Below are 288,358 nucleotides of genomic sequence, written 5' to 3'. Positions count from 1 at the left end.
TACCTCAGAAAAATGTTTCTAGCACTCATAATTGCAGAGAAAAGCTTGAAAAACAAGAACCCTAAAAATTTCACCACCAAAAGACAAAAGCTACAGTAACACTACAGAGTTTACACTCAAAGCTGATGGGAGAGAGCTCTCCTGTCAACTTAATTAATCCAGCCCCATGAGCAGTGGTAGCTATTTCAGCAGAAGAAGTTCTCCTGCCGACACAGCACTATCCACATTGGTGCTTAAGTCAGTGTAACTTACATCACCCAGAGGAGTGGCTTATTCACACCCCTGACTGACATAGCTTATACTGACGTAAGATGTAGTGTGTATATAACCAAAGACAGGGAAGAAGGCACAGTAGTTAGGACATGTTGCTGGTACTCATTACACTCGGGTTCAATTCCCAGTTCTGACACAGTTTTCCTGTGTGATCTTAGGCAACTCACTTAGTCTCCCTGTGCCTCAATTCTCCATCTGTAAAATGGCAATTCCCTACCTCGCATATGTGTTGAGCAGATAAATATATTAAAGACTGTGAGATGCTCAGGAACTACAGCAATGGGGGCCACGTAAGATAGAAATAAAAAAACCCACAACTTTTTGTGTGTCTAACTTTCTGATTTTCAAGCTAATCTAGTGATTTTTAGGGGCCTGATTCATGATTTTTGAATGTGTTGGGTAGCAAACCACTCCCACCAGACCAGAAATCAGAGGAGCACAACAGAGGGTTAAAGATGACCTCCTTCCCCACCACCTGTGCCAAGCAGAGCTGTGACACAGCTGAAGATCTGGCTTCCTAGCTTCACCAGTCCTTTCTTTACATATAGTATTTGTACTTATTCTAATATATTCCCCAAGACCTTATATTATTTAATAAACAGGTGATTGCAGTGGGACAACTTTATATCAGATGTAACCCCAGTGAAGTCTGTGGAGTTATAGCAGGGAAGAAATTGACCCTGTATATGTCTGAATTAAAGCACAACACATGTATTTTATTTTAACTGGGAATTCTCCTTTGCTGCAGGAATTTTACAGATTGCTATGGTCAAATGAATTGCAGACAGCCCCCTGAGGACAGAGCCCTCTTTTTTATTTAGAAATTTCCATGTATATTATGATCAGCCTTCAAGTAAAGTCTAAATACAAAAGACCAGGAAGGGAAAATAAGGAGAAAGTTGCCTTTTACTCTGCTCCATTTTTCTTTTTGATCTGAAAGGGAATCAAAACATCATGGCTTCCACTGAGAATGCCTTGTTTGAGATCTGCAACTCTTTTATACTGAACACAATAAGGATTCTGGTACGGCCTAATCTTTATGCTGTTGGAGCCAATAGCAGAACTCAATGGACTGACCTGGATTTCACCCTTAAAGCCACATGGAATAACTACTGCAATATAGACTCAATATTCACTACTACCCACCAAGCCAAAAATGTATGCAAAATACATTTTGCAAAACAGATTAATAGGAAATTATAAAATCCCATTTTCTAGTCAAGGGCTCCATGTCCAGTATCATCTTCCACAAATGTACACTTCATGTACACTTCGACAAATGTACACTTCAAATGTACACTTACTACAAAAAATGCAGATATCAGTGGCTAGAGTACGATACAGTTAAAACTCAGATTTGAATATGCTTAGATAAAACTGTAACACATTTCTTAACTCCAAATAGATCAGACATTCCAATTACATTCATAGATATATGCTCTACTCCATCAACACACTGCACTATGGGGACACGTACAGAAATCTGACATAGTTTAATGAATCCCGAGACTGTATTTCTTTTAAATTTGTAGTACACAACACCAAACATTAAAACATCCAATAACACAATATAGAACAAAACAAAAGGGCTAAGTTAAGGTTGGGTGGGTGATTTGTGTCTGATGGTGTGACAGTAAGTGATGAAAGATTAAATGATTTGGATTCTCTATGTGAGTCCATTCACTCATGTGGGGGAGGAATTATACATATAATTTAGATCTTTGCTTCTATCTATCTCAGTATAAAAAAGGAAATGAAATTTCTGAGCATACAAATTCCTTAGCTGGTACCTCCCATTCTAGACACCTTGACAAAGAGCCTTGTTAGTGGGGAAATAATTTGATACTGTGAAAAAAGTCTAAATTGCTGAAATTTAATTCAAAATTAATATCAACCTTTGCTGTCTTTGAAGCCATCTAAATGGATTGCTTTATAGTAGGAAGCTTTGATGCCATTTTAATTCACCTAGGAGTAGAAGGACTCTGAAAAAAAATATTGCCCTCTTCAGTATAATTTAGTGCACCTAAATTCTGGCTGAGGATACTCAGTGTATTCCAAGAGAGCAGAAAAATTAGCCACGTTTCAAATACTGAGTTTCTTTAAATTTGTGATGTAGCATTAGGAACATGTGACTAGGACTCAGATTCCACTCATCTATATCGTTTCACTTTAGGTAAGAATTAATAACGTGCTTCACTATTTTAGTTAAGCATCTTTCAGAAACAGAATGCACAGGTTGGGTTTGGTTTTCACAAGGCACCTCGATCCAATTTGCTATAAAATCAGCCTCAGATTTCAACAGGGGGACTGAAGTAAATGGAACATGCTGGAGGTTATAGTGCACATAAGGAGCAGGGAAAAAAACCCTGTGTGATAATATCCCAGGAAAATCTTATTTCAGGTTTTTTAGGATTGGATTGTAATCTTAAAATCCAACCTATGTAAGAGGCAACACATAGCTGCATGGCCCAAGGAGCAGGACATGGACCAGGCTGTGGCTTTCAGTCTGGCTCCTCTTCTCCCTCTGTTGTGAGGGCTTTGGGGACAGTTATCCACCCATCCTTTAGCTGATGCAGATTACTTTCCCTCCTGAACTATTGGAGGAGTAGAGCCAATTTAAGGCACCAGCTGCTCTCCCCTTTCCAGCAATGCAGATAGCCTATATAGGACTTTTCAGAGTGCTCCTTAAGCCCCCTTACCTATGCAGTTGTGCATCAGGGTTCATGATCAAGCCCTTAGCAGTTGTTCTATGTAACCCTTCTGCCAGGTACAGTCAGCAGCCACAAGGGCCAAATTCCATATTTAGGGATTCTTCTTAACAATACAAAGCAGAACTGGCTTGAACCCCCACCCAGCAACCTGTGAAAACTAAACATCACCCCTGGGTGCCTCTAAGAGGCAATGCTTCCCCACCTGCAAGCACCAAGTCTGTGTAGGAAAAAAGAAAGTTTTTATTAAAATGGAAAGGGAAAGCATTAATATGAAAAAACAGGAAAAATACATTCAAAAGCATGTTAGTACAAGAAAACTCCCACCCCACAGTATGCTGGGCAGTGTTCTTTGCCCCAGTTTCCCACCTTGCGGTGTGAAAGTCTGATGAACAATTGTCCCTTTAGCATGCCACTCCCCTTTCCCTCCACTGCACCCCATTCACAACTCTCCTTGGCCAATGGTGCACTCACATGGGTTCACTTATGACTCCTGAAAAGTGGTGGAGGGTATCAAGTAATGTCTCTGCTACTGCTCTGCACCTCTGCAACTGGCTTATTGCTAGCCCTGTTTTCACTGCCTTCTCTGCCACTTTTATAACTGCTGCTTCTGCTTACTGCTCACTGCCACTTTTGTGATGCTGTGTTCTGAGATTCCACGACTTAGCTTAGCTCTTATATAACTCTTCTGCCAGGTGGAATTGGCAGAGACAAGGACCAGGTGTAATATCTAGGGGTTCTCTTTCAACAATACAACCAGAACCAGCTTGAGCTCCCACCAGTAACTGGAGAAAATTACACACCAGTCCCTGGGTGCCTTTAAGAGGCAATACTTCCCCTCTCAGAAGCACTGAGTCTGTGTGTAGAAAAGAAACTTTTAATAAAAAGGATGAAAGTAACCCAGCATTAACTTGGGAAAACACCACAGGCAGAAGTCACAGGCATAAAACCATAAGCAAAACACCCACCCCAGAATACTTTCGGCAGTGTCTTTTGCCTCAGGTTCTGAAGTCTAATAACCAAAAGTTCCTTTAATGTGCCCCCCCTTCCCCCTCCTCCACATCCCACTCATGGTTGTTGTCCTTGGTCAGTGAAGACCCAAAAATTCAGAAGTGCAGTCACATGAGTTCACCTCTCACTCCATGAGAGGGGCGGAAAAGGCATATTGCTCACTCCACCTGCTGCTCTGCTCACTCCACTGGTCACTCCACTTCACCTTCTGGGATGTTTTGAGCTCCCACCATTTAATACAGCTTTCAATGATTTCATCTCTCAGTGATTTCAACAGATAGTAGGAAAGCCTCACTGCTAGCATAGGCTGGACAGTCTCTTTCACAAGAGACAGTGATTTCAGCTCTATTGATGCATAGCAAAAGACTCTCAACTGAGTTTTATCGGCTCTATAATCACACAGTGGAGAGGGTCAAATGTTGCGTAGGACCAATAAGTAGCACACCAGGTACAAACACCTGTCCCCACCCTCTCTCATCACTATTAGGCTTTGGCGCCTTACCCCCTGCCTAGCGAGTGCTGTTCATTTGAGGGTGAGTCCCTCAATCATGGCATGCCAAGCACAGTTCTGCTCCCCTTGATTCACACACAGATAACAACCCTTTATTACCTTTGCTTCCAATAACAAAGTGACTTGCAATCCAACTTGCCAAAAATGATCATTTGGATAAAGCATCCCCATCATGCTGCTCACCTAGGCAGAGTAGGTGTGTCCATGCAAACAAGGTTGGCTCCCGAAGTGCTTTCCCCAGCTCATCAGTAGATGTCAGGGAGAGTTCATTCAGACCCTGCTTAGTGATTTGACAGGGTAGCAGGAAACCTCGCTACTAGTGCAACTTCTGTACTGTCTTTCACTGCAATACCAGATCTAAAGCTTAGCCCCTATACCTGTTCATCAGGTGATTCAGTTCTAATAATCACTAAATAGAAAAAAAGGACTCTTAATGAAGCCTAATCAGTTCAAGAGATGAAGCAAATAATATATGACTTTTAAAACAGAGACCATACCATTAACTAGGAATACCTATCCCAACCTTCTCTTTTCTACAGGGATTTGGTATCCCTATCACTGTTTAGCAAGTGAGGTTAAGGTTTAGGGTGACTCCCCAAGTAAGTGCAGAGCTAATTATAGTTCTGATGCCCTTTACTCAGACAATAAGGATAACATTTCATTACCTCTGCACTCAATACTAAAGTGAAATGTAACCCAAAAACAGTCAAAATTGATCACGTTGGTAAAGCAGCTCCATCTGCTGAGCTCTTAGGCAGAGTAGGTGTGTTTATGTAAATACAATCTTCTCCTGAAGTTTTTACCCCAAGTTCGTCACTAGATGACAGAGGAGAGCTCATTCATACCCTGCTTCCATGTATATATCCAAAAAAAACCCAGAATTTCCAATACTAAGAGAACGACTTCCTTTGTAATTAATGTTATATTACTTATATTACTATAAACTATTGACATGGTGATACAAACATCATTAAGTACCATTTGATGTGGTGTCCCAAGAGATTTAGGACAGGTTACACAATGAAGGTGAGAAGGATTACACTATATGGTTTCTTTGATGTGCACACCTCTCCCCTGGATGTCAGTGGAACTCCCTGGCCGTAGTGAGAGCTGCTTATGGTCCTTATTGAAATGATAGTTTAGCAGTAAAAGTCCTGTCTGAAAGAATAATGGAAATCAACTTAACGTATCTTATTGGGTTACGAGCTATTATTTCCAAAGGGGTGGGGAATGGGAATACCTTTTCTGAATGCTGAGAATACAACCTTACTTATGGCAAGAAGTTTACAATGAAGCACAAGATCCTGTGTGCAGTGTCTTATTCCTTGGTAGCTGGGGATATTAATTCACGAGCTCTAGGCAAGCACATTGATCTTCCCAGCTATCCAGAAATGAAATGTCAGGTAGAGCTATTTTTTCATTGCTATTCCAAAAGATTGATTAATCCACAGTACTGTTTTCTTGCACTTAAAACAGAAACTACCAGGTGACCCCTTCAAAAATTCAGGTTCACATGGTTTCAAGTTTTATGAATTCCTATTTGTCCCCAGCCTGATAACCACCCATAAATGGCTTCAGATAGTGTACATGTGCTACAAATCTAGTCTTGGGAGTGAGATTGTTTTATAAAGAAAAAAAGTCTTAAAATCTTCTGTTTTGCTCACATTGGGCCCAGTTCTGCATGGCATGTGTCCCCTAAATTCCAAATGAAGTCCATGAGAATGTTGAAAGCACAAGAAATACAGGATTAGGTCATGTGTGTTATGCTGTATTCTGTATTGTAATTATTTAAAACAATGTCTACACTATGAGAAAGCTACCTGGGTCACCTAGAAAAATCAAAAAGTGCTTACTAAATCAATGTAACCAGGTTTTAAAAGAATCCCTTAGAAATTCTAAGTGTGATAGGAATATAAGTATTGCCATACCAGCTCAGGCATTGATCCATCCAATAGATAGTATTTTATCTAGCAGTGGCCTATGCCATGTGCTTCAAAGGCAGGTCCAAGAAACCTTACAGTGGGCAATTATGGACTAACTTCCCCACATGAAAGGTTTGTTCCTAACCCTCATTAATTAGAGATTTTTTAATGCACTGAAGCATGAGGTTGGGTTTATATGCCTTCTAAAACTCTTATTTTTACATTATTTCTATTGCAATTCTTGATATTTTCTTCATCCATATAAACATCCAATATTTCTTTGACTGCTACTAGGATCTTGACTTAATTGGTATTATGTGACAGTATGTTCATGGCTAATTTCAATCCAAATATCCATAATTCAATAGACAAGGCTGTAAGAAAATCACAGTTTGGTATTTTGTTGTGGAAACTGCAACTGTTAACACACACTGCAACTTCTTATACATGCCACAACTTTGTTAGGTGTTGTGACCCCATGCACCAGGTTGCACTGCTACTCGCTGACATTTGGTCAGCTGCCCCTCCGACATAATGGAGGGGCAGCTGGGCCACATCTAAGTGAATGGCACTACCACTGGCACACGTCACCACACCACTCAGATTTGGCCAGGCTACTCCTCTGTCATGCTTGCCCTCGAGAGCCAAGCTGCACATACAGCATCTCTTCTGTGCTGCTGCCTACTTTGGAAGGCTGCATGACTTGGAAGAAGGTGCTGGAGATTTAATGTGATTGAGCCATTGGGTGCTTGTGGGGGGTACCCAGGTTGAGTAGAAGCCTGAGACTAGACCCCCACAGTAGTGTCCGCTGATGTCTGACCACACCAGAGCTGCAACTTTAATAGTATCTTGTGAGCAACCTTGTCAAAGGCTTTTGCAATCAAATTGTCAACCAGTTCTCTTTTTTGCTGTTTTGCTGACACACTCATAGTTGTATGCAGTGGTATTGTGGTATGACTTTCTATCTCCATAATCCACCCTAACAATTCTACCTATTTAAGTTTCTTTTAGGTTTTTAAGGTACTTAAGCATATTGCTTACTTTACAACTCACATGTTTAAGTACATTGCTGATTTGGGGTCTGAATGGGCTATACTGATACCCATAGTGACCCAGACTGACAGCTTTAAAAGAGAGTTCCCCCTTCAAGAAGCCCAGCATAAAAAAATATGCCCTGCATCAATATGCCTGTCTTCCAGCTTCATTTATGGCAGTGTAATGTATGGTACATATTTTGATAGGTTTGAGGCCCCCCTCAATATGTGTGCGCCCCCCAACCTTCATCCCAGCACCAAGGACAGCACATTTGGACAAGTAATACTTGCTCATCAAAATGTGCCAACTCTCCTGATTTTCATCCCAACTCTAATGAGAACTCATTTTGATGAATAATGGGAGCCAGTCAAAATATGCCCACTTCACCAGTCCCTGGTTTAAATCCCAGCCTCAAAGAGAACACAATTTGATGGATATAGGAAACACATTTTGTTAGGGCATGCCCATTCCAGGCAAGGTATGGAAACTAGAAGGTGGGCACATATCTATGGGCTCCTCAAACCTGTAGATAGACTTTTCCATTTGGAAAATGTTGATTGAGTTCAATGTGGTTTTAACAATGAACATGTAATTAATGTAGCTAGCTTGTTCTTTACATCATATATGTATTTATTTATTTTCATTAATAAATATTGTGTCAGCACAATTCTGGGAACAGTGCTTGTTAGTAAACAGATACATCAGAATGGGAAGTTCTAAAACACAATGAATTAGTTTGACTGTTATACAATAATAATGGCTGTTGAAAAAAATTGGGCAATGGAGTTGTGACACTGGGCCAAAAAGGGTTAAACAACCAGCAGGCTAATTGACCCACATGCAATCTTTAGAGACATGTTAGTAGATAATGTTTGTGGTTTTGTGTGTTTACATATATATTGTTAAAGGTTAACAATGTAACCAAACAGTTCCTGTCTATCACTGTATTCTGTTAATTCAGAAATGAAAAGAAGATGTTAACATGTAAATGTAGTGATCTTAAATTCTCTTTGAAGTTTGTGGTAAATCACCTGCAAATGGCAGGAGACAGGCAATTTCAGCATGTTAATCCATGTAGCTAATTACTGGTGATGTTTAGGAAATATGAGGTTACTTCAAAGAAATATTGTTCACCCAATGACTGCATGCTTGGGACCTGATCCTTTCATCTCAAATCCGCTTAAGCTTCATAAGGGGAAGTTTAAGCCACAAGATGGAAGTCTGCAGTTCAATTCTGGATCTCCCAGATATTGGAAATTAGACTGTACCTATGGAATAATTCTGAAAGAACTCTTTGCAACTCTAAAGCTCACCATTTCTATTTGAAACTGACCTAAGAATACTATTCATGCCTATATGCATAATGATCTTTTGCTTGAAGGGAACTGTATTTCTGGCTTCTGGGTAACCAGTAAAGCATTATAGAAACTGTTCTGTTGCTAGCATATTGAATCTAAGTATTAGAATAATCACCAGTTTTAGGGAGTGTCTGCCCCATTCTTTGTGGTTTGCCCAAATGAGCAATCTCAGCATTCCTCAATGCCCACCCTGCCGTGACTCCAGTATGGGAGTAATAGATTTTTAATGGTTAGTTTGAGAAATCTGTGGACACTTCTCACCAGATGATTAACTTAATAATTTTTATTAATATTGTAAGGCAAGTATAAATAATTAGAACTGGTCAAAGAGGTAAGTATTTTCAATGAAAAAGTTTGAAAATCAAAATAATTTCATTTTGTTCAAAAATTGCAATGAAATTTTCTAATGAAGTGAAAAATTTTGATTTGAGTCAGTTTGATTTTAAATTTCATTTTGAATTGAACAATCAGAAACCTTTGAAGGAACCATTTTTTTTATTTCCTCTGAAAATTCTTTTCTCATTAAAAAAAAAAGAATAAAAATCCAACCAGCTCTCATAAATATATGAATAAATAAACAATGTAAATAACTTAAATTAGGTCACATTTTGTAACTAAACTACGACTAAAAGAATAATAGGAATAGTGATATTTTTCATGCAGAATGACCCTAAATCACTCTAGAAATGTTGGATCCAGTTGTACTAACTTTATGTTGGTAAGCACTTACTCATATGAATATTCCCATTTACTTCAATGGAAGTACTTACATGGGTATATATTCACTTATATAAGGAATTATTTCATCTTCCAGTAAAATGCAGTCAACCTTGGACAACTGTATAACTTTAAACAGTTGTTTAGTACAGGAGGTATCCTTACCCAACTGAAACTGCAGGAGGAATTTAGATAGACATACTGCAATTAGCCAAATTGAAATTTGATCAGGACACTGGTTCTAACACCCCTACTCTTGTGAAAAGGGTTATGGGGTCATTGATATGTACAGTTGGTCCGAATCTTTTTTGTAGGTATCTTTCTTCAAAAATGGCAAACTCAGCAACACAGTAAAGAACTATTCTGAAATAATAAGGGAAGAGTGCAATGATCTCTTGCCCAGTTACTGTTCAGGACTGATGCTACTTAGTTTATGAGATCTGGAAAAATTACAACCCAAGGGTTGTAGTGTCACTTTAAATTTGGCAAGTATAAGAACAAATACTTAAGGCCTGAAAAGTAAAAGTACTAAGGAACTTTATACATTTAACTACCTTTTAACAATATCATGTGTATCATTTATGATGAAATGAAATATAAGATATGCTGCTTCTTAGACAATAATGTGTTACAGGAGAGAGAGAAATCAACATTACTTACAGCACCTCTATTGGTATCCCATCATTTTCTGGATCACTACATCTTTTAGAAGTTTCTCCCTATATGGAAAAATACTATACAATTTAGGCCCCAATTTTGCAAAGCACTTATTCTGTGTTCAGTCTTAAGCATCTGAGTAATGCCATTCCTATTCAGCAAAGCACTCAAAAGCCTGATCCAAACTCTCTGCAGTCAGCAGAAGTCTGATGACTTCTATGTGTATGGATCAGGCCTTTGAGTGGCTGCCTAAGTATGAATGCTTTGTCAAATATGAATGGAATTATTCACATACATACATACAAGTGTGTTGGTGTACTGGGCGTTTATAAGGATTAAGCTAACAAGATTCTGTAGCAATATAATATCTATAGGATATTGAGGTAGATAACAGTATTTTTGAGCCAAACAATAGAGTTTTATATTAGGGATATAAGTCTCTATCAATCTCTATAGGCAGATTCAAAAACCTAAAGAGAGGTTATCATTTTCTATTAACTTCCACAGGCCTTTGTCATAAGGATTGTGATGACAGGCATAGAAGTTTGTTCCATTCCCTCCCCTCCCTGTCCTCACCACCGCAAAAAGGTACTAAGCTCGCAGGCTCATTAAATTCAGATATGCAAACAGACAAAAGTGATCCTCACGGCTACCTGATTTTAATTCAAGATGCTCTGTGCAACTATAGTATGAGGAGGCCATGGTCCAATAGAATGGTTGCCTTTCCTGCATTCTTATTAGCTAGCTAGGTGCCTCAAAATGTTTTGTCCTGTGCTGTATAATCATTCTTGGATGCCCTTCCTGAAAGGAAACTGCAGTGTCATTACCTGCACACTCACCCACCCTTGCAGATATCTTAAATTATCACTGTTCAATATATTGTTCTGAATAGTCTTCTGTTCCCTTATGGAAAAGTTATCATAATTTATTAAAGAATGTTGTTTCTATAGAATATGTAAACCAATTTCTAGCATGCAGTTCTATAGCAGCGGTTTGATTAAACTCAATAGGTTGGTTTGAAATATTATAGAAAGAGTATCATTCTCTATTAAATGCTGTAAACTATTTACAGTAGTTTCTATCAAAATCTCTTAGTTTCATCCCTATTAAATTCCATAGGCGTTTTCCATAAACATTACATAGGACAGGTCCAAATAGAAAACCACAGAAACAGCCAAACCATAGGTACTGTTTAAGCAGAGAAAATGATTTCAGATTATTACCCCTATGTTAGACCTCAGAGAATAATTTGCAGCAGATGGTATACTCAAACAATTTAGCCACTTTGCCTTGTGGAATGTCAGTGAGCAGATTGGGATTTCCTCAGAGTTATTCAATATTCAAATTTACTTGTGTATGTGTTTTGTTTTCGTTTTTTTTTGTGAGTTGTAATTTATTATTTGTATTCCCTAGGTTGAAATAACGGGTGGAGCAGACTTACCTGCTCCATTATCTCCCTTGTGTTTTTCCTGGGACTGCGTGACTCTACTCTACCATTTACCCAGAGGTGTGATTTAAAAAGTCCAAACCTAGTCCAGAGGAATTGTATGAACAGACACGGCCCTATTTTCCCTCACTTTGGGTCTATTGAAGATTCTTTGAACAGATTCTTGTCTTCTAATGTGTTGACAGGGCACCTCCCATAGTGGAATATAAATATCTGATAATAAATAATAAATAATAATAATAAATAGTTGCAAAGGCTGCTGGCACATCCTTGCCTGGCTTATTTAACTGCCTCTATGTCAGGGTTCTGGTAAATGTATTTTTAGAAATATGTCCTCTTATTGTGGCAGCCTATTTAAAAAAATACAGTTTTGGGGTGCTAGCTTCCGATTTATTTCCCTTGAACATTCACAGAAGAAACGTTTGATGGGATATTTGTGAACACAAGCACTAAAAGAGTGTGAGCATGCCTAAAATTCATTTTAAAGAAAAATTTTACTGAGTACTCACAGAATTTTTTTTCAGTTTTGCTCTGTGTCAGAGTCTGGCCAGCTCTTCTTGACCTGCTGCTCACAAACTGGGAAGAATTAGTAGGGGAAGCAAAAGTGGATGGGAACCTGGGAGGCAGTGACCATGAGATAATTGAGTTCAGGATCCTGACACAGGGAAGAAAGGAGAGCAGCAGAATATGGACCCTGGACTTCAGAAAAGCAGACTTTGACAATCTCAGGGAACTGATGGGCAGGATCCCCTGGGACAATAACATGAGGGGGAAAGGAGTCCAGGAGAGCTAGCTGTATTTTAAATTATCCTTATTGAGGTTACAGGGACAAACCATCCCGATGTGTAGAAAGAATAGTAAATATGGCAGGCGACTAGTTTGGCTTAACAGTGAAATCCTTGCTGATCTTAAACACAAAAAAGAAGCTTACAAGAAGTGGAAGATTGGACAAATGACCAGGGAAGAGTATAAAGATATTGCTCAGGCATGCAGGAGTGAAATCAGGAAGGCCAAATCACACCTGGAGTTGCAGCTAGCAAGAGACGTTAAGAGTAACAAGAAGAAAAGGAGTACTTGTGGCACCTTATAGACTAACAAATTTATTAGAGCATAAGCTTTCGTGAGATACAGCTCACTTCATCGGATGCATTTGGTGGAAAAAACAGAGGAGAGATTTATATACACACACATAGAGAACATGAAACAATGGGTTTATCATACACACTGTAAGGAGAGTGATCACTTAAGATAAGCCATCACCAGCAGCAGGGGGGGGAAAGGAGGAAAACCTTTCATGGTGACAAGCAAGGTAGGCTAATTCCAGCAGTTAACAAGAATATCAGAGGTACAGTGGGGGGTGAGATGGGAGGGAGAAATACCATGGGGAAATAGTTTTACTTTGTGTAATGACTCATCCATTCCCAGTCTCTATTAAGCCTAAGTTAATTGTATCCAGTTTGCAAATTAATTCCAATTCAGCAGTCTCTCGTTGGAGTCTGTTTTTGAAGCTTTTTTGTTGAAGTATAGCCACCCTTAGGTCTGTGATCGAGTGACCAGAGAGATTGAAGTGTTCTCCAACTGGTTTTTGAACGTTATAATTCTTGACGTCTGATTTGTGTCCATTCATTCTTTTACGTAGAGACTGTCCAGTTTGGCCAATGTACATGGCAGAGGGGCATTGCTGGCACATGATGGCATACATCACATTGGTAGATGCGCAGGTGAACGAGCCTCTGACAGTGTGGCTGATGTGATTAGGCCCTATGATGGTATCCCCTGAATAGATATGTGGACAGAGTTGGCAACGGGCTTTGTTGCAAGGATAGGTTCCTTATAAAGAACCAACCTTCCACACAAACTTCCTCGTGGCTGGACTTTACAAAAACTAGACAAGCCATTTACAAAACACACTTTGCTTCTCTACAAAAGAAAAAGGACACTAAGCTATCTAAACTGCTATATGCCACAAGGGGCCACAACAATGGTTCCCGTAACCCACCCAGCAATATTGTTAATCTATCTAACTATACTCTTAGCCCAGCAGAAGAATCTGTCCTATCTCGGGGCCTCTCCTTTTGCCCCTCCACCCCCACAAACATGATACAGTTCTGTGGTGACCTAGAATCCTATTTTCGACGTCTCAGACTCAAGGAATATTTCCAACACACCTCTGACCAACATATTAACCCACAGAGACCTTCCTGCCAACACTACAAAAAGAAGGATTCTGGGTGGACTCCTCCTGAAGGTCGAAACAGCAGCCTGGATTTCTACATAGACTGCTTCCGCCGACGTGCACGAGCTGAAATTGTGGAAAAGCAGCATCGCTTACCCCATAACCTCAGCCATGCAGAACACAATGCCATCCACAGCCTTAGAAACAACTCTGACATCATAATCAAAAAGGCTGACAAAGGAGGTGCTGTCGTCATCATGAATAGGTCGGAGTATGAACAAGAGGCTACTAGGCAGCTCTCCAACACCACTTTCTACAAGCCATTACCCTCTGATCCCACTGAGAGTTACCAAAAGAAACTACAGCATTTGCTCAAGAAACTCCCTGAAAAAGCACAAGAACAAATCCGCACAGACACACCCCTGGAGCCCCGACCTGGGGTATTCTATCTGCTACCCAAGATCCATAAACCTGGAAATCCTGGACGCCCCATCATCTCAGGCATTGGCACCCTGACAGCAGGATTGTCTGGCTATGTAGACTCCCTCCTCAGGCCCTTCGTTACCAGCACTCCCAGCTATCTTCGAGATACCACTGACTTCCTGAGGAAACTACAGTCCATTGGTGATCTTCCTAAAAACACCATCCTAGCCACTATGGATGTAGAAGCCCTCTACACCAACATTCCACACAAAGATGGACTACAAGCCATCAGGAACAGTACCCCCGATACTGTCACGGCTAACCTGGTGGCTGAACTTTGTGACTTTGTCCTGACCCATAACTATTTCACATTTGGTGACAATGTATACCTTCAAATCAGCGGCACTGCGATGGGTACCCGCATGGTCCCACAGTATGCCAACATTTTTATGGCTGACTTAGAACAACGCTTCCTCAGCTCTCGTCCCCTAATGCCCCTACTCTACTTGCGCTACATTGATGACATCTTCATCATCTGGACCCATGGAAAAGAAGCTCTTGAGGAATTCCACCATGATTTCAACAATTTCCATCCCACCATCAACCTCAGCCTGGACCAGTCCACACAAGAGATCCACTTCCTGGACACTACGGTGCTAATAAGCGATGGTCACATAAACACCACCCTATATCGGAAACCTACTGACCGCTATTCCTACCTGCATGCCTCTAGCTTTCATCCAGATCATACCACTCGATCCATTGTCTACAGCCAAGCGCTACGATATAACCGCATTTGCTCCAACCCCTCAGACAGAGACAAACACCTACAAGATCTCTATCATGCATTCCTACAACTACAATACCCACCTGCTGAAGTGAAGAAACAGATTGACAGAGCCAGAAGAGTACCCAGAAGTCACCTACTACAGGACAGGCCCAACAAAGAAAACAACAGAACGCCACTAGCCATCACCTACAGCCCCCAACTAAAACCTCTCCAACGCATCATCAAGGATCTACAACCTATCCTGAAGGACGAAAACAGACTCCAACGAGAGACTGCTGAATTGGAATTAATTTGCAAACTGGATACAATTAACTTAGGCTGGAATAGAGACTTGGAATGGATGACTCATTACACAAAGTAAAACTATTTCCCCATGGTATTTCTCCCTCCCACCTCACCCCCCACTGTTCCTCTGATATTCTTGTTAACTGCTGGAATTAGCCTACCTTGCTTGTCACCATGAAAGGTTTTCCTCCTTTCCCCCCCCTGCTGCTGGTGATGGCTTATCTTAAGTGATCACTCTCCTTACAGTGTGTATGATAAACCCATTGTTTCATGTTCTCTGTGTGTGTGTGTATATAAATCTCTCCTCTGTTTTTTCCACCAAATGCATCCGATGAAGTGAGCTGTAGCTCACGAAAGCTTATGCTCTAATAAATTTGTTAGTCTCTAAGGTGCCACAAGTACTCCTTTTCTTTTTGCGAATACAGACTAACACGGCTGCTACTCTGAAACCAGTAACAAGAAGGGTTTCTTCAGGTACGTTAGCAACAAGAAGAAAGTCAAGGAAAGTGTGGGCCCCTTACTGAATGAGGGAGGCAACCTAGTGACAGAGGATGTGGAAAAAGCTAATGTACTCAATGCTTTTTTTGCCTCCGTCTTCACAAACAAGGTCAGCTCCCAGACTGCTGCACTGGGCAGCACAGCATGGGGAGGAGGTGACCAGCTCTCTGTGAAGGAAGAAGTGGTTCGGGACTATTTAGAAAAGCTGGACGAGCACAAGTCTATGGGGCCGGGTGCGCTACATCCGAGAGTGCTAAAGAAGTTGGCGGATGTGATTGCAGAGCCATTGGCCATTATCTTTGAAAACTCTTGGCAATCAGGGGAGGTCCCGGGAGACTGGAAAAGGGCTAATGTAGTGCCCATCTTTAAAAAAGGGAAGAAGGAGGATCCAGGGAACTACAGGCCAGTCAGCCTCACCTCAGTCCCTGGAAAAATCATGGAGCAGGTTCTCAAGGAATCAATTCTGAAGCACTTTGAGGAGAGGAAAGTGATCAGGAACAATCAGCATGAATTCACCAAGGGCAAGTCATGCCTGACTAATCTAATTGCCTTCTATGACAAGATAACTGGCTCTGTGGATGAAAGGAAAGCAGTTGACGTGTTGTTCTTTGACTTTAGCAAAGCTTTTGGCAGGTCTCCCACAGTATTCTTGCCAGTAAGTTAAAGAAGTATGGGCTGGATGAATGGATGATAAGGTGGATAGAAAGCTGGCTAGATTGTTGGGCTTAATGGGTAGTGATCAATGGCTCCATGTCTAGTTGGCAGCCGGTATCAAGTGGAGTGCCCCAAGGGTCGGTACTCGGGCCGGTTTTGTTCAATATCTTCATTAATGATCTGGAGGATGGCGTGGATTGCACCTTCAGCAAGTTTGTAGATTACACTAAACTGGGAGGAGAGGTAGATATGCTGGAGGATAGGGATAGGATACAGAGGGCCCTAAACAAATAGGAGGATTGGGCCAAAAGAAATCTGATGAGGTTCAACAAGGACAAGTGCAGAATCCTGCACTTCGGATGGAAGAATCCCATGCACCGCTACAGATTAGGGACCGAATGGCTAGGCAGCAGTTCTGCAGAAAAGAACCTAGGGGTTACAGTGGATGAGAAGCTGAATATGAGTCAACAGGGTGCCCTTGTTGCCAAGACAGCCAATGGCATTTTGCGCTGTATAAGTAGGGGCATTGACAGCCAATCGAGGGACGTGATCATGCCCCTCTATTTGACATTGGTGAGGCCTCATCTGGAGTACTGTGTAAAGTTTTGGGCCCCACACTAGAAGAAGAATGTGGAAAAATTGGAAAACGTCCAGCAGAGGGCAACAAAAATGATTAGGGGACTGGAACACATGACTTATGAGGAGAGGCTGAGGGAACTGGGATTGTTTAGTCTGCAGAGGAGAAGAATGAGGGGGGATTTGATAGCTGCTTTCAACTACTGCTTTCAACTTTCATCAACTGATTCTTTGATGGCTACAGGAGTGTGATGGAAGTAGATACATTAGCCCCAGATTAAGCAGGTCCCTTTTCCCTGGGTAAGACAATGGAGTGGTTCCAGAACAATCAGGAACTTTTTGGAACCAATTAAGGCATGCAGGCTAATTAGGACACCTGGAGCCAATTAAGAAGCTACTAGAATCAATTAAGACAGGCAGGCTAAGCAGAGCACCTGGTTTAAAAAGGACCTCACTTCTGTTAGTGAGGGGTGTGCAAGGAGTGGGAATTGAGAGGGCGTGCTGCTGGAGGACTGAGGAGTACAAACGCTAGCTGGCATCAGGAGGAAGGTCCTATGGTGAGGATGGTGCTGGGGGGAGACCATGGGGAACTAGCCCTGGGAGTTGTAGCTGTCACGCAGCTGTTACAGGAGATGTTGTAGACAGCTACTATCCACAGAGCCCTGGGCTGGAATCCGGAGTAGAGGGCGGTCCCAGTTTCCCCCCAAAGTGCCCATCTGACACAGGTGGAGTTGACCTGGTCTGTGAGACACACCAGAGGGAAGGTCTAATTTGGAATGGGATCTGGCCTGTCCCTGACCCATTAGGTGGGACAACAGAGACTGTGGAGATTGTTTTCCCTTTCCCCCATGCTGGCCAGTGATGAGGTTAGCTGAGTGAATGGCAGGTTTGTGCCACTAAAAAAAGGAGCCAAACTGAGGACTGCCATGAACCTCTGAGGCGAGCAAATCCACTAGAAAGTGCAGGATCCACCAAAGAAGAGGAGGAACTTTGTCACAACTGGTTTTAGAGGTGGGATTAGGTGCACAGCGCAGCGGAAGAAGGATGGTGTTTTTAAAAAAAGGAAAGGACATATTTTTTTCCACCACCACAATGGATGACATAGTGCGAGTACTGATACAAGCCACGGTTACCCAGCAGGAGGCTATCCGTGTCCAGGCAGCCGCCCAAAGGAGGCAGTGCAGCTGCAGTAAGAAACCAATCACCTGTTGATGGACCAGGCTGTTCAAGACTGTGGTATGTTGTGGGAACTGGTAAACCAGGTAAAGACCTTTACAAAGCTGAATGACGGCCATGAAGGGGCACCTATCATATGGACCAGCAATTGGCTGCAGAAAATGATGTGGGAGGATGACGTAGAGGCGTACCTCCTGGCCTTTGAGAGGACAGCCCTGCAGGAGGCTTGGCCCTGAGAACAGTGATCTGGCATCCTCTCTCCATTCCTGTATGGGGAGACCCAAAAGGCCTATTATGATATGTCTGAAGAGGCTGTGGCAGACTTCCCCCAGCTGAAAGCAGATATCCTGGCCAGATCTGGAGTAACAAACGCAGTGCGGGCCCAGTGATATCACGAGTGGAGATAACCCCACAGTCCTAATTATATGACCTCACCCATCTCGCACGAAAATGGTTACAAAATGAGTCCCAGAATCCAGAAGCGATACTCAAGGTTTTGGTCATTGACTGATACATGTGGGGACTACTGCCAGACCTTCACACCTGGGTAAGCCAGAATGAACCCTCCACCTATGATGAGGTTGTCGCACTGGTAGAAAGGCAAAGGATGGCAAGGGAGCTGACCTGACCAGTTAAGGAAGAGGCACCCTGGGTTAAACTAGCAGCACCAAGCCCCAGAGCTTGGGCGACTGGGCCCCCAGGAAGGCCCACCAGAGGGAAAAAGGCAGGGGTTGAAGGCCCACTGGAGTCCACAAAAAGTCAGAGCACTGAGGGTGAAGAGGATTGTGACATTATACTGCCCAAACCCAGAGATCAGGGAATGCCTAGGGCCCATACAGATGTTACACCTGCGGGGAGTGGGGACATATAACCACACAGAGCCCCAACGCTGAGAAGACTATGCAATGTAACCTGGGGAACTGGGCAGACCCATGCTCCCTAGTCCACCTTGTGGGGGTCACACTAACCTCGCATATGCACACCAGACCAGTGAAAGTAAATGGGGTAGAGACCACGGCACTGGTTGATTCGGAGAGTGCTATCATGCTTATCTCAGGGAAGCTTGTGAAGCTGCAGGCTAAACGTAAATGGATAACATGCGTCCATACATATGGGGTTGGTTATCTCACCATCCCAATAAAAATCAAGATCCACGGGAACACTACTGAGGTAGCAGCAGGTGTAGTCCCTAAACTCCCATACCCGGTGCTCATAGGGAGGGACTTCCCAGGCTTTGGAGACTTGCTTCTGGTAGGGGGATTGGAGAAAGGGGGAAAACCTGAAGTTAGTGAGGCATCCACAGTAACTGTTAAGCCCCAATCTTCTCTGAAATATCCCCAGATTTGTTCTCCACTCCCAGGCAGGGTAGAAAGATGAAAAGGGAAAGAAGGGCAGCTAAGGTCTTGGGAACCCAAATAATGACCCAAAGCCAGAGGATTCTTCATAGGTAGGGCGGACCTGAGCAGCTGAAAAGGAGGCCACACAGGAGGGAGAAGCACCTGAGTCTGACCCCCACCCTAATGCCTCTGAATCAGTAGAGGTGACAGAGACTGGCCTCCTAGATCTCAGGCAGATTAGCCTCAAGAGAGAAAATTTTGGACGGGACCAGGCTGAAGACCCAAGGTATGACAACATTAGTAAGAAGGTGACTGAAATAGATGGGGTCCCCGTGGAAGGGAAAGCCCAGGGACCAGGACCCTATTTCATAATGAAGAAGGATCTCTTGTACCGGGTTGCATCAATACAGGGGCAGAAGGTACAGCAGCTCCTCATACCTCAAAAACACCAGAACACTGTATTAAGTCTTGCCCATAGTCATCTTTTGGGGGGTGATTTGGGGGTAGAGAAGACCCTAGCATGGGTCCTGTGACTGGTCTTCTGGCCCAGAGTACATGAAGACGTGAGGACGTACTGTGCATCCTACCTGCAGTGTCAGCTACATAGTCCCCATCCCTACTTGAGGGCACCTTTAGTACCCTTTCCATCATAGAGGTCCCCTTCGAGAGAATAGCCATGGGTTTTGTGGGAGCCCTGGAGAAGATGGCTTGGGTCCACCAATATATACTTGTTGTTCTGGACTATGCTACTTGCTACCCAGAAGCCGTCCCCCTGCAGAAAACAGCCTCTAAAACAATAGCCAAAAACCTGAGGGGATCTTTGCCTGAGTTGGGGTATCAAAGGAGCTATTGACAGACCAAGGAACCCCATTTGTGTTGAATCTAATGAAGGACCTCTGTGCCCTGTTCCATATATATACCCTGAGAACTTCAGTCTATCATCTGCAGACCGATGGGCTGGTAGAAAGCTTTAACTGAACCCTCAAGGCTATGATAAGGAAGGTGGTAAGTCGGGATGGGAAGAATTGGGATACCTTACCTTACATTTGCCATCCAGGAGGTACCTCAGGCCTCAACCGGGTTTTCCTCCTTTGAGTTATTATATGGGCCGCCACCCCTGTGGCATACTACATATCACCAAAGAGATCTGGGAAGAACCACCCAATGAGGGAAGAAATATAATTGAACATGTGCTGCAGATGCAAGACCGGATAGCTCAAGTCACCCCTATTGTATGGGAACATTTGGAAAAGGCGCAGGAGGCCCAGTGAACCCATTACAATCGACAGGCAAAAGTGGGATAATTCCAACCATGGGATCAGGTGATGGTATCAGTACCCATGGCAGAAAGCAAGCTTTTGGCGCAATGGCAGGAGCCCTATGAGGTGGCTGAACCCGTGAGGGAAGTAACCTACAAGATGCGGCAGCCCGGACACTGGAAAAATGAACAGCTTTATCACATTAACCTCTTAAAACCTTGGCACCCACAAGAGGTATGTGTAATGGTCCAAGAGGCCCTAAACCAGTAAATAACCTGCAAGGGCAGATCAGGATATCCCCTGATCTGACACAGAACCAGAAAAAGGATGTTTTGGAGATGATCAGCCAGTACCAAGACATGTTTTCGACTATACCAGACCAGACCACTGAAACATATCACCACATTATCACAAACCCTGGTGCAAAGGTAACCCTGGCGAAAAGGGAGGAGATCAAGGCTGAGGTAAAAAGGATGTTGGAACTGAAGAGTCCCACAGTCAATGGTTGAGCCCGATTGTGTTGGTGCCCAAACCCGATGGTACCTCTAAGTTTTGTAATGACTTTCACCGGCTGAATGAGATATCCAAATTAGATGCATACTCCATACCCCACATCGATGAGTTAGTTGACCACCTAGACAATGCCCAATTTTTGACCATCCTTGATTAAAAAAGGGATATTGGCAGATCCCCTTGGCGGAGGACGCAAAAGAAAAAACTTCATTTTCTACACCCAAGGGACTGTTTCAATATGGACACAGGAGGACACAGTCAATATGGACACAATATGGACACGGTCCCCATCTGACACAGGAGGAGTTGACTTGGTCTGTGAGACACAACAGATGGGAAGGTCTAATTTGGAAAGGCATCTGGCCTCTCCCCAATCCACTAGGGTGGGACAACAGCGACTGTGGAGATTGTTTTCCCTTTCCCTCATGCTGGCTAGGGATGTGGTTAGCTGAATGAATGGCAGGATTGTGCCACTAACAAAAGGAGCCAAACTGAGGACTGCTGTGAACCTCTGAGGCAAGCAAATCTGCCAGAAAACGCAGGATCTACCAAAGAAGAGGAGGAACTTTGTCACACCTCCTACACATTTCTACTTGGAGGCAAATAAAACAATTCAAATTTGTTTTTATTTTTTTTAATTTACATGCAAGTTTACCAGAAAATCAAAGAAGGCCATCTCCCTTCTATTGCAGGATTTCCTCCTGCACTCTATTGCTAAGGCTGAAAGAAAGTTAGCTTCTTTTTTTTCCATACAAAAGTTGTGGTTACAGTTTAAGGAATTAAGCAATCAATGGGTGAAAGTAAGGCTATGTCTACATCTCTGAATGATCCGGTTATACAAACCGAACTTCTGATGTAGATAGCACTATGTGAATGGGAGGGGTTCTCCCATTGATATAGCTACCGCTTCTCAAGGAGGTGGAGTACCTATGCCAATGGGAGAAGCTTTCACTTTGGCATAGGTAACATCTTCATTAAGCACTACAGTGGCAAAGCTGCATCAGTGCAGCTGTGCCGCTGCAGCGCTGTAGGTGTAGACAAGCCCTAAGAGACTTAAAGCGAAAGATTGGATAAATGGTCAGTTTTCAACATGGCAAAAGAATCTGCCTTCAAGTTCTGTATTGAGCTCAGTGTTACTTCATATATTTATGAATAATCTGGAAAAGAGGAGTGAACAGTGAGATGCCAAAATTTGCAGATAACATAAAACTATTTAGGTTAATCAAGACTGAAGACAACTATGAGGAATTTCAGAGAAACCTAACGAAGCTGGGTGAATAGGCAGCACAATAGAAGAAAGCATTTGATAGAAAAAAAAGCAATGTACACTGGAAGAAATAATTGGAACAGCTCATACACATTGCTAGGCTTTCAACTGATTTAAATCACTCTGGAAAAAGACCTGAACATTATTCACACAGCTCTGTGAAAATCATGGCCCAACATGCAACAAGGACAAAAGGCAAACAAAATGTTAGGATGTGTAAGGAATGGGATAATACAGAAAACATCATGTCTCCACCAAATAAATCAATGGTATACCTTTATCTGGAATAATGTGGTCATCCTACATTAAAAAAGATATAGCAGAAAAAGAAGGGACTCAGGGATTGGCAACAAATATATTTAGAGACTTGGAGATTTCAATATGAAGAGAGACTTGGAAGACTGTGACTGTCAGATTTTCACAAGAAACAAAATACAAGGTGTGATTAAAAATTAAAGTAATGAATAGCAAAGAGAAAGTAAACTGGATGGCTCTGACTTATCCTTCTCATAATACAAGAACAAGGAAACATTTGATACAATTGAAAGACAGAATAGTTAAAACGGAGTAAATGAAATATTTTTTTATTCACAATGCCTGCAGATTTCCTTGCCACCACATATTTTTGAGGATGAGAGGTAAATGTGATTAGAAAAAGGATTAGACTTTTATTCAGATAATGAGAACATCCAGGGTTCAATTAGATAGGATATTTTTAGAAGGTTCACGCTTCAAGGCCTAAGCCAACCACCAGGTATTAGGTAGAAATGGGCCCTATGAAGAGGGTTATTCTAAAATTCTTCCCCTCTGAAGCATCTAGTACTCACCACTGTCAGAGTCAGGACATTGGAGCAGATAGAAGACTGTTTTAATCTAGCCTGGCAATTCCTCTGTTCATGTGTTCCTGTGTTGCCATTGCAGGTTGAATATGCACCATGAAAAGCCGCAACTGAAATTCTCATCTATCTAGATAGTAAAAAAAAATTGTGCATGCAACTTTGATATTTTTTTTTGCTGATCTGAAAAATTTCAGAGGAAGTACCAAGAACTTGAAAAGAGGAGCAATTCACATCTCCATAACTCCTAGTTTGTTGGTTTTTTATTTTGTTTCTTTTATTTTGATAGCATTAATGGAGTTTCTCAAGTGTTTGTCGTACTAGTGGATCAAGATGAAATTTTATCCATAAGAGTGTAGTTTTTGAAGTAAATGTCTTGAGAAAAGTCTTCTCAAATTGCTGGACAACCCATAGATTTCTCAATTGTTTGTCACTCAAAGGGTTAATTTGAATCCTGGCAGGTACTTCAAAGAATGCAAAACTCTACTAATAGAGCATAGAAGTCTGCATCCATGCAGGTATTTTTATATGAAGGGATACATTTTCAAAGCACTGGAAGGGAGGTATGTGCTAAAATCTGTTCCTGTATAACAGCATTTGTGCTAATACCTCCCACACATCAGTTTGAAACTATATCCCTCTCTGTCTTTAATAGTTTGTAGCCTTGGAAGGATTGTGATTTGGAAGAGGCTGACATTTGTAGAACAAAGAAAATGCAGAGAAAACAAAGCCACAATAAAACTAGTCACAAAAATTTTGTAAAAAATATACACTATAATAAGACTCTTAACTTAAGGGAGTGTCTTTCATCTGAGGATCTCAGTACTTTAAAAGATTAACCTGAATTATAATCCCCATTTTACAGGTAGGAAGTCACTTTGATATTATTTGGTCTAAAATTAAAGAGGCAGATTCTCAGCTGGTATAAACCAATGCTGCTCTGCTGAAATCAATAGAGCTACACTGATTTATACCAGTTTAGGATCTAACCCAAACTTCTAACTGCATCTGCTTCAGTGAAGATTCAGAAGAAAAAGAAGTACATTTTTACAAATGCAGTATGTAAATAACACAAAACCAAATACAATATGTAAAAAATCAGTTCTCCCAAGGTATTTTCTAATATAGTCTTATCTCTTTGTGTGTTAGTACAGCCAGCTGAACACAAATATGTGACCCATGATAAAAAAATAAACATGTGTATATTTTCCACAATAGACTAATGATGTCAGGAGCTGCAGGGTTTAGCTTGGTGAGACGCTGGTCACAAGCAAAGGATTATTGAAATGTAAGACCCAAGAAGGAGGCATGAAATGAATGAGGGCAAACAAAAGGAAATGATTATTTGATTGCAGAGTCAGACTGAGGCACATAAAGCCATGCAGATTACCAAAGCCAAGGTTCCAGAAATCAAACTGAGGAGTCAATTTGTGAAAACAAATAAAAAATATGAACACAGCTTCTTCAGTTCTCAATACCATTTAATTTCTCCAAAGAGGGTAGAGAATATGCCTGCAATTTTCCCACGCCCTACCAATACCTTATGAAAAGAATTTATTTTACTGTCCTATACATTAAGTGTACCACAGCTGATTTACATTTAATTCCAAATAAAAAAGGACCTATTTGTTTAAAAGAAATAGATTACAGAATTTATTTCACTCTGAATCATTAGCTTGGGAAACATTGTCAAAATGTATTGAAAGGGGAAAAATGAGCTATAATTTAAGACTGCAAAATTTTCCAGTCTAATATCTAATCTAAGACAGCCTAGATGTTGGATGACTCTAATTTGGGTGCCCCATTTGAGTTACCTTTTTAAAGGGTCTGATTTTGCTAAACATCTGTCCTTTGAAAATCAGGCACCTTCCAGGCATCTCAGGCTGAGGGCCCAAATTCACTAATCACTTAAAAATGGAGGTCACAAGGTTGTCTCCCTTGTCCATGGAGATCATTTATCCATATAAAAAACACATGCTGGTCTATGTCTCAGTCTGGAACTTGAACGAAAGAAGCCTAAGGTATCTGTAGTCAGTAGCCAGCGTTTTAATTATTTTATTCAGAAATGGAAGATTTGGTATTGTGTGGTAGATTGCAAAGTGAGTTACATCAACAAGTGGTTTCTTGTGTATTGACTATTCTTTGAGTGGGTGTAGCTTTCCCACCTCAAAGGTTGTTCAAATTACAATATACTAAACCAAAGGCATGGATCAGAACTAAAAGATTTCTGTGCAGTTTATACTGGGCAGTGGCACAAGACAAGGGCAATCAATGATTCTTCTTGCTTTCTTGGTAAAAACTACCAAACTGATACAATATTCGGTAGCTGAATATTGTGCACTGGTATGGAGCAGATGCAGCCACACATGACTCACTGATGCCTGGCTGAGTACAGTGATGCAGTGCATCACTGGAAACTTTAAGTCAACTCCAACACCATGGCTACCTGTTCAGACTAACATCGCTGCCCTTCCTGCCGCTGCTACACTAAACTGCTGTGACACTCCGCAAAGTTCAGTGAACCCAGAAAAACAGATGTCTTCCTATCCACCAAGAGCTCAACAACAACCACCTCCAAAGTCTTAAGTCCCTCAAGCCTTCCTGGGATATTTGCTTAGTTTCATGCAAGCAGGCTATGATCAGAAGAAGGCTTGGAAAGCAGATTGGGCTAAACAAGTCTTAAAAAATAAGCACTCTGTGCCAGATCCCACGCAGAAGGTTCCTGGGTTCAACCTTCTACAGTCATCTTGATCAACTCTGAACCAAATCTGAACCAACCATGGAAGATGCAGACATCTAATGCACAAATAGAAAATCAAGGACTCCCCAGCGTGTGAGTGTGGCTCCCCATGACAGTCCAATAATCATATCACCACCTACTGTCCGATTTATAAATATGAAGGAGGTGTTACTGCCATAAATTCTGCTATTCATGATGTAGCCATTTGGCTCTATCAACCTGAAGTGAAATTGTAATTGCTGCTCTATATCAGCCATCTAAAAGAAGAAGAAGGTAACACTACAACCCACTATTATCTGAATAAAACGTTCAAATTATGGCATAAATTTGAAAAGGATACCACAGGTAGCCTAATATGAAAATGTCACTTGCCCTACAGCAACACTAGAAATTATTGTCTTAAAAACAGTGTAAGTAGAATATGTGCTTGGTGGATTACATAACGTGTATATTATAGAAAATGAAAACTATTTTCAAAGAAACAGTACTTTAAAAATATTTTTATTGTAGAAAAGAGAAACCATGAATTTCAGGTCCAGGACATCACTATAGTTTCTGACATCCAAGACTCATCACTTGTTTATGTTGAGCAATGACTATGGTTGCCTAAGGGAACTATTAAGGTGTTTCTTCTAATAAAATCTGGGGGGGGGGAAACCTACACATTTAAAACCCTTTTTTATTGTTGTTAAGTTAATAAAGCTTTTATGTTTAGATCAGTTGTAAACGCAGTCAAGCCTATATTTCCCTTTCGAGGAAAAGCTCTAGAAGTTTTCACTCTTTCTCTTTATATATCCCTTCCTATCTTCCCTCCCATCTTCCTTCTCCTGCTATCCCAGAATTTCATCTGTGTGGCAGTTTTTCCATCTTCAGTGCCTTGATGAAACATTACAATGTTTTCTACTCATCTGCTTCTACAGTACAAAATAGATCTCTTGTATATCTGACAATCCTGTGGCCATTAAGTATAACATTTTGGAGAGTAACTATCCCTTTCCTTTATATTTTTAATTTTCTCATATCAAATATCACAGCAATAAGCATGATATAGAAATCTGAGCAGACAAATATTCATCAGTTCCATCACATTCTAACACATGTATATTCACATTCAACTAATTCAAGCTAGAGGAAATTCAAATAGGAAGAAAAATGCTAATTTAGCAGTGATGATATTACTCAGCTTATATCCATCTTATATATCTTATATATCTTATCCAGAGATATGGTAGATTCTCAATCACTTGAAGTCATTAAGTCAAGACTATATGTCTTTCTAACAGACATGCTATAGTTCCAGTACCACTTGTTGGGCCTACTGTAGTATTTACTAATTGAAGTTCTATGGCTTATGATATGCAGGTCAGATTAGGTGATCATAATAGTTCCCTCTGGCCTTAAAATCTGTGAACTATTTTTTAGGAAACACAAGTGAAATCTTCCTAAGTATTTTCCCATAAACATACATCAATTGATATAATTTTTTTCTTCCTTTCCCTTTCTCAAAAGGCAGAAAGTTAAACTGAAATCACTTGAACTGTCAGAACCAAAATATCTACTTATCTGTGTTGTGATACTAACCCTGAATGGCAATTGTTCATAATGCCATCTCCTTACCATGCATGCTATCAATGGAGCTTGCATCCATAATACTTCATTTAAAGATTAATTTGAAAGTTAAATCATTGCAAAGTTTCCATCTCTCTAATGCAAACTGAACTGTCTAGGAGATAGTAGTATATAGTGTACCTCTAAAAGAAAGTAGGAATGCAACATATTTACTGCAATCCTTCTATCACAAACGTATTTGGTTTTCGCTGTGGGAATGTGTTGCCAAACTTCACTTTGCGACCATGTGGTTAAGGATTAACCAATACCTAAGGTAACACAAACTTGTTTTGTTAGCTCAAATTCTTTATTCTATGACTATGTCTGCACTACTGCTGAACGGTGTAGCTCAGGTAGATGCACCTGTCCCAGCTCTGACTGAGCTAGTACGCTCAAAATAGAAGTGTTGCCATGGCAGCATGGGTGGCAGGAGGGGAGAGCCACTTCAAGTATGATCCCATCCAAGAAGCTAGGTACATACTAGCCCACCCCCTCGTGACACTGCAGCTGCACTTCTATTTTCAGCATATTTGCTTCATCAGAACCAGTGCAAGAAAGTCTACTCAAGATGGAAATTACACCTTCCAGCACCAGTGTCAACATACCCTACATGCAGAGCAGGTTTTTTATTCACCTGGTTTCCCCCAAATTACAATGCTCATTTTACTAATCTGCAATAGTGGTATTTGAAGAATATTTATATTTCTCCTGAAACAAAAGGTGCCAGTAGACAACTATGGGCAATGTTTTTAAAACATGCATTTCAAATAGGTCAAGGATCATGTATATTTTTTTGTTGGACCTCTCATTCCAAAACATTTACTGTCTGTCAGTAAGAGGCAAGGATTAAAAACATACCCGAAAAGTTGAGCATCTGCTGGCTCTGATGCAAAAGACTGGTCACATGCCTGCTTTTCAGAGTATACTGCCAACCCATGCCACATCACAGACATAGCTTCTGGTATGCCACATGCTGCAAAATCTCTCAAACATTTTGTGTAAGAAATTTCACTTCTGCTTATTTTCCACCTTCACACAATATTGATTAACAGTATACATTTTGCTCATCTCTCCCACCTGAAACTTTCAAAGATGTTGCCAAATTAACAGTAGAAACCAAATAAATTGTGAATCTAGGAGCTCTTTGTCTGGCCACATCATGGCCTGTCTTAGAATTTCACCATCTATCCTCAGCACACTGGTGCATATGGCTGAATTCCCAAAGGTATCAGTTAATTATTTTGACTCACAACAAATCTTTCTTAAGGCACTACTAAGGGGAAAGCATGACAACAGATCTAGCAGTAGAATTTTGCCCTAAATAAGACAATTGTTATGTTTTATTTCCTCCCAAGTTCCAAAGAAGAATTATGAAAATATATTTAATGTAATTAAGAAACATTTTTCAGCATTATATCTGAGTGTTATGGCAATAATTTGCATTTTTTTTTTATTATCAGTCCTGTATATGATAGAATTCCAAAATCTTTATGCACTTTTTCAGAAACCTTTAATATGTGTGGGTAATTTGGCTGATTTCTTGATCCTCCTTTGAACAATTGTCTTTCTAACTTGTTATGAGGTGGCTTATCTTCTTTTATTTGTCTATGTTTGGAACAATTACAACTCTTATTTTTAATATTCAGTTGTATCCTGTCAATCATTTTTGTGTAAATTCCCTTGTGGGTATCCCTTAACATTACTGTGAAACTGCTTAAATATGTGAAATAATATCCTGGGGAAAAAAGTTAGCTAATCACAAAGTAAATACATCCATGGGAATAGGTGCCTTTTTGAATAGGAATAGTGACTTCTATAGCATGCTGTTGATTCTAGCCCTGATGCTTTCATCCTTGGCCTGGATAATCCTGCTGAGGGTACAATAACATTTTAGCACATTACACAGTGAACACCTGGGAGCTGCCACAGCAGCTAGGATGTGCTAGCTATGATAGTCACCTGATCCTTCTTGTCTTTTACTGGAATTACAAACACCTCCAGCCATTCACTGGGCTGAAGGTAAATCCCTTCACTGCCAGTCCAGGGGTGGGATCCATGTTATGGATCCTGTCACAGGGGACTGCTGATATGCATAATCAGTTGTTTTGTCTTCTTGTGTCCTATTAAACATGATGGTTTTTTAAACAAAAAATTGCTTTTGGGCAAGGATATCCTGCCATGCTACTTTGGCGATGTTATGGACCCCTTATTCTCTAGTACATAGTATCAGCCCAGGCTGATGCATTAATTTGGGCTTGTATTTTAGGTCACAGTAACACTCCAAACCTACCCTGATTTCACCTGATTCCAAATTAGAATGGGAGCTTCTAAAATCCATTTTGCAGAGGTAAATAACTACACACAGTGCAAGACTGTAGAAAATCAGGCTCTCTGTACCACTTTGCAAGACAGATCCCAATTAGAATGTTACAGATTGATGCAAAGATCCACACTTCCAGACTCATTTAATTGATTTATTTGTTTAAAGTTCACTATTCACTTTTTAACAAAGTAAAGACCTCATTTAGATGATGCATTTAAGCATCAACCCACGCTGACACGAACATCAATATTTCTTTCAATACAATTAGTTAAACTACGTTAAGTTTAGATTGAAGTATTGCCATTTTTTCACATTAATTAATGTAGATCATGTTATCACAGCTGTCAAGAATTTTTAATCTTACCCATTTTTATGAAGGGCCAAAAAAGAGGAAGAAAGAAAATGGCATTTTTGAATATTTCTCATGTGCATTCGTGTATAGCAATTTTGTTTCCACTGATGTTAACTGGATTTTTTCTGTTCACTTCAATGGGAGCACAATAAGAACACAAATTTAGCTCTTATCACAGGAACTGAAAACATCATGAGCACATCATGACAATTCTTAAGGAATTGAAATATTATGTTGACTGTCACACTGTCCAATTTCCCAGAGCCTTGTAGACAGATTGAGTTCTTCCCTCCACCCAGCTAAAAAGGACTCTTTTGTGTCAAAACTAAATACATGAAGAAAATTCATGGATTCTGGCTGCTGACTTCCACAGCTTTCCACCTTCAGAACTCTACATTCAATTACTCCTCACTCATACTAAACGCATCTTCTGAAATTTTAGAGATGGAAAAGAACATACATACTTACAGACTAGCAACACATGGCAGCATCACCTAACAGCCCTGTCTGAGGAAGATATTTAATAACATTGAGCTGTCTTTTATTTAAAATCAGGTTTCTGAGAAGATGGGTGCTATTCATAGTTCCTGTGATCTCAGGGGAAACCTGGCATAACCTAAGAATAGTATGTGAATAGTAAAAAAGAGCCAGGCAAATGAAGAGTTGGATCCAAAGGAGACAAGGAGAGCAATATTCAGAAGACAATTATTTCTATGGATTATACATGTTAGTATAAAAAACCTGCAAGCTTTTATTATATGGATTTTTTAAACTAAACCATTGACTGTAAGGAAATGAGAATTCCCTATCCTCTTCAGGTCTGATCTGAACATCATTCAGGATTGGGGAAAAAAAACAGTGGCATGATAGTAAATTCCTGGGTAAACATGGTGATGATGCTGGAGGGTTCCCTGGGAAGGAGATGGTTATGGGGTTTTAAAAATATATTATTTTGAAGGATTAACAGGGGCACTGTGCTGTGATCATAACATTAGGCTATATTATAAGCCATGATAGAGGGCAAGAAATACAACACCATATAAACCACTCAGGGAAGTTCTGAACTGATTATGCCCCCACTACATTGAATAAAGTCGCTATGTGCTCCCCAGAAGAGATAAGAATGGCCATATTGGGGCAGACCGAAGGTCCATCTAGCCCAGTATCCTGTCTTCCAGCAGTGGCCAATGCCAGGTGCCCCAGAGGGAATGAACAGAACAGGTAATCATCGAGTGATCCCTGTTGCCCATTCCCAGCTTCTGGCAAACACAGGTTCGGGACACCATCCCTGCCCATCCTGGCTAATAGCCATTGATGGACCTATTCTCCATGAAATTATCTACTTCTTTTTTGAACCCTGTTATAATCTTGGCCTTTACAACATCCTCTGGCGAGGAGTTCCACAGGTTGACTGTGGGGTGTGTGAAAAATACTTCCTTTTGTTTGTTTTAAACCTGCTGCCTAGTTCTTGTGTTATGAGAAGGAGTAAATAACCCTTCCTTATTTACTTTTTTCACACCAGTCACGATTTTATCAACCTCTATCATATCCCGTCTTAGTTGTCTCTTTTCCAAGCTGAAAAGTCCCAGTCTTATTAATCTCTCCTCATACAGCAGCCATTCCATACCCTTAATCATTTTGTTGCCCTTTTCTGAATCTTTTCCAAGTCCAATATATCTTTTTTGAAATGGGGTAACCACATCTGCACACAGTATTCAAAATGTGGGCATACCATGGATTTATATAGAGGCAATATGATATTTTCTGTCTTATTATCTACCCCTTTCTTAATGATTCCCAACATTCTGTTTGCCTTTTTGACTGCCGCTGCACATTGAGTGATTGTTTTCAGAGAACTATTCACAATGACTCCAAGATCTCTTTCTTGAGTGGTAAGAGCTAATTTAGACCCCATCATTTTATGTGTATAGTTGGGATTATGTTTTCCAGTGTGCATTACTTTGCATTTATCAACATTGAAGTTCATCTGCCATTTTGTTGCCCAGTCACCCAGTTTTGTGAGATCCTTTTTAGCTCTTCACAGTCTACCTATGACTTAACTATCTTGAGTAGTTCTGTATCATCTGCAAATTTTGCCACCTCTCTGTTTATCCTTTTTTCCAGATCATTTATGATATGCTGAATAGGACTGGTCCCAGTACCGACCCCTGGGGGACACCACTATTTACCTCTCTCCATTCTGAAAATCGATAATTTATTCCTATCCTTTGTTTCCTATCTTTTAACCAGTTACCAATCCTTCCCTCTTATGCCATGACTGCTTACTTTGCTTAAGAGCCTTTGGTGAGGGACCTTGTCAAAGGCTTTCTGAAAATCTAAATACACTATATCTACTGGATTCCCCTTGTCCACATGCTTGTTGACCCCCTCAAGAATTCTTGTAGATTGGGGAGGCATGATTTCCCTTTAAAAAACCATGTTGACTCTTCCCCAACAAATTATGTTCATCTATGTGTCTGGCAATTTTGTTCTTTAATATAGTTTCAACCCATTTGCCTGGTACTGAAGTCAGGCTTACTGGCTTGTAATTGCCAGAATCACCTCTGGAAGCCTTTTAAAAAATGGGTGTCACATTACCTATCCTCCAGTCATTTGGTACAGAAGCTGATTTAAATGATAGATTACAGATGACAGTTAGTAGTCCTGCAATTTCACATTTGAGTTCCTTCAGAACTCTTGGGTGAATACCTTCTGATCCTGGTGACTTATTACTATTTATTTTATCTTTTTTTTTTCAAAACCTCCTCTAATGACACAATCTGGCCCGTTCCTCAGATCTGTCACCTAAAAAGAATGGCTCAGGTTTGGAAATCTCCCTCACATCCTCAACCATGAAGATCAATGCAAAGAATTCATTTAGTTTCTCCACAATGGTCTTATCGTCCTTGAGTGCTCCTTTAGCATCTCAATCATCCAATGGCCCCACTGATTGTTTAGCGGGCTTCCTGCTGCGGATGTACTTAAAAAAATGTTTGCTATTACTTTTTGAGTCTTTGGCTAGCTGTTCTTCAATTTCATTTTTGGCCTTCCTAATTATATTTTTATATTTCAAGTCTGATGTTCAAAAGGGATGACAAATGTTGTCCCATCAAAAGTGTCTTATCACAATACATTTCCAACATTCCATATTTAGAAACTTCCTTGGTATCCATGAGATACTGGTCTGTTGCTATAGCAATTCAAGAAATCTCTGAAAACCTTGAAAACCCTTCCTCAGCATGTCTTCTAGTCCAAACACAATTAACCATGCACTTTCTTTTCTCTCTCTTTTTGTCATTTTAGAAAACATTTGATTACATTCCCTTCCTTGCTATTTTCACCTAACTGATTCAATAAGACTTTTCTTGAGATTTTAAGATGTCTGGGGTTTGACATGAGTACTTTTGACTCCCATGGAAACTAATAGGATTTGAAGGCAATCAATTCCTTGCAGGATCAGACTCGAAGGGGTGGATATGGTAGCTGTTATAATTTGAAGAAGAGACAGGATTTGGCAAGAGTTTAGATATGGAACTGGAATAAATAGATATAAATAGATATGGGGATGGAATAAATGATAATTCTCAAAACTGAGAATTAAGTAGGAGGAGAGTACTGCTAGCAAGAGAGAGAGAGTATTTGGTTTTGTATTTGTATTATTTGTATGTGAAGAGACAGGTAGGGGCTTTGTGCTGGGAGAAAAGCTGAGCCCTGATTAGGGGGCAGGGTTTCTCTGACTAGGGGTCCTATAAAGGAAGCCAGCCAGTCAGGCAGAAGCACAGACAGCTGTAGCGGCACAGGAGCCAGCAAACAGAGCTGTAAACAGGGGAGTTTCAGTGGGAGTTTGTATTGTGGTGCTTGTTTGGGGTTTGTTTTTGCTGTGGGTGGTGATGTTTTGGTGTGGTTTGTGTTTCCCAGATTAACAGGATTTAGGTGGGAAGGCTATGACAGATAAGGAGGCAGCAGTGGGAGTGACCCATGTCGTGGAAGACACAATGAAGATGACTGGATGTGGAAGCTGCGGTATGTACATGATCCTGGAGGGGGTACCTGGAAAGAGTTTTGTCTGCATGAAGTGCCGTCTGATAGAGCTGATGGAAGAGAAGATCCTCGGACTGGAGATCCAGGTGGAAAGTCTGGTTGAGTTTAGAAGGGGGTTCGAGCAGATTATGGAGTAAAGACATGAGGCACGTGAAGGGAAAAGCTCAGACTTGCAGATGGAAGAAGGACTGAAGAATTCTGAGGGGAGACTGCTGGGTAAAGAAAATGGACAGTGGAAGCATGTGACTAAAAGAACCAGGCAGAGCAAAAGATGGGCTAGTGAAGGAGAAATAGAGCTCAAGAACAGGTTTCCAGAGTTGGAAAATGAAGAAGGGGTTCAGCAGCTGGTCACTGAAGGTGGAAGGACAGGGAAGAAGAGAAGAGCAGCTAGTCCTATAGGAAAAAGGGAAGAGTCAATGGAGATTACACCAAATATCAGCCCCAGGAGGATACAGGATGGGTTGAAGAGGATTATAAGGGAAAATAGGAATGGAAAGAACTTGCATCCAGAGGGAACAGGGGATAGATTGGAGAATCACACTGTCACCAGGAAAAGGCAGGTCTACGTGATCGGGGACTCCTTACTGAGAAGAATAGACAGCCTTTAACCAGAGCTGATCCAGAGAATAGAAGGATGTGCTATCTTCCAGGTGCTAAGATACAGGATGTGGACCTGAAGTTGAAAAGGATCCTGAAGGGAGCGGGAAATAATCCACTAATTGTTCTTCATGTGGGAACAAATGATACTGGTAGATTCTCACTGGAACGTATCAAGGAAAACTATGCCAGGCTGGAGAAGACACTTAAGGAAACTGAGGCCCAGGCTATCTTCAGTGGGATTCTGCCTGTTCCTAGAGAAGAGCAACGAAGGTGTGACAAGATTATGATTATCAACAGATGGTTCTGGCAGTGGTGCTATAAGGAGGGCTTTGGGACGTATGGCCACTGGGAGGCATTCACGGACAGGACAGTTCTCTCAGGATGGACTTCATCTGAATAGGGAAGGAAATAGACTTCTAGGATAGAAACTGGCACAAGTGATTAAGAGAGCTTTATACTAGGAATTTGGAGGAGATGGTTGACAGATGTCCAGGTAATCTCCACGCTGGATTTTACCATTGAGAGGGAAGAAAACAAAGTAAGAAATGATACAGCTGTGGGTAGGAGAATGGACATAAGGAGGAAGGGCAGTATGGATACCAGTCTAATAGGTCATACTGGCTGTAGAATGATAGTGCCTAATCAGGTACAGAATATGACCGAGGCCAAACAGCAAAAATTAAAATGTTTGTATACCAATGCAAGGAGCCTAGATAACAAAATGGAGGAACTAGAGCTACTGGTGCAGGAAGTGAAACCAGATATTATAGGGATAACAGAAACATGGTGGAATAGTAGTCATGACAGGACTACAGGTATTGAAGGGTATGTGCTGTTTAGGAAAGACAGAAATAAAGGTAAAGGTGGTGGAGTAGCATTGTATATCAAGGATGAGGTAGAATGTAAAGAAATAAGAAGCGATGGAATGGATAAGACTGAGTCCATCTGGGCAAAAATCACATTGGGGAAGAAAACTACTAGAGCGTTCCCTGTGATAGTACTTGGGGTGTGCAATAGACCACTGGGATCTAATCTGGATATGGATGGAGCCCTCTTTAATGTTTTTAATGAAGTAAATACTAATGGAAATTGTGTGATCAAGGGAGAGTTTAACTTCCCAGATATAGACTGGAGGAGGAGTGCGAGTAATAATAATAGGGCTCAGTTTTCCTAGATGAGATAGCTTATGGATTCCTTCATCAAGTAGTTGCTGAACCGACTAGAGGGGATGCCGTTTTAGATTTGGTTTTGGTGAGTAGTGAGGGCCTCATAGAACAAATGGTTGTAGGGGACAACCTTGGTTCAAGTGATCATGAGCTAATTCAGTTCAAACAGAATGGAAGGATAAACAAAAATAAATCTGTGACTAGAGTTTTTGATTTCAAAAGGGCTGACTTTCCAAAATTAAGGAAATTAGTTAGGGAAGTGGATTGGACTGAAGAATTTATGGATCTAAAGGCAGAGGAGGCCTGGGATTACTTCAAGTCAAAGCTGCAGAAGCTATCGAAAGCCTGCATCCCAAGAAAGGGGGAAAAATTCATAGGCAGGAGTTGTAGACCAAGCTGGATGAACAAGCATCTATGAGAGATGATTAAGAAAAAGCAGAAAGCATACAGGGAGTGGAAGATGGGAGGAATCAGCAAGGAAAGCTACCTTATTGAGGCCAGAACATGTAGGGATAAAGTAAGACAGGCTAAAAGTCAAGTAGAGTTGGACCTTGCAAAGGGAATTAAATCCAACAGTAAAAGTTCTATAGCCATATAAATAAGAAGAAAACGAAGAAAGAAGAAGTGAAACCGCTAAACACTGAGGATGGAGTGGAGGTTAAGGATAGTCTAGACATGGCCCAATATCTAAACAAATACTTTGCCTCAGTCTTTAATAAGGCTAATGAGGATCCTAGGGATAATGGTAGCATGACAAATGGGAATGAGGATATGGAGGTAGATATTACCATATGTGAGGTAGAAGCGAAACTCGAACAGTTTAATGGGACTAAATCAGGATCCCCAGATAATCTTCATCCAAGAATATTAAAGGAATTGGCACATGAAATTGCCAGCCCTTTCACAAGAATTTTTAATGAATCTGTAAAATCAGGGGTTGTATCGTATGACTGGAGAATTGCTAACGTAGTTCCTATTTTTAAGAAACGGGGTGGGGGAAGTGATCCATGTAACTACAGGCCTGTTAGTTTGACATCTGTAGTATGCAAGGTCTTGGAAAAAATTTTGAAGGAGAAAGTAGTTAAGGACATTGAAGTCAATGGTATAAAATACAACATGGTTTTACAAAAGGTAGATCATGCCAAACCAACCTGATCTCCTTCTATGAGAAAGTAACAGATTTTTTAGACAAAGGAAACGCAGTGGACATAATTTACCTAGATTTCAGTAAGGTGTTTGATACAGTGCCAAATGGGGAATTATTAGTTAAATTGGAAAAGATGGGGATCAATATGAAAATTGAAAGGTGGATAAGGAATTGGTTAAAAGGGAGACTACAGCGAGTCATACTGAAAGGTGAACTGTCAGGCTGGAGGGAGGTTACCAGTGGAGTTCCTCAGGGATCAGATTTGGGACCAATCTTATTTAATCTAATTACATTTAGGTATTAACAACAAGAATTTTAGTTATAAGCTGGGGATACATCAATTAGAAGTAACGGAGGAGGAGAAGGACCTTGGAGTATTGGTTGATCACAGAATGACTATGAGCCGCCAATGTGATATGATCGTGAAAAAAGCTAATGCAGTCTTGGGATGCATCAGGCGAGGTATTTCCAGTAGAGATAAGGAGGTGTTAGTACCGTTATACAAGGCACTGGTGAGACCTCATCTGGAATACTGTGTGCAGGTCTCCCATGTTTAAAAAGGATGAATTCAAATTTGAACAGGTACAGAGAAGGGTTACTAGGATGATCCGAGGAATGGAAAACCTGTCTTATGAAAGAAGACTCAAGGAGCTTGGCTTGTTTAGCCTAACTAAAAGAAGGCTGAGGGGAGATATGATTGCTCTCTATAAATATATCAGAGGGATAAATACAGGAGAGGGAGAGGAATTATTTAAGCTCAGTACCAATGTGGACACAAGAACAAATGGATATAAACTGGCCATTAGGAATTTTAGACTTGAAATTAGACGAAGGTTTCTAACCATCAGAGGAGTGAAGTTCTGGAATAGCCTTCCAAGGGAAGCAGTGGGGGCAAAAGACCTATTTGGCTTTAAGATTAAACTCGATAAGTTTATGGAGGAGATGGTATGATGGGAAAACATGATTTTGGCAATTAATTGATTTTTAACTATTCATGGTAAATAGGCCCAATGGCCTGTGATTAGATCCTGTGGGATCTGAGTTAGCCAGGAAAGAATTCTCTGTAATATCTGGCTGGTGAATCTTGCCCACATGCCAAGGTTTAGCTGATCGCCATACTTGGGGTCAGGAAGGAATTTTCCTCCAGGGCAGATTGGAAGAGGCCCCGGTGGTTTTTCGCCTTCCTCTGTAGCATGAGGCAAGGCTCACTTGCTGGAGGATTCTCGGCACCTTTAAGTCTTTAAACCGTGATTTGAGGACTTCAGTAGTTCAGTCATAGGTGAGAGGTTTATTGCAGGAGTCGGTGGGTGAGATTCTGTCGCCTGCATTGTGCAGGAGGTCAGACTAGATGATCATAATGGTCCCTTCTGACCTTAATATTTATGAGTCTATGACAGTGTATGGAAGGAAAGGAAAGAGGGGGTCTGATTCTTGGTTGCCCTGCACTTTATATAGTCACTAGTGCAAGGTGAGTGCAAAATTCAAAATACAATCAGATCAGAAGTGTAACACCACTATTCCCTGGTGTAAGTGACTACACAAGCTACAGAAGAACAGAGGATCAGGCCTGGTATTTGTAGCAAGTAGTTAGACACGTGAGCTTCTTCTCATTTTTCTATGCCCTCTCTTAGTAAGAGGAATAAAATGTCTATTTTAACTTATTATGGATAAAATATCAACATATTTTGAGTTTTATAAATTTTACTCAAAAGACTGAATTGATCTTCAATCCAGATCATCCCTCTGGGGAAAAACAGTATAGTGTTGTGCTAATACATCGCTATAAATGATCACTGACATATGTAATACGCAGCTATTCAACTCATCTCTTGTTTTGGGGTTTTTTTTGTTGCTGTTATTTTTTCTACCATGAGTTGTTATGTTTCTAATGGTCTTTATAAACATTGTGATTTCCATCTTAAACAATTCGTAAGAAAAAACTTTCAGGATCCTTTCTTTCCTAACACCTATGCTGCAAAGTTAGAACAGCATGAATGCAGATATACGCTGAGATGCCTTGCTGCCATACTTCATGCTTTGTGAGCATAAAACAAATTAGTTGGCTAAATTTTAAGTATCAAAATTTTAGTCAAAAAATTTTTATCCATAGGTTCATACGGACAGAATTTATTTCCCTAGTGAGTTCAGACATTGTCAGTGAGGAAAGGCAGTTAGTTGCTTTTAGCCTGGGCTTGAATTGCTAAAGAAAAAGACGCTTAATAAAACTATTATCTGAGTCATTTAAGATCTATGGCCTTGACTACCAGAATTTTCTCTATTTTTCACTTCAAATCTGAACAAATGAGAGCTGTTCCAGTCCCAACAAACCCTGAAAAGTGTCTGGAAGGTAAAAATAAAACTCAGAGGGGAAAAAATGTGTGATCACTCAATCGTGGGTGTATGAAAAAAGCATCATTTGAGGCAAAGACTTTAAATATCCTCTTCCCTTGCCAGCAAAACAGAGTTAGCCTGAGACTTTTTATACTGTTCGCTTTACAATGAAGTTTCAAATCTTGAGAGAAACTGGGTGAGAGGACCATTTCATTACGGTTTGCTTCAATACAAAAGCTTCATAGAAGGAAATATACTTTTAACGGAGTAGACAAAAAGTGCCTGAAATGAGATTGAGGGAATATTTATGAATTAAAAAATCTTGGGGCTACCAATTCATCGCATTGCTTTTTTTCTCCAAAGCCTCAGAGGAGTGCTGCAATTTACTAACTGGGGAGTAATGTATTTACTGTTGACAGCTAGACCCTGAACAAAGAACCAGTACAAATAACAATTCTAACCAACACTAAATAAAGATTACAGGGATATTATGTTTTATTTCATCATATTTGAGGGTGACTAGTCAGGAAGTGACTTGTATTCATGTTTTGCATTGGAGGGATTTGCCAGGGACACTGATTCTAATGAGCTTTCCTAAAGGTTCTTACATAGCCTTGGCTTTCAGGCAAAAAATAACTAGCAATAGACTTCTCAGGTACAAACCTGCGGTAGCTGGCAGGAAGCAAATGACTCTGCGGAAAGACAGAGGAAAATGTCAAGAAAGCTGACACAGTTAAAGCACAATGCAGAGTTCCCATATATACATTCTGAGAAAATACAATTAATGGTGTAAAAAATAAGAGAATCCCTTCCTTTTTTCACCTTGCCACTGAGGAGAGCTTTAATTGATATGCTGGCTATGCAGTGCTTGTGAGCAAGCTCTCATTTAAAACACACTTTCTATATAACAAGGTCAAACCTTCCTGCATCGATGACCCTGAAGCAAGCTTGGCTAGGATCCCTAAATCATGGCATCTGTTGTGAAGAGTGACATCAGGTAAAGAAACTTTTCAGGGGGAAAAAATATAGGCAGTGACAGCAACATAGTGCATTTATTCCAGTTGTGGATTTCTGTGTATGTATTTATATTTCTTTCTCTTATTTTTTCCCCTTAAAACTGTGCACTGCTGGAAAGTGCACCTCTTTTATATAAAAAGTCCACTGTTTGCAAAAGAAAGTGATCATCCTTTATTCATTTTATAGGAAAATAGTGATTATACACTGTACTGCATTGCTAAAACATTTTATGGCATGTAATTACTGCCTTTCATTGTTCTCCTGACATCTTTCTTTAGGGCCAAATTCTGTCACCTTTCCTCATGCTGAGCAGTATCTTACTCCAGGATGAACTCTACCAATATTAAAAGGAGTGGAGGACTTCTTGACGGATAATGGACTAACTCAACATGAATGGAGGCAGCAGAATATAGCCTTAAATATTTGTAGAATAAGGATTTTGTCAGAAGCAAAACCATAAAAATATGCAGTAAACTCTTTGCCCATTTACTAAATTACTGGATCACTCTTCACCAATCTTACTGTGCTTATTAAGCTCACAGGTTCTGACTCAAACCATAATGACATCAGACAGGCTTTGGATCAGGTCCATGAAAAGAGAGGATATTAAGGGCCAAATCTTGTACATATTAAAAGTGGAGGGACTTGTGCTTATGCAGAAGGCAAGCTACACACCTAAATGGGTAGCAGCACTACTCTCTTTCCTACTTACTACCAGCTAACTCAGGTGTAGGTTTCCTGTTACTCCTGAATCTGAACATAAAAGTTGTTCATAGTCACAATTATGAGGATTGCTGTAACAGTTTCTTCTGTGTATGTTAAGAAAATAAAATCAAAATTATGGCCTGGACTTGAGAGGTTCTGGGGATTCACTGAAATCCAAACTGCAAAGTAGGACTTGTGGGTACTCAATCTCCTTCTATGTTGGACTTTTGATGAGATAGCTCCCCAGTTCAGTCACTGCTACTTCTACAACAGAATGAGTAGCACTGGGTAACTGTCCACCAAAAGAACAAATCCTGAAAAATAGTCTGGTATCAGTGCAATTTGATACTGGAACTTATTTCAACCTTATGTCCAGAGCTATGTACTGTGCTTGCTGAAGGGGAAAGACCAGACTGGAACCCATTCTCATTGGTGCTACTCCACACATAACACCATCTAAAGTGAGTGTTTCCACCACTATAGACTGGTTATGTCCAGTGTGACAGAAATAACAGAAATATTATTGAATAACATGAAGGTCACACTGTGTTTCTGCTGAATGAACTGCAGAAGGGTTTGTATCCAGTAGTATAAAGGTGGTCTGTATCTCTTTAAATATCAGCATCATCCTTCTCTATAAAGCCCCTTTGAAAAAAGACCAGCAGGCAGACGTGCCAAGGGTATACGTGTACTTGTCTGTCAACTAGTCAATTAAAAGTTCTTTCTAAAACCTATAGTTATTTATTTTTCTTTGACATGCACTTAGAAATACCTTTTTGTAATTTCCAACTATTTGATTTGAATCTTCATCAGTCTCCAAGGAGCCACCCACCTTACTGCCATTGTGCAATTTCTTATTATGGAATGTAAAATTGCCACTGATCTATGATCTTTTCTTCTTAGCTCTGTGAATCCCAAAGAAGGCATTTTTATCAGACAATCACTCTCCTACTTTAGGTTTCAGAGTAGCAGCCGTGTTAGTCTGTATTCGCAAAAAGAAAAAGAGTACTTGTGGCACCTTAGAGACTAACAAATTTATTAGAGCATAAGCTTTCGTGAGCTACAGCTCACTTCATCGGATGCATTTGGTGGAAAAAACAGAGGAGAGATTTACATACACACACACAGAGAACATGAAACAATGGGTTTATCATACACACTGTAAGGAGAGTGATCACTTAAGATAAGCCATCACCAGCAGCAGTGGGGGGAAAGGAGGAAAACCTTTCACGGTGACAAGCAAGGTAGGCTAATTCCAGCAGTTAACAAGAATATCAGAGGAACAGTGAGGGGTGGGGTGGGAGGGAGAAATACCATGGGGAAATAGTTTTACTTTGTGTAATGACTCATCCATTCCCAGTCTCTATTCAAGCCTAAGTTAATTGTATCCAGTTTGCAAATTAATTCCAATTCAGCAGTCTCTCGTTGGAGTCTGTTTTTGAAGCTTTTTTGTTGAAGTAGAGCCACCCTTAGGTCTGTGATCGAGTGACCAGAGAGATTGAAGTGTTCTCCAACTGGTTTTTGAATGTTATAATTCTTGACGTCTGATTTGTGTCCATTCATTCTTTTACGTAGAGACTGTCCAGTTTGGCCAATGTACATGGCAGAGGGGCATTGCTGGCACATGATGGCATACATCACATTGGTAGATGCGCAGGTGAATGAGCCTCTGATAGTGTGGCTGATGTGATTAGGCCCTATGATGGTATCCCCTGAATAGATATGTGGACAGAGTTGGCAACGGGCTTTGTTGCAAGGATAGGTTCCTGGGTTAGTGGTTCTGTTGTGTGGTGTGTGGTTGCTGGTGAGTATTTGCTTCAGATTGGGGGGCTGTCTGTAAGCAAGGACTGGTCTGTCTCCCAAGATCTGTGAGAGTGATGGGTCGTCCTTCAGGATAGGTTGTAGATCCTTGATGATGCGTTGGAGAGGTTTTAGTTGGGGGCTGAAGGTGATGGCTAGTGGCGTTCTGTTGTTTTCTTTGTTGGGCCTGTCCTGTAGTAGGTGACTTCTGGGTACTCTTCTGGCTCTGTCAATCTGTTTCTTCACTTCAGCAGATGGGTATTGTAGTTGTAGGAATGCATGATAGAGATCTTGTAGGTGTTTGTCTCTGTCTGAGGGGTTGGAGCAAATGCGGTTATATCGTAGCGCTTGGCTGTAGACAATGGATTGAGTGGTATGATCTGGATGAAAGCTAGAGGCATGTAGGTAGGAATAGCGGTCAGTAGGTTTCCGATATAGGGTGGTGTTTATGTGACCATCGCTTATTAGCACCGTAGTGTCCAGGAAGTGGATCTCTTGTGTGGACTGGTCCAGGCTGAGGTTGATGGTGGGATGGAAATTGTTGAAATCATGGTGGAATTCCTCAAGAGCTTCTTTTCCATGGGTCCAGATGATGAAGATGTCATCAATGTAGCGCAAGTAGAGTAGGGGCATTAGGGGACGAGAGCTGAGGAAGCGTTGTTCTAAGTCAGCCATAAAAATGTTGGCATACTGTGGGGCCATGCGGGTACCCATCGCAGTGCCGCTGATTTGAAGGTATACATTGTCACCAAATGTGAAATAGTTATGGGTCAGGACAAAGTCACAAAGTTCAGCCACCAGGTTAGCCGTGACAGTATCGGGGATACTGTTCCGTCCTTGCCCGGAGCCTTCCCCTCTTTCATTTGATGGACTGTGCGACGGACTTCGCTGATGAGAACCAGGAGTATGTGTTCATCGGTTTGTTGAAGTGATGACTTTGGGATGTCTATAAGGGATGCAAACATCTGGGTATAGAAATCCCTGCAGATTGCCTCCATCTCTGTTTGATCGCTTACTGTTTCTCCGTCCTTGTTCGTCAAAGCCGATAATGATGACCTGTACAACGCCAGTTCCCGTTCGTATTTTTTGAGACTTTTATGATCTTCAGCAGCCTTTAGAAGCTTTTCGGTTGGAAATTTCTCAAAGACTTCCTTCAAATTCATTCGTATGAGCTTGCAGAGAAGGGAGTACTCAAGCCTGTTGCTGCCATTTCTTTTCATTGTCCTCCTCTTCTCCAATAAAGTCTTTGTATTCTCCAAAATTCTTCCACTAGCTCTTCTTAGTCTTTCACTCTCAGCTGATTTCACACACCATTTCAGTCACTTACTCAATCATCGTTGCAGTCATCCAGGAAGCTCCAATCTTCCCTAGAAATGTTTTCTTTCAGGATTGCCTTGTCAAAAGCTATCAGTTGGTGCCTTTTGTTTACCATGCACAGTGCCTTTTTCTGCACCTTCACAGTGAATGTGAATCTGGCTCTCAGTAGGCGATGATCACTACCAATATTGAATGATGGCACTACTGAAATATCCTGCACAATGCATCATCTATCGATCAGAAAGTAATCGATTTCATTTTTTGTCTTTGCGTTTGGTGCAATACAGGTCCATCTTCTGTTGGCCTTCTTTCGGAACCAGGCGTTACCAATGAACATTCTCCTCGTCTCTGCCAATATAGCTAGTCGTTCTCATGCATTTCGTTCTTCAATACCGTACCTTCCTATGAACTTTTCACCCTCTCTCCCTCTTCCAACTTTGGTGTTAAAATTTCCCATCACAATCGTATATGTGGAACTCTGAGTGAGGGTTTCCTCCAGTTCCTGATAGAATCCTTCCACATCATCATCTTCGCATGCACTTGTGGAGCATAGATCTGGATGATTTTGAGGGTACTATTTCGGTTCAATCGGAGGTAAAGCACCCCGATACATGATGACTTCAAGTGGCATGAGACAATTTTCGAAGACCATTCCTTGTTTATGATGTATCATAATCATAGAATCATAGAATATCAGGGTTGGAAGGGACCTCAGGAGGTCATCTAGTCCACTCCCCTGCTCAAAGCAGGTCCAATCCCCAACTAAATCATCCCAGCCAGGCCTTTGTCAAGCCTGACCTTAAAAATCTCAAAGGAAGGAGATTCCACCACCTCCCTAGATAACCCATTCCAGTGCTTCACCATCCTCCTAGTGAGAAAGTTTTTCCTAAAATCCAACCTAAACCTCCCCCACTGCAACTTGAGACCATTATTCCTTGTTCTGTCATCCGGTACCACTGAGAACAGTCTAGATCCATCCTCTTTGGAACCCTCCTTCATAGATTCATAGATACCAAGGTCAGAAGGGACCATTCTGATAATCTATCAGATCTAAGACCTCATGCACAACGCAGGCCATAGAATCTCACCCACCCACTCCTATGAAAAACCTCACCTATGTCTGAGCTATGGAAGTCCTCAAATTGTGGTTTAAAGACTTCAAGGAGCAGAGAATCCTCCCTCAAGTGACCCGTGCCCCATGCTACAGAGGAAGGCAAAAAAACTCCAGGGCCTTTTCCAATCTGCCCTGGAGGAAAATTCCTTCCCGACCCCAAATATGGTGATCAGCTAAACCCTGAGCATATGGGCAAGATTCACCAGCCAGATACTACAGAAAATTCTTTCCTGGGTAATTCAGATCCCATCCATCTAATATCCCATCTCAGGGGATTAGGCCTATTTACCCTGAAAATTTAAAGATCAATTAATTACCAAAATCACATTATCCCATCATACGATCTCCTCCATAAACTTATTTTATTAGAGTAGAATGTTAAAGCCAGATAGATCTTTTGCCCCCACTGCTTCTCTTGGAAGGCTATTCCAAAACTTCACTCCTCTGATGGTTAGAAACCTTTGTCTAATTTCAAGTCTAAACTTCCTGGTGGCCAGTTTATACCCATTTGTTCTTGTGTCCACATTGGTGCTGAGCTGAAATAATTCCTCTCCCTCTCCTGTATTTATCCCTCTGCTATATTTATAGAGAGCAATCATATCTCCCCTCAACCTTCTTTTAGTTAGGCTAAACAAGCCAAGCTCCTTAAGTCTCCTTTCATAAGACAAGTTTTCCATTCCTCGGATCATCCTAGTAACCCTTCTCTGTACCTACTCCAGTTTGAATCCATCCCTTTTAAACATGGGAGACCAGAACTACACACAGTATTCCAGGTGAGGTCTCACCAGTGCCTTGTATAATGGTACTAAAACCTCCTTATCCCTACTGGAAATACCTCTCCTGATGCATCCCAAAACCGCATTAGCTTTTTTCACAGCCATATCACATTGGCAGCTCATAGTCATCCTATGATCAACCAATACTCCAAGGTCCTTCTCCTCTTCCATTACTTGTAATTGATGCGTCCCCAGCTTATAGCTAAAATTCTTGTTATTAATCCCTAAATGCATAACCTTACACTTCTCACTATTAAATTTCATCCTATTACTGTTACTCCAGTTTACAAGGTCATCCAGATCCTCCTATATAATATCCCAATCCTTCTCTGAATTGGCATTACCTCCCAGCTTTGTGTCATCTGCAAACTTTATTAGCACACTCCCACTTTTTGTGCCGAGGTCAGTAATAAAAAGATTAAATAAGATTGGTCCCAAAACCGATCCCTGAGGAACTCCACTGATAACCTCCCTCCAGCCTGACAGTTCGCCTTTCAGTAGGACCCGTTGTAGTCTCCCCTTTAACCAATTCCTTATCCACCTTTTGATGTTCATTTTGATCCCCATCTTTTCCAATTTAACTAATAATTCCCCATGTGGCACGGTATCAGACGCCTTGCTGAAATCTAGGTAAATTAGATCCACTGCGTTTCCTTTGTCTAAAAAATCTGTTACTTTCTCATAGAAGGAGATCAGGTTGGTTTGGTACGATCTACCTTTTGTAAAACCATGTTGTATTTTGTCCCATTTACCATTGACTTCAATGTCCTTAACTAATTTCTCCTTCAAAATTTTTTCCAGGACCTTGCATACTACAGATGTCAAACTAACTGGCCTGTAGTTACCCGGATCACTTTTTTTTCCTTTCTTAAAAATAGGAACTATATTAGCAATTCTTCAATCATTTGATACAACTCCTGAGTTTACAGATTCATTAAAAATTCTTGCTAATGTGCTTGCAATTTCATGTGCCAATTCCTTTAATATTCTTGGATGAAGATTATCTGGGCCCCCCGATTTAGTCCCATTAAGCTGTTTGAGTTTCGCTTCTACCTCAGATATGGTAATATCTACCTCCATATCCTCATTCCCATTTGTCATGCTACCATTATCCCTAAAATCCTCTTTAGCCCTACTAAAGACTGAGGCAAAGTATTTGTTTAGATATTGGGTCATGCCTAGATTGATGATGCATTGTGCAGGATATTTCAGTAGTGCCATCTTTCAATATCATGCAGTTTCAGGTAGTTGAGAGCAGTTATCAAATCCCCCTTCATTCTTCTCCTCTGCAGACTAAATAATCCCAGTTCCCTCAGCCTCTCCTCATAAATCTTCACCTTCTTAGGATAGGGTGCACCAATGTTATGGGGCCTCTGTGAGGGAGCAGCAAGTGTCTGGTACGCCCTATCATGATGGAGTTCAGTGTAGTGCAATTTTTTTTTATAGGCTACTGGAAAAACCTCCAAAACGGAGCCTTTCTGGATGTCTGCATAGAGCACTGAGGACAAGGATCAAGAATTTCAAAAGGGACTTGTGATTTGGGGTGCTGAGCACCCAGCCTCTTAAAATTAGGTCACTTTAAGGTGTCCAAGCAAGATGCCCACTGGTCAATTTTATTCTTGGCCAAAAATCTATTGGCACCCTAACTGGTCATATGGTAAGGTGGATAGCTGAACAAAATGTCTATGAATAATATGAATAGTTTGCTTTGACCATGTCCAGAGTCTGTGAGTTTTCTTGCAAACGAGTTTAGGGTCAGGAGGACTTTAGAAAAGAGCAAATTTTAGGCAAACATTGAATATTGTTCATAGAAAGTGAAATTCAGACGGCTAAATGTGAGTATTGGCACTGGAAATCTAATGCTAAGAGTTTTGCCTTTTTCCATCATTAGTTTCATACTCTACTCTCATCCACAGCTGATGTGTACCACACAGTGGATGGATGATCAGTTCCATATTGTGCATACATGGTATAGAGGACACTGAAATGAATTACTATGATTGATTGTCTGATTCTGAAATTGCATCATTATTGATTACTACATTTTGCTACTCACACGTATGCTGTTGTATATCTTTTTTGCACTTTGGAACTCCTCTTAATTTAAATCAGAATTTTATCAAGTAAAGTGGATGGAGTACATACTTCACTATAACACATGCAATATATATAAGTTACAACTGCAAACAATGTGTAGTGCTTCTTAATCAAGCAAAAAACAGCCTTATCATAAAACAATATAAATCACAGCAAAGCACCAACTGAGTTTGGTCATTAACTAAAGTAAACAGAAAACTTTTAACCTTCTCTTAAAGGGCCCAATTTTAAAGCCATCACTGAAGCAAAAATCCCATCAGACTTCATCAGAAGTTTTGTCTGAGTAAAGACTGTTGCATTAGTATTTTTTAAAAGTATTTAAGTATAACCATAACAGAAAATACATCTTACTATCAGTCAGTGAAGTTTGATAGTAACAAGGATGATTTTTCTATTAAAAGAGCTTCAGGTTCACATGAAAAATAAGATACTGAACATGAATAATGTCAAACTTTGGGAATGTTCAGGCCCACATCCAAACTTATTGTCTCCATGCACAATTGTGGAAACTGTCATATATTTATTAATTATTATTAAATGTTATCATTATTGTGACACCAACAGGTCCCATGAATTTCTGTTCATTAGATCCCTGCTAAAGAACAGGTGTTTGATCTGATGTATTTAATATGATTCTTGACAAGATTAATAGACGCAAATTTTATTGAATTCCAGTTATAAAGATCAGCCAAAATTTCAATCTATCTTTGCAGCATTAGGAAATTAATTGGCCATTTGCACATTAAGGAAGAAATTAAAGTGAGGAAGATGTGTTCGAATTAACTAAAGCATTGAGAATGAGCATACAGACATGAGGAGACCTTTCAAAATTACTATATTACTTCTCCCACCCTTGATAATGGGCACTATAGATGGGTTCAGAATTTAGAGGTCATTCATTATTTTAAACTGACACAGCCAAATTCCATATCAAAACACCCCTACGTATCTTGTAATTTTGGATTTGGAGCTGGACTCTGAAGCTCTGACCAGCCTGAGAAAGGGGTCAAGTTAAAATTCTTAACATGAATAGTCTCAAACTTTGGAAAGATCCAAATCCAAACATACTGTCTACATGCCCACTTTCCACAATTTAGGAAAATGTCATTTACTAATAAATAATAATGCTGTTGTTGTTGTTGTAATAGTATCTTCATACCCCATTCAGAATCAGAAAAACTTTGTGCTAGGTTCTGTACAACAGCATGCAAAGACACAGCCCCCTTCCTGCAGAATTTATGGTCTTAGAACCATAGAACCCTAGGGTTAGAGGATACTATAAGGGTCATCTAGTCCAACCCCCCTTCCAAGATGCAAGATTTGTCGTATACAAACCATCCAAGACATGGCTGTCCAGCCTCCTCTTGAAAACTTCCAGTGAAGGAGCTGCCACGACACCCTTAGGCAGTTTGTTCCATTGTCCTACTGTTCTTACAGTTAGGAAGGTTTTGCTGCGATTTAATCTAAATCTGCTATGCTGTAATTTGAACCCACTGCCTCTTGTCCTTCCTTCCATGGCAAGAGAGAACAATTTTTCTCTGTCTTTGTATGGCAGCCTTTCAGGTATTTTCCCCCTTAATCTTCTCTTTTTGAAGCTAAAGATACCCAGTTCTTTCAGCCTTTGCTTGTAGAGCTTGCATTCCATCCCTTTCATCATCTTTGTTGCTCGCCTCTGCATCCTTTCCAGTTCCTATACATCCTTTCTATACAGTGGTGACAAAAACTGCACACAGTACTCCAGTTGAGGCCTAACCAGCACCAAGTAGAGTGCTACCACCACCTGCCATGACTTGCACGCTAAGCCTCTGTTAATGCAACCCAAATTGCATTTGCTTTTTTTGCAACAGCAAAATATATTGTTGACTCATATTGAGGTTGTGATCACCATAACTCCCAATTCCTTCTCAGCAGTGCTGCGGCCAAGCCAGTTATCCCCCATTCTGTATTTGTGCATTTGGTTTTTCTTTCCAAACTGTAGCACCTTACAGTTGCCTTTGTTGAATTTCATTTTGTTGCCTATAGCACAGTTCTCCAACTTCTCTAGATCCCTTTGAATTTTAGGTCTATCCTCCAAAGTGTTTACAACCCCCCATCCAGCTTTGTGTCATCTGTAAATTTGATCATTATGCTCTCTGTTCCTACATCCAGGTCATTCATAAAGCTCGTAAATAACACCGAACAGATCCCTATGGAACCTCATTTGAGACCTCCTTCCAATCTGAAATCATTCCATTAATAGTTACTTGCAGTTGTTTAACCAATTATGTATCCATGTAATGGTAGTTCTACCAAGCTTGCATTTCTCCAGCTTACTTATGAGACTGTCATGTGGGGCTGTGTCAAAAGCCTTGCTAAAATCCAGGTATATTTTGTCAACTGCATTCCCCCATTCACCAAATCAATTACCTTGTCAAAGAAGGAAATCCAGCTGGTTTGGCATGATTTGTTCTTAGTAAATACATTCTGGCTGCTAGTGATCACCCCTTCAGCCTCCGGGTATTTGCAAATTGAATGTTTTATACATTGCTGTAGCAGCTTCCCAGTGTATCGAGGTCAGGCTGACTGGTCTATAGTTTCCTGGCTCCTCCTTTCCCCCCTTTTTAAAGATGGGCACTAAGTTAGTCCTTCTCTAGTCTTCTAGGACCTCTCCTGTCATCCTTGAGTTTGCAAATATTATTGTCGGTGACTCTAAGATTTCTTCAGCTAATTCCTTCAGCACACTGGGGTGAAAAGCATTAAGCCCTGTTCACTAGAATTCATTCAAATTAGTCATAAAATTTCTGATATGTTCTTTACTTATCATGAGCTGCATCCCTCTCTCCCCCCGATAGTCTTAGATAACTTCGCTAATTATCCCGTCACATGTTATTTTTTGTGTGAAGACTGAAGCAAAGTAGATGCTGAGCAGCTCAGCATTCTTATCATCTTCCATTACCAGCTCATCCTCTCCACTGAAAATGGACCCACACCACTTCTTAGCCTTGGTCTACACTAGGAGTTGAGGTCGAATTTAGCAGCATTAAATCGATTTAACCCTGCACCCGTTCACACAAAGAAGACCTTTTTTCGACTTAAAGGGCTCTTAAAATCGATTCTCTTACTCCACCCCCAACAAGGGTATTGGCACTGAAATTGGCCTTGCTGGGTCGAATTTGGGGTACTGTGGACAGAATTAGATGGCATTGGCCTCCATGAGCCATCCCAGAGTGCTCCATTGTGACTGCTCTGGACACCACTCTCAACTCAGACGCACTGGCCAGGTAGACAGGAAAAGGCCCGCGAACTTTTGAATTTCAATTTCCTGTTTGGCCAGCATGGCAAGCTGCAGGTGACCATGCAGAGCTCATCAGCAGAGGGGACCATGATGGAGTCCCAGAATCGCAAAAGAGCTCCAGCATGGACCGAACGGGAGGTACGGGATGTGATCGCTGTATGGGGTGAGAAATCCGTGCTATCAGAACTACGTTTCAGTTTTCGAAATGCCAAAACATTTGTCAAAATCTCCTAGGGCAAGAAGGACAGAGGCCATAACAGGAACCCAAAGCAGTGCCGTGTGAAACTAAAGGAGCTGAGGCAAGCCTACCAGAAAAACAGAGGGGCAAATGGCCACTCCATGTCAGAGCCCAAAACATTTCGCTTCTATGATGAGGTGCATGCCATTTTAGGGGGTTCAACCACCACTACCCCAGCCGTGTTGTTTGACTCCTTCAATGGAGATGGAGGCAACAGGGAATCAGGTGTTGGGGACGAGGAAGATGATGATGATGTGGTTGTAGATAGCTCACAGCAAGCAAGCAGAGAAACCGGTTTTCCCGACAGCCAGGAACTGTTTCTCACCCTGGACCTGGAGCCAGTACCCCCCCGCCCCGAACCCACCCAAGGCTGCCTCCCGGACCCACCAGGCAGAGAAGGGACCTCTGGTGAGTGTACCTTTTAAAATACTATACATGGTTTAAAAGCAAGCATATTTAATGATTAATTTGCCCTGGCATTCGCGGCTCTCCTGGATGTACTCCCAAAGCCTTCGCAAAAGGTTTCTGGGGAGGGCAGCCTTATTCCATCCACGATGGTAGGACACTTTACCACTCCAGGCCAGTAACACGTACTCGGGAATCATTGTAGAACAAAGCATTGCAGTGTATGTTTGCTGGCATCAAACAACATCCGTTCTTTATCTCTCTGTGTTATCCTCAGGAGAGTGATATCATTCATGGTCACCTGGTTGAAATAGGATGCTTTTCTTAAGGGGACATTCAGAAGTGCCCGCTCCTGCTGGGCTGTTTGCCTGTGGCTGAACAGAAATGTTCCCCGCTGTTAGCCACGGGGAGCGGAGAGGGGCTAGCCACGTGGTGGGGGGAGGCAAAATGCGACCTTGGAACGAAAGCACATGTGCTATGTATGTAATGTTAACAGCAAGGTTTACCGTGAAAGAGTGTACCCACTGTTCTATAAAATGTCTTTTTAAATACCACTGTCCCTTTTTTTTCCCTCCATCAGCTGCATGTGTTTCAAGGATCACAGGATCTTCTCCTTCCCAGAGGCTAGCGAAGATCAGAAGGCAAAAAAACCGCACTGGTGATGAAATGTTCTCTGAGCTCATGCTGTCCTCCCACACTGACAGAGCACAGATGAATGCGTGGAGGCAGACAATATCAGAGTGCAGGAAAGCACAAAATGACCGGGAGGAGAGGTGGCGAGCTGAAGAGAGTAAGTGGCAGGCTGAAGAGAGGGCTGAAGTTGAAAGGTGGTGGCAGCATGATGAGAGGAGGCAGGATCAATGCTGAGGCTGCTGGAGGATCAAACTAATATGCTCCAGCATATGGTTGATCTCCATGTAAGGCAGCTGGAGCACAGACCGCCGCTACAGCCCCTGTGTAACCAACCGCCCTCCTCCCCAAGTTCGATAGCCTCCTCACCAGACGCCAAAGAATGCGGTGGGGGGGCATCCGGCCACCCAGCCACTCCACCCCAGAGGATTGCCCAAGCAATAGAAGGCTGGCATTCAATAAGTTTTAAACTTTTAAAATGCTGTGTGGCCTTGTCCTTCCCTCCTCCACCACCCATCTCAATGCTTCTCTCCTCCACCACCCCTTCTGGGCTACCTTGGTAGTTATCCCCCTATTTGTGTGATGAATTAATAAAGAATGCATGAATGTGAAGCAACAATGACTTTATTGCCTCTGCAAGCGGTGATCGAAGGGAGGTGGGGAGGGTGGTTAGCTTACAGGTAAGTAGAGTGAACCAAGGGGCGGGGGGGTTTCCATCAAGGAGAAACAAACAGAACTTTCACACCATAGCCTGGCCAGTCATGAAACTGGTTTTCAAAGCTTCTCTGATGCGCACCATGCCCTCCTGTGCTCTTCTAACAGTCCTGGTGTCTGGCTGTGTGTAACCAGCAGCCAGGCGATTTGCCTCAACCTCCCACCCCACCATAAACGTCTCCCCCTTACTCTCACAGATATCGTTGCGTGCACAGAAAGCAGTAATAACAGTGGAAATATTGGTTTCACTGAGGTCAAACCGAGTCAGTAAACTGTGCCAGTGTGCTTTTAAACATCCAAATGCACATTCTACCACCATTCTGCACTTGCTCAGCCTGTAGTTGAATAGCTCCTGACTACTGTCCAGCCTGCCTGTGTATGGCTTCATGAGCCATGGCATTAAGGGGTAGGCTGGGTCCCCAAGGATAACTATAGGCATTTCAACATCCCCAATGGTTATTTTCTGGTGTGGAAATAAAGTCCCTTCCTGCAGCTTTTGAAACAGACCTGAGTTCCTGAAGATGCGAGCGTCATGTACCTTTCCCAGCCATCCCACGTTGATGTTGGTGAAATGTCCCTTGTGATCCACCAGTGATTGCAGCACTATTGAAAAGTACCCCGTGTGGTTTATGTACTCACCGGCCTGGTGCTCTTGTGCCAAAATAGGGATATGGGTTCCGTCTATGGCCCCACCACAGTTAGGGTGCAGCAAAACCATCCACTATGACCTGCACATTTCCCAGGGTCACTACCCTTCATATCAGCAGATCTTTGATTGTGTTGGCTACTTGCATCACAGCGGCCCCCACAGTAGATTTGCCCACTCCAAACTGATTCCTGGCTGAGCGGTAGCTGTCTGGCATTGCAAGCTTCCACAGGGCCACTCGCTTCTCAACTGTGAGGGCTGCTCTTATCTTGGTATTCATGCGCTTCAGGGCAGGGGAATGCAAGTCACAAAGTTCCATGAAAGTGCCCTTATGCATGCGAAAGTTTCGCAGCCACTGGGAATTGTCCCAGACCTGCAACACTACGTGGTCCCACCAGTCTGTGCTTGTTTCCCGAGCCCAGAATTGGCGTTCCACTGCATGAACTTGCTCCATTAGCACCATGATGCCCACATTGCCAGGGCCCGCGCTTTGAGAGAAGTCTGTGTCCATGTCCTCATCACTCTTGTCACTGCGCTGACGTCGCCTACTCGCCCAGTTTTGCTTTGCCAGGTTCTGGTGCTGCATATACAGCTGGACAATGCGTGTGGTGTTTAATGTGCTCCTAATTGCCAAAGTGATCTGAGCGGGCTCCATGCTTGCCGTGGTATGGCATCTGCACAGAAAAAAGACGAAAAACAATTGTCTGCCATTGCCCTGACGGAGGGAGGGGCGACTGACGACATGGCTTATAGGGTTGGCTTACAGGGAATTAAGATCAACAAAGGGGGTGGCTTTGCGAGAAACTGAATGGCCCCCTCAAGGATAGAACTGAAAACCTCAAGGACAGAACTCAAAACTGGTTTTATCAGGCTGTTGATTTCACGGAGGGAGGGAGGAGAAAATGAATACAAAACAAATCTGGTCTATTTCTTGTTTTGAGCCACTTCATCTATCTTTATACATCTTGCTGGCAGCAGACTGTGCAGTACGACCGCTAGCCATCGTCATCTCCTGGGTGCTAGGTAAGAGATGGTGCAGTATGACTACTGGCCATCATCTTCTGCTGGCTGCTGATTAAAAGACAGTGCACTGCCGGTAGGACTCAATCGCCATAAGACGAAACTTAAAAGGGAAATGACCTGGCTGAGTCACTCTCATGTTTGCCCAGGCGCCCCGACCTCATCAAGGTCGGTTAAAAGAGCACTCAGGACTACGTTGACGACGGCTACCAGTCATACTGCACTGTCTGCTGCCAAAAGGCAATAAACTGCTGCTGTGTAGCAATGCAGTACATGTCTGCCAGCACCCAGGAGACATATGGTGACGGTTAGCTGAGTGGGCTCCATGCTTGCCGTGGCATGGCATCTGCACAGGTAACTCAAGAAAAAAGGCGCAAAAGGTTGTCTGCCCTTGCTTTCACAGAAGGAGGGAGGGAAAGGGGGCCTGACGATATGTACTCAGAACCACCCGCGACAATGTTTTAGCCCCATTAGGCACTGGGATTTCTAACCAGAATTCAAATGGGCAGCGGAGACTGTGGGAACTGTGGGATAGCTACCCACAGTGCAACACTCCGGAAGTCGATGGTTGCCTCAGTACTTTGGACACACTCCGCCGACTACATGCACTTAGAGCATTTATGTGGGGACACACACAATCGACTGTATAAAAATGCTTTCTACAAACCGACTTCTATAAATTTGACCTAATTTCGTAGTGTAGACATACCCTTAAAATCTAATATAGGTGTGTAATTACAAGTAAGAGACAAATTGTTTTTAAAAGACCTGACATTTAACAAAGCAGCTGATGCATGATAAACTGCTCACAAGAATTGCCAGCAGGAGACTTCACACACAATAACTGCTTTAGAACACAGTGATTAATACTTATCATAAGGGAAAACAATGTGCCATCATTTCTTACTAAGAACATAAAAGAGCTGCTTGGGTCACCAGGAGCAGTGACATGAACATGGCCATACTTGCAGTTGCTTTGCGATGCCCAGATCACTGATGAACATGACTGGCTCAAATGATAGGTAATAAATAATAATCAAAGGTCACAAAAGTTTCAACATAGCAAATGAATAATCAGAAGCTCACTACAATGATTGCAATAATTAAAATACAAGTGACAATTGGAATTAGACAAAACAGAAAGATCCTAAAGCCTCAGAAATTTGCCCCAGTTCTCTAGAGTATTAGGATTGCTTTATGCCTCTGTGGCAAAATAGCCCTAAAATCAGCTCCTTGATAATTCCTCAGAGAGAATCTTTGGCCAGAGTACGGTCAGTGCAGCAGCTTTTACAGCACCTGACGTAGGAGATATGCTCTGGGTGACCCTATATCTTTCTAATTTCCAACACTGGAATAGCCCCCTGAGGGCTGTGAAAAACAGAGTAGTCCAAGATGAGATCCAAATTGGGGTAACCCAATGCTGGCTTTAAGACACTTCTTGCTCCCTAACCTTCCAAAACTGTGCCAAGCACAGTTCAGCTCACACACAAAAACTTGAGTTGCTACATTTTATTATTTCCTTGGACTTTTAAGTTCTATAATACTTATATAGCCTCTCTTACCATAGTATCTGAAGCACCTCACAGTCTTTAACATATTTAACCTCACAACATCTATGTGAGGTAGGGAAGTATTATTAACCCCATTTTACAGACAGCTTAAGTGACTTTCCCAAAGTCACACAGTCTTTAGCAGAACAAACATTTAAAGCTTGATCTTCCAAGTCCCAAGCAAGTGTCCTAACCACTGGACCATCCTTCCTCTCTTTTTCCCTTCTGTAGGGAAGCTGTGCCTCACTACAAGTCCGTCTCCAGTATCCATCTGCTGCTGTACCATCACCAGATATCATAAGTTAAAACAGTTCTTTCTTTCAGAATTTGCAGCCTAGAAACGAAAGCAAGACTAATTTTCAAACTTAATTAGATTATATGAATAAAACCCTTGCAGATTCTTTTTCTAGGTTTATTGATGTGTTTGTCTGACCTTAGTAGGTCCATATTATCTTGATTTTTCAATTGTAATTAAATGTACTGGTTGTATATTTTATTTTTTATTACAAAGGCAGTTGAATGTACATTAAATTTCAATTTAATTAATTGAAGTTTCATTATAATGGACTTTTGAGGCTGAAATGTATTTAGACCAAGTACTCCAATCAGACATCAAAACATATACAAATCAAAGTAATTAGATCGATGAAACAGCAGAACAATATTGAATCAAAAAGATATTTAAGTCCTAAACAATGGGAAACATGCATTAAAATCTCAACTGTCTAGCAGTCACATAACTCTGGGTCTGATGGAATGCCCATTCAAGTCAATAGGAGTCCTGGATCAGGCCCTCTTTGCATAGGCACCACATAGGCTACACCTAAACTACAAACTAGGAGTGTGATTCTGCTGCTCCAATACACATGATAGTACTAGGTCTTATTGAGCTATTGACCAGTTTCAAGCAGGTTTGTCCTTGGCACAGCTCAGCGTTGCCTCCACTGCCACCACCTAGGCTTCTGTGGTTACACTGCTGTTTATACTCATGCTAGCTTGAGGAGAGCTAGCCTGAGTATGTGTACACAAGCAGGGGAATCATATCCCTACCATGCAGTGTAGACATAGCTATACAGTGATTGCACACAAGAGGGTTTTTACCATACCAGTGTAAAACTGCTTTCCTGTATATAAAATGGACAATATTGCTGATGAACATGGTAATTTCTCTAAAAATGGAGGAAACTTTAGATGATCACTGTATATACCAAATCATGCACATATTACAACTGAAAAACAACATTTGAAAGAATGTTATGGTCACAAGAAGAAGCACTCAAAAGTTAAGAAATGCCCGAATTAAGATTGCCCAGGCAACCTTAATTTGGCACCCTTGTTTGTATTCATTATGATGCAGTCTTCAATTACATGATCACGTACTATTTTTACCTCAGGGTCTCATTCAGCAAACGGGTAGTTATCTGCCCTTCCCCTCCTCTTCCCCTCCCCTCATCCTAGCTTCTGCTTCCCTCCCTCTCTGCTTCTGTCCAACCCATAACTCCAGCCCCCAGCCCCTCTGCTCTTATACAGACCCATATTCCCTTACTACCACCCTCTTCCTCCTTTGCACCTATATATTCTACAACATCTGCTCATATCTACCCCACCCTACAAGCTCCTGTCCTTCCTCCCCACCCTGCGGTTTCTGCAGATGCACCGTATTCCCTCTCTGATTGATCACCTCTCTGCACTCCAGTCTGGTAGCTTCCTCCTCCTCCACAATACCTGAGCTTCAGCAGGAGGGCACATGAGAGACAGTCTCCCTATTCTGACTTGCCACCTTGGACTGCAGCAATTGTCCTCCGCCACCACAACTCTTGACTGCAGTATGCTCAATGCAGATGAAATCTTCAGAGAATGTAGCTGCTGTATTCTAACAAACCTCCCCTGAGCATATGCAAACTGAAACTTTTCAAAAGTTTATAACTTGATCATATTTGGGTTCACTTTTCACAGGTGTGGCAAAAGGCACATCCCCAACACCAAGAAGAACCCTCTGCCAAATTTCAAGTCTGTACTCCAAAGTAGGGAGACATTAAACTTTATTCATGAAACTGTTATCATATTTTTTAACATTTTATTCCAATCACATTCTCAGAAAAGGCTCAAATAGTAAGCATCTGGTAAAGTTATAAATAATCTTTATTTGGAAGTGTTAGTGACTAACTACAGGCAGCACCCAGCTCCACCTATATTACTAAACATAACAGATACAATAAATGTAGCACTAAATTGTCTCCTACAGATGGGAATAAACTATTTCTTCAAAAATAATCTGAATGGATGTTGTTCCTCTCATTTATTGCAACTGGTGAAAAAGTTCTATTAGCATCCCTTTCAAACTACTCTGTTAATAACTCTGAAAGTCTAACATGATGGCAATTCAACTTTACTCAACAGACTAAGATGTCATCTGTACTAGTCACTGTCCACTGCCTTGCATTCATTTTTCTTATACACCTGTTGTCAAATTTTCTCTTTTCTTCTCTCTTTTTATCATCCTCCATTCCTGTCTCCTTTCTTCTTGCTGTTTCCTAAAATAATCATCAGGCACTCACTTAAGATTTCAGTAGGACTATTGATATAAATGACACCTAGGATGAGTTGCAGAGTCTAGTGGTTAAGTAATCCACCAAATCATAGTAATGAACACATAGGAGAAAATCATCAGGTGGTATACATTGGCATAGCTCAACTGATGTCAAAGCTGAAGATCCAGGCCTATATGCCATTAATTATAATCATTTCATTGATTGTTAATTGAAAGCCACTTTACAAGAGTTAGCATATGAAAGTTCAAGAGACGTAGATAATATGTTGTGCACTTCTTGTTCAATCTTTGCTGGATTACACAATTAAATTATTGAATATATTACAGTTTGTGGACATGGCCCATAGTGAAGACTGGAGTGGAAAACACCATAAGCATGTAAAAGAGTGTTGTGCAAATTAGCAAGAAGATTTAGAATTACTGTGGGTGGAGTGTATCAGAACAACCTCAGAAATCTCAGGCTCTCAGGACTTCCAAACATTTGTGCAGCAGCAGCAGTTACCCTGTTGGGTGCTGAAAAATATTGATTTTTCCAGGGGGAAGGTCAAAAGTTGAAACAGCAGAAAAACATTTTTTAACAACTGACTGAACTTTTTAAACAGCAAAACATAAAAAGGTCTCTGGCACCTGAAATCAGTTAATGGTTTTATGACAGTGATAAAATCACTTCAGGTGTTTCTGAAGCAACAGCTTTGAAAGCAATAAAGTTCTGGTGTGAATAAGACCCATCAAAAATAAATCAAACCTAGTTTTCCCTGTGCCACAGGAAGTGCGTGTAATAGAAAGTTATTAAGACCAAAGCTATGTTCAGACATTGCCTCAGAACACTCTCCAGTTGCCCATGTATTCCCTGATCAATCAACTGTAGGCCTCACTTTATCTTGCCAGACCTGATAAGAGTCACCATCTGACTACAGATTATGGATAAATTTGGGTTAAAAGTTTTGATTTCTACCCTATTAAATGATTTTGACATTCTGTTCAACATCAAGACAGACATGAAACTGTTGTTAAAAACCTATATGTTCTGGAAAAGAATTTTGGAATCAATATAAGGATCTGGCCTGATATCCAGGTGAGTGGGTACCTGAAAATTAACAAATGGGTTTGAATCATCAGCCATGTAATGGTTCGAGTAATGACAAAATAGTCAGCCATGGCATGTAAATGAGACAGAAATATGATTTGGACCCATTTAATTACAAGACTGTGTTCAAAATGTCCTTAATCAGGCAGAAAGGGTGTAAGCAGACAGGAGAGAGGGCATGGTTTATGAAAATAGGGGTGCACCCACTCTTTCTGGCAGTAATGTTTCACCAGCGGAGTGTAATGGGTTCCAGGATAACTAAGTAAAGTGGACCAGTTTCTGCTCTGCTAATATAGCAGTATAAACCTGAAGTAATTCTACTGGGTAACTCAAAGCACAACATGGGCCAGTCTCTAAATTAAGGAAGCAACTCCTACACTCACCTGAGACTAATGCTCATATAGCCCTACATTCCACACATGGATGAAATATCTGCACCAGCTCAAACACCCAGATTGGCCATTGGAACAATGTCTCAACAGCCAATACAAAAACATGATATAGTGTGACATAGAAAGTTGGCAAATGTGCCCACTCTTCCTATAAGAGGAGCAGCTAATTTAGCATGTTAACTAAGTTATCCATTGTGGTGACCAGCAGCATGTCTCCCTTGTCTTGTATGCTCTTTTGGGCTTCATAATTGTCCCAGTGTAGGTGACATTGTTCTTGCACATCTGCACAGCAGTCACTGGCTAATGCTGAGGAATGCCCTAAGTGCATACACACTATGCCTTTGAAGTGTGGACAGTTTTTAGAGTCAGGTCTCAGCCTCCACTCATGAATGCACCAGTACTGCACTTAGCTTGTTCGACACCATTGATGTCAATGAATACCACTGACATTGCAAGAGATGTCTAATTTACCCATAGAAATGCACTTTACTCTCAGTTTTCACACCAGGAACTGTCTCCATATAACTAAATATAAAGCAATCACCCTGTAGTCACAGTATTTTAAAACTACTTTTAAAGATGTGGTTCCAAAAAAGTATTTTTATCGGGAAGAATTTAGCACAAGCTTTTTGAATGTCAGCTGGATGAAAAACTCCTTGTGTGCATGCAGATAAATCTGCATCTGCAAAAATATTTCATGCACACTGGAAACTGCTTATGGGAAATAAAAAATAAATACCAGTAAATTAGGAGAACAGAATTCATAGTTCATCAGCAAAAACCTGTGATGAACACAGTACCACTGATATATTGTATGTGCACAGGACTGTTCAGATAAATCAGTAATATTCAGACTCAGTGGGAGTCTGAAAAACAGAGAGGATGCTTGTTAAAGGATTTGCACTGTCTATTTGAAATGCATAAGAAGTTCGTGTCATCTACTCAGCAGATCCTTATTTAGAGACAGGCCTGCCAGCTTGGGCTCAGTATGTCAGGCTGCATCAGTGTGTTCACAAAAGTGATTTATTTTGGCAGCATGAATGTCTAATTAGATGCATAGCTTACAGTTTTTAACAGAGAAGAACCTAACCAAGTGAAAAGCTGAAAGGAGATTTATTACTTGTTACCAGTGTTTGCTTACATGTTCCATTGTTTTGTCTTCAAACTGCATTATTTTTCTGGCCCTCATTCCACCTGTCTTATCAAAGCTACAATATGAACATTAAATTACTGAACTCTTACCCTGTTGGAGATATATATGTATATAATATATATATATCAATATATATATATAAACAAAAAACAACACTGCACAACCTCTGTACTCCAAAACTTCAAATTGATGACTTTTTCAATATGAATTAAGTGTTAGACACATTACACATTCACCTATAAGCATCATTATTACTATCACACACTATAAACTAAAACACACACAAAAAACTATATTAAAACATTATTAGGGTAGCAAATCAAGCACTAATAGTTAGCAAGTGCAAGAATTAAGGTTGCCTGTGCAAGCTTAATTCAGCCCCCTTCTGTGTATGCATTATGATACAATCCTTAATTAATAATCACATACTATTTTCCCACAGGACCCTTGCCTCATCAAATGCACAGAATGGGCAATGCTTAATGAGCAGCTATTCAGTATTTTGTTTTTCTTCTCATTGTTCAATGTGTGGCCCCAGACTTTATTTACCATTCAAACCCTGTCCTGAAGACAGAATTACTAAATTTCTCATGTCCATTCTTATGGCACTCATCACTATGCTATCTGAGTGCTTCATAAACATTAATGAATTTCTTTTCACAAATCCCTGTAAAGTAAAGGGATGGTATTATCACTATTTTACAGATGAGGGACTGAGGCATACGGAGATTAAGGTCAAAAGTTTCCACTAATTATGGGTGCTCAATTTGAGATAACTAGGACCGGCTTTTTTGAAGTATGTCATATGTTCAAAGCACAGCTCCAGGTGACTTCAGTTGCAGCTGTGAGTGGTCTGAACTTCTGCAAATCAGACCTCAGGATACTACATTGCACACCCAGAAAATTAGGGATACAGTATTTGTGACACCAGAGAAAAGTTTGGTTTAAGAGAATTCTTAGCATCACATATTTCAGAGTAGCAGCCGTTTTAGTCTGTATTCGCAAAAAGAAAAGGAGTACTTGTGGCATCTTAGAGACTAACAAATTTATTTGAGCATAAGTTTTCGTGAGCTAGTGAGCTGTAGCTCACGAAAGCTTATGCTCAAATAAATTTGTTAGTCTCTAAGGTGCCACAAGTACTCCTTTTCTTTTAGCATCACATAGAAACTCTGTAGCAGAGGCATGGATAGAATCTAATACTCTAGGGCAGCATTCAACTGCATAAACCAGGAAATTGTCCTTTCTCTTCCTGCAAGCCCCTACATCATCCACTACACACCTTCCAATTTCTGCAACAAATGAAGCTAGGATTCTACAGATAACAGCCTCCTTTACTACACAGCCCTGACTCATCCTCAGAACATTATCAATTACCCCCTTACCAGAACTTCCCTCTTCCCTCTCACTGCCTAGTACCTGCCATGGATCAGATATTTCACAGCATCAGGAGGTGCTGGGAGGGAGGGGAGAGGAGGAAGGGTGTAGCACGCTCGCGGGAAGGGGTGGAACTTGGCTGGGAAGAGGCAAGGCGGGGGCAGGGCGAGGATGGGAAGAAGCAGGGCGGGGTTGGGGTGTTAGGGGAAGGGGTGGAATGGGGTTGGGGCCTGGGCGGAGCTGGGGAGAGCACCCCTCAGCAGATTAGCAACTCAGCACCCTATGTCCCAGACCCCGCACCTGCCCTAGGGAGGGTCCTGATTAACAATGTTCTATAAGTAAGTCTTTTGTGTCTAATTTCCTTGTTTGTTTGTTTTATAAATAACTATCTGAAAAACAGAAAATCTATCACATGGCACCATATGGACGTGATTCACGAGCAGGATTGGAAGCTTTAGATTCACTTCAAAAACTAACTTGAACTAATGGAGTAATGGATAGCAGTAGTAGGTTGTCATCTTCTGTGTAGACCCACACTAGAAGGGGTTGCCAGTGGGTTTCACAGATATTTGTTGACAGAAGAGGAATGCTGAAAACAGCATCTTATTATGGGAAGTGTCAGGCAACCTTAATAATAACAGGCAGTGATATATAACTACAATAGAAAAAGTTAATTATCTCCTCTCTTACTTGAGGAACATGCAGACTAAAGGGGATGGGATTTATCTTTTAATCCTTACTCACACAAGTAGCCCCTACTCTTGTGACAAATCCTGTTCTTTAAAGTTCCCTTAATCCTATCCCTTTCATTAAGAACATTTGGTATACTTTTCTTGTGGATTGTATAAAGTGAGTTAAAGTGGAGTTTAGTATAGCATATAGATGCTTTCCAGAGTTGCACTATGAACTGACTAAAAAAAAATTTTAGCAACATACAATGATACAAAATTTAAGATACAGTATTTGAATCTCAAACTGCATATGCAAATCAATGCACATATAACAGTGCATTTTTTGAATGTGTGCCATTCATTTATTTGAATATGTAATCACTTACAGATCCTTTCTTTGTTTTGGTGCTGGTGGTGTTTTGTTTTAGAATAAAAAACCCATCTAAATCAAGGGAATCAAATGCAAAATAAACTATAATGCAATCATAGGCTTGAGATTTTCAACACATAAAAATTGGAAAGTCTATTATACTTCTCAAGCAGCCAAACTCTGCTACATATAGATGCTAAAACATAAAACTTAACAACATATTCAATACAAAATTTTACACATGAGCAAGGGAGTCTGAGTTACAATAGCTGTGGGAACCTTAACTTTGGAATTTTCTGATTTAAGGGCGTTTAAAATTTAAACTATAGCAGTGCACTCCTGCAGTGTTTGGCACTTGAGATTTAAAACCTGTAGATCAACATATGAAAAAAATATTGGAAAAACTAAAAACAAGGATCCCAATATTCAGCTTGTATAAATCAGTGTAGTTGCACTGAAGCTATGCAGATTTACACCAGCCAGCCTTTAAAATAAATATGCAAACCTCTGCAATCTGTCAACCTCGAGGAGCTAAATAGTTCTGGGATTTGGTAACAGAACACCGCGCCTCTTCTCTCTATGCTACTAGTGTGATAGCAGGTTGAAAATTTTCCTTATTCCACAGCTATTCATTAATTATGTGAAATGAGTTGGAGGTATCAGTCTAGGTTCTATTAACAGGTATCCAGATCACAAAAATTGACATAGTATTTTGCATTGATTGGCCCACTTTTTTGCTTGCAATTTCCTAAGAGTGGCCAAAGAATGAATGGCCATGGAGGTTAAACTACTATCTATTATCAGAGGTGCAATCACCAGGTCATATCTGAGGCACCATTACAGAGCAATATGGAGAAGTTTGGTTTATTACTACTCATGCTGTACCTATTGGGGGAACAGACACATTGAGGTGGATGTTCCAGCACCTTTCAGAAGTTCTAAAGTCACTTTATAAAATGGCAAATTAAAGGTTCAGTAAATGGTGTCTTTAACCTGTGTGCACTTCACCATCAAGCAATTGTATCTCATAGACAATGGACCTCCACATATTTAAGGATGGTTGGCACTTTTCAAGCGTTAAGTGAAACATCAGTAATGCCTTTCAGTAGTGGAACCAAAGCTACTCCGCTTACCTTACACAATGAAGATAGAACAGAACCATGAACGCTGGACCTAAAGAAATCCAGAAGAACATAGACATCGTCAGAAGAGAAATCAGAAGCATCCAATGGATAACAGTCCATTGGGAGCCCACAGATCTGTCAGTGTCCAGCCTTGAGTTAATCTATCTTCTTCATAAAGATTCATTAATTCATTAATTCATCAATCTTCATTAATCACAGTGATCCATTGACAGAACTACCATTGAGCAGAGGTAGTCTAGAGTAATTAGACTGTGGATAACCTGAAAGAGTTCAATTACATGGTTCCATGTGGTGTCTGTGCCTGGTTGATAAGTAACATTTCTTGGCTTCAGTCATAGCTCTTTTCTGAGCCCACAAATTCCCTTTAAAAAAAAGATCTGAGTCAGGGTAGCTTCTCAGCAATCTCCTATCTGATCTATGGCACAGATGGTTAAATTCCCAGAGCTCATCACTAAATCACAGTGGCCTCTAGGCACTAGAGACAGGCAGGATAAGCTCCTCTAATAGCTGTCAATGAAAAGGAAACCCAGTTATATCTCAAATGAAGTTTGGTAAAAACTCTCCAAAATTCATAATTCTCTGAGGTCTTGATGAAATAACTTAGTCCAGTACTGATATGGAATATGGATTATGGAATAGTTACCGTGTATCAATCAGATAAGGTGATAATTAGATTTCTCAGGGCTGGAGGTAATCTCAATTTCTGAATTATCCAACCAAACTCCACAGATGAGATTGAACATGTGATTGGCCCTGAGGTAGTTCTCCTCATACTTTGGAGATTAGGGAGTCTATCACTTACAGACAGTCCCATGTCAGCCCACTCCAGCCAACTCCAGCACGTACACTTATATCTCTAAGGACAACAGTCTGCATACACTCAATCAATAACTAATATACCAGCTTGATTTTTTAGCAGTGTACCACTCCCCTTAATCCTGGTAGACGGTCTCCCATCAAAACCATAAACTTCTGGTCCATAAGCACAAGTATGCTCGAACAAATTCAGCTGTGAAACTAGTCACCTTATGCACATCAAGAATGATAAAAAAATAATCAGAGCTGTACCCAGCCTCTTTGTCTGAAAGAGCCTGATGGATTTCTGAGTACCTGGCTGGAATCAGTTTATGCCAGAACTGAGCTTGCAGCAGCATCTGACAAGATCTCATTGTCACCTTGGAAGAGTTTCACCCAACCTGCCACATGTCACTGCTGTCACCAGGTGGCTGGCCGATGTAAATTAAATAGGTCCAGCTCCACTGTGACAGAACAGTTGCTTCCAGTGTGACCAAATAAGAGGGTGGGGCAGGGAGAATCTGCAATGAGGGGGGACGTAATGAATTGGAAGAGGCCTGGCGAGTGAGGCCTGGGAGCACAGACTGATGAAGACAGTGAGAATTGCCTGGGAAAGACACAGTCTGCAGAGAGCAGAAAGCAGAGAGGCCAGCTTGTGTGCCTTCCTGAGCTGAAGAGCCAGTGCCAGGAGGCCAAAGAGAGCTGAGTCATGGGACTGTGTTTGTTTTCACAGAAGAGTCAAGAGACTGGTCATTCCACCTAGAGTGACTCTTCTGTCCAAACAAACACAGTGGATGGCCTGGAGAGTGGGGCCATGTAGCAAGGGCAGAAAACAGCTGGGAACCAGGAGCTGTTGGATTCATGGGTGAGTGACTTTGTGTGGTGTCCTTGGAGAGGAGAAGGAAACATCACGGTACCTTTCTATGTTTTACTGTGGGAATTGGGAAAATGGTTTACCAGGAGCATTCTGTGAACTATTATATGTGTATCTTAATAAGTTATGCCCCGAGGAGAGAGAGATTGTGACCTTTTAATGGCCAGACTGAGGGGAAACTGAGACAAGCATACCTGTTTGTTCCACAGCCTGCTGCAGGAGTGTGCTTCATTCAGGACCACCCTATGACACTGAAATTCGACAACAAAATTGTGAAGCATGTTGGCTTTATTCATTTATTCTGGCATTATCTAACTGAAATTTCAATTCCAAGGAATCAAAGTTATCTATTACACCTTGGCTACACATCCTAAGCAGATTAGCTGATGGAATCTTAAGACAGGTGACTTTTGTCATTTGCAGAGAGTTGCCCTGACATGTATCTTCCAGCATGCTGTCTCATCTCAATTGTCCACCTAATTTATCCATGTACATCCACCTTCAAAGGAGTCATCTTCCCTATACACCCACACTAAACAATAAAAAGTGGGAAGTCCAACTCCTCTACCACCAAGTCAAGTCAAACGGAGCACACAAAACAGATCAAAAACAAAGCAGAAGAAAGAAACTCTCACTTCCCTGCACTTCCAGCCAAAAGCCAAACCAAGAAATGAAATTTCTCACTTCCTTTCACACTGCAGACAAACCAAACCAAAAAGAGAAGAGTTAAAGATAGTTTTCATGAAGCTAAATGAGTTTGTAAACAAAAATTCAGAAAGTCTTGTTTTATTACCTCCTATTTTCAGCTATTCACCACAAAAAAATCCATGTACATATATTTTATGAAAAACTGAATAGAATTACTGGAGCCATCACTTAAAGATCAGGCTTTTTTTGGTAACTTGCATTCACATAAAAGAGGAAAATTTTATTAGTATTTACCATCTTCCATTAAAATAAAATAAATTCTCCCATTATAGGCTGGCTCAGTTGCCCAACAAGCCATGTATCTCACTACCATGCAGGAAACAGGGACAAAAATACTTGATAATTTGCTCATTAAGCAGATAGATATTAGAAGCAGCATGGAAATATTTTTTTCAGGGCTGGTAAGAAGGCAGGGAATGTTTTGCAGTGCTAAGATCATTTCTAATTTCTGCCAAATTGGAGAAAAGATGTACTCCAAAAGAAACTTACACCAACATTTCCAAGCTTAGGTACATAGAGGTAGGCACCTAAATCCATATATGGTCACAGATAAAAGTGGCCTGGTTTTCAAAGATGCTGAACACCATAAAAACTCCCACTGGAGTCAGTGGACATGCTCAGCATCTCTTAAAATTTGTCCACTTTTATTAAGTTAGCTAAATATAGAATTGAGACCTACTTTAGAAGCCCAATTTTGTAAATGGATGGTTTTTCTGGAGGGTCATTGCTGTTTCTTTTCTGGCTTGGAAAATTACTCTCTGTGTAAGCAGAAGCAGATTACAGAAATAAAATGTAGCCTGTCATGAACATATAAGACTAAAGCCTCCAGGAGAAGTTCAGAAGTAATGTGTAAATTAGTCTTCCTTGCACTCAGTTAGGCTCTTTTTAGAACTACTTAGATGTCTAATGGAGTCTAAACTGATTAAAATTGCACACTGATGACCTAGCAGCCTTACACCTTTTTCCACCTCTTAAAGAGAGTTATGTGGAGGACAGAAGTTCCATTTCACAAGGGATTTTGAGATTTCAAAATCTGTCTTAGTTCTGAATTGGAACAAATCCCCAAAAATTCAAAATTCTCCTCAAAGGAATATTCAAAAACATTTTTATCATTTCAGGTCAATCAAAAGATTTCATTTTATTTTCACATTTTTATTGTGTATTATATTATAATATATATTCTTACCCCTTTATTGGCCCAGGCCATTAGGCAAAACTTCAGGATGTAGTAGGTTGTTCCAGTTGGAAGTAGAAACTGAGTCTGGTATTTTCTTTGTTTATTTACAAGGAGTGTACAAAATCCAGTGTCTCCAAATGCAGAGGGAATCAAGTAGCTAGAAACCACTTCTTTTTGTTTACAGAACGTACAGCACTCTTTTAGCCTATTCCCCTGATCCAAAAACTTCTAGGATTCTTGCAGAATCAGTCACCATGCTTTCAGCCATTCTCTCTCAGTCTGGTCTTATCTGCTCTCAGTTTCTGTGTGATCTTTCTCCCCCACATACACACACCCACATACTCAAAACAATACTCACCCAGAATTTTGCTCCTGGATTGGGTTCATACACACCTTTTGTCTTATATGGGGCTTATGCTTATAGTTATGTTAACTGAAGGATGAGTTTACACTTACCAATCTAAAAATAGGGTTTTAAGTCGACCCATAATAAAGCTTCACCCAGCTCATAAAAAATAGAAATGAAAAGTTGTTTCAAAATGAAAAAAAATCAAAATGTTCCATTATAAAAATAATGAAATGGGACATTTGTATGATAATTGAACTTTTTCGAGTTTTCTTCCAAAACAAAATTCTGGAAAAATCAACCCAATTTCACAAAGTGTTTGGATTTCTATGGATCTCATATTCTAATGGAATTTGATTCTGTCAAAAGTTCTCCAGCCAACTCTATTTTAGGCATATAGTTACACCACTATAGTATCCCTTTAGACACCAGTAGGATGTGTGTGTAAGTAGCTCTAAGGGGATTATGAGTGTAGGGATGCAGGCCTAAATTAGTGTAATTGCGTCTAACTTGTACATCACCTGTGAATTTTGCCCTGTGAGTCTAACAGAGCCTAAATATATCTAGGGAGAATGAATTTAGACTCCTTACATACTTTCTTAAAGTCTCTTAGACTCACCTCTGAATTAGGTTGTCATAGTCCAGGGATCGGCAACCTTTGGCATGCGGTCCATCAGGAAAATCGGGTGGCAGGCTGGGATGGTTTGTTTACCTGCAGTGTCTGCAGGTTCGGCTGATCGCAGCTCCCACTGGCCACAGTTCGCTGTTCCAGGTCAATGGGGGCTGCAGGAAGTGGTGGCCAGCACGTCTCTCGGCCCGCGCTGCTTCCCGCAGCCCCCATTGGCCTGGAACGACAAACCGTGGCCAGTGGGACCTGCAATCAGTTGAACCTGCAGATGCTTCAGGTACACAAACCATCCCGGCCTGCCAGCAGATCTCCCTGACAGGCCGCATGCCAAAGGTCGCCGATCCCTGTCATAATCCATAGTATACATCTCTTAATTTGATTCCTGCGTGGATCTGGCTATCCTGATGTAAGATTCATGGGTGGCAGCCACTCTAGCAGTTTTGTTGAACTGAGAAGCTTTGTGTTGTGTCAGGGCTGGTTTAAAAAACTTCCTTTTCCTCCAAAGAAATACTCTTCAAACAAAGAGTATCCCACCAAAAATAAATATCGAACCTTCAGGTTGTACATATTATCCTTACCGATCAAAACAAAATCCTCCCATATTATTCCCATTACCCTGATGTTCATTGCCCTCCCATTACCTCTTCTTAGTACCATTCATCAGATTATTTTGTCTTAGTTTAGAGGTAGAGACAATGGGTGGGATTTTCAAGAGTGCTAAGCAATAAGACCTGTGCTCCTAAGTGACTTCTGCATTTTTTGAAAATCCCATCAAGTGTCTTCTCTTTATGTGTTAATTATTAGCCATATTCATACTACTATATTAATGACAATGGCTATATAATAAGTGAGGGGTACACCTAACAAATTTATTGATTTTGTTCACATAATCCCCACCAACATTTCATGAAAGAGCTGGGGTAATGGGGATAAATATCAGCCATAGAGGAAGGAGTACATAGATAAGGTTATGGGGTTGCTAAAACACACATCACATTACTTCTGGGTTGGTTGGTTGGTCTATCTTGAATTTAAATGTATTACATTTTCTTTATATGGATGATTGTTTGAGGGACTATGAGTAAAGGTAAGTTTTAGAGAAGAATTTGACAGGAGCAAGGGGTTGTATTTTAGCACACTGGTTCAGGGATGAAATCCCAGCTAGTGAAGGGGCACCAAAGAAGAAAGTATGGAGCCACTTGTGTGCAAAAGAGATTAGGGGCATATAGGGAAATGGAATTGGCAGAGTGCAGTCACACATTCACAGCATCAAACAGAGCTGCACTCCTCTACTCAAATCACCACTTTACTGCAAAGTCTGCTGAGTTTTACATGTAACATCTCAATGTCAATATGAGAGACCACATATCCAAACACCTGTTTTTGTACACACCCTGGCTTCCCCTACGTGATTGTAAATATAAATATAAATATATAAATATTTTATATTAAATCAGAATGTGAGATAGGCACCACTCAGACTGCATACAGTAAGAGATGCATAGCTTAATCCAAGATATTCATGTGGAATTCTAAAAGTTAAGATCATGCCTCTAAGGCTTTTGAAAAAAAAAGTGGTCCAGCACTGGGGTTTGGTTTGGTTTTTAATTTTTTAATCCTACTGTAGAAGGCTTAGTAATAAAGGGCTCTGTTCACTCCATAACAAAACAAAATAAAAATGGCAGCTATTTGGAATCAGTGCAATCTATCCACTTCCATTTGTTTCTCCACAGGAAAAATTCTCAGAACAGGATCAAAGTATTCCTGGCCTAGCTCAGTAAATATAATCAGATTGACTTGAATGGACTAGAAACCTGAGTTTGACAATCCATACACACTTAGGCTCCAAATGTCATGAATGGATGAGTTTGTGGAAGAAAGCTTCTGTGCACAGCATGGGGGAGGTCAGTCACAACTCTCAGTTCTCCACTCTCAGCCATATGGAGGCACTGGAATAGGAACAGGTCAGGCCAGGACTGAGGATAGAGTGAAGGATCTGCTATGTGCACCATCTCCCCCTCTTCCTGAGGCAGTATATGTTAAACATGGATCCCCCTTTGAGATTTGGAATTCCATTTCATGGGGGTTCCAGGGAAATCAACCATTTGGAGGAAATTCTGGCAGCATGGAGCCACTGGATCTTAGGGGATCCATTCATTTTGACAACTGAACTACTTACTTGTATCATGGGGGGAAAGCTCCATAACTTGCCACAACACCCAGACAGAACAATCAGGAGAAAACTGTGCAAGGGGAAACTCATACACTTCCCTTCCCCCTTAGGCCCCGTGCTTGGTTTTCATCAGTAAACAGGATGCATAGAATATTTATTATTGGCCTGGTTTTCAGATTCTATGATGCAATTAGTCCACAGCTTAATATGAGCCAGGTTTAGTACAATTATCAGAAATCCACCACCTGAGAAAACAAGGAAGGTATAAGGCAACAGCTCCCGATTAATGTTTTTTTCTTCTGTAGTAAATTACATGTCTTGCTTGGAAAGACAGAGCAGATAATATAATATCAAGCAAGGCAACTGAAGTAATTTCAGAGACAGTCTGGCTGTAATGAGTAACACAATAACAGAAATTTAACTTAATTCCCAGAGGAAGAACTAATTCAATCTTGGACTAGTTTTGGCAGACCCGGAACACTTCACTCTTTTTTGCCTTACGCTATGAATTATTCTTCCAGACATTTTGTACGAAATAAAGTAAAAACACTGCAAGAATCTGAAATAAGGCAAAAAAAAATTAAGTGAAACCCTTAAAAGGGAAGAAGGTCACACCATGGCATGTGTCTTGCTCCTCAGTGTTGGTGGGTTCTTTTCCCACATTATATACTTCTTTGTTGCTTATGATATATATGTTACAGTACTGGTGTTGGATTAATGATGGCAAGGCAAAAATGTGGTGTGACCATAGGATGTTCTTTTCCAGCTTGCAAGTTCAGGTCCTGATCTTTTAATTTTTGTTTTATTTAAGCATCGGGTGATTTGGGCTTCCTGCTAGCTCATTGATATCTATATAATAAATATGTGTACCGAGGAAGGTCAGATATTTCAACACTGAACCATCGATAGTGATAAGATTCTACAAGAACAGAATTAAGTGTTGCCATAGGGCAGCTAAAGGAAATCCAATAGGCCAGAAGATGTTTAAAACTGGAAATATAGTTTTTGATGGCAGTAGCAGTTCACCTCAATTTGTTCATAAACTGCTTTGCTAAAATGACATTTCCCCTGAAGTGATGTCAGAGACTGGTTCAGACGTGTAAGCTCTGCCAGAGACTATTTGCCTGTAATATTTTTTCTGAGTGCACAACTTACAGGATCTAAAATACATTCAGTGTCTTACTTGAAGAAAGCAATCTGAGAATCGGCACCCCCAGATTCATGAAATGAATATTTTTTACTGCTTTAAAAAAACATACAGGTTTTAAATGGATGCGTCTCTTTCACACACACACAGAATGACCCTACTTTAATCCTTGTATCTATTGTGACAAATTGCACTTAGTCCAACACGACAGGCTGTGCAGCTGCATTTGTTCATAAAGTAAAATTCTGTGGTGATGCCAGAACAGCATCTCAGCCATTGCCTCTGTCTGGCAGGGAAGCTGTGTCCAAGGAGCTACAGAGCAAAATAGAAGTAAACACTACACAGGTATATGCCATAATGCTGAGTATCCATAATTCCAGTGTGGGTTTTTTTGTAATAACTTGTATATGTGGGTTTGTAAATGTGGGTATTAGATTTTTATAAAAGGACTATCTAAGTTAGTGACCCATAACAGACTAGGGAACAAAAAAGCTCTTCTCCCTATAAGCCACTGGATGGGAGAATAAAGACTGTTATACATTGTGTATCTGGTTTTGAAGAAAAGATGATCCATTTTCCTGATTTACTTGATAAACTAGACCATGGTATTTGCTGGCCAGCTGCAGCTGTCCCCCAGCCCGCCACCCCATCTCCAAAATAATGTATTATTATTATCAAGGTGTCACAGCATTTCACCAAAGATGCTGTCGTGTGACCAGAGGCTGTAAATGCACGATTGCTTTATTGTTGTATTTAAGTTACATTTTCTGTATCAAGCTACTTTAATATTAGAAATGGTTAATGTTGCCTATACCTCTGACTTTGACTTCTCTAGAGTGTGTATCAGAGTTATTAGAGCATCCTATCATTCTGCCAAGTACATAGGTTTTCACAGAGAAAGAAAGAGGTTGTGGGAGTTACATGGGAATCAACTAGGTGGTGCTTATGTTTTGCTCTGTTAATATCTGAAGTACAGTCCTTTTTATTGGCTAAAAGTTCTTGTGATGAAGATTCTTTATTGGCAGTGGGATGCTGCTACACTGTCATCATATGTAACAACTTGGACTTTTGCATATGAATGAATTTAGGGGTTGTGAAAATGAGACTAAAAGTACTAGCTTGGACAGGCACTGTACAAGTTGCCCCAAACAGATCTGCTACAACTCCAACCTGACCTGCAACACTCTGTTTACATCAGCCCTGGGCATCCCTGGAACAAAACTTCATGTGGTATTTTCAACAAAAAAATAAGAACTAGGAAAGCACCATGCCTAATCATACTTGATACCGGAAGCACAGTTCAAACTTATATCCCGGAACTATAAAAGGCTGAGGCACTAACCTATTTAACACCTTGCTTATCAACTGCTTAATTCCCTCAAAATGTACAATTCAGAGACGATCTCACATAGCCCCATGGTCATATGCTATTAACTCACAGTTTGCATATTAGATCCTGTGTAAATCTAAGTAATTATATACAGAAGGGCATTTATCAACAATAATTAAATTGTACATCTGCTAAGCCCAGAAATAACCTGGTCTGAAACTCTGCAGGAGTTATGCAAACTATTTCTGATACAATAGCTCTAAACTAAATTTTAGATGACACCATGGTGATGGGCACCCTTTGCCTCATTACTTCTGGGAATGCTTATCACTAATTGGCCCAACTGTCTTTCCATAGAATGGAAGAAGTACAGCATCTGACAAAACAGTTTGAATAGAAAACTAATAGCTATCGAACATTGGCTTTAGAGGTGTGGAAATATAAAGGTACAAGAATTATACAATATAGAAAATAAGTTTGAGGAGAAAAAAAAGAAAAAGGAAAAAAATACATCAAGGTACAGTGTCTAGAAAGGAAAAAAAGGAAAGATGAACAAACACAAAGTAGACAGAGTAAGTTAAAATATGATTCAATAGAAAGCTTGATTCCAAAATGTCAAATTAAATAAATCATTAAAAAAGTAGAACATAGACTCAGACAAGATAGTTGATGGGGGCAGAGGTGCTCATACTGAATTTCACCTAAAGCAACAAAATGCCTGAGGCTAGCCCAGCATACTGTGAAATACATACAGTAAAATGCAAACTCCTTCACCAGATTACAGCTACGGTGTGCATAAGGAGGCACTGCACATATACGCAATGTACTAGCATTGTAAAATCTGCCAGTAATTGCCACTAAACTACTCCATTCACTGATTACTCTGGAAAATTCAGACTGATTGTCCACTTGCCACAAAGGCTTTTCACATGTTTGACTTGGTGTGATACTCTCCAGAAGTAGGTTTCAGAGTAGCAGCCGTGTTAGTCTGTATTCACAAAAAGAAAAGGAGTACTTGTGGCACCTTAGAGACTAACAAATTTATTAGAGCATAAGCTTTCGTGAGCTACAGCTCACTTCATCGGATGCATTTGGTGGAAAAAACAGAGAGATTTATATACACACACAGAGAACATGAAACAATGGGTTTATCATACACACTGTAAGGCTTACAGTGTGTATGATAAACCCATTGTTTCATGTTCTCTGTGTGTGTATATAAATCTCTCCTCTGTTTTTTCCACCAAATGCATCCGATGAAGTGAGCTGTAGCTCACGAAAGCTTATGCTCTAATAAATTTGTTAGTCTCTAAGGTGCCACAAGTACTCCTTTTCTTTTTTCTCCAGAAGTACTTAGGGTTGCAAGGCACTTCAGCACCACCTCCCCTTAGTGCAAAGAAGTCTCGTCTATGCCAGCTATGGCTCAACTCCCTGACACCACCAGTTGAGAGCAGCACAAGCACTACCCTTCCAGCCTCCATAGGCCTCACCTTCTCTGCAAAGGTAATAATGGGCACACACCAGCCGCCCAAGTCCTTGGAATGTTTCCAGCAGCATCCAGCCATTTATCCACTGAACACTCTCAACATTACCAGACCTGCTATTCCCAAAGGAACAACACACAACACCTTGTAAGATTCAGCTCAGGACCACCAGTTTGCTTAACAGCACAGCACTTAGATATATTTATAATGAAAATAAGGATAAGTTCATTATCAAAGATTCAAGTGATAATGACTAAGAACATTGGAAACTAATGGTTACATGTAAATCAAAATCACAACACACTTTCTAGAGTCTAAACTTAACTAACAGGTTAACCTCCTGTCTAAAGAAGCTTCTCTCACCCAGAATTCTCTTCAGTGTTTTCAAGCAAGCCTGATTGAGTCCCCTGTCACATTTCAGCAAGAACACACACTCTCAGGCTTCCAGCTCCCCAGCCATTGCCTCTTTGGATGGAGCCCCATGTCTCTTCCTTTTGACCAAGGTATTTCCAGGCTACACAGTTCCCTGCCTTGACTGTATTATTCCCAGTACTGTCAGGTTGCCCAAGAACACTTTCTTGCTTTCTCTTCAGAAAGGTATAATTGACACAGTTATCAGGTATCACACAGCACTTTCTATGCTAACCTACTTCATGCTTAAGGTACAAAGCATTGCAGAGAAAATATATTAAAAGCCATAAAAAAGTAACACACATGCTAGTAAATTTACCAGAATTCACCCCACCATTAACATGCATTCAAGCAGGAGAAGTCCTTCAAATCCCCACCCAAGGGGATTCCTTACGATTACAAATTCTTTAGAACCTCAGCTCAGAACAAGCACCCAGTCTTATGTGGCCTCAGCAGGGTCAGTCATTCCAAGCCTTCCCTAAGCATTGGGGTCCTCTATGGACCTGGGGTGCTGTCCGTTTGATGGATCAGGAGGCCCATTAGCCGGTTTAAAACCAAGCTATTTATCAAAAATTCCTTTCTTTATCTGTTGGTACTTGGAGAATCCAATTTGAACTAGTTTATGTGCACCTCTCTGGGGGAGGGGAGTGGCTTCAACAGGAATTACATTATCCTCCCTCCTCCCTGTTAGAGAAGATACATATAATAACAGATACACAATTGTATTTTAATACAATGGACTCCCAAAGATATTAATCTTAATTCAATAAGATTTAACTTAATTCAGTGAAGTTTATCTTAATTCCATAAGATTTGTCAAGAATATTACAGGATATTGTCAGTCTGTCACAACACTTTTAGCAAAACTATTGTACTTTTACTTTCTCAGGGAAGGAAGCTAGGCTGTCTTCTTTGCCTTCTCCCCCCCAAAAAAATTAAAGCAAGCCTTTGATCTCACCTCCAGATACATTTACACCCTCTTCTCTTTCCCTCTTTCTGATTTCCTCTTTCTGAAATCATCATAGTCCTTCATTTTCATGCAATTCAAACTGGTGATAGGAGACTCTGTGAACTATACAATACCTAACTTACATGTAAATAGCCAGCTACATAAACATCTCTTGTCTGACAGGAAACCTGTTTTTCACCTTTATAAGGTCCATAAATGCAGACCTTATAACATTCAGTGTATATACATAACTCCTTACACAACATGTCTATATATATTCCACAACGGTATTGATGACCAGAGTGACTTCAGCTTTTATTTTAGACCTCACGTGATGTTCTTTGGTCAGCTAGAATGCATGTACCAAACTCATGTATCCCCTATGCACCCTACTCTTTGCGCCTGGCCAGATGGCATTAAGAGGTGGTTGGGTGGGTCAGTAGTTGGCTGTATTTTTCAGTCTCACCAGCATTATTGCTATACCATATGGAAGAAACATTAACATACAGCGTGAAATACTGGGGGCCAAAAGGAACAACAAAATATGAGGGCTTTTTCTTGAAATAAGAACATAAGAATGACCATACAGGGTCAAACCAAAGGTCCATCCAGCCCAGTATCCTGTCTACCGACAGTGGCCAATGCCAGGTGCCCCAGAGGGAGTGAACCTAACAGGTAATGACCTAATGATCTCTCTCCTGCCATCCATCTTCACCATCTGACAAACAGAGGCTAGGAACACCATTCCTTACCCATCCTGGCTAATAGCCACTAATGGACTTAACCTCCATGAACTTATCCAGTTCTCTTTTAAACCCTGTTATAGTCCTAGCCTTCACAACCTCCTCAGGCTAGGAGTTCCACAGGTTGACTGTGCGCTGAGTGAAGAAGAACTTCCTTTTATTTGTTTTAAACCTGCTACCCATTAATTTCATTTGGTGGGCCGTAGTTCTTATATTATGGGAACAAGTAAATAACTTTTCCTTATTTACTTTCTCCACACCACTCATGATTTTATATACCTCTATCATATCCCCCCTTAGTCTCCTCTTTTCCAAGCCAAAAATCCTAGCCGCTTTAATCTCTCCTCATATGGGACCCGTTCCAAACCCCTAATCATTTTAGTTGCCCTTTTCTGAACCTTTTCTAATGCCAGTATATCTTTTTTGAGATGAGGGGACCACATCTGTCCACAGTATTCAAGATGTGGGAGTACAATGGATTTATATAAGGGCAATAAGATATCTCCGTCTTATACTCTCTCCCTTTTTTAATGATTCCTAACATCCCATTTGCTTTTTTGACTCCCGCTGCACACTGCATGGACATCTTCAGAGAACTATCCACGATGACTCCAAGGTCTTTCTCCTGATTAGTTGTAGCTAAATTAGTCCCCATCATATTGTATGTATAATTAGGGTTATTTTTTCCAATGTGCATTACTATACATTTATCCATATTAAATTTGATTTGCCATTTTGTTGCCAATCACTTAGTTTTGTGAGATCTTTTTGGAGTTCTTCACAGTCTGCTTCGGTCTTTACTATCTTTAGCAGTTTAGCATCATCCGCAAACTTTGCCATCTTGCTGTTTATCCCTTTCTCCAGATCATTTATGAATAGGTTGAATAGGATTGGTCCTAGGACTGACCCTTGGGGAACACCACTAGTTACCCCTCTCCATTCTGAAAATGTACCATTTATCCCTACCCTTTGTTCCCTGTCTTTTAACCAGTTCTTAATCCATGAAAGGATCTTCCCTCTTATCCCATGACAACTTAATTTACATAAGAGCCTTTGGTGAGGGACCTTGTCAAAGGCTTTATGGAAATCTAAGTACACTATGTCCACATGTTTGTTGACCCCCTCAAAGAACTCTAAGAAATTAGTAAGACACAATCTCCCTTTACAGAAACCATACTGACTTTTTGTGCAACAATTTATGTTCTTCTATGTGTCTGACAATTTTATTCTTTACTATTGTTTCAACTAATTTGCCTAGTACTGACGTTAGACTTACCAGTCTGTAATTCCCAGGATCACCTCTAGAGCCCTTCTTAAATATTGCTGTTACATTAGCTATCTTCCAGTCATCGGGTACAGTAGCTGATTTAAAAGGATGGGTTACAAACCATAGTTAATAGTTCCACAATTTCACATTTGAGTTCTTTCAGAACTCTTGGTTGAATGCCATTTGTTCCCGGTGACTTGTTACTGTTAAGTTTCTCAATTAATTCCAAAACCTCCTCTAGTATCACTTCAATCTGTGACAATTCCTCAGATTTGTCACCTACAAAAGATGGCTCAGGTTTGGGAATCTCCCTGACATCCTCAGCCATGAAGACTGAAGCAAAGAATGCATTTAGTTTCTCCATGATGACTTTATCGCCTTTAAGTGCTCCTTTTGTATCTTGATCATCCAGGGGCTCAACTGGTTGTTTAGCAGGCTACCTGCTTCTGATATACTTAAAAAACATGTTGTTATTACCTTTTGAGTTTTGGGCTAGCTGTTCTTCAAACTCCTTTTTCGCTTTTCTTATGACATTTTTACATTTAATTTGGCAGTGTTTATGCTCCTTTCTATTTACCTCACTAGGATTTGACTTCCACTTTTTAAAATATGCCTTTTTATCTCTCACTGTTTCTTTTACATGGTTGTTAAGCCACAGTGGCTCTTTTTTAGTTCTTTTACTGTGTTTTTTAAGTTGGGATATACATTTAAGTTGAGCCGCTATTATGGTGTCTTTGAAAAGTGTCCATGCAGCTTGCAGGGATTTCACTCTAGTCACTGCACCTTTTAATTTCTGTTTAACTAACCTCCTCATTTTTGCATAGTTCCCCTTTCTGAAATTAAATGCCACAGTGTTGGGCTGTTGAGGTGTTCTTCCCACCACAGGAATGTTAAGTGTTATTATATGATGGTCACTATTTCCAAGCGGTCCTGTTATAGTTACCTCTTGGACCAGATTCTGTACTCCACTCAGGACTAGATCGAGAGTTGCCTCTTCCCTTGTGGATTCCTGTGAGCTGTAACTCACGAAAGCTTATGCTCAAATAAATTTGTTAGTCTCTAAGGTCCACAAGTACTCCTTTTCTTTTTGCGAATACAGACTAACACGGCTGCTACTCTGAAAAATGTACCATCCAAGAAGCAGTTATTTAAAGTATCGAGAAATTTTGTCTCTGCATTTTGTCCTGAGGTGACATGTACCCAGTCAATATGGGGATAATTGAAATCCCCCACTATTATTGAGTTCTTTATTTTGATAGACTCTCTAATCTCCCTTAGCATTTCATCGTCACTATCACTGTCCTGGTCAGGTGGTTGATAATAGATCCCTACTGCTATATTCTTATTAAAGCATGGAATTACTGTCCACAGAGATTCTATGAAACATGTGGATTCATTTAAGATTTTTATTTCATTTGATTCTACATTTTCTTTCACATATAGTGCCACTCCCTCCCTCTCATCCCATCCCCCACATGACCTGTTCTGTCCTTTTGAAATATTTTGTACCCCGGAATGAATGTGTCCCATTGATTGTCCTCACTCCACCAGATTTCTATGGTGCTGTCAAGGTTCCTTCCCCACTTTGAACTCTAGGGTACAGATCATAGAATCATAGAATCATAGAATATCAGGGTTGGAAGGGACCCCAGAAGGTCATCTAGTCCAACCCCCTGCTCAAAGCAGGACCAAGTCCCAGTTAAATCATCCTAGCCAGGGCTTTGTCAAGCCTGACCTTAAAAACCTCTAAGGAAGGAGATTCTACCACCTCCCTAGGTAACGCATTCCAGTGTTTCACCACCCTCTTAGTGAAAAAGTTTTTCCTAATATCCAATCTAAACCTCCCCCATTGCAACTTGAGACCATTACTCCTCGTTCTGTCATCTGCTACCATTGAGAACAGTCTAGAGCCATCCTCTTTGAAACCCCCTTTCAGGTAGTTGAAAGCAGCTATCAAATCCCCCCTCATTCTTCTCTTCTGCAGACTAAACAATCCCAGCTCCCTCAGCCTCTCCTCATAAGTCATGTGCTCTAGACCCCTAATCATTTTTGTTGCCCTTCGCTGTACTCTTTCCAATTTATCCACATCCTTCTTGTAGTGTGGGCCCAAAACTGGACACAGTACTCCAGATGAGGCCTCACCAGTGTCGAATAGAGGGGAACGATCACGTCCCTCGATCTGCTCGCTATGCCCCTACTTATACATCCCAAAATGCCATTGGCCTTCTTGGCAACAAGGGCACACTGCTGACTCATATCCAGCTTCTCGTCCACTGTCACCCCTAGGTCCTTTTCCGCAGAACTGCTGCCGAGCCATTCGGTCCCTAGTCTGTAGCGGTGCATTGGATTCTTCCATCCTAAGTGCAGGACCCTGCACTTATCCTTATTGAACCTCATTAGATTTCTTTTGGCCCAATCTTCCAATTTGTCTAGGTCCTTCTGTATCCTATCCCTCCCCTCCAGCGTATCTACCACTCCTCCCAGTTTAGTATCATCCGCAAATTTGCTGAGAGTGCAATCCACACCATCCTCCAGATCATTTATGAAGATATTGAACAAAACGGGCCCCAGGACCGACCCCTGGGGCACTCCACTTGACACCGGCTGCCAACTAGACATGGAGCCATTGATCACTACCCGTTGAGCCCGACAATCTAGCCAGCTTTCTACCCACCTTATAGTGCATTCATCCAGCCCATACTTCCTTAACTTGCTGACAAGAATGCTGTGGGAGACCGTGTCAAAAGCTTTGCTAAAGTCAAGAAACAATACATCCACTGCTTTCCCTTCATCCACAGAACCAGTAATCTCATCATAAAAGGCGATTAGATTAGTCAGGCATGACCTTCCCTTGGTGAATCCATGCTGACTGTTCCTGATCACTTTCCTCTCCTCTAAGTGCTTCAGGATTGATTCTTTGAGGACCTGCTCCATGATTTTTCCAGGGACTGAGTTGAGGCTGACTGGCCTGTAGTTCCCAGGATCCTCCTTCTTCCCTTTTTTAAAGATGGGCACTACATTAGCCTTTTTCCAGTCATCCGGGACTTCCCCCGTTCGCCACGAGTTTTCAAAGATAATGGCCAAGGGCTCTGCAATCACAGCCGCCAATTCCCTCAGCACTCTCGGACGTGGGGACCTGCATGAAAAACCTCCTGAGCTTATTTTTACCAGCTTAGGTTAAAACTTCCCCAAGTTTCAAACTATTTTACCTTTTGTCCCTGGACTTTATTGCTGCCACCACCAAGTGTCTAAAAATATAACAGGCAAAGAGCCCACTTGGAAACGTCTTTTCCCCCAAAATACCCCCAAGCCGTACACCCCCTTTCCTGGGGAAGGCTTGATAAAAATCCTCACCAATTTGCATCGGTGAACACAGACTCAAACCCTTGGATCTTAAGGACAATGAAAAAGTAATCCGGTTCTTAAAAGAAGAATTTTAATTAAAAAAAAGTAAAAGAATCACCTCTGTAAAATCAGGATGGTAAATACCTTACAGGGTAATCAGATTCAAAACATAGAGAATCCCTCTAGGCAAAACCTTAAGTTACAAAATGACATAGATAAAATGCAAATTCAAAAATTGGGCCAATATGACTCGCTTTACTCTGTCTGGTAATTTGCCTGCCTGGTGTGAAGGTTGCGGATCTCTCGAGGCATCTAGATAGACTTATGTGTAGTGCTGGTGAGGAGCCGGTGGTCGTGGCACATATAGGTACCAGTGACATAGGGAAGGGTAGGAGAGACATCCTGGAGGCCAAATTTAGGCTGCTAGGAAAGAGACTGAAATCCAGGACCTCTACAGTGGCATTCTCAGAAATGCTACCGTTCCACATGCAGGGCCAGGTAGGCAGGCAGAGCTTCAGAGTCTCAATGCGTGGTTGAGACGATGGTGTAGAGAGGAGGGGTTTAGATTTATTAGGAACTGGGGAAACTTTTGGGATGGGGGAGCCTATACGGGAAGGATGGGCTCCACCTAAACCAAAGTGGATCCAGACTGCTGGCACTTAACATTAAAAAGGTTGCAGAGCAGTTTTTAAACTAAGAGCTGGGGGAGAGCTGATTGCTGTGGAGGCGCACATTGATTGGACAGAGACTTCTCTTAGCGGAGAGTCTATTGATAGAGATTCTCTAAGTTTTAGTCAGGAGGAGGGGATGGAAGAGGAGAAAGTATGGGCCAGATCAGATGAGAAACATTCACAAAAAGAATCTGACACATCAGAAAAGGGCAGACAAACAAACAGTGACTAGTTTTTAAAGTGCTTGTACACAAATGCTAGAAGTCTAAATAATAAGATGGGTGAACTAGAGTGCCTTGTGTTAAAGGAGGATATTGATAAAATAGGCACCTGTCATAAATATAAAGGGAAGGGTAAACACCTTTAAATCCCTCCTGGCCAGAGGAAAAACCCTTTCACCTGTAAAGGATTAAGAAGCTAAGACAACCTCGCTGGCACCTGACCAAAATGACCAATGAGGAGACAAGATACTTTCAAAGCTGAAGTGGGAGGGGGGAAACAAAGGGTTCTCTCTGTCTGTGTTGTTTTTGCTGGGACCAGAGCAGGAATTCAGATCAGAATGCAGGGTTAATAAGCAATCTAGTTAGATATGCGGTAGATTCAGTTTTCTTTAAATGGCTGATAAAATAAGTTGTGCTGAATGGAATGTATATTCCTGTTTTTGTGTCTTTTTGTAACTTAAGGTTTTGCCTAGAGGTATTCTCTATGTTTTGAATCTGATTACCCTGAAAGGTATTTACCATCCTGATTTTACAGAGGTGATTCTTTTACTTTTTCTTTAATTAAAATTCTTCTTTTAAGAACCGATTGCTTTTTCATTGTTCTTAAGATCCAAGGGTTTGGGTCTGTGTTCACCTATATAAATTGGTGAGGATTTTTATCAAGCCTTCCCTAGGAAAGGGGTTGTAAGGTTTGGGAGGATTCTGGGGGGAAAGACGTTTCCAAGCGGGCTCTTTCCCTGTTATATATTTGTTAGATGCTTGGTAGTGAGCAGTAAAGTCCAAGGACAAAAGATAAAATAGTTTGTACCTTGGGGAAGTTTTAACCTAAGCTGGTAAAAATAAGCTTAGGGGGTATTTCATGCAGGTCCCCACATCTGTACCCTAGAGTTCAGAGTGGGGAAGGAACCTTGACAGCATCTGTGATACAAAACCCCACCACCATCATTTTTTAAAGGGTGCCTACAAGGGCACAAGGGACGTGAATGATCTTTGATCAACTGTGATGTGATAAAAGCTGAAAAGCATAATTTCATACTTCAGATATAGTTTTCATTCAAGATATTGCCTTGGGTTACGTAGCACACGAAAAGCCATAGATTTTACTTCACTTTATGAGTAAGAAGATAGGTACAGATTTATAATCTGTGAGGATTGTGTTGTATACAAATAAAGCATTTAAAATATGAGTCCTTAAAGTTTAATTTATTTTAAATAAGTATAGGTCAACAATCAGAGGTGTGAGGAGGTGCTTGGAAAGCAATTGTCTTTGGGACGCCACGCACTTACCAAGTTCTTCTGCAGCTCTCAGTCTAGCCCTAAACAAAGACAGAAGAGGAGAGGTCCACAGAGAAATGGAGAAATACAAAGGAAAAAGAGACATAGAAAACAAATAAGACTATAATGTCTGGCCTCATTTTTCTGCCAGACAGAGTAAAGTGAGTCATATTGGCTCAATTTTTGAATTTGCATTTTAATCTCTGTATTAAAATATTGCAGAAAACTCATTCAGCCACCAAAATATGGAAAAGTGAAGAATTCTGTGGTTCTAATTGTTCGATGAAGCTGTGAAATAACATTTTAGTAGAGGACTGAGAGATCTTTTCAGGAGCTACATTGACACTAGATGACCTCTTAGTCCCTGCAGCAAAGTACGTACATATCCCACCTCAACACTGCTTGAACAAAAATAAATACTAGTGTGAAAACCCATTCTGGAAAGTGACCTTGTAAAAATGGCAAATGTGGTCGGTTTTTAAAATCTGAGCTAGTGAAATAAACAATAAGTAAGAACACTATGGCCAAGGCCCTTGGGATTTTTCAGTCACAGCATTTCAAAAGCAAGGGGATGTTTTTGCAGTAATTATGCACCAATACTGAGGACTGGACAGTCACACCACCTCCTTGAAAGTGTTGGATATGACAGTCACCTTCCATTCAGGCTAAATAAGGGAACAACTAAATGTCCCTTTGTTAACAATGCTAAACAATGGAAAACCACTGCTCAAGGACTAGACAGCATACAAACCTGGGCAGTGGCTGGGCCATGCGGTCCAAGGGGTTATAACTGGCTAGGCAGTGGTGCTACAGAAAAAGATCTGTGGGTTATAGTGGATCACAAATTGAATATGAGTCAACAATGTAATGCTGTTGCAAAAAAAAAAAAGATTAAGATCACTCTGTGATATATTAACAGGAGTGTCATTTGCAAGATAAGGGAGGTATTTGTCTTGCTCTTCTCAGCACTGGTTAAGCCTCAGCTGGAGTACTGTGTCCAACTTTAAGAAATAAGTGTATTAATTGGAGCGTCCAGAACAGAGCAAGAAAAATGATAAAAGGTTTAGAAAACCTGACCAATGAGGAAAGGTTAAAAAACTCGGCATGTTTAGTCTTGAGAAAAGACCACCACGCCATTGTAACAACCTGTGTACAAAATATGCCTTGTGCAAGAGAGATATGAAGGAATTTGGAATTGATCCGGAACAATGGGAAATCTTGCCAAATGATCGTAACAAGTAGTGCCATCATCTCCATCAAGGTATCGAAGTCCATGACAAGGGCTGGCTCCTATAGCTTGTGGAGAAAAGAGCCCACAGGAAGCCATCAGCTCTCAACCAAGATACATACATTTGCAATAACTGCCAAAGATAATGCAAGTCTTGGATTGGCCTATTCAGTCACATGAGACATTGCAAACTATCTCTCACAGATGAAAGGATGCCAACAAATGAACATGATTTTAAAACAAACATGGTCAACAACATCTTGGTGAAATGTATGTAGCAACGTTCGATGTAAAGTTATGAATTCTCTCTGCATCATGCTGGTAGCACATTTTCAAAGAGTTGTATCTCCGATTAAGCAGGAGTGATTAAGCAGATCTAGCTTATACAAAGAATATGCATGTGCCTCAATTTACACATAAGTAGTAAACAAGGCATGTGAAACAGCAAGAGGGATACAAGGCAAATGTGCTTTTCGGCATACACAGAGGAAAAGAAAGAGCCCCCAGACTACATCACCTTCTTTAAAGCTTGAATAAGCTTTGCTTTGAGGGTAATCTTCAGGAGAATCCATTTCGAAGGATGACTGGACTATAAAAGTGAGGAACAAGAACACCCCAAGGTATTAATTTCTCTCTCTCTCTCTTTCACCTAACAAAGGAATGACAAAGGAAACAGCCATTTGACTTTGGGAGAGATCTTCACCTGAAGTTTGGTCAGCCCTGTGGTTGGGAATATGTGGTAAGGATTTTATCTGGAACTGAGTCTAGTTTGTTATGTTTTAGCACTGGAAAACATTTTATCTTTAGTTTTCTAGTAACCATTTCTGACTTTAATGCCTTGTACTTGTACTCATTTAAAATCTCTCTCTTTGTAGTTAAATAAACTTGTTTTATTCTTTAATCAGAACTAATCCAGAGTTGTATTCAAATTGAATTGTTTGGGTAACTCCATTTGTTGGATATTGTTCCCTTGCAGGGGCAATGGACCTAAAATATCTGAACTGTCCAGGAAAAGGCTGGACAGCGCAGAATACAAATTCGGGGAAAGGGGTAAATACGGACTGGAAGTGTGTTGGGATCATTCTACAAGTGGCAACCAAGATTGGTAGAAGCCAAAGTGTGACTGGAATGTACAAGCAGGCTGCAGCTATACATAGATACTGAGGATGTGACCTGCACGCTGCTTGGCTGTTTGTGAGGGACCCAGGTTACAGCAGCAAATCATTGTGAGGCACCCCAGGTTACAGGGCAGGTGGTCTGGATTGCATCCCAGAATGTCATAATAGGACAAGAAATAACAGCCTAATCTGCAGCAAGGGAGGTTTATTTTAGATATTAGGAATCACTTTCTAACACTTTCTCATTCCACAAGACAAAATCTGTAGTGGCTATAAAAACAAAACAAAGCAATACTTTTGAGGCTAGCGAAAAGTACTTTTCCCTCCCTAAACTGAGCACACGGACTGACCTCCAATAATTCACTGTGGACAACTTCAGCTCAGCAGCACTGCACAGGTTCAAAGAAGCTAAAAAATATTTTGTCTTGTTTCCATCTACCAAAATTTAATCTCAGCCTTGTTTTGCAGACATTTCTGGTGACAAGTTGAAAAGTATGTGAACTTTCTTGTTGGAATGAACAAGTTAATCAAAAACCATTGGGGCATTTCATTACATGAAAACAGATCCTGTCAAACTAACTTGATATCCCTTTTTGGGGGGAAATTACAAGTTTGGTGGATAAAAGTAGTAGTGTTGATGTAATATACTTAGCCTTCTGTGAGGCATTTGAGTTGGTACTGCATGACATTTTGATTAAAAAACTAGAAAGATGTAAAATTTACATGGCACACATTAAATAGATTAAAAGCTTCCTAACTGACAGATCTCAAAATGTAATTGAAAAGGGGGAATCATCATCGAGCAGGCGTATTTGCAGTGGCGTCCTGCAGAGATCAGTTCTTGGCCCTATACAAGTGGTGGGCAACCTGCAGCCCGAGAACCACATGCAGTCTATCAGGATAATCTGATTGCGGGCCGTGAGACATTTTGCTAACATTAACCATCCACAGGCACAGCCCCCCATGCTCCCAGTGGATGCAGTTCACCATTCCTGGCCAATGGAAGCTGCAGAAAGTGGTGCAGGCCACAGGGATGTACTGGCCGCCAGTTCCCACAGCTCCCATTGGCCAGGAACAGCAAACCGTGGCCAGTGGGAGCTGCAGAGGGCCGTGCCTGCGGATGGTCAACATCAGTAAAATGTCTCGCAGCCCGCAATCAGATTACCCTGATGGGCTGCATGTGACCTGCAAGCTGCAGGTTGCCCATCACTGCCCTGTATTATTTAAAATTTTTATCAGTGACCTGGAAGAAAACATTAAATCACTGATCAAATCTTCAGATGAAACAAAAATGTGGGGGGGAGTTAGTAAACAAGGAAGAGAACAAGTCACTATCTAGAGTGATCTGGATCACTTGGTAAAATGGGCACAAGCAAACAATTTGGGTTTAAATATAGCTAAATGTATACATCTAGGAACAAAGAATGTAGCCTATATTTACACTGTGGGGGATTGTATCCTGGGGAGTAGTGACCCTGAAAAAGATTTGAGGGTCGTGCTGGATAATCAGCTAAACATGAGCTCCCAGTGTGATACAGTAGCCAAACTGACTCATGGAAACCTGGCATACATAAATAGAGAAATCTCATATAGGAGTAGAGAGTTATTTTGCCTCTCTAGCTGGCACTGGTGTGACTGCTGCTGGAATAGTGTTCTCAGTTCTGGTGTCCACAGTTCAAGAACAATGTGGATAAACTGGTGAGGGTTCAGAGATGAGCCATGAGACTGGTTAAAGGTTTAGAATATATACCATATGGTGGGAGATTCAAGGAGAAAATCTATTTAGCTTAACAAAGAGAAGGTTAAAGGATCACTTGGATTACAGTCCATATATGCCTCCATGGGCAACAAAGATTTAACAGCCTAGCAGAGAAAGGATCAAATGGCTAGAAGTTGAAGCTAAACAAATTCAGACTGGAAATAAGGCATATTTTTTTAACAGTGAGAGTAATTAGCCATTGGAACAACTTACCAAAAGTTGAGGTTGATTCTTCCTAGCTAACCATTTTAAAATCAAGATTGGATGTTTTTCTAAAACCTATGCTCTAGGAATTATTTTGTGAAAGTTCTATAGCCTGGGTTATACAGCAGGTGAGACTAGATGATCACAATGGTCCCTTATGGCCTTGGAATCTATGAATCTATTGAATGTATGAATCTATAAGACAGTTTTGGAAATTAGTCCTTCTAAAACTGATTAATTCTAGTTGAATTTATCAAATGTTGTATCATTAAATGCATTAGGGCATATTGAATCAACCATGTAACTTCCAGCCTAGGTCCCAGAGAAGAATAGGGTTGCAAACCCTCCCGGTTTTGCCAGGACTCTCCCAGAATCGGGCTATCTCCCAGAGACTACTGAAGCCACACTGGGAGATTTTAGGCCACTAAAAGTCCAGCAATGCAGCGGGGCTAAGGCAGGCTCCCTACCTGCCCTGACCTCCATTGGCTGGGAACCCCCGCTTCCTCAAGGGCTGCAAGGGTGTCCCGGCCACTTCCGGGAGCGGCGCAGGGCCAGGGCAGGCAGGGAGCCTGCCTTAGGCACACTGCGTACCGCCCGAGAGAGGTAAGCGCTGCCTGGCCATAGCCTGCACTCTCCCACCTCCTGCATCCCAACCCCCTGCCCCAGCCCTGAGTCCCCTCCTGTAGCCAGCATCCCGCACCCCCTCCTGCACCCCAAACCCCCCAGCACCCCGAAACACAGCCCCAGCCCGGAGCCAACTCCTGGAGCCAGCACCCCAAATCCTCTCCCACACCCCAACTCTCCCTGCCCCAGCCATGGGCCCACTCTCACGCCCAAACTCCCTCCCAGAGCCCACACCCCAAACTCCTTCCTGCACCCCAATGCCATGCCCCAGCCCTGAGCCCTCTCCTGCACCCAAAATCCCTCCCAGAGCCCTCACCCCACACTCTTCCTGCACCACAACACCCTTCCCCAGCCCTGAGCCCCCTCCTGCTGTTTTTACAGTTAGGAAGTTTTTTCTTGAGATTTAATCTAAGTCTGCCATGCTGTAGGTTGAGCCCATTGCCTCTTGTCCTGCCCTCTGTGGCAAGAGAGAACAATTTTTCTCCATCTTTTTTTTATGGTAGCCTTTCATGTATTTGAAGACTGTTATGTCCCCCCTTATCTCCTCTTTTACAAACTAAATATATTCAGTTCCTTTAGCCTTTGCTAATATGGCTTGCATTCCATCCCTTTCATCATCTCTGTCACTTGCCTCTGCATCCTTTCCAGTTTCTCTACATCCTTTCTGTACAGTGGTGATCAAAATTGGACACAGTACTGCAGTTGAGGCCTAACCAGCGCCAAGGAGAATGGTATTATCACTTCCCATGACTTGAATGCTCTGCCTCTGTTAGTGCAACCCAAATTGCATCTTCTTTTTTTGTAAGATCATCATATTGTTCAATCCTGTTGAACTTGTGACCACCATACACCCCAGATCCTTCACAGCAGTGCTTCTGCCAAGCCAGTTATTCCCCATTCTGATTCTGAGCATTTGGTTGCTCTTCCCTAAGTGTAGCACCTTACATTTGTCTTTGTTGCATTTCATTTTGTTGTCGATAGCCCAGTTATCAAGATTCTTTTGAATTTTAGCTCTATCTGCCAAAGTGTTTGCAATCTCCCCTAGGTTTGTGTCTTGTGCAAATTCGATCAGTATGCTCTCTATACCTACATCCAGGTCATTAATAAAGATGTTAAACAACACCACACCCAGAACAGATCCGGGTGGAACCCCACTTGAGACTTCCTTCCAATCTGATATCACCCAACTAATAGTTACTCTTTGTTTGTAGTTGTTTAACCAATTATGTATCCACTTAATGGTAGTTATACCAAGCCCACAATTGTCCAGCTTACTTATGAGAATGTCATAAACCCCTGGAAGGAATTGTGACCCTAACTCCTTGTGATACTAGGACAAAAAAAATTTTTAAAGCATTAGTACATGTTTCTCACCATTAATAGCCTCTGCTCCTTTCTCGGGACCGCACATATTTTCTGAGAACCCAGGATAGTCTAACAGTCACATTCCTGGAATGCTGAAAAGTTTCAAAATTGTGGCCTTCCATAGCAAAATTATGTTATGTGAAGGGATTTTTCAGCTTCTTCCAAAGGAAAAAATATATATAATGTTACCCTTGTCTTAGAATTGGTAGGACCTTTGACTCCTAACAGTCATTTTACCAAGATAGCAGGAGCAGCACCCCGGAGATAGCAGAGGCAGATGGAGAAGGAACCTGGAGGATCTGCAGTGCTTATTAGCATGTACAGGAGGAACCAAGAGCAGTTTGAGTTTCTCAGGACATGGAGGGATCGGGGTCTTCAGCAGAAGAGATGCTGATGAAGTGGGGTTCATAGAGCAGGAGGCACACTTTGGGAAATGGGAACATTCCCTGATGAAGAGGCAGATAGAACTGGTGGCCAAATGAGTTTGGGGTCCACCTGCTGCAGTAGCCATTACAAATTTATGACAAATTTCTGGGTGCAATTGTATGATGGGATTGCTTATGATGGATGAAGCAGACTTCAACAACTTTGGGGATCATTTCCAGTTTATGTCTAATGTTCCCAAGACACATGCTTCAGGGTTTTAGCCAGCCATCAGCAGGGGTTAGAATGTTTTTTCACCCCAATGTATTCTGGGAGGTATTTTTTTTCTTTTTTAAAATCTCCTTCTTCTGAAACATCAAGGATGTCCCAGGCTGGAAATGGGACATTGAACTGGGTGGGCCAGAGCTCTGAAGTGGCATCAAACTTTCTCTTTAAAATGCAAAGCTGACTGGTTCTTGTTCTCATGATCAGGGACTAACTGGTCGCCATATATGGGTTGGGAAGGAATTTTCCCCCAGGTCAGATCGGTAGTGTCGGGGCATGGGAGGGCGGGTGTTCACCTTCCTCTGCAGCATGTGTGTGAAGGTTACATTCCAGATAAATGGAGTATATTCCAATTAATGATTTTCCTACCATTTCAGGGGCCTCGGGCATTGGTGCACCACAGATCCTATTCTCTTCCTGTGGCGCATAATAGTCTAGTCTCCTGTGGTTCCAATTTCAGTTGTTGTGTTTAGTGTGTGGGTGCTGGGTAATACACAGGAGGTCAGACTAGATGATCTGATGGTTCCTTCTGGCCTTAAACTCAATGACTCTAGGACACTTGTTCATGAACCGTCATCCCCTCCTCTTCTGGCTGCCACCAAGGGTACTGCTGAGCCAGAGGAATCAACCCTTGACAGGAGGAGCCTGCTGGACTCCTGGGACCACAACATCCACTGGCAACCAAAACCCCTCATAAAGGAGCCCCTCTGACCATCCAGGAGGGAAACTTCTGTGGGAGTCCCAGAAGCCCACCAAGTTCCAGCCTCCTAAATCCCATGCAGCATTCATCCCCATTTGTTCCCAAGAACAGATTTTCCCCATTGTTCCCCAATTGTCAAGGGGAGAGCACAGAGATGGGTTCATAGACATGAACATTTGGCTGTTGTTCACAGATTTAGTCCATTTATGTGGGTAAATGACAGTGTTAGTTGCCTTGAAAACCTGTACAACCACAACCTTAACATTGGACTTTCCAACCCTGAAGTGGTTTGCAATGGACCTATAACTGTCTGATGTTGCCACCCAGGCAATACCCAGCTAGTCCTGGTACAGCAAAACCACATCATAACTCATTTGCTCCATGTCTTCCACTCAGTTTAGGGGGTGGCAGGAGAGAGGTAGGGAGATGTGATCAGGAAGTGCCACTGCCAAATATGTGAAGGCGGGGGCAGTGGCAACGGCAACATCACACAGCAAGATAGTTCCTAGAGTGTCTTCCTGTGATGCACAGAACCCTGGGATACTGACCTCGAAATGACAGTGCTAACATGGTGTAAGAACAGCGGCAGCATGGAATTGAGTAAATGCATGTACCCAGAGTTATACTTGTGTCCAGTACAGCAGATGTGGACACTCAGTGCAGGCATGTACATGGTCCAATAATTGCATGCACACACCAGTGTAGATATAAACCTTTGAGTGACCATTTCATATCTTGGCTCTGAGAAGGCAGAACAGCATCCTGTTGTCCACTTGTCCCTTGCAGAATGAGTACTGAATCCCCAACAAGTAAAAACAAGTAAAAGAGTCAGACTGTTGCTAGCTATTTGACGGAGGCAATCTCTGTTGATTAAAGAGAGGGAAGCTATATCATAGGGAAAGAAGATTAATGAGAAAAATGATTTAAGCCAGCACAGACTACAAATGACCCAGGAACAATGGAAAGGGCTCGTTCCAGTCCTTTTGCCTCCTGAGTCTGAATGGCTGCCAGGTCTGACAGCTGAGGTTCCCATACTCCCTGGTGGTCTGCCTTCAGAGGTTGTAGCTTCTTGTTGCTATGTGAACCAAAAGAAGTGAAATGAGCATCCCATTTTGTGCTGTCTTGTGGCCTTGCTGCCTCTTTGCATCCGAATTGCATCCGAGAGTGCTGAAGGAATTGGCGGCTGTGATTGCAGAGCCCTTGGCCATTATCTTTGAAAACTCGTGGCGAATGGGGGAAGTCCCGGATGACTGGAAAAAGGCTAATGTAGTGCCCATCTTTAAAAAAGGGAAGAAGGAGGATCCTGGGAACTACAGGCCAGTCAGCCTCACCTCAGTCCCTGGAAAAATCATGGAGCAGGTCCTCAAAGAATCAATCCTGAAGCACTTAGAGGAGAGGAAAGTGATCAGGAACAGTCAGCATGGATTCACCAAGGGAAGGTCATGCCTGACTAATCTAATCGCCTTTTATGATGAGATTACTGGTTCTGTGGATGAAGGGAAAGCAGTGGATGTATTGTTTCTTGACTTTAGCAAAGCTTTTGACACGGTCTCCCACAGCATTCTTGTCAGCAAGTTAAGGAAGTATGGGCTGGATGAATGCACTATAAGGTGGGTAGAAAGCTGGCTAGATTGTCGGGCTCAACGGGTAGTGATCAATGGCTCCATGTCTAGTTGGCAGCCGGTGTCAAGTGGAGTGCCCCAGGGGTCGGTCCTGGGGCCCGTTTTGTTCAATATCTTCATAAATGATCTGGAGGATGGTGTGGATTGCACTCTCAGCAAATTTGCGGATGATACTAAACTGGGAGGAGTGGTAGATACGCTGGAGGGGAGGGATAGGATACAGAAGGACCTAGACAAATTGGAGGATTGGGCCAAAAGAAATCTAATGAGGTTCAATAAGGATAAGTGCAGGGTCCTGCACTTAGGATGGAAGAATCCAATGCACCGCTACAGACTAGGGACCGAATGGCTCGGCAGCAGTTCTGCGGAAAAGGACCTAGGGGTGACAGTGGACGAGAAGCTGGATATGAGTCAGCAGTGTGCCCTTGTTGCCAAGAAGGCCAATGGCATTTTGGGATGTATAAGTAGGGGCATAGCGAGCAGATCGAGGGACGTGATCGTTCCCCTCTATTCGACACTGGTGAGGCCTCATCTGGAGTACTGTGTCCAGTTTTGGGCCCCACACTACAGGAAGGATGTGGATAAATTGGAAAGAGTACAACGAAGGGCAACGAAAATGATTAGGGGTCTAGAGCACATGACTTACGAGGAGAGGCTGAGGGAGCTGGGATTGTTTAGTCTGCAGAAGAGAAGAATGAGGGGGGATTTGATAGCTGCTTTCAACTACCTGAAAGGGGGTTTCAAAGAGGATGGCTCTAGACTGTTCTCAATGGTAGCAGATGACAGAACGAGGAGTAATGGTCTCAAGTTGCAATGGGGGAGGTTTAGATTGGATATTAGGAAAAACTTTTTCACTAAGAGGGTGGTGAAACACTGGAATGCGTTACCTAGGGAGGTGGTAGAATCTCCTTCCTTAGAGGTTTTTAAGGTCAGGCTTGACAAAGCCCTGGCTGGGATGATTTAACTGGGACTTGGTCCTGCTTTGAGCAGGGGGTTGGACTAGATGACCTTCTGGGGTCCCTTCCAACCCTGATATTCTATGATTCTATGATTCTATGATTCTTTGGGGATCCCATTCAATGCCCCTGCTTTAATACAGGTAATGTCCAGATCACAACAACAGGATGTTGGCACCTGATAAGCTCTGCTTGGAATAAAAACCTGGAAAGCCTCTGCTTGGACTAACAGCATGGCAAAACTATTAGCAGCCAACACACTTAGAGAGCAGCTTTAGCTGAAAAAAGAAACCTGTATTTTGACCAGCCTTTTCAAAACAATATGTGAGCAGCTCCTTCTAATGCTCTTCAAAAGCTCATTTTGAATGAAAACTGGCACACATAATCCTCTAAGGGACTTCAAGCAGCTACTCCTTAAAGTCATAAAAACACAGAGATGTCTCAAAGCAAACCAGGCTGATATTTGCCCATGGTAATGAGCTAACTGCTAGCATGAAAATTAAAATTTAATTTATTTTAAACCTCTTCTGGTTCATCTTGATTATCCAAATAAGCATGAAAAAGAAAAGAAAAGAAAAGAAAAGAAAAGAAAAGAAAAGAAAAGAAAAGACAAACTTTGGAAATATACATTGTATTTACATATTGATACTAGTTGTTTCTTCTGCAGTCCACAGAGAGATCTCATTTCTGTGTAACACTAGCTCATTTAAAAGTAAAATTAAATACAGCTAGAATGTGAGAATAAAGTAAAATAAAATTCATTATAAACCATTCTCTCTGAGGCCAGTACTGAGGGACCCCAACAAAGCTCCAATTTATATACTATACAGACAGTTTAAAGACTAAGGGATCAGCTACACCTTGCATCTGTCCACACTGAAGGGGTGTCACTTCCAGTACGCAGTAGTGAGCTACATTCTAACTGACCTGTGTGTACCCTACTGGCACTCACTACAAGTTCCCTAGTGTGCATTAATATAATCCAGTTTCACAAATTAACGTGCACTAGGAAACTTGTAGTGTGTGCCAGCAGGATCTCCACAAGCCATTTAGTGTGCCATACACTAGTGCAGACTAATACACCATGTACACAAGCCCTTAAACTGCTTTGGTTTGCTCCTCTAGAATAATTTGTTAATAAATAGTGACAAGATGGGAAATTGCTATAAGCACATGCATCTTTATAGAGAAGAGAAGAGAAGAGAAGAGAAGAGAAGAGAAGAGAAGAGAAGAGAAGAGAAGAGAAGAGAAGAGAAGAGAAGAGAAGAGGGCATGGCTATGGAACAAAATGAAAGATTTCCAGTAATTCAGTTCATCACAATAAATGGAGCAGTTATTAATCCTAAAGAATGAATTAGAAGTTGCATGTTGGAGGTTAACCTCAATTCAGAAAATACACTGGAAAAAATACAGTAAACAAATATATAATATACATTGGGGAAAAAAACCGATTGTTTCAAAAAGGTTAGTTCAGGCAGTGTAGACTCTCTGTAAAGTATGATATTCAAATTAAAAATGTCTGGGCCATAGCCCCTTCACCCCCCTCTCATGCTGCCTAACAGAACTGTCTGAGCTATGGGCTCCAGGTTTGTATAATTTTGGTGCTGCCCAGAACGGGTCCAAGCAGAGCCATCCTGTCCATAGGACGGACCAGGGCAACTGCCCCGGGCCCCGTGCTTTGAGGTGCCCCGCGCTTCAGGGGGACATGGGATCCAGGGCGCTGGCATTGGCAGCAGTGAGCAACCCAGCCCCAGCCCACCGCTGCTCTTCCCCCTCCCTGCTCCCATTCCAGCCCTTCCCCCAAACCCTCACCCCCACACCACCTCTTTCCAGCTTCTGCCCCCTCCCCAGAGTGATGCCGGGAGCTGGCGGGGCGGAATGGGCCAGCGCCAGGCCCCCTGCTAGCCCTCCAGGCTGCCTTGGACCCCACATCCTCCTGAAGTCCAGGGCACCCCAAAGCACGGGGCAGTTGCCCTGGTCTGTCCTATGGATGGGACGGCTCTTCCTGGACCCCACGTCCCCCTGAAGAGCGGGGCCCCCAAATCATGGTAAGCCCAAACATTGGTGGAGCTGAGCACACATTCCTAAATATTGGTGGAGCATAGGCACCACAGGCCCATATAAGTCACCGCCTATAGTCTGAGCTACGATCATACTACACCTTCTCCAAGACTAGCTAAACTATCACTCCTGCATGCATCCCATAAGAGCTTCCAGGAGGAATTCTGGCTGACTAATCTAAAATATTCTCCTGAGGACTCCAGTGGGAGCGTGGCCCCTTCTTCTTATACTTCTGCCTTCTGCTTGCCTCCACTGTGCAGAGCAGAGTCTTGCCCAAATAATTCTCAAGGATACCACCCCCTGTGATGGGGTGTACAAACCCTACACAGAGCAACAAGGGGTTAAGGAACTATTCTGGACTCAGCCAGCCCCATCCCACCACAACTGTATTAAAAGCACCAACTGGAGGAGGAGCTAAAAGGCAGGAGAACAGCTCATTTGGGGGCAGATCTGCTAATGGCAACTCCAGGGAGACAAGCTGAGGGAAGGTAGAATCTCTCCCAAAATAACTGCCCAAAGGCACCTCCCTGAGGGAAGGGAGGGCCTGCTGCAGAGACAATCTGAGAGGGAAGCATTGCCCTCTCATATGAATTCTGGATTGGATTGCTCCCCTTTATTTTTTTGTTTGGACTACTCCACCAGGGGAAAATCTTGGACTGAGCTGGCCCAGGAGTCTGGGCCATACCCCAGGAAGAGGCAGATGATGACCTTGTGGCTAAGGAAGTCCTATAGCTCAGTGGTTCTCAACTAGGGGTCCAGTGCCCCCTGGGGGGCTACAATCAGGTTTCAGGGGGTCCACCAAGCAGGGCCTGTGTTAGAATCACTGGAGATCAGGGCAGAAAGCCGAAGCCCCACCTTCTGGGGCTGAAGCCCAGGACCCTGAGCCCCGGCACTCGGAGCTGAAGATAAAGCCTGAGCAACTTAGCTTTGTGGGGAACCCTGTGGCATGCAGCCCCAGGCAACTGCCCTGCTTGATATCCCCTAATGCCGGCCCTGGCTTTTATATAGTTGTTGTGGCACAGCTGGGTCATGGAGTTTTTATAGCATGTGTGGGTGGGGGGCCTTATAAAGAAAAAGGTTGTGAACCTTTGCTGCAGCTGACATGGAGGCTTTAGAATGTGACTGGAATGCTGTAATATACGCTACACAATCTGGGGCACGATGGATCCCCATCACGAGAAAAATTGTTCTGTTAAATTCTGTTTTGGCACCAATGCAACCTTAATTCTACCCTATAGTGACAAGATGAAGAAAAAAAATGAAAAAGAATCAGTTTAATCTAATCTGGGGCCACAAACATGGTGTCGCCTCAGTGTGAAGTAAAGGTTGTTTGGGTACATTAATTGTATTTCCATGCCTTACTATGTTTGGATTTTGTTTAAGTTTAACCTAAACTCTGAATTTCCTAATGTTTAGTTTAGGGATAATTATAATATTCCTGTATTTTTTACCCTTACATTACTGATATCTTAACTCCAGTTTAATGCAGCAATTTTCTTCTGGGAGTCAGATATACTGACATATACGTGCAAAGAAATATCACACTATAACTACCTAAAATGTACACATAGTACTATCTCTCTTGCAGCTGCACCTACATACATTCACATTTCCAAAGCAAATCTGCTGGCTTCTGATTCAGCATGACATGAATTGCACCTGTGTTTCACCATCATGTGGCATGGATTCAGTGAACTAGACAAGGCATCCTCTCATCTCAGCAATTTCCAGGAGTTATCTTCAGTCATACATTTCTTTGAGGGAAGAGAGGGTTTTTCATAAATATTTCTGGCCCCGGGAACCTGCTAACAACATCCCCATCAACTGAAAGCACTCTCTCCATATAAATCATTCCTGAGAAACTGGATGACATTTTGTGCCATCAGATCGATATAACTTCTAACTTAGGTTGAAAAAAAAACAACCTTGGTGAAAAAGCTTTAGAAACCATCTGCTTTGATAGTCATTAACTGTACATCTGGTCAAAACAATTTCCACATGTTCATTGCTGGAAAGGAAGTTTGCAAAATTATAACCTATGACTCGATGGAATACTAGTAAAGTGTTTCAGTTATTCATTGCCATTTAAAGAAGTCCATGTGGGTTTGTCAGCACAGCTTTTGAAATGTAACAAATTAATATCCTTATTCTATCTTAATTTTTGGACAGATGGTGTGATAAGAGATAAGTGATGCACAGCGCTGTCCCTGAACTTGTCAAGACTTATTTACAGCACAGGAGCCGACCTCTGATGGCTGATTATCTGCTTCGTTTAGTAGGAGGGAAATTAACCTCTGGTTTCCATGCTGATGACTCAGCAGGTAGTGTACTACTAATGCAAAAAATAGTACCAGAAAGGCATTGGTCTTCAACCCTAACAAGGCCCATTAAAGAACCAAATTGCTTTATTAGACCCAGGAGATAGAAGCCATCACTTTAGTCCACTGGCTGGAAATAATCAAGCTTGAAAAAAGTGAAGGAAAGGAGTTTTCTTTCCATGCATGACCAAAAAAATATATTATTTCAGGTGATCTTTTAAACATAACTCTGCAAATTAAATTGGTTGGGGGTAGATCTGTGTACTTGAATTGAAAAAAAAATCAGGACAGACACAAAGCTATACACAGTAGCAGGTCCTGCAGTTTCTGCTTCCTATACTGTGCATTATACCCCGCTCTGAAATACAGTCTATCTCCAGCAGAAGTAATCGCAGTTAAACAGCTTGATGTTAAACGCACCTGATGTATAATTCTTTATGCTGGGGAATAATACAAGAGCAATAATCATCTGCATGCAAGTGCAGATTAAACCCTTTCAAAAACTTAACCTCTTTTGAAAACTTGTTCTAATGATAACATTAATGAGCTCACCATGAAAAACTGGGTATGGGGGAGACTACAGATGTGCAGTACTAACCCCATTTAATTGAACTAGCCAAGAAATATATAAATACTAGGGCAGGGGTGGGCAAACTTTTTGGCCCGAAGGCCACATCGGGGTTGCAAAACTATATGGAGGGCTGGGTAGGGAAGGCTGTGTCTCCCCACCCCCTATCTGCCCCCTTCCACTTCCTGCCCCCAACTGCCCCACTCAGAATCCCTGACCTATCCAATCCCCCCCCCGCTCTTTGTCCCCTGACTGCCCCCTCCTGGGGTCCCCGCCCCTAACTGCCCCTCCGAGACCCACCCCCTATCCAATCCCCTGCTCCCTGTCCCCTGACTTCCCCGACCCCTATCCACACCCCCGACCCCGACAGATCCCCTGGGACTCCCACGCTATCCAACCCCCACATTCCTGACCCCTGACTGCCCCAAACCCTATCCACACCCCTACCCCCTAACAGGCCCCCTGGGACTCCCACACCTATCCAACCACCCCCTGCTCCCTGTCCCCTAACTGCCCCCCAGTCCCCCCCCTTACCATGCTGGAGCCAGCCACACCACCGTGCTGCCAAGCAAAAGTGGCAGGCCAGAGCGCTGGCCGTGCGCTGAGGCTGCGGGGGAGGGGGGACAGCAGGGGAGAGGCTGGGGGCTAGCCGCCCCAGCCGGGAGCTAAGGGCCGTAGTTTGCCCACCTCTGTACAAGGGGCTACCTATCAACAGAGGGATCAGATGGATCCTTAGCATCCACTTCACATCATTCTTCTTCAAGAAAAGTCACCTGTCTTAGTTTCTGATGCCTAATATAATAATAATAAATAATGCCTATTAATTGTGTTACGTCAGATTCTCACACAATTACTTGATCTGATTAATCAAGTATGATTATATATATATATATAAAATTTATATATATAAAATAATTTATGTGTATATATATATATATATATATATACACACACACATACATATACACACACACACACACTTTATATATAAATATATAAAGTATCAAGTATTTTACTTTACTAAACATTGCTGTGAATTGCCCAATAATGGCAATTTTTAAATCAAGGTTGGATGTTTTTATGTTTTCCAGAAAGATATGCTCTAGGAATTATTTTGGGGAAATGTTATACAGGGGATCAGACTAAATTAGCACAATGCTCCCTTCTGGTCTTGAAATCTATGGTGATGAATTACACATAATCTATTATTACAAAGCAGCATGATGCATCTGATGTATTAAAAAGAAAACCAGTTTTTTTTCCTCTGCTGAGAAAATACAAATCCCTGCAAGAAAAAAAGATATTGATTACCCTTGGGTAGTTTTTGAGAGCAGGTATCATGCTTAATACCTGTTCATCTTTAAAAGAGCAAGCACTAGAAAAGAAGAGAGCTATAAACACCAGATGGGAGTTTAAACATAAATTCTAAATATTTTTTTGAAAGATTAAAAAAATTGTGTACAGTGAGGAATTTGTATTATGGAAATAGCTTATGTTTGTTCAAAGGCTTTAAGCCATCATACTGGTAGCTTTTTAACCCCTATTTATTTTTGGAATCAGAAGTTTTCATTATTGCAGATTGTGTTTCAAAGGAAATGATAAAACTCGTGTGTTTTTGTGTGTCTGAATGTGAGATTATTTGTTTAGTTCCTCGACAATTCCAGTTTTCTACAATTCTCCCACACAAATGTCCCAGAGCAACACTCAAGGCAGCCAAACCACAATGGTGCTCTATGCTCCTATAAAGCAAAGGTTATGGCAAAGAAGGCCATTTGATGTGTAACACATGCAGCTCCAGAAGAAGAAAAAAAGCATAATGCAGATTATTTTCCCTTACTTTTTTCTTAAGAGTTTCTTGAAAGATTCAAAAATATCTTAAGTCTTTCATTAATTGCTTTGACTGAAGCTCCAAGCCCAACAGGCAGTGTTTGGAATCACAGTCTCGGAAGTACGGCAGTTTTGGGACAATTTACTCCCCCGTGAGTTCAACCGCAAACAAACTTTAGGCATCAGCAGAGATACATGAAAATACACCTTGTTTTCAGGAAATTTGTACAAGGAAAAAGAAACACTGTATCTTTGAAAACTCATGACGATCGAGGGAGGTCCCAGACGACTGGAAAAAGGCTAATGTAGTGCCCATCTTTAAAAAAGGAAAGAAAGAGGATCCGGGGAACTACAGGCCAGCCTCACCTCAGTCCCTGGAAAAATCATGGAGCAGGTCCTCAAGGAATCAATTCTGAAGCACTTAGAGGAGAGGAAAGTGATCAGGAACAGTCAGCATGGATTCACCAAGGGCAAGTCATGACTGACTAATCTAATTGCCTTTTATGAAGAGATAACTGGCTCTGTGGATGAGGGGAAATCAGTGGATGTGTTATTCCTTGACCTGAGCAAAGCTTTTTACACGGTCTCCCACAGTATTCTTTCCAGCAAGTTAAAGAAGTATGGGCTGGATGAATGGACGATAAGGTGGATAGAAAGCTGGCTAGATTGTCGGACTCAACGGGTAGTGATCAATGGCTCCATATCTAGTTGGCAGCCGGTATCAAGCGGAGTGCCCCAAGGGTCGGTCCTGGGGCCGGTTTTGTTCAATATCTTCATTAATGATCTGGAGGATGGTGTGGATTACACCCTCAGCAAGTTTGCAGATGACACTAAACTGGTAGGAGAGGTAGTTTCGCTGGAGGGTAAGATACACAGGGCCTTAGACAAATAGGAGGATTGGGCCAGAAGAAATCTGATGAAGTTCAACAAGGACAAGTGCAGAGTCCTGCACTTAGGATGGAAGAATCCCATGCACTGTTACAAATGGCTAGGGACCAAATGGCTAGGCAGCAGTACTGCAGAAAAGGATCTAGGGGTTACAGTGAACAAGAAGCTGGATATGAGTCAACAGTGTGCCCTTGTTGCCAAGAAGGCCAATGGCATTTTGGGCTGTATAAGTAGGGACATTGCCAGCAGATCGAGGGACGTGATCATTCCCCTCTATTTGACATTAGTGAGGCCTCATCTGGAGTACTGTGTCCAGTTTTGGGCCCCACACTACAAGAAGGATGTGAAAAAACTGGAAAGCGTCCAGCGGAGAGCAACAAAAATGATTAGGGGACTGGAACACATGACTTATGAGGAGAGGCTGAGGGAACTGGGATTGTTTAGTCTGCAGAGGAGAAGAATGAGGGGGGATTTGATAGCTGCTTTCAACTATCTGAAAGGGGGTTTGAAAGAGGATGGATCTAGACTATTCTCAGTGGAAGCAGATGACAGAACTAGGAGTAATGGTTTCAAGTTGCAGTGGGGGAGGTTTAGGTTGGATATTAGGAAAAACTTTTTCACTAGGAGTGTGGTGAAGCACTGGAACGTGTTACCTAGGGAGGTGTTGGAATCTCCTTCCTTTGAGGTTTTTAAGGTCAGGCTTGACAAAGCCCTGGTTGGAATGATTTAGTTGGGAATTGGTCCTTCTTTGAGCGTGGGGTTGGACTAGATGACCTCCTGAGGTCCCTTCCAACCCTGATATTCTATGATTTTATGATTAGGCAATTCTTTGTTGTGTTAATGAATTGACCTGTTTTGAGCTAAAATAGCCCCAATAGTGAAACCTGTTTCCCTCCTGATGCAGTATTATTGTGGTTTTCCATATATTTAAACAGTCGTACAGCATGAGTAAAAGTTAATGATGCTGATATTACATTGGATGGAGAGACTGGTGCAGTACCTTGAATGGATCGGAGATCTCAAATCCAAGGACAGAGCAGTTCTGGGGTTTAGAGAGCTTTGACCCTAGGGTAAATGTGTTGCTGGAGCAACTTCTTCACTAGAAGGCTTCCTATTGTGGCAAAATACCTTGTTTGCCTCAGTAGGCTCAGTCCTTTTCAGCCTTGGAGACTCAGGTTTGGGGCAAGGCGAATCCTTATAGCACAGAGTCCTGCTATTCCTCTCCTCAGTCAGTCCCTTGTGCTTGTTTTCTTTCCCTTCTGGGGAGCGAGTGCAGCCTCCCTACTGGGAAGGTTTAGTGTCTTGCTGCAAACAGCCTACTGGCAGCTTCCCTGCTCCTCTCACTCCCCCTACCATCACCTAGGGCAGGGTTTAAAAAGGTCCCAAGTAGTTGGAGTCAGCTGACCCTAATTGGTTCCCTAGCAACCCCTTTTCCAGCTGAACCTTATTGCCCCGTGCTCCTCAGTGGATAGGGAGGGGCCTTTTAATCCCCTGGGACTAATTACTATCTCCCTTTTGTAGCTGTTTGTCCTGGGTTTACCACATATTCCACACCCCCTGATCAACAATACGGGGTAGGGCTACTTGGGTCGCCAAACAGTGCACTCTCGACAGGCCATCCATATTGCTATGTTACATTCCAGACCTATGTTGTACTCTGAAGTGGAAGGGTTGAAGCGACAGGAACCATCTTGTCACTCTGGCATTTTTGTCTTTATTTTGGTGCATCCACTGCAGAGGGGCATGGTCTGTGACAAGGATAAACCTCCAACCCAGTAGATAGTAGCAGAGGCTTTCTACGGCCCATTTTACCACCAGGCATTCTTTTTCGACAACAGCGTATTTCCGTGCCTAGGCAGGAGCTTCCTACTGAGGAAGAGGACGGGGTGTTCATCATCCCCAACCATTTGTGAAAATATCACCCCCAACCCTACATCAGAGGCGTCGGTTTGTAGGATAAACTCCTTCCCCCAGTCTGGGGCACGAGTATGGGATAAGTGCAGAGAGCCGTCCGTAGATCTGAAAAAGTGTCTTCAGCCACGGTCATCCATCTTACTATGTCTGGGCCCCAAGCTTGCATTAGATCTGTTAATGGGCATGCCCTGGTGATAAAGTGGGGAATGAACCATCTATAGTACTCCACTAGTCCCAGGAATGCTCTGACCTGTTTTTTTCTGAGGGGTCGGGGCCACTTCTGTATAGCTTCTAACTTGGGGCCTCATCATGCGCCTCCCCACTATATACCCGAGGTATTTGGCTTCAGCTAGCCCGAGCGAGCCCTTGGAGGGGTTTGCCATCAGCCCCACCTTCCTCAGGGTATCCAGCACTGCCTCCACCTTCTCCAAGTGTGTCTCCCACTCGGGGCTATATATGATAATATCATCGAGATAGGCTGCCCGTACTTGCCATGTGGTCGCAACAGTTTGTCCATGAGCCTTTGGAAAGTAGCAGGCGCCCCATGCAACCCAAAGGGGAGGACGGTGTACTGATATAGTCCCTCTGGAGTTGCAAAGGCTGTCTTCTCTTTATTGGCCTTGGCCAGGCAGATCTGCCAATAGCCCTTGGTCAGATCAAGGGTAGACATAAACCGTGCTTTTCCCAATCTGCTCATCTATCAATTAGCTCATCTATCTGGGGTATAGGGTACCCATCAAACTGGGACACCTCATTCAGCTTTCGGAAGTCGTTGCAGAACCTCACGCTGCCATCCGACTTAGGCACTAAAACCACTGGACTTGACCATTACCTGGTCTCCCACCTGGAACTTCCGGGTAGTTGCTTGGCAATTGTAGTATGCCCGTTGGGCCCCTTGGGCCTTCTCTAGGTGTTCGCGCACAAGGGGGGCAACTTTGGCTATCCTGTCTTTCATTTGCAATACATGTTCAATGATGTTTCTCCCGGTGTTCGGCTGTTCTTCCTAGCCCTCTTTGGCCATGTCCAATATGCCCCTGGGGTGGTGACCATATAACAGCTCGAATGGGGAGAATCCAGTGGAAGCTTGGGGAACTTCTCGTACAGCAAACAAGTAAGGCAGCAGGGTGTCCCAGTCTTTCCCATCGCAACTAACCACTTTTCGTAGCATGTTCTTCAATATTCTATTAAAGCGTTCGACAAGACCATCAGTCTGGGGATGATAGACTGACGTCCTGAGGGTCCGTATATGGAGCATTGTACATAGGTCCTTCATTAACTTAGACACAAAGGGGGTCCCTTGGTCCGTCAGGATCTCTTTAGGTATCCCTACTCTGAAAAAAATCCGGACTAATTCTTTGGCTATGGTCTTGGACATGGGGTTCCGTAGGAGTACGGCCTCGGGATATCGGGTGGCATAATCTAGTACTACCAGAATGTACTGATGACCCCGGACTGACTTCTCCAGTGACCCTACTAGATCCATAGCTATTCATTCAAATGGGTTTTCAATAATTGGTAGAGGTACCAAAGGGGCCCTTAGGTGTGGTCGGGGTCCATGTAACTGACATTCTGGACAGGAGGTACAATATCACCAGACAGCCGCATAAATGCCAGGTCAAAAAAACCTCTGCAGAATCCGATCAAGGGTCTTATCTACCCCTAGATGGCTCTGGGCCAGATCCATCACGCCCCTCTGATGCTTCTGTGGGACCAAGAGTTGTTCTATGACTTACTCTTGGACCTGGACTACTCTGTATAGCAGATCACCCTTAATCACATAATATGGCCCTGGGCCCATGACTCTCCCCTCCACGGGGACCCCATTTACCTCAACTACTTCTTTATGAATATTGCTGTATATTGGATCATTGGCCTGATCCTGACCAAAATTCCCAAATGAGGTCCCCATTTGTCCAAACTCAAGGGGATCTACCTCTGTCTCCCCCTCGGGGAAAAGCCCCGGGGAACAAGGTCCGGCTATTGGGTAGTTGATCTCCTGCCCTGCCCTGCTGTCTGTTGAGCCATCTCTTTCCCCTACAAGCATAGATTTCTGGTACTGGGTCAAGATCCTCATTCCCCTCTTTTTATCCACCCTCCGTTCCCTCTGAGTCTTCCAGGGCTTTCCCGGCGGGGAGAACAAATCCTGGCCAAATTTGTGGAAGGCCGGGGGGGAGGGTGTTATCTATCTGGGCCATCTCCTGGGTCCCACCTTCTCCCCAGGGAGTAGGCTATCAAATCCCGGGAGGTCTCGTCCAATAAGGACTGGGTAGGAGAGTTTCGGAACTACTCGCACCGTCACCTTAGTGGGGTTTCCAACAACTTCTATTTTTATGGGGATGGTCGGATAGTAACTGACATCCCCATGCACGCAGGATATTCCTGAGTGTTTGGCCCTGGATAGTTGGTCCTGCCCAACCAGCTTTCTGGAGACCAGCATGATTGCACTTCCCGAGTCTACTAACGTGGTGGTCCATTCATCCTAACGGGTCTAGTATATCTATGAGGGACCATTGCAACCCCTACTAGATTTATTAGATCACATGGTCCCCCTATATCTCCCAGTTTGCATTGCATGGGCTCTTCTAGATTTGGCCATTGGGCAGCAATATGCCCCAATTTGCCATATGCACAACATCGGTACCCTGCTTGGGGCAGCCCCTGATTTTTCAGGCTACTGGGCTTTAACCCTTGAGCCTTTCTTCCCCAGTCCTCAAGTCTCTCCAGGACCTCTGGCTGCTCTTCGGCCTTCTTCCTGCCCTCCATAGTCCGGCCTGGTGCTAGGGCAAACCGGGGCCTCAGTTCAGAGACTTGTCTCCGATTCTGGCACCTTCCTTCCCCGGTGGTCCGCGAAAGTTCTTGGGCTGCTACGTGTCTCTCTATGAGGGCAACTAGGTCATCATAGGAGGAGGGATTGTTTTGCCGGACCCACCGCCATATGTCCGGCGGCAACCCCCCATGTACCTGTCCAACACGAGGATTTCCACTATCTTCTCTGGCCCATGGGTCTCAGGGTGGAGCCACTTCCAGGCGAGGTGGATTAAATCAAATAGCTGGGACCTCGGCAGTTTGCCGTCCCGGTATTTCCACTCATGGAAGCGCTGGGCCCGTATGGCTGACGTCACACCTGACCTTGCCAGGATTTCCACCTTTAGCTGGGGGTAATCCATAGCTGTCTCTGTGGTCATGTCGAAATAGGCCTTCTGGGGCTCCCCATGCAGAAATGGAGCCACGATACCTGCCCACTGGTCTTGGGGCCAGGTCTCCCGCAGTGCCGTCCTCTTGAAGGTGAGGAGATATGCCTCTATATTGTCATCCACAGTCATCTTCTGTAAATAATTGCTTGCCCGCAGCAGCCAGATCCCCTGGGGCCCATGCATCAGCATGGTCAGGGCTTTTAACTGGTTCACTACTTCATTCAGGGAAACTCGATCTTGGGCCGCCTGGTTCATCAGTAATTGGTTCGTCTCCTGTTGGACATGTACTGACTCTTGCTGGGCAGCCATCTACACCCTGGTAGCCTCTTGTTGGGCTGCAGTGGCCTGTACCAACGCCTTCACTACATCCTCCATTTTGTGTGTGTGTGTGTGTGTGTGTGTGAGATTTACCCTGCCCTGAGATGGCTTGCAACAGAGCCTTACTCACTCACCACATCCCACTGCTGACACTAAGTGTGGCAAAATACCTTGTTCGCCTCAGTACGCTCGGTCCTTTTTAGCCTTGGAGACGCAGTTTTGAGGCAAGGCGAATCCTTATAGCTGGCACAGGGTCCTGCTACTCCTCTCCTCAGTCAGTCCCTTGTGCTTGTTTTCTTTCCCTTCTGGGGAGCGAGTGCAGCCTCCCTACTGGGAAGGTTTGGTGTCTTGCTGCAAACAGCCTACTGGCAGCATTCCTGTTCCTCTCACTCCCTCACTCTGCCCCTCCTACCACCTAGGGGAGGGTTTAAAAAGGTCCCAAGTAGTTGAAGTCAGCTGAACCTAATTGTTTCCCTAGCAACCCCTTTTCCAGCTGAACCTTATTGCTCTGTGGTTCTCTCTCCTCAGTGGATAGGGAGGGGCCTTTTAATCCCCTGGGTCTAATTACTACCCTCCTTTTGTAGCTGTTTATCCTGGGTTTACCACACTATGGATTTCAATAAGCTTTGGGTCAGACCCTATTTGTTGGAGGTGGGGGTGGGGGAGGAAGGTGATTCACTGCACAATGGGGAATCCTCTCATTAACGTCACACAGCCCTGGAATCCTTAGAACAGCCACTCTACTCTGCAGGTACGGCTCATGCTACTCTATTTAGTGTTATTTCTTTAAGTTAGATTTATTTAAAAGTCCCCATTTAGAGCTCTGGGAGAGTGAACTAATAAACCACACAACATGGAATTAATAGACACACTATAGGTTTTTAGAATAATTTCTATCAAATTGTACTGATGTTATCCCTAGTTAAATTCTTAGGGACTCTCCCATTCAAGCAATCATATGCTTCAGTACACTGAAATCTTATCACGGCCAGAAACATTTGGCTCTGTTTCTGATCAGACACTAGTTCACTCCTCTTCCCTCATAAACCACAACCTTTGAACATTTTCCCCCCATGCTCCTTCCCCTGAAGCTAACCACCCCTCACCCAGCAATCTCCTCTCTATACACTCCCTGTCTACCAGCCACCTGCACCAACCACATTCTCTTATAACCTGTCCTCAATCCATCTTCTTCCCCCAGGTCTTTTTCCCTCCCCATATCAACACTCTTTCTTCCTCTTTTTCCCCTCCTTCCCACATTTCTCTTCTGAGCCAGTGTTCTAGTGACTTACCCTTCATACATATATTTAAGTAACCCAGTAGCCCAGCCATCTCTGCAGGACCCATTTCTGGTGCTATCCCACCTGCTGTTGGCCTACAGGTTTGATCACATGTGACCACAACTGCAATACATAAAGCAGCATGCAAAAACTTAAAGCACTCACGATTGTGTAAGATTGAAATGCAGTGGCTGAGCAGCAACCTACTCCAGGCTACACATAGTTAATGTTAGGTGCTGTGTCCCAATAGTCAGGCCTAGTGGTCAGAGTGGAGGTAGAAGCTAGACATAGAGTCAAGAGTGGACCAAGGGTAGTGCTGGAACTGAGATCCAGGGACAGGCCAGGGTCACAACCAAGATCAGAGTTTGTGAACAAGCCAAATCAGTACCATAGCTGAATCCAGATATAGGTCAAAGGTCAACAGTGGGTGGTTTGAGTCTGAAGGGGTCGAGAGGGAAGGCTGGAGCGGGTCAGTAACAGGGCTGGAGCAAGGTCAGAGCAGGGCAAGGACAAGACTGGAATAGGGCTCAGGCAAAGCAGGGGCAGAAACAGGAACTGGATCAGGAACAGGCTGAGAGTCAAGAGAGTTTGACACACTATGGGTCAGCAAGAGGGACCCTGGCTCAGTCCAACTGGGGTACAGATTGATCTGTAACTTTGGTGAGGTTGGGGAAAATCTGAGCCTGAGGGTCACCTGACCCAGGCTGCACTCCGGGATAAACTGCTGCTGCATAGGCTGGGTCACAGGAGGCTCTGTGGGAAGGGTAAATTAATACTGCTGGGTTGATGCTGAATGCCTGAGTGGTGACTCACCACAGCTCTGTTGGAGGGGCACCTACTGAATTGTTTGGGATGGTCAGGCACAAGCCAACACAAATCTTAAACTCCTCCCCCCAGCCTAATGGGAGGAGCCTCTGTTGGTGGAGCAGCTGAGCGAGCTGTCCTGATTTGGCTGTAGGTTTGCCTCACAATTTCAGGTTAAGAACACAAGAATGGCCATACTGGGTCAGACCAATGGTCCATCTAGCCCAGTATCTTGTCTTCTGACAGTGGCCTGCACCAAAGTTTCAGAGGAGTCTACAGAACAGAACAGTTGGAGTGATCTACCCAGTCTTTACCTCCCAGCTTCTGGCAGTAAGAGGTTTAGGGTCACCCCACGTATGGGGTAGAATCCCCAACCATCTTGGTTAACAGTCACTGATGGACCTATTTTCCATGTACTTAACTAGTTTATTTTTTTTAACCCAGTTATACTTTTAGCCATCACAACATCCTCTGGCAATGAGTTCCACAGATTAATTGTGCACTGTGTGAAAAAGTACTTCTATTTGTTTGCATTAAACCAGCTGCTTATTAATTTAATCTGGTGACCCCTGGTTTTTGTTGTCTGAGAAAGGATAAAGAGCACTTCTCTATGCATTTTTTCCATACCATTCATGATTTTATAGACCTCTATCCCCCCTTAGTTGTCCCTTTTCTAAACTGACTAGCCCTAATTTTTTAATCACTCCTTATATGAAAGCTGTACATTTGATCATCTTTGTTGCCCTTCTCTGAATTTTTTCCATTCCCACTATACCCTTTTTGAGATGAGGCAACCAGAACTGGACACAGTTTTCAAGGTGTGGGTGCATCATGGATTTGTACTGTGGCATTATGATGTTTACAATCTTATTTTCTATCCCTCTCTTAATATCTCCTGACAACCTGTTAGTCTTTTGCACCGCTGCTGAACATTGAGCTGAAGTTTCCAGAGAACTAATTTCATTATGAAAGTTTCACATCTCTCTACTAGTCTCAGCTGGAGAGCAGTCTTGGTTCCAACTTCTAGTCACCATTCCTTCCAATAAATAGCAGGAAAAAAATTAAGTCTCAATAATAATTACACATCTCAGCCTCTTGTGGGAGCCCCAAGAGGAAAATCTGTCATTCCATTTTAACATTTACTTTAGTAATATTGACAATGTGTCCCTATGCCATTTGCCAGAAGCATTGGGGATAAATGGATATCCGCATAAAATGTGTGAAAAAGATCCTAATTCACAGTATCATCTTTAAGGGTCAAATCCTAGTCACATTAGTTAGTAAGAGTTCTGCTATCGATTCAAATAGAACTTGGCTTCAGCCCCAACACAGAAGAGAAAGTTTGTTCATGAAGTATAGTTTCCTAGTGGTAAGTAGCATTTCTGTAGCACTGAATATTTAACTAGATACAGTAGGAAAAAATTATCCCTAGTGTTAACTCCATTAATTCCAAGAAGTTACACTGAGGATGGATTTGGTTCAGTATGTCCTTATGTAGCCACACATTGAGTTTGTTTCTTTATTTTCATTCAAATCCTTGTAATAGGCTTTTATAAAGTTCCCTTCTTAAGTTACCCCAAAATAATTATTTCTGCCTATTTTTAAGGATATTATCTGAAAGGACGGGTATAGTGGATTTTTATTTCCTTGATTGTCATTCAGTGAAAGGCTCCTTTTTAAAATAAATTTGGTCTTCAGATTCTTTGCCACAGGGCAAATCTGATTGTCTCTAAGTAGTTCAGCCTCTTGAAAATTTAGTGATTTCTTTAAGGAAAAAAAGGTTACTAGCAACAACCTCTTCCCAGTTAGTATCTCCTCTATGTTATGTTCTTTCAAGACATCTAGGGTAATTATAGAAAGAGATTTCCTGCCTCGGGACCATCTGAGTGGACTGTTACATTCAGTTGTCTTGAATAATCATGCATGAAAAAGTGGGCATAATACTAACACTTGCACATTGAAAGGATGTTCCTTCGTAGATAAGAACAATAAAGACTCTGTTTAATTTTTAGTCACGTATATAAATACAATGTACTTTTGTATACCCAGGACCCTGTATAGTTCATGATTCTGCAACTGTGCAATTGGCCACAGAATTCTGCACCAGCATCTAAGCATTCATTTAAAAGAAAAAAAAAGTTCTAGCTTTTATAATTAGCCGCAAAACCTTCAAAGCATGAACTAAATATAAATTGATGCATTAAGTTCTGGCTGAATTAGCAGACAGAGTGAAGCAAGAGCCCTGAGAGGTATACATTATCCCATTTATCTCAGTGAATTTTTAACACTGAAGCCTAATGATAACAATTTAACTATCTCACTGCTGATTATTTTAACCAAAATATCCAGCTCATGTGCTTATCCCACAACTCGGAAGTGCCTCTGAGAGCTCCCTGAATAACCATAATTCCAAAACTTCCATTTTTTCCCGTGACAACTTTTACAGTGCAATTATTCATCATCAAAACAAAACTCATGGCACACTGAAAACATGGAAAGAGTATTACAAATTTTAGTTTAGTACTGAATACAAATTTACTATCCAAATAAACAGAATAAGAAAATATTTCATTTTATTTCAAGGTAATTTATTCAAACCCTTGGTTTTTATATTGCGCCAAAGCTTCTCCAGGATTCAAGGGCTTTACCATGGTTGGTAGGACACAAGTGACTTCGGGTGAACCTAGTTTCCAGTAACCTAGAAGCAGTAAGAATGTAAGAAAAGTCAAACCTTTAAAAGAAAACATATTTGTGAAATGGACAAACATACTGACATCCCAGAAATTCAGGAAGAACCATCCACAGATTCTGAAGGAGGGGTCAACTAGATCATTAGCAGACAAAATCAGAGCCATGGAATTAATGGAGGTTTTTTTTATAATATGTAAATTTCTCTTTAGTACACTCCATCTCCAACATCAACTTCCTGGACACCATGATCAATTTCAGCAATGAACCCTGCAAACAACTATATATAATAACCTATGGATCGCCAAACTTACCTTCACAAATCCATTAACCACCCCAAACACACCAAGAAATCTGTTACCTACAGCCAGGCACTCAGATACTACAGAATATGCACTAAGAAGAAAGGCCACGATACACACCTTAACACACTTAAAAATGCCTTCACTAAGCAAGGACGCTCCACCAGAGAAGTAGATTACATCATAGAACTGGCTACCGAAATACCCTGAGAGAACCTCCTTCAATACAGACTGCACATTCCTAGTTGTCACCTGCCACTACAAAGTGGAACCTATATGGGGTATCATTAAACTGTTACAATCCATACTCGAAAGAGACCACATCCCAAAAGAAATCTTTCCCCAAACCCCTCTTTTGGCCTTCAAACAACTCCCAGCTTCGCCAAGCTCATCATCAGAAACAAGCTCCTCTCAGTCCAGGACACACCAACTCAAAGCAACACCAGCCCCAGAGTTGCAAACCTTGAAGACATATTGATATAACAGTCAATACTCTCCACCACACACCTTTCAAGATTCATAGGTCCAACACATGCCTGTCAAAACATGTGGGATTCCTCATCCAATACACCAAATGCCCCAACAACAACTGGGTGAACGAGACAATCGTTATGCTCTGGAAATAACTGACACAGAAAAATGATTAAAAAGAAAAACACCATATCACCTGAGAGTGAACACCTTTCACAAAAAGAAAAGGAGTACTTGTGGCACCTTAGAGAATAACAAATTTATTTGAGCATAAGCTTTTGTGAGCTACAGCTCACTTCATCGGATGCATTCAGTGGAAATTCAGTGGGGAGAAAGTGAACTGTAGCTCACAAAAGCTTATGCTCAAATAAATTTGTTAGTCTTTAAGGTGCCACAAGTACTCCTTTTCTTTTTGCAGATACAGACTAACACAGCTGCTACTCTGAAACCTTTCACAAAGCGATCAATCCATACTTGATGTCTCAGTCCTCATCCTCAAAGGAAACCTTCACAACACCTTAAAAAGACAAGCCTGGATGTTTAAATTCATAACTTTGCTAGACATTAAAAGTCATGGAGTAAGGGTCTGTCTACACTTGAAATGCTACAGTGGCACAGCTATGGCACCACAGTTGTGCCGCTGTAGCTCTTCAGTGTAGACACTACATACACCAAGAGGGCGTTCTCCTATCAATGTAGGTAATACATCTCCCCAAGAGGTGATAGCGAGGTCAATGGAAAAATTCTTCTGTGGACCTAGTGCCATCTACACCCCTGAACAATATAGCTGGGCCAAACTAACTTTTAAGTGTAGACCAGGCCTTAATAAAGACACTTGATTTATGGCATATTACAACACTCTGTAACCCACTGTTAGAAGGTTGAAGTCCTAGTGGCAGCAGTCTCAACTGTAACATGAAGTGGCAAAATTCAGTAGCCATGTCACCCCGGGGCAGGAGTCAGTGGCCAGTGGTAAGGGAACCCAGGGTCTCCCTGCTCCACTCCCTGCTCCCTACATAGCCCTGTGTAGGGTGACCAGATGTCATGATTTTATAGGGACAGTCCGAATTCTGGGGGCTTTTTTTTAATATAGGCACCTATTACCCCCGTCCTGATTTTTTACACTTGCTATCTGGTCATCCTAGCCCTGTGAATAGTAGCTCAGATATATGGCCAAAGGGCAGGTGCCCTTACACCTGTTTCCTGAGCCACTTCCTACCCTGGTTTTGGTTCCTCCATCACTGCTACTGGTTAGCTTCTGGATTCCCCTGGGAGTTCTCTCTGAGTGCACTCTATCAGCCATAGCCCATCATTCCTGGCCTTTCTGGAGTGAGGGGCCTGAGGCAGCTTGGCAGTAGGACCTGGTCTTGGCCTCATATGGCCTCGGCAGCTTTTCTGAAGAAGCTTGCAGTGCATAACTGCTCCCCTGCTCTGTCTGCCCAGACTGAACTCAGCTGCTCTCTTTTGAGCCCTGCCTCCAATGTGAGCATGCCCAGCAGGTGTGGCTGGGTGGGGCCTTCTTGGCCTAGAACTGTTCTTTAACCCTCAGTTCACCAGAGTGGGACTTGTGCACCCCATCACTTCCAATAACCCCCCTTTTTTGTCCTATGACTGCAGAGGTGTTAACTGGCCACTTCACCTTGGATGGTCTCTTACAAGATGTGTTAACTATTTGCGCTAAACAATCTGGTCCACCTTGTATTTAGCTGTGATTTGCTCAGGCCTGGTCTAAACTAGGAATTTACTTTGCTTTAGCTATATTTTTCAGGCGGGGTGAAAAATCTATAACACTGAGACACATAGCTATGCCAGCCTAACCCCCTGTGTAGACCAGTGCTAAGTCAACAGAAGAATTCTTTTGTCAACCTAGCTACCAACTCTTGGGAAGATGGATTAACTACAGTGACAGGAGAAGCCCTCCCATTGTCAGTGGGTCGTGTCTACACTGAAGTGCTGCAGCATCACAGCTGTGGTGGTGCAGCTGTGTTGCTGCCGAGTTTTAAGCATAGACATACCATGAGTACCTTTCCCAGACCTGAAGGAGAGGTCTGTGTAAGGGTATGTCTACACTTCAAATGCTACAGCAGCACAGCTGCACTGCTGTAGTGCTTCAGTATAGATGCTATCTACACCAACAGTATCAGTTCTTCCATTGGCATGGATAATCCACCTCCCTGAGGCCTCGTCTGCATGACAGAATTAGGTCAATGTAAGGCAGCTTACATCAACCTAAGTATTAAGTGTCTTCACTAAAATATTGTTCCCAACAACATAACTTCACCTCCATGGACGGCACAGAGTTTGTTAGACATAGGTTGACACAGTGTCAGTGTAGACACTGTGTTATTTACATGGACTCTTGTTGCCTCCAGGAGGTGTCCCACAATGCCCCTCCTTGACTGGTCACCATTTTGAACTTGGCTGTCCAGTGGCCAGATATACAGGAAGCCATCCCTCCCCTTTAAAGCCCCATGAATTTTGGAAATTCCATTTCCTGGTTGCCCAGTTTGAAGAGCTCATCTAGCAACTCTCAAGCACGCCTAGCAAGTGCCCAGCTGACCATGCAGGCTATCTGCTGCAGATCCGTTCATACCTGGAGTACACAAGAGGGTGCTGGATTTCCTGGGTCTGTGGGGAGAAGTGGCTGTGCAGGTATAGCTCTGATCCAGATGTAGAAATATTAACATCTACAAGCAAATTACTTGGGGCATGGAGGAGAAGGCTACAACCACACTGCCAGAAAAGGGGTTAAAAGCATCCCTAATGAGGCTGCGCAGGAGGTAGCCAATCACAGAAGGGCGTATTGGAGCAGTCAATCAGAGCTGGGCTGGCCCAAATAAGAAGGGCTGCAGAACCGAGCAGGGTGAGTCACTCCCTGGAGCTTGAGGAATGAGGAGGGCTGGCTGCCTTGCAGGCAGAGGGCAGCAAGCACCCTGGGCGGAGCAATGCTGCAGACAGAGACCCAGGGAGCTAAAGGCAGCTCCTGGCAGGCTACAGGGGTCTGCAGACTGAGGCCCTGACACAAGGGCAAAGAGGGTGCTGGAGCCACTGAAGGAAGGGTCTAGACAGCGGACTGCAGTTTGCCACTGAACGGAGTGGCAAGATAGTAGACTGCAGGTCCCCCTGCAGTGGGGGGGGGAACATAGAGTGTGGCACAGCTGGAGGGAAGTATCACTGAAGAGGCTGCCACGGTCCTGGGAGTGATGTGGGTCCAGGAACAGATGTGATAGCGGATGAGACACCACCAGAAAAGGATGCAGAGCTAATTCCCTGGACAGCCAGCAGGAGGCACTGCAGTGGTGAGTCATGCCTCCATCACAGGGACCCACAGCAATCCAATTTTTCAAATGACCAAAGGCACATTCAACTCTCATTCTCCATCTGCTGAGCCAGTAGCTGAAGTGATCCTTGGTGCTGTTGAGGTGACTGGTGTGTAGTTTCATGAGGCATGGGATTAAGGGGTAGACTAGGGTCTCCCAGGATCACTCCTGGTATTTCAGCATCCCCAGTGGTAATCCACCAGTCTGGAAAGAAAGTCCCTGCTTCCAGTCCTATGTTCTTAAAGATGCATGGACCATGCACCTTCCCTGACCAGCCCACACTGATGTTGGTAAAGTGTCCCTGGTGATTCGCCAGGGCTTGCATTACCGTAGCACAGTAGTGCTTTCTGTTGATGTATTCTGTGACAAGGCAGTCTGGTGCCAAAATAGGGATAAGCATGCCATCTGTTGCCCTTCTGCAGTTTGGAAACCCCATTACTGCAAAACCATCCTCTGCACATTGCTCCAATTCACACTCCTTCAGAGCAGAAGGCGGCTAATGGGCCTTCATATTTGCATCACAACAGCGCCCATGATGGTTTTCCCAACTCCAAATTGACTACTGATTGATTGGCAGCAATCAGTCATTGCAAGTTTCCACCCAGTTATCGCCATTTGCTTCTCCACTGCAGATTTCATTTTGTTGTTGCTGCGCTGGAGGGCTGGGGAGAGCTCTGCACACAGGTTCAGGAACATGGCAAAACAGTCACTGCTTATCATCCCAAACCTGCATGACAATGCGATCCCACCAATCAGTGCTTGTTTCTTGAGCCCAAAACCAGCGTTCCACCATCTTCAGCTGCTCTGTGAATGCCACCAACAACCTTGAATTGTTTCTTTCCATGTCCCACAGCAATCTAGCCTCCAAGGAATCACCATGTTCCCTGCAGGTCCTCTGGCAGCTTTGCAAATACTACAGGATCAGGAGCCATGTGCTTGCAACGTTCATCACAATAGTGCAGAGCTGTGCAGGATCCATGTTTCTGGCATAGGTGGTGGGAAGTGAGGAGGGACACATGGGTTTGTGGGGATTTTGAAAAGAGGCGTAAAACATTATGGGATGCAGATGAAATTACGGGATGGAGAACACTGCATTATGGGACATTGAAATCATGCTCCCAGTCACCCCTGTGCGACTTGTTTTGGCCTCATGTAGCATTGCAAAACCTTCCCAATAGACCCTACAATAGATGGCAGCAGTTTGCACAGTAAAATAGCTACCCACGGTGAACTCCTCTCTGCATTGATACAAGTACTGCTAGTGAAGACACACCATTGACACAGGGAGTGTAAAGTGGACACACAAAAGCAATGGCTTTATGCTGATGTAACTTAAGTTGACATAATTTTGTAGCGTAGACATGCCCTGACCAATGTTCCCTCTAATTTTTGACAGGCTGTATGTGCAAAAAATTTCTTCTGGGCAAATTGTGGTGTTTCTGTGAAAACTTTTGTGTGTGTGATGTTTTGCCATGTGCATGCGCACAGCTTAGAGGGATCAGTGGCCCTGGCAGGTGGTATCTAGGTGGGTGGAAGAATTCTTTTGTTGACCTAGCACAGTCTACATGGAGACTTAGGTCAGCTTAACTAAGCCGCTCAGAGGGTATGAATTTTTCACACCCTTGACTGACACAGTTAAACTGACCTAATTTTCTAGTGTAGACTGGACCTAAGCTCAAAGCTTGTCCCTTTCACCAACAGAAATTGGTCCAATAAAATATATTACCTGCCCCACCTTCTCTTGCTAACCTCTATGTATGTTGGTCTTTGCATTCATACACAGGAACAAAAAACACAAACAGGAGCATAATAGCAGCAGTGATAATCCCCAGAAAACTAGATACCAATATTCATAGATGCATTTCTTATTTATTCATAGAATATCAGGGTTGGAAGGGACCTCAGGAGGTCATCTAGTCCAACCCCCTGCTCAAAGCAGGACCAATTCCCAATTTTTTTGCCCTGGATCCCTAAATGGCACCCTCAAGGATTGAACTCACAACCCTGTGTTTAGCAGGCCAATGCTCAAGCCACTGAGCTATCCCTCTTGAAAATAGATATGTTCTAGACCCTCCAAATATGGCTACATAATTACTAGTAGAGCTGTGACTTTTCTTTTCATTAATTTATTCTATGAGTAGCATAATGCACATAATTCTATGGGGATAAGTTAATAGAACTAGTGGCTACATTATGGGCCTTAAAATACTGTGTCCTTATGTATAAAATTTGCCAGAAAAAATTCCTCTCTCATGTCTTCTGTATTAACATTTATACTTTTAACTATGATCTTGGTTTTGATCTAAGCGTTTTCTATTGAGCATCCCCCATGGTATATACCCAACAAACAGAGATATATCCTTGTGTGTTGATTCAGTGCCTGAATAACTCCTTCTGTCTACTGAAGGAAGGCAAACTCAGTCAATTGATTCATTCTATCTTCTTTGTTTCCATATCTTCCTATTTTCATGCTTGCTTAAACGTATTCTGGAAATACTGCAGATCAGCTTAGAAGGATGTCAGAGCTCCCTGCTTGCCCCTAAAATGTCAAAGACATCTTTGGCTCGCTACACACACACATATGCGTCTGATTTTCCACATCCTCATTTACACTAGTTCAAAGTGAGTGTAAAATTACCATTCTGACTTGATGCTGGTTTTACACCCTTTTTATGCTGATTTAGATGACTACAACAAGGTACAGAGCAATAGAAAATAAGGTCCATATGCATGCAAAAAGATCACTTTACCCTGTGCTTGGTAACATGCATACTATAAAGGAAGGAAATATTGCACATCATGATGTCCTGCTAATCTCATTTTATTCAAGGTTTGTTTGTTTTTTCATTCTTAGCCTGAGGAATTAATTAAGCACGGAAGAGGTAATGAAGTAAAAACTCAAAGCCTCACTTCTCTCATTTTTTATGTCTAAAAGAAATCCTTCATTTAGGCAGAGATTTCAGCCTTCGAATTGTGCTCAAGGGCCATGCTGAAGACTCTGTGGCACAGCACCAGGGGGAACAGAAGAGTAGCTGCTTTTAGCTCATTAAAAATAAAATCAGTAACAGCAACAAACCTCTTCCCACTGCTCAGTGTATTGGTTGCGCTGCTGATGCCTTCAATAAAACATAGTTGCTACTAACGTGTTTTCACTGGCACAAGAGAAAGTTCTCCCTTGGAGGACTTTCATCTCTAACAGGGAGGAGTCAATTCTTTCATATGGAGGAGAACAATCTCCTTTTAAGATTTCATCTTAAAGTTGCTGCACATACAGAAGAAACAAGTCTTTAGCAGCTTGTATGTGAGTGAGGCAAAATGCAACAGTAGATCTATGGTAATAAACAATAATAATAATTAATCATAATAATTCTTGGTACCATCTTGCATTTAGCTGTGTCACTCAGAGTCACCTTACCCAGACCTGAAGAAGAGCTGTGTGGCTCAGAAGCTTGTTTCTCCAACCAACAGAAGTTAGTCCAATGAAAGATACTACCTCACCTACCTTGTCTCTCTCTAATACCTTATCTGACCATTCAACAGATATATCTGGGAGTGCATTAAAGTATATTAAAGTGAACACATTTCTGGTATCTCTCTCTGGGAAGAAAGCTCTGTAGCCAGTCCATATCTGGAAAAAGAGCCTGACCTGCTAGTAGCAGCCCTGAAACTTACCATGCACAAGTAGTACACGACGGAAAGTATTTTAGGTTTACCATGAGGGGAAAACTTTCTATTAGTTTCCATTAGGAATTCTGACCTAACACAGCTCAGAGCGAGCAAGCTGTGGAGTGTGTTCCATTTTGTCCATCATCAACATAATTGTTTAGTAAATTCTATTTGGCAGTGGAAGCTGGTGCAGAACATGACAGCCTGTTTCTTAAATGAAGTATCTCACTATGAGCGCATGACAGCTGTGCTTCATCATTTACAGTGGCTATCTGGTGGCTTGTGGGTGGAGTTCATGGTGTTGATTTTGATCTGTAAACTCAAACTGCTTTATGGCCTTGGACATACTGTACCTTCTTGAGAGATCCATAATACCACCTCTGTGATCAACAAGGATAGCTGAGCTGGAGCTGTCTTAAGCTCTGATCCTGCTCCCTTTGGTGTCAATTGCAAAATTCCCATTAACTTCATCTTATTAACTGTGGGCTTTAAACAAAGCACATATCATAAAGCACATATATATCAAGAAAGGAAGAACAGTTCATTCCTGACACAAAGCATCAGGTATTTTCATCATCATCTAATTCATTAGCCACAGCATGCCAAATCTTGAATATACTGACACCTGTGCAACCCCACCCAACTCAATGCCCTCTTGGTCTTTGCTTTTTGTGATGCCTAACCTAGACCTTTTCTTCCTTCTGTTTGGTAAGGGGTGTATTCAGCAGCTCTCCCTGAAAGCAGAATTTCTCTACAAGGAGAACCACACTCGTGTATGTAAATGGACAAGGCTCATTTTCAGAAATTCTGAACACTACATCTTCTAATAGCAAATAAGGATCTGTAACAATATTGCCTATTAGCTTAAACATCCATTTAGAACAAGAGTTGATCAAAAATGTCATTTTTTGGCATTTTGACACAACAAAGTTGTGAGAAATGTTCTATCATCTCTATTCAGAACATATGTCATCAGAAGGCAGTGCATGAATTGAGACATTAATCTTATACCAGATCACCTGAACATGACAAAGTTTTGCTGTTCATTACTCAAATGAACAACCTGCAGTATCTAAGTGGTTCAGCAAGGTAACAACATTTCATTGCAGGAATGGATTGTTCAGCCTGTGGCTGCATTGGCAAAGAAACAATGTAGGTAAGTTTTTTTTTCCAAGGATGAAATCTACAATCTTGAGTCAAAGACTGCCACTGTTAACCCTAGTGGGGAGAGATGAGTGAGGAAGTGGGTCTTGTTGAAGCAGCTGCAGTTAGTGCTTCTGCCAGACCTTACAGAAGATTCTGCTGTGTCTATTGCTTTTCTGTTTTACCTGTAAATCTCTAACTTTTCTGTTACAGTGCATCTCTTCTGCCAAGACAAGTAGACACAATGGAGCCTCGAACCAATGTGTGCATTTAATCATCCGGTTTAATGTGGCATCACCTGGAAATCAGTCAATCATTTTCTGAATCACAGTGCTGCCATGTTTGTATTTCATGTACACTTCACTGATCAAAATGTTTATTAACAGCCAATTCACAGTGCAGCAGCCCCTTCCAAGCATTAAATCTTAAGGCCTCAAGGCACCAATATTACCGTCTGCCTCTGCTGCTCCATCTCCAACTCTCATTCTGCCCAGCTCTCCCCCTGCCTCTCTTCCCAAATTCAAGACTGCCACTCCAGCTGCAGCCTTACTCCCCAGCCTCCAGGGGTGTTCTGGAGTGGCAGCCAACACCTCCTGCTCCAACTTACCTTTTCCTCGATTCCTCAGTCACTATTCTACTCTAAACCCAGCCTCCTGCTCCACCCTAATCCATCCACCACCTGGTGATCAGTAACCCAGTTGAATCTCAGATGTGCTTCTATTTCTCACAAATTCATTCATTCCAGAATAATGGGTTAAGAAACTGAGGAAACGGGCTCAGGTTTCTAATGCAAATATCTGGTTTCCCTGTGTCACTTGAACTCCTCGATCTTCAGTGCATGTTCTTCAATCATTCTGTCATTTCCACTGATTCATATTAAACACTGAGCTGATAATTAATTCACAAGTTCCATCTCCTCCTCTGCTACACAGAGCTGGTGGTTTCTTCATCTGAAAATAGTCATTTCTAGCAGGGATCACCTTCTCTCTATGCCTTTAAGCTTACAAAATTCAGATGGGTTGGAGAAACTTTGTATAAATATCCAAACTCTGAGACCCCCACCAGAATAAACCTCTGACTCTTATAAAATATACACAGTAATGTTAAAATTCCACCCCTGTAATATCACCTGTAATATCTCAGCATCCTTGTCACAATGTATTGCTTAGCTACCTCATTTTTATTTTTACTTTTTTAAACCACTTGAATATACCTTTTAGTAGCTAATGTTACAATAACAAAGTGGCCATTTACACTGGGTGTCAACCAGCACTACCAAATTTAGCACAAAATGACCCCCTTTCATCCAAAGGGTGGACATGGGCACTCTTAGAGGTCGGTCTCTCTAAGCCAAGATTGAGGAACATAGGAGTGTAAGGGAACCTGAGCTATTACTATTTGTGAAATATTTGTTCCATGGATAAATAGATGAGATGGATAAATGTGGATTCTGAAGATAAATATAGCAGCGAGGCCTTTCATTTCATTCCCACTAAATTAATTAAAAAGCTATAAATATGTATTTTGTTTTAGTTTTAGGATTTTGTAAAAGGAATAAAACAAATACTTAGTTTTTATTTATGCAAATTAGATTCACTCCCCACCCCAATTTTTAGGAGAAAGAGGAATTCTGCTCAGTAACAGAAAACAGCTTTCTGAGACTTTATGTAATGAAGGGTATCCATTCTTCTTTCAAGGATTCAGTGTGAAGGCATAGTGCTGGAAATACAGTACAACTTTGTTTTCTATAACACCTGCCATACCAACTCGCTCCCAAAATGTTTTACAGAATTCAATAATACAAGCAAGTAGACAGTACACACTCTCAGATAACCAGGGATAGACTGTAGGGCAGACAGGTGTGTTCAACAGGGATTGAAAAGTGTCAATTGAGAAGAATAAGGAGCGTAAAACTAAGCTTAGAAAATGATGGGAGAATCTTTAAGGTGCTTAAGTGGTGACCTGGCAGCAAGCCTTGCTTACGAGGGAGGGTTACTTAGGTGGCGACCTGGCAGCGAGCCCTGGCCAAGGAAAGAAGCTAACTCTCCAGGGTTAAGTAAGAGCTGTTATTAAGAGCTTGAGCATCTTTGGAATCATTCTCCTGTTTATAAAACGACAAGGAGGGCTGCAAAGCTGGCCTTAAAGGTGGTGCAGGCTACCAGGGAAGCAGACAGCATAGTACACTTCCTTTATTCCTCAAAAGGGATTTGCTAATGCAGTCACTGGCAGTCTGCCAAGCCTATGGTATTTCTTCCTGTTGCAGAGGAGAGAGGGAGGGAAGCAAGGTGAAGGAAACTTGAAATGCCTTGTTACAGTCTCCTGTCAGTAAAGTAGGCAGGGATAGAGTAGCAAAATCACAGGGCAGCACAGTGATTTGAAAACCCAGGATCGTTTAGCAGGATCTTAGTTGAGTGGCACAATTTACTAGGGTAAAAGCGTAAGACCTTTTTGGGCTCGCCTCACATTCCCCTATGTAAAAGCGAAAAAAAAAAAGTAGGGAACCTGATTTGTGACTAAAGACAAGGAAGAAAAACGATGGCCAAAAAATCTCAAACTTGGGTGCCTCTAGGCACCTAAAAAGCAATGGCTTGACTGCTCAATACCTTCAGTTTCACTTGAAGGTAGTGGGAATTTGGAGTGTGTAACACTTCTTAAAAAAAAATCAAACCATTTATTCACATGCCTAAATATGGATTTATGGAGGCTAATTTTAGGCACCCATTTTTGAAAGCTTTGGCTTCAGAAGGCCAATGTCTGTTCTTATTCACGTGCATTCAACTCCACAGGCTTCATATGAAAAACTGAGAGCAGAATTTGGTCTCATATATTTCATAGATTTTTCAGGCACAACTGTTTCACAGATCTTATACATGTCCATCTAAAACAATCAAATTACAATAGAAAGATAACTGCCAGCCTGCGTTTAAGCAGGGAGGAGTTTGGCTGGCTGGCCAGCAGAAGAAGACAATGCTTTCTGGCTTGGGGGAGGAGGGAAGACGGAAAGCTGCTGGAAAGAGCAATCCGCATGGTAAATGACTCACCACATAGGAATGTAGTCTTTGAAAAGGTCAGTTGGGCCTAGCCTCTTCCTTCTTTACTCAGAACAGGCTGGGCAGCAGAACAGAACAGGCTGGGGCGCTATGGCTTGCTACAGGACCACGTGGAAGCAGCATGGCCCCAAGAAAGCATGGCTCCAGAAAAGCAGCAAAGAGCATTGGAAATAGGATGGCTCCAGGGGCACGGTGAAGGGTAAGCTCGGGAAAATAGGGGGACTGTTACCCCCAGCCCCACATACAGGGAAGGACAGGCACAGGCAAATTACACAGAAAGGAGACAGTGGAAAGAAAGGGAACTAGTGTCCCCTACCCCAGATACTTCCAACCCCTGGCAGGCTGGAAGCTGCAACCAGGGAGGGTGAATTTGCAAACGAGGCTAGTCAGCACCTGAAACAATCAGTGTTTGCAAAGGAGGCTAGTCAGTGTCTGAAACAAGCAACATGCTTTGCTGGAGGGAGGCAAGGTACTTTAACTGTTTCATGGACCAGCAGCTTGCAGCACAGGGCAGTCCCAATGGAGACCACGGGCTAGAAGGGGACCCCAAGGCAGACACTATTGCAGCAGGGGCAATGGCGGGGCCCAGGATGGTGTGTTTAATAACCCAAGGCATTACCCAGGGCAGCCTCATGGAATGAGGAAGGGAAATGACCGAAAGGAAGCGTCCACACATGCAGATGGGCAGGCTGTGTGCCTTAATGAGGTAGTCAGCGGAGCTGTGCAGCAAATGGTCAATGAAGTTGTTTCTGAGGTTTTCTCCACAGCATTACACCACTTCCACAGGGCACAAGACTGTTATACAGTCATAACCAGACTGTTTTCTTCCATCGAACACAAGGGACGGCGGTAATGCTGATCCCTGGGGATGGACACATTTCATGCCCTGGCTAAATAGTTGGGGGAACCCCAAGTGAAGGAAAAAACATAAGGCCCTTCCACTACATTGACCTACCTGGGCATTCAGGTGAACACCAGGGAGGGCATATCTCAGCTCCCTCAGGATAAACTTCGGGAGCTATCAGGGTTGCTTCAGAGAGCACTGGGGACTTAAAATAAAAACAGGCTACAAGAGCTGCAATCTATTCTGGGGCACCGGAACTTTGCTTGCAGGGTTGTTACCCTGTTTTGTGTCTGGCAGGCAGCAGCAATGGCCAGTATAGGCAGGCCACACCATTACATACCAGGCACTAGACATATGAGGAAACACTTGCGGGTGTGAAAATTTTCGGAGTCAACTTAATGGTGTATCATTGTGAAGGAAGCAATGGTTATTACAAAGGGAGGGGGGGTTAAAATCTACTCAGATATGGCAGGAGGTGCAGATTTTGGGGTGTTTAATCAAGGCAAATGGTGTGCACAAAATGGCCCACCACCTGGATGCAAAACGGCATTGTGCGCGACATGACCTCCTTGGAATTTTTTCCCCATTTTAGTTGACGTGGTCATTTGGAGATCGGAGCTGGCTAATATAAGGGTGCGCTTCTGGCAGATCACACAGAGTTATGAAGTTAGTAAGAGCATTTGTTCTACAATGCTTAACCTTCAACACCTTTTTTTTTTCCAAGCACATACCAGGCATGGATAATGGTATGGCAGATGCCTTGTCTTGTTTCCAGTTCCACAGATTTTGTGAGCTTGCAGCAGAGTCTAACAGTGAACCCCAGCAGATGCCGTGGGCTATCTGAAACCTTGGAATGTAATGTGGTTGGCGGAATGGAGATGTTTGGCTCCAGCTTACAAGTTGTTTATTTCATTTTCTTTTAAGGAGTCTTGTCAATTCAAGGATCCAGCAAAGGGGTCACCTATGGGGCCCTCCATGGAGGGCGGTTGTTGCAGTAACAGATCAAGGACAATGCAGCTGCTGGTTCCCCTTAATAATCATACATGGGACAATGGGCTGCTAGCCAAAAGGCCATTTGGAGTGGGAACCTGGCAGGGTGTGGGGGGGGAAGCCGCCAAGCTAATGGCTGATGCCTCTTTGGGGATGTTCAGTGCAAGTACTCCATAAATTAAAGCACAAAAGAACGAAAAAATGGTTTGGAAAAGGAATTAAGGAGAGGTGCTTGGTAACTGAGCAAGCCGGGGGCAGTTGGGGATTCCTATGACTGGTACAGCAGGAAGCCAACCCCCCCATCGTTATAGTCCACCTTCACCCCTCCTACGAGGGGGCATGGTCGGTAAGGTCCTGGCAAGGGAATTGCTGGAGGGACCTGGATAAATTGGGGGGAGCTGTGGAAGGCCCCCTCCCCCACCACTGGTATTGGCTGGAATTGGTAAGGTCTCGGCAGTGAATCTGCTGGAGGGACATACATTTTTCACCTGCACTGCACATTTTATCCTCCGGGTTAGTCTAAGACATCTGTCAATAATAAAGTTGCAACCTGATTAAACCCATATCTAATGTCTCCTGTCATTCTTTCAGCATAGCCAGACAATCATTACTGAATAATTGTTTTTAAATTACTTTGATTGTGTTAAGTCTCTAATTTTTATTGAGCAGACCAGCTAGCCCAACTGAGCTGCAGTTGGTGCAAAGCTGTGATGGTAAGGAGGAGTGTGGCAAATGTGGATTTAAGACCACTTTCCCTGGGCAGGTTAGTACAGTCATACTAACACCACAAACATGCCCCTTACACAAGGGAGGGCATGAGGTTAATTACAGCAAGTTTAGGACAGGTTTGCACTATGAAACGGATAGAAAGCTACGCTAACAGACTTGACAATGCTATATGACAAAGGACATTTGAATTATACTCTGTTGCAGAGAAGGAGAAATAAGCACGAGGAAGACTGGTATAAATACATAATAATGGTCATATTATTTATAATGCAACCCCCCCACCAACAACAACACCACCACACTCCCAGGCCCTGTAAAACATAAAAACTTGATAAAAAATCCATTCTGAGCTGAAGGCTAAAATGTTACACATATTCATAATTTATTAATTTAGACTTGGAAAAAATTACATTGCTGTTATTCTCAAACATTTTTCTAAAATGTTTATACACTTCATCAGTTACACTAGATAAACTAAATGAAACAGGACCAGAGAGGTCAAATTCAGCTGTGGCACAAGCCCAATAGAATGTGTGCCTCTCTATGACTGGGCTGAATTTTAATCCAGAAAGAGTTCATAGAATATCAGGGTTGGAAGGGACCTCAGGAGGTCATCTAGTCCAACCCCCTGCTCAAAGCAGGAACAATCCCCAACTAAATCATCCCAGCCAGGGCTTTGTCAAGCCTGACCTTAAAAACCTCAAAGGAAAGAGATTCTACCACCTCCCTAGGTAAGGCATTCCAGTGTTTCACCACCCTCCTAGTGAAAAAGTTTTTCCTTATATCCAACCTAAACCTCCCCTACTGCAACTTGAGACCATTACTCCTCGTTCTGTCATCTGCTACCACTGAGAACAGTCTAGATCCATCCTCTTTGGAACCCCCTTTCAGGTAGTTGAAAGCAGCTATCAAATCCCCCCTCATTCTTTTCTGCAGACTAAACAATCCCAGTTCCCTCAATCTCTCCTCATAAATCATGTGTTCCAGTCCCCTAATCATTTTTGTTGCTCTCCGCTGGATGCTTTCCAATTTTTTCACATCCTTCTTGTAGTGTGGGGCTCAAAACTGGACACAATATTCCAGATGAGGCCTCACCAATGTCGAATAGAGAGGAATGATCACGTCCCTCAATCTGGTGTAAATGCCCCTACTTATACAGCCCAAAATGCCATTAGACTTCTTTGCAACTCGGGCACACTGTTGACTCATATCCAGCTTCTCGTCCACTGTAACCCCTAGGTCCTTTTCTGCAGTACTGCTGCCTAGCCATTCGGTCCCTAATCTGTAGCCGTACATGGGATTCTTCCCTCCTAAGTGCAGGACTCTGCACTTGTCTTTGTTGAACCTCATCAGATTTCTTTTGGCCCAATCCTCTAATTTGTCTAGGTCCTTCTGTATCCTATCCCTACCCTAGTTTTTCTCTGTATCCTATCCCTACCCTCGGTCCCTCTGTATCCTATCCCTACCCTACTTTCTAAATTTGTCTAGGTCCCTCTCTATCCTATACCTACCTGAGTTTCTAAAAGTCATTCAACATAAAACTTATCAGACCATTTTTTTCCAGATACACTGACCCATACAAACGTGCTCCCATGTGTGTCTGTGCAGTAGGCATCCTTAGCCACAAAATCACGTCAAGCTAAATTATACCCACTCCCCGTCATCACCACATCATATCACCCGAAACAGCAGTTCTGAATGAAAAGGAGAGAGCTGCATACCCAATGTTTTCCCAGTGATGCCTTTGGATAGCACAGGTACACACCACTCCATACTCAGGTGTGAGCCTAATGGCAGAATCTAGCCTCAGTTTTTGTCCCTATCAGAATGGAAACTTAGAGAGAACTATGGCAGATCTAATATTCACAGTCTGTTTTGGTGTCCCAAACAAGAAAATCACCACATGAATTAAAAACATAGCTGAGATTACTAGAAAAATTATTATTATTAATATTCTGCTTTTACATATTATTTTCCTAATGTTGAAATTCATATATTACTATATATTATTTGCATCGTCACAGTGCCTAGTTGTGGGCGAGGACCCCATTATGCTAAGCACTGCACAAACACAAAACAAAAGACAGTCCTTGTCTCAAAAATCTTCAAATCCAAGTATAAAGAAGGAGATGACAGGTAGATCCAGATGGACAGAGGGGTACAAAGAAACAATAAGATGCTATTGGTCAGCATGATGGGCAGTGGCCTGAGTACATTATTGGCCTGGAATACAACTAGAGAAAATTTACCACATTTTCATTTGGTTTATGCTTTGTGACTGGACTGTAAGTGGTCATGGTGGCTGGTTGGGTCAAAAGGTAACGAAGTCCAGGTGTTCACCATATACCTAATTTGAACTGACATGCAGACAAAGTTTATCATTTTTATCACTGTTCCATATTGTTGCCTTTTTAGAATATAACATTACGGCATATTAAGAGAGAAGAAAAAAGTCAGTTCCTCCACTAAAACCATGCCTGAATCAAGTAACTCTGTATGCTGAGCAGTGCTGGAAATGAATTCAGGAGTAATAATATATACACAGGAGTAAATATATATACACATGGGACAAGAGTTAACAATGCAACATGAACTGGTTTCCATAAAGTTGGGTCAGATCGTGAACCCCTTAATCACAAAAAGAAAAGGAGTACTTGTGGCACCTTAGAGATGCATCCGATGAAGTGAGCTGTAGCTCACGAAAGCTTATGCTCTAATAAATTTGTTAGTCTCTAAGGTGCCACAAGTACTCCTTTTCTTTTTGCGAATACAGACTAACACGGCTGCTACTCTGAACCCTTAATCACAGTGACTCAATAAAGTGAGCAAGAGGTAAACAATCTGAAGGCTCAACTTTTATCCACAGAACCCACAAAGTGGTTTTACAGATCCCACTGTATTTTCATTACTGAGAGTACACTGTGAGGTAACTGGGAAAATATTCACCTTTTATGTCTAACTACTTGAGCTGTAAAGACTAAAAAGGCAAATTCTATTTTCGAAAAGAAGCTATATTCTAGAATAAAGTATATAAAGGGGTATTACTTATAGATCAAGGGGAATAATAATGCTGACACATACCACCTTGGTACTGTAATTTGGGAACTTTGTTAGAAATAGGACACTGATATATTTAAAGAACCCAGTGAAGGACAAAAATAAAATTAAAGATTAGCAGTGAGAGGTTGAGGAAACTGAACAAGTACATAAGCTTCAAGAAACTGAGACAAAGGGAGGAAGCTAACCACCTACAGACAAGTGAGAGGCAATCTAAAAGAGGAAGAGATTATGGATACAGCGACTAAGCAGGGCACCATAACAAGATGCAGTAGTTTGAAAGTAGAAAGACAAAACTTTAGGTTGGTTATTAAAAAAATAATTTGATCCGTAAGAGTAATTAGACAATGAAATGCTCTGCCTAATGAGTGTGATCTGATTAAGGCACCATCACTAAAGGTATTTAAGAGGAGACAATAAAAGATTTGAAGGATTTAGAGGAAAATCCTGTTCTGCCTGTGGCCTATGTAAGCCATGAGAATTCTCCCAGCCCTGTCATCTATTATTTCATGATTCACAAGTTGATTACCGTTTTCTGTAACTCAAATAACTATCAATGCTTTTATAAGCAGTGTAGTTTGCTTGCAACACAAATATTTTTTCCCCAACTTCTCTCTGTTCAATCTGTGAACACAATATCCACTGTAAGGAGGTAAAGCAAATGTCTATGCCCATTCATACATATGCTATGAGCATGATGTTACTCCCTTTGAAATCAATGCTAATATTCTCAGTGACTTCAATGGCAGCAGAAATGGGTTCTAAATATGCAAGTAGTGCATGTGCATAACAGAGAGGAATGCACTGGAGAAATTAAAGTCCATTCCCAACAATAAATTAAGATCCTAAAAAATCATAGTTTTTAAAATTCCTGAGAAAACCACAAATCAGTGATCATGGTTAAGGCTCTGTGTTTGTCACAGAGGTCACAGATTCTGAGACTTTCTGTAACCTCCATAACTTCTGCAGCAGCCCATGCAGGTGGCCTGGGAACCACCTGAACATCTAGGGCAGCCCCTGGGCCAGCTGTACCAGCCGCTGCTGGGGCAGTCTCGGGCCCCCAGCCCCCTAGAAGCAGGTGCTTGGGTGTGTGAGGGCTCGGGGTGGGGATTGGGGTGCAGGGTGGTGCTTACCTGGGATAGGGGCTTCCCCGAAGGGCAACAGGAACTCCCCTTCCTCAGCTCCTAGCTCCACATGCTGCCTCTGCCTGCAGGTACCACCCCCACAGCTCCCATCGGCTGTGGTTCCCAACCATGGGAGCTGCAGAACTGGGACTTGGGATGGAGCGGAGGCAGCATGTGGAGATAGGAGCTGGAGGTCGCCGCTTCCCCGGAGTTGGGTAGGGAACCTGCCCCAGCCCCACCAATATACACACCCCCCGAGCACCCATGGTGCACCCTGGGCCATGCCCACCTGAGAACCTGGGGGACCCCCAGGGCCGCCCCCTCCCCAAGCTGGTCACCCAAGTTTTAGTCAGGGGTATATAGTAAAAGTCATGGACAAGTCATGGGACATGAATTTTTGTTTACTGCCCATGACCTTTTCATGACTTCTACTAAAAATACCCGTGACTAAAACACAGCCTTAATCATGAGCGTTCTGGAAGTGTTCCCAAAAGTACAGTAAAAAGACCTGTTTTAGAAAACCCCACAAAAATAAAAAAACTATATAGTTGACCTGTTAAAATATTCAAAGTATACAACTGATCTTTTGCCAGTTGGGCAAAATAAATTATTATTCCTGCAATCTGATGTAAATGGGTGGACCCTTTCACCCATGTAGAGCTTCACTGACTTTACAGCAACTGCACGATCAGGGCTTAAAACATCTGGGATTATTCATTTACAGTAAGAGTTATACAGTTGTTCAATGCATTTCCTAGGGAGTGATGATGTGGGAGAAAGATTGCTTTCTCTGCAGTTAATCCAACAAAATAAACTTTGTATTTGACCTCCTAGATTTCAGTGGGTCTACTTGCAGACTAAGGGTAGTTACAGTTAGCAAATCAGGATCTGATTAGTTTATGCTGTACTATGTGGGCATGTATAACATATAGTGGAAGCAAACTTTAGTACTAGCAGGATTTAATCAGATATAATTGCAATTGGCTTCTTACAATGCACTGAAATTAGAGATGTGCAAATCCATCCAAGTTTAGCTCAAAAGGTTCAAGTTCAATGGGTATTTGCCCATTCTCACAGATTAGGCCTGAGAGTATACATCCTAGAATACTCAAGGAGTTGACTGAGAAGATATCTGAGCCATTAGTCATTATCTTTGAAAAGTCATGGCAGACTGGAGAGATTCCAGAGTACTGAAAAAGGGCAAATGCAGTATCAATCTATAAACAGGGAAATAAGGACAACCCAAGAAATTACAGATCAGTCAGCTTAACTTTAGTACCTGGAAAGATAATGGTGCAAATAAGTAAGTAATCAATTTGCAAACACCTAGAAGATTATAAAGTGATAAGTAACAACATGGATTTGTTATGAACAAATTGTGTCAAAAAAATAGCTGGCAACCTAATAGCTTTCTTTGACAGGCCTTGTGGATAGGCGGGGAAGTGGTAGATGTGGTATATATTGAATTTAGTAAGGCTTTTGATACTGTCTCTCATAAACAAACTAGGGAAATACAACCTAGATGGAGCTACTATAAGGAGGGTGCACAACTGGTTGGAAAACCATTCCCAGAGAGTAAGTATGAGTGATTCACAGTCAAGATGGAAGGACATATCAAGTGCGATCCCAAGGGATCAGTTCTGGGTCTGGTTCTGTTCAGTTCTTCATCCGTGATTTAGATAATGCCATTGAGCGTACTTTTATAAAGTTTGCAGATGATACCAAGCTGGGAGAGGTTGCAAGTGCTTTGGAGGATAGGATTAAAACAACAGCTCTTTCAGATGAAGGATTCAGGTGGCACAGATATTCTAGGCTCTCGACTATTTACTATCCGTGCATACACTGTAAGGGACTCCAAAGCAGCAGCAAGAACAGGACCTTACTGAATTGCCTGGTATCCAAAGCAGAAGACTGAACAGTACCTACAGATGACACATACATCCATATTTAGGCACCTAAAGAAACAGCCTGATTCTGGAAGGTACACTGTACCCATGACTCCTACAGCACTAGATGTTCGTCACCGGTGAAAATCAGGCTATTTATATAGATACCAAAATATAGCTTTAGGTGCTCAAGTTTAAAAAAAACTAATTGTGCCCTAAGTGACTCTCCAAAGGCCAAACAACAAGCCAATCACAGAGCTAGGAATAGCAGGTTTCCTGTTGCCCAGTTAGTCCTGTTTTGCTATCCATTGGACTGTGCAAGGAAGCAGTGAAATTTATTATCCACACAGTGCTGTCAAAGGCACAGACTAAACAAACTGAAAAATGCCTTTAATTTCTTTCAGTTCTCATACTCTTTAATGTTATTTTCAAAAATATTAAGTTAAAAAATCAGATGTGATGTCAAGTTCATTGTACCCCTTTGAAGGCCATGACTGCAAAGAAATATCTCATTACATTCAGGGGAAGAGTCTTGGTAGGCATAAGTACTTGAAAAATTATACTCTTATATTTTTCTACTATTATAGTATCAGTGTTTAACCTATCCAAATGAGACCAGAAATGTTAATAAATTGGGCATTAACTGACTGTATTTCAAACTGTAATTTGGCAGGATGTAATTATAAAATCTTATGAAAAGTACTTTTGAGTGAATTGTTGTTAATTCATGGAAATTACATTACAAATTTGAAAGGTAGGGAAAGGCATTGAACATTATATTTACTGCTTCTATAGCAGTGGGATCACAGTACCACAAAAATGGTAATGAGCCTTGGGAAGAACATTTCTGTGTGTACCCAGACTTTGATCAAGCATTAATCCCCTCCATATTTAAAGTAGGGCTGTCGATTAATTGCAGTTAACTCACGCGATTAACTCAAAAAAATTAACTGTGATTAAAAAAATTAATCGAGATTAATCGCACTGTTAAACAATAGAGTACCAATTGAAATTTTAAAATATTTTTGGATATTTTTCTATATTTTCAAATATATTGATTTCTATTACAACACAGAATACAAAGTGTACAGTCTTCACTTTATATTATTTTTATTACAAATATTTGCACTGTAAAAATGATAAACAAACGAAACAGTATTTTTCAATTCACCTCATAAAAGTATGGTAGTGCAATCTCTTTGTCGTGAAAGTGCAACTCACAAATGTAGATTTTCTTTTATTATATAACTGCACTCAAAACCAAAACAATGTAAAACTTTAGAGCCTACACGTCCACTCAGTCCCACTTCTTGTTCAGTCAATCGCTAAGACAAACAAGTTTGTTTACATTTATGGGAGATACTGCTGCCTGCTTCTTATTTACGTCACCTGAAAGAGAGAACAGGCATTCATATGGCACTTTTGTAGCTTGTGTTGCAAGGTATTTACTTGCCAGATATGCTAAAGATTCATATGTCCCTTCATGCTTCAACTGTCATTCCAGAGGATATGCATCCATGCTGATGATGGGTTCTGCTCGTTAACGATCCAAAGCAGAGCGGACTGATGCATGTTCATTTCCACCATCTGAGTCAGATGCCACCAGCAGAAGGTTGATTTTCTTTTTTGGTGGTTCTGGTTCTGTAGTTTCCACATTGGAGTGTTGCTCCTTTAAGACTTCTGAAAACAAGCTCCACACCTCCTCCCTCTCAGAGTTTGGACGGCACTTCAGATTCTTAAACCTTGGGCTGAGTGCTGTCGCTATTTTTAGAAATCTCACATTGGTACCTTCTTTGCATTTGTCAAATCTGCAGTGACAGTGTTTGTAAATCAAACAACATGTGCTGGGTCATCATCCAAGACTTCTATAACATGAAATATATGGCAGAATGCAGGTAAAACAGAGCAGGGGCCGTACAATTCTCCCCCCAAGGAGTTCAGTCACAAATTTAATTAATGTATTATTTTTTTAACGAGCGTCATTAGCATGGAAGCATGTCCTCTGGAATGGTGGCTGAAGTATGAAGGGGCATATGAATGTTTAGCATATCTGGCACGTAAATATCTTGAGATACTGGTTATAACAGTGCCATGCGAATGCCTATTCTCACTTCCAGGTGATATTGTAAACAAGAAGTGAGCAGCATTATCTCCTGCAAATGTAACCAAACTTGTTTGTCTGAGTGATTGGCTGAACAAGAAGTAGCACTGAATGGGGACTTGTAAGCTCTAAAGTTTTACATTGTTTTATTTTTGAATGCAGTTATTTTTTGTACATAATTCAACATTTGAAAGTTCAACTTTCATGATAAAGAGATTGCACTACAGTACTTATATTAGGTGATTTGAAAATATTATTTCTTTTGTTTTTTACAGTGCAAATATTTGTAATCAAAAATAAATATAAAGCGAGCACTGTACACTTTGTATTCTGTGTTGTAATTTAAATCAATATATTTTAAAATGTAGAAAACTTCCAAAAATATTTAAATAAATGGTATTCTATTACTGTTTAACAGTGCGATTAATCAAAATTAATTTTTTAATCACTTGACAGCTCTAAAACGTTGAGTAAAAATTTAGCTGCATGGCACCTAGTGACTAAAACCCAATGTTAGTTCTGCCAAAACAGAGGGGGTAAAAATCTCTAGACAGATTATCATTGAACAGTATAAATCAGCAGATTGTATGCTAAATTTTTTTAGACTGTAGTATATGAGTAGCTGGAAACTACCCTTCTTCCCCTACCAGGATAGGAAAACCTACACACAATTTTCTTCCCCACAATAAAAAAAATCTTTAGCTGAACATCCACTGAAACAGCAATTCACTTCACTGAAAAATTGCAGATAGCACTTCTCTATCATAAAAAATATAGAGAAAACAGTGCAACCATGGTAAGAAAAACGAGTATGGTAAAAATGGCACCTTCTCTCTCAAAAGATTTGATCCCTGGAGCTATTCAGGGCTGTATCTGCAACTTTAGTAAAAAATATCATCACTGCTTTTTTACTTCTGTTAGCAATTCACAGCCAATACAGCTACAAGAGAGTGAGTTAGACTCTATCTTGGTTCATGCATCATTGCCCACATTATGTAAGTTTCAATTGCAGGAACATATTCCACCCTCAGGAACACCCATGCAGTCCCACTGAAAGAGAGATCCATTTCATATTAGACTACAAATGGCAAATAATCAGTTCTGAAAAAATTATTCTGCCAAGCACACTCTTAAAGCATTACAGAGGAAAAGATGGACGATACACAGTCTTAATGATTGAGTATTTGCCCATGTAAACTTGTTTCCACTCAGATACAAAAATACAAAAAGGAGAATGATAAATATATAGTTGGACAGAATGAAGACAATGGGGAAGCTAAAGTATAATTAAGGGCAGAATATGACCCACCAAATCTTTATTTCTGATGATGAGGTATCAGCTAGAAAGAAGCTGACATAACATTCAGATCCTCGGTTGAGTTTACAAGGATTGCAAGTTAGAGAAGCAGCCTTTTTCTTACAAATTGAAAGATTATGATGAGGAATTCACTGGGACAGTAAATCTGGAAGTCAGTAATAATTCCTTTTTTCACAAAGTCACTTTCCAGACTAGAACCATGCTTTAGAATCCGGGAGACAGGCCCCTCTCATGAAATATTCCAGTTCACGAGAATTGCCCATCTACAGGCTAGTAAAAGAAAGAGTTGCAGAAATTTACTTTAATATGACCCAACAGTTGGAATTTGCTTAAGTTTTTTCATAATATAAAGCAGAATGGAATCCAGCTCACTCTCTTGTAACTGTGTGCTCTGCAGTGCTAGCCAGAAAGAAAAACAGTTTCTGACATTAAAAATCAGCACATACAACCTGAATACCTACAGAGATCAGATTTGTTGAGTAAGAAGGCACCATTTTTATTTTTCATTTTATACAACTCATTATGAAATGCTGATAACTTCCATACACAGCTGCTTCAACAATAAAGATCACATATACACTCCTAGCCAGCATTACTGATCTTCAGATACTCTCCTGTCCCTCATGATAGGTGTGTAGATATATTTCCCCACAGCTACCTGTTATATTTGGACACAGCAGAGAAGGAGATAGACAAATAGAGGCAGCTGATCAAAACACACAGCTGTTTGCAGTGGTGATAGCTTTATTGTTCCTGCAGCAAAACTGAAACTAACATGAAGCTGAATCTTTTCCTGGGGAGTGGGAGAGTGTTCAAACATTTAAAGAGGCAGAGATCACATTCCTCAACCCTACTTTAAAAAACTTCTCAAATATATATACATATTATTGTTTACATGGCTAAACAAAAAATATTATCTAACATAACTAAAAGTTGTGGGTGGACTGCTGCAGACTCTCAAGTTGCAAGGGGTTATTCTACAAGGATTTTTAGAGAGCCTATCTGACCAGAAGACTTCGGGGAGCCTTACAGGATACCTCCAGCTAGGTCCCCCCCTTAAGCCCATCTAACAGAGCTGGAATAAAAGAAACTAGCACATGTATATGAACTCACCACCACACTTTATTTACTAAAGGAGAAGGAAGGAAGGGGAGGGAGATGGATTAAGGACACTGGCGATTTGGAAGATAAGCATACACATGCACACATACACACTCAATAAAGCAAAAGATGTTTTTCTGCCTCCTTCAGGTACTGTTGGTGGCAAGGCTGCAGAATCTGACTGGTGAGATCAGCGATGGACACCAACCATGGATCACAGGGGTCGAAGACAGTAAGTAACCCTATCTCAGACTCACCCTATCCCTTGCTGCATCGTCTATGGGTGAGCATCAGATCTAATTAACCGTATCTAATCCCAGAGTACACATCTGCTTCCCAAAGGAAAATAACTAATAAACCCCAAGATGACAACTTCGTTCAGTGAGTGGCTACTGCAGGCCAGTAACCAATGTGGAAGGTGTACCACCCCACATAGAGAGAGCTTTTAGACACCTGAGCCCCTAAAGATTCCAGCACTCAAGAGCCCCTGGCCTCTCTCTTTGTTCTTTATATAGAAACCGGTTTCTTAGCAACAACTGTTTCCGGCTCTTTTCACTTTCCCGCCTTTTGCCCAGAATAGGGAAACAAAAAAGTGTCAAAACATAGTGGTCACCTTGTTCTTATCCAGACCAAGATGGCCACCTAATAAACAGTGCCCTAAAATCCAATTGAGTGTGTGCCTTCCCCAAAAATTTGGCAGGGCTGCAATTAACAATTCCACCCTGAAATAGCAACTCAATGACTACACTTATAAGTTCAGGTGCACAACTGGTTTTCACAGTGTGTTGGGATAATGTTGTGATGGTGGTGCAGCAGTGTCCTGAACAACTGGAATAGTTTGGAGTAAGGAATCAATTGGATCTCATACCAAAGTTTCTGCATACAAGTCATTGAAATTAGGAGTTGTAACAGTAGGAGATTCAATCAGAGAAACAGAAAGTCGTACTGGAACATGCCCAGACTCCAGTACTTGACATATGGATCAGATGCAGCCTTGACAGTTCCATAAAATACCATTGGATAGTTTTACCATGAATGAAACAGGTTCTGTGCCTTTTACAAGTTTTCCAGGTACCTATTTCACTCCACAACTGCAGTTGCGAGTCCACACTAAGTATCCTACTTGAAAAGGATGATGACGACAAGTATCATGTTGTTGATCAATTTGCATAGCTTGGGATTTGGCTACACGTGAGGCAATATCAGGATGTAGCAGGTCCTAACAGGTATGTAAAATTCACTTCAAGAAAAGTGTTGCAATGTAATAGCATATTGTGCGATAGATCATGGTGATGTGTGATGTGTCCTTTATTCTGGAATTTTCTGCAAATAACCTGGTGTGCCCAGCAATCCTCAGCATGTGTCGTTTGTGCACAATGGCCTCGTGAAAATTCCTGATGTTCCTGTAGTCATCTGTTTTGCCAATTCACAAGATGAATTTCTCAGTTCACACTAAATTCTAGAGAATCTGTCTCTGCAGTCTCTGTGGCAATAGCTATTTCAACAGCCTTCTTGTGTGTAAGCACTGTATCAGTCAGTACCTTTCTCTAGATCTACCTGGTCACATAGGACATCATTTACTATTTGTCCAAACTGACAATGCTCTGACAACCTCTTCAGAGTGACAACAAACTGTGATACTGACTCTCCACTTCCCTGATATCACTGATGGAACAATATTCTCCTATCATTGATGGAGTAGGACGAAAATGTTCCTTCATTGCTGCAGTAATTGCAGTGTAATTGGCAGTTCTGGGCACATTTGGTGGTCTATAGGTCACACAGCAGTCCATATGCCTTCAAACTCTAAGCTGTTAGTAAGCCTGAAACTTGTTGTCCATCTGGAATGGTGTTGTGGATTACAAATTGCTCAAATCATTTGAGGTTTGACAACCATGATTCAAAGTTGTCAAATTCACCAACATGGCCCACAAAAGTTGCCATTTCTCTGCCATGCTGTTGGAATTCACATCTCCTGGACATCTTCTCTCAGCCACAGGGAAAGTGTTTTTGTGTGTATGTATTGCTGCACTATCTGTGCTTGACTGCCTCTTTTGGCTGCATGCCAATATTGCAGCTTGCAGAATTCTTCCTCTGGTTGTACTTGGGCTCCCTCAGTGCAGGCTAAGCTGTTTGGCTGCTTCCAGGAGCTCAACCAATATGACTGCTTACTTTCCCCTTACTGCTTTGTTTGCAGTTGCTCCAGGTAGCAGCCTATTCCTTTGTTCTGTTTTTAATTATCAATTCCCTTTCTCTAGCTGGCTAGTTCATGCTGTCCCAGCAGCAGTCTGTCACCTTGTGCCTACAGATGAACTTTCCCCCTTTTTACAAGTATTATTTTCTTACTGTTTCTTCTTCTTCTTCAGGCAGAGGCAGCAGAGGACACTCATGGGATAGAAATTGTGCATCACCAAATGTTATAGTTGGACCAGCAGAGAAGGTGTTAGACACCAAGGGAGTTGATAGAAACACACAGCTGTCTGCTCTGTTGTTAGCTTTATTGTTCTTGCAGCAAAACTGAAATCAACAGGAAACTGAAGCTTTTCCTGCAGAGGGGGAGAGTCCTCAGACATTTAAAGGGACATGACACTACCCAGTCCATCTTTAGAAGCTTATAGGTATGAATATCTTCATAGAACTACCACACAGAGGTTGATTGGTTGATTTTTGCATAGGTGCGCACACGTATCACACTCAAATTCTACTGATCAGTACTCACCAAACATTGAAACTGCAGATGTGCATACAAGTAAATATTCTCACACACCCTATTTTTAACTATTGATATGGCTTTCATGACCAAAGTGCCTGAACATTTCATAATCATTAATGGGTTTTAATGGAAGTATTATGCCCCATTTTTAAATATGGAAAACCAAGAGACAAGATACATTAGGTGAGTTTACCAACATCACACAGGAAGTCAGGCTGTAGCTGAGCTAGGATTTGAATCCGTATCATCAGAGTCCCAGGGAAAGAGACATTTTGATTTGCCACCATCCTAACTTTTAAAATCATGAAAATTCTCATTCTTTCCCTACTCACCAACATACATACACACAGAGTTCTACAGAAGAACAAAGATACTTCCCAATAATCTTCTGGGCGCCAAGCTACCTAATTCAGGGTTTAATAATATAAAATGAGCAGTGTAAAAATAAACTTGCAATAATTTAACATAAATTAAAATAAATGTCAGGTTCTATTAAATCATAACAGTTTCTCATATTTGGGGAGGGGAGGTTACAACAAAATTAGATCAATTCCATAATTCTGAGATATACTTTGGAATTTTAATTTTTTGCTTCAGTTGGAATAAATTGAGATTCACAGTTAGAAAATTGACATTTTGTTATTAAAGCAGATTTGGAAATTAAGTCTCAGCAAAATTAACCATGGAGCTTTGCTACTTTATTAGTGTTACAAACTGCCATTTATGTTTCTGGTTAAATATGAAGCACAAAATATAAGGTACATCATAGTAGAATATGTTGGTTTAAAAATAGAGGGCTAAATTGTGGTGGTAAGTACTGAGAGCATAACCAACTGGTGAGTGTGTGTTACAGGTCCTCCCCCGCCACACCCAGCCTGGGATGATCCACAGAGGGTATGAGTTATTACAGTGCCACACCGCAGAACCCAGATTCTTTAGCTCAAGGTGTAGCAGCTCACACTTTTAGCTCTAGAAGTTCCCAGTTTAATCCCTGGTGTGTTGGCCAACAGAGAGTGGCCATCCTAAAAGCAGAGTGGATACATAAGAAAAATACATCACAAGGCAGTAAATAAACATATGTGACAGTTAGTTACACTAGGTACATGGAATAGTGTCAATGTACTTATCTTACATTCAGGTCATTTTAGCTGGAACAATAATATGATATATGCATAACTTCAACATGAAGGATCTCAAAGCTTCTTTTAAAGTATATACATGCAATTCAATGAAAATGCAGCCACCTCTGGGAAGGAGGATGGTAGCGTAATAGCACAGGGTACAATGCTGCACATCAGTGAAGAGAATGAGGAAGGAAAATGTAACCTACCATGCTACATTACACATGGTACAAATACTGAACACAACCCTTTGTTGTTGTTATTATTAATGTACCACACTGAGTCATTTCTTTTAAAGCTGAGTCTATGGCTATGTCTATACCACAAGCTAGGGATGTGATTCCCTTGGTCATGTACACGCATTCACAGTAGCTCTCATTGAGCTAGCGCAAGTATAACTAGCAGCATAGCTGCGGTAGCATAAGTAATAGCAGGGGAGGCATGCTGTAGGTGTGCCAGTTATGTACCCACCAGTTCCAGATGGGTTTGTGCTCTCCCTGGCTAAGCCATGTCTCCACTGCCTCTAGCTGTAGTGCCACACCTACACTGCTATTTATATTGATGCTAGCCCAATGAGAGCTAGCGCATATGTGTATATGAGCAGAGGGAGCATACCCCTAGCTCGTAGTTTAGATGTAGCCTGTGAGGCATTACCTGTGAAAACCTGTCTCCTCTTAAGTCTTTATTTGCCCCTAATATCTGCAAGTCACCTCCACTGCAAAGTGCTGATGGGAGCAAAACAGGATGGGAGAGAAAACAGTGTACAGCCAGTCGAGATGTTCTCCTCGTTGGTTTGTCAAGTCTAGATCTTGTGCATACAAAAGGAGGGGAGAGCATGGCCAGAGAACAGTTGCTCTGAGAGCCGTGTGGAATATCAGATCAGATTGCCTGACCTGACACAGCATTAACTTATCCTCTGCTCTCTGTGTTCTCCACCCCCTGCCTGCACTGTGTTCCCCACCAGTCCCAGCAGGGTGGGAGATCATGTGGCCTCAAAATCCACATGGGCTTTTAATTATTTCATTCCCCTCTGTGTGTTTTTACATGGGAGGGGAACAGACAGCACTGTGTGTATACTCTATGAGGCTTACAGTTTGCATTTACTGCTTGAAATGCTACTTCTGACTTAACAAAGGATTCACTAACCAGGTGCAGGAAGAGTTGAGAGAAATAGAAACAAAGAGAGAGGCAGATTGGGACATGATAAATAAGGGAGAATGGAAAACAAAGACAAACGTCTACCACTGATGGCGGCGTGCAGGGAGTGTGTAGCTACACACCGTAATGAAAAGCAGCTGCATCCACATTGTGGTGTGTAGCTACATGTGTCAGTGAAAGACACAGGCATGGGGAAAGGCTCCAGCAGCAGAGAACTGCTGGAGCCTTCTCCCACTGACTCCAGCCTGACAGAGCCCTTCTCCTGCAACAGGGAAAGGCCCTAGCAGTGTAGACAGTGGGGGTGGAGGGGAGGCACTGCTTGGGCATGTAGGGAGTTGTGTAGGGTACATACCCACAGAGTACAGGTGTGTCTCTACTCATCTAAGCAGTGACTCACCATTTACACACTATTTATTTACCATACTAGGGGATTGTGCAGGGTATATACTCTACATGTCACTGTAATCTTGGAGCACTCTTGCTCTGGGGATGTCTGGCATTTCATTTAATAGAATCATAGAATATCAGGGTTGGAAGGGACCTCAGGAGGTCATCTAGTCCAACCCCCTGCTCAAAGCAGGACCAATCCCCGATTTTTGCCCCATATCCCTAAATGGCCCCCTCAAGGATTGAACTCACAACCCTGGGTTTAGCAGGCCAAAGCTCAAACCACTGAGCTATCCCTTCCACCAAAAATAACCTCTCTTCTCCTATTCCCCTGTTTATTCATCCTAGGATTTCATTAGCCCTTTTGGCCACAGCATCACACTGGGAGCTCCTATTCCATTCATTATCCTCCACAATCCCCATGTCTTTTTCAGAGTCATGGTTTCCCAGGATGGAGTTCCTACATTCTTTGTTCCTAGATGGGTACATTTATATTTGGCTATATTTAAAGATGTATCATAGAATATCAGGGTTAGAAAGGACCTCAGGAGGTCATCTAGTCCAACCCCCTGCTCAAAGCAGGACCAATTCCTGCCCCAGATCCCTAAATGGACCCCTCAAGGATTGAACTCACAACCCTGGCTTTAGGAAGCCAATGATCAAGCCACTGAGCTATCCCTCCCCCAATTTCCTATGCATTATCCCATTTCCCATGCAATACTTAATGGAACTCTTTAACCTCTCTTGGTTTTGAGCCTTATATTTCACAGTCTCCACAACAGACTAAAAGTCTTAAGAAGAAAAGTAAGAAAGTAGTTGACCAGTTGGCAGCTGCAGGTTTGTAGGTATATATAAGAGTCAGGCTCTTCACTTTTATGGCCTGCTATTCAATACCATCATTGGACCTGATGATGATACTGGAGTTGCTGGAATACTTTCCCTAACAGCGGATTCCATTCCGTATTGCCTATGATGGAAGTGAGATACCACAGCAAACCCAGGAGTGGTTGACTGTTAGTAGCAGAGTGTGCTTCCCAAAACAGGGTGACATGTGCTTCATGTTCTACAGCCAGCTGAAGGATACCCCTCTAGGCCATTGAGACTCCATTGATATGGAGGTACAGTACTTTGAAAGCTGACCCCAGCACTAAGGATTGTAAAACTGGCCCTAACAGCCCTTCAGACTGAATTTGTCTGTTGCTTTTTCTGATGAGAACTTGAGCTCTGATTTTTCATTTTGGCAGCTCACATGCTCCTGAACAAGAATGCTATAGGCTCTTTCCCTTGCATGGATGATCAGCACTACCAGGAAGCTGAAAACTACTTTCTCATAGAGTGGAAGCATTGTGTGGAAAAGAGTCAAACACACTATGTAAATACAGGAGTCCATCTCTGTGTCTGCCTCCTTGTCAACTTGACCCTAGAGCAGGCTCAACAGGTTACTCTCAGGCCTATCCAGAGTTATCACAACTACGCACCAGCTTAAGCTGGTTTCCTTTCCATGCTGTGATTGTAGGGCAGCATTGAAGACAATAAATAATATGATGGAAGAATGCCCAGGTCCACCTTAGGAGGGCAGTTTACAATACCTAGCCACCTTTGATACAGAGATTGTCCTCTGGTTGCAGAGCCTGGACCTCGAGCACTAATGGCTATATATGAGAGGATGAGAAGGATTTCACAGCCATAGTATTCTTCTTTGCCTCTAGTGTCATGATAAGCGGTGCTCAGTTACACTACACCCACATGATCAGCAATCCATCTTTTTCCCTACGACAAGGCACTCTCTGAGTTTTTCCTTCATTGACACCACTGTATTTCAGCTCCATTGGGTTAAGTCGTATTTCAGTCAAATAAATAAATATATAAATAAATAAAAGATGACTCCATGTAGTGAAAGGCTTTTATACAATACCCTGGAATGCATGAGTACAGCTAGCCTGCTGTGGAAGATGGGGTTGGAACAGGAAGTGTAAACTTTCTAATAGTAACTACTCAAATGAGCACTATTGCTCTAGCAGATTGCTTAATTCAGGGTGTGGAATTGAAATCTGATTGAGGTTTAAGTTAGTTTATTTTTGTGGGGGTGAGAAAAAGCAGCAGTCATCAGTCCTGCAACATTTTTGTTCTTCTTCCCTCTGTTACTCTTCTTTTCTTTAGTCAGCAATCATTTGTCCTGCAGAGCACTATCACTCATCTCACTAGATTCTACATTGAAGCACCACAGTGCCTAACCCTGCAAAACAAAAATAAAATCCTGTTCCACTGTGGAAATACTAGAGCTAATGGGGTTTGTTTACATGCACTTCAAAGAGCATAATAAATCAAAGCGCAAATGTGCTGAAAACATTTGTGGATCAACTAAGTTTCAATAATTAAACCAGGCCCATTTATAAAGGAATATGTAATTCAGAGGAGTTTTCAAATGAGACTTTAGTGATAAAAGAACCATAATTAAAGTATAACACTTTAGAAGAAAATCAGATTTTCTTCTACTCTTTGGGGTTAAAATAACTCAGACACGATAAAAATTAAGGCAGCAATTGATGCTAAGTGGGAGTAGGAATGAGTAGTCTAGTGCTATTTCTGTGATCGAAACTAAAAATCCCAATGAAAATGGGGGTGAGAGCTGTACCAGAAAATAAGGGGATGTGTTTTAAAGACTGAATGAAAAAATAATACATTTAAAAAATGAAAAACCATCAGTGAATAAAAAAAAACCCTGAAAAAATATCAAATTGCCCACCTGCTCCCTACTGACAGGAGGATTTGGGAAGCGGGGTAATGCCCTTTTGAAAACAGAACCTTTAGCATAGCACAGTGTACAGTCTTGGAAGTGAAGGAGCATCTGGAAATGCTGAAAGAAAAGGTCATGTTTAGAGAGAGAGAGCAGCTGCATTGTGGTCTCTCTCAGTCCAATGTGCAAGGGAGGAGAAAAGAATAATATAGAAAAAGAGAGAGAGGTGAGTAAACTAAACACCAAAACACTAGAGGATATCTTGTGCCTAAACCCTACCCAGGTACATAAGGGAAGGGGGGAAGAGGGCAGAAGGAGCACAATGACACAAGATAAAAGTTTAAGTTGTAAAAAAAAAAAAAAAAGAGGGTGGGAAGAAGAGGTGAAATTGCTTTCCCAATGAATTTTCCAGCATTTGCCCATCTCTAGTAAAGGCATTTCAGGGCTTTCATCATGCTGCACTCAGTTTTAAAGGGGGATGGATAGCAATGGGAAGGAGATTTTATAGGGAAATGGAAAGAAGTCTAAAATAGGATGCTGCTGCTGATCCAAAGGCCATTGAAGTCCATGAGGATCTTCCCATGGACTTCACTGCTGAAGTTTATAACATCTGAATTTTTCTCCTCTAAGAGATTAGAACCAATCTATCAGTTTAAGACTATATACACCACCTACAGAAAGTCAATGTTGCTAATGCTCATAAGGGTATTCCCTCGGTAAATAGTCACCTATCTGGGTGAGTGAAGAGAAAAAAGTCATGGGGCTGTGGTGGTGTTTGTTTTCAGCCATCAATTTTTCTTCTTTTACACTTTCAACTGGAAGAGCTAGTTTTTGTAAGACACCTGACTGGAGGGATAATGAAAAGAATAGGGGTAGGAGTGGTGGGTTAAATTTTGAGTCACCAGCTGGATGTGGTTATGGTAACTGTGGGAACTATAAGGAGACGACGTGATCTCCATCCAGACACATGTCTCTATCTGCTTCTTATATCTGATTTCTCACCTTAGGCTTATGTCCAACACTGAGCTTTTTAGCTTCCCACCTAAACCATTTTTCCCTTCACCATTATCTCCTTTCTCTATTGCTGTCTATAAACCATATCACCATTTCTCACCTTACACAGTGAACTTCGGCTCCTCTCTTTTCCTTTCCCCTCACACCCACATGTTCTCCAAATTCTATGATTACTCTGAAATTTCCTCTTCTCCTGCATCCAACTCTTCCTGATCCAGTCCATTCAAAATCTGCCACCAAAGTTATTTTCCTTTGCCAACATTCTCTCCAGTTCCTGAGTTTCTTCTTCCTGAAGGCACCATAACACAGCACCTACCTGCATCTCTGTGTTCATCTCCTCAACATCCCTGCTCCCTCTACTCAGCTTAAGTGTTGCTCTTAAGCACTCACTCTGTCTCCTTCATACGTTTACAGCTTTATGTCATGTTGCATGCCACCCACATGCTCCCCAGTAATTTATGCAGTCAGTCTCCTCCTTCAAAGAAAACACATGACTAAAACCCACCTGTTTCACCATATGTACCACTACATATTTAGGTGATATTAGCCTGTTCATTTTGTATGGACATAATTTGTGCACTTAAAGTGGTAGGAGCTTTCACAAAGTCAGCATTATTTAATAAACAATCAAAATAAAACATTTTCAACAAATCATTTTTTCCATCAGAAAATGCCAATTTGTCAAAACCAAAACTTTGCAAAGAAATGTATCTTTTTGGTTAAACTTCCATCAGGAAGATTTCTCAGGTCCAGGATGGAATTTAAAAAAAAGACAGAGAGAGAGAGAGCACTAGCCAACCCAGAACAGCAAACAGTCCAGTGGTCAGGGCACTCACCTGCATTGTGGAAGACTCAGGTTTTATGTTACATTTTTCTTGTAGACCTCTAAATTATAGGACAATATTATCTACAAATAACAGATCAATTGTATCTTTTTCATCCAGTGTGGCCTCAGACTATAATTGACTTTTTGTCATCTTGATATTAAGCTTGTTGACTTACATTGTGGCTCAAGAGTGAAAGTGCTGAGTAAAGCTAAATTGTTTTGACAATTTTGACCACTCTTCTAAATCATATGCAAATAATGATATGCTGAAGGATAGCTGAAACTAACTAATTTTTTTTGTTTTTCAGTGTCATACCACACTAATAATAATAATGCTTAACACTTTACTTCTCATAATATACATTCTCACAACAACCTGCAAGGTATGGGGGTAAGTATTATCATCAATTTTCTACAGATGGGGAAAAAGAGGCTAAAATTAAAAGTACTTCAGTGACTTATCAGCTTAAGTCCCAGTTTCAAAAATGCCTTTGTCACCTAGACGTCTATGAGAATGGGATTTAGGCCTTTAAGTCCTTTAGGTAGCTTTCAAAATTTTCCCTTTAGCGACTTGCTCAAAAAAATCACACAGTATTTCAGTGGCAGAGTTGGGACTAGAACTCAGGAGTTCCTGGCTCTAAGTTCCAGCCGGATTCCATTAACCAATGCAACCTCCTAAATAGTACTTCAACATTGATTAAGAGATTTAGGAGCACAAGTCCCATTGGCTTTTGATAGGCACTTTGGAAAATCTCTTCCATTATTAAAAATATTTAAGACTTCAGAAAGATTATCATGATTGTGACAGGAGTCTTAGCAAATTCTTTTTAATTGTTGCGTATAAGTAGGGCTGCAGTTCACAAACTGTGGGTCATGACCCCAACAGTTGGGAGCACAACAATCTCTAGAGTGCAGAGGATTACATTATGCTTTGCACAGCATGCTCTTACATGTACGGTGTGTGTGAGGTCATGATGCACGGAAGATGTCATTTAGCTCTACAAACTGTATTCCTCTCCATAGCATGACCTCACACACATCATATGTATGAGGTCATGCTGTGCAGAGGATACCATTTTGCTCTACAAAATGACATGACCTCACTTGTACAGTGCTGGTGAGATCATGCTGTACAGACGATGCCATTTTGTACTGTAAACTGGTGGCCTCCATGTTGTTTGGGGTCCTGGCAGGAAATACTTCATTAAAATAGGGTTGTGTCAACAAAAAGTTGGGAACCCCTTAAGTAAGGGAAAGAGGGAACAATTCAGACTGCTGAAAAAAGATGTGTAACCACCTGTACAAATTCCACCTTTAACCTTTGAACAAAATTTTCATAGTCTAAGGAAGGGGCAGTCAATAGGTGGACTGCAGGCCAAATCTGGTCCACCAGATGCTTCTGCATGGACCCCAGAATCTTTTTATTTACTTATTATTACCATTGTTATTTTTTATTATTTACTCTGGTGTCTGGACCTTGGCTATACCTTGACAAAAAATAATTGACTATCCATATCCTAAGGAATGGTCATGGGATTTCAGTCTTGTGCAGAAAAGTTTCTCTTACTTCTCATAAAGAAAAGATACATGCTTAACTTCCCTCTAGATAAGATGCTAAAAAAGAGAGGGATTCAGACAAATGGTTTTTCTGCCTAAATCAAGTCCTTGGCCTTGAGTCTCATCACTTGTTTGTCCTAAGACTGAGTACTCAAATGTCCCCTCTTGTCTAAAAAATAGAGCCTCCACAGCAAGTCAACAACTTGAACGTTCCCCTTCTGGTTCTGAGACCCAGAGGGAAAAGACATACTATCTGACAAAAACTATGTGCACTCTCTGAGTTCCAAAACAGATATTTTTCTATAACTGATGTCACATATTGTTAGGATGTTTGAGTTTAGCCCAGAGGCAGAAACTCATGTCCCCCACAGGGAACCATCTTTGTGAACTACATCAATCACCTAATGCATATCCTTTTAATTGTAAGAAGACACTGGAGATGTCTGAGAGTAGTCTTACTGCAAAAATACCACTTGTAGCAAAAGCAAGAGTCAGGAAAAGATCACAGATAGTTATAATAGAAATTGAAAGCATCTATGTTTTACAGACATTAGGGATAGCTTTACAAAAAATTCAGGAAAATATGAGCATCAGAAGGAAGATTCTTCTATTAGTATTCGTAGCAGCATTCCCAGGCTCCAAGAACTCTCATGCTCCTCCTTCTAGGAAACTAGAAAGACTGCAGTTTGTTCTATAGCAAAGCATCTTAATAAATAGTGCTGAATAAGTTCCCTGGGGCTACACTAATTCCCCTGACTGTGAGCAAATTAAGTGAAAGTTGCAGTGAATGTGTGGCAATCATCTGAGCTGGTTGTGTTTTGAAAATAGTTCTGGTGAAAGAAAATGAAAAGCTGTGAAGAAATGTGGGAGCACTGTGTTAACTCTACTTCTGAAGTCTGAAATTGTTAGCAGTTTTGTATAGCCTATTTTGCTATTTGTCAGGAAGAAAGCTTGAAAGAATTGGCTGAAATAATAAGATATCAACAAAACCACATTGTTTGTAGAGAACTAAATAAGTTTGGAGATACTGAGCCAGATTAAGCATACCATGCAGTCCCACAATGACCAAGGACAAATTGCCATCCCTGCACTCCCAGAAGCATAGGAACAGTTCTACCCATGCACTCCTGGGATGCACATCTCCCAAAAAGGGAGGAGAAAACCAGGACAAAATAGAGAGAACAGATTGTGGATAGTGTACTCTGCAATAACTCCCCTCCAGACCAAAGATCTCTAGTTATATAGGTATTTCTATGGCCCATATCACCAAGGTACCTCACAAACACTAATGAATTTGTCCTTTCAACATGTTATGAAGTAAGGAAATGTTACCATCTCCATGGTATGATGGAGAACTGAAACACATTGGGATTTTGCAAATATAGTCTGTAGCAGAGCCACAAACTGAACCCAGATCTCCCAAATCCCAATTCAGGATCTTAACCATGGGACCAGATCTCCTCTCCAGGAATTCAGAAGAGGAATTGTATGATGTGCACGCCACACTGCAGCACTGTGTCTCAATGGCACAATTTTGGCTATTACTGTTCATTAGCATTAAACACAATCATAACTTTCCCATATGCCTTGCAGAAATTCAGACATGGTCCTGTCATTATTCAAATTAATATCTTGCTACCAAATTAGTCAAATATATAGGTGATGGGGATTGGCAAAAGAAGGGATAGTGAAAGAAGGAATGAGGGATAAAACAAATAAATAGAATTGATTCTGATCTACAACACTGCAGGATGAGAGTAACTCTGTTGGACTTGAGGGAATTACATCACTGTAAAACTGAAGTAAGATCAAAATCATACCCAACAGATTGTGCAGAGTTATCTCAAATACTAATGTGTTCTACATCAGACAGTTAGGGAAGATTGTTGGCTTATAGCTGACTCTTCCAATTCATGTTGGCTCCTGCCACTCTGCTTTTGATACTGACTAGTATATTTCCAGCTATGATGTTGCACTTGCAAACAGTGATAGGTAGATGTTATGATGATCTCTAAAAGACTGCATTCTGAAGCTGTGGCCTCTTATTCAAAATGCAAGACATTAAAAATCAAAGCCAATATATGGCAGAAAGACTATGGGGGGGAAGCTTAAAGAAATCTGGTCCTTCTCAAGTGAAAAATTTTATAAATAAAGGGCAAAAAAATTGTAAGTAGAGAAGAGTGAGGTCAATATGAGTGGGGAAAATAGATTACAAACAAGAATTAGAAGAAGCAAGTAAAACAAAATAGCAAGAAAAAGAAATAGTATAAAATATGGGCAGAGTGCTGTAAATCACAAACTGAATCAGGTCACACTGTACCTTATTAAATGGAGAGCAAAACAAACCAGAATTTTCCCACTAAAGTCAAACACTGAAGCACCTGCTTAACTGTAAACGTGTGATCAATCACCTATTGAAGTCACCTGGCAGGAGTGAGCCTCAATAATCTCAAAAGATGGACCAAAAAACTTTTTACCTGCCAAGGCCTGAGTTTATAGTTCTGCATTTTTCCCTCAAGAGTTCATTAGAATGCTAAGGGCCCAGTATTGAACCTTGTGAGTCAATAGGAACTTTGCCATTGACTTCAATGTGAGCAGAATCACTTAAAATAGTCCTGGGAGGTGTATGCCCTTGATACCCACTGTTCACTGCAAAATGATGTAATCAAGACAAATTCTCCTCTAATCACCCTTATGATTTCAGTGAGATTGAGCCATTGTACCAATGAGATAATCATTTCCCTTACTGACTACAATAGAAGAAGCAGAGCCCTAAGCTTATGTCTGGACAGATAGGTAAAGGATTTTTTCAAATATATTTATTTGTAAATGCTGTTAAATTGACATCTGTTTTTACTAATGATGCGAGATTTTGATTTTTTTAATTATTATTTTGATTGCCATTAATTAATCCAATACTATATCCTATGCAGTATTATGATACCCAAAGATATGGATACATTCAAATCAAGGTGGATCTTGTGAACCCTCACACAGGCGAGTACCTTTACTCACTTGAGTAGTTCCACTGAATTTAATTGGACTCCCATGGATACGTGTTTGCAGGATCAGTACTTTAGAGTGCTGTGATGCATGAAAAACCATACTGTTACATTTCTGCAGTGTGAAAGTAACACTTATGATCAGGAGCAACTAAATAATTGCTTCTGGCATCACTAGACTGAAGTTAGTTATTTTTTTACTAGTAACCTTTCAGCTCATGGCTACAGCACCCACATGGGGGAGTTGCAGCGCAGCACTTCAGAGCTCACCCCAAGCTGTGGGGCAGTGTAGACAAGCCCTACGTAACAATAATAAGATCTAGCTTCCAATGAGTACCATCTCCAATCATAATTAATATTCACTGCCCTCAAACGTTGCTTTAATCTTCATCCATCTTAGTTTTAAACCATCCTTAATTTTAATCAAATTCCGTTTTAATTGTTTTTTTAATTACAGAAAAATGAAGGAAAAAAGAAGTCTCAGATTAAAAGACTCTTAGAGCAAGTTTCCAAAGAAAGGACTTTTAAGGTTACTGAAAGAGATTTCCATCTGAATTTTATAATGAAGTCCACAAAAAAATGCAAATCAGACAGCACCAATTTGAGGCTGGCTAATTTTAATGCATTAAATTTGCAAGACATCCAATTCTTTCTAAAGAGGAAATGGAACGATCAGAGGCCCCAATTCTGCAAACCCTTATTCATGAGATTTATCCTTACACATGCAAATAAGGGGTTGGAAGATCAACTCCACATATATTAATGAAAAGAACTCTTCCCTTGCAGGACAATATGTATGTGTCCAGGAGAAAATATGAAACATAAAAGCAGATTTGTATTAAACTGTTAAAATCTAAATCAATATTATCTGATTCCTTTTTTGGAAAATCCCTTTAAAAAGGGAATTATGAACTACTGTACTTACTACATAATGAACCAGTAAATTGTGGATTTGTAAATGTTATTATCTGCCAAAAAGTGAAAGGATAATATTTTTCATAATGAATAACAATTAATCATGTCTACAGGTGATCAACATATATTTTAATAAAAATAAAGTAACTGTAGGATTATGTCCTGAATGCCCCAATTAGTGAGAGTCAGGTGGGCATTCAGCATAGTTTACCTATCATATCTATTTGTGGAGCACAAATCTATGTGTTGTAACAGCAGAGTTCATCTTACTCTTAATATTCTCAATTTAATTTTGATTCCCTGATGTCACCACCAACTCGTAAAACACAGCAGCACCCCAACAATTACTTGCTTCTGTTACCATTGAGGCACCTTTCCTTAGGAAATCCATGTAACTCCTTAAGCAGAAGGATGGTTTTGTGGTTAATTCACATTTCAGGATCAAGAGTCCAGGCTTCTATGACTGGTTCTGACACAGATTTCCTGTATGACCTTGAATAAATCACTTAATTTCCTGGTGCCTCTAGTGGATGGAAGGTACCATGTAATTGCAACTATGTATCATGCTGTGACATATCACAGGTACTCTGGTGTGTGAAGTTTGATGCTGCACATACTTCTATAAGTCATAAGATGTGGTGTAGCTTGGTATTTTTTTTAAAGTTGTATGCATAAGTGCAGTCGACTACCTACCTGATCAGTCTTTCAGGTGGGTAAGGTTTACCTATTATGGAACAAGCAAAGAGTTTGGGCTCTGAAAAACAGGTCATCCTAGAGTTCCTGCACCTTCCTGGCCATTGTTCCCTGCAGGGCAGCCTGATTTCTGTAATGATCCAATCAGCTCTCTGCAGGTCACTGCCTCAAACACTCAGGGGAGAAGATTTCACATAGCTGTGGGAGAACTGGCATAAGTTAATGGTGACAGGTCATCCTTAACTTAACCTGGGAATCCACATGTTGCTAAGGTGGGAAGAATATAATGGGGACTTAATGTTGCCAGTTCCTCTTGTCCCCTCCTTGGTGCTCAGTCTTCACAAAGCACCCTTAAAAGGGCTTCCATGGGATTGGGGAAAGAGTGGGCTTTCAGTGGAGCCAGTACTCTCCCCATTCACACTTCACTCCCCTGAGAGTGCTTTTGCTACCCACTACTCACAGAAGATGCAGGGTCTGGACCCTCATTTTTAAGCCAATAATGAATATTTTGATAATTGAACATGTTGCAAGTTGCATTTTTTTCAAAGTAATTTTTTCCATCAAGCACAGCCTGTTTAGATCCTTTAATAACAATGTATGGATTATGATACATCTTTATGTTGTCATTCCACCCTCAGAACCAAAAGCTGCAACTGTAAGCAACACAATAATAATAAATAAAATAATAATTCTTAATATAGAACTCTTCATCTGAGGATCTCCCAGTGCCTTACAAAGGTGGGTGCCCATCTAGCTTCACAGAACTCATCCATCACCATGAGATCTTAGTGCATTACACATTTGTTAAAGTGAACACAAGGGGCCAGATCCTCAGCTGGTACAGATCAGTCCAGCTCCACTGAAGTCAAAAGAACTATGCTTATTTACACCAGTTGAGGACTTAAGCCAAGAACTCAATATTTTTTGCTTTTTCCCCCATTCTGTAGGGAGTTTGGGTGCTTCAGGATGGGAGTTGGAGATTGGGTTTGCGATTTTAAATCTGATTTTGGTGGGGCAATTGAGGGAAGGCTAGGTGAGAGGAAATGAGTATTACATTTTATTTGCAGATACTGAGTTTCATGGCCATTCTGATCTCTTCCAGAAGCAATCTCAGCAATTGAGACCAGACTTAATGAAAACCTCCTTAATGACTCAAAAGCAACTCCCTCAGTGGAGCTGACAGTATGGAGATGGTGAGTGGCTCAGTCTCCCCACAAACATCACCTAGTCTTTCATGAATAAAGTTGCAGCCAGCTGACTTTCATCCAGTTGCTGATCTTGGCCAGGAATTTGGAAAGCTGGGAAGCTGTGGAGGTTTCTCCCTAACTTGAAAATGTACAGATGGCTACATGGAATGTTTATTGCTATCTTTTTAGCCCATGCTGTCTTACAGTCTCACCTTGCACCTCCACTGTAGATTCATAGATTCATAGATACTAAGGTCAGAAGGGACCATTCTGATCATCTAGTCCAACCTCCTGCACAGCGCAGGCCACAGAATCTCACCCACCCACTCCTACAAAAAACCTCACCTATGTCTGAGCTATTGAAGTCCTTAAATCATGGTTTAAAGACTTCAAGGAGCAGAGAAGCCTCCCTCAAGTCACCCATGCCCCATGCTACAGAGGAAGGCGAAAAACCTCCAGGGCCTCTCCAATCGGCCCTGGAGGAAAATTCCTTCCCGACCCCAAATATGGCAATCAGCTAAACCCTGAGCATATGGGCAAGATTCACCAGCCAGATATCCAGGAAAGAATTTTCTGTAGTAACTCAGATCCCATCCATCTAATATCCCATCTCAGGGGATTAGTCCTATTTACCCTGAATATTTAAAGATGAATTACTTACCAAAATCCTATTATCCCATCATACCATCTCCTCCATAAACTTATCAAGTAGAATCTTAAAACCAGATAGATCTTTTGCCCCCACTGCTTCCCTTGGAAGGCTATTCCAAAACTTCACTCCTCTGATGGTTAGAAACCTTCGTCTAATTTCAAGTCTAAACTTCCTGGTGGCCAGTTTATACCCATTTGTTCTTGTGTCCACATTGGTGCTGAGCTGAAATAATTTCTCTCCCTCGCCTGTATTTATCCCTCTGATATATTTATAGAGAGCAATCATATCTCCCCTCAACCTTCTTTTAGTTAGGCTAAACAAGCCAAGCTCCTTAAGTCTCCTTTCATAAGACAAGTTTCCATTCCTCGGATCATCCTAGTAGCCCTTCTCTGTACCTGCTCAAATTTGAATTCATTCTTCTTAAACATGGGAGACCAGAACTGCAAACAATATTCCAGATGAGGTCTCACCAGTGCCTTTTATAATGGTACTAAAACCTCCTTATCCCTACTGGAAATGCCTCTCCTGATGCATCCCAAAACCGCATTAGCTTTTTTCACAGCCATATCACATTGGCAGCTCATAGTCATCCTATGATCAACCAATACTCCAAGGTCCTTCTCCTCTTCCGTTACTTCTAATTGATGCGTCCCCAGCTTATAACTAAAATTCTTGTTATTAATCCCTAAATGCATAACCTTACACTTCTCACTATTAAATTTCATCCTATTACTATTACTCCAGTTTACAAGGTCATCCAGATCCTCCTGTATAATATCCCGACCCTTCTCTGAATTGGCAATACCTCCCAGCTTTGTATCATCTGCAAACTTTATTAGCACACTCCCACTTTTTGTGCCAAGGTCAGTAATAAAAAGATTAAATAAGATTGGTCCCAAAACTGATCCCTGAGGAACTCCACTGGTAACCTCCCTCTAACCTGACAGTTCGCCTTTCAGTAGGACCCGTTGCAGTCTCCCCTTTAACCAATTCCGTATCCACCTTTTGATGTTCATATTGATCCCCATCTTCTCCAATTTAACTAATAATTCCCCATGTGGCACGGTATCAAATGCCTTACTGAAATCTAGGTAAATTAGATCCACTGCATTTCCTTTATCTAAAAAATCTGTTACTTTTTCAAAAAAGGAGATTAGGTTGGTTTGGCATGATCTACCTTTTGTAAAACCATGTTGTATTTTGTCCCATTTACCATTGACTTCAATGTCCTTAACTAATTTCTCCTTCAAAATTTTTTCCAGGATCTTGCATACTACAGATGTCAAACTAACTGGTCTGTAGTTAGCTGGATCACTTTTTTTTCCTTTCTTAAAAATATGAACTATATTAGCAATTCTCCAATCATTCGGTACTACTCCTGAGTTTACAGATTCATTAAAAATTCTTGCTAATGGGCTTGCAATTTCATGTGCCAATTCCTTTAATATTCTTGGATGAAGATTATCTGGGCCCCCCGATTTAGTCCCATTAAGCTGTTTCAGTTTCGCTTCTACCTCAGATATGGTAATATCTACCTCCATATCCTCATTCCCATTTGTCATGCTGCCATTATCCCCAAGATCCTCTTTAGCCTAATTAAAGAATGAGGCAAAGTATTTGTTTAGATATTGGGCCATGCCTAGATTATCTTTAACCTCCACTCCATCCTCAGTGTTTAGCGGCCCCACTTCTTCTTTCTTAGTTTTCTTCTTATTTATGTGGCTATAGAACCTTTTACTATTGGTTTTAATTCCCTTTGCAAGGTCCAACTCTACTCGACTTTTAGCCTGTCTCACTTTATCCCTACATGTTCTGACCTCAATAAGGTAGCTTTCCTTGCTGATCTCTCCCATCTTCCACTCCTTGTATGCTTTCTGCTTCTTCTTAATCACCTCTATAAGATGCTTGCTCATCCAGCTTGGTCTACAACTCCTTCCTATGAATTTTTTCCCCTTTCTTGGGATACAGGCTTCCGATAGCTTCTGCAGCTTTGATTTAAAGTAATCCCAGGCCTCCTCTGCCTTTAGATCCATAAGTTCTTCAGTCCAATCCACTTCCCTAACTAATTTCCTTAATTTTGGAAAGTCAGCCCTTTTGAAATCAAAAACTCTAGTTGCAGATTTATTTTTGTTAATCCTTCCATTTAGTTTGAACTGAATTAGCTAATGATCACTTGAGCCAAGATTGTCCCCTACAACCATTTCTTCTATGAGGTCCTCGCTATTCACCAAAATTAAATCTAAAATGGCATCCCCTCTAGTAGGTTCAGCAACTACTTGATGAAGGAATCCATCAGCTATTGCATCTAGGAAAATCTGAGCCCTATTATTATTATTAGCACTGGTCCTCCAGTCTATATCTGGGAAGTTAAAGTCTCCCATGATCACGCAGTTTCCATTAGTATTTACTTGATTAAAAAAATTAAAAAGGGCTCTATTCATATCCAGATTAGATCCCGGAGGTCTATAGCACACCCCAAGCACTATCGTAGGAGAGGCTTTACTAGTTATCTTCCCCAATGTAATTTTTGCCCAGACGGACTCTGTCTTATCACTGGTTTCAGAGTAGCAGCCGTGTTAGTCTGTATTCGCAAAAAGAAAAGGAGTACTTGTGGCACCTTAGAGACTAACAAATTTATTAGAGCATAAGCTTTCGTGAGCTACAGCTCACTTCATTGGATGCATTTGGTGGAAAAATCCTATTTTCGACGTCTCCGACTCAAGGAATATTTCCAACACACCTCTGACCAACATATTAACCGACAGAGACCTTCCTGCCAACACTACAATAAGAAGGATTCTGGGTGGACTCCTCCTGAAGGTCGAAACAGCAGCCTGGATTTCTACATAGACTGCTTCCGCCGACGTGCACGAGCTGAAATTGTGGAAAAGCAGCATCGCCTACCCCATAACCTCAGCCATGCAGAACACTGTGCCATCCACAGCCTCAGAAACAACTCTGACATCATAATCAAAAAGGCTGACAAAGGAGGTGCTGTCGTCATCATTAATAGGTCGGAGTATGAACAAGAGGCTACTAGGCAGCTCTCCAACCACTTTCTACAAGCCATTACCCTCTGATCCCACTGAGAGTTACCAAAAGAAACTACAGCATTTGCTCAAGAAACTCCCTGAAAAAGCACAAGAACAAATCCGCACAGACACACCCCTAAAACCCCGACCTGGGGTATTCTATCTGCTACCCAAGATCCATAAACCTGGAAATCCTGGACGCCCCATCATCTCAGACATTGGCACCCTGACAGCAGGATTGTCTGGCTATGTAGACTCCCTCCTCAGGCCCTTCGTTATCAGCACTCCCAGCTATCTTCGAGACACCACTGACTTCCTGAGGAAACTACAGTCCATTGGTGATCTTCCTAAAAACACCATCCTAGCCACTATGGATGTAGAAGCCGTCTACACCAACATTCCACACAAAGATGGACTACAAGCCGTCAGGAACAGTATCCCCGATACTGTCACGGCTAACCTGGTGGCTGAACTTTGGGACTTTGTCCTCACTCATAACTATTTCACATTTGGTGACAATGTATACCTTCAAATCAGCGGCACTGCGATGGGTACCCGCATGGCCCCACAGTATGCCAACATTTTTATGGCTGACTTAGAACAACGCTTCCTCAGCTCTCGTCCCCTAATGCCCCTACTCTACTTGCGCTACATTCATGACATCTTCATCATCTGGACCCATGGAAAAGAAGCTCTAGAGGAATTCCACCATGATTTCAACAATTTCCATCCCACCATCAACCTCAGCCTGGACCAGTCCACACAAGAGATCCACTTCCTGGACACTACGGTGCTAATAAGCGACGGTCACATAAACACCACCCTATATCGGAAACCTACTGACCGCTATTCCTACCTACATGCCTCTAGCTTTCATCCAGATCATACCACTCGATCCATTGTCTACAGCCAAGCTCTACGATATAACCGCTATTGCTCCAACCCCTCAGACAGAGACAAACACCTACAAGATCTCTATCATGCATTCCTACAACTACAATACCCACCTGCTGAAGTGAAGAAACAGATTGACAGAGCCAGAAGAGTACCCAGAAGTCACTTACTACAGGACAGGCCCAACAAAGAAAATAACAGAACGCCACTAGCCATCACCTTCAGCCCCCAACTAAAACCTCTCCAACGCATCATCAAGGATCTACAACCTATCCTGAAGGACGACCCATCACTCTCACAGATCTTGGGAGACAGGCCAGTCCTTGCTTACAGACAGCCCCCCAATCTGAAGCAAATACTCACCAGCAACCACACACCACACAACAGAACCACTAACCCAGGAACCTATCCTTGCAACAAAGCCCGTTGCCAACTCTGTCCACATATCTATTCAGGGGATACCATCATAGGGCCTAATCACATCAGCCACACTATCAGAGGCTTGTTCACCTGCGCATCTACCAATGTGATATATGCCATCATGTGCCAGCAATGCCCCTCTGCCATGTACATTGGCCAAACTGGACAGTCTCTACGTAAAAGAATGAATGGAAACAAATCAGACATCAAGAATTATAACATTCAAAAACCAGTTGGAGAACACTTCAATCTCTCTGGTCACTCGATTACAGACCTAAGAGGGGCTATCCTTCAACAAAAAAGCTTCAAAAACAGACTCCAACGAGAGACTGCTGAATTGGAATTAATTTGCAAACTGGATACAATTAACTTAGGCTTGAATAGAGACTGGGAATGGATGAGTCATTACACAAAGTAAAACTATTTCCCCATGGTATTTCTCCCCCCCCACCCCACCCCCCACTGTTCCTCTGATATTCTTGTTAACTGCTGGAATTAGCCTACCTTGCTTGTCACCATGAAAGGTTTTCCTCCTTTCCCCCCTCCCCCCCCGCTGCTGGTGATGGCTTATCTTAAGTGATCACTCTCCTTACAGCGTGTATGATAAACCCATTGTTTCATGTTCTCTGTGTGTGTATATAAATCTCTCCTCTGTTTTTTCCACCAAATGCATCCGATGAAGTGAGCTGTAGCTCACGAAAGCTTATGCTCTAATAAATTTGTTAGTCTATAAGGTGCCACCGGTACTCCTTTTCTTTTTGTCTTATCACTGTATTACTGTAATTCTGTATATGTACAGACACACACAATAAAAAAGAAAAACACTAGGAAAACTCTGGCATTACTACTTGAAATTACACACATTTTAAACATACAGTTACTTACACACTGCAGTTGTTCGTTCGGTTAGCTCAGCAGCTCTAAGGTATTCAGGATGACTTTTTCCTATGATCATGGTCTATCAATGCCGGCATAATGAACTCTTGCAAAGGTCAAATTTAAAGGATGAATTTTGAAGGAAATGATGATTCTACAATAATCCTGTTATCCTGCCACACCTCTAATTTCATTTTATTGGATTTAGCGGTATAAGGGTGAAAGGGTAACCACTTTCTTTCTTCTAACACCCATGTGCCCACCATCCCCTGAGCATGGCATTATATTTAAGTACTACAGTTATTGTATTGGTAATGAAAATATATCACAAAAATAATGATCACCTGCTCTTGTACTCTGTGGACATCAGCAGAAGCTGGATGGAAAAATATTTGCTCAGCTCTTCTTTGTCTTAAAGTGTTTTCCCCATTTAATTCTGTAAATCAAAGGTAAAATCATAGTGTTGTAATGGTTAGCTGCATGCTTTAATACTAGCCTATGGGTAGGCTGCTGCCTGAATTTTTGCATATTCAGCTAAAGCTGAATGAAGTTCATGGACATATGTGTAAGGGAAGAACATACCCATAGGGTGGGATTTTCAAAGGTAATCAGCATTGGCCTAATTTTGCTCTCATTGAAATCAAAGGGAATATTATTCCTTCAAAGAGATTGCTATTTTCTTGAATTTGTTAGGGGAAATGATCCAATGACATTTTTTATGAATTTCGTTTATGCTATGGCTTGCTGTTCAAGTTGTTGTTCTGAGCTCTGATTGTCAAATAAATTACACAATATTCTTCCTGTTCCCAGACTGGATGAACAGAACTCTCATAATCATGTTTCTAAGTGCAAATGACCACAAAATATTATTTAAAAAATTACTTTCAAAAAGTGTTTGAACACAAGTGACCTTACAATTCACTTTGCAGGTGTTCTGAGTAGTGAAATTCAATTGCAAGAATGACTGCAGAAACTGAACTCAGAAATGGCACCAACAGATTGAGTGAATTTGTTTAAATATTTGGAAACACGTGGGTAGAAAAATGGATGCAGTTACTTACCCAGCAATAAATGCCTTGGAACTCATACCCTCCATTTACTATTTACCTTAACCAACTCCCTTAATACAGAAGTCTTTTAATAGCTCATGGATGGAAAAAGGAAAAGGAAAAGGACTGTGGATTTTGTGTTGTTCAAAAGTATCACTGATTTTCTCAAAGTGTCTTTGAACACTGAAAGTCATACTATTTTCAGAAGTGCTTTTGCTGGACAATTCCCCAGTGACACTAGAGATGGTAGCACTAGCAACAAAAGAAGTAAAAGCAATATCATGTCACTCTCGCCAGGTTGTTACAAAACTTGCAATGCCTATGGGACTAGGACCTATTGGAATGGCTGTGGCCATTAACTCACTCTTTTATGTTTTCATTTTTTTCATTATGTTTGAGTTGCAGCTGAGACTCAGCTGTTTCAGCCTAGTAGCCTATGGCAGTGGGTTGGGGAGATGTGTTTACTCAGATACTGAAAATAGAAAAACTTGAAAACGTGTGAAAAATTGCAATGACAAGGTATTGTTAGTAACTTCTGTTGTAGTGAAATGAAATCCTTGCCCAGTGCACCGAATTGTATCCATAGACAATAGATTTGTGCATGGAGGTCATAGTTTGGACTTCAGCCAATTTTCATCGAGCTATAAATATAAATATCAGCCTTCTGTAATCTCTCCTGCCCTATCCTGACCTGGTAAAAAGAATGCCCAAAGCTCCAGCCTTATCAGCATTCCAAATGACACTCCCCACCCCAAACATACATACAAATACAAATTTATTCCGAAAAAATTTCCATTTCCTGGATCATAATTTGATAGCTAGCCCCCATTAAATTTGCATGACAACATAGTGTTGCTCTGGAAACCCAGAATATATATATTTCTAGATAGGACCATCCACTCCTCTAGGGAATCAGTTCCTGAGAGGAAGTTCATTGGTATGATTACAGCTACTATTGGCCATCAGAGCAAGCTGCTAACAAACAAGTCACCTTTATTTGAACATTTGTTTTATGAACATTTGTAAAGCTGGACTCTGCCCAAGAGGTTGGATGGGAACAGTAGCCAATTTTCTGGACTATTGCTATGTGTACTACTTACTTTGGGCTAACTCTGAAGGCTATCTGGAATCTACAACTACAGCTAAGTAGGACAGTCTGGAGAGATCACCATTTTAAGATGCTAGTCTTTCTCTTTAAAGCTATAAAGGAGCTACCACCTAGCTGTCTAAGGAGACTGCCTCTCACTCTATATTCCACTATAGCAGGTGTGTTTGAATGCAATCCCAGGTTTGAACATGAGGTGGGGTATTTTCCATGCAGCCTCCAGCTCCTACTTGTTAGATTTTCAAACAAGCCACCTTTCATGCGGATAAAGAATGTGCACTTCCCACAAGAAGAGGTGCCCACCTCCAGAAGGAAAAGCCTACACCTGCAGTTTCTGCTGAGTAGCCATGAGTGACTTTGCAACATCCTTTTGCAGCAGCTGTTCATGCATTTATGTCCTGTGCTGCAGGCCCATTGCCAGTCTTGGGAGAACAATGGTATATTAGGGCTAACAGTTATGTCCTGGCAGAGTGGCAGCAAGTCTGTGTTAGAGAGATAGACATGGTGATGATCTTCAGAAGCCCTAATTTACATCCACCTGTTTGCAACTGAAGAAGCAGGTCCTGGATTAGGCTTAACAAGCTGTTTAACAATCAGATTGGCTGCCACAATGTGACTGCAGGTCAGCAATGCAGTTGGTCAGACATACAGTGGAGGACTGCACAACAGCAGATTGGAGGGCAGGCAGCAACACCTTCCACTCTAGATGATGTAGCAGGTAGATGGCTGAACAATTTCCATTGATTTGTGATGCATATGAAAGAAGACAACCTTCATGTTTTCTCACATGCTGTCCCTCACACTTGGGAGAAGCACCCCATAAACCGCTGTGAAATGATCTCATTGTCCTCCTTCAGACTCTCCTTTGCCATGATGCCTACAAAAATCTTGGCAACAGTTAGGTAGCTGATGTTCTAAGATCACCACCTATCATGCTGACCAATATTGTTTCATTATTTGTCTCCACTTGTCTTAGACTGTAAGCTCTTTGGAGCATGGACCACCTCTTAGTTCTCTCTTTGTACAACACCTAGGACACTGGTGTCCTGGTTCATGACTGGGACTTCTAAACACTACCACAATACAAATAATAATAATTCTCAGCAGAGGTCCCTCAGGTCGGGAACTGAAGTTTGCTGTGTCTGTAGATAATACAATGATAGCTGCAGACCAGAGAGAAAGTTAATGCTGCCCATTCCCCACTGTAGTGACAGAGGGTCCAAAATGTAGTGGAACCACCATACATTGCAGTAGATAGTAAGGTCAAGTGGAGTCACCTTTGTGGGCCCACCTGTGGCCAGGAAGCCAATCACCACTACAGCTTATTCTACAAGAGAGTAAAGTAGGGATTGTAGGTAAATCAGGAATATGAGTAGTGAGTGCATAAACTGGGCTGATCCAATGATCCCAAACCCCATGTGGACAGGTCAGCCGATTAGTATTCATGGACATATTACACTGGTGTCTCCGTATCCTCTCTATGGATTACTGGGAGGATTACATATCCACCCAGACCCCACATAGTTCCATAGCACAAAGCTCATTCACTCAGCCTTTCTGGGATGTTGAGAATTTCAGTCATCATGCCTATGAAAATATCCTAGATGCTTCACCATAAAACAATAATTAACGACGGCCTAAATACTCATGTCAGCAGCCAGTCTGAATAACTGAATCCTGCCCCCCCAAAAATTTGCAGACCATCCATACAGCCACTCAGCAGAAGCTGTTTCATGCACTATATGCTGACACAGGGTGGAAAGCCACACTGCAGCACATCCTTTGGCCTCATTCCTCCTTTGGTTCAACCTCACCTCCTCACTATACTCTCCTACACAGCTAATTCCTACATAGTACTATCCTTGAGTAGGCCTCCAGTTTGTAACAAACACAGCACCACACACACCCCTGCCCCAGGGGAAGAATTCGCCCCAAATGATTAAAATCATACAAGATTTTTTTTAAAAAAATTCAAAATCAGACAGTAAATGTCTGATATAAAAACATTAAACTTGCCTTAAGAGGAGCTAATTTCATGGTTCCTTTTAGGTCAAAAAGGAGGGCATCACACAAACCCCAGCTTTAACTGTTCAACAATAGTTTGAGAGATGGCATCATTGGTGGGTTTGTTTTTTTAATCTCTTTATAAAATGGTAGTATACCAATGTGCTGTACCCTCACCGAAAAAACAGCCATGTTTCATTGGATTGAAAAAAAAATGCTGATAAAAAAACCTTTATCTGCAGAAACAGCTGGAAAGCACATTGACGTGTCATTTTTTTTCAGAACAGGGCTCAGTTTAAGGTTCAATCCTTTTGGCAGCACTGTGACCAATTGGATAAAATATTTAATGGCACTGTATTCTGAACTATATATTTTTCACAATGCATTTCATGCCTTGTATGCCACCAAAGTTATGAGATTGGAGTGAATAATGAAAGAGGAGCTCAACATTCTTCATGGCATGGAGCTCAGATTTGTTATTTTTCATTGATGTGCCACTAGCTGAATCAAGCCTTGATAATGCATAACTGGTACTTACTTTGTAGGAATTATATTAAAATATAAGAAGGTCTCAATCTTCTGTCTTTTTCTATGCAATATTAAAATCACATTAATATTTAAAGCTTCAGTATCCATTGTGAGGAATAAAATTTTAAAGAGCATGTACAAATCACTGCTGAAAAAATTTGATTTAAGAGCTTTAGTTTTTCAAACCACTGTTATCTGTTCATAAAACAATCGAGCCTGCAAAGCAAGAATATCAGTGTTAGGAAAAGCTTTCAAAATATTTGTAGCAGCACTGTAATTTTCAAAAGCAAGGATATTGTGGAAATATATACTTTTTCATGGTTCTATAAATGGTTTATACACACATTGTTTGAACACAAAGGTTTTGGATAGCACTGACTTAAAAAAAATAAAAGGTCAGTTTGTGATTCAAGGAAAAGATCTAAAGCCAAGAAACAAATCTTAATAAGTTATATAGTAACAAACAATGTTAAAATAATGCATAAGCGTTTGTGTCTTAAAAATCAGACATTCACAGGGGCATTCAAACAGAAGAATTAAATTGTGAGTTATTACTCATTTTAAGTTTCAGAGTAGCAGCCGTGTTAGTCTGTATTCACAAAAAGAAAAGGAGTACTTGTGGCACCTTAGAGACTAACAAATTTATTAGAGCATAAGCTTTCGTGAGCTACAGCTCACTTCATCGGATAGTGAGCTGTAGCTCACGAAAGCTTATGCTCTAATAAATTTGTTAGTCTCTAAGGTGCCACAAGTACTCCTTTTCTTTTTACTCATTTTAAGGTAAGGGTTTCTAAACTCAAATGCCAACAAGCCTGTAGCTGTTGCAGGATTGACTATAAAGTGCTGCAATAATCATCATTCTATTTCAGTCCACATGCCAACTGGATATTTTTTTGTTGAAATCACATAATTTGCAAAGGAAAAGTAAGCGTTTGTTACCTACTGTTAAAAGATTTCTTGTATAATACATACTGCTTCTGTTTAACCATCTCGAAATATAGCAGAGTGGTATTATCTCCAAACATCACAGTCACAGCTTGTTCTCATAGTGTCATGGCAGTTATTGTTTACATAGGAATTGTCGGATCATTGATAGTCCTTCTAGTTCAGCATCTAACAGCACCCAGTGCTTCCAATAAAAACCCACAATTCTCACAATGGGAATTTTTGCCAGAGTCTATGGAAGTAATGCTTCTTAACCCCATTTGGGTACTTCTTCACTGCAAAGTTAATCTAGGCTCTTACCTGGGTTTTAGCCCAAACCCTTCCACACAGAAAAAGCTCTGACCAGATTTGGAGATATTTTAAGCCAAGGCTAATTAACCAGTATAGTGATGTGGATTAGAATCCAGGCTTCATTTTCAATCAGTCTGGAACCTGTCCACTTTTCAGTGAGGATGCAGGCAAAATCACTTCAGTGTTGATAGGCCTCCAGTGCTCTTCCCACAATTCCCTCTTGACACAGTTGACTGGGAAAGAATCCTAGAGCTTCTCAATATAAAGAACCATGAAATATACTCCCAGACACATATGGGCAAGTGCAGAAACAGCAAGGACACAGTAACATGGGAAGGATTTGCTGTGGAGATGCTCTCTGACAGGCTAGGGCTAACCTGGATGCTCAGACTTGGATTAACTGTGTAGTGAAGACATACCCTTAGTGGTTGGCTTTGTTCATATCCCTTATGTATTTTTTCCTGGCTAATATAGCTGCTGCTATCTTTATTCATACAAGTGCCTAATCCTTTTTTGAATCCTTCTAAACTCATGGCCCTCAGTAAGCACTTGGCAGGAACTTCTCTGGAATGACTAGGTGTTCTGCATAAAATTATTACCATTTTATATGGCTTTAATTTCATGGCTTATTTGCTCTTTCTTGTATTATTAGAACTGGTCAACAGGAGCCCCTAACTTGCCTTTCTTGCCCCCATTTATTATGTATATATACTTCTACTAGGATGCCTCTGATTTGTTTCTTCTCTAATCTAAATAGTACAAGTTGTGGTATCCTTCACAATCAAGTATTAACAACTAGTTCTGCTCAAGGGGTAGATTTCTTGATTTTACCTGGATTCAGAAATTCTTTATTTTCAGCTGGCTGCAAACAGGCTCTGCTGTCTCAGTGCATGCTCTGGTTCCCTTCTCTGGTTTCAGTTATGCACATTCTCTCTTGGTTCATCCCTAGCGAGAGTGGCTTCATAGGTAGGAAAGCTCTTTCCTAATTCCCTCATTCATGCTTCCTTCATCATTTTTTGGGTACAGCTGAGCAGCTTGAAACACCCCTTCTACAAACACATGTGCTTCTCTCATTCTGCACTACTTGCATTTTTGACTCCATGTTTCATTTTCCTGTGTTTCAACACATTTCTAAAATTCCCCATTTAAAGAGGCAACAACATTCCCAAAGCCAGGGGCTTGATTAGTTTGCAGTTACAAGAAATAAGTATGCTGATGTTAATCTTTTTAATTTGTAGAATTTGTACAGTATTTTTTTCAAGGGTAATTCACAATCACTCCTTTTTCTGTGTACTTATATGATCCCCGGCTCTTCTCTGTCTGAGCCCTCCCAATTTCATCAGAACAATAAACACAATAGTATTCTCTCTTGGTAACGTGCATGAGAAATAGCTTTATTAAGCTGTTTGTTCAGTGTGTGTGTGAGTGAGTTGGTTGCTCTGTGTTTATGCCATGTGGGAAAAGTTTTCAGTACAAGACAAGTTAAAAAGATGGGTTTTATATTTATCTTCTAACACAGTGAGGCCCCTGGTCATTTCTCCCTCTTACAGGAATATGTTCCATAATATAGGTTTAGCCCCTATGACAGATCAGTCTTCCACACGTTGTGGTCTCCCCCCATTTGCTGACAGTTTTATTGTTCCAATGGAATGTAGCTGTCACGGAATGTTTTAACTGTGAAGTCCATGCCGATGGTTTTGAACCAGCTGGATCTTTTCCAGGGTGTACAGCATCATTCCTCTATAATAAGTTGCAACTTTCAAGCACGAAGGGTCACAAAACATTGGATCACTATGGCCATGGCTGGTTTCAGAGTAGCAGCCGTGTTAGTCTGCAAAAAGAAAAGGAGTACTTGTGGCACCTTAGAGACTAACATGGCCATGGCTGAATCAGACAGCTGTAGTGGCACAGGAGCTAGCAAACAGAGCTGTAAACAGTGGAGGTTCAGTGGAAGTTTGTAAGGGGAGTTTACATTGTGGTGCTTGTTTGGGGTTTATTTTTGCTGTGGGTGGTGGTGTTTTGGTGTGGTTTGTGTTTTCCAGATTAACAGGATTTAGGTGGGAAGGCTATGACAGATACAAAGGCAGCAGTGGGAGTGACCCATGTAGTGAAAGACACAATGAGGATGACTGGATGTGGAAGCTGCAGTCTGTACATGATCCTGGAGTGGGTATCTGGTAAGAGTTTTGTCTGAATGAAATGTCGTCTGATAGAGCTGATGGAGGAAAAGATCCGAGGACTGGAGATGCAGGTGGAAAGTCTGGTTGAGTTTAGAAGGGGGTTCGAGCAGATTATGGAGCAAAGACATGAGGTAGCTGAAAGGAAAAGCTTAGATTGCAGATGGAAGCAGAACTGAGAAATTCTGAGGGGAAACTGCTGGGTGAGGAAAGTGGACAGTGGAAGCATGTGACTAAAAGAACCAGGCAGAGGAAAAGATGGGCTAGTGATGGAGAAATAGAGCTCAAGAATAGATTTGCAGAGTTGGAAAATGAAGAAGGGGCTCAGCAGGTAGTCACTGAAGGTGGAAGGGCAAGGAAGAAGAGAAGAGCAGCTAGTCCTATAGGAAAAGGGGAAGAGTCAATGGAGACTACACCAAATATGAGTCCCAGGAAGATACAGGATGGGTTGAAGAGGATTACAAGGGAGAATAGGAATAGAAAGAATTTGCACCCACAGGGAACAGGAGATGGACTGGAGAATAGCACAGTCACCAGGGAAAGGCAGGTCTACATGATTGGGGACTCTTTACTGAGAAGAATAGACAGGCCTGTAACCAGAGCTGATCCAGAGAATAGAAGGATGTGCTGTCTTCCAGGTGCTAAGATACGGGATGTAGACCTGAGGTTGAAAAGGATCCTAAAGGTAGCGGGAAAGAATCCCTTAATTATCCTTCATGTGGGAACAAATGATGCCAGTAGATTCTCGCTGGAACGTATCAAGGGAGACTATGCTAGGCTGGGGAAGAAGCTTAAGGAAATAGAGGCTAAGGTGATCTTCAGTGGGATTCTTCCTGTTTCTAGAGAAGGGCAACGAAGGTGTAACAAAATTATGACTATCAACAGATGGCTTAGGCAGTGGTGCTAAAAGGAGGGCTTTGGGATGTATGGCCACTGGGAGGCATTCATGGACAGAGGACAGGTCTCTCGGGATGGACTTCATCTGAGTAGGGAAGGAAATAGACTTCTATGATGGAGGCTGGCACAACTGATTAAGAGAGCTTTAAAATAGAAGTTTGGGGGAAATGGTTGGGAGATGTCCAGGTAATCTCCACGCCGGATTTTAGCATTGAGGGGGAAGAAAACAAATTCAGAAAGGATACAGCCGTGGCTAGGAGAATGGACATAAGGAGGAAGGGCAGTGTAGATACCAGTCTAATAGGTCATACTGGCTGTAGAATGATGGTGCCTAATCATGTACAGAATGTGAGCAAGGCCAAACAGCAAAAATTAAGATATTTGTACACCAATGTGAGGAGCCTAGGTAACAAAATGGAGGAACTAGAGCTACTGGTACAGGAAGTGAAACCACATATTATAGGGATAACAGAAACATGGTGGAATAGTAGTCATGACGGGACTACAGGTATTGAAGGGTATGTGCTGTTTAGGAAAGACAGAAATAAAGGTAAACGTGGTGGAGTAGCATTGTATATCAAGGATGAGGTAGAAAGCAAAGAAATAAGAAGTGATGGAATGGATAAAACAGAGTCCGTCTGGGCAAAAATCACATTGGAGAAGAAAACTACTAGAGCCTCCCCTGTGATAGTGCTTGGGGTGTGCTATAAATCGCCGGGATCTAATTTGGATATGGATAGAGGCCTCTTTAATGTTTTTAATGAAGTAAATACTAATGGAAACTGTGTGATCATGGGAGATTTTAACTTCCCAGATATAGACTGGAGGACGAGTGCTAGTATCATAGAATCATAGAATATCAGGGTTGGAAGAGACCTCAGGAGGTCATCTAGTCCAACCCCCTGCTCAAAGCAGGACCAATCCCCAACTAAATCATCCTAGCCAGGGCTTTGTCAAGCCTCACCTTAAAAACTTCTAAGGAAGGAGATTCCACCACCACCCTAGGTAACGCATTCCAGTGTTTCACCCCACCCTCCTAGTGAAAAAGTTTTTCCTAATATCCAACCTAAACCTCCCCCACTGCAACTTGAGATCATTACTCCTCATTCTGTCATCCGCTACCACTGAGAACAGTCTAGATCCATCCTCTCTGGAACTCCCTTTCAGATAGTTGAAAGCAGCTATCAAATCCCCTCTCATTCTTCTCCTCCGCAGACTAAACAATCCCAGTTCCCTTAGCCTTTCCTCATAAGTCATGTGTTCCAGTCCCCTAATCATTTTGATTGCCATCCACAGGACTCCTTCCAATTTTTCCACATCCTTCTTGTAGATGGGGCCCAAAACTGGACACAGTACTCCAGATGAGGCCTCACCAATGTCGAATAGAGGGGAACAATCACGTCCCTCAATCTGCTGGCAATGCCCCTACTTATACAGCCCAAACTGCCATTGGTCTTCTTGAAAACAAGGGCATACTGGTGACTCATATCCAGCTTCTCGTCCACTGTAACCCATAGGTCCTTTTCTGCAGAACTGCTGCCGAGCCATTTGGTCCCTAGTCTGTAGCGGTGCATGGGATTCTTCCATCCTAAGTGAAGGACTCTGCACTCGTCCTTGTTGAACCTCATCAGATTTCGTTTAGCTCAATCCTCTAATTTGTCTAGGCCCCTCTGTATCCTATCCCTACCCTCCAGCGTATCTACCTCTCCTCCCAGTTTAGTGTCATCTGCAAACTTGTTGAGGGTGCAATCCACACCATCCTCCAGATCATTTATGAAGATATTGAACAAAACCGGCCCGAGGACCGAACCTTGGGGCACTCCACTTGATACCGGCTGCCAACTAGACATGGAGCCATTGATCACTAACCATTGAGCCCGACAATCTAGCCAACTTTCTATCCTCGTTATCGTCCATTCATCCAGCCCATACTTCTTTAACTTCTTTAACTATTAGTAATAATAATAGGGCTCAGATTTTCCTAGATGTGATAGCTGATGGATTCCTTCATCAAGTAGTTGCTGAACTGACTAGAGGGGATGCCCTTTTAGATTTGGTTTTGGTAAGTAGTGAGGACCTCATAGAAGAAATGGCTGTAGGGGACAATCTTGGTTCAAATGATCATGAGCTAATTCAGTTCAAACTGAATGGAAGGATAAACAAAAATAAATCTGCAACTAGGGTTTTTTATTTCAAAAGGGCTGACTTTCAAAAATTAAAGAAATTAGTTAGGGAAGTGGATTGGACTGAAGAACTTATGGATCTAAAGGCAGAGGAGGCCTGGGAATACTTTAAGTCAAAGCTGCAGAAGCTATCGGAAGCCTGCATCCCAAGAAAGGGGAAAAACTTCATAGACAGGAGTTGTAGACCAAGCTGGATGAGCAAGCATCACAGAGAGGTGATTAAGAAAAAGCAGGAAGCATAAAGGGAGCGGAAGATGGGAGGAATCAGCAAGGAAAGCTACCTTATTGAGGCCAGAACATATAGGGATAAAGTGAGAGACGCCAAAAGTCAAAAGAGTTGGACCTTGCAAAGGGAATTAAAACCAATAGTAAAAGGTTCTATAGTCATATAAATAAGAAGAAAACAAAGAAAGAAGAAGTGGGGCCGCTAAGTACTGAAGATGGAGTGGAGGTTAAGGATAATCTAGGCATGGCCCAATAGCTAAACAAATACTTTGTCTCTTTAATAAGGCTAATGAGGATCTTAGGGATAATGGTAGCATGACAAATGGGAAGGAGGATATGGAGGTAGATATTACCATATCTGAGGTAGAAGCAAAACTCAAACAGCTTAATGGGACTAAATCGGGGGGCCCAGATAATCTTCATCCAAGAATATTAAAGGAATTGGCACATGAAATTGCAAGCCCATTAGCAAGAATTTTTAATGAATCTGTAAACTCAGGAGTAGTACCGAATGATTGGAGAATTGCTAATATAGTTCATATTTTTAAGAAAGGAAAAAAAAGTGATCCGGGTATCTACAGACCAGTTAGTTTGACATCTGTAGTATGCAAGATCCTGGAAAAAATTTTGAAGGAGAAATTAGTTAAGGACATTGAAGTCAATGGTAAATGGGACAAAATACAACATGGTTTTACAAAAGGTAGATCATGCCAAACCAACCTAATCTCCTTTTTTGAAAAAGTAACAGATTTTTTAGATAAAGGAAATGCAGTGGATCTAATTTACCTAGATTTCAGTAAGGCATTTGATACCGTGCCACATGGGGAATTATTAGTTAAATTGGAGAAGATGGGGATCAATATGAACATCAAAAGGTGGATACGGAATTGGTTAAAGGGGAGACTGCAACGGGTCCTACTGAAAGGCGAACTGTCAGGTTAGAGGGAGGTTACCAGTGGAGTTCCTCAGGGATCAGTTTGGGGACCAATCTTATTTAATCTTTTTATTACTGACCTTGGCACAAAAAGTGGGAGTGTGCTAATAAAGTTTGCAGATGATACAAAGCTGGGAGGTATTGCCAATTCAGAGAAGGGTCGGGATATTATACAGGAGGATCTGGATGACCTTGTAAACTGGAGTAATAGTAATAGGATGAAATTTAATAGTGAGAAGTGTAAGGTTATGCATTTAGGGATTAATAACAAGAATTTTAGTTATAAGCTGGGGACGCATCAATTAGAAATAACGGAGGAGGAGAAAGACCTTGGAGTATTGGTTGATCACAGAATGACTATGAGCTGCCAATGTGATATGGCTGTGAAAAAAGCTAATGCATCCTTGGGATGCCTCAGGTGAGGTATTTTCAGTAGATATAAGGAGGTGTTAGTACCATTATACAAGGCACTGGTGAGACCTCATCTGGAATATTGTTTGCAGTTCTGGTCTTCCATGTTTAAGAAGAATGAATTCAAATTTGAGCAGGTACAGAGAAGGGCTACTAGAATGATCTGAGGAATGGAAAACTTGTTTTATGAAAGGAGACTCAAGGAGCTTGGCTTTTTTAGTCTAACCAAAAGAAGGTTGAGGGGAGAAATGATTGCTCTCTATAAATATATCAGAGGGATAAATACCAGAGAGGGAGAGGAATTATTTCAGCTCAGCACCAATGTGGACACAAGAACAAATGGGTATAAACTGGCCACCAGGAAGTTTAGACTTGAAATTAGACGAAGGTTTCTAATCATCAGAGGAGTGAAGTTTTGGAACAGCCTTCCAAGGGAAGCAGAGGGGGCAAAAGACCTATCTGGCTTTAAGATTAAACTCGATAAGTTTATGGAGGACATGGTATGATGGGATAACACGATTTTGGCAATTAATTGATCTTTAACTATTCGTGGTAAATAGGCCCAATGGCCTGTGATGGAATGTTAGATGGGGTGGGATCTGAGTTACCCAGGAAAGAATTCTTTGTAGTATCTGGCTGGTGAATCTTGCCCATATGCTCAGGGTTCAGCTGATCGCCCTATTTGGGGTCAGGAAGGAATTTTCCTCCAGGGCAGACTGGAAGAGGCCCTGGAGGTTTTTCGCCTTCCTCTGTAGAATGGGGCACAGGTCACTTGATGGAGGATTCTCTGCTCCTTGAAGTCTTTAAACCATGATTTGAGGACTTGAATAGCTCAGACATGGGTGAGAGTTTTATCGCAGGAGTGACTGAGTGAGATTCTGTGGCCTGCGTTGTGCAGGAGGTCAGACTAGATGATCATAATGGTCCCTTCTGAACTTAATATCTATCAATCTATGGAAGAGGAGTAGACTTCTGGCCACTCACAAATGGAAATAGGACCCGAAGACTGTGAACTGATTTAACTTGAGAGCAGCTGCCCTCAACAGTGGGATGTTCTAGAGAAGGTGAGTTCCTCAGAGTGCTTCTTTTTTCCTAGCCACCTCAGCTCAGTCTTGCTTGGGTTTTCAGTTTCATTGCTCTTTACACCAGGTGCAAAATTTGGCCAGCAATCAAGAAAACTGGCTTTTGTTTGCATATTATTGACACTTTAGCCCAGGCTGTAGCATTAGCTCTCCTAATAGCTTCATATAGATATAGTAATATGGGGGAAAGAAAGAGGGCCATGTGGACCTACATTGGTAAGGGCTCTGGAGACAAAAAAATCTTTAAAAAAAAAAAGTGTGATCCAAAGGCCATTAAAGTCAACGGAATGACTTTTATTGATTTCAGTGCCTTTGGCTCAGACAGTAAGTTTGTACCATCCACATACAGATTTCACCATCTTGTTGTAAACACCATCTTCCAGAACAATATATAGTATATATTATATATAATATAATACAATACTGATTCCAGCGGTACCCCAGAATTAACCTCCTTCCAAAGACTGACCCTTGGGAAACATCACTAGGGGTAACTAGTGGTGTTCCCCAAAGGTCAGTCCTAGGACCAATCCCATTCAACTTATTCATAAATTATCTGGAGAAAAGGGTAAACAGTGAGATGGCAAAGTTTGCAGATGATACTAAGCTGCTCAAGATAGGTAAGACCAAAGCAGACTGTGAAGAACTCCAAAAAGATCTCACAAAACTAAGTGATTGGGCACCAAAATGGCAAATGAAATTAAATGTGGATAAATGTAAAGTAACGCACATTGGAAAAAATAATCCCAACTATACATACAATATGATGGGGGCTGATTTAGCTACAACTAATCAGGAAAGGGATCTTGGAGTCATTGTGGATAGTTCTCTGAAGACATCCACGCAGTGTACAGCGGCAGTCAAAAAAGCAAACAGGATGTTAGGAATCATTAAAAAAAGAGATAGAGAATAAGATAAAGAATATCTTATTGCCCGTATATAAATCCATGATATGCCCACATCTTGAATACTACATACAGATGTGGTCTCCTCATCTCAAAAAACATATACTGGCATTAGAAAAGGTTCAGAGAAGGGCAACTAAAATGATTAAGGGTTTGGAATGGGTCCCCTATGAGGAGAGATTAAAGAGGATAAGACTTTTCAGCTTGGAAAAGAGGAGACTAAGCGGGGATATGATAGAGGAATATAAAATCATGAGTGGTATGGAGAAAGTGAATAAGGAAAAGTTATTTACTTGTTCTCATAATACAAGAACTAGGGGCCACCAAATGAAATTAATGGGCAGCAAGTTTAAAACAAATGAAAGGAAATTCTTCTTCACACAGAGTACAGTCAACCTGTGGAACTCCTTGCCTGAGGAGTTTGTGAAGGCTAGGACTATAACACGGTTTAAAAGAGAACTGGATAAATTCATGGAGGTTAAGATCATTAATGGCCATTAGCCAGGATGGGTAAGGAATAGTGTCCTTACCCTCTGTTTGTCAGATGGTGGAGATGGATGGCGGGAGAAAGACCACTTGATCCCCTCGGCCCTCGCCACTTCCGGCAGCCCCCATTGGCCTGGAAGAGTGAACCACGGCCAGTGGGAGCCACAATCGGCCAAACCTGCGGATGTGGCAGGTAAACAAACCGACTCGACCCGCCAGGGGCTTTCCCTGAACAAGCGGCGGCCCTAGTTTGAGAACCACTGTACTAGAAGAACAGATGCTATGTACTGGCATTACACATGAATTCAGTATCTAAGGCAGCGATACTCAGACTAAGGCTCAAGAGCTGCAAGTGGCTCTTTAATGTGTCTCCTGCGGCTTTTTGCAACGCATGATATTAAAATACTATATGATTTAATTATTAGCTAATCTAAGTTCTTAACCAATCAGGATGTTTTTATTGTGTTATTAGCCAGTTGTAGTTGATAAAATAATAATACTTGTTCAGTCATTTTGCTATCTACCTATATATATTTTCTCACAGTATTATTTTATCAACTATATGTAGATAGACATAAACTAAATATTTCCCATCACACTGTTTAAATATGAATATATAATACTATAGTAAATTAAACAATTAATTCACACTACTGTGGATCTTTGGGGTAATATTAACGGGGTAGTGACAAGAGAAAAGGTCAAAAACATTAAGTAATAACAAAAATAATTGAATTCAATTTTTTAAAAGGGTAGCACTTCTCCCAACTAAATAAACTCAAGAAATAAGGGCTTTTAAATAAAAAATTATGCTACTTTCAGCAGTTCTCTCATGAATATTACACTAAACCTTGTTTGTCCTGCCCACTATTTAGCTCCCTGGTAAAAACCATTTTGCTGACTTCATCATATGAAGCCTTTGAGTGACTATGACTAATTGTGAGGAATATGCACAGATACTAATAGAGAAGGTGGACAATTCTCCTGTCCATCTGCTTTATGCACATAATTAATCAAGGGACATCTCACATTGATCCAAACATGCTAGTCTGCTGAGATGGAATCATTAACAGATATTTTATCTCCATGTGAATTAGAAAGCATTGAAAGACTTTTCCTGATCAGTTTTAAACCATAGACAGCAGGGGTAAACTATAAAATATAATGCATCATAATATATATGGTGAATGCTGAAGTCATGGTATTACGCATGGGGACAACAGATTTCAGACAAAAGTAATCCAAAGCAGTCATGACAATAAGCTCACGTGATAGCTAGACAACTATGATGTATTCTTGTAGTTATTCATAGATAGGGCCCTATCAATTTCATGGCTGTGAAAAATGTGTCATGGACCATGAAATAAGCTCTGCTCCATGAAATCTGATCTCCCCCCTTGCTGCTGGGAGCATCTCAGCCAGGGGGCTCCCAGCTGCAAGTCCGGCTGGGCTAGGGAAGAACAGGACTCCATGGCCCCTCCTGCTCTCAAGGGGACATCAGACCTACCTCGGAGTGCCTACCCCTGCTATAGGTAGCTCAAGCCCCAGAGGTTCCTGCAGTTGGAGGAGGCTTGTGGAGGTGGATCCGATCTTCTCCTGCTCCTGGGAGTGCCCCAGCCTGGGGGCTCCTAGCTGCAAGTCTCTGCTGGGCTGAGGAGGGACAGGACTTGTCCTTCCCTTGCATGCCAGCTCTGGGAATGGGGAGAGGGGGGGAAATCATACTCACCTCTGGGTACCTTTTTGGTTGGGACCCACATAGTTACAACACCATGAAATGTCAGATATAAACAGTGAAAATGTGAAATGTACCAATTTTAAAACCCTCTCGCTGTGAAATTGATCAAAATGGACCATGAATTTGGTAGGGCCCTAGTCATAGAACCCACAATTTTCAAAAAATCTTGAGTGCCCAGTTTGAGGCACCTCAAAGAAGCCTGATTTTTAAAGCATGGGTGCTCCCCAGTTTTTGAAAATCAGGCCTCAATAAGGTGTCTCAACATGGGTTCCCAAAAATGGAGGCACCAAAAACTAACTTTTCAAAATTTTGACAGAGTGCTAACAGCTGAGACACAGAGGAAGGGATGCAACACCAGAACAAAATGAAAGAGATAAGAAGTTTAGCACATTTTATTACACTCCATAATTTATTTATTTACAACTTTGATTGTTTAGTTTGTTCACGCTCCTTAAAGGAGGGATGGAGTGGGCACTGCAGGTGGAGAAGTGATGTTATGAGTGTTTTAAAGCCTTAATTAAAGCATAGCAACATTACATATGGTACTTTTAATGCAGTGATGTTTGTTTGTGACAATTAGTTCTGCTGTAAACTGATGAGTCTTCTCTAACATTCAAGATACAACACATGTTGTGGCATTTTAATGTCTGTCTTATTTTTAGAAGGTGTGAATGCTTTTTTATTTCAATATACCCAGAGCGACCATTTGTAGCATGAAGATTCATTGGAAGTTTATGTAACATTATGAGATGAATTGCATTTTTTTAATTTTCAAAAACAAATGATCTGACTTAGCAAGAGCTAAGTGGGCAATATTTTGTGAAGCACCCTTGGATGTGTGTGGTTAATAGTCCCTTCAAATAATGTGATGTAGCATGAAAGTTTTGTTTAGAAAATAGTAAGTAGTAGACAAATAGAAAGAAAAAAATCCACTTGAGCAACCTGCAGAAGAGCCATGCAGCTTAACTTGTGAGTAGAAAATCCGGACCTGAAAAAGTTATATTCAATGATGTTGTAGTGTGATATTTAAAGATGTTATCCCTACCCTGTCCTTTCAGATTTTTTTTATAAACACTTGCAAAATATTTGGACTCCTGTTGAGCCACATAAAACAGTGGCTTTTATTGTGGCAGGGCATAAATATTGTCCTGCTGTGCCAGGCTTTACAGGCTTTTCTTTGTTGCTTAAAAACATATTGGTCATACGACCCCCATGCTCCTCACAAAAAGAAAAAGAAAAGATAATAAAGAAAGTTTCCATTTTACTGCTGATTCATAAAAGACAAGACAACTACTCCTTAACCTGAGTAGACCTCACCAAGATTTACATCAGAAATATGGGCATAGAAAAAAACCTATATTTTCTTAATGTTTTTGAATATGTGCCTAGTCTTATTTATAAATGTAAATGGCACCTTCCACCTTCGATGATCACTGAGTGTGGCTAAATCCTGCCTGACTTACTTATCAGAATGGTCTTCAAAAGGAGTAAAGCCGTGCTGCTATCAATAAGTGTACAAGGCAAGCAAGATTTGCCCAATGTAAAAATTGTGATAGGCTACATTACAACTAAAACTGTGCAAACCATGGCCCAGATTAAGTGTTTGTACATTTTGATGAAGATGAGCTGAGTTTTAAGAGAGTTTGGGAAGAATTTCAAGAGAATGTAGGCCACATTTTAGTACCAAGTCTTCATGGTTTGAGGTGGAAATGAGGTGAAAGTGATTTTGCACTGTTTTTCCTAAACCAGAAAAAAACTTGGCACTTTTAGGTCTACCATGCCTTTATAAGGCACAGTCATGGTGCTAGTCAGGGAATAAGGACAGAGAGGCATCACACTAGTATTAATCTCCAGAAGCATTCTGCCTACCAACGATTCAGGCAAACAGGGCAGCTCTCAGTCCAACGTATTGATGTCACTCTCATACATCCCTTTGGAGGTTTGGTGTTTGCTTGCTAGGGCTGGTTGTACACTACTTTCTAGTAAGGGAGGATATATAGGAGGAAGCAGGCTATGGTCTAATGTCTTGTCCCTTGGGAAGTTTGACAAAAGTGCTAACACTCCCTCTTTCCTTATGCTTAGAGTCTGTAAATACTGAGATTACAATGCCCTCTGTACAACTATGTAAGGAAGAGGAAAGGATGACTCCTCATACTGTCTCACCTCTCCCTCACACCTGTATACTACAGTGGGCTAACCGCGGACCTGTAATGACAAAGAATGTAGTGACAAAGAATGAGTTCTCTTCATTGCTAAAAAAAAAGGTGAGCTTCTAGTGCAGGTTAACTAACCCATGTTAGCTGTCCCACTGTAAAAATCTATTGGACACAAGACATCTGCAGTTTTACTGTGAGAAAAACTCGGAGGGGTCAACCACAAATGAGGATATACTTTTGACCTGCCCTAGATACCTCCTGGTAAAAATCCCAGTGCCTTGTTCTCCACTAGGCTTTTATAGTGGGAGAACTATCACGTCTTCGTTATCTCACTATAAACCACTAACTTTTCTGGCAGTAACTACATAGCCTCAAAGTGCCAGTTGGAGAGTGAGTTCATATGAAGTAAAACAATAGGCTTTACACAAAGCCAAGTGTCAGTTTGGTGCCTTTCCAGGTGCAAGAGCATATATTCAGTCATTCATCTCACTATACATAATGGGAACTTAGAAAGAACACTTGAGGTAGTACCCGGAAAAGCCTTCTGGACAAGAATATCAAGTTAAATATGTGACAGGTTGGATCACAGAAACCCCCTTGGGGCTACCAACTGATGTGTCAAGACTACTTCTGCCCCCACTTTCCCCACCAGCATGGGACTCCAGAGCCCTGCCTGGCTGTGCCAGACACATTTGCCAGCCACAAACACAGACCCAGGTCTGAACCAGGTCCCACAAACTGCAAGCTTAACTGAAAGCAGCGTAAGAAGTGTTCCTGTCTTTAACACTCAGATGTCCAGCTCCCAATGGGGTCCAAACCCCAAATAAATCCATTTTACCGTATATAAAGCTTATACAGGGTAAAGTCATAAATTGTTCACCCTCTATAACACTGGTAGAGAGATATGCACAGCTGTTTCCCCCCGACCCCCAGCCTGGTATTAATACAGACTCTGGGTTAAATAATAAGTAAAAAATTATTTAATTAAATACAGAAAGTAGGATTTAAGTGGTTCCAAGTAATAGCAGACAGAACAAAGTGAATTGCCAAGCAAAATAAAATAAAACACGCAAGTCTATGCCTAATACAGTAAGAAAACTGAATACAGATAAAACCTCACCCTCAGAGGTGTTCCAGTAAGCTTCCTTTTACAGACTAGTCTCCTTCTAGTCTGCGTCCAGCAATCACTCACATCCCCCATGGTTACTGTCCTTTGTTCCAGTTTCTTTCAGGTATCCTTTGGGGGAGGAGAGGCTATCTCTTGAGACAGCTGAAAACAAAATGGAGGGGTCTCCCAGGGGTTTAAATAGACTTTATTTTGTGGGTGGACACCCCTCCCTCCCCCTGTGTAGAATCGTAGCTACATAGTTGGAGTTTTGGAGTCACATGAGCAAGCCACATGTCCGTGCATTACTCAGAACTTACAGGTAACAGCCATGGTTCACATGCTACCTTGAACATCCTCAAATAGATTTCTTATGTGGATTGGAGACTTCCAAGATCCATTGTCTGTTAAGTGTTTCTTGATTGGGCACTTAACTTTCACATTCCTTTTTCAAGAAGCTGACCAGATGCTTTACTAAGGCTACTTAGAAATCAAGCAAGTACACAACCAATATTCATAACTTCGAACACAAAAATGATGAGTGCATACAAATAGGATGAATAGATTGAGTAGATCATAACCTTTATAGAGATATGTTACATGGCATATGTGGCATAAAATATATTCCAGTTATGTCATATATACATTCATAAGCATATTCCATAAAGCATTATGGGGTACATCATCACAAAATACACTGTAGATGAGTGAAAGGAACCCCAGATTAGCACACAGGGAATATAGTTGATTCTAACATAAACAAAATATGGGGCCACAAGACTATGTGGAAGTGCACCTCAAGGTCAAACAGAGTCAACTTCAAGGAATAAGAGAAATGGAGAAGGCAAATAAAGTGGGAGCAGATACATTGAGTGTGTTCTCAAAGTTATGAGGTCTAAAGCAAAGAAATGGGCACAAAACCATGGCAGATTAAGGCCAAAATATAAAAACATATATGCAGATAGACTTAGACTAAACAAAAAGTGCTGATGAGAAAAGAACAGGAACATACTGGTAATAATGAGGAAAGCCCCCTCCAAAGAAACAAGCCTGAAAGAAATCAAGCAAGACATAAGATGCACTAACAAAATCAGGTACTGTACAACTTCATTACCTTTAGCTAAGACTGCAGTTATATTTCAGAATTTCACCCATAATTACAACCTTCAAAGCCCAATCTTGCCATTTTTTATTATTTTATTTTAATTAGACATGGGAACACATATAGACAACATAATTGAAATAACTTCTTGGAATATTCTACTTCAATTATTGGACCTCACAAACACTCAACCTAAATCTCTGGGATCCTGCAGAAAATCCAGCTTCTCCCCATTTATCAGCTAATGAACCCATCTGTCTCCAGAGTTTCCTAATTCCCTCACACAGTTGAAAAGTGGACCTGTATATAAGGCTTTGAGCCACGGTAGAAGGTGGTGGATATGATCAGAGGGACATGGGAGCAGGAGCCAAGGTAGAGCATAAAGAAGATAGGGACATGAGTTGAGTAGGGGATGGATAGAAGCAGAGGCAGGCTAGAGGAACAGAGGCAGAAGTAGGTGACCATTGTGGCATGACACTCCATATTCTTTATAGAAATATGCTTAAGATATGAATATGGCATAACTATGATATACTTTATGCAAGATGGCTCATGTAAGATATCATTGGAAAGGTTATGATTTACTGAATGTGATTATCCAATTTGTATGCATGTATCATTTCTGTATCTGAAAGTATGAATATTAATTATGTAACAATTACAACTGTGTGTGAACTTGGGGAAACACCCACCAGACAGCAAGCAATCATCCTGAATGAGCCATTTAAGAAGGACAATAGGACTCTCAAGATACCAATCTCTCACCTACCTGAGGAATTTCCTGGGATGCTGCATTGACACTACAAGGTCAGGTGATAATGTCACCAGATGCAAAATACCATCTTGGACACTGCTGGTACTTTTCCACTGGAAACAAAGGCTTTCTGCCTTATGAAAATCTTATTTAAGGCTGGGGAATAAGGCAAACAGGACTCTCATCCATTGCCTACCCAAGAAGAAAGACTGCTGAAAGTACCTGAAGAGAAAATAAACTAATCTGGGGGGAAAGGCGGGGTGAGTCCAGATTGAGACTTGGGAACCTGGAACAGCAACCCAGTGCAAGGGAAACCCAGGCTGGCAGGGCTGGAGGGCTGAGTGGGACCCCAGCACATCAGGTGGCATCCCAGAAGGGAGGTCCAACCCATCAAAACCACACATCCCATTTTGGTCGGGACAGTCCCTTTTTAAAGCCCTGTCCCGGCTGTCCCAACTTTTTTGGCAAAAATGGGCATTTGTCAAAAAAGTGTGGAGGAATATGCAGGAGGGTGAGCATCAATGCCAACCCCATCTGCATATGGGAGGAGACAGGGCTCAGGCAAGCAGTAACACCAGCCCCAGCCTTATGTTGGGGACAGCAAGGGCTTGGGCGAGTGGCTCAGGCCAGCCCCATGTTGAAGATGGGGGAGGGGAGGGATCGGGCTAGACCCAGAGAGTGTCCCATTTTCCCTTTGGGAAATATGGTCACCCTAGGCAGAAGGTTCTATAACCAAAATCTGGAAGTTAATTTAGGAGTACTGAGTCTCTATATTCCTCTGTTGACAGCAAATAGCTGTGAAACCCACTGGCTGAATGTGATTGTGTCATAGCGCATGTACACAAAGGAGACAGGTTATGGTTGCATAGGCTACCTTAATTCTGATATTTCCTAATTTTTGAGTGCTTGACTTTGTAACCTTAACATTCTTTTAATGTCTTTTTTTAAAAATATATATCAAGGGTTATACTGTATATCTGGTCAAAATATGACTCTGTTTTAATATCACATGCTAAAAACAAATACAAAGAATCTTTGATAAAAGATTCCCTAAAGCAAACTCTAATGTAAAAGATGCTTTTTCATGGATGCTCTTTTAGTTCTTGGTGCTCACCTCCCAAGAATATCAAGGGTCCTTTAGAAGGCATATTTGATTTGCCTTTGTAGATATAGAAGTGTTGAAAAAAGCTAAGAAAGCCAAAATTGGGACTGAGGATGAAGAACTGGTAAACATATCTTCACACTGTAGAAGAAATCAGGCAAAATATTGGTCACATAGATTATTTAGGAAGCAGAACTATCTTATTTCCAGAATTCATCCAATCAGCCAGAATTTTTCTTTTTTGTTGTTAAATATATCAGCAACATTTTTTTTATTTTTGCAGCTAACCTTTTTGGAAAATGATGTTTTGCTGATCCTATTGTGCTCAATTTGAAGACTGCTGGTTTTATCAAGAATAATTTTGTCTGCAGCACAAACGGTCCACTTCAGGATTTCTGCACAACAGGGAGAACCATTGGGTAATTCTCTAAAGTGCCAAAAGACAGAGAGGAAAGTAGAAAGATATGTTAAGTGACATTCTTCCATAGAAATGATAGCAGGGGCCAGGAGGTTGCTGTGAACAAGGGTATCTCATTTACACTAGCATAGAGTAAGAAAGGAGAAAGAGGGGACTCAGGTGAAAAAAGCCAAGGCAGTAAAAGGAATTATAACAATGTGCTTATACTGAGTAACTTTATATCAGTATAAATTTCTATGTAATCCACGTCTCAAAGATTCTTTATTCCATCCCATTTACTTTATTTTTTTCAAAAAGAACAAGACAGGTTTTAATAAAGGTTCCCTCTAGAATAAGAATATTTAATAAGTCTCTAAGTCTTTCCAAATTGTACTGAAAATGCAAGGTATTATGTGATTAAAAAACTCAAAGGTTACCTTAAATTATCTCTAAGTCCTAAATGAACATGAAAAACAAACTCTGTTGAGAATTGGGTTCATAGGTTTCTAGGCATTAATAACATCTTCAGCTGCTTCTCTTCTCTTTATGCCCTTGATATATTAAATTAACTAGAATGTGACAGAGATTAAACAATCCAAGAAATCCTGAGAGTTCACACATTAGTTGCTGAAAGTCAATTTCTGTGCACTCTCTAGGAAAGGATCTTTCTTCCAGTGACTCCCTTTAAATAAAAAGTCTTCAATGATTTGGTACTCACGCTGCACGGAATCCCATTTCAGGTAAGACTCGTAGTGTAGCGTAGAAGAGTTGGGAGGCCCAGATCATTTTATAGATCATGTGCTGCACTTAGAACCCACAGGACTACTTTATTTAAATATAGTAAAAAAGCAGTAACAACAGAGTGAACTAACTAGATTATTGCACCTAGATCCACAAAACTACTTACACATCTAACCTCAGACTTAAACATCTAACTCTCAGTTTTACGCACCTCTGTGATCCACAAACTCCTACTTGGATGCCATCAAACCCTGGAGGTGCCTAAACTCACTTGGCATCTAAGGGTATGTCTACATTGCAATGTAAACCCAGGATTAGTGGGACTTGAGTCAGCTGACCCATGTTAGGGACCCCTGGGCTTGAGCATCTATATTGTATTTTAACCCTATGTTAACGCTTTCCTAACCCATGGTTGAACCTAGGGCTCTGGCATCCACACTGCAGTGCGCAATCCCGAGGCAGAGTAACCATATCCATAGTAGGTATCATCCCTCCTGAAATGTGGCCCTTATAGCTGTAGGACTGTGATGCACTGTGGGAAAACTTTACTGCCCACCCTGCACATTACTAGGAAGCAGCTCACTTTGCAAAAAGCTTGATCAATACTTTCCCTTGGCAACCTAGGATTTGGGGCATTGTGTCAGCTAGACCCATTCTGAGCAGGATTAGATGATATGGGACCAGATTTTCAACAAAGTTCAGTCACATTTTCAAGTGCTCAGCACCCACAATTGTGGCCAGATTTTTCAAGTCCTCAGCTCTTATTTAGACACCAAAATAAGGATTATTTTGATGATAACCACCAGTTATCGTTGTAACACTTATGGCCAGATTTTTCCATTGTGCTGAGCTCCTTTAATAATCTGGCCACTTATTTTGGAGCCTATCTAGAAGCTGAGGTCTTAACAAGCTGGCTCTATCATAATAGCTGAACTCTTAAAAAATCCAGCCATGGCACTTTGAGCAGCAGTCAGAAACCTGGTATTATTACTGCCAATGCAGCTGAAATAGATTGTAAGCTCTTTGGGGCAGAGAGAGTCTTTTTGTTCAGTTTTTGTACAGCACCTAGAACAACAGGCTTCATGACTGGTACTCCGAGGTTTTACGGTATTACAAATTATTAATAAATCATAAATAATAGTAAATAGTGTGACGAGGCAAGGCCAGATGGCTATAGTAAAGTAGTGAGGAACAGGTATATTAGCCCCAGGCTAAACAAATCCCTGGTACCATGGTAACCAAACAGCAGTTGCTCCAGATTAATCAAGACACTGGGCCAAGTAAGATCCTTCTAGAAAGCTATGGAGATAGCTAGGTTGATTGGGACACCTAAAGCCAGTCAAGGGCTGGCTGGAACTAGTTAAAAGCCTCCCTCTTAGTCAGTGAGGTGTGCGTGTCAGGAGTTGTAGGAGGAAGCCATGCTGTTGGAGGAACTAAGTAGTACAAATCCATATCAGGTGCAAGGAAGGAGGCCCTGAGGTAATAGTGAAGGAGATATTGAGTGAGGGCTGCTGTGGGGAAGTGGCCCAGGGAATTGTACATGTCCTATTTCCAAAAAGTCAGCTACCATAGGTACTACTGTTAGGGTCCCTGGGCTAGAGCCCGGAGTAGAGGGTGGGCCTGCCTCATCCCCTCCCCAATTAATCATTGAGATGGGGAGACAACAAAGACTGTGTGAGGGAGGGTTGTTTCTCCTCACCTCCCTTGATGGCTTATGATGAAAATGGCTCAGTAAGTTGTGACCATTGCCTCTAGAGAGAGAAGGTTTACAGGGAGGGTCACAGTGAGACTCTGAAGCAGTGAAATACACCAGGAAATGTGGGTCTCACAGAGACAAGGACAGAGCTTTGTCACAATAGGTAACATCAACAGTGGAGCAATTATAGCAAAAATCTCCCTAGCGTAGACAAATTTCCATATATTGGTTATCTAATATGAAACGAATAAAATCTTTGAACACTTTCCCAAAAGTCTATTAACTAAGTGTATTCTTGGGAGTCTTGTACAGGATGAGGATTGAAAAAGAAGATTTTAATGTTTAGGTTAATCATAGAATAGCAGGGTTGGAAGAGACCTCAGGAGGTCATCTAGTCCAACCCCTTGGTCAAAGCAGGACCAATCCCCAATTTTTGCCCAGATCCCTAAAGGGGCCTCCTCAGGGATTGAACTCACAACCCTGTGTTTAGCAGGCCAAAGCTCAAATCACTGAGCTATTCTTCCCCCCTCACGTCTAGGACATGTGGGCTGCCTGCCTAATAATGGAATAGACCCCTCCCAAAATTGACAACAAGAAACTACCACTACAGAAAGTCCTTAAACTTCTCCTGAGCACTACACAAAGAAAACTAAGTCCACTTAAAAGATAGGCACCACATGATCAGTAGGAAATCTCTCTGGAGTTAGTAGCAATTACTACTGTAGGTTTTAGAAATGGAAACAGTGTGCTTGTTAGTGCCACCTGGGTTTGCACTGAATTTGAAATATCAGATTTAAAACAAATACTTATCATAAACATGGTGGTCTTAAGCAGAATAAATTCTTACTGGGTTAGAGAATGCTTTAATTTTTAAATAAAATAATTTATTTCTAGAAACAATTTTTAAAAAACTATCAAATGCATTGTTACTTTATGGAAAAGAGTGTTCTTGTAATATTTGTTTACAGTTTAGGATTAGGGTTTACACAGAGAGATTCTGAGAAGACAAAATCTTCTCTGTAGAAATGGACCCGAACTGCATTTTTTTAAATCGGGATCTGACTTCAATGTTCGGGAGTGTGTGAATTTGGGGGTTTTATTCAGGCTCATCTTTAAGCTCAGAAATAAGAAAATATTTCCTCTACCCTCTGTAGTTACCCACCAATATCTGGGCCAAATCCTTTTGATGATAAAGGGTTGTAGTGCACAGAGTGGAGTCCATAAAATTAATGACAACAGAGTCAGCATTAATTTTTCCGAGAAAACCAGTGAGGTAAATGATCCCTCAGAGATCAACTCACTCCAATCTCTGCACCTTCTCCATAGATCTCTACCCCTCCCAACCCCCATCCCAAAAAAACCGCACAGCTCCATGAGGAGAGACATCAGTGAAATTGGCAACAGCCCCACTCCCCATTGACAAAATTGGGGCTGCATTTCTCAGTTTTCTGCAGTTTCCTTGCCTCTGTGCGTAAGAATGGAGGGAATGTTCTTGTCCACCCCATACTGTACGGTACCTTACCTGTTCTTTGTTATCTCAGGGAGGAATGCTCTTCTGTATCTTTTCTGACACTACCACTGAGAAACCATTGGTACATCATTTCCTCCTTAATTAGATGATCACTTCTTTGACATGTAGAAACAAATTCCACAGCCGGAAGGTTCATTTAAATTAGCTGTTCAGATACAGTGTGATTTGTTCTGGCTCAGGTATCTTTTAATTTAATAAATGAGCATGCGGTATTCCTCATTCATTTGATCCATATTGGCTATCATTCCTTATTTTAAAAGACACTTGATTATATGGATGATATCTATATCTATGATAAGTGTGCTGCATAATTACAACTGCCAACATCCTATGATGATTTGCTTTAAATTATTTTGATCCATATCTCCAAGACAGTTTATATGACATAGCACATACGATTGAGAGTTACACAAATGAGAGAAGAAAAGGAGTACTTGTGGCACCTTAGAGATGAACAAATTTATTTGAGCATAAGCTTTCGTGAGCTACAGCTCACTTCATTGGAATGCATCCGATGAAGTGAGCTGTAGCTCACGAAAACTTATGCTCAAATAAATTTGTTCGTCTCAAGGTGCCACAAGTACTCCTTTTCTTTTTGCAAATACAGACTAACACGGCTGCTACTCTGAAACAAATGAGAGAGATACTGATATCTGCCAATAGAAGTTTTAGTTTTCCATTGGGAATATTTTGGAGGCCTTTCATTATTATACTCTCTAGACTGTCACTTTCTTCTTTATTGAACTCCCCAGAAGATTCACAATGAAAAAACAGTAACTCATTATTGAATGACAACATTGCGTTTTTCGATGAGTATAATATCAACTTCGGAAGGGTGTGGACCCTTTCTGTTTGACTTGAGGGAATTTGAATGTATATGGAACCAAACAGGACAGTTGCATGGAAATACTTCTCTGCAATAACTCTTCTGACATTGGTTAATTTGCTTGGGAGTTTCACCCAGCAGAATTTGACCTAGTATCTTCCCTTTTGGTTCCAACCAGATGAAGTCCCCCACTTACTTTTCAGTACTTCTGAAACAACTATGAGCACACAGGGAAGTCAAGTGTTTCCACGCAATCCATCTCTCCTGCCTACAGAAAAATCCTTCACAGCGTTGGGAGATTAGAGAACATAGTGGAACACTTACCTTCATAAAAGTAGCTGGAATGCATATAAGTAGAGGACATGATAACAGCACAAATATGTTTGACTAAGGAGGTTCAGAAATTATTTAGGACAGTATAAAGGTGGTATGGCATAAGGAATAATGGGAAGAAATTAAGAATGGAAAATTTATAATGAATATCAGGAAACACTTCATGACCATTTATTAGGTTAAGGAATAGTCCCCACACCCCAAAAAAATGGTGAAAGTCCTATTACTTGACAACTAAAACTTGACTAGACAAAATGCTAGAAAACGTGCAACACTAAACCTGTATTAGCAGGGAGAGGGATTAGATTATTAAAGGAGGGCTTTCCATTTTTAGGATGTATGATTCTGTGATAACAGATGATGATTATGCTGAATGTAAGGTATAATTCAAAGAAACTACAGTAGATATAAAGCTTGAGGAACTTTTGGATTATGAAATCCAGTTTGAGCTAATTTAAAGATTACAGTAGCCATTCAATTTGTGAGTTAATACTACAAGGCAATTTGTTCTATGTAGAGCTGACCAGAAAACATTTCTGTCCCACGGGAAATTCCAAATTCCACTTTGAAAAAAATCATCCTGAATTGGTATGAAAAGTTGGAGTCTCCAAATATTTTGTAGAATGGAAGTTCTGAAATATTTTGATTTAGAAACATCTAAATGACCTTATCAAAATGCTTCATTTTGATAGTCAGAATATAAAATAATACATATGGCAGTTTTATAACAAATTACATAATATATTAAAGTTAAAGTTGAAATAAATGATAAAGTCAGAAGGAAACAAAACAAGAAAGTCAAAACTAAATACCCCATTTCAATTTCAAAAATAATTTTGACATTTTCCCACCAAAATTGTCTAAATCGACATGTTCCTGCTAATGTTTAGATTTTATTTTAAAACAGCATTTTCTGCTGGAAAACTGTTCCATCAAAATCACCACCTCTCATTCTATATAGGCAGCCATTACATAGTAACTCTAAAAGTTTTAGCTCAAGTGTAAATGCATAATTGCACTACACCTACACCTGCTGATTCAGTGTTAATTAGATAGTCTTATTCTACATTCCATTAATAGCACAGCTTTTCAGAAATACCATACAGAAACTGTTACTTTTTGTGAGGGGAGGGATAGCTTAGTGGTTTGATCATTGGCCTGCTAAACCCAGGATTGTGAGTTCAATCCTTGAGGGGGCCATTTAGGGATCTGGGGCAAAAATTGGGGATTGGTCCTGCTTTGAGCAGGGGGTTGGACTAGAGGATCTCCTGAGGTCCCTTCCAATCGTGAAATTCTATGTCTTGACAAATTGTTCTTTGATTGTTGAACCTCAAGTTTCCTCCAACTAGAGCCTCAACATAGTCTTAAAAATGTCTACTGTTATTTTTGATTAGTTATATAGTGCTATCCATAAATGGTGATTTATTGATATGTAATATTTGCAAGTATTTATTCAAAACATCTCCAGAATGAATAAGGAAGGATCTTGTAATACCCATCTCTTGGCCCCAGAGAACTCTTCCAGTGGTGGGCAAAGTCATCCAAAGGCAAATCAAAGATCTGCACAACATTTGCCAGACTAACATTACTTCTGATATCTTCATTTTCATGGGACTAATGTTTCTTCCTACCTACTGAGTTTATAAAATACTAATTATATGAAAGCTTTTCAGAATTACTCCCTCAAGCCATAATGTTTGATCCATACCATTTAACCTTAGCTCAACTAAATTTAGCACAAGGTCTCTCTCTGATCTATTTCAGCCATAGAGTCTCCCCAATATCAGTCTCATAGAAAACTGTATGAGTTTATTTGAACTGAGATGAACTGTTTCTAGGTAGAGCAAGGTTGGACTTATATTAAATACATACCATTTTACAAGCAAACAAGAGAAGGAAGTTACATAAAACCTTATCTTATAAAACCTTCCTTATCTTATACATTTTTTACTCATTATTTTTCCTGCTGCTATCCTGCACTTCTACTCTTTCAACATGTACTCTAAATTACACCAGCTTACACTCACACCAGTTATTGTGTCCAGCAGGATTGTATAATTTGCTAATCCATTTATGGAACTTCTGAAGTTGCTTCTTAGGGTCCAAATCAGTCTGGAATAAGTCAGTGTAACTCTCACAGAACCCTGAGATCCAAATTCACTTGTAATGTAAATAGATTTTATACCAAGAGTAAACTGTTAAAAAAAAATTATGGAAGTGGTAAAGTATCACACACCTAATACCTGCTTAGCATTATATGACAGTGTAGATGGAGTGTAATTTGCACATTTAATTATGAAATGGGGAGAGGGTGTACAGGAAAGGGCAAAACATAATGCAAGCTACTTCCCACACACTCACTTCATCTTACACCTTCTGTTAGTTGCTTTCCCTCCCAACCCTTACCCCCTTGTAAAGTTACACTTCATGTTACAATTTGTAAATTACATTCATTTCCTGACCATCTCATATTTATGTAACCCTTCTTCCAGGTGGAGTCCACAGCAACAAAGGCCCAGTTCAATACCTAGGGGTTCCTTTTCAACAATAGGACAGAGAACCAGTGTGAGCCCTGACCCAGTAACCTGGGAAAATTACACGCTACCCCCTGCGTGCACAATATTTCCCCTCTCACAAACATGGAGTCTGAATATAAAAAAAAACTTTTAATAAAAAGGAGGAAAGTAACTCAGCATTAAACTTGGGAAAACACCACAAACAGGATTCATAAGCATAAGACCATGAGCAAAACACCCACCACAGAATACATTGGGCAGTATCTTTTGTCTCAGTTCTTAAGTCCAGCAACCAAAAGTTCCTTTAAATGCCCCTCCGTTTTCCCTCCACCACACCCCCCTCACAGTTGTTGTCCTTGGTCAGCGAAGACCTAGAGTTCAGAGGTACATCTGCGTGAGTTCACCTCATGCCCTGGGGGTGAGGAAAGGCACCCTGCTTTCTCTGCTGTCCAGGCACATGTTCTGGCATCAGCACTCTCTGCTGGCTTCTCACTGCTCCTGCCACTCTGCTGGCTACTCTGCACCCTCTGGAATGTCTGGAGGTCCCACCACTTAATACAGTTCTCAGTGATTTCAGCTGTTAGTGAGGTAGCCTCACTGCTACTGCAGACTTGGCAGTCTCTTTCATCCCAAAGCAGATCTAACGCTTAGACTCGGTTATCAGCGATTTCAGCTCTATTGGTGTACAACAAAAGACTCTCAACTAGCCTTGATCAGCTCTGTTATTACACAGTGAAGAGAAGAAGGGTCAAACAGTATCTATAACCCATAACCAGAGCCCACAGCACCAAATACAAGCACCTATCCCCACCCTCTCTCTTTGGCACACCTGTCCCCTGCTTAGCAAGTGAAGTTTAGCTGAGGGTGAGTCCATCAATCAAGGTGTGCCAAGCACAGTTTTGCTTCCCTTGATTCACACAACAAAGATAACAACACTTTCTTACCACTGCCCCCCAATAACAAAGTGATTGGGGATCCAACACCAGCCAAAAGTGATCGTCTGAGCAAAACAGCTCCATCGTGCTGAGCATCTAGGCAGAATGTGCATGTCTATGCAAACAAAATCAATTTGTGAAGTCTTCTTCCCCAGCTCATCACTAGATGTCAGGGAAGAGCTCATGCAGACCCTGCTTACACTGAATGTGTAACTTTTACAACAGAGTTGAATTTGGCACACAGAGTAAGTGTGGTCTGAATTTGGCCCATGAATTCCTGGGAACAAATCTTTACAAACTTTTTGATTTAATGAGCCAAATTAATCCTAATTTCCACACAGTGAAACTCCATTGTAGTCAATGGGCTAAACTCACTATTGGCCTAAGCGGATAATTCCACCGAATCCAGTAGAGTGTGTAGTATACTACTAATAAATTTGCTTCAGTCCATTACACTGGATGCAGGTCAGGCCAGAACTTCAACAGCCAACTGCCATTAACTTTTGTGATATTTACTGTTAATGTGCATAGATGAAACTTGGGTTTTGCTTCACAAAAAAGACTATATGAAAATGATTTTTGGGGGGATGGGGAGACTTTTGTGGATCAAAAACAAAATGGACATTGTCAAGGAATTTCACTAACAGTTGTCCTTTGGCCTAAACTTCACAGATGCTTTGGCAACACAACTTGTGAAAATTTTCACTTTACACCAATTTGAAAGGAGTTATATTTGTTGGTAAACTGAGCAAGGTGGTTTGGAATGGAACTGCCAAAAGGTTTTCAAACAAACTCAGTACAATCACCACAAACTAAGAAGGTGTGTTCAAATATATAATATTGTTAATAATGACCACAATTAGTTACACATTTATTACTGTATTTATTTTATTTCACCTTTTCATCAGACACATTATTTGTACCAAAAAGAATATTTAAAAATATTAATTCATCAATTTAACAAGCTTTTTAACATACTACACAAGTAAATTCAAGCTGATAAAAATCTTAAAATGTCAACATGCCATGACAAAACCCCCTGAAAATACTGGGTGAGGGAAAGCCTATTATAAAGTGGTAATCCTGTAGTTTGGGTTTTTTGTTTTGGTTTGGAGTTTTTTGGGGAGATCAGAAGGAAAGACATGTCACAAAATTAGTCTGCAAGATGCTTTAAATGGAGCAGATCTGGTATGGTTCCCATATGGTAAGAAATTGGTAAGATACAGAATACTCATGCAGTGTCTGCAGCTGTCTCCAGAGGATTGCCACCAGTTAGAAGAGAGATAGTGGCTAGGGCTAAGGGAGGAACAGAGCCAGTAGACCCAGGACTTTGCAAATTCACCTACCAAACTCCTTTATTGAATTCTACAGCAGTGAGAGCTGGTCCTGTTGCCTTAGCATTACAGTAGAAGCAAGGAAACAGTTCTTTAAAATACTTGGAAGACACAATGCTAAACCCAAGAGTCTAAACTCAATTTATTCAATAAATAGTCAGTTCACACATCAAAGCAGAAGAGAGGTAGAATCTCCTCTGTCTATACCCAAAAACACTCACACTGCTGCAATCAACATTAGGTGCAACTGATAAATGAGTCTTTTTGGCTGTCCACAATTAAGTGCACTGCAGGAATCCAACCTGATGTCACAAAGACACACATCACAGGTAAATGTGAGGGAGACAAATTTGAAATCTGATCATTCCAAAGTGTTTAAAAGATACCAACCCATGATGAAAACAAAAATCAATCCTGCACATACAACCAACATATCTGCGACAGCAAGAAGCATTTTATACCTGAATATATTATTCCAATAGAGAGATATACAGAACCAAATATAACTACAAAATCAGAAGAAAGGCAGTTTGACTCCCGAAAAATTCCTCAAACTACCCTCCCACCCCTGCAAATGAATGACAATTGTGTCTCTGGGTCTTTCCTTTGCATTCAAAAGCTCCCTCCATGTAAAACAAAAACAAAGATGAAAGGTGACCCGCCCCCAAACATCTCTTTGGGCAACCCAGGGCTTGCGTCTTTAATGCCTACAAAGGGTCCCACAGTTGTTTGGAAAATTTAATTCTTAGACGAGTTCATGCTTATTCACATTGCATCTTGTGCTCGAAAGACCAAACCCAAACAAAAACTAAATCTTTCCTACTCAAGGGTGTTCAATAGCAAATAGTAAAGTGGAAAAAAGGGGAGGCAAGTGGGAAAGCAGGAGCAGCTTCAAAACAGGGGAAATAAAGAATCCAGGAAAAGAGGCTTCCATCATTTGGTCTTTTGTACAGGTAAGAAGGAAAAGTGATCGCTGACAGGAATGAGGCAACAAGGCAACTACTGTCACCTTTAAAAGAAACTATCAACCTGTGTTTATTATGAGGGTAAGCATTGCCAATGGATCACTCCAGTAATGTGCATATTGTCCTCACAACTTGGTTCTTACCACAATGGTGCCTGAAGGAATTATCTCAAAGAAACTGGAGAACAAAGAGGTTTTTTTAAAAGTGTTCACAGCACCTGTAATGACAAAAGCAGCAGCAGCTCCCACCACCATCCCCAGGCATCTCCTCTACAGGGACTTTGTGGTGGAGTTCCAAAGCTCCAGTTTCCCCCAGCAGCAGCTGCAGCAACAGCAGCCCCTTCACAGCCTCTCCCCATCCTGGTCACATCAGAACTTACATTCTCTCAATTCCAGCAGAACACCAACATCCCAGAACTCCAGTCACAAAGCCAATGATTCTGTATGACCCCCTTCCTTTGCCCTGTTCCACTATGACTTCTGTTCATCCTCTGATCCTAAAGTAAACTTCTCCCTCTACTCAATCCTCATCTTCCTCATGCCTTTCTTCCTCTTCCTGCCTCCCCATGTCACTTCCCATGCTTCTGGTCACCCCAGCTTTATTCCCCTCTAAAAAAATACCAAAAATAAATCACTGTAAAATGTAATTGGAACAAAGGTTTAGATGTCTTGATAACTTTAAGATTCACACATGATGTAGTCTAGTCATGTGTGCTTATATTTGTAAACCCAGCCTTCCCCCATTATTAGTCATTCTAACCTGTTTCAGCTTGACATTTTACATTGCAAGCTCTTTAGCCAGAAAATGGGTCTCATTTATGAGGTACCAGTCCAATATTGGGTCCTCAAAATGGAATTAATAATGATAATTTTAAATGTAAAATATTCATACTTTCAGCATGGTAGTATAGATCTATAAAATCAGGTGGTTTTTAAAATGTGTCTAGGGATTTTTAGAAATTGTATCTTAATAAACTGCTACATGAATAAAATGAGAAAGACAGCAGCAAAGAATCAAAACACAGAAAAGCAAAACTCAGTATTTTAACTGACTTAGGCTTAATAAATCAGTCTGTAACACAATACGCATAATTTTCATCCATACAGAATGATGAAAATAAGCATAGCCCATAAATATAGCGATGCAATCAGTAAATGATGTAATTATGTAATAAGAAAAGGAGTACTTGTGGCACCTTAGAGACTAACAAATTTATTAGAGCATAAGCTTTCGTGAGCTACAGCTCACTTCATCGGATGCCTGTAGCTCACGAAAGCTTATGCTCTCATAAATTTGTTAGTCTCTAAGGTGCCACAAGTACTCCTTTTCTTTTTGTGAATACAGACTAACACGGCTGCTACTCTGAAACCTGTAATTATGTAATAGACACATATTCTCACTTTCCCCGACTCTGCAACAGTTACACAGTTCACTTTAATTACAGTTCTGCCCCCTCAGATATTCACAACTTGAAAGGTCAAGGAACAATATCTTAACCAATTGCTTAATTAAGGTCATGTATCACGTTTGCTGAAGGAAAGAATGCTGGTATCTGGCAAAGTCCACAGTTGCCAGACACACTTGATTTAATTTAGTAGCAACAATAAAAACAAAACAATTAATTGGAAGAAAGAAGAGGAGAGGGCATCAAAAATTGAAGAAATTGTAAGTTTTAAAAAACGTTTCCAGGATTGTTTTCTTTGTTCATCAATCTCTCTTCATTTGCCTTTTCTCCCTGGCTACTCCTTCAAGTCCTTAATCAATCCTCTTTGTCTCTTTCCCATTCTTTATACAATTGTGAGTAGGTTACATTTTGTGTGTTTGAGAGATACATTTCTGCATTTATTTTAATGTGAATAATAAGCCAGACATGTTCCATAAGTAACTCGGATTCTATTCATTTCAAATAGGCAGGTTCACTGCAGGAAACCCAAGGTTGATAATTTTGGGAATTCTGACCACGCCTTCCCCACCCTCACTGAGTTGCTAATATCACAGGAGTGAAACCAACATTCAATTTTATTACTAATTTATTACCCTGTTAGACAGAGATTCCTTTCAGTCATCCAGGAATGATGTCCCTATAGAACAACATGGAAATTATTTCAGCATAATGTGGGGTTACAAAATAATGCTATAACTAGCAATATTGTTAATTATTTATTAATATACATTATATGGCACTTTACAAATCACAGTTATTTCCTGCATCCAAAATAAGAAATTGCTGTAGTATCTCAAAAAAAGGAGTACTTGTGGCACCTTAGAGACTAACACATTTATTTGAGCATAAGTTTTCGTGAGCTACAGCTCACTTCATCGGATGCATTCATCTGATGAAGTGAGCTGTAGCTCACGAAAGCTTATGCTCAAATAAATTTGTTAGTCTCTAAGGTGCCACAAGTACTCCTTTTCTTTTGTGAATACAGACTAACACGGCTGCTACTCTGAAACCTGTAGTATCTCAGTTACCATTGTGTGGTAGCTGTTGGCAAATACTGACATTTAATGGCAACCAGTGCAATAAAAATAATTGACTGAAGAAGTGGGTTTTAAGGAGGAGAAAGAAGACAGAGAAAGATGGCTACTGCTGGACAGGAAGCAGGAGATTTTTTCTAGCATAGCAGTAACTTTATAGAAGTCATAGAGCAGAATAGAAAGCAAAGGGAACAGTAAGGAGATATAAGCAGGAGTTTGATTATAAAGTAGAGCCTTATGAGGAGAACAAGTGGAATACATTTAATATAAGAGAGAGCAAGCCAGTGAAAGGATTCAAGGAACATCGTTAAATGGGAGAGGCCTGGGAGAAGACGTGTTTGGTATAAATAGGAGTGGGAAAGAGAAGAAGTTTACACAGGGCTAGAGGGAGGGGAAAAACTCAGCACTTGGATGGAGGGGAAAAGGAAAAGGGGAGAGAGAGAATTCAAGGATAACCTCATGACTGCAAGCTTAGAAAAATAGTGGCACTATCAGTAGTGAAGACGAAAAAAGATGAGAAGCTCATGTTTGGAAAAAATGAGCATGAGATGCTGGCAGGACATGCAAGAAAAGACGTCAGAAACTGATCAGAGGGTGAGGAGGAAGATGGTGGAATAGATTAGCACAGAATATGTTTTATGCTGGTTTATTGCCATATTATCTCCTATTGTTGTCCTATCCAAATTTAATAGCAAAGTGGGATTAAGCTGCAGCTGGAATTGAATGGGAGATCTCCCAAAGACACCTAAATTCTGTAGGAATTTTGCACCACTAGCAGGTCACGTTTTTTCTCACTGAGTCAGCATTGAACCAATACTAGAGCAAAGTATTAGAGGGTGCTTTGCTGTTAGAGGTGCGGCCTTTCAGATGAGAAATAAAGCCAAGTGTAACTGTTGGAAAACATCCAACTCCATTAGCATGGGGTTGATCCTGCTGGTCAAGGCCTGAGTGGGTTCTGCTGATTCACTAAGGCAGGAAGCTCATTACCTAATCTGGATAGATGAGAGGCGAGAGTGTTTTTTGGGGGAGAGTGGATATAGGCTATAAACTGAACAGACCTGGAAAAGGAAATTAGGCAGCTCTCAAGCCTGGAGAAAATATGAGGTAAACTTTAATTATTAATTAAAACATTGTTAATTTGTTTGTTAATAAAGCCAACTCCCAGGAAGCGGGAAGTGGGTTGGTTTGTTTTTTACTTACATGAGTATTGTACACTCAGTTGAATAGTGCTATTGATTTAACTGAAACAACTCATGATTTAGGATTATTTACATGAGTAAGGGTTTGTGCAGTAGCAGACCCATAAATGGTAAATACTGGGTATTTGAACTCCTCCTGATCATAAATGGTATTACATTAAAAAACAAAAATGCAACTCGATTTCCAAGACCCCTAAATCTGGACTAAATACTTGAAACAAGTTGATGCATCTGGATTGATTGATCACCAATATTGTGACAGCAATTACTTTATATTCCTGTTGTTTTTAAAAAAATGTTCAGGGTCACTTTCCCTCCTCACCTCTGCCTCTCTTTTCATTCATAGTTCAGGCCAGCCTATGTGTTAGCAAACTGCTTTGTGTGTGAAATCAGTTTTCTGAAAGGTTCTGGAAAACAGCTTCTCTTTTTGCACCTGACTCAATTTCTGGGTAGTGTTAGTTTTGCTGTGAAAATCTGAGTTCCCTAAGGCAGAGTTTGCCTTGAGGCAACTTTGCTACTCATTACATCTAAATGATTCTTCACAAATTATTCTTTTCTTCTTGCACCCTCTGAACTGACTATTTTTCATGTCTTGGTACTTGGCACATAGGTAGAATGGGAAATCCAGTCTGAATGAGAAACATTATTTTTTGTATGGTTTGTCAAATGGTAAGAAGTCCTATATGAGTTCACATTGAATTAGGGGTTCTATGAGTGCCAGACAATTCAAAGATAATGAGCATTTACCCTCAAAGTTCCTCAACTCATTTATAGTAAAGACAACTAACAGAAGATAAAATGTAATGGTTTATACTATATACTCAAATACTTTAACAGTCAAATCTTCTCGGAATCAGAATGCATTATGTAGTCAAAATACATATTTACAAGTTGGTTTTTTCATGGCATCTATATTATCTCTTTTTGAACATTTACAAGTTTGTTTATGATTTTTTCAAAGGATCGTAAACCAGACTTTTTTGATAAAGAGCCATTTAATACAATTGTAATGCTGACACTAGCATCAAATAGTGAGCATTACTGAGAAAAGGTTTGGTCAAACCTGTCTATTCTAAATTATACAGAACAAAGGTAATTTTACAAATTTACCAGGATGTCTCAACTGAAGTCTTTTAATGGGGCTCAGCTCTTTTTCATTGCTTAATAATAAAGACTAGCATCTAGGTTGCTTTGTATTTAAAGTAGTATTATACAAGGTTAACCGATAATATTGATTGGCATTGCCAGCACCATTGGTTAGATTCAATTTACAATACACCAGCTCAATAAAACCTAATTTTATTTAATTTATATTCTCAATTGTTATTACACACATCAGTAAAGGCTATTTCATCTTCTTTCTTGTATTCTTATGTTCCAATACTAGCCAATATTTTCAACCAACATATGAAATTAAGGAGTTATTTCAAAACATTTTCAGTCCTAAAATGGTCCTGCTGTCACAGAATCTGAGATAACGCATGTTTTTGATCAAATAACAAATACCTGAAAAACAGGAAAAGGAAACTTTAGATCTGCTTACAACAGACAAAACAAAGGTTACCAACTTGAAGTTTACTGATGCCTGGTTCTGATATTGGTCCACAGAGAATTCTATATAAACCTTCCCAGAGCTTTGCAAACACAGCACGTAAATTGTCATGATGAATGGCTACAAATCATTCCCTCTCTGAAGACTTTTAGGTGAAATGTGCTTGAATCCTGTTTCTTTTAGATACAGCCCAAACCCAACTCTTTTAACCAACAAATATCACTAAACTTGACAGATTCAGGACTAAAAAGTACAAAGAAAAACTAATAACTATCAGATCAAATGTAGAAATCAGATTCACTTTTTGGACTTGATTTGGAAGGGCTGACCTCAATCTCCCCCTGTTATGCCTGTTACTATTCTGACACAAATAAATACAGGTCAGTTTTGTAGGCATATATAATTGTGGCAGAACTGATGTCATTTTGACAAACACAACCTGATTTGCTGTTGTAACCATGTAGTTAGATATTTACAGGTACATCTACACTAGTGACTGAGCTTGTGTCCTTGGTTGGGCTTGGGCCATAACCTCCCTATTGTTAATACTTAAATCCCCAAAGCACATGTCTGAAGGAGAGAAGAGGGTGAGTAAACTAGTAGGCATAAGGGGTGTTGGCAAGAACATACTTTGGGCTGTAGTACATTGTAGTACACAATGGCCAGAACCCATGCCATTGTGTAGTCTGGACAGCAGTCAGAGGCATGTACCAGGTCTCAAGTTTCAATAGAACTCCACCCCATTCCCACAATGCATGGAACCCTTTTCTGTCAGACCAATCTATGAAGTTCCCTGTTCCCCCATTTTCAACAACAGTAACAAGCTGTGGTGACCCCATCAGAACAGCTTTCCACTGCACTCTTTAGATCAATACAGGTGAACGTGGATCCTGCTGTTAGGATATAGATATTCAAGCCTGTCTGTAAAAACCTATACTTTAAGAATTTAGCTATGTGTTTATCATTTAGCTAGTTATAGAGGTATAAAAGAAAGAATCTGTTTAAGGGCCTTCTCTCACTGTGACAGTCTGAGGCCCTGTTCTTACGCTAAGGCCTTTGGCTAAGAAGCAGAGGCAGCCATAAGCTGGGAAGCGACTGGTCACATCCTCACATTCCAAACTAGTCACATTGAAATAAGGCAATCTGGGGCTGTTAGAAAGGTGATCTGATCTATCACCTCCAGAGAAAGGGAAGAACCTAGAAGATGTAAAAGGAAATTTAGTTTGATAGTTTTCTGTCTGGTAAGAACTCACTTATCAATAGACACAAGTGGGAAACCCTCATGTCTTTATAGATGTAGTTGTAAAATCCTCACTTCTGTATTGTTTTGTTATTATAGTTCCCCCTTTACTATTGTTTATTGGCATAGTCTCTGACTGGTTCTGTGATTGTTTCTGTCTGCTGTATAATTAATTTTGCTGGGTGTAAACTAATTAAGGTGGTGGGATATAATTGGTTAAATAATCATGTTACAATATATTAGGATTGGTTACTTAAATTTCAGTAAAATGACTGGTTAAGGTATAGCTAAGAATATTACTATATAAATTAGGGGCAAACAGGAAGTAAGTTGGGATTCGAAAATAAGGAAAAAGAAACTTGGATTTAAGCTTGCGGGAAGTTCACCCTAATAAACATTGAATTCTTTGCACCTTTGGACTTCGGGTATTGTTGCTCTCTGTTCATTCGAGAAGGACCAGAGAAGTGAGAGGGTGAAGGAATAAGCCCCCTAACACCTGCACCAAGAGCAGCGACATGGACAGCTGACCACACCCAGATGATGATCAGTGTGTGATTGGCATACACCACTCTCCACCACTTCTCCTGGAGTGGCAGGAACATTCACCTGTACTGGGAAATTTCACACAGGCAGGAGCATCTGGGCATTCAGCAGACTTTGGCCCAGTGTTGGAATGAATCAAGCACCTGAAGCTCCTGTACTGGAGTACAAAAGACTCCAGCAGTCGCTCTGGGACATGCCCCTTCTATAAAGTGCTCGAATGGGGGCTGCCTGAAGGGGCTCATGAGCTGGCCTCATTGTCTGCCAGGATGCTGATGAGGGCCAGGGTGAGCAGCAGCAGGAGGAAGACCTGGAGGATGAGGAGTATGTGATTCTGCACCTCTACTCAGAGAAGCCAGCTGAGAAAGCCTCCTCTGCCCCCGCCAATGAACCCAAAGAGGACTCTGAGCCAAAGCAGGAACCAAAACTCAAGTCTGGAAAGTTACAATGGACCCACTCCCTCCTCACCAATATCCCCTCTTACTCTGGTGTTAAATTCCCCCTTTGAAGATCCAGAGCATTTAAAGTAGTGTGCACTGACTTTTGCTCCCTGGATAATGTGCCATTCATTGCTATGTCTCTGTGTGTTTAAACTGCAGTGCTGAAGCCACAGCACTGTCACGCCCCATTCCCTTACCAAACTCCTCCAACTTTCCCCCCTCCCTCCAGCCTCCACTCTGTTTCTTGCCCTTGCAACTTAAGCCACAAGGAATGGGGGGGGGCGAGTAAGGTCCTGGTTGGGGGAACACAACACAGTTGTAAATACTTACAGTTGGATGTCTAAGGAAAGGTTAGTTACCATGGTCTTTTCTCCATTGGAAGATTGCAAAGTCTTTACAGTCTCTTTCCCAGGTATCTGCCCTCTCCCCACACAGTGTCAGGCCCCAAAAGCGGGAGAAAGCAGGGTTGGAAGAAGGATCCAGACTGGCTGTCTGGTAAAAACAATGCAATGTTCCTTTCCAGTTGCCTGCAGGGGAGACTTGTGGTGCTGAGAGGAATTTTAAAGAAACCCAATGAAGTGTGGTGGGACTCTTTCTTTCCCTGTCCATTTCACAACTTCTAGTCTGGCACAGGGGCAGGATTGCTGGCAAAAGCTTGGGTCGCGGGGTTCTGGTTCACATCTGCGTCTGCATAAAATCTCTGTGTCCTAGATGAAATTGTAGTCAATTTCCAGTCAAATTGCATCCCAATCCTGTAAACATATTTCAGAACATTTCTGTTGTTGCAAAAACTCCAGCTAGTTCTTCAGGTTCACCAGCAGCGCAAATCTGCTCAGTCCAACTTCTTAGCTGACTAAACTGATCCATTCAGCAATATGTGAAGGGCTAACCATTAGCAGAAACATCTCTCTGACATAGATTGCCAGATCTCATCCACAGGACTCCACAGCCTTTCTTCTATTGTTAGACTTTGAAAAATGCTAGGCTTTCACAGTTTTATTGCATTAGTATGTGCTTCTTTTAAAATGTTTCGCAGCATTTCTGTATATGTTTTGATGGATAAAAAATTTATTATTTTATCTGTTTTTGCCTGTAAAGGCAAATAACTGTTTAAATGAACACCTGTTGAAGCTAGACAGGAATGAAAGGGAGACAAATATTCATATTAACTTCTAACCAATCAATGTTCCCTCTATTTTTTTCCATCCATGTGCAGAATTAATGTTGCACCAATATCAAGGTAATGTGTGAATGTGCACCACCAGCAAAAATAAAACACCCAGATATAAATCACCCTCACATATTATATAGTATAGTTTAACTCTTTTTTTTTTCTATTAATGATAAGGCAGCAATTTAAACAAGTGCCAAAGTCTGTGTTCCTCACTTGAGCAGAAAGCCCATGGGAGTTTTGCTTAACTAACCATGGCAGAATTTGGCCCTAGATGTAAATACTTTCAAAAATCTACAATCAGCAACATATTTAAACCTGGATTGTCACCTTCAAGTTCAACAAATTTAAAAATTCAGTCTACCCGCTGTCTGGCAACATCAAATGTTCAATCTGTCAAATAAAATATCTGGAGTATAATTGTGCAGACAAGTATTTGTACACAGTATTCTATTAAGGTGAAATCTGAAAACAAAATCCAAATATTTATGTACATGCTTAATAGCCCAGACCTGCTAGCAATGCATGCAATCTGAAAATTAGAATCCCTATGTCTTCTTTAAATTGAATTACACACATAGAGCTTATATTTGAAAGGAAATTTCTCCAGTTAATAACAGCAGTACATGCACAGTTAAAATGTACTCCTCATATTAAAAAATACATAGTATATTTATATTCAAAAGAAGAAGATTACCTGATTCTAACACAGTGGATTGTGAAACTACATGGATCTTATAGAAATGCAGTATTAATTGTTACATTATATCAATGGGTTGCTATTTCTACATATTGAATTGATGGTCAGCATTTGCCAACTTATTCAGCACATCAAAGTTCATGGTAGTTTTTGCAACAGGAGCAGAAGTTAGCATACAATGAAGGACCCAAATAGATTAATACCAAACTCCTTTATTTAGGAAGTGTTTTGAATGAAGTTTAAAGATTCAAAATCAAACAACATTGTATCCACAAAGATCAGGCTTTCCCTGCAGAAATTTATAAGAAACCACTTTCTTTGGATGTGCAAGTGTTTATCTAGACTCTTAAAGATTATCTACAGGTAGCCCTTAATTAGTTTTCAAGTGGAAACTTGCTACAGCAAAGGCATTCAGTTTCTTTTTCTTTTAATTCTTCATCTTTTTTAAAAAAAAAACAAAACCCAACCTAATCACATGATTTTAAAAAAGCACAGACTTGTGCCAGTAAAATCTACATAGAAAATAACTGCTGGTTTTTTGGAGAAGCAATAGTTGATTCTTTCTTTCTAAGAAAGAAAGAAAGAAAGAAAGAAAGAAAGAAAGAAAGAAAGAAAGAAAGAAAGAAAGAAAGAAAGAAATGCAGTGTCCAGATTTGAAGTGAAATTAAAATTTTGCTTTAAAAAATCATCCCTAGCTATTTCAGCGCCCTCCCTCCACTTCTGCAGAGTGCAAACAGTATAATCGGTAGGCCAGAATCCGACCCATGCCTTTGTGCACAGAGAAGTTGCCCACTCTCTCCCCAGCCCCAATACCCCTAAGCCCAGGTTTCCTAGGGTAACCAGATGTTCCGATTTTATAGGGATTGTCGCAATTTTTGGGTCTTTTTCTTATATAGGCTCCTATTAACCCCCATCCCCATCCTGATTTTTCACACTTGCTGTCTGGTCACCCTAAGGTTTCCCAGTTTAGGTTCCCTCATGTGTGCCAATCACACACCTGCCCAGTGTATTGAAGCAGACACAGAAGTTGCTGGTACTACTAACTTGGGGTTGCAGCTGCGCTAAGCACAGCCTGGGCAAATCAGCCACTTGTCTCCCAGTCCCTTTGTTGCCACCCTGAACTCCCAGCCACTTCACAGCCATTCACAACTTCAAGTCTCTGCTCTCATCAGTTCTTTCCCAGTGAGGGGTGGGAGGAGCCCAGGAGAGAAGATCATCCCCATCCTGGCAACACTGCACCACCGGTGGGAGGAGGATGGGGAGGGTGTTATGCAAAAATCAAAGGGCAGGGTGCTGGGCAGCAGACCCACAAGTCCCAGGGCGGGGAAGCGATGGGAGCCCGCCTGGCTCTGCAGGGAGAAGTGCACCACTGCTGGCCCCTCCCCACAAGCCAGGGTAGCCAGGGCTCCCTGCCATCCGGTTCCCCCCCAGCTGCCTGGCCCCAGCTGCTCTCCCCTTACCCTCTTCTCCCCAGCCACCCCTGCTGCTGTTCTCCAGCCCTTCCCCACTCCTGGGCACTGCCCTCCCGCCATCGCTGAGGATGTGCACGCCTGAGCAACACTTGATGGAGTGCGGCATGGCTTAGAGGGAACAGTGCTTCTAACCCTTTTAATTTCTATCTGTGTGACAGACTTAGATGGTAATAACTGTCCTTTTGCGGGGAAAGAGAAGAAGTTAGTTGAGATGGGCTGGAGCTGCTGCTGTTGTTATTGTAGTCCAAACCCATTTCTTAGAAGACAGTTACTAGTTTTAAAACCCTTAGGGTCCAATCTTCACATCCTTACCTAAGTGACTGATTTTGATTTCTTAGTAAGGATTTCAACACTAGGCTGTAAAACAGTAAAATAATATTTAGTGATTTATAAGAAAAAGTCTACCCCAGATTATATGTGTTTAGAATTCTAATCAACCATTGCACATCCTTTTGGGCTGGTTTACCCTGAAAATGTACATTGGCATATCTACTTATCTCAGGGGTGTGAAAAATCCAGATCCCTGAGAAACCTAGCTATGCCAGCCTAAACTATGGTGTAGAGAGCGCTAGGTTGATGGAAGAATTTTTCCATCTCTCTGGAGGTAGATTAACTACAGCGACAGGAGAACCCTGTCATTGCTGTAGTGAGTGTCTACACAGAAGTGCTACAGCAGCATAGCTGTAGTATTTTAAGTGTAGACAAAGCCTGTGTCCTGCCTCACCATGGCATAACTCCAGTTTTATATTGGTGTCACTCTACTGAGATAATTCAAAACAACAGGAGTAGTGAACTAGGCCACCTTCTTGATGCTGAACAACCCCCTGCAATTGTGTAGGATTTCCAGCTGAATTTGTCAATGGGCCTAGTCACAGGAAATAGAGGAAGGTAATGGGTAACAAAACCACCTTTAACTACACACGTGTGTTTATTCCACTGAACCACTGCCTTTGGAAAGATAAACTGTTGCTAAAAAATAGAGAAGTGGAATGGGGGGAGGGGGAACGGCTGCTGCAACTGAAGCACTAACGAGGCGATGCTAGATGCGATGAAGGACTGTTGATTAACAAGCTTTGTGGTGGCAGCCTTGCCAGTCTCATGTGAGGTAAGCTCGAAAACTTCTCTGTGTGTGGCATTTTGTGATAAGCTGAAGTTCTATCTGCAAACACAAAGCTAAATAAACTACACGCTAATATATTTATTACTTGTATTACCGTAGCACTTAGTCATTGACCAAGACCCCATTGTGCTAGGTGCTTTACAAGCATAGAACAAAAATATGGTCCCTGCCCCAAAAAGAGTCTACAATCGACATATAAGACAAAGTACAACAGGTGGATATTCAGACGGACAGATGGGGGGCTGGCTACAGGAAACAATAAGACAATATTGGTCAGCGTGTTAGATAGTGATATCAGTGCCCAGCAGCGGCCTAACCATGTCGAGTTTTTTCAGGCATCATGGTAAAGGAGTTTTAAGATGGGATTTCAAGAAAGATATTGAGGTAGCTTTTTGGGCAGCTCCTCCGCAGGCTTGAGGAACAAGCACAAAGGTGGTTTTTGGAAAATTTCACAAGTGGGTAATAGATTTTTGCAACAGCAAGGAACTTGTTTCTCACCATCAGCAATTCACATACCATCAGGATAGTCCTCAGTTACATTTATTAGGTTTTCTCCCCAGAAAGGTCCTTGCAGAAATAAGGAAAGCAATCCCCATTTGTCCTGACAATTGTGAATACTGTGGCCACAGCAGAAAGAAAACAACAATCTTCCCAGTTTCTACATTGTCAGATGAACCAACCATTTTAAAACTCCTAACCCTAAATGTTTAAATCGGATCATCTATCTTTACCATGCTGGGGTTTTTTTCTCTTGAATTAGACTGTTCCATTGTATCCAGTGCAGGCAGTTTGCAGTTCAACTACTTTATTTCCAAACTTCTTTTAATCTCTGGGGAAAAGAGGCAACATTTTATATATATAGTGGAAACAGATTCTTGTAGAGATTCTAGTTTTAAGAAACAAATCCATTTTTTCCATAATTGCTTGTTTTCAATCAAACGGTGCCTTATTCGAGCTTGAAGTACTAACAGCAGCAATGGCCTCCAGCTTTCAGTACAAATCCTATAAAAGCCTCTTTGGAAGGTAGCTAAAAATTGTTCTGAGGTGTTTTCAGTGACCAACAGCTTCACCTTTCCTCCCACGTCAAAAACAAAACTATTCCAGGAAGATACTGAGCAAACAAAATGCAACCACTACAAACAATGCCAACCGTTCAGAGGAGCAGAATGGCTCAGAACCAGTTTGCCCACCACTCACATATCTGCATGCACCCTTCAGAAGTTATTTTAGATGTTTGTCTGTCTCCCAGAATAGTTAAGAGTAATAATAGGAGTTAAGGGAGGATGGATGCCTTAACTTTTACTTCCCTTGCTTTTTCTGCTTTGTGTCATATTAGTTAACCATGGTTTCTCGTGTAACACTAATTATAGATGTATGTGACAGAGGGAGAGTTGGTTGAAATTAGCTTCTGTGACCAAGATTATAAAAGATTTTCAAAATGCACATAATGCTCTAGGACAACACATCCCCTGTATTGTTTAAGCCAAGTGTCATGGTGTGTGTAAGATATTATAATGCTACTTAATGGACTATAAGCAGTGTGACATTTTGCCACTCGCAAAGGCGAGTATGACACCTGGTAGTGTTAAGATCAAGAGAGTGAAATGTCCACTGCTTTAGAAAAATAAAGAAAAATATTACAAGTAGGGAGATGTAAAGTATTTTGAAAATTTCACCTGAAAATACTGTATAAAATACCGTAAATACTATTAGAACATACAAATTAATACTTAGCTCCCACTCTTAAGGATTTTGAGAAAGATGGACCATTTGTTCACCAGACAAGGGCTAGGAAATCAGGACTGTATGCGGGGAGCTGGTGGACAGGAAATTGGTGAGCAGTAGGAGGAAGGTTGGGACCATGTGCTTATCTGAAAGGGGGGATAACAAAGGATTAGCCCTAGAGAAGTGAATTGGGTTTGGACACTTCTTATGAGTAAGAGGAAGGAGGGCAACTAGGAAGGAGGGCAGTTAGGGGGACCAGACTTTTTAGGGATGGGGAGGAGTATTGTGAATTATTGGCAGCTGAGAATTGGGATTTGGATGTTGGTTATTAAGATAGCAGAAGTGTTGGCAAACTGGGAGAGAAGTATATTAGTTCCAGGCACTTGTTAAAGGGGAATAGCAGAAAGGTTCTGCAGCTGAGAGGAGCGTCAAAATGGGTTCTCTTGTTGAGGGGTGACATGGTGGTTGAGCAGCTGAGTGAGTGGTTGAGGTGTATGAGGAATTACAAGAAGTTTAAGCAGCTAGGATTGTGGAGGGAGGAGGAAGTTGAGTATTTGTGGAGGTAGCTATTACACTGCTGAATATATCCAACACTGGGTAGGGGGAAGGGCAAAATTCCATTTTTAAAAAATTTAAACAAAATTCTGAAGTTTGAAATTTTTCTAACAGATTTATAGAGGGTTGAAAATGGGGGGCAAGTTTAACAAAATAATTCAAAAACCGTTTTGCATTTCAAATTCAATTAAAAAAAATCAAGAAAATTTTTGACCAGTTCTATTATTAATTTTTGGTATTTCTAGGTAGTTTATTAAAAATGAGCACACTGATCAGTCATCTAAAATGTGAAGGAAAAGGTAAGAGTATAAACTTTTTTTTTTATAACAAAAATAACTTTTAGACAGAAAGAAAATTCATGGTGAAAGAGCTTACTTCAAATAAACATCACAGGAAACTTAAAAGCTAGAGAAGAAAAAACAATAAATTGCCTCAACCAAGAGCAGAGAAATAATAGAAGAGATACAGTTCTGAAATTAGTTGACAATGAAAGACTGAAGGCTAGAGAAAACTATCACAATGTGTCAGCAAATGGACATGGAGTAGCCTGATTTGTCAAATAAAAAAAATGACTGTTTATTTTGACTGAAAAATGGTTCATCAGTCAAGACGTCAAGGAACTAAAGGCAAAAATTAGCTAATGCCCAATGAAAGCTCAATGCCAACTGAACATAAAACTAGAAAAAGAAAGATAAATATTATGAAAAAAAATAAATGAACTTTTCCCACCAACTTGGGGGGAAAACGCATTCTGTGGAACTTCCAGAGCTTAATTCTATTTTTATATTCCGTTGTCTGCAGGTCTTTTAAAAACTAATGTTGATGAAGTTCTCAAGCAGTGGGAATGTTGACAATCTCTCAAGGCTAAAAAACAACACTGAAAAGCCAGAGCTTTCTAAATTTGTTGCTTTGGGTGTGCAGGACTTGGAAAATGTGGCATCTCCTCAGCCTGCAAAGGCAGAGAGCATCCAATCTAGTCCCAAGTGACATGGTTTGATGTGATGGTTTTTAAAGTCCCAAAGAGAAAAAGGAAGGGGAGAAGAAAGGGTGGAGAATAGGAACAGGACGTAAGCCCAGTGTAACATGGCAGCAAAACTAATCTAAAGCGGTGAATTAAGCAATTAAATAAAGTAACAGGAAGATACTGAGACTGCTGTCCAAAAATATGGTGATGGGCCTTAGGCCCATGAGATACTGTGAGACCATATGGCCTTCACAGGCCGAGGTCAGACCTTGTGGCCCTCACAGGTTGAGGTCCTCACCCTTCTGCACCCTCTGTCCCCCTTGCAGCAGGGAGGGAGGTATAGGGCTCAGACACCGCTGAGTCCTGTGGGGGTGGAGAGTCGAGATATGGTTTCAGAGTTATGGGTCATATGGTAATGAGCCTTGTAACCCAGTCACTGGAATCAATTAAATGGCTGATATAAGTGAGTATGGGTGATGGCCAGGTAGTGCCCCTGGCCTGTGCTAAAGTTTAATAAAAGTTGCGGCCTGCCACTTGATTCCATGCATGTGTCTGTCCTCCTTTCACCGCCATGTCCACATCAAAGTACTCAAGTATCAAGAAGGTGACTTGAGGTGACTTAAGAAGGTGACCAGATGACTGGAAAATCAGAAACACAAATACCTTGGGAACTAGATTTATCATGTTGTTGACTTGAAGGAAATACAGTGCTGTCATTAAAAGACAGTAAAAATTAGTTTGTTGGGGATTAATGCTGGTAGAAAATTGTCAAGTATTTTTCATGGAAAATTTCATAATTTTTTTTTCCAAAATTAAGAACTCCCCCCAACAACGATCCCTGTTTTGATAACAATTTGATAAAATCCCTGCTTTTGATGATTTTTGGTTTTCATAAACCAATAATATTTTAACAGAAGCAAACGTTTTCATCAAAGATTTTTCCAGAAAAAAGTTCACATGCCTCAAAAAGCCATTTTACCATTAAAAAAATGCAGGTAGGTGTACTGGGAAAATACGCAATAAGTACGTATATAGAACCCCACAGAAAGAGAAGACAAAACTGAGCCAAATAAAGATTAATGATCTGTCTCTGTATTTATAGTGTCTAATCACAGTATTTTCTACACAAAATATTCTGGTATTTATTCATGATCCTTATGATCCCATAAGATTCCTGGGACAGAGACTGCAACTTATATACAGGTAAAAACAAAAGACAATGAACTAATATGTTGTCATTTCCCACCCGCCCCACCCATGTCCCCGGCTTATGCCCCAGAATAGATGAAGATTGCTTAGGATGGTCAAGGATACCTATATTTAAAAAATGTAGAAATACATGGAAATTAAAATGAACCATCAATTTTCACCACCTTGCATAGAACACCACATATTTGCATTGAAAATGTTGCAATTTTGTACATACTCTCCCTTCTCCCCACTCCTCCACATTTTCTCACACATGACAAAATATGAAAATCTGGGCTTAGAAGGACTTATGTTTTAGAACCAGACCTACAAAACCTTTCTCAATTATACTTCATGAAGTCATTCAACCATAGGAATGTATTCTTCCATCTCTCAGGCCCTAACTTGTCTGTCAAGAGATTTCTCAATTTGGGCTAGTGAAGCACCCAAGAAGATCATTTAGGCCAAGGGTCTATTATTCAGGACAGAGCTGAACTACAATTTTCAAAAATTACAATAGTGTCAATGACTGTAGAATGATTTATTGAAACAAATAGGTTGCAAATACAGACCTACCCTTTCTTCTGGTTATGGTTAAGTTCCGCTTTCAGGCTTCAGCATTTTCGGTTGTGGTGCATTATTTTACTGGTGGGAGAACCTCAAAGGTTTGGGAGATTTGCTGCAGTTGCACTTAAAATCCTGCAAAATATTTCACACAATATCTTTACTTTTCTGCCTCCGGTCCCAACTGGAACCAATGAATCTCTCTGCATACTTCTATGGTCCCATCCCCTTGGCATCCGAGCATTTCATAAACACTAATGAATTACCCATATAAAATAGGTGATCCATGTTTTATTTTGTGTTCCAGATGTGTGAAATGAGGAACTATGGTATTTGGAAATTAAGCATCTTGCCGCAGATCACATAGTAGGTCAAGTAGCAGAGCCAGGGACTGAACCCAGAGCTCCTAAGACCTAGGGCAGTGTTTTAACCACATGACCAGAAATGGGACAACCTAAAATAAACCTTTTAAAAACATGGAAGCCAGTCTTTTTTGATGTTAGTAAAGTTCAAACACAATTTTAATTTCAGCTTGGGGAATAGATCAGAACCTGTTTTGCTTTTATTTGAGCCAGTTCATGCAACTCAACTTTATTCTGGGAGTTTCCTTTGTCTTTACATTTTGAAATCTGTGCTACTTCCTTCTGTACAAAATTGTGGATGCTAAGGAATTATTAATGCAGTACATTCTATGCTCCCAGTCCTGAAATCATTTCTTAGCCCTTCCTACTTATGTAAAATTCCTACTGACTTCAGGACTATGTTTTATATTTGGAAAGCAAAAACAACAAATTTTAAAGTCAGAAAGAATGTTAAAAGCCATAAACAAAAAAGAGTTGTAGTGGCACAATTTGCTTAGTACAATTAATGAGTTTTGACAGGAAAGATGGACATTGATACCCTGATGCTTTAGTATATGTTATACAGTGTAGTAAAAAATGAAATTTATCAAATGTATTATCCTGAGTAGCTCTTTTCTTTTTCCTCCATTACAAAAGACTCTGGACAAACTAGTCACAGCACCAGTGTGATACACTTTAATGAGTGATAAGCCAAAATTATCCATTTTTGTGGCAAAAGATTTAGCAGTGTTCTAGAAAAATGAAGATATCGTCAACTGCTGAAAGCCCTCATTATTGCTCAAGGAATCAGTTGAAACTGGTTCAGAAACACCATTTGTTACCTGGAGATGCCTCTTACTTAGTTCTAACACTGGAACAAGAATTTTGTGTATGGTAAATAATTTCAGGAGCCTTTGGAAATTATCTTTCTTTTCTAATTGAAGCTTGTTGTACAAGTTTTGAACAGGCCACTTGCTTCAAAGCTCTGTTGGGACAACTTTACAACTGCCTTCTGAGCAGAGATTATAATTTAAAAGACTTTTAGGAAGATTTTAGGTTTCAGAGTAGCAGCCGTGTTAGTCTGTATTCGCAAAAAGAAAAGGAGTACTTGTGGCACCTTAGAGACTAACAAATTTATTAGAGCATAAGCTTTCGTGAGCTACAGCTCACTTCATCGGATGCATTTGGTGGAAAAAACAGAGGAGAGATTTATATACACACACACAGAGAACATGAAACAATGGGTTTATCATACACACTGTAAGGAGAGTGATCACTTAAGATAAGCCATCACCAACAGCAGGGGGGGGAAGGAGGAAAACCTTTCATGGTGACAAGCAGGTAGGCTAATTCCAGCAGTTAACAAGAATATCAGAGGAACAGTGGGGGGTGGGGTGGGAGGGAGAAATACCATGGGGAAATAGTTTTACTTTGTGTAATGACTCCATTACACAAAGTAAAACTATTTCCCCATGGTATTTCTCCCTCCCACCCCACCCCCCACTGTTCCTCTGATATTCTTGTTAACTGCTGGAATTAGCCTACCTGCTTGTCACCATGAAAGGTTTTCCTCCTTCCCCCCCCTGCTGTTGGTGATGGCTTATCTTAAGTGATCACTCTCCTTACAGTGTGTATGATAAACCCATTGTTTCATGTTCTCTGTGTGTGTGTATATAAATCTCTCCTCTGTTTTTTCCACCAAATGCATCCGATGAAGTGAGCTGTAGCTCACGAAAGCTTATGCTCTAATAAATTTGTTAGTCTCTAAGGTGCCACAAGTACTCCTTTTCTTTTGCGAATACAGACTAACACGGCTGCTACTCTGAAACCTGTGATTATGCAAGGCACTGAATTTAGCCGTATAGAGTGGAAATCTGTCAACTTCATGAAAAAACTCGCACAGATACAGACAGACATCATCTTCCTCTCCAAATGCAAACAGATGGACATCATACCGAAAGGACTGAAGGTAAAAAATCCATTACAATCTACATACCACACAGACTATGCTGACAGCTTGTGCCACACACTCTCAAGGAAACTGCGGAACCACCTGATCAACATCCTCTACAGCAAACAGGGAAAGATTAAGAATGAGCTCTCAAAACTGGATACTCTCATAAAGAACCAACCTTCCACACAAACTTCCTCGTGGCTGGACTTTACAAAAACTAGACAAGCCATTTACAAAACACACTTTGATTCTCTACAAAAGAAAAAGGACACTAAGCTATCTAAACTACTATATGCCACAAGGGGCCACAACAATGGTTCCCGTAACCCACCCAGCAATATTGTTAATCTATCCAACTATACTCTTAGCCCAGCGGAAGAATCTGTCCTATCTCAGGGCCTCTCCTTTTGCCCCTCCACCCCCACGAACATGATACAGTTCTGTGGTGACCTAGAATCCTATTTTCGACGTCTCAGACTCAAGGAATATTTCCAACACACCTCTGACCAACATATTAACCCACAGAGACCTTCCTGCCAACACTACAAAAAGAAGGATTCTGGGTGGACTCCTCCTGAAGGTCGAAACAGCAGCCTGGATTTCTACATAGACTGCTTCCGCCGACGTGCACGAGCTGAAATTGTGGAAAAGCAGCATCGCTTACCCCATAACCTCAGCCATGCAGAACACAGTGCCATCCACAGCCTCAGAAACAACTCTGACATCATAATCAAAAAGGCTGACAAAGGAGGTGCTGTCGTCATCATGAATAGGTCAGAGTATGAACAAGAGGCTACTAGGCAGCTCTCCAACACCACTTTCTACAAGCCATTACCCTCTGATCCCACTGAGAGTTACCAAAAGAAACTACAGCATTTGCTCAAGAAACTCCCTGAAAAAGCACAAGAACAAATCCGCACAGACACACCCCTGGAGCCAGGACCTGGGGTATTCTATCTGCTACCCAAGATCCATAAACCTGGAAATCCTGGATGCCCCATCATCTCAGGCATTGGCACCCTGACAGCAGGATTGTCTGGCTATGTAGACTCCCTCCTCAGGCCCTTCGTTACCAGCACTCCCAGCTACCTTCAAGACACCACCGATTTCCTGAGGAAACTACAGTCCATTGGTGATCTTCCTAAAAACACCATCCTAGCCACTATGGATGTAGAAGCCCTCTACACCAACATTCCACATAAAGATGGACTACAAGCCGTCAGGAACAGTATCCCCGATACTGTCACGGCTAACCTGGTGGCAGAACTCTGTGACTTTGTCCTGACCCATAACTATTTCACATTTGGTGACAATGTATACCTTCAAATCAGCGGCACTGCGATGGGTACCCGCATGGCCCCACAATATGCCAACATTTTTATGGCTGACTTAGAACAACGCTTCCTCAGCTCTCGTTCCCTAATGCCCCTACTCTACTTGCGCTACATTGATGACATCTTCATCATCTGGTCCCATGGAAAAGAAGCTCTTGAGGAATTCCACCATGATTTCAACAATTTCCATCCCACCATCAACCTCAGCCTGGACCAGTCCACACAAGAGATCCACTTCCTGGACACTACGGTGCTAATAAGCGATGGTCACATAAACACCACCCTATATCGGAAACCTACTGACCGCTATTCCTACCTACATGCCTCTAGCTTTCATCCAGATCATACCACTCGATCCATTGTCTACAGCCAAGCGCTACGATATAACCGCATTTGCTCCAACCCCTCAGACAGAGACAAACACCTACAAGATCTCTATCATGTATTCCTACAACTACAGTACCCACCTGCTGAAGTGAAGAAACAGATTGACAGAGCCAGAAGAGTACCCAGAAGTCACCTACTACAGGACAGGCCCAACAAAGAAAACAACAGAACGCCACTAGCCATCACCTTCAGCCCCCAACTAAAACCCCTCCAACGCATCATCAAGGATCTACAACCTATCCTGAAGGACGAGCCATCGCTCTCTCAGATCTTGGGAGACAGACCAGTCCTTGCTTACAGACAGCCCCCCAATCTGAAGCAAATACTCACCAGCAACCACACACCACACAACAGAACCACTAACCCAGGAACCTATCCTTGCAACAAAGCCCGTTGCCAACTCTGTCCACATATCTATTCAGGGGATACCATCATAGGGCCTAATCACATCAGCCACACTATCAGAGGCTCGTTCACCTGCGCATCTACCAATGTGATATATGCCATCATGTGCCAGCAATGCCCCTCTGCCATGTACATTGGCCAAACTGGACAGTCTCTACGTAAAAGAATGAATGGACACAAATCAGACGTCAAGAATTATAACATTCAAAACCAGTTGGAGAACACTTCAATCTCTCTGGTCACTCGATCACAGACCTAAGAGTGGCTATACTTCAACAAAAAAGCTTCAAAAACAGACTCCAACGAGAGACTGCTGAATTGGAATTAATTTGCAAACTGGATACAATTAACTTAGGCTTGAATAGAGACTGGGAATGGATGAGTCATTACACAAAGTAAAACTATTTCCCCATGGTATTTCTCCCTCCCACCCCACCCCCACTGTTCCTCTGATATTCTTGTTAACTGCTGGAATTAGCCTACCTGCTTGTCACCATGAAAGGTTTTCCTCCTTCCCCCCCCTGCTGTTGGTGATGGCTTATCTTAAGTGATCACTCTCCTTACAGTGTGTATGATAAACCCATTGTTTCATGTTCTCTGTGTGTGTGTATATAAATCTCTCCTCTGTTTTTTCCACCAAATGCATCCGATGAAGTGAGCTGTAGCTCACGAAAGCTTATGCTCTAATAAATTTGTTAGTCTCTAAGGTGCCACAAGTACTCCTTTTCTTTTTAGGAAGATTTTAGGAAGATTGAAGGAAATACAAGGTCTCCATCTGCCTGAGTATCCCCAGGAGAGTAGTTCACATGAGTAGACAATAGAAGTCAGTAAGATCACTCATATCAGTAAGCAAGAAGAGCTACTAATACTGAAATTAGACAGAGGAATAAAAATGGGCATTGTGTGTTTTATTCTTAGAAGATGTCCTTGATTTTTCAGTGCTATGAGAAAATTGCTGACCATGACCTAAGATGTATGTCAAAATAAATGACTATTTCATCAAATGTTCTTCATATAAAAATCAAACATTTTTTGTTTGTCAAGGTGGCAAAGCCAGTTCCAGCTGTTTGTGTCCATAAGCAGCTTCTGTCAAGTGAAAACATTCCAAACATTGACACCTCTTGCAAAGGTTTGTATAGAGACAGCTTACAAAAAAAGCAAACAGATGGTGAGACATTTTATCTGCTGAGCGACAGCTAAAATGAGATGATTCCTCTTAGCAACAGTGTTTCATGCTCGTGTGACTCTTAATGTGTGATCTTAACATGATCTAGGGCAGTGGTTCTCAAACTAGGGCCACCGCTTGTTTAGGGAAAGCCCCTGGCTGGCCGGGCCAGTTTGTTTACTTGCTGCGTCTGCAGATTCGGCCAATCGCAGCTCCCACTGATCGCAGTTCACCGTTCCAGGCCAATGGGGGCTGCAGGAAGGGCGGCCAGCACTTCCCTCAGCCCACGCTGCTTCCTGCAGCCCCCATTGGCCTAGAGCGGTGAACCACGGCCAGTGGGAGCCACAATCGGCCAAACCTGCGGACACGGCAGGTAAACAAAGCGGCCCGGCCAGCCAGGGTCTTTCCCTGAACAAGCGGCGGCCCTAGTTTGAGAACCAATGATCTAGGGGATGACCACTTGTTTAAATAATGTTCATTTGAATAGGCTAAAAATATCTTCCTCCACAGCAAAAACAAATGGGATTTAACTATGTAGGAGATATTTTCTTAAACAATGAGACTTGGTAGCTAGATATAATTTGGCAGTTTTATTTTCTGGTTTAGGTGAAGTTCCCTATCCTTTAGGGAGTTGGGGTGGGGGAGAAGCGTGTAGATGAATACATATTATAGTGACATTATTAATCATTTCCAAATCTAATATGAATTGTTTGCTCAGTCATAGAATTCAGAGTGAAAATGTTTCATTCTCCAAAGTTCTGTTGATAGGGATTTCAACAAACAAACATTGCTTTTTGATAACTCTCACTCTGTGCTCTAGCATTTCACTACAGAGACAATTCTTCAAAGATCACTGCTATGAATGAGAAAAAGATGACAGTCAGATAAAAAGCTTTCAGTGAAAACTTGAGTTCTTTGTCAAGATAAAAGGTAGGGGATTTTTTATTTTCGTATCAGTATTCTCACACAGGATATTCACATTAATCTGGATTTATGATTAGCGATGTTGCAGGCATGAAATAGTCACTATCTTTCCAGGTCTTGATGCAACCCAATGCTATGTGTATCCTTACAGATACACTTAACAGCTGTTGCACAGTACCATCCAATTAGTTCTACTGAAATCACAAAATCATTCCAAGAAGTGCTATTTACAGCATAGGATAAGAAATAGGACAAAGCGTCAGATTCGAAAATAATATCCACAGAGCCTTTAATTCACATCTGACCCAACTGTCATAAATTTCCATACATGCCTAGCAACAACCACAGGTTTTCCATGAGACACATTCATTCAAAATTAATCATACAGTCACAAAAGAATCACTTGACCGTACATGGATTTCTTGGTCCATCAGATGACTCTCGGAATTGTGTTGTACCTTCCTTTCCCACATGCTTCTGCCTGTATTCTTTATCTGTCTTAATTGCTCCTTTTAAATCATGTTATTCTCATCTTCATATCCACTGTGCTTAGAAACTTATTTATAATCTATAGCAATGCAGAGGCCCCAATACAATCAGGGCCCCATTATGTCAGGTGGGAATTAAACAAAGATAGCCCCTGCCCCCAGAGAGTTCACTATCTAGGATTTTGACAAGATGCCACAGGTGGATAAACACACACACAGGTGGTGTGAGGGAAAGGTAATCATAAAGATAAGTACATTTACATGAGTAGTTTTAGTGATCAAATAGTCACCAGGAGCTGGCAGCCTGACTGATACCAGACAGAAGTGATTTGTGAGCATCAAATCATTGACAATTTGAGCTTGCTTATTCTTGGACTCTAAAAACAAGGTGGGGGAATTCAGTAGTGGGAAAATAATTGCTGTTCTTGACCCTAGTTATGTAAAAAATAAAAAATAGTAAAAGGACCATTTTACTAAATGATCATATATTTTTTTTCAGTTTTAAATGTCCTAGAGGCAATAAGCAGACTGTCAACGTTTAGTGAAATGTTGCTAAGTGCTACACAACACTTGAGTGGTGCTATAAGACTGGCACTAGTACTGTATATTAATCATATTATGTCAACCATTGGTAACATATGGTATTGTAATTATATCTAACATGTTTACAAAAAGATGTGAACAGGTGCTAATGTTTGTGTTCCAAATGTTCACAGGCCTTAACAAGATGTTCCCTTTTCCAAACTGTGCCCCACCAACTAAACAAACCTAAAAATCCTATTAAAATAGGACATAGAATACTTCAAATTATTTCACTGTTTCAAAAAACTTTTTTGACATGGTTGTTTAAAAGGCAATTGATGACATATTTTGGAAAAGAGGTAGTTAGGGTTGCGTTATCATGGGGAGAAGCTCTGCAGGTTCAAAACTACACAGGAAAAGCAATGGTGAAAAACCTATGTTAACACAGAGTTAAGGTTGCTTGCTGCTATGTTGTCCCATTGCAGAACGCTGAGTTGAGCAAAATTCAAACATCTGAAAACTAGGAAATACACAGTTAAAGTTGATCATGCAACCTTAACTCTGACCTCTTTCAGCAATGTCCCAATATGCCCCATTAACTCACATACCTTTAGTCAACCAACCCCACAGTTTCTGAAATGTACAAGTTGTTCTCCTCCTTTTAAAACCCATTTATTCTAATCTACAGGATTTCATCCAACACTATTAAAGGATGAAAAGGAGGGGGGAAAAAAAGGTTGCCCATGCCATCTTCTATCTGTTCCACTGAAGCTGGCAGTAGCCAATGGGAAAGATTTGCATACACTCCAGGTGCAGTCAGTATGGTAGGTGACTTACACTAAAAGATGGAGGCAGAAGTTGGGCTCTCTTGGTAAAGGAGATGAGGATGAAGATGAGGAGATCTATGTTTTGCAACCTCTGATGTGACACACCAAACAGAATTGCTGCATGTGCTGAAGGTTCAGGATACAGTATGCATCATTTTAATGAAGAACTGTATACAATATATATTTGGTCGGCACCGGGTTTTATTACAAAGGGTTTTGTCAGTAAGGAGCTGGGATACAACAATATTCTAATACTTTAATGATGGTTAAGTGAAAGTATAGATTGAGATGGTATTCTGTGAGGAAGGGTAAGGGGTTATAAAAGGGTGTGAAGTGATTCTGAAGTTATACATGTCTGCTATTCTTTCTGAAGAGTTGGATAAATTTGTGACTATATGCCAGGATCTGGAATCTCTTGAATCTTATAGTGCCAAGGAGGGCTTTGGAGTGGAGCCCGGAACTGGAGCCCGGAGCAACTCCGGAGCAGTGGAGCTGCAGGTTTTTGTCTGGAGCTGGAGCTGGAGTGGAGCCGGAGCACAACTCCAAAGCCCTGGTGCCAAGAGCCAGAGCAAGTGTGTGCTATGTGCATAGTGAGGCATTGCTTGAAAAGAGTACAGGGAAGGTGGCATGGGCAACCTTTCTTGCTCTCCCTTTTCTCCTTTAAGAGTGTTAGATGAAATTCTGAGGATGAGAGTGAATGGGTTGTAAAAGGTGGTGAAGAGCTTGTACATTTCAGCATTTGTAGGATTGGCAGAGTAAAGGTATGTGTGCTAATGGGGGATACTGGGGCATTGCTGGAAAAGAGCAGTTAACTGGTCATTTCCTGGCTTTCACAAGTTTCAGTTTTACTCCACTCAGCATTCAGCAAGGGGATGACACACCAATAAGCAACCTTAACTCTGCATTAATGTAGTTTTTGCCATTGGATTGCCTATTTTTTTTATAACAGGAAAAAATATGTTGTTGGTAGGAGGTTAGCAATCATTTAGGCAGTTGTACAGATCCTGTCCCATAGTTTGCATATCAGGCCAGCCAGCTCTCCTCTCCCCAACCAGCCCTGCTTTGGCACACCTCTCCAGCCATACCACCCCAACCCATTCACTGCATTCCCCACTCCAACCTGGCCACATCGCCACTACTGTACCCAACCCTACCTCCACCCCCATTCCTCACAAGCAGGAAATGTATCCCCCTGAAGTCTTCACTCTCTGGCATATAAATGTTTCTATTGCCATTACTTCCCACCCCTGTGCTATAACCCAACTCACATGCAATACCTGGACCATGTTTCAGAATGATTGGCAGGTGGAGTTTGTGGCAGGGCCAACAAGAGAAATCACAGGCAGGATTTCTGATCCAAAATACTGATTGCTTTATGTTTGAGAGAAAGATCCTCTTACCTCTGTCTAACACATATACCCCATCTCTGAAAGACAGCAAGGTGTCAGCTTGCCATACAATACACATTTCCTGGTCAGCCATGAACCTTCCAATTTTCTCATTAATGTTCTTCTGGCTCTTATTAATAGCATTCATATGGTCACTGTAGCAATTATTTAGACACCCAGCCAAATCAAAGAAAACTAATCACAGCTCCTGGACATAAATCTCTGAGGTAGTTCAAATCTGCTCTCATACGTTGCATGAGGTATAAATCAGAAATGAGGCCAGATCATTTCTACCCAAGTGAATCACCACAATGTTCCGTAGTCACTAGTTAGACTTTGCAAAGTGTGCACAACGTAATGCCAGTACAGGCCATCTCCTCAATCCAAATTAGCCTGTAGTCAGCAATCCCCAGGTCATGGTGTACTCTTTCCTGTCCTGTAACCTTGTGCCAGGAATCATCCAGAATCCACACATTGGCAACACCTTATAATGCGACCCTAACCACCTTGGCAGTGCGTATATTTCTTTTCCTTCAGTGGTCAAGGTACATGAGCTGCACACTCGGGGTCTTTGGAAATGCCACATTAATGTGCGCAGAGGTCAGGAAGGAACGACTTGCTGCAACCCTGCACCGCTCCCTGAGAGGTTATTAGGAGATTTTCTTAAAAACCAAACCAAGGGTTGCCTACCACCCATATTCATTACCCATCCCTTCCACAGCCATAGCCCTTCTCCTTGTTCCCCTGTCCTGACCTCTCAACACACACACACACACACCTCAGTCTCCAGCTCCTCCTCACCCAATACAACACATTTGGTTAGACTGCCTACTGACTAGTCTGCTGTGTCTACAGTAAAGCTCCCCATAAAATAAAAACACATTATAACAGAAACCAATTTACATTAGTTATTAAATCTATTGTACAGGTGTTGGACTAGAAAAGTCAATGGGGGTGTTGGCACATTCCCTCAAACAACACAGATAAGCATAACGGGCTGCACAGAAACCCTCTCATGGATTTCTTCTTTATTGGCACATCTTCACAGCATTCCTTCGAAACTGCACATCTATGCAAGCAAAGAAGTGAGTATTTTCTTAAATAGTGTTCACAATTTGGATCCTCCAAATACTTGGTGGGTACCATGCACTACCCTGGATAAAAATTGACTGATTGAGACCATTTTTACCTGCATCACAGCAATAGTTTGATCTCTAGATCTGCACACACACACACACAAAACCATCTAGAAACTTTTTGGAAAATGGCTATTATTTCAGGACTTATATTTCTGGAACTCCTGGCTCAAATGACCCCACATTTGGGTCACTAATCCTACGCTGCACCTTCTGAGGCACACTAAATTCCAAAGGAATCTGACGTAGCATGTCAATTTGAGAGGATTTAGAAAGATCAACCTTTAAACAGAAGTCGTGATGCAACCTTAACTATAGTGACACTGCCATGCCACTGTAATACCCAAGTGCCTTCCAAGGGGCATTACCTTCCCATTCATCATGTGACAGAAAAGTATTTAGTTGTAGCAGTAGTGCGTTATCACCTAAAGGCCCTGTCATGGTCCCTGAAAGATGGTCCAGCCCCAAAGAACTTACAATCTAAGTATATAATGAGACACAAACTGATACAAAAGATGGAAGGAACACAAGGTAACAGTTAGACAATTATACCTGGTGTAGAAAACATTGGCCTGTCAGCTGTACAGCCATTACTTTACACAACAGCAGAGAATACTAGCCTAGATGTTAAAGATACAGTAGAACCCCATTTATCTGAGCCTCCGTTATCTGGCTTTCCCAATTGACTGAACTGGAGCTCAGGCTGTCAGCCCTGGGCAGTGGGGCTCCCATTGTCAGACCTAGGCAGTGGGACTTGGAGTTCAGATGAAGCCCGAGTCCCGCAGCCCAGGGCTGACAACTCTTTGCCCATTCTCTGGATTATCCGGGTTTTTAATGATCTGATCTGGCCCCAGACCCAATTAGAACAGACAAACAGGGTTCAACTGTATATGTATATTAAACCAAAAGAAAGATACCACAAGAGGTAAAACCAGGAAGATTTATAACTAATTAATGCTTGTACAGTTGTTAGAACACAGGCCTTGTTATTGTGCTCTCATTTCTGGTACAAAGTCTAGAACTTAAATAATCCTTCTGGCTCTGTTATAAATAATATTTAAAAATCCAAACATAACATGCAGATTGCTCCCTTTATGGAGGAAGGTAACAAGTAAGATATGAATATTTTTATGGAACTTGTGAGCTGCTCATATACTATGGTGATGGGTGCAGTATGACAATCTAGATAACGTTATGTTAGATAGAATGGTCCTGTCCCATCTCCACAAAAAGCAAGCACATCTGGCCCAAGCAGAAACAGTGGATACTACATCCTCTCTCCCAGGAAGACAAGGCAACCATGCTCCCTTTGAATTCTGAAAGTAAAATCCTGGGACCACGAAGCTTATGGGATTATCACTGACTCCAATGAGACCATGATTTCACCCCCCAGACCCATTGTGCCTGCCTGAAGTTCTATACCTCAGGCAGAAACTTCTGCTCAGCCGCTAGTGTGTCTTTGCACCACTCTTTACCAAGGTCACAACTGAACCTATATTGGATGTAACTGAAGGAGTCATTTGTTAATTCATAAATCAGTGTCTTGTATGTTGATCTATCATATGCCAGAATAAGAACTGTCTCAAAATTCTACTTATTTCAGACACCATAGCCAGCCTGTCAGCTGTTTTCAGCTATTGTTATTTTTCTGAGATCTCAATGGGTAGTTGTAGGAAGAGCTGTAAAGTGTCCCATTTTGTCACCACTCCTGTTCAACATGTGTATGGGGTCATTAGAAGAGTTATTACGCAGGCATGGGAGGAGGTCTTTTCAGGATGCTGATGACACCCAAGAGAACGTCTCTATCTCATCGGATTTGGATGTTGCAGTTCAGCATCTCAGCTGGCCGAGGCTCAGCCTAGATAAAACTGAGGTAACAATGGTGGCTGGAGGCAGTCAGAAGAGGTGGTAGAAATAGTACAAGCCCCTTCAGTTGAGGAAATGTGTTTGCCACAACTTAGATTTGATTTTAAACCTCTTCTGTTTGATGATGCTACAGCAGTAACCTAGTCAGCTTTTTGTCATTTACGTCTGGCTAAGAGGTCAAGACCTTTCCTTCTGGATGTGGACCTTACCACCATTATCCATGTTTCTATCACATCAATATTAGACTATACTGCAGTGTGCTCTTCATGGGGTTATACCTTAAAACCATTCAGAGACTGAAGCTGGTGCAGAATGTAGCAGTTCGCTTCTTGAGAGCACAGCAGCTCTTTGGGAGCACATGGCCCCGGGGCTCTGGGATCTGCGTTGGCTCTGGATGAAGTTTAAGGTGTTGTTTATGACCTATAAAGCCCTGAATGATCTGGGACCAGTTTATCTGAGGGATTGCCTCTCTCCCCATGTCACACTGCCACAGCTGCAGTCAGCAGACACACTTAAGCTGGATCTCCACACTATAATGGTGGGAGGGAGTGGCTGGCAGGGTGTTGCCTGTGACAGCCCTGAGATTCTGAAACTTGCTCCCATGTTATGTTCGTAGCATATACCCATAGAATTTAGATAAAAAATTATAAATATTCTTGCTGGAAGGTAGCAATGTAACACTGCTTTATTTCTTATCATTCAGACCACTACCACACAGGAACCAAATACAGAGAGAGACAAAGAAGGCTGCTCCCTCAAACTGAGAGGCACAACTCAACCCACCTTACTGTAGGCTGTCTGGCTGCAGACTGACTGCTGCTAGGCCTAGGTGGTGTATAGAGCCTCTTCATCATGATCAGAGGAAGATAGAGAAGTCCATAGGGTTTAATAAAGTTCACCTTGATCAACTCTACCTGTATTCAGCTTCACTCTGAATAGAAATACCTCCTAGCTTAAAAGCAGGACCAGGGAAAACCTCTGAACATTTAAATTGATAACTTCAGGTATTCAATACATCTCATGCATTGGTCCAAAATAGCCTGAATTTGGTGACTTTCCAGACATGCTGAAAAAGACACCTGATAGAGAGCTGAGGCTACGTTTACTAGATTGTGGAGGAAATAGGTGACTGGCTGGCTGGCCAGTTGAGTTCTGGTAGGACTGAATTCAGTGTTGGTGAGGTTTAATTTACTTGTATTTATTCCATGATCCCATGGTAGGGTGCGTAGGCCCTTGGATAGGCGTTTTTATTATTTTAAAATTAACTAAATATGTTTCTGTTGTACCTAAACTTGATTTAGATTTACTACAGTCACCCATGTAGACAACATACTCTGATATTATCTGACTTCATTGTGCCTCCTTAGCTTTTGTTTGCTCTGTGCAGTGATTTCAAAAGGCCACAGAATTGTATCTTATTCACAACTGGTTATCAGTTTTCAGTGAGTGGAGTCCTGGATAGCATTTACCTTGCATATACCACATAGCTATGCACAACATTCAGTCCCAGGAGATATTTACAGGCACACTGTCTCCTCTGGAATTTTAATTAATTGATCTGAACCCCAAATGTCATTAGTCTTAATCTCATAGTCAGAATCATTATTATTTCTAGACTATCTGAGCTTTTGCTAACACAATTTGTTCCCTAGACAAGTGTTTATTTGTCTGCTATTACAAAACCCATGTCTCCCTATTACTTGTTGGGTTTCTGCACAGTCTGAGAATGGAAAGACTGGGTAACAGGCCTGTGCATACACACAGAAGTATTTTTAATAAATGTAGAGAACGCTTTATTATAAGTGTCAAGTCATTCCTTCTCTTTCCATCCACTCCTTTATCATGTGTAAAGCCTCAGCATCACACATGCAGCAATGGCTAGAAGAGAATTAGTGCATGCAGCAGCCTGTTTAACTCTGGCACTGGGAGCTGGAAGGGAATTCCTTGAAAAATTCATGTGAAATTCATTAGCACTAATTCATGAGCCCTTGGACTACCTGTTGCCAATGTATTAATTCACGAACTTGCAGTTGGATTTACGCAAAAGCTGGGAATTGAAATACCAGCCAGCTGCAGCATTCTACACAATGGAAGACTTCAAATGGTTTACACTGCTAAATGCAAATTTTAGTACAGCCATATACATGGAAAAACAATACAAAACAAATGGATATAAACTGGCCATCAAGAAGTTAAGGCTTGAAATTAGGCAAAGGTTTCTAACCATCAGAGGAGTGAAGTTCTGAAACAGCCTTCAAAGGGGAGCAGTGGGGCCAATAAATGTAACTGGTTTCAGACTAAGCTTGATAAGTTTTTGGGGAAGATGGTATGATGAGACTGCCTACAATGGCATGTAGCCGATCTGTGACTGCTAGTAGCAAATATCCCCAATGGCTGGAGATGGGACATTAGATGGGGAGGGCTCTGAGTTACTACAGATAATTCTTTCCTGATGTCTGGCTTGTGGGTCTTGCTGAAATGCTCAGGGTTCAACTGATTGCCATATTTGGGGTTCAGAAGGACTTTTCCCCGAGGTCAGATTGTCAGAAATCCTGGGGGGGGGTGCCTTCTCCTAACACATGGAGCAAAGGTCACTTGCAGGTTTAAACTACTGTAAATGGTGGATGCTCTGTAACTTGAAGTCTTTAAATCATGATTTGAGGTCTTCAGTAACTCAGACAGAGGTTATGGTTCTATTACAAAAGTGGGTGGATGAGGTTCTGTGACCTGCAAAGTGCAGGAGGTCAGACTAGATGACCATGATAGTCCCTTCTAGCCTTAAAGTCTGTGAGTTATATATCAGCATCTGCATAATAGTTCAGGTCAGAAAGAGAAAAATAGAAGCTGGAGGGGAATTTGAGAAGGCAGGATATAATTATCCATTTTTTAAGTTTGCCAAAATACTGGGGGCTAATAACCTACTATTGTGGAAAAGATGTCAGGAAGGGAACAATTCAGGTTCTTTCTCCTTTTTTAACCCCACTTTCCCTTTAAACCATAGTAATTCATTTTAATGCATTGGCCTATCTCCAAAAGAGAAATTTAAGAGCAGAGTCTAATATATTTATTGCTCTGACGAATAACCTCACGAGATGCAAGGTTTCATTCTGTCCTTCCCCCAAAGCTTCATTTATTTTTACAAGAACTGAGTACAATAGAAATACACATAAGCAAATCCTTGCATGTAAAGATTAACACAAAGAGCACATAGAATTCTTTTCTTGCCCTAGAAATACAGAAAAAAATAGTGTATAAACACTTTGACTATATAAACAGCCTATGTTAAAAAAACCCATAAAATACCAGTTTTCTTTCTCAATTACATGAAACTATTCACATGGGGTAAATATGCTGAAAGAAGAAGTACCATAAAAGGAAAACTAAATAAAGAGGGAAAAAATAATAAAAAAAGAAAGAAAAGGGGAAAGAGAAGAGATAAAATCAGAGTTTAAATAGAAGAGTTGGTGATAAGCAGAAACATCGTATCTGGCCCCTCTATACCAACAACTGGGGAGGGCTTAAGCAACTAATCAGTAATGTTTTGTAGGTGGTCCCAAGTGAAGTACATCTGGTTCACGTTATTTTCAGCATGCGTGCTTTCTTGCAGATTATGGTGAACAGCAGGAAATTACACACACTGCATTGTCTGTATCCTATGCTATACACTTTCTCTCCTCCACAGCAAAAGCTGATTAACCAAAGAATCTACTAGCAAGTCATCAAGAGTTTGATATGAACCTCAGAAGTCTTCAAAATTAGCCATGGTTCAAGCTGGAATCTCACCCAAGTAACACAGTCAATTGTTTTCTCTGCCAAATTGTCTATAGGAACTTTTTGCATCTCTTCCCTCTCTCTCTCTCGGATCGTGACAAACTTTTTTAGACTGATATTCATAGTGTGTTTTGCCTTTGAAACTTGTTCATTGGGATGTGTCAAATGGGACAAAAGTCACAAAACATTTCTCATATTCCTAACTGGGGGAGTCTAACCTTTATGATGAAGCGGTACAGTTCAGCTCTGCGGAAGCCATTTTCAGAGGTCATTTCTCAAGAGAGACAGGCTGCATTTAAACGGATCTCTCTGGTCAGCTAGAAAAAACTAGGAAAAAATAAAAACATTGTCTCCGACTCTAGCAGGCAATTGCCTGCTACATTTATTACCTTCTGCAATTCCTTTGAGAACTTATTTTATTTTCTATTTACCTTGAGACGAGCATCTCCCAATTTTACAAGGATAAATTTGTTTCACTGATATCTAAATTATCTTGTGGCAGCAGCCTGATTATTACATTATATCATTCCCGGACAGAAGCTGACACACAGTCTGCTCCTCCTGTAAATCCCCAATCAGAGGGAAGTAGCTTAGTATTCTTACCATTTAATGTTGGCCTAACATAAATGTTTCCTTCTTTTACAAAAGGAAATTTATTGTTTCACTGGAATCTGAATTCTCTTGTGCCTCAAACTAAGATGTGATGTATTATTCCTGAATAGCCACCCACAACGCACACTGTTGCCTGCTTATCCCCTAGTCAGTGGGAAGTTGACCTAGCATTATCAATTAATATTTTGCAAGAGGTAATTGTCCTCTGCTTACCCAAGGAGAAATTCCCTTGATTATCTGAGTTCAATTGTGCCATCAGACTAAAGGGTCGGATAAGGGAGAAAGAGGCAGAGAGTTTTCCATTTGCATGAACATAAGAATGTACAGCATATAGTCTGATGGGAAACTTTCCACAATGGTGGATGAGTCAGACTCAGGTGGGTTCACACACCTGTAAAATACAGAATATTTTAATTTTACAACATATTTAGCTTCTCCCTTCTGAAAGCACTTACATTTTTCTCTTTCTAACTGACTGCAAAACTGATGGAATTTACAAAAGTAAAACCACCCAGTAGAATCAAAAGCACTATAATTTCCATGGAACATTCAAGTGTTCCAAGTTCCATTAACGTATATAACCAGTAGCAATCAAATGATAATATCCTCATGTTAAGTCCTTCAGAAGACAATGTATGAATCATAATACTTGGCTCTTATCAAGCACTATTCATATGAGGATCTCAAAGCACTTTACAAATCATTAATCCTCACAGCCTTCTGAGATACACATGTATTATTACACTCATTTTATACACATATAAACTGAGGTCCAGTGAAGTGACTTGCCTAAGATCACACAATATAAAAGAATCAGGCATAGAACGCAGCAGTTTTGTGTGATAAATTGGGAGTTCTGTCTGTACCATTTCAGAATTGTCAGTGAAATTGTATCATGAAACCATTGCGTCATGGAAAGTTTATGTATGTGGATTCCCCCACTGAGTTTGCAGAATTGTGTCATGTCTCTGCCAAGTCAGAGAGAATGGTGAGTGATCAGAAGACAGTTCTTCCTCTTCTTGTCTGAAGGGGAGAGAGTTTGACAAGAACAGAAAATTACTAAAGGTAGAACTTAAGAAGTAGGTGACCCCAGCAGGAAACTATAAATGGACTCCTGAGGGATGGGGGGCAACAGACATTTTGCACCAGATTAAGATAAGGGAGGCTTCTGCGGGGGCAGGGTAGGCAAGAGGGTAGAGGACTCTGCCTGTCTGCCCCTGATGGAACACAGAGGATCCCCCAAGGACTCCCAAAGGAAGGGTGAGCTAGTAAGGGACATTGCATTTAGGATGTTTTGTATGATCTGTACTCTCCTGTGCTTTATTGTTAAGTAAATAGCATAAAGGTGTTAGATTGTACAAAGTGTTTGTATGTTGCAGGCTTCACAACTGCTGTATGCCCCTGCAAGGGTGCTACTATAAGCCTGGGGTGGAGTTCTGGGGGAGAGGTGTGTTTAATTACTGGAGAGTTCAGAGTCAACCCTGCACACAGAAGAACTAGGTGGCTGGACAGCAGGTTCCAATACCCAGGGAGTGGGGGCAGAAAGAAGCTCTGTGCCCTAAGGCTATGCCTAGGGACTCCAAGTTTGGGGCAGTAGCTGGACTTCATTCAAGCTCCAGAAGCTTGAAACACCCTGGGGATCCAGAGCCCAGAGGCTTGAATTCCCCTCATAGCAGTCTTCATGGGTGGTGAGAAAGTGGTGCGCACTAGGATATGGGACAGCTCCCCACTCAGCTTGCTGGCTTTTGTGAATCCCATTCTGAGAAGTACAGTTCTCCCCATTAATTGTAGAGAGAGCCTGGGCGCCTACCTCAAGGTTGTGAAATCCACTAGACAGCAGGGTGCTGAAAGGTAAGTCCCCCTTGTGAATATCACCTCAGCTAATTTTATCCCAAATTGCTAATTGTTCAGACCCTGACACTTATAATTGGTAAAACTTTGACGTCAGACTTGGTTTATCTGATGACATCTCTGGCTACTGGCAGATTATGTTGTTTTGTAGTTAATAGTTGATTGGTCATAGAATCATAGAATCATAGAATATCAGGGTTGGAAGGGACCTCAGGAGATCATCTAGTCCAACCCCCTGCTCAAAGCAGGACCAATCCCCAATTTTTGCCCCAAATCCCTAAATGGCCCCCTCAAGGATTGAACTCACAACTCTGGGTTTAGCAAGCTAATGCTCAAACCGTCATCTCTAAATTGTGTATGGATATCATTAATAGTTTGCTTATTTATTTTTTGATTCAGTACACTGACCTCAAAGGACAAATGTGCATTACATATATGATGCTTTATTTTGCAACTTCTGAATTACAAAGATAGAAACAAGTGACATCTTGCTGAACAACAGTGTGCTCCTGGATATGTAACTCTAGGCTTTAATTTAGCATTGTTAATAAACTTAATATAAAATCGGTGGTTTGAAATAAGCAAGCTTCAGAGGTGTGTGTGTGTACATGTAGACCTTTGCAAACTTTCTGAATTAGCTATTAAATTATAGTAATCCTCAGTTTGTGGCTGCTGGACAACAAGCCACAACAAAAGGAATTCTTTCATATTTCACTAATGAGTGTTCCTTTCAGAATTTAAATGACTTCTCAGTCTGTTGTTGTGTCTATACTGTGTGTATCCACTGGAATGTTTTGTCAGCTCTTGTAGGTTTTTTTATTATTATTACTACTCATATTTTCACTACTTCACATCTACAGTGTGGTTACTGAGTAGAGCTGGTCAGAAATTTTTTAATAAAACTTTTTCAGCAACCATGATGATTCCTCAAAACATCTTTTTATGGGATGGGACTAATTTTAATAAATTTCTTGATTCAAATTTTTTGAGAAAGCCTCAAAATTGTCAAAATGTCCTGTCTGACATTTTTAGAATAAAAAAAATCATTTTTCCAGTTCAAAATGACTTTTTGAAGTTTAAGCTAATTATATTACAAAATCTTTAAAACAGTAACAAAGTCAAAATGTTTCAGTGGATCTGAATTCAATTTTTTTCAGATTTTCAATTTGCAAAAATCTTCAATATTTTGATTTTGTCTTGATTTGGAATGGGAAAAACTTCCTAAATCTTGAAAATGTTTGTGGAGCAGGAAAACCATTTCACATCCAGATCCACTATAGGGCTATATAAACAAATATGTTTGGTACTGGCATATCAGATGCCTCATCACCATTGAAAGAACATCGAATTTTCTGGGAATATAGACAGGCAAGTGGGTAGCCAGATGTCATAGTTTTTAAGACATTTCTATCATGCAGTGCTTGATAGATTTCCAGTAAAACTGTTATCAAAGATTGTGGTTTTCTTGACTAGAGAGAAGACACCTTGATTTCCATAGAAAGTGTTGTCAGCTTTGTGAAATTTGGCAATTATTTTCTGTTGTAGCCTTCTAAGAGTAATAAAACTCTGTCTTCTTCAAGGCTTCTAAACCAATTCTTATAAATTGCATCATGATCAGTTTTGATGATTGTCCTCTAGATGTACTAGAAAAGCGGACAACCAGAACTGATTGTCATGTTGCTATGGGCTCCCTAAATGCATTGCATAGTAAAACACATCCTGGGCAGAATCCCTGCTACATAGACTTCTACAAAACAGTATTTTGCTCCCCAATTACTCCAGAACAGCACCTATTACAAAATCAGTTTTGTCTTGACTATTCCCTCAAACATTGCCTTTCTTGTGGCACAACTTCAAGATTATGGACTAAGTCTCTCATCAGCCACAGTATTAATAAGCCTGTTCAGTTCTTCTCTGGGACTTTCAATATACAAGCTACTGGTTGCTAGAAAAGGAAGGATAAAAGACTATAGCAGGGCAAGAAATGGTTTTCCCATGAAAAGATTTCTGTTCTACATCAGAATCTGTTCTACATCTACATTCCTGTTCTACATCAGAATCTTTTAATGAAGGGGCAAGGGGACACACGCACACGCCCAAGTGGTTAGAGACCTCTCCTGGGATGTGCAAGACCCAGGTTCAAGTCTCTGATCTGGAGCAGGGACTTGAAGCCCGGTCTCCCATATCTCAGGTGAGTGGTCTAAGCATCTAGCTATCTGGATGTGTGGGTGGGTCAATCTCTCCTGTTGGAGTTGTGCCACTTTGTATAAATAAATAAATGTTAATTAAGAGAGAATGATTCTAAGCCCAATGGTTCGGGTACTCACTTGGGATGTGGGAAAACCAAGATCAAGTCACTGCTCCAATTAATAGTTAATTAGTTATACAAAGTGGAACAGCTTCGATAGGAGAGACAAAGACACCCACCCCAGAATAGCAAATAGACTAGTGGTTAGGGCACTCAACTAAATATAGGAAATATGGGTTCAAGTCTTTGCTCCAAATCAGATAGAGCAGGGATTTGAATCTGGAGTCTCCAATGTCCCAGCCGAGTGCCATAACCATTGGGATATTCTGGGGAAGGTGGATTGGTCTCTCTCGCTCTCTGGTTTTGATTAGAAATTCCATCCTAGAACTGGGAAATCTTTCCTAATGAAAATTTTGTCAGAACTGGTATATTCCTGCAAAAAGTGTTGGGTTTGATGACTCATCATTTTCTACCCAAAAACACTGGAAAATTCCCTTTCACCTCTATACAAGACAAGATAGAGCAATACTGCAGGAAGCCATATTTTCCGTAACTCTTCTCTTGCATCCCTCTTCCCTGGGCAAAAGCTATAAGAGATTTAGTCTTCAGGACACCATTCCAGGATGCTTTACTAGTTCAGCAGTATTGTTTCATGTGAAATATGTATGTCCTCAATATAGATGGTGATTCACTGCCTACAAGGAAGGCCACAACCTAATCCCATTTGACTGATTATGGATGTTCTCTGTTTCTGCAGCAGAATTGCTGAACAGACATCATCTGAATGTTATCTGAAGAGTCACATTCATAACATTTTCTGCCTTCCCGAGGCAATTGATGGAGGGCCAGGATGCTGCCCTCATGTAAATATCATGAGGCCAGATACATGCTGTGAAGTTATCAGATATAATGGCATCCTAAATAGGTCTACTCAGAGCAAATTGAGAACCCATATTCACCTTATGCTCATTTTACCAAAAACCAGATTATGAACCTCTTACTTTTATCCTTGAGCAATTAGTCTTATAAAAAACAAATGGGACCACTCAGGAAGTCAATAGTGGGAATAAGAGGTTTACAAACTTGACCCAGGTGTCACCAATATCTGCATTCATCAGAACAGAGTGTCTAATCTTTAGTATTATTTCTGACATAATCCCTAAACCTTGTCTACACATAAAAGTTTTACCACTTTAACTTATGCCAGTACAGTTAAAGTAGTACAACTACCCCACTGGTGATTTATAAAGGTGTTTCATATCAAACCTTTCACTCTGTATAATAGAAGGCACTGTATTTTCCATGAAACTTGTTAAAAATACGCCAAGCTGGTAAGGTCTATTAGATGGGGGGAGAGCAAAGGGGAGTGAGGAAGAGGGAAGTGTTTCCTACTGCCATATCAGATTGTGTACTCGTGCTGAACACCTGCTACATGCACTTTTACAGAACATCTTACTCTCTTTCTCCAAAGCTGAACATCCTGAAAAAAACCTCAAATCTCCAGTCCCAACAACTCTTCCTGTATGCCAAGACAGAGATACAAGACATAGTAATTCCAAAAGGCTAGAACAGATACATAAATCTGTGATTATAAATTAATGTATATTGATGCTGGAATAAATAATTAATCCCTTACTGGAAATAGCCACTCTTCTATTTTTAGCATTAATAAACAATTCAGCATGATTCAAATGCAACACAAAATACATTGCAACTACTGGCATATGGCTTGCATTCATTTTTAATCACCAAAATAATTAACATATGAGTACCTTAATTATTCCATTATTCTTAAAGTAGCTGTTATGATTTCTGTTTCCTAATTGTACACGTGTTCAATCATTTCTCAAGTATTCATAGTCACATTGGAAATACATATACATATTAGATCAAAACTTGGAAAAGATTTTGAAACTGAATTTGGAAACTAATGCCCATCTATGAAATTGATTGCAATTTGTGGTTGAACTTTAAAACATTACAGAAAAATACTGTGTGTTAGGAGTTTCATCTTTCTATGTGACATTAAAAAAGATTATTACTTTTTCAAATTGATTTGCTTTTAATCAGAAAAGGACCTATCCATACAAAGGTTACAGTAACATTCATATTAGTCTTGCATGCATACTATCCATACCTGTTTCTTATACTACCAGGGACATAAAAGGGAAAAAATATCATTGCAAGTGACCTTTGGCACCCATTTTTCTCATGATTTTATAGCTGTCTAAGAAAATGGCACATTAAAGGTTCTCCAGTTCAAACCTCCTTGTTAGCTAGATGATGACAGTAAATAAGAGGAACTGAGCAGCAAAATGCACACATGACAGATGTTAATAGAGGAAGTAACTGCAAACTGTGGACACATCTGCTGACTGACTGTTTTACTGTAATGTGCCTCTAATTCCATGCAGGTGCAAGATAAGCCTTTTCTCTACAATGGCCTGAATAACTGCAAAACTATGGCCCAGCGCTTGTTTAAGGAACAATAATTTGAAACAGCTTAAATTGCCAAGGATTTTTTCCCCACCATCCAAGAACTGAATATTCAATAGCCGGCACTGAAGGACAATATTAAGAGCTAACAGTCAGAATTAGAGCTTCAGTTCACATTGTAAACCAAACTGTATAACCCACAATGTATTTTCTTTAGTTCCATAAGCACAATAACCAAGCTGTCTAATACAGACAATGGAATTATTTCAGTTTTACACAAGCATAACTGAGAGCAGAATTTGAGACCCAGAGTACATAAAAACTGGACAGTTTGTAATCAGATATTCCATGACACTTTTGAAAACATTCAAAACTATGATCCCGGGTACATTCCAGCTTGAATACTTACATTCTTCCTCTTCAGTTTCCCATACAGTTTCAATTGGATGCAATATTCTTCATTTTCTGTCCTAAACTATTGTGAGAGATCAGGTAGGTCATGGAAGATCTTTTATTTGAGTGGAGACCTCTCCAGAAGAGATATGTCTGCACATTTTGCATTTGTTGTCCTGGGAATGCTGCTCTTAGTTGGTGTGTCCTGGTCTGTGGGGAGTTTGCTTCTGATCAGGAGCTTGGTGAGACTGGGGGGGGGGGGGTTGTTTGAAGGCCAGAAGAGGTGGGTTGGGTAAAATTTCTTTCAGGATATGATCCCCATCAAGTATGAGTTGTAACTGTTTGATAATATCCTATATGGATTCCAGTATGAGGAGGTAGGTGACTACTAGGTGTATGCAATTGGTGGGAGTTTTTTTCAGTATTGAAGCAGATTCTCTTGGATTCTATTTGGTTAGCCCATTGCAGAATCTGATCTGCTTCTCTGGTGGAGTGCACTTTATTGGTGATGGTACTTTTAAATGTGTTAAGATGTGTCTCTAAGACTTTCTCTTTAGAGCATATTCTGTGGTGTCTGAGTACCTGGCTGTAGATACTTTCTTGGGCTTGTCTGGGGTGATGATATCTGGATCTGTGGAGGTAAATGTGGTGATCCATGTTTTCTTCCATATAGTTGTTTGTAGTATTTCATTGTTGAAGCTGATCATGATGTCCAGGAAGCAGATGCTGATGTGTTCTACAGACAGTTTGATGGATAGGTGGTACTTGTTGAAGTTGGGTGAAGGATTAGAGGGATTCGTAATTCTACTGGAGACCAAAAAACATGGATTTAACAGAGACACTGGTTTTATGGTTCATTACAACAATTTGTAAGACACCCTACTACCTACTAACCCTCCTTTGTCCTATAACTTCAGAGGTATTAATTGTCCACTTCATTTTAAGTGGTCTGCTACAACACATGTGAATTCCTTATGCTTAAGAATGTGTTCCACCTTGTGTTTTGCTGTGACACTTTGGTTACCTCTCCTTGGGCTGCCACCTTGATGCAGTAGAGAAGCTTCCGTAGACTTAAGATCCTAAGGGTATATCTTCACTACCTGCTGGATCGGTGGACAGCGATCGATCCAGCGGGGATCGATTTATTGCGTCTAGTCTAGTCTAATAAATCGACATCCGAGCACTCTCCCATCGACTCCTGTACTCCAGCACTGTGAGAGGCACAGGCAGAGTCGACGGGGGAGCAGCAGCAGTTGACTACTGGGGTGGAGACACCATGGTAAATTGATCTAAGTATGTCAACTTCAGCTACGTTATTCATGTAGCTGAAGTTGCGTAACTTAGATTGATCCCCCCCAGTGTAGACCAGGGTCAAGACAGATGCCGTCTGGAGTCCTGTACTCCTGGTAGGGTCACCCATAGCAGTAAGGTCGAAGGCAAGATACTAGACAAAGTGCAGCCCAGCACAACACAAACCAGTATAAGACCTCAATGGCAGAACAGGCGGATAAAGCAGGATCACCTCTCAGTGGCTGCAAGGGTGGATGAAGGCAGCAACAGACGAGAATCCCCGGGTTATCTTGGACCTCCTTGCCACCGGTGCCTCTTCTGCCAATATTTGTGAGGCTGCTGGTGCACAACAATTCCCCCACATTAAATTACTCATAAGCAGGCTTATTTCACAGAAAGAACTTTTTCCCCACATCTACCCATAAAAATCCTGAGGCGATAGGCAAGTGGTGATGGGGACAGGTGAAGTGATCACCAGGAGTCTCTAGTCATAGACCCACATGCAGGCGGTGACCGCAAGATAGTCGTCATGTGCCCCTGGACTGGGATGAGGGATATTTTCTGCAGCAGTAGTCATGACTGAGCAGGCCTTTTTAGGAACCCCTCTGCTCACCCCATATGAGGAAGGGGCTAAAAAAGGTTCCCCAAACATAGGCTATCCCACCATACCTGACTGGATAACCACGTCCAGAGGAATCACTCCAAAGGCGGTCAAAAAACAAAAATGTTTCTTGCAACTTGGAATATTCCTACCCTACTAGATGAGTCCAAAATTGAAAGACTGAAACACAAAACAGCAATTGTTGCCCAAGAACTCTCGGGGTACAAGATCAACATCACTGCTCTCAGCGAAACAAGACATGCAGATGAAGGCCACTTGAGGGACGAGGATGGTGCGTACACTTTCTTCTGGAAAGGAAAACCAGCAAGCAACAGACAAATACTCAGTGTAGGCTTTGCGATCAAAAACCTTCTAGACAACTGCTTGACTAAGCTCCCCTTGGCAACAACAAGCAGCTTATGATCCTCTGCATCTGATTGGTCAATAAGTCATTTGCCACTATCATCAGTGATTAGGCACCAACTCTTATTGCTGAAGAACAGAAAGAATCCTTCTACACTTCTACAGATAAGATAATCCTCTTGGGGGAACTTTAACTCAAAAGTTGGCTGAGATTCTAATGTATGGAGTAGCACCACTGGGAGGAAGGAGTGGGCAAGACCAATTCCAGTGGCATCCTTTTACTCAGCAAATGTGCAGAGCATGACTATGTGATCAAAAACACAATCTTCAGACAGTCAAAGCAACAAATACAAAACAACTTGGCAACATGCCTGCTCAAAACAGTGGCATTGCCTAGATTACATAATTGTAAGAACACAGGATCTAAAAGATGTCCAAATCACCCATGTCATGAAAGGAGTCAGTGCTGGACTGACCGCTGCTTGGTGAGGTCAGTCATGTCCATCAGGATTGCACCAAAACATGGAAAGCAATTCAAATCAGATGGCAATACAACATCCATAGACTTGAATCCTCAGTGCATCAAGAGAACTTCCAAACACTCCTCAGTGAAAAACTGGCCATATACACATATGAAACAACAATACAAGTGTCAAAAATGACTGGGAAGCCCTAAAACAGACCATCCATGAGGTTTGCGAAGAATCCATTGGCCTTGCTACCTGATGCCATCAGGACTGCTTTGACAACAACAACATTGAGATTACAGCCCTTTTGGACTAGAAGCTTTCTGCAACTGGCCACTATCCAGTCAGAAGGAGAGCTCTTTCCATCATCTCAAAGCTGGATCCGAGAAATTAAAAACAAATGGTGGGAGGACAAAGCAAAAGAAATCCAAACATTCGCTGACAGACATGATATGTGGAGATTTTTTGTGAGACAAAGATTTGTACAGACCAAGCTCATGCAGCCTCACACCTCTGAGATCTGAAAATGGTAGTACCCTTCTTAAAGATAGTGAATCCATCAAAGAGCACTGGAAGGAACACTACCAAAAGCTTCTAAATCAAGAACTGACTGTGACTGCCACCACCATTTACTCCATCCCTCAGCACCCAGTCTTGCCAAACCACCGACACCTGAGGAGATCTGCAAAGCAATTAAAACAAATGAAGAACAATAAAGCACCAGGTCCTCATGTCATACCAGCTGAAGTACTGAAAGTGGGGGTAGAAACACTGACTAACAAGCTTCATTTGCTGCTCCTCAAAATCTGGCACACCAAAGAAATCCCTGCTGATTTACGTAATGCTCACATTGTCATCATTTTCAAAAAAGGAGACAGGGTGGACTGTGGCAAATATCAAGGCATTGCCCTCCTCTCCCTTGCTGGGAAGATCGTTGCTAGAATCTTACTGAATTGCCTACTCCCTCTTGCAGAGAAAGTACTTCCAGAGTCCCAGTGTGGCTTCAGCCCATCATGAGGCACAACCAACACGATTTTCGCAGCCAGGCAGATCCAGAAAAAATGTCAAGACCACCACAGGAGATGTATACGGCCTTTATCAATCTGACCAAAACCTTTGACTCTGTCAACTGTGAGGCTCTGTGAAAAATCATGTCAAAGTTTGTCTGCCCAAGCAAATTTATCACCATTGTAAGACACCTCCACAGCCAGATGACTGCCTCCATCCTGTGCATTGGCTCTACCTCTGAGCCCTTTGTCATCCAATCTGGCATAAAACAAGGTTACGTACTGCTACCCATCCTTTTCTCCATTTTCTTAGCAGCTATGAAAACATTAACCCAAGACCATCTACCACAGGGCACTGGCATCCAATATCAAATTGACAGCAACCTCTTCAACCTTTCTTGTCTCCATGTCAGAAATAAAGTAATATCGGCAACAATAACTGAACTCCAGTACACAGATGATTGTGCTGTAGTTGCACACTCAAAGGAGGATCTTCAAACAGCCCTTAATTGCTTCTCTGAAGCTTACAAAAGCCTAGGGCTAACTCTGAACATCAACAAAACAAAAGTTCTCTACCAGCCAATCATCAGACTCAGCAAGGAAGATTTACATTGACAAAGAAGAACAGGAAAATATAGAATACTTTGCCTATCTTGGCAGCCACCTCTCACAGAGGGCAGACATAGACGTCAAGATTCAGCACAGAATTCGCCATGCCAGCCTTGCCTTTGGCAGACCGTCTCACCGGGTGTTCAACAATCGCAGCCCAGGATAGGGATAACTGACAAAAACTTGTCAGGAAGGACACGTTCACTTTTGAGGAAAATTGCCTTGCCCTGGTCACAGAAAAATGCCAGAAAAAAAGGAAAGACAACAGTCACGCAGCAATCACAGCCCAAACCTGTATTCCAACACCACCTGCAATGTCTGCCAATGAGCCTGTGTCTCAAGGGTTGGACTCCTCAGCCACCGAATGACCCATGAAAAATAAAACCTGTGAAAGAGATCATCCTCTACCCCTAGGGATCGCTGATGATGATGACCTTTTCTAGACTTGAAGACCAGTTCTCTGAACCTTGAAAGTTTGTCCCTTCCACCAACAGAAGGTGGCCCAATAAAAGATATTCCCTCACCCACCTTGTCTCTGTCATATGCTGGGACCAGCACAGCTGCAACATCACTGCAAACTAAACTATTGCATTATTTTTATCAAATTGTGCCTAATACAACTTTACACTTTGTAATCTGTCCTTTCTGCTCCTATTAATCAGCTCCTACATTTCCCTCCCAAGTTACCTGCATTTCAGTGGCAGAGGAAGTAATTTGAGTACATCAATGTAAGATCTATTTACATCCATGTAAATGAAAGCAGGAGGTGGCCTGACATTTATAAAGTGTTTGGGGATCTATCAGGATGAAAAGCACTATTTAAATGTAAGATGTATTTAGTCAGAAAGGTTAAACCTCTTCAAATACGAAAGCAACTGTCAGCTTCATTGTTTAAACCAGTATTATTCTGCTTCAAAGTCCATTTGATTGAGCATTGAAAAGTTAAAGACTCCTGAATGATTCCAATACTCTGGGCTAATTAACAGAGGCTACTTATTGGCGCTGCATATGACTGCTGTGTTTTAAGCATGACTGTTAATTATAATGTTAGCAGAATATTTGTAATCACTTCAAAATTAACCTTTGTATCCTCAGGAGGTTCTTCTTTATAAGAGTCACTTGGAGTCTCATAGAGAAACTAATTAGTCAATGAATGATAAGTACAGAAGGAACACAAATTAGTTCTTTGTTTACTGCTTCATGGCTGAACCATATAATTTGTATTGTAATTAAATTTTGTTGTATACTGTAAAAAGAAAAGTGTATAATTCAGGGATAATAATAGTATTTTATAGTGTTGCTGAGACATATGTTGACATATTCATTAGTGCTGTCTATTCCCTAGCAATGCAGAGAATAAGAGGGTAAGGAAAAGGCTTCAATCAAAACATTGAAAAGAAAAGGACTTTTCTTCCTCTCTTGATACAGTTCAAGTTTTAAACCACCACATAATGAAACAAAGAAAGAAACACTGAAGATAGAACAATAGAGTTCCACCATGCCTACCCTGTTCCCACCTCTTGCAATTGCAGACAACTGAATATTTAAGATTTATGTACCCCATGCTAAGAATGAGGAATAAATAACCAGTTTTAACCATTCAGAAAATGCCACAGTAATTGTTTAAAAATCATCATCTTATTTAATCTTATTATTTACATTATATGATAGAAGTAAATTAAAAATCTTATCAAAAATCAAAATGTTATCAAAAATAATGTACTTATTATCCATTACATTATAGCTTAAATGTAAGTATATTTTAATAAGCATTTGTTTTATTATATCAGGTTATGACTCTAAGTCTACAATTAATATTCAATTTTAAAACACTTGATTTAAAGCCTGAGTAAAAAGCATAAAAGAATGCCCTGCTATGTCACCGCAAATCAGTGTAACTAGGAATGGCCCTGAAGCGAAAGTGTGTGAATTTAAATAATTAACTCAGACACATGTGCACAATTCCAATTGATTTTAATGGGATTTGTGAGTGCATGTATTAAGATAGATTGTGGGCTACTATTAGAGATGGTTGGGAAATGGAATTTTTGTTCCATGGGAAGTTTCAATATTTTGAAATGTGTTTTTGTTCCAAATTAGAACAAAAAACCAGGATTCTGTCAGAATTTCTGTCAAAAGAATTTTAAAAAAAAAGTCTATTTGGAACTATTGAAACACTTTATTTTGATAACATAAAATATTATAGTATAGCATAAAATATTAAATACACATAATATGATATTAAAATGAAAAAATAAAAATTGAAATCAAATAAAACAAAATGGTAAAGTCAAAACAAAATTTTTATACCGTATCAAAATGTTATCAAAACAAAACAAGAAAGTTGAAATAAGAACGTCGAAATGGATTTTCATCTGTTGAAAATGTTGTTGAAGGCTGCATGTTCCTATGAAATGTTTCAGTTTCAGTGGAAGTACATTCCTGATGGAAAACTGTTCTGTAGATTTTTTTAAACGAGCTCTATTATTAATGGAGCATCCAGAACACCCAACACTCAGGTTCCAAATTATCTACTGCAGAACACATCACTTCCCCTTCCATTCCCTTCATCGCCTTCTCCTTGCCCACTACATAAGTCCTCCAGGAAGTGTAGAGATGCCACACTTCCTGTACACTCTATGCAGTCTTTGGTTTTCCCATGACATGTCCTGCTGGGAGCAGAAATAAAGAAGCCCTGGACATGGCAGTCACAGGCTGTAGCTACACAGAGTAATGGGAAGTTTGTTACCTCATTTCTATACATAGTAATGTTCATAGTAAACATTTTTCTTGACACTGTTCTCCTCATCAGTAAGATACTACATGGTACCAGGAGCTGAAGACACAATGTGCCAGAAGACCCAAGGAGAGATCAGATTGCAATGGTTGCTACAAAGCCTGTGCAACTGCAAGTGACTCTCCTCACCACTCTGAGAATTTGGGAAAATTCTGAATATGCCTAGAAACAGTTCAATTTGAGGTGTATATGAAAACCACTGGGGCAAATAAACTAGAGGATGAGCAAAAGATTGCTCTACTCCTAACAGTGGCAGGCACAGACAGCCTTGATGTATACAATGTACTCCATACAAATGATGGTGGGGAAAGAGAGGAAAGCTTTGCAGAAATAATTAAAATGTTTGAGGATCACTGAGTCCGTAGAAATAATGTTAGTTACAAGAGATATGCTCAAGATGAGAGCACAGAATGAAGGGGAAATGATGGAGGAATTTGTCAGAGACTTATAATTAAACAAGTCAGTCCTGTAAATACGAAATATTAAAAGATTCTGTCATTAAAGACCAGATTGCCCTGGGATGTAACAATAAAAGAATATATGAACAGTTACTAAGGGAGATAGATCTCACACTAGAAAGGGCAATATGTATCTGCCAAGCAGCAGAACAAACAGATACATATAAAAAGCCTAGAGAAAGGCACAGAGCATGTGACTCAATACTATAGCTAAACCAGCAAGGGAAACGTTAACAGAAATTAAATTGGACAGGGACCAAAAAATGGAAAGCAAGAAACAACGCTAGTGATGCGACAACCATCATGAATACAGGAAATGCCCAGTATTTAGGCAAATATGTAGAAACATTCATAAATCTAACCATTATGCAAAAATGTGCAGACAAAGTAGGAATGTGCATGTATTATGTGCCAAAATTGATTCCTCAAGTGAAGAGGAAGACCTGTTCTTAAGCACAATAATGGAGAAGGGTGAATACCGAAAAGATCAGCTAATTAATACATGCACAAATGGTGCTTATGTGACATACAAGATAGATACTGGGACCCAAGTAAATGTAATAAACTGAAAGAGAGAGAGAGAGAGAGAACTGTAAGGTGCATATAACAATTCCACAAGTCAAAAGTATCTGGGAAAGACTATAATGAAGTAACAATTCCAGTGTTGGGAGAGTGCACACTGACACTTAAATACAAAAGGGAAAAGGACAAGGACTTTACCTAAAGAGAGCTGCAATAGGGTAGATCAGGAAGATTGCCGAAACACATTAAGAGACTGACTGACACCAAATGTTGTGCTAGAACAACTTAAAGGGTTGTTAAATCAGTTATTCATGAAGCTCAAATGGCCTGCTACACTTTTTGAGTTTGGTTTTCCCTTTATTCTGAGCTCTGGTAGGCTCCCTGAGCCTGGCTGCTTCTTGATGCGGTGCTGTGGGCAGTACTCCTCCAGCCCACTCTTTTCTGGGGACAGAAGAGCAGTCACTCACTGAAGATTCTGCAGATCTTCATACATGATCCGCCTTCTCCTTCCTAATATGCTTTGATAAATAGGAAAATTGTTAACAATGTTGACTTTAGACATGGCCAGAAAAATTCAGATGAAATAATTTTTCATCCAAATTTGCCAAAATTGAAACTTTAAGTGCTATTTGATTTCAACAAATTTCAACTCTCTGCCTCACTTATATGGAGTTAATCTTTTCAAGACTAATGTAGCAATCAGAACAGCTACAGTCTTACCTTCTGTAATTCTATTTTACCTCTATTGCCAAAACATGCTGTAGTTCTGATAAAATTAAAGGGCCAATTTTTGTTTGTTTTTTTGTCTAATGTAAATCCAAAATAACTCCATGGGAATTATTTCAGATTACACCAGTGACACAGAACAGAATTTGATCCCAAAGCTGTAGCACAAATCAGGTGCATTGTTAAAACATGGTTTACTTTTGTGACAAGTCAAGCCATATTTTAAAAAATAGTCTTGGGACTGTGGTGTTGTAATCAAGTATCTCTCAACAGGGTAATTGTGTGGCTGCAGTGAAGGACTTGAATGACTAGCTGATAGTCTCATTTAAAGAACTTTTTTATCTCTTTATAATAGCTTTGCAATGGAACTCCCTTCCAGCTGGAGCCATTTGTGCATATTTTCATCTATTCAAAGCTGCTTTCACAATATTTTCATTATTTCCCCCCCTCATATTTGATGTTTCTAATTTAGCTGGTTAAACCAGGAATGGAATTAATTGCTTGGTGGAATAAACAGCAATTTAAAGTAATTTTAGTTCCATTTTAAGAATACCTTCAGCTATATCTCCTGCACTTTAATTAGGTTAATTACAACTTTGTAGAATAATTAAGCAAATTTCATCCATTTACTAATTCTTATTTAGCTTCATTCTATCTGCTGCACTAATTTGGTGTATTTGTAATGAGTTAAAAAAAGAACCTAAGTTAATGCAAGCAATATAGATGTTTTATTCTGAAGAACAAAAATAGCCATGGGGAAAGCAGGTGAACTCCCTCTGTACTTTTTTCTTTGTCAGACACATGAAGTGGTTTCATTTCTTTGTTAGATGATAAAAAATAGAAAGACTACTTTATTATTAATGAGCTCATTAGCAGACTCTTTAAGTGACACAGGCAGGCAGATCCTTGCCCGGATGGAAGTTTTAAATGAGCCATTTTCCCCTCAGAGTCATTTCTGATCCACTATGATGAAGTTTGGTAGGCCTGTGAAAATATGAGACTGTCATGAAATTCTAACATATCAGAAATCTGTTTCAAGATTATTTTCAGTTTCAAAAGAATTTCTTGAGTATATAACTCACTGTTTTCAATTCATTGGGAAGAAAAACAAATAAAAAAGAGACCCTTTAAACATATTCCCTGGTTGAAAACACATTTATATAATTGGACCACTACACTTCTAAGACAAGAAAAATAATTTTACAGATTTTAACTGTCCCTTTTTTTATATCAAATTCTGCAGAATTTAGTCTTGCAAAAGTAAAATTTCTAAGAGCCTCAACTGAATTTCTATTGAAGTATCACTGGATTTAGTTCAAGGTGTTGTCATCACCTTTTAAGAAGTGGTACTATGGCTAATGCACCCATAAATATGCAATACTCATGGAAAACTTAATTTGTGAAGCCAGCTCTTAGTAGCTTTTGCATAACAATGTCCTGCTCTCAAGGTAAATTCTAGCAGTAAGAACATTCAAATGATGTGATAATTTTGTTTTACATCTCATTGGTTGAGTTCAGTGCCATTGTGCTGAGACAGGTTTGTGTGTGTTTTGGGTTTCACTGGAACCGTCAAAACAAGAGTATTGGGCTAAGCCAAAACACCAGATCCAAAGACCCCTGAACTTTAGCAAAGCTTCAGATCCAGCTATAGCCAGAATTCTAAAGAGTCCCCCCTAGCTCATTTATTGCTGTTTCATTTAAGTTTAGATGTTAAATAAAAAGTAGTTGTAATTCACAGAATCATAGAATATCAGGGTTGGAAGGGACCTCAGGAGGTCATCTAGTCCAACCCCCTGCTCAAAGCAGGGCCAATCCCCAATTTTTTTGGCCCCATATCCCTAAATGACCCCCTCAAGGATTGAACTCACAACCCTGGGTTTAGCAGGCCAATGCTCAAACCACTGAGTAATTGTTCTTGTTCAGCTCTGGATTCTTAAATGCTATCGCTTCAATCACACCCATCACAAAGTATGAACAGAGTAAGTAATTCCACTTCTGAGCATCATGTTTTGTGTGGTTAGTTTTCAGTTCTACTCTTACAATGATAAAAATCATAGATTGTGTTTCATGCACGCGTTGGCCAGCTGTGCAAGCAGGGCGATGCGGTGCGGTACGCTGGACCAGCAAGGTATTTATAGCCGGTACAGCACACCGGAAAGAAGGGCAGCAGAACGTGGGGTTGCCCTACCCCGGCAGCTCCTCCAGCGCAGCTGTAGCACCGCCAGCCCTTCCACGCAGGGTCTCCTGTGTCTGTACAAGCAGCCCCACTGGAGGACAGGGCTGGGGGCGGGATTGGAGGACCTGCCAGCATTTGGCTCCTTTCCCCGCTGCGGTTGCACGAAGAGCCCTGAAAGGAGCAGAACATGGGGCCATGGGGCGGCCCCACACCCGCAGCTCGTCCGGTACAGCTGTAGCGCCCCCCACCCTGTCCTCCAGCACGACTGCTGTACAGGCTGGGGAGACCCTGCATGGAAGGGCTGGGGCAGGACGGCTGTGCCAGGGGAGCTCTGGGCGGGGGGGCTGCCCGGTGGCCACGTGCTCTGCTCCTTTTGCCACTGCAGTTTCGAAGGTGCAGTATGAGGAGGACAGCGTGAGGGTGGGGCACAGGGTGAGGAGGAGTCATGTGGAGGGTCACGTGAGGAGGTCACCCCCCCGAAGGGATTCTACTTGCACCACTGGTGTTGGTTCAGAGGCGAGCTGCCCCTGTGATCTTGCCCTTAACTCTCCCATGGGCCCTCCTTCCAAGTGACCACAATATTAATGCAAAAGTGATGTTAATAAAATTATTAACTTTGTGTCATTAAGCTTGTCTGTGCATCTACTGAAGCTTACAATATATTTATCGTTCACAGTGTTGTTGCAGCTGTGTTGGTCCCAGGTAGGTGAAGTAATATATTTTATTGGACCAACTTCTGACCCAGACCTGAAGAAGAGCTCTGAGTCACTCAAAAGCTTGTCTTTTTTACCAACAGAAGTTGGTCTAATAAAAGCTATTACCTCACCCACCTTGTCTTTGTAATATTGTTACTTTCGTACATATGGTGCTTGGACGAAAGTAACTCATATGCATATATTTTTGTTTGTTTAATTATATGAAATATCCATGCTAACAAAAAGAATTCCAAGAGACTTTAGCTGTGTCTCCCAAGGACAAGCAAATGTTAGGAAGATAACCCATCTTCAGCTATAATACCATATTTATTACCCAAAGAGTGTTACACAAACTCAGAAAAGCTGCAACTTAAATTTTACTTTGTTTTAACTTTTATACAATGTTCCTTTGTGCAATGCTTAAAAGATATAATGTTCATTGGAATTTGTGCTTTGTACAAAATATTTAATACAAGTTTAATTGCTATAACAGAGGAAATGTAACTCTAAGGACCTTGGATCAAAAGAAACCCCTAAGAGTGCGTTAGCTAGACCAGGGCATCTTCCTTTTGGCAATTTGGTACAAAACCGTAAATCAGGAAAACAAACCATATAAAATACTGATGTTGTAGGGAAAGACCTGACTGTGAAAAGGAATGTAGGGATGTGTTATCAAAGTATTAAATGTAGATGTGAAGCGAGCTTTTTCACCTCCCCAGAAAAACTTCTAAGTAAACCTTCACAAAGAATTTTAGAAATATCCTTGTTGAAATAAGTTACATAAATAATCTTAAAAACTCATTCAGAACAGCCTCTAGGAAGAACACATATAGTTGGAAATGTTTGTTTCATTTCTTAATGTTAAAATGGCAAACACCTTTCTGAAATGTATATTTGCAAATATGTTAGCTAAATGCATAGTTCCTAATATAAATTTCCTAATATCATTGGTAAATGGTATAATGCTCTATGTACCAACACGGAATCTAATGACCTTGCTAGATGGATTGCTAATAAAAGAAACCATTGTAATATAGACTATTTATATTAATGGGAAACTGATTAATTACTGGAAGTATTCAAGCAACTCCCTCACCCAACCTAGGAAGATAAGAAATTTAACTTTCCAGACATTGTTATAAAGAATTTACAACTTATTCAATAATTACCTGAGCTAAAGATTCTCTTTAGGGATTAATAATAAAAGATTTAAAAACTGAGAACTTTTGAAAAAAGAACAGGAGTTTGGACATTTTGAAAAACAAATTTCATTTCCTGTCAAACTCTAATAAACTTGGAAGCATCTCTCAGAAAATGGGCTAAAAAAAAAAGAAAGAGAGATAAAATTAACTTTAAAAGTTATTTCTAATATATCTTTTTGAGATGATGTGACCAGAACTGCACGGAGTATTCAAGGTGTCAACATACCATGGATTTATACAGCAGCATTATGATATTTTCTGTCTTAATATCTATCCCCTTTCCTAATGGTTCCTAACATTCTGTTCACTTCTTTGACTGCTGCTGCACATTGAGCAGATATTTTCAGAGAACTATCCATGATGACTTCAAGATCTCTTTCTTGGGTGGTAACAACTAATTTAGACCCCTTAATTTTGAATGTTTAATTGAAATTATGTTTTTCAATGTGCCTTACTTTGCATTTATCAACAGTGAATTTCATCTGCCATTTTGTTGCCAAGATGCCCAGTTTAGTGAGATCTCTTTGTAATTCTTCACATTCTGCTTTGGATTTAACAATCTTGAGTAATTCTGTATCGTCTGCAAATTGTGTCACCTCACAGTTTACTCCTTTTTCCAGATCATTTATGAATATGTTAAACAGCAGTGGTCCAAGTACAGATCCCTACGGGACACAATTATTTACTTCTCTCCATTGTGAAAACTGACCATTTCTTCATACCCTTTGTTCCCCATCTTTTAAACCATTATTGATCCATCAGAGGACCTTCCCTCTTATCTCATGACTGCTTACTTTGGTGAGGGACCTTGTCAAAGATTTTCTGAAAGTCCAAGTATACTGACTCCATTGACTCCATTGGATCACACTTGTCCACATGTTTGTTGACCCCCTCAAGGAATTCTAATAGTTTGGTGATGCATGATTTCCCTTTACTAAAGCAATGTTTACTCTTCCCCCAAAATAGTGTTCATTACATGTCTGATCATTCTGTTTTTTACTATAGTTTCAGCCAATTTGCCTGTACTGAAGTTAGGCTTACTGACTTCTAACTGCCAGGATCACATCTGGAGACTTTTTTAAAAAATTGGTATCGCATTAGCTATTCTCCAGTCATCTGACACAGAAGCTGATTTAAATGATAGGTTTCAAACCCCATTTAGTAGTTCTGCAATTTCATATTTGAGTTTCTTCAGAACTGTTGGGTGAATACCATCTGATCCTGGTGATTTATGACTGTTTAATTTATCAATTTCTTCCAAAACCTCATCTATTCACACCTCAATCTGGGACAGTTCCTTAAAGGTGTCACCTAAAAAAGAATAACTAAAGTGTGGGAATCTCCCTCACATCCTCTGCAGTGAAGACTAATGTTGTCATAAATATAAAGGGAAGGGTAACCATCTTTCTGTATACAGTGCTAGAAAATCCCTCCTGGCCAGAGGCAAAGTCCTTTTACCTGTAAAGGGTTAAGAAGCTCAGGTAATCTGGCTGGCAACTGACTCAAAATGACCAATGAGGGGACAAGATATTTTCAAATCTGGAGGACGGGAAAAGGCTTTTGTCTGTCTGTGTGATACCTTTGCTGGGAACAGATCAAGGATGCAAGCTCTCCAACTCCTGTAAAGTTAGTAAGTAATCTAGCTAGAAAATGCATTAGGTTTTCTTAGTTTTGGCTTGTGAAATTTGCTGTTCTGGAGGAAATATGTATTCCCGCTTTTTTGTCTTTTTGTAACTTAAGATTTTGCCTAGAGGGATTCTCTATGTTTTGAATCTGACTGCCTGTAAGGTTATCTTCCATTCTGATCTTACAGAGTTGTTCTCTTATCTTTTTTTGTTCTTCTAATAAAGTTCTGTTTTTTAAGAATCTGATTGGGTTTTTGGGTGTTAAAAATCCAAGGCTGGTCTGTGCTCATCTTGTTTATTCTCAAGCCTCCCCAGGAAAGGGGGGTGTAAGGGCTTGGGGGAATATTTTTGGGAAATAGGAACTCCAAGTGGTCCTTCCCCGATTGGTTGTTAAATCACTTGGTAGTGGCAGCGTTTAATTAATCCCAGGGCAAAAACTTTGTGCGATGGGGAAGTTTTAACCTAAGATGGTAGAAATAAGCTTAGGGGGTCTTTCATGCGGGTCCCCACATCTGTACCCTAGAGTTCAGAGTGGGGAAGGAACCCTTGACAGATGCAAAGAATTCATTTAGCTTCTCTGCAATGGCCTTATATTCCTAGAATGCTTCTTTAGCACCTCCATCATCCAGTAGCCCCACTGATTGTTTGGCAGGCTTCCTATTTCTGATGTACTTACAAATTTTTTTGCTGTTTTGGGTCTTTGGCTTGGTGCTCTTCAGATTCTTTTTTTTTGGACTACTTAATTATACATTTACACTTGACTTGCTAGAGTTTATTGTACTCAGTTGGGTTTCATTTCCAATTTTTAAAGGATGTGTCACTGCTGAATCCCCACTCTGTCACTCCAAGTGCAGAAGTGGGGGCCTGCAAGGATTTTAAGAATTAATACTTGCCACTTAGGCTTGTATTAAACTCCCAAGGTTACAGCTTCTTTCCGACCATGGCTTGGTAAACGCTGCCACCACCCAAATGCACAAAAACCCCTTTGAACCCAGTAAGGAGCACTTGGGAATTCCTCCCTGTGGAGTACCCTCAAGCCCTTTCATCCCCCCCCCCCCCTTCCAGGAAATAGCTGAGAAAGAAAACAAAGGAAATTAGCTGTGGCTATCAGCTAATCAAATAACATGCACAAACCTCGTAGGACACCAAAAATCCAATCCAGTTCTTAAAAAAGGTAAATTTTATTAAAATCATAGATCTTAAAAGAAACAATTACAAAAATTAAGCACCCAAAACAGCTTTCTTGGGGGATCAGCTTAAAGGTTACAAGCAACCAGAAGCATCAGGGGTTAGCACAGAGGAGACTTAAAAAATAAACAGAAATAAACCTGATCATGTCTAGCTAAACATTCTGATTTACTTACACATTTGGAGTTCAGATAAGTAGTTCTAGATATGATCTGATCATTTATGATCATACCTGGCTTAAAGCTGCTTATAGCATAGTGTGGCTGCTCTGTCCCTCCAGCCCAACAGACAAAGGGAAAATTTCTTTCCCCATTTTAAAAAGTTCTAGCCTTCCCATTGGCTCTTTTGGTCAGGTGCCTACTTTTTTCTTTTTCTTTACCTGGGGACTTTTTAACCCTTTACAGGTAAAACAAGTAAAGAACAGCTACCAAGAGGGATTTTACAGCTAACTGGCTGACTGGGTGTCCATCAAAGGGAGCTACTCCCCCTACTTTATTTAGCACAGGATGCCTTTTTGTCTCTAACTGCTTTTTTTACTTTGTTGTTTAGCCATTGTGACATTTTTTGGTCCTCTTGCTGTTTTTTATTTTGAGGTATATATTTAATTTGAGCCACTATTTTTAAAGAGTTTCCATGCAACTTGTGGGCATTTTACTTTTGTCACTATACCTTTTAATTTCCATTTAACTTGCTTCCTCATTTTTGTGTAGTTCCCCTTTCTGAAGTTAAATGCTGCTGTGGTTGCCCTCTTCACCACACCAGGATGTTAAGTTTAATTATATTATGGTTGCTATTACCAAGTAGTTCAACTATATTCACCTCTTGGACCAGATCATGTGCACCACTTAGGACTAAATAAAGAATTTTCTCTCCTCTTGTGGGTTCCAGGATTGGCTTCTCCAAGAAGCAGTAATTTCTGATTTCAAGAAATTGTATCCCTCTATCCCATCCTGAGGTGACATGTACCCAGTCAACATGGGGTAGTTGAAATCCCCCATTTTTATTGAGTTTTCTATGTTTATAGCCTCTCTAATGTCCTGTAGCATTTCACAATCACCATCACCATCCTGATCAGGTGATCAGGATATCAGGATCAGGTGATACCTGGTAGTATATCCCTCCTTCTATATTCTTATTATTCAAGTATAGAATTCCTATCCATAGAGACTCTGTGGTACAGTTTGAATATTTTTACTATATTTGATTCTATGCTTTCTTTTATATATAGTTCTACTCTTCCACCAGCACAACCTTCTCTATCATTCCTATGTATTTTGTACAATGATAATCAATGGAATATAGAGATATGAGCTTGAAGGAACTGTTCTCATATCTCTATATCCCATTGATTATCATGGTTGCACCCAAGTTTCTGTGATGACTACTATATCAATATCCTCTTCAATACCAGGCACTAAAGTTCACCCATCTTAATATTTAGACTTCTAACATTTGTATATAAGCACTTATAAAATGTGTCACTTTTAACTGTCTGCCATTATGGTGATGTAATTGAATGGGACTTTTTTTCATGTGACTGTTTCTCTTCAGTTCCTACCTGTACTTTATCAACTTCCATCCTCTCCTCCTTACTAGGATATAGAGAATACCCATCAATAGATCTAAGGGATGTCTCTGTCCAAACCATGTACTCCTCTCACCTGTCAGTTTTCCCCTAGCCCTTAATTTAAAAACTCCTCTGCAATATTTTTTATTTTAAATGCCAGCAGTCTGGTTTCATTTAGGGTTAGGTGGAGCCCATCATTCCTGTGTAGGCTCTTCTTTTCCGAAAAAATTCCCCAATTCCCTCCTCCATACACCATCATCTCATCTACACATTGAGATGCTGCAGTTCTGCCTGTCTAACTGGCCATGTGCGTGGAACTGCAAGCATTTCAGAGAACGTTACCATGGAGGTCCTGGACTTCAATCTCTTACCTAACAGCCTAAATTTGGCCTCCAGGACCTTTCCCCTATATGTACCATGACCACCATCTCATCCCCAGCACTGCACATAAGCCTGTCTAGATGTCTCGAGAGATCTGCAACCTTCGCACCCCAGGAGGCAATTCACCATGTGGTTCTCCCAGTCATCACAAACCCAGATATTCATATTTCTAATGATAAATCCCCCATTACTATTACCTGTCATGACATGCACTCTTTGCAGAGTGGAATGCCACAGTTTACCCCACTCTAGGCTGTATGATCAGGCTACAACACCCCTATCACCACCATCCTGCCAGAATTACAAGGTGAGTAGTGCCTTATGCGACCTTGCACTCTCTCACAAGTGCACCTCCTTGGGTGACAAGTTTCACTCCCCTCACCTCTCTCTGGGTAGGCTTAGTGGTTCTAGGAGGAAGCTCTGGGGGAAGCAGCAGAATCATGTTTCCAACATTTAACACAACAGGCCCAGCTGCAACTAGTTACCTGCAAGACACCCCTCTTCGAGTACTTGTGACCAGCAACTGCTTAAAATGACTCAGAACTGTTCCTTCCAGCATATTGACCATTTTCCCAAAAGCACACAACAAGCAGGGAGAAAGGGTTAAACCCCCAAAGGACCCATGAACCTGGGGCTTGCTTACCTGCAGCTGATCACCTTTCTCAAAGGTTAGGCAAGCCCAGATGTCTTAGGCACATCCTGTGGAGGTGCCTTAATTCCATAGAACTGCTGCTTGCTGTCTCGGGTATGCCCTGCAAAGTCCTTGCCTTCGTTCCACCACACTTACCCATTTAATGTTCTTTTGATCATAGTTTCCGGCCTTCACAGAATAGGCCTATCAGCCTTCTAGCAACAGGCAGGCAGGGATTTTTCCAGTCACTAACTCACACACTATAACTCTTACAGTTCCATGGTATTCTCCCTGGAAATACTGTGTGTGTGTCATTGTTTCATTTCCTGTTTGCTTCCCGTAACAGCCTTCTTTGATTTAACTCCAAGCAATCAATCACAATACTATAAAGCACGTAAACTGAGGCACATATCCTCTACATGCAAAATATAATCTATAAACAAACTACATACATGTAATATACACACATATGTAAATATCTCCCTGGTTATCCAGAGCACCTAAATGGGGCAAAATAATACAAAATAATCTTTAAACTTATGTTTCCAATCAAATGACACATTGCATTAGAAAATATTATGAATCAATTGCAATGTTTTGCCTGTAGAGTTCTAAAACAACAACAGAAAATAGACTGGAGTTTCAAACATATTTAAAAATTAAAAGTAAAGAGAAAATGTTTTAAAATTCAAAGGAAATACAAATGAGCTTTTAGAAGCTGTTTCTCATGACTACATGATCTGATTTTGGTTGAACTGTTAGTATTTGTTACGCAAAAGATCTCTGCAGTTCTTTCCAGAAATGCACTGGCAGAAGCATAAGAAACCTCTGTGGTATTAAAAAAAAATCAATAAGAAAGAAAAGAGAAGGATGAGCGGTAAATTCTCATTTATAGACTGTATGCTCAATCCAGAGAAAACCTCAGTGTAAACTGACAGCAAAACAGGATCTCTAATTTGGGCTGTACTGAACATGGCTTTTTTTTATTTTAAAATGGTTCAATATATTATTTGAACCTTGACATCCATTATAACCCCGACTCATTGTCTAAGCTACGCTGGGATTTCTTGTTTTCAACAAATGCAAATCAAAATGAGATGTTTATTTACTAAATCCTCTAAACCTCAACACAAATTAGGGTATACTGTTGGACTTCGGGTTTTTTTGTTTGTTTGTTTGTGTTTCGGTTATTTTTTTTAAAGCGTCTCATAGCTCAGATTTTCATTGGGTCCAGTCCTGCAGCCTTTACCCACGCAAAACTCCTTTGGCCAACAATATGAATTTTGCCTGAGCAAAAGTTTGCAGTATTTGGCTCTTCGTAGTTTATTGTAGTTGCCAGTTTGTTTTCTTCTGCAAAGTTTGAGGGTGCCCCATATTTTGATTCCTGTAATTGTTCTTTCATTCAAATGTATATTTGCTCTGCTCACATTTTACACTTTTGAAGTAAATGGGTGATTCATCATCAAGACATGTTCCTCACATATAACTCATTTATCTCACCATGCAGTCCTAATCATGACATTTCAGCTATCATAATATCAGCTACAGTAAAGAGCCACAGTCATTGTCTATGCATAGATAGTTTGGACATGCAGAAGCAAGTACATTTTTGCTTGCTCTATCTATTAGTTTTGAATCAATTGTTTTCTTTTTTTCAAAGAAATTATAGTTGCTAACACAGTCCCAAATATACATGTTGGTTGGTTCTATGCTGATTAGACTTGTGTTGGCCAGCCAATAGGAAGGGCAAGAATAGCCTATTTTTATCAGTCTTAAACAGTTTTTAAATTTGTAGAAAAATTTGGAGCAATCAATTAGTTATACCCCATATTTCTGAACAGATAATCCAGTCTTCTCATACTTTTATATGGCTATCGTCTCATGAAAAGACAAAAGTCTGAATCGCAACCACCTCACAACTTACATAGTTACAGTATTTTGATATGGCAGCAGTTTAGATACACTTTCACAGATATATAAACCTTGTGTAGATATTTAGAAATCTGCATATCCCAGTCATTTGGCACTGGGATCACTGGAACTCTTCAGTAAAAATTAAAATCAGCTTCACAATTTTGTCCTGTTTCTCAGAACAACATCCTGGATTGCCCAAACCATTTTTTCCTGGAGCGATGGAAACTGTAGAGGTAATATTAGTATAATGACTTCCAATACTTAGGTATAATAAGGCAAGAACTGCACTACTTTTCTAATGCCCTTATTCTGCAAATAATTATGCATGTGCTTTACTTTACTATCATGACTAGTCCCATTAAAATGAATGGAACTATTCATAGGGTAGAACATCTTGCCTAGTTACAACATTGGCAATTATGCAATATATTTAGCATTTACTTTTAATATCCTTTTGTTTTTCAGGTTTGTGTTAATGGCTCACAGTTATATTCCACCACAAATGTGTTAAACACATTAACCTATGAACTCAAATGAAGCTAATTAAATATTTTGATACATATGTCAAAGTTTAAAAACATAAATTGTTTCTATCATATTTTTGAGCAACAGCTCAATTGAATCTCAATCCACTGTGAGATTCCAGCCAGATTTCACTATAATACTGATTTTGATATCTCATCTAAGTTTCTGGAATAAAAGCTCCATTTTCCTGGGAATTTCTCATGCCTCCTTTTAGGCCAGGACAGAAATTTAGGGGAGAAGCTGATTTAATCAGATAAGTTACTTTAGAGTTACAGTACTTTGAAAGGTTTCAGAGTAGCAGCCGTATTAGTCTGTATCCCCAAAAAGAAAAGGAGTACTTGTGGCACCTTAGAGACTAACAAATTTATTTGAGCATAAGCTTTTGTGAGCTACAGCTCACTTCATCGGATGCATTCAGTGGAAAATACAGTGGGGAGATTTATATACACCGAGAACATGAAACAATGGGTGTTACCATACACACTGTAAGGAGAGTGATCAGGTAAGGTGAGCTATTATCAGCAGGAGAGCAGGGGGGAGGGGGACCTTTTGTAGTGATAATCAAGGTGGGCCATTTCCAGCAGTTGACAAGAATGTCTGAGGAACAGTGTTCAGAGTAGCAGCCGTGTTAGTCTGTATTCGCAAAAAGAGAAGGAGTACTTGTGGCACCTTAGAGACTAACAAATTTATTAGAGCATAAGCTTTCGTGAGTTACAGCTCACTTCATCGGATGCATTTGGTGGAAAAAACAGAGGAGAGATTTATATACACACACACAGAGAACATGAAACAATGGGTTTATCATACACACTGTAGTGAGCTGTAGCTCACGAAAGCTTATGCTCTAATAAATTTGTTAGTCTCTAAGGTGCCACAAGTACTCCTTTTCTTTTTACTGTAAGGAGAGTGATCACTTAAGATAAGCCATCACTAGCAGCAGGGGGGGGAAAGGAGGAAAACCTTTCATGGTGACAAGCAAGGTAGGCTAATTCCAGCAGTTAACAAGAATATCAGAGGAACAGTGGGGGGTGGGGTAGGAGGGAGAAATACCATGGGGAAAATAGTTTTTACTTTGTGTAATGACTCATCCATTCCCAGTCTCTATTCAAGCCTAAGTTAATTGTATCCAGTTTGCAAATTAATTCCAATTCAGCAGTCTCTCGTTGGAGTCTGTTTTTGAAGCTTTTTTGTTGAAGTATAGCCACTCTTAGGTCTGTGATCGAGTGACCAGAGAGATTGAAGTGTTCTCCAACTGGTTTTGAATGTTATAATTCTTGACGTCTGATTTGTGTCCATTCATTCTTTTACGTAGAGACTGTCCAGTTTGGCCAATGTACATGGCAGAGGGGCATTGCTGGCACATGATGGCATATATCACATTGGTAGATGCGCAGGTGAATGAGCCTCTGATAGTGTGGCTGATAATTACTCCTTATCTACTGGTAATATATCTAACTAAATGAACCACTGATATCATTGGCATCATAGTTGACACATTTGGTTAGTTAGAATCACTTGTTTTTTTAAGGACAAAATATTTATCCCAATCATAAACTAGGCATCATTTTTGTGGGTATGAAATTGTGACTAAAAATAATTGCATGCACAGCTTTGCACTTGCAGTTTAGATCCACAAAAATGCAAACTTCACACATTGATCTGTGATTACTTCAAACCCTAACACAAGAGGAGATGCAGTGTTAGCCTTAACTTTGAGTTCTCTTGCTTCTCTTAGTTTAAGTCAGGAACTTAATAAGTTACTATTACTTGAAAAAACTAGGGCTGTCAAGCGATTAAAAAAATGAAACACAATTAATCACACTGTTAAACAATAATAGAATACATTTATTTAAATATTTTGGATGTTTCCCACATTTTGAAATGTACTGATTTCAGTTACAACACAGAATATAAAGTGTACAGTGCTCACTTTATATTTATTTTTGATTACAAGTATTTGCACTGTAAAAAAAAAGAAATAGTATTTTTCAATTCACCTAATAAGTACTGTAGTGCAATCTCTTTATCATGAAAGTTGAACTTACAAATGTAAAATTATGTACAAAAAACTGCATTCAGAAATAAAAGAATGTAAAATTTAGGTCCTACTTCTTGTTCAGCCAATCGTTCAGACAAACAAGTTTGTTTACATTTGCAGGAGATAATGCTGCCCACTTCTTGTTTACGTCACCTGAAAGTGAGAATAGGCATTCTCATGGCACTGTTGTAGCTGGAGTCGCAAGGTATTTATGTGCCAGATGTGCTAAAGATTCATATGTCCCTTCATGCTTCAACCACCATTCCAGGGGACAAGCATCCATCCTAATGATAGGTTCTACTTGATAACAATCCAAAGCAGTGTGGACCAACACATGTTAATTTTAATTATCTGAGTTAGATGCCACCAGCAGAAGGCTGATTTTCTTTTTTGGTGGTTCAGGTTCTGTAGTTTCCACATTGGAGTGTTGCTCTTTTAAGACTTCTGAAAACATGTTCCACACCTTATCACTCTAAGGTTTTGAAAGACACTTCAGATTCTTAAACCTGGGTTCCAGTGCTGTAGCTATCTTTAGAAATCTCACATTGATAGCTTCTTTATGTTTTGTGAAATCTGCAGTGAATGTGTTCTTAAAATGAACAACATATGCTGGGTCATCATCCAAGACTGCTATAACTTGAAATACATGGCAGAATGTGGGTAAAACAGAGCAGGGAACATACAATTCTCCCCCAAGGAGTTCAGTCACAAATTTTATTAATACATGATTTTTTTTAACGAGCATCATCAGCATGGAAGCATGTCCCCTGGAATGGTGGCCGAAGCATGAAGGGGCATACGAATGTTTACCACATCTGATACATAAATACCTTGCAATGCCACTACAAAAGTGCCATGCAAATGCCTGTTCTTAGTTTCTGGTGACATTGTAAATAAGAAGATGGCAGCATTATCTCCTGTAAATGTAAACAAACTTGTTTGTCATAGTGATTGGCTGGACAAGAAGTAGGACTGAGTGGACTTGTAGGCACTGAAGTTTTACATTGTTTTGCTTTTGAGTGCAGTTATGCAACAAACAAAAAATCTACATTTGTAAGTTGCACTTTCATGACAAAGATTGCACTTTTTCACTACAATACCTGTATGAGGTGAATTGAAAAATACTATTTCTTTTGTTTATCATTTTACAATGCAAATATTTGTAATAAAAATTATATACACTTTGATTTCAATTACAACACAGAATACAATATATGAAAATGTAGAAAAATATCCAAAATATTTAATAAATTTAAATTGGTATTCTGTTGTTTAACAGTGTAATTAAAACTGTCATTAATCATGATTAATTTTGAGTTAATTGCATGAGTTAACTGCAATTAATTGACAGCGCTAAAAAAATCCCCAGCAAATACTACTTCAGTGAATTAATAGCATATAATTCAGCACAACCAAAGAATGAACTTTAAAAAATTCAAATACATGAGTTCCATGCAAGCAGCCAGCCATCCAGGATGACAAAATTGGGATTAGGTGAGAAATCTGGGTGGTGATTTCAGATCCCCACCTTAAACATACTTAATTTTCTATTGAGCCACCCAAAACAGTGCTGTTAAATATTGTGATAATATTTAAGTACTGTTTCCTACCATTATCCTAATACTTTTATATAAGAAATAACATGTTACTGCTCCAAAGGATCCATTGCCATCTATCACAAATATTTATTTAGTGACTTTTTAAAACACTAATTATTGACCTAAATAACTATAATCATTACTTCAGATGTGCTTCCATGTATCTATGTAGTTATTGATGCAATATAAAATAATGGAACCAAAGGAATCATTCTGGTCAAGTCTTTAAATGCTTCTTAGTGTCCATACCATTGACTCAGGCAGCATCTACTCCCTGGAGACTTTACACTGCCTCATGTCATAGAAGTCTTGGGAGAATATCTTTATATTTTAAACAAAATATATTATTTTCATCTTTGCACTTCAACCAACTCATTACAAATATGAACTTTAATTGTTTGCTGAGGAAACAATCATCCTATCATTTATTTATACATCGGTAGCATCAAAAGTATGCTAAGGGAACTATCATTCCACTATCATTTAGTTATACATCGATAGCATCAAAAGTGTACATAGAGCTGTGCTATGAGCCGATATGATTTTAAGTCCTAAAGAGTTTACAGTCTAAAGACACAAATGGGTAAAACAGTTGAGTACAATACAAAGCAACACACAGCAGGGTGTGATCTCACAGCTGGAAAGCTTCACAGCACAGCGAGTTTTCCAGGATCTGAGGAAAGAGCTTTGTTGCACTTTCGCATATACGAATATAGAAACGTATTTACAGATTAGATGACTTTTGCAATTAAGGAAAACAGTAAATAAATAAAATCAAAGTAGGAGGCCTTCATGAGAAAAGGCACAGTGACTCACTATGTAACATTCTGTACCTGAATTGAATCTCAGAATGGCAGCTGTTCTTTCAGGTGCAGCATACAGAAAACAGAATGAGATGCCCTTTCAGTTACATACAGTACCTAAACTCTTCAATCTTTAAAAGCATGAGAGATAGAATGAAAAGAAAGCATGAAAGTAGGGTGAACAAAGGAGATAAAAGGAATATATCCACCCCAAGAGATTCTAACCCACAACCAAACCAGGGCAGTTGAGCATTCACAGCGTGGTAAATGCCATCACCATAGTGACTATAGTCCACACCCCAGAACCATGGATAAAAAGATAGAAGGTTGCCTTCTGCCTTCCCATCTCCACATGGAAAAATGGAAACAAATGATTGATTCTTACTTCATGTGTGCAAACACATACACATGCCTCTGCCCCCACACCACAATTATTCAGCATTTTTCTACAACAACTCTGCCCTTTCCATGAACACCAGGCAGACCCTCTGGATGAAAGCCAAATGCTCGGAATTTGGAGAATTGGAAACCCATCCCCTTCAAGAAACTCAGGACTCAAATATTGACCACTCTCTCAAAACCCAGTTATGCATGTTATGAGAAGACATCCCCCAAGAGTACACCATAAAACTAGTTTTACAACTACACACGATGACAGTTCCTTTGAGGAGTACAAGAATAATACAGGACACCCGGGGTGTGCAGACCTCCAAATGAAGATCATACTGATATCCTTGAGCAACTAATAGACTACCTGCCCATCTTACTGTCAAAATCCCCCAATTTAGCTCTTTCTTTTCAATCCCAACTTCTACATAGACCATGAAGAGATGTATTAGCACCTGATTTCTTTTCCCACAAAGCCCTGATGTTTCACATAGCCCTGATGTTAAAGCTTTTATCAGGTCAGACTCATACTATCTCAAGAACCACATTTTCATCCATCTTCCACCAAGACAGCTGCCTAATTCTAAGAAAATGCAGTTTACAAAATGTATTAAGTAATTAATGAATGTTAGTGATAAATAATTATCTATCAATGAATTTCAGCTATGGAATGATGAAGAGATTTACCTAATCCAGAATAGTATACCTTTTAGACCATGCTGCAACTTCCTCCTCTTTGAAAGAGGTTTTGCAACGTAACTGAAATGATGTGTATGTATTATTTAAATAGACACAAACACAATATTTATATAACCCAAGTATAACATCGTATAACCAGGTAAGGGACTTAATGAAGTACACTAGGGACTTCACTATTCAGATTTTACTTACCCAGGAAGTACTTAGAGTCTACTGTGATAGCTATGGTAAGCCTTAAAATTAGGTATGAGATAGACAAGAAGGTTAGGCAACAAAAAGAGAAGATGGAGTTAGAGCACAACATTGAACTTTGTGGAAGGAAATTGGAAGGCAGTGAAGTGATTTAAAAAAGAAACAGATATGGTCAGAGTGGCAGGAGAAGAGATGATCTTGATAACAGTATAGCTGATAAACTAGAGTAGGGAAACAATTTGGGTTTGCAATAGATTAGATTAGAGATTAATGTTAATGAAAATCCATGATCCCGATTCCCCTGGGAAAGTTCACATGTGGATACAGATACAAACTTTGGGCCCAATCCTGAAAATACTTATTACTGAGCAAAGACTGCAATAAGCACTGTGCTCAAAAGCAACTTTTGCAGGATTGAGCCCTTTGCATCTGCTTTGCACTTTTATTATGATTTTATACCAAAACTTGGAATCCAAACATCCCTGAACGATGGGAAATTTCAGATCCAAATTCTGATCTGGTTATGAACTTGGAAACTCAAGCCCAGCTCTTGTCAACATAAACAATAATCAAGTACAGAGCAGAGGCTTAGCAGTAATGATAGAAGAAAAAGCTGCCATTACACATGTTCCCTGTAAAACCAGTTTAGAAATTCTTAAATCACAAAGAGAAACTACTCTTGGCTTAAACACTGTATGTTACATTATAGCCAGAGAATTCTTTACACCTCAGTTAAATTGTCTGAAAATGGAAATTTATAATAGAAATGGTGACATAACCTTAAATTCAACAATATGAACAGCATAGGTATAGTTCAATCATAATCCTTTTAGTTCACACATTATTCCTGGGTGACATTTCACTGATGATATTTTTTATGTGTGCAGACATTGGTTCATTAAGATCCTTTGAAAAATGTGTCTATAACAATAAACCCAAGCAAAAATCATTTTTAGTTACAATGCTCATTCAATTTCATTTTTAGATGTAACTATAATCAAAAGGGGAGAAAAGCTTTATGTGCCACCATTTACAGAACAGAATTTGACTGCAATGCATTATTAGTTGCTCACCGTTTTTAAGCTAGTTTCAGAAAAAAGTATTACGAGTCTGTCAGTTTAAGTGACTAAGTAGCACCACTGAGTAATCTGACCTTCAAACAAAATAAATGGCACTAACACATACTGTAGAATTCTTGAATGAGGCGTCCCACAGTCTTAAACCCAAAATGCTATAGAATAGAGGAGGAGTTTTTTCATGTAAACTTGGATTATTACATTAAGCAATTAATACGGACTCCAACGAGCCAGAATGTTTTCACTATTTTCTGTCGGTATTAATAAATACTATGTATTACAAGAGTTTTATTTATAGCGCATTTACATGGTGTGTAAACAGACTGAAATTACAAGAGCCGAGCACCAGGACTTGTCCTCTCCTCCAACAAGAGCAATAATGACACTCCTTACTGCTTCAGTGGTAAAAAGGACCAAGGACATAGATTACAACCAGAAGGACTATATACAAAGGTGCATGACAGAGAGAGAATTTAATTACAATGGGGCTAAATTGTGTCTTAAAGTCACAGTTCTGTATTAGGAGGATTAATAGGTACACAGAGAGTCCGTGATGTAACAAGAGCCAAAAGAGTAAGCCATTTGCTGACTGAGCCCTTGGGGCAATGAAACAGCACATGCTACAGTGGAAGCTCTCCCACACTCTACCCTGCTCTCAGCCAGCATTGCTTGTAAGAGCAGGAATGGAGTGATGGGTCCATCCTCACTCTATTACTTCCAGTGCCTTTTGGGAGACTAGTGCCATTCACCTTTTGCATAGCACCCATCTAATTCTTTACCATGGATCCTTCCATTGTTATAGAGATGTTTTCCAGAGACATCAAGCAGTGAATGGCTCCCTGGCAGCAGCATCTTTTTTGAAGCACATTGCTGATGGAGTGGACGAGTCGGTGCCCCCTCGGGCACTGAAGTTATAGATCCCAAGATCTGTGTGGGGCTCAAAAGTGTCACATATTTCAAGGCCCCACCACTCAAGTTTCCAAGTGTGGATGCAAGCTCAACACCCTCAACAAGACTGATCCTAGAAAAACTTCACAGTGAGGAATGTCATCAAAATTTCCCCATTAGTCAGAACCCCATCAGTTCTCTCTGCAGGATGGGGTGGGGGATCTTGCCACCAGTGTCTGAAGCAGAACAACATAGCACCTAGCAAATTATTAACATATCCATGGAACATCTCTATTAAGTAGTATAGATAACCCACTGAGTATAATCTACAGACCTATTAAATTAAGTACTTGTATAGCAAAAATGTAATATCTTTTTCATTAATGCTTTAAATTCAGTTTCCCAGATACCCATTTAGATTTAATAAGAGAATTATATAAGGGATAATGCTCATGGTATTAGACCATACATAGCAGTAAATGACTCTTTGATTTCGTTAAATGCAGGCGCAAAGCTGAGGTTTTTGATGAATTACAAAAGCTGTTAATTGCAAGTACACTCAATGCTATTAATATTATTGCTATTATACGACAAGCTAAACTAATTTGTTTTCTCTGGTTTTTCACTGCTTGTTCATCTTTATGGGTTACAGAGTTTTAGTTGTTTTTCTTTTCATATCACGGTTCAACTTTTTACTAGGACATTTTGCTGATTTAAAAAAATATATTTTGGTTTTGCTGGGTTTTTATTCCAGTTTTCCAACAAATGCCACCAAATTAAGACAAAATATTGAAAACAAATAATTGCTTTAGATTAAACTTCTGGCATGTATAACCATCATTTTCCAACCAGCCCTATTGTGATGTGGCCTCCTATACCAGGGCTGAATTGATCCTAGATTCCAGGTCTCCAAATTATTTCATCCATATCTCACCCAGGGGTTCCAAACCTGCAGCAGCATTGACATGGCAGCCTCAGCGAAGGCTAAAAGACACTTTCAGAAGCATAACTGCTATGGCTGGTACAGCACTGGAGTTTCTTGCCAGTGTTTCTGTGTCACTCATACAATGGGAACTAGGGGGCGGGGGAGGGATAAGCCTTTTAGTCTGCACTGTTAAAAGAAGGTGGAAGAAGTAAGGAAGCCATGGACCACCAAGAAGCTTGAGGGGGTAACTAGTGGGGACTAGTGTGGGACAGTTACTAGAGGGCCCTGAGGCAGGGACTGATATGTAGAAGCCTTGAGGAGAGCCATTAGCAGCCTTCTATGTTCTGCCCATTGTGCTTTTTTCCCCCTTCAATTCCTGTCCCTTTCATTTCCCAGTACTATCTCAGGCATCTCTCGCTCTCCTCATCAGAGAAGTAGTGCTCTAGGTAAGCTGACTGTCTCCTACAGGGGTCAGCACTCACCATGTTGCGCGACAGAAACTTGACAAAAGTATCATTTAGTGACAGGCATTGGGGGCGAGGGGGTTATGTCATTCAGTCATTCAATGTTTTTTTAAAAAATGACAATGGACCTCAACATTTTTACCATGGAGACTTGTGTCCATTTATGGACACGTTGCTGACCCCTGGTCTACTATGACTTCCAGCTCTCTCCCGTTTGCACCTGTCAGTACTGTAAGAGCAGAAGTAGACTGTGCTTTCCCACAGTTCCCATCATAGCAGCCCCTGATGGCTGAGAGGCAACTCTGTGGGGAAAATTTCCCTGCAGCCCCATTAGCTGTATGAGAATCCACACAGGAGGTGTGATAGGCAGTATTGCTAACCCAACCATTCAAAAATCCAAATCAGGAGGTTGTCTTAAAACTCTATGAGATTTTATAAAAATAATCAATTATGGGTTCTTTTTATTTGGCTTCTGGTTTCTAAGCTTTCAAGGTTCTCCCACGTCACATTAATCAATTTTTTCTCCACAGCTTGCTAGAAATCTGCTTTTTTTAAAGGAATGCTGAGATAGTCATAAAACCACTTGACTCCCAGAAAAAACCATTGAATTTCATGATTCTCACAATAAAATCACAAGTGCTGGAAACACTAGATAAAGGGCTGCTAGAATGTCATGCAAGATGCATTGACAGTTATGAATAAGTGCCCTGCATCGGGTGCAATCCTGCAAGTCAGTGCATGCTCTCAACTTGCATTGACTTTAGCTGTAGCTGAGGGTGCACAGCACTTCAGAGGATCATGCCATCAATGAGCATATATACCATTTATTGTGCTCCACCTAAAATGTCATTGGGAGTCATTGCTGACTAGATTAAGGACATACACAAGTGAGGAGAGTTGTTTGCAGTAACCAAAAATGCAGGTCCCTTCTCCTGGGATGAAGAGCAGCTAGAAACATGGATGTTGGCCCTTCACCATGCTCAGATTTATGTACCAGCCAAACTAGCTGTCAAATGTCTCTGAATATACATAGAAAATGTATTCTGTACTCACAGATCTCCAGCATATAAGCATCAAGGTGGAGTTATGGAAATTTAATTTCTATGGCTACTTGGGGGCCATACATCCTTCTGAAACATTAACCCTCTCAGAAATGGAAGAGGTCACAAATGTGTCTATACTGTAATCTAGGGGCGAGGGCACAATTCTGATTAAAATCAGGATCTCCTTACTTTCATTTCTCCCTACCTTGTTATGTTAAAATAAGCATGCTGTTATGTTCCTGAAAATAAGAAATTGAACAACTACCGTGGCAAATCCTGCTCCTGTTACTCACACAAAACTGCCATTGAAGGCAACAGGAGATTTGCACAGATCAAATATGCATATTTTGAGACCAGACCAGACACCATACAGACAGAAAGAACAGAGAAGCAATGGAGAACTGAACAAACAAAAAAGCCAGAGAAAGTGAGAGAGAGCAAATTAAACAAAAAATAGAAATCAGATAATGTGAGGAGGTAAAATAATGAAAAGCAGAAAAAAGGAAAAGTAAAGTTAAACAGAAAGACCATAACTGATAAAACCAATAGCAAAATCTGCCTCTTGGTGTATGCTAAATACCATTCCTACTGTAATAGCATAAAAATATAACTTAGTCTTTTTCATGTTTATGTCTGTTTATTACATTTTTATCATGCACTAAAAGAAATTTGCATTTCAATTCATTTTGGTATACTACCACTTACACCCATTTTATTGAACTTAGAGTGCTTCCAAAAGACTCTTTGAGTTGTCAGCATCTAAGAACAGGTTGTGAGCACCCACACAAGGAAAGCTATTTCCCTGCTCTTAAAAGAGACCTCATTTGTTTGTTTTTTTCTTATTAATTTACACTGAGTATTAATTATTTTTTCTTATGGGGAGCAGTATTTTTCTGCATTGCTGTGGATTTAACGGGAAAGTTGGGCAAATTCAGAATGCAGTATACAAGCAAAGAACAGAACAGACTAAAGTAAGTTAATGAAAAGAGAGAAATAGAATGTTAAAAAGATGGAGGGAAGCCTAGAAAAAGATGGATACAAGAATGAATAATAAAAACAGAAACGTTAGGAGTGACAGAGGTGGAAGACTAAGATGAGAAAGTGTTAAAGGCAGGAAGCAAAAAGTTAGGAAACACTTTTATTTTGTGTTTATAATATGAATGAGTTGCACTGATTTATTTCTTGTGGTTTTATAGTGAACTGCATTGGCGTCAATGATTCTAGGTACATGCCAAGGAACTAAACGTTATATTTCATAGGGAGTGAAATTGTATAGGGGGAAAACAAGACATACTTGACAGCTCAGGATTTAAAAGTTTCTTATCTGAATAGCAACGCCACTCCCTCGCTGCACTGCATTAGAGTTTCTGGCACCAGTACCAATGCTGACAGTGACAAAAGGGAAGTGTCTCTCAAAGACCAAGTGATATGGCAGCACCAGTGACAAAAGTAAAGATCAGGAAACTGATAATGTACAGATAATTTCACACAGGTGTTTCGAGCTGTTTCTGTTTTTCAGGGAAATAAAACAGGGATGGATATGTGAGCAAATAGAGGGAATTTATGGTAGTGGAATTTAAACAATGACTTTTGTATGGGCACTTTTTCTATTGTATTAAATCTATCTGTCATATAGTCAAATGCAATCTCTAAAACTTCACATTCAAAATTGTGCTTCTACAAGTTTTCAGTTCCAAGGTTCTGCATATACAAACAGCCAAATTTGTCATGCAAGCTGCCTTTGCATGTGCATATTATGGAGGTGACAAACTTCGTTTTTAGGTCTGAATTCCAGAGGTTGCTTATCCAAAGACAAGTCTGATCCTATAAAACGCTTCCTCACATTGGTATTCCCATTAACTTCTCAATTACAGTAACTTCTGCTCTGGTATAATCACTTGTGTGATATTATGCCTAATTTATATTGTATTTATAAAAGGAGAAAATAATGAAAGCAGTGAGTGATGTGGTCTTTTCTTCTCTAGCCATTGTTGGTCACAGAGTGGTCTGGTGAATGGATGGAGTTGTAAATTACCATATACAAATATATTTTAATCATGGTGAGGGACACCTAGAACCACAATTAGGTACTTTTTATATATATTTTTTTTGCTTATAAAGTAAAATAATATACAAGTAGAAAGAAAACAATCGCAAAAGAATATTAGCACAGTCAATACAAATACAAGACAAGGAGGGTAACAAGCTATACAGGGAAATAATCCACCTCTGCAGGACATACAAACAAGGAACACATTAAAACAAAAAGGACATTGTCGACATTAGTATCACTTACAGCATTTCATATAAAAGTACTGGGAAGAATCAGAGCATATTAATTGAAACAATGCAGCTGAATGCGGGAACAACTTTGACCCAATATCCCTAAGCTTGCTTTTTTTTCAAATGTTGTTTATTGCTGGGAGCCCATATGTGTATGAAACTTTGACTTATCTCTATCATTTCCTTCCCCCTTATTTTTCATCAGTAATAATAACAATCACAAGCAAACACTATATTTATATGACTTACACTCAATAGATTTTCATACATACCATAGCTGTGCTGCTCCTCAGTTTTGTAATTTGTAGATAAAAACCCTCTTTAACTTCAGACTTTCCATACTGTGAGAAAGGGCTATGTCCTCAGGAATAATACTGGGAAAATAAGGTGGAAATATAAGGAGTATTTCTTACTGACTGAAAGAGGATATCTAGCAAGCAACAGTCAGTTGTAAAATGTCTACTCTAGAGCTACAGCTGCTCTTCTTTGCCAAATTTAAAGGGCCAGCCCCCAAAACGTATGTGTTACAAAATGTGTATAAGGCAGCAAATCTGTAGTAAGGAAGGCTTATAGGGAACAGGCAGTTATCAAGGAAGGTCCTGCTGGTGAAGATGCTTGTCCTGTGTGTTGCATACCACCACTATATCCCATGTTTGTATTTTTTACTAAACTATGTAATGTTCTGGCAGGGTAATATTTACTTGCTACATGGCCACTACTTTATAGAATAAGGTTCCTAGTCCTGAATTTGTAGGGAAGCTGGAAGCCTATAGCCAGCTGGAATTAGGAAATGATCATTAACATCATATTTGTCATTATACGAGTGTTCAATGTGTGTCTGTAAATCTGCATGAGATATTAATCATGAAGTAGCACAGAACATAAACATCATGGTGCTTGAGTGGTGAACTCCTAGCCCCTGCAAATACTTACATAACTGTTATTCCCTACATCCACTAGAGGCACAAGGATAGCAAGAGCTCTGGAGGGGTAATGCTAAGGACAGTAGTGGTACTGGGGAAGGACCACGCTATATTAGTTGGAACATTGGCTAGGGATCAAGGATTGTTTGTTTTCAGTTTATGTGACTTTTGGCTTCTCTGTACCTCCTTTCCACATCTGTACAATGAGGATAATAATACAAGAGATATTGTGGGTCTTATTATAAAGTGCATTAATATCCTGGATGAAAGGCCCTACATGATTGCCAAGTAATTTTGTTTTATATAGAATAGTAAAGAATTTGATCAAGAGTTAAACTAAAGGGATTATTTATTTTGTAGTTTAATGGTAGTTTTGTAATTTTTGTTCTTTCCTTTTCTTTGTTTGATATATTTACACAAAGGCAAGATGTGATAGCAGATATCTTTCCCCTTCCTGCCCCCCCTTTACTATCCTGCTTTTAACCAAAATCAAAAAGTGCAAGTTACCAATGAAACACATAGTAAACAACCTCTCATTTATTTTCATTTAAGAGGTTGGACCCAGAGGCACCAATTCAGGTATTTCTTGGAGTCCCCATCCCCAACAGGGACCCAATCTAATTCCTGCTCATCTTCCCAACCCTCTCTCTCGTTGTCTGGGGAGTCTCCCCTTCTCCCTTATCCACAGAGTGTATGAACTAGTGCCACCAGGTGTCGAGTTCTCAGCTGGCTCCCCTGTTTTCTGCTGTACAGGAACAGATTCCCTGTTTGCCTGGTTGCAATACCATTTAGCCCCTCCACTCCTCCATCTGGACAAAGGGGCAGGGGACCTAATTTGCATGATGTTACAACCCCATACACCAGGTCACAACACCACTCAATGAAATTTTGTCCTGTTGCCAGTCCATGTGTACTGAAGGGCAGCCAGGTCACATCTCAGTGGCATTGCGATCATGCCACCAGGGTAATTCTCTGGACTACTCCAGAAGCAGCTGTTCTGATTTAGTAAGGGAACAATGCTTTAAAATGATCAGGCCATCTCCACCATCCCCCCCGCCCCATACACACACCCTGACTCCACAGCCTATGGAACTTTGAGTAAGTGCAAAAACCTTGGAGAGGGCATTTATCCTCCTCTCCCCCAGTCTCCTGTAATTGGCACCACTGCTAAGTAGAGTTCAAACTTCCTCCTGTTCCTTATCTTAAACTGCAGCAGTAATCCCGAGCACTGGTACCAAAGAGCATTAGTCCTGACCATCCCAGCAGAGCTAATATGGAGAGGAGTCCTGTTTCTCAGGTTACAGAGGAATTCCTTAAATCAAATTGCTGTGACACAGTAGGGAAATAATAAGATAAGAGCTCTATCCAACAAGGCTGCACTATATTGTTACATATGAGAATTCATACAGTATTGACCTGATTCTCCACCATCTTATTCCTTGTGTAGTTGTTTACACAACCTTAAAAGGCTACAGTTAGAAATGTAGTGCTTTACATCAACTTTTCCAAAAGCATAAATGATTATGTAAGCTGCAAGGCAGTGGAGAATGAGAACCCTGAAGTCCTGGCTTCCAGAAACCCAATGGAAGTTTTGTCATTGAAGTCAATGACCCATAGAGTGTACTGGGTCCAGTGTGAAGGCTGAGAACTAATTCTTTGTGGGGGAGTCTTCAAAAGTTCCAAAGTCTTAGCCAGGAGACCAGAGGGGATATCCCCAGGAAGCACAGGTGGGAGGATTGGTAGACATGCATGATGGCATGTTTCTGTGGGAAGCCAGGGGTGCTGTGGCTAAGCATTGTGATACCAACACTTAGAGCTGTGTCACAGGCACTGTGATTGTCATGAACACTGGTATTATCTTTTCTAATGTGTAAAAGATGCAGCCATATAATTAGGGCTCCTGACAGAAGAATTTCAGTACCATTTAAATCATAATTAGCAGTTGGTGATACAAGTCTCATAGGTTCCTTCTTCACACTAGCTGCTGTATATGTACTTACCTATCTCACAAGGATACAGTGAAGATTAATGGATGTTTGAGAAATGTTTTGAGATCCTCAAGTGAAAGATGTTCTCTGTGTGCTCTATTGAAGAGGTATCTGGGGGGAAAAAAGATAGAACTGTGCTCAGTTGAAAAGCAACATGAAGAAATTGTGACAATTTGTTTTTTTAAGAAATTTATAGGGACAGAGTAGGAGTAGAAGATGGAGACAACAATCTTTGGAAAATTTACTTCTCTCAACTCAGAGAAGGAAAAGCTGTACTATAGTTATTTCAAAGCCTGTGGAGAATGGATTTGCATTCATAAAATATACTGAATAAGGTATTCAACAAATTTCACCCCATTTTCTCTTTGCAAAAAAAAATCTACCAGAAGAGCAGGATTTCCTTAGATTTATTAATTACTCAAAATAATTTCACCAAATAATTCTTGGCCTGTAGATTGATCACAGGTGGTACATTATGAGTATTTGATGGCTGATATTCTAGCTAACATATTAGTTTTAATTAGACACATTGGTCACATGGTATCCTTCACTTCTCTAACTGGATTCATCTAATTCTTAGAATTCTATTTCTGGTGAGTGAAAGTAAATTTGAGAAGAGTTGGAATGGATTATGAGAATGAATGAAAGGAAGCAGGAAAAAAAGAAGAAATAGAAAGTGCCTGCGTATGGGCATACTCATAACTATTAAGGCTCTGATTTAGGAAAACATCCCTGTTTTGGACAGGACTAAGGCATGTGCCTAACTTTAAGCATGTGCATAAGTCCTATTGGGTCTAAAGCACATACTTATAGTTAAACACATTCTTCAGTGCTTTCCTGAATCAGGGCCTAAACTTCTTTTTTTTAGGAGTACATCTACACTGCAATAAAACATACACATCTAATCTGTGTCAGGTGACTTGGGCTTGCAGGGCTCAGGCTGTGGGGCTATCAAGTTGTAATGCAGAAGTTCAGGCTTGAGTTCTGGGATCCCTCGAGGTGGGAGGATTGTGAGAAAGACAAGCTTTCACAGAGCTCTTCTATAGGCCAGGGAAATCTACTGTCACCCCAGGCAGCAGAGCTCAAGCTGTCATCCTCAGATGGTGGGGCTCCAACTGTCAGTCCAGTGGGGCTCAGGCTATCAGTCCCGGGAAGCAGGGCTCTGGCTGTCAGTGCCCCACAATTAAATTGGTTCAAGAGCTCCTGGTGAGCACATGCACCCACCGACAAAAGGAGCTAATATGGACATGCAAAACCGATTTAATTACTCCAGTGGCTGAACGTTGACATAACTTAAGTTGACTTAATTTTGCAGTGTAGACCTGTCCTCAGAGTGGCACAGCTAAATGCAAGGTAGAAGGAGATTGTTAAGCGTAAGTAGTTAACTCATAAATCAAGGGGCCATTCAAGGTGAAGTGGCCAGTTAACACTTCTCCAATAATAGGGGGAAAGAAGAGAAAAAAGCAGGGATGGGGGTTAGTAGGTTATAGATTGTAGTAATGAGTCATAAATCCAGTGTCTCTGTTCAGTCGATGATTTTTGTGTCTAGCAGAGTTATGAATTTAAGATTCCAAGCTTGTCTTTTGAAGGTGTTGGCAAGTTTCCCTTGAGGACAAGGACTGATAGGTTAGATATAGAATGATTGCTTTGTGAAAAGTGTTCACCCACAGGTGATAACAGTGTTTTTGTCTTTTATCATTTTTCTGTGTGAGTTCATTCAAGAGTGTATTGATTGTCTCCTTTCACCAACATAATTGGCGGGGCAGTTAGTGCACTGGATGTGTTCCACCACATGTTGTGATAGGCAAGTGTAGGATCATGCATCATGAAAGGTGTTAAGTAGGGGGTGTTGATCATTGTAGCAGTGGAGGTACATTTGCAGGTTTTGTATCTGTTGTTCTGAAAGGGTGTGGTGACACTTAGAGTCGGTGTGTCGTAGTTTATGGGGAGCTTCCTTCTGATGATGAGTTTGGTGAAATTGGGGTGGGGGCCAGAAGAGGAAAGTTTTTTTTCAGGATGTGGTCTTGAGTATGGGTTGTAATTGTTTAATGATACCCTGTATGGGGTAATAGGTAACAACTAGGGGTATTTGTGGCATCTTAGAGACTAACAAATTTATTAGAGCATAAGCTTTCGTGAGCTACAGCTCACTTCATCGGATGCATCCGATGAAGTGAGCTGTAGCTCACGAAAGCTTATGCTCTAATAAATTTGTTAGTCTCTAAGGTGCCACAAGTACTCCTTTTCTTTTTGCGAATAGATTAGACTAGATTAGATTAGATCAGACTAACACGGCTGCTACTCTGAAACTAGGGGTATGTGATCAGAGGCAGTTTTATTTCAGTAAGACTATTGAAGCAGGTTCTCTTGGGGTAGTTGCATGGCCTGTTCCCGTGATGCAATCTGCTTCTCTGGTGGGGTGTCCAGCTTTCTCCTCAGAGCATATTCAGTGGTAGCTGACTGCCTGGCTATAGATGACAGATTTCTCAGTGTGTTTGGCATAGTTATAGGATCTGCAAAGATAGATCTGATTTTATCCATTGGTTTCTTGTATGTAGATGTTTGTAGGGTTCCACTGATGAAGCTGCTTGTATGGGAATCATCTAGAGTTTAATGGGTGGGTGTGATGGTTGTGGTGGAAATTTATGAGGGAGTTCAGGTCATCTGTCGAGAGCATATAAAAATATCATCAGTTTTGTGATGCAGTTGTCCAAAAATTCCACCTTGAATTGGCCCATGAAGAGGTTGGGATATTAGGGAGCCATCCTGTTCCCATGGTTTAGACAAAATGTTTGCTGTGGAATGTAAAATTGTTATGGATGAAAACTAATAACTAATCATTAACATTCTTGTGTGATGTATGTACGTAGTGTATATTAAGGGTTATGGATATCTACTAGAATTATGACTAAAGTATGTTTAAACAAAAGGAAGTATTTTTTCACACAACACACAGTCAACCTGTGGAACCCCTTGCCAGAGGATGTTGTGAAGACCGAAGACTATAACAGGGTTCAAAAAAGAACTAGATAAATTTGTGGAGGATAGGTCGATCAATGACTATTAGCCAGGATGGGCAGGGATGGTGTCCCTAGCCTCTGTTTGCCAGAGGCTGAGAATGGGCAACAGGGGATGGATCCCTTGATGATTATCTGTTCTGTTCATTCCCTCTGGGTCACCTGGAATTGACCACTGTCAGAAGACAGGATACTGGGCTAGATGGACCTTTGGTCTGATCCAACCGTTCTTATGTTAGCAGGTATTGGTAAACACATCTGCTTTAGACAAAGAAATGTGTATTTGATTCTTTGGCCAGCCCAATCTTCAAGCAAAGACAATGAAGGCCCATATTTGTATGTAAGCAGTAAACAGGACCATCAAGATAGCAGTAGGAGGAGATGGCAGGAAACAGAACAATTTGCATTTAAACTAACAAATGAGAGAAGAAAGAGCATGGAGTTTTCTTCAGAGCCAGACTCCATGTCATCTTCCTCACAGTTTGAATAAACTTTATCTTTTCAAACATTTACTGGTATACAAATACAGGGGTTCTGAACCTCAGGTAATAACCAGATGAATCAATTGATTGTATACAATACTAGTGTATTATAAAAGTGTATCAAGTGAGATAGTTTCTGAAATCTAATGACACACTGGTGATTAATATAATTGGGAAATGCTTGTATTAATGCTAAATGAGGAAATATGGATATTTAATTATATTATGTTTTAAAGTCTGTGGCCAAACATGGAGAAATAGGTTCCCTCCCAGACAGAAAAGAAGGCAGCTACAGTAACTCCTCGCTTAACATTGTAGTTATGTTCCTGAAAAATGCGACTTTAAGCAAAACAATGTTAAGTGAATCCAATTTCCCCATAAGAATTAATGTAAATGGGGGGGGTTAAGTTCCAGGGAATTTTTTTTCACCAGACAAAAAACTATATTATATAGATATATACATATAAAATATAGTTTTTGTCTGATGAAAAAAAATATATATATACACAGTTTAAGTTTTAAACAAGCAATTTAATACTGTACACAGAAATGATGATTGTGAAGCTTGGTTGAGGTGGTGAAGTCAGAGGGTGGAAGAGGGTGGAATATTTCTCAGGGAATGCCTTACTGCTAAATGATGAACTAGCATTTGGCTGAGCCCTCAAGGGTTAACGCAGTGTTGTTAATGTAGCTTCACACTCTACAAGGCAGCATGAATGGAGGGAGAGGAGATAGCATGGCAGACAGAGACAGAGACGCACACCCTGTGTGTGGGAGAGAGAGAGAGATGTGCATTGCCCCTTTAAGTATGCTGACATCACATTCTAAGTATATTGCCTTTAAAAAGATCAGGAAGTTGAGACAGCAGCTGCGGCCAGCTCTCTCCATCCTGAGCCCTGTTGTGTCTCCCCCCAGCTCTATAGAGATGGGATAAACAGGGGAGGAGGACACCCTGACATTACTCCTCCTCTTACCTCCCTCCCCTGCACAGCAAGCAGGAGGCTCTGGAGAGCAGCTCCAAGGCAGAGGGCAGGAGCAGCACATGGCAGTGAGGGGAGGGACAGCTGAACTGCCAGCAATTGGTAGCCTGTTGGGCAGCTGTTGCACAGGGAACTTAGGGGAGCAGGGAGCTGATAGGGAGGCTGCCAGTCCACCCTGGTTCCACGCCCCCACCAGCTAGCTGCAACGGGCTGCTCTTCCTGCAAGCAGGGGGCAAAGCAGGTGGCTGCCAAACAATGTTATAAGGGAGCATTGCACAACTTAAACAAGCATGTTCCCTAATTGATCAGCAACATAACAATGAAACAACGTTAACCAGGATGACTTTAAGTGAGGAGTTACTGTATTTACCTGTCTCCTAAGAAAGTTGTGAGCAAAAACAATAGAAGTCCCAGTTACATATAGGGGGATGAGAAGAACAGCATGAGGACATCCTGCCTCTTGAAACAATGTAATTGAACTTTGGAAGATAGAAGGAAAGATAGAGCCATCTTTGGTCTCTATCACTATACAGACACAAGGGAACAGAGCTCTTGCAAACTGAGAAAGACGGATCCTTCAACCAAAGAAGATGGGGGGGCTGAAGTCTTTGAAAACTGAATATAATGAGGAACCATCTTGAACCAAGCTTATATCTTACTAAATTAATTAATCTTCTGGAGACTGAAGATACATACATCTTCCTAAGCACTCCAATTAATACTTAGTTTGTAAATGGCATTTTAAGGCTTAGTTATAATGATACTGAGAGAGATTTATACCCAGTACCCAAGTTTTATAGTGCTAAAAATGTGCATGGTAAAATTTGTTTCTCAGATCCATCTGGTGGTCTCAACATTGCACAGTTTTACCAATGAAGAACAGAATATTGGTTTCAAGCACCACTGTTCAGATCCGAGAAGAGAATCCTGGACACATTTTAAATGGAGCATAGATATGAAGTATAGACAATTATGTCCACACTGAAAAAATCCAAAATTATATTTTGAAACTATTGATGGGGCTATAGAGATGGACTCCCAGACCACAGTTCAAGTCAGAACGTGGCTGCCAAATTTTTGCTACTTAGCTTGGAACACAAAGAGAAATCCTTGACTGTTTGAATTCAATGGCAAAGTCCCTTTGATTTCTTTGGAGCCAAGATTTCACCTGCAGTCTTTAGATGTTTTATTAAGATTTCAGGCTTGGTGTCAATCCTATTAGTCTAAACTTGCTTTCATGTAAAGAAAATAAAAATCTTATCTGGATCTTCCAAGTCTCTAACATCAAAAGGTCAGGAGATGCATTTAGGTTTATCTTACCAATGTAATTTCCCAGAATCTTTTAAATCAATAGTTCATTCATACCTTCGGTATTGACTTTGACCTTTAAATTAACTCAGACTAGCACATTTGTCCACGGACTAACATCAAAACTATGATTAAAGTTGTTCTTCTCCAGTTTGAACAAACCAATTCCTCTCTGCTGCAGGGCAGAGTACAGAGTATGGTCTAAAATGGTGCCCACGTGATAAGGGTGAAGTTGAGGATATGTCACTGTGTATTAAAATGTCCATTCTGTGGCAAGGTAAGAAAGATCAAAACAGTTAAGGCCACAGAGAGTAACTGACAGGTAAATCCACCTTCCCTGTGGTAAGCTGGAGTAAGCAGACTCAGTGCAATGATTCTCCACTGGGCCCGAGGCTTGTCTCCAGGCTATGCAGCCCTAGCAGACTTATTCTGTGCTTGTTACTACAGACAATGAATTATTAGCCTCTGTGAGCCACTGCACAGCCTCATCCTCAGGGATGTTTGGCTAATGTCACTGAGTCACTATGCCCCTTTCTCCTGAGTGGCCTCCCCAAATGCCACTTGCAGTATTGCTGATAGAGCCCCATGGAGCATAACTCCATTCTGTGCAGAGGGTTGAAATTCCCCTCTGTGCAAAAAGGCCCATGCACCAACATAAACCCTATCTTGAGGTATCATAGGCCAGGGGAGGCTCTGCCTCCCCAAACAGCCTGGTGTAACCCCGCCCGTGCTCTGTCCCCAGGAGGCCGCCTCCTGCAGTTCCCAATGCTCTGCCCTGCCCTTTCCTGGCGCTGCTAGGGCCGCACTGCCTGCCCAGTGTTCGGACCACAGCACCCGGCTGCCTGGAACTCCAGGACTGGGGATGCTACAGCCGCGCCGCCAGGCTGCCCGGCACACTAGGGCTGAGGCTGGGTACTCTGGGATTCTGTGGGGGTGGGGAGTCACAGGGGAAGGGGAGAGGCCTCAGGAAGAAGGGGAGGAGCAAGGGCCTAGCCTCCCCCAGTGGCTGGGTCACCAGCCACCCATGTATACACACATGAAAATGTAATTTGCTCTTCGCTTCTTGGAGTTTCATGGAAGTTATTTTCATTATGATTACACTGATGAAAGGCTCTGAATTATTAAAAATAAATGATGGGTTTCTTGATCTCAGTGAAAGGAGTTTGAAGTCTCATTTCAGTTTCTAATTACTTTGTGAGCAAGCATCCATAAAAATGCAGTCTCTATTGTTGTGTTATTGCTTTCTGCACATTAATAATGATCATAAACCAAACAGACACTGTTGGGGTCTAAATAATAGTGTTTACTAACTATATACAAATATACAGTATATAGTTAGTATATAGGCCTAGCTACATATGTACACTGCAGGGTTATACGGTATATCTACACTGAATGCTTCCCAGCTTGGATAGACAGACACACACTACATCTGCTTGAGCTAGCACACTAAAAAAAACAGTGTAGTCAGCGATGGCATGGGTGGCGGCTTAAGCTAGCCACCCAGTTATGTACGCAGAGGGTCTGGGTGGATTTGTACTTAGATGGTAAGCCTGACCCTCACCCTTATCACCCTGAGCTACACGGCTTTTATTAGAATGTTAGCAAGAGCAGAGTTAGTCCATCTGGATTCTTGAGCTGCGAAGCACATTCCCAGCTGCTGTGCAGATGTATCTGTAGTGGCTACAACAGCAGAAGACAAGGAAACCCTCTAGAGGACTCACAAATTATTTAAAGGGATACTACCCCTATACACTATGACCGTTGGCACTAATTGTTAGCCCTTTTGGCAATCTTGTCAAAAGAGCTGAGTTTCACCCAGATGAGGGTTGAAGCATATTGACAGGGCAGAGCTAGAAACGCTTATATATACTGCCATTACCAATGCTATACCTCTTCTATGGATAAATATTGAATTTCAGTCTTTGAGGCTGCCAATCCATCTGCCTTCCCAAACAAAAGGTCTCTATGTGTGGCACTAAACAGGAGGAGATGAAACCAAATTTGTCCCTCAACTCCTGTGCCAGCAGCTGCTCTAGAAAACATCCCTTTTATAAAAAGAAAAGGAGTACTTGTGACACCTTGGAGACTAACAAATTTATTTGAGCGAATACAGACTAACATGGCTGCTACTCTGAATCCCTTTTATAGAGGTTGTTCTGAGTGCAATAGTATCCTGTGCGACTTCATACCCAGTATGCAGGGTGTTAGATCTATGGAATTGTGGATCTGAAAGGTACCCTCCATATCAGCCTGTTCAAAGCCTCTTTTCCAGTACACAGGGATGCAAAGGCTTTTGTGAATGGCCACTCTGCACCATGGGTAAATTGCACCCTTTATAAAATTTAATTAGGATCAGCGCATGCATGCGTAACTACAAATATATGCTCAAAACGAGAATATGACCTATAGAGATGGTAAAAAAAGGGAAAATTTATGTGAAAAAATTCAATTTTTTGTTTAAATACGGAATTTCCTCAAAAAACTATATTTCAAAACATTTCAACCTGTTCTAGTGCTGTATCACGTAAGTCTCTCTATATACATATGTAAATACATGCACACCCACGCATTAATGAAATGATACTCTCCTCACCCATTTCTTTTCTTGCATATTCCACTGAACGTGTGCCAGATTTCTTAATTCTGTAAAAGTATATTTTATAAGGAATATCTGATTCGCCTCACACATGTAAAAACAATGGTAGGATGTTCTAATTCATGAACAAATTAAGTATATACAAAAATGTCAGAGATGCCAATACACAGGTTTCTCCTACTGTTATTATTTTATACATAGACAGGGATGTCCAAAGAAAAAAACATTGTTTATTTGCATTTTAATAGAGCGAGAATCCCATTTTGAAAACTGCTACCGTTTCATTCTACTCTAAGCCATGTCTGAATAGACCTATTTCAGCATTTTTAAACACCTCTGTTTCCTATTAAATTGCTATATACATTTGATTTCCTCAATTGAAACTCTAGTATCATAACAATATATTGCATAATGCTTGAACACTGGGTAATTCAGGGAAGAGAGTAATAATACTGTGGTGGTATGGTTCCATTTCAGTGCTCAGAAACGTACTGAATCAGACAAGATAGATTCTTACACCCTTAAATGGTCAGATACCAATGAGCTATGCCCTAGCTTAAGATGACTACAGCATATTACCACTGTTCAGGGATGGAGGGGGGGGAATGTTGATTATATCTGCAGCCTTTCTGACTGGCATATCTGAACTAAAATAAATTGATTTTGTTAAATATTTTATTTTGCAAAAAAGCTGTGGAAAGAATATTCAAAATGCAAAAGCATATGCACTGCACAGGCAGGGAGCTATCTTTACAACAGACAGTGCCAGAAAGAGAGTTCGTAATTATATTTATTCCTGTTAGAAAGAAACTGGAATATTGGAATTTACTATCAGTCCTGGAAGCATCACAGCATTAATAATATAGTGAAGCTCACTCCAGCTCCCTGTCAGCACTACTTACTTCCCTCTTCGGGAAACTAATAGATGTACTGTCCTTTTGTTGTGTGCACATAAGTCACACAAAAATCGTTGGATATATGCATATGTACTGAGGGTGAAATTTATCTCTTAATGAGGCTGTTCTGTTCCAACACCTGTGACCCACCCGTTACAACTGCAATACATATATATCATATATAGTTGCAGATCTACTGCATGTCACATGTCCAATGCAATTTTTCTTCATGCCAATGGGTAATGCATTCTTACAATGGGAAGTTACATTTCAGTAGGATTGGTCCAAGTAATTATTTAACATCTAATACATACTCCTAATCCAGATCTTTCAGACTAGCAGAGTTCAATTGTGAGGGAAATTCAAGGGAACAATTTGATGTCTGTCCCCAGTACATGGAGCAGCAAGCCTAGTGCTTGCCAGGTCTTCAGTCACAGGATATTACTAACTTAAAAGGACAGCTCAGTGATGTGTGCAGGAACCAAATATTCTGAGAACATTTCACATTTTCATAACCCACTAGAGTATATCTATCTGGAGTCATTTATGACCTCCAGCGTGATGTTATCAACACTCAGCGTTAAGACCAGGTGCTGAATGAAAGTAGCACAATATTTCTTATTAAATAAAAACACAAAAGTGTTGATGTCAGGAATTTTTTAAAAGTGCATGTGAACATAGGTAAATGTACATAGAGAGAGAAAGATTATTACTTTCCATTTATAAAGCTCCTTTCAACAGAGAACATTCCAAAAAACTTCACAAATATATAGTTACTTCACCCCTGAAATGCAGCTACCTCCTGGGCTCAGGGTATCTACAAACTGGAGTGCAACTCACATGCGACAAATGAGATGGGGAGATTTTTTGGCCAGATACATTGGGTGAAAACCCTCCTCTTCTGAAAATGCAATGGCATATTTGGATCTGTCTATACAAACATTTAGTTTATGGCAAACTGGGGTATAAATCTACCTTGCACTAGCATGCCATGCATTAACCATGCCCTCATGTGGGGTAGAGCAAAGAACATTATGGATTTGTTAGTCCATAGCAGCAGGGTCTCCATGGATATGTGGTGCACAACAGGCTAGTATGGCGTAGATTTACGCTCCAGCTTGCCACAAACTAAGTGTTCATATACACAAAGCCCTTTGAGTCTATTCAAAAGAGAAAGGACCTCATTTTTTAAAAAAATTCATCTTAAAAACTTCACAACAATAAACAGCATAGTGTGCTGTTTATTTATTTTATTATTTATTTTATTTATCTCGCTTGGAGAGCTGAGGCACCCTTTTGAAATATATAGTATAGAGAGGTGTGCTTTGATAAACCAGAACTGTGGCACAAACCACGCCCAGGTTTGTTGGTCTGATACTGCTCTTACTGAAGTCAATCAGAGTTTTGCCCTATACTTCAATGGGGAGCTGAGTTATGCCAATGCTGGGCACTTCTGAAAATCTCCCCATATCCTCACAAATATCTAAATTGCTTGTAAGCTGATCATAATTTTTATGTATTTTTTTCATTATTTAAATGTGTTCAACAATATTCTCTGGAGAAATTTCAGCCTATGGATTGCTTAAGAACTGTTGGTTGAGAGGACTGCTTGGAGTATTTGATAGTTGGAATTCATTTTCGGGCTGTGCAATTGGTCACAGTTGGCCACCTGGTATTGGCTTCTTTCCTTGTTGTATGTTTCTAATCAGGATGCATTGTTGGGACTTTGATTCTCTCAGGCAGAGGATGGAAGTGTTGCAGGTAGGAAGAGGTAGCAGGCCTAGGTGATTTAATTAGATATTTTCAACCTTGTCTTTCTCTTCCTCAAGAAAAAGTATTATATTTTGGCGAGGTATATGGATCCCAGACCTAAAAAAACACCTGGGTTTCTTCCAGCTTGTGGGAGATTTATAGAAAGATGTATAACCCACTGGAAACTAGTTATATTGGCTTTGTATAGCACACTTTACATTCAGTTGCCTCTTGTCACATTCACACAAAGCAATTACATTTCCATGCACATGCACAATCCTTTTCAGAGTATTTGAATCCCGTTTATTCTGTCTGCACTCATACCTCTCTGAAAAATAGGATCACTCACAGGCCTGTTCATCACAGGAGCGGCAAATAGGGTTCTTCTATAGTTGAACAGATCTGCCTGAACAGCACAGCACAGCTGCTGCTCTCACCCTTCTGGCTCAGTCTTCTCATTTATTTTATCCTCTTCCTAAAAGTACCCTTGGAAAGTTTACACGTGGTAGTTTTTCAAACAAGAAAGGATGGGTTTTGGTTTACAGTTCATCTTGATCTTCTAGGCACTTTAACTGATGTAAGTACTAATGGAACTGGGAGTGTAAATAACTGCTTTCAAATTGGTCAAGGAAGTCTTAATGGACAATGTCTCCTCCGCAATATATAACAGAGGGAGGGAGAGTAAGAAGGGGCACAAATATCAGAGATGAGAGCAAAGAGTTACACAGATAGCACAGAGCAGGGGAAACATTCACCATTTCACAGGAAGAGAGGCTGATTATAGATGTCAGAGAAACAGAAACAAAAGATTAACTCACATCACTATATGCATGAAGCTGATGCGGGTACGTGTATAGCTATAAGTTAATATATATAAGAGAAGTTCTTCCTCACTTGTATGAAGACAAAACCTCCTCATTTAAGAGAGAAACCTGGCACCTCACTAAATCACTTGGGCCAAATTATAGCCAGTCCTGCCTCAGTTCATTAAAAAGGGAAGAGGGTGCAGAGCCCCTTCCGAACCCACCTCCATATACCTGCACTGGAGGCAGCCAAAATTTGACTGGCTGTTCAGGAGCTCATGGAACAGGAACCAGCTAGTGCTTACCAGCACTAACTGGTTGTGAATGGGCATGCGCCCGCTGTTGCTACTCATAGTCTAGATTGAACCCAATTTATGCACATGCTTTACTTGTAATCATTGTATGTGCTTAAGTGCTTTGCTGAATTGGGGCCTATTTTCTTATAGTTTTATTTTGGTATAGAAAATGTTGTACTGAAATTCCACATAGAACAGCAATTTTAGTGATGAAGAAAGCTGATGTTTTTAGGACTGACCAGCTTTGATTTAAAGTAAAGGGTTGGCGTAATCCTCATTTCCCATTACAGAGTTTCACTACACAGTCAGTTCCTAAATTCTCTGTAATTTCCTTTTGTAGGCTATTGCCTTAAGAGGTACTGCAAACATATTTAGCTGGTTCCTGTATTCGCCCTACCTATAAAATTGATACTAAAATTGTGTACACAGATTATATACAAATTCATGTTAGATTTTAGAAGGCCTATCTGATTTGGATAGGAGTATTAGAAACATAACACGCAAACTACCAAGGCCCAGATGTGGACCACAATGTGTGATAAATGTGGGGAACACAGGAAAGGAATTGTGCAGGTAACTTATTTGCTGTGGAGTTAATTCCTTTAGAGTAAATCTTTTGATAATCTTGGGGTATGTCTGTACTACCCGCCAGATCGGCGGGCAGCAATCGATCCAGCGGCGGTTGATTTATCACGTCTAGTTTAGATACAATAAAACAACCCCTGAGGGCTCTCCCGTCAACTCCTGTACTCCAGCGCCGTGAGAGGTGCAGGCAGAGTCAACAGGGGAGCAGCAGCAGTCAACTCACTGCAGTGAAAACACCGCAGTGAGTAGATCTAAGTATGTCAACTTCAGCTATGTTATTCATGTAGCTGAAGTTGCATAACTTAGATCGATTCCCCCCACACACACACGCACACCCCAGTGTAGACCAGGCCTTGGTTTCATCATTCTTTATTTCTGATGCAAATACTTTTTCACAGTAAAAGTGGGGAGACACCAGATATGTGTGTTGTATAGGTAACTTTAGTTTACAAAATGAGTGCTGGTCATTGAAATGGTGAAATCATAAGAGGTATGTGGCTTTGGGGCCATTTTGGCCACCATCATAAATTAGAGCAGGTTTCATGTGGACAAAAATATTCCAGGGAGCTCTAGTTCTGAATGGTTTGGGAATGGTGGGGAAATCATCTAGGACTGAAAAAACAGAAGAGGCAAAAATCCCAATTCAGCACTTGTAAATTCAAATTGTCTTTTATTTCGGTTTTAAAAGCAGTAATGAGACTAAGAGGGAGAGAGAGAGAGACTAATCCAAAGCATTTTTGCTTGTAGGTGCTTTTTTAAAAAAATATCCCAGAGAGGAATCAAGAGGAAAATTCCTAATCAGCACAGTTAAGATTAAGTGCTAAATGTCAGACACTGAGGGAATTGGGTTGGGTTTGTTTGTTTTTTTCTTTTCTTTCAAGGTTTATTAAGTATGGGATCTGATTGTGAGTGATCAGGGACACAGCGGAAGAGAAAAACTTGAATGTGAGTCTAGTCCAAAGTTTAGTGATTTGAGTGAAAAAAGAAAAGGGGTACTTGTGGCACCTTAAAGACTAACAAATTTATTTGAGTTTAAGCTTTCGTGAGCTAAGCTCACTTCTGTAGCTCACGAAAGCTTATGCTCAAATAAATTTGTTAGTCTCTAAGGTGCCACAAGTACTCCTTTTCTTTTTGCAGATACAGACTAACACGGCTGCTACTCTGAAACCTGATTTGAGTGAGAGATTTATTCATAATAAAGGGACAATAACAAAACAGGCAGCTATTCATTGCCTTTATGAGGAGTCCTAATCCACAGGTTTTGCAGATTTTAATATTAGGCAAAAAGTAAGATAGCATAACATCTCTGCTGCTATTGTGACTGTTACATATGACTTGAGTAACTGAGGAGCTGTCCAGTAAAATAGCTCAGAAACAAAGCAGTCTTCTTTGAATTCCACTAAGAAAAAAGCTACTAATTTACAGAATAACATTACCAATGGACTACTAGTGATGACTCCTCTACAGGAAGACAAAGCATACCTGATAATTAGAGCTCTGCACGGATACAAAAATTTGGATCTGCATCCACGATAATTAACTTGTATCCGATCTGCAAAGATGGTAAAATATACACTGCATCTGCATCCACGGATTTGCAGGGCTCTAAGTTTCTCCATTTTCACCAAAAGAAATCTGAATGTATTCCAGATTGATGATTTGCCTTTCCCATTTCCCTTCTAACTGTATGTACCAACACTTAATTTCTTTTGATTTGTTTTTTCTCCATTGACTTTTCAAATACAGAATCTTTTCTGGAGGAAACCTGCAAGGAAGTGCAGAGGGGTGATGCAGTGACGATTTCAATTTGCGCTGATGAATTGACAACACAATATAAAAACAAAGTGAACTTTCACTGGTTTTAGCTGAATCTGAATAATGATATCCACATTCGATCCGTGATCCACAAAGATGGTAAACAATACAACTGCATCCATGGATGCAGATATCCATGGATATAAAGTGGATATTCATGGATTTGCAGGGCTCTACTGATAATAGTAAGAGACTTAAAAAGTCAAGTCATGTAATATGTAAACTGTGTAGCTGTAGAACACTAGATACACTTGAAACAGCTTCTTGTCTTTTTAATAAATGAGCCCAGGAAAACGAAAAATCCATGTTGTCATATCTAAATATACAGTATGTGACACCCACAAACAGTTTGACTATTCTCATACTCTAGGCAACAACAACTTTTTTAAAAAATGGAATCCAATTACAGCTCTCCTCTGTTTTTTCCACCAAATGCATCCGATGAAGTGAGCTGTAGCTCACGAAAGCTTATGCTCTAATAAATTTGTTAGTCTCTAAGGTGCCACAAGTACTCCTTTTCTTTTTGCGAATTACAGCACCGAAGACCAAATATAGTATATCAATTTATTATTGATCCCTAGTAAATTAACTACTTAAAACTCAGCTCTGAATTAATAAATAAATAGCAAAGGCAAAAACGGAAAACTAATTATGTGAATTAGAACATATAT

The 288,358-nt window shown here is 40.9% G+C and overlaps 2 long non-coding RNA genes across 3 annotated transcripts in view; both read right to left on the bottom strand.

Annotated features, from left to right (window-relative positions):
• Positions 1-18,419, bottom strand: part of LOC122457820 — a 21,400-nt gene extending 2,981 nt beyond the window's left edge. The window contains exons 1-2 of the long non-coding RNA XR_006277493.1: positions 18,409-18,419; positions 4,593-4,602 (exon numbers count right to left, since the gene is read on the bottom strand). This is a non-coding gene — a long non-coding RNA (uncharacterized LOC122457820). The remainder of the gene's footprint in view (positions 1-4,592; positions 4,603-18,408) is intronic.
• Positions 18,420-85,274: 66,855 nt separating this feature from the next.
• Positions 85,275-270,695, bottom strand: LOC122456159. 2 transcript variants are annotated; one of them, XR_006274853.1, is made up of 3 exons: positions 270,516-270,695; positions 213,068-213,190; positions 85,275-85,368 (listed from the first exon to the last, which is right to left on the bottom strand). It is a non-coding gene; the product is annotated as an uncharacterized LOC122456159 (long non-coding RNA). The 2 variants fall into 2 exon arrangements; XR_006274851.1 differs by lacking the exon at positions 85,275-85,368 and adding an exon at positions 200,677-201,330.
• Between the last annotated feature and the right edge of the window lie 17,663 nt (positions 270,696-288,358).

The sequence above is a fragment of the Dermochelys coriacea genome, chromosome 1 (assembly GCF_009764565.3).
Source record: "Dermochelys coriacea isolate rDerCor1 chromosome 1, rDerCor1.pri.v4, whole genome shotgun sequence".
Taxonomy (NCBI): Eukaryota; Metazoa; Chordata; order Testudines; family Dermochelyidae; genus Dermochelys; species Dermochelys coriacea.
The sequence above is the reverse complement of the archived record's forward strand: the minus strand, read 5'-3'. Positions and strand labels throughout refer to the sequence as shown.